The sequence below is a fragment of the Bactrocera neohumeralis genome, chromosome 6, assembly GCF_024586455.1.
Source record: "Bactrocera neohumeralis isolate Rockhampton chromosome 6, APGP_CSIRO_Bneo_wtdbg2-racon-allhic-juicebox.fasta_v2, whole genome shotgun sequence".
Lineage (NCBI taxonomy): Eukaryota > Metazoa > Arthropoda > Insecta > Diptera > Tephritidae > Bactrocera > Bactrocera neohumeralis.
The window spans coordinates 55,770,596-56,058,953 of record NC_065923.1 but is presented as its reverse complement, the minus strand read 5'-3'; the positions used below and the strand labels follow the sequence as shown (position 1 = coordinate 56,058,953).

Below are 288,358 nucleotides of genomic sequence, written 5' to 3'. Positions count from 1 at the left end.
CACTAGGTTGTAGCTGACAAGGAATTAGTTAATTTGGCGTGAGTGCTGGTCCGATTATCGACTTAACATATTTAAAACTACTTTCTAGCGAAATCCGACACTGAAACTGTAATTTTTAACTTTGTTTAGTTTTATTTCCCAATAGATAAGCTTTACTTCGAGTTTTTCCCTCAAATTATCGCAATTTTGTTATACTTATACTTATATTAATAAGCCCTAGAAGCTTCATTTTGGTATTCCTATAAGAGGAGTGGGGCACATTTATAAGTGAATTATATATAGTCTGACTTCAAAAACGTCAGTTGGAATAATGTTGGATTCTGGCAAAAAATGTACTTATAAACGAGTATAATGGAAAGAATATTTAATATTTTTCCATATATTTGATTGATATTTGACCTTTTAATTTGGATGAAACTGAGGATATTTTTTAAAATTATTCTCATGTAATCACTTCGAAAAATCAATTTACTTTTTATATAATTTGACAGTAAAACCTATTGAAAATATGCTGTGAAAAATTCAGACCGAAATTCATAGTATTTGATAAGTTACAGCTCATAGTCGCCGACGTGTCGTAAGCGACTGTCTATCAGGCGCGATGACAAGTCTGGTCATGGTCCTAAAAAAAAATTATTCAACCGATTGCTTTAAAATTTACATATGTTCTTCCACTCATTTATAGATATTGTCCCTACCAGAATTGTTTACTTTCGAAAATATTTTCATATTTTTTTTAAACGATTTTTAACGAAAAAAAAAAGATTTTCGTGACTTTTTTTTGAAGTTCGACATTTTTTTTTAATGAAATTGATTATATTTGGTAGGGACGATAGCCGCAGAACTACTGAATAATAATCCATTCGATTTTTTTATTTCAGACAACATGAACAGCCGCTATCACCATAACCAGTGAACTACTTTTTTTTGTTGGGGACTACTTTGATTTAAAAAAAAAAAAATATTAAAAATTTAAAAAACGAAAAAAACGAAAAAAAAATTTTTGTACATCTCAAAATACAAATAAAAATATATTAAAAAATTAAAATGATTGAATTTTGTTGTCACATAAAAAAATGTTCCTAAAAAGTGGTAAAATGTATGCGTTCACATGAGAGTACCCCCTTAAACTGTTGGTTAAAGTGATCTTGACGTCGCATAACGATGATCTTTAAATACGTTTCAAACTATATTGATTAACAGAAGTACCTTTTTGAATTGGAAACTTTCATAACTGAAGAGTCCGCACCCTTCCACACGACATTACCTATCCACCTTGATCACACCACTTTAGTAACGGTTTTATGATTCTATCCAAGACTGGTCATACTTATTAATGTATGAATCTCTTAAAAGTGGCTCTCAAACCAAAGCAGCCGTAAAGTTATGTAGTCGGAGTTTACTTTTTAAAAGACGAAGCTTGGTACGATCTGGATTTTGCTGTATTTATCTTTGATTTTTCGGTTTTAAGACCGTTGATATATCCCAAATTTATTTTCCTAACTTCAATCCCGTAATTATATAACATAGTTATAACACATATATCACTATTTTTTCTCTGTAAACAATATTTATAGTTTATTGAACAAACATTCTTAATAAAAATTTGAATTAAGGCCATAATTTAAATTACAATTTTCACCAATTCATCTATGTATTTAAATGGAACAAGCTCATATTTTGCCCTTAAGAGATATCGGGTGATTTTTAAGAGCTTGATAACTTTTTTAAAAAAAAAACGCAAAAAATCACAAATCTCATCGGTTCTTTAAGGAAACGTTAGATTGGTTCAATTACTTTTTGAAGATAATTTTTTAAATGTTGACCGTGTGGTTTCAACAAGATGGCGCTACATGGGATTCAAATAGCCATTTTGAGGGAAAACTTGGAGAACAATTCATCTCAAGCTACATCATCGATTTAACGCCTTTAGACTATTTTTTGTGGGGCATACGTCAATACTACAGAAATAAGCCAGCAACTATTCCAGCTTTGGAAGACAACATTTGAAGAAATTCGGGCTAAATGAAAATGCTCGAAAAAGTTGCCCAAAATTGGACTTTCCGAATGGACCACCTAGGACGCGGCCGCGGTCAACATTTAAATGAAATTATCTTCAAAAAGTAAATGTCATGAACCAATCTAACGTTTCAAATAAAGAACCGATGAGATTTTGCAAATTTTATGCGTTTTTCTTTTTAAAAAAGTTATGTATTTGTCGATAGAATACTGACCTTTTCCCCACTGGGATCACAAATAGGCTTCTCTCGCTTGCCGTTTCTTTCGTCACATGTTTGCGTATATTCGTGTACATGCCGTTATACGTTTTGTCGCTGGTAAATAGCCACAACCCATTGAAAAATATTTGCATTGAGTCACAAACACAACTCTGGCAACACCAACAATCGCAATAATCGAATGCAAATGAACTTTGCTATACAGTACAACAAATGATGGTGATTGATTGAAACTATTGTCTTTGCCAGCAAATTTTTTTCTCTCTGGCCAGTATTTTCATAGTGCTAATTTTCTATGGCGAGCAGTTCATACATATGCTATATCTGAACATACAAGTGTACTTATTGCTATGATTTCAAATGTTATGCACATTAGTCGAGGTCGCTAAATTAAGTTTGCGTTTAGTAACCTCGTGCTGCTAGGAAAGCTTACTTTGAGAGAATGTTGGGATCTCATTAACTTTTACCCTTGGATGGCTTTAATAAGGTAGGTACAAGTTTAATACTTAGAGTTAGGAAATCCTTCAAAATAGTCGTCTTTAAAAAGGGGTATTCTAGTAAATTCCGAATATATGAAATGGAAAGATGCAGGGATAAGCATCCTGTTCTGACAAAGAGTGTGCTCACTGCAAGAAATATACATACATATGTATTTCTATATACAGATACCTATGCGGTTTTGAAAACTCTAAAGCCAGTTTCATCAAAGATGAAATAATGGTTCCAGGACAATTTTGAATCAATAAGAAAAAGAATAAAAGAAACAATTATATCTTAAGGAAAAGGAAAGAGGCAGTTCTATCAATACATCAACCCATTTCATGACAAATCTTCTAAGCGAATGCAAAGCTATGTATAGGAAAAGAATAGAAACTATCAGTCGAGGGTTTCTAGATGATGTTTCGTAGATTACACAGATAAAACTTTTTGAATTGTTGAACTTCGCCAGAAGCTCCCGGTTGTTCAGAGAGGACATACTAGAGTGAGCGGATTTTAGTACCAAACCATCGGTACCAGCAATAGGTCTGCTAAAGTCCTAGGTGCATAATCAGACATCTACCCACCTACATACTTACCTAATCTAGATAAATGTACAATTGTCTACTAACAGAAACAATGTGATGTTAAAATTAAATAAAACACTCGATTTTTTTGGTGAGCACCACAACTCCTTGTGCAATCTCCACCCGATTATGCCAATTTTCGTTAACCCCCCGCAGCATTTCGACAATTGTTCTTTGAATTTTGAGGCGGCGCACCGTATTGTTGGAAATAAAAAAGAGGAAAGTCGGTCGGTCGGTCTCGCTATTATCGTCGCTATGGTATCGGCATTTCCTGACTTATTTCGAAACAAGTGAAGACCAATGATTCCGCAATACCACAATTCGAACCAAACGGTCAATTTTTGGGATGCAATTGCATTTCCTGAACCACACGAGGATTTGTCTCACTCACTCCAACAGCTTCAATTTTGTTTGTTGACTGAGCCATTAAGCCGGAAATGGGTCTCATTTAAGAAGACGATATTTCGAGGAAAATTGTCAATTTCTAAGAATTGGCAAACCTTGCAGAACACACAGACAGCAATTAACAAATCCGTTTATCTAAATGCTAAAGATAACAGAGATGAATTGATTTCTAACCACATCTGGCCTGGCGATGGATAATGCACATTGTTATACTGGTTGAAAAAATTCAACAGTTTTTCACAACTTCTTCTATAGAGTTCCATTCTAAAAGCACTTTCTTGGTGCGATTACATCAATTCAGAAACATGCATTTTGAATGCTACAAATGCTGATTCTTATGGCGAAAGTCGTTATTTACGTAATTTCGTATTATCTCAAAGGGACAAAAAAATAGATTTGTCAGTGGCGACGGTTGAAACATCGTCTTTCTTGTGATTTTGCATATTTTTACAAACACTTGTGTAAAGGAAACCATTAAACTAATACAACATTTGTCTGATTTGAGAGTCAACAGTTATTGGATTTTAATGCTGGAACACCGGACTAACTGGTGGCAATTTGGTTCTTTCACTTTTTGCCACAGAGTGCTAATACCAAGTTTTATTGAAAGCTCTGAAACTCAGTCTCATATTTTATGACATTATTGCTGCTCGAACCGAATCGAAATTTGCTAGCACAACAACTGATTTGGAAAGATCTTCACAGTGGTTTTTAGAACTGCGCAAGGCTATAATGAGAAAAAATTAAAAAATAGTTCTTCGTTCCTTTGAAAAATAAAAGTGTTGAACGACATCAACACCAAACGACAATCACAAATGTTTGCTTTGACTGGAATTCTATAAATCACCTATAACATTAAAAAATGCTTCATTCAAAAATGCTATCAACTTTATTATTAACGCAGCATAACCTCACAAACCATTCTCGCAAGCCCAAATGTCACAAATAATAGGTGAACACTGATATTAAAGCTAATATGCAATTGCGTGACCAGTGAATACCTAAAACCGTTTTCCATTTGTAGGAATATTTTATCTGCCTGTGTATGTAACATCGCTGGCATGTGCAGATTATACGCGAATACGAATGAGCATCTCTAGAGATTTTTCATTTTTATGGTTCGGTAAATCTGTGCGCTCTACTTAAACCATATTTAAATTTTCTCACCAATACTTATAAGATACGTTTCCCGCACCAGTGATTTCTATATGTCATATACATATATACACATATTTAGTATGTAAGCTGCGAACATATTTTCCCGTTAGGAATTAGTTGTCGTAGAAAACTTAAATTGGAGAGTTGTTGAATAAAAAATCAAGTTGAGCCTTCTAAAAAGCTAAAAGTTTAATGCCATATTCATTTTAATGGATGCAAAAGCTTTACAAACCTTATATCGCAGTCCTAAGCTACATCCAATATCATCCCTTGACATTAAACATGTATTCAAGCGAACCCATCTTCAGACATAGGAGCGACGAGATGAATAAATGTCTTCGATATGTATCTGAGCAAACAGTAAGTGCTTTCCTACAGGGCTGTCATAAATCAAAATATACAAGTATGTATGTATTTGAATATCTGTCTGCTAAAATGGTACACATGCTCGTAAAATGGATATGACATTCGCATATGCGACGGTATTTCCTCGTTACTTACCTCGCTCATCCCTCAAAATTGCAAAAATGCGCAAAAGCAGCGGCGAAACGAAGCTCATGGCGCTAGCGATTGCGGTTATGATGGCAGTGGCATTGTCGCTGTCGCTGTAGTAGAAGTAGCGATATCTTCGTTACGTTAAAAATTTGCATAAAGAAATCTCTATTTCCCTGCACAAGCAATCACGTGGCTACTCCTACAGAGCCATTGTTTTAGTATTTGAGTTAGATTTCCTTGTTTTCCTCTATAAATATATAATACATATGATTAAATATATATATGTATATATATGTATGTATATATATATGTATAAGTATATATATATATATTAGGGTGTGTCATTCTAAGGCAACCTTTTTTTTCAACTGAAAAACAGGCTAAAACTTTCGAAAATGTGAAAAAAAGTCACTCAAAAGATGAGCTCTTTATATTAATATTATATAATATAAATTTTCTGTTTTCCATATAAATAACATGGAAAAAAATCATTTTTTTTGTGGTGGTTATTGTGCGGAGGTTATTATATGCGAACGCGATGGCTGCCAGTAGGGATGGTAAACTCGATTCCGATTCTACTCGAGAATTGAGTTTTCTCGTAAAATAATCGATTTTTCTAATGTCAAGAATCGATTCTTAATCGACTTCGACTACTGAAGATCGAGTCCGAAAAATCGATTATTTTACGAGAAAACTCGATTCTCAAAAGGTTGACTCAGAATGACACACCCTAATATATATCTTTAGTAAATATGACAGGAAAGTTTATTTTTAAAAGCGATCGCTCGACCCCTGTCGGTACACATTCCTAACTTCTTTTCATTAAGCTCAATCTCAGACAAAATGGTTTCCCTCTATTTTATCCCTGGAATTATAAACCAAATCAAATTTTAAACTCTTGGGTTAATGTAACAACAGTTCCTCCCTCTTTTCAAATAGTTCAAATCGCTTACTGAAAATTTGCTTTTATAAAAAGACTTCGTAAACAGCTTTTATTTGACAAAATTACTGGAAAACATGAAATGTAGGGCGAAGTTTCGGATGTAACCGAACATTTCATACTCTCGCAATTTGCAAATTAAGATGTTTGAAAAAGTGAATATTAGGTATAAGGGGACTAGGGGTAGTCTTGCCCTGATTTCATATACAACTTATTGTAGGCAAGAAATATTAGTCAATCGATTCGAAAAAACGTGTACCAAGTTTCATTAAGATATCTTAATTTTTAATCCAGTTATCGCCTGCGCAGACTGACAAACAGGCGGACGGAATTTCAACTCGTCCCATCATCCTGGTCATTTACAGTATACATACATGAATATAATCCTAACAAAATTTAAATTTTTGTTAGAAGGAACAACAATCATCCCGAAAGATTTTCTGACCGTGGATGAGCAATTATTCACATATGCTATAGAAGTCGCTCATAGTATGCACATGTCGATAATATAGGGATTTTTAATACCAACTTTTGTAATTTAGTACTTTTTATTAAAGAACTCTGCGAAAGAAGTTTTCCAGTTTTAGCTTGATTTTAATATTTATATTGTTTTAAAAGTTAGCGTACCTCCTTGGAGAATTCTCCACTAGAAAATAGTTATATACTCTATATTGTAGTCCCTTTTTTGCATTAACTACTAACTACCAAATGTGTGACAATATTTATCTTCTATGAATTGAAACCAACTGCTTACTGCATCGAACAATCCAAAGTTACATAAATTGATTAGCACATAACAGTAGTTTTTCCTTCAGGGTTCAAAGCATGTACATATTAGTACCCAAGTGTAAGCCTATACTTGCCTTCAGATTTAAATTCGCCGCAACATGTGCCTTTTGCAACATTGCATGTCTATGCCCAGATGTACGGAAACAATATATAATATTACTATATGACGAGGGAATTAATTTACTGCCATATGCATGAACATAGTCGATGGCGGAGAAAGATGCACATAAGAACATATGTACCATAGATTGTACATATATAGTATGTACAAAAGCGGATATTCAAACCTTATTAAGTAAATAGAAGGGGAACTCAGCGCGCATTCAGTGATTTGAACGGGTAAGTTCTTTCCGCGACTTTGCAATAAAACTGTAAAATTATTAATCCCACTGCGTACAAATTCTGGCTCAAATTTAATTTGTTACAGAAGTACATGATATCGCCAGCAGTATCATTTGTCTCACGCTTAATGCATTACTAAGTACTAGCGGATGATACGAGGTCGTGTCTTCGTGTGGCAGTATAAATAGTAAGTTAGATAACTATAAATATAATTTTATGTCTCTGGCGTACTTAGTTATTGACTTATCCCGCTTTTAGTAGTTCTTAATAGTACCGTTATGTGAAGAATGGACGGCGCTGTCATCCAATTTGACTAATTTTCATAGTGTAAGTAGGAGTACTATTATACTCGATAGCAACATGCTCCAAGAGTTCAGAGATGTTGTGAAAGAATACAACTTTCATTGTTCGAATAAATCGTTAACGGATTACAGTCAAATTTGGATCTTATTAACTTATGTATAATGTATTACCATAAACTTAGACTTAAGGGGTCGTCTCAGTGTGAAATGTTTAAGAAATCGATCTTTTTTGTTTAATTTTCAGATAGTATACACTATAATAAACATTCACTCAAATCTTGAAATCGAAATTCAAATAATTACGGAAATTCAAATAATTACGGTCGCTACAGCGTTTCTTGTAGAAAGGAAACACAGTGGGGAACATAGCTACTCCAATCTTTAAACGCGTTTTTCTTATAATGGAGTTTTTCAAAACGGTTTCCACTCTCAAAGAAAGAGCTTTGAAGATATCTAGTTCCTATTTGGACAGAATAGATATAGAGTTATATATATACATATATAGTATAAATGATCAGGATGACGAGAAAATTTGAAATCCGTTTCACTGTCTGTCTGTCCGTTCGTCCGAACGTGCAAGCTGCAACTTGCGTAAAAATTGAGATATATCGATAAAACTTGTTATGTGGGTTCCTTGGCAAATCGGCTTAATAAAAACTGTTCAAGCTCTTAGGTACGAAATATTTAGACCTCGGTACCTATCGTCGACTCGTAGTGATAGGTATAACTGAAATTAATAGATAATCCATAATCTTAATATAGTAGACTACAAGTATGAAATTTTTCGCACTTCGGGGTGAGTTTGTACCGCATATATCTGCTAATATCTGAGTTATCCCAATGAAAGTAAAAGAGCGTGATTTATTCACGTATCTTTGTGCCTAAAATAGATAAATTTGAGCGAAAACTTGGCCTAGCCCCTATATAACTAATATCAGGATTTTCGAACATCCGGCTGACTTTACTCTATATGATCTTACTTCTTCTTCTTTACTGGCGTATAAACCGCTTACGCGGTTATATCCGATTTAACAACAAATGGAGATTCCAAGCGAAGCCAGGTTCTCTCCACCTGGTCCTTCTAACAGAGCGGAGGTCTTCCTCTTTCTCTGCTTCCCCAGGCGGGTACAGCGTCGAATACTTTAATAGCAGGATTGTTTTCATATTTTCGGACAACAGAACCTAGCCAGCGAAGCCGCTGTCTCTTAATTCGCTGAACTATGTCAATGTCGTCGTATAACTCATACAGCTCATCTTTCCAACGAATGCGATATTCGAAGTGGCCAACGCGTAAAGGACCAAAATCTTTCGCAGAATTTATTTCTCGAAAACTCGCAACGTCGACTCATCAGATGTTGTCATCGTCCATACCTCTGCACCATATAATAGGACCGGAAAATTGAGTGACTTATACGAGTAGAGTTTTGTTTTTGTTCGTCGTCGAGAGGACTTTACTTCTCAGTTGCGTACATAGTCTGTTGGCAAGAGATTTCATTTGCCATGGTCGTCATCAAAAGGGGTGTCTCTCATCCGAGGGAGTGTAATCTTTCATGGGGGGCGTTTTTTACGTTGCGGGTCCCAAACCTAGCGCACAACCCTGTGTAGTGGGTGTTTCGCCTTCTCACTTTAGCTCGTCTTCAAACGGATGTCCTTAGGCTACCCAGAGAATACTTGGTCAAAGACCGGAAGTCGTGAGCTGCTTGCGCCATATGTAAAAGAATCATTTTTGGCCACTCCCAAGTGAAAGGCGATCAGAGAACTTTCCCCAATTACGTGAACTTCTGCACATCGACTTCATCCTCCTTTTAGATCAGTTTTACAACTTAAAGTATTTCCTTGGCTTTGATTTTTACAAGTTAAAAGAGAATAAAATGTTCGGTTGCAACCAAAATTATTTGTTTATATATGACAACATTGAAAGTATTTTCATTCATACTGTCAAATTCTGTTTTTATGATTCAAAAATATATGTTCCAAACATTCCAGCCAATGAAAATGTGTTATATAGGAGTGATTACTTAATGCAAATAGATTGTAAGCGTAACCAAAACATACAAATATAAACAAGAAATTCTTACGAAAAACAAAATAAATGTTTGACATTAAGTTTATTTTGCAGCTTCGCACACACAATATCTCCTTTATTTTAATAAAAAAAATAAATATCCGTCTTCTAGTGAAGCTTATACATATTTAGAGTTTCTCGAAAAGGATTCGCATTAAGATATTACGATACTGTTTACAATGCTGATGAGAAAACAATGTCACATAGGTCGTCGTACGACGAGCTACCTCAGACTCCATGCGTAATGATGACCAGTGAGAAACAGATAATGAAAACAGTCGTGTTGGTATGGCAGATTTGCACTCCAGAGGGAATTAGAATGTAGTGGATAGGCATACCAAGAATGGAACGAGTTCGGGCACATCGATCACAACAGCAGTAATATTCTAGTGAACCTGGAACAAGGAGCATGCTCTTACGATCAAGAAGTGGATTAAGGTACCAACAAATCTGTAGCAATTGGTGAAATGGCAATCATTTGTCAACAATGTAAAGCTTTACTGGTGAAAAGTAAAATTGCCACAATTGGTCCCACCACCTCATCCATTATACTATGTCAAGCAGTGGACGTATTTTAGTCAATATGATGATGTAGAAAACTCGTTTGCAATTCTAAATATATTTTAATGCAGACATAAAAACTCGTCGCCGAGTCTTCTAACAGCAAATAGAAAAACAAAACCTGTAACATAAATAATGATTTTTTCCCATTGCAAGTATGACGATGTGGTTTCTGTGATTCACAATTACATTGTCGCAAATTACTGATGAATAGAGGTGTTTAATACATTTTTAGGAGACAATTCCCTTTTCAATCATAACGCACAATAAAAGGCTTGGCATCTACATTTATATGTGACTATTAAATGGCCAATATGTGTTAAGAATTTGCAGCAGCTCCGATTTTCCATTAGTTAACAATTGCAACGACAAATCTCTTATAATCCCAAAGCGGATTTCTATGCCATCACCATTTATCACTTACGAATACAGCCAAAACCAACCGAGAAGCGCAAAGAGTTCACTGAAATGGTGAGTTCTTCAACTTCTGTTAAAGTGCATATTTCATTTTGGGATCCTTAATACTGCGCAGCCAAAACATGCACAGAGGGAATCATAAAAAATACAGTGCCTAAAAGTATGCAGGCAGACTTACGAGAACAAATCCTCACCGCCTTTTACAACAAAAGTGCCAAAAGCAAAATGAGCATGAAGGCGACTGGTTACAGTTATCAATGCATATGGCAAATTTCTCATTCGCAAGTTGGAAAACACAAATCGAAGTGTGTAGAAAGCGAGCACTTAGCAACAACAAATAGACGCTATAAAAACTTGCAAATACTAAGGAGGTTAAGTAACTGAAGCAAAAAAGCCAAAAAAGGCGATAAACCCGACTGTATGTACTTAGCACAAAGAGGCGCCAAAATTGCAATTCAATTGCCTACTATTTTACGATTTGCCACACACACGCGCGCACGCAGCCTCAGACGACGACAACGACGACGGAGCGAATGTCATAAGAACAACTATAAGTTGGATTGCAAAAACGGCACTTTTCATTTGTTTGCATTTCGATGACATCTTCAAAGCAGCGGAAAACAGCAAAAGCAAACAAAAAAGTGCAAAAGTTGCAACCCAGCGAAGAGAGTCGGATACCCACGGGCTTTCTGTTGGGGGAATTAGGGATGAAAAGCTGAAACTTTCAGACGCACACTTTCCACATGCGAAGAACTTTTCACTTTGCCGACGAGGTCACATGCGTTCACGGTGTGTGTGTGTATCATGGATATGCATTTGCCAGCTACAAACTTTTTCCATTAAGATGCTTAAATATCCTGCATTGCTCTCGGTAAACAGCCAAAAGCGCAGACCTCTCAAGCACACGTATGAGTGTATGTGTGTTTGTAAGGGAGTAGGCGCGTCCTTCGATTATCTTCTCCTGAACCTCAGAGAAGCAACGGTTTTGCAACACCTTAAAGCTGGCGACAAACTTAGCTCAGTATGTGTACACTTGCTACCTCCGAAGCTGGGCGGCAACTGCAACCGCAACACCCATTTGACTTACCTCTGCGACGTATGTGGCGCTATATGCCCGCCACGCCCATCAAATAACGCCTAGCAGCAAGCGTGTGCTTCTCGGCGAAGTTCCTTGCAAGATTCTGAAGTTGGTGTTGTTGCAGCTTGTGGCGTGCCGCACGCATTCACACATTTCCTATAAATCATCGTCCTCGTCATTACCACCATCATTATCGTCAAACGCAAGTGCTTCCAAGTGTTACCGAGCGCTACCGGAGCACAACTTAGCCACAGTGGAATATGATAAGTTGCAGTTACCACAATTGTGGTAGTTATAACACCAGTTGCAGGTTGCGAATTGAAAGTCCAAAGTTGTTACATAGTTTTAGCTAACTGGGGGTAGGCCCTTCTTAAAAGTTTTCACAGTTTCGCACCTGCAAGTGTGAAAGCAATGTGGGTGTAGATGTTGCGCTTGCTAGTTAGATAGCGGTTAAAGAACTTTATAAAGGTATAAATAAGTACACGCATATGTTGCATATGGGTGTTCCAAGGGGACTCACGGTTTGGGTAAATCAGCCAATTATTATAATTAAAGTTCATCACGATCTCCCAAGGAGAAATGCAGCAGTTTATTTTACCTCTTCATTTCAACACAGTTCATACCGAAATCTTGTATAGGACTAGGAGCCTAGTGATAAAAGAAAAATAGTGGAATATGAAAGATTAAAACCTCCGAGCGAATTAAGAAAATAACTATTTTTACCTTGACTAATAACCTGGGGTAATGCATCTAAATACTCTCTGTCCACAGCCTTGAGTTATCTAAAAGCTTTAATATTACTGACAATATTCCTTTCATAGAATTAAACACACTCCAAAGAATATATACTTAAGACGAAACTCAACAATGGTTTATTTGAAATAAAAAGTTTATATCTCTCAAAAAACAAACATTTTATTAATGCATAATAAGCGGTTTTCCAAAAGGGATTATATGATTTCTAAGTGCCGTTTCGGTCATTTTTATTCCAATTTGTCATGAGCTGCAATTTTTTTACTCTTGCAACCTGTTGCTATAGAGTATAATAGTTTTGTTCACCTGACGGTTGTACGTATCAGCTAAAACTAAACGAGATGGATATAGGGTTATATACTATACATACATATATATAAATGAACAGCATGAAGAGAAAAGTCTAAAAGCGGGTGACTGTCTGTCTGTCCGTCTGTTAATCTGGGCAAGCTGTAACTTGTGTAAAAATAAAGATATCTGATGAAACTTGGCATGCGCTTTTCTCAGTACAAAAAAAAGGACGAGTATTGGACGTGGCCCCGCCCTCTTATAAGTTTATTGTACGTATCTCATAAACTAAATTTTTCAACCGTAAATATCATGAGAACTTCAACCGACAGTGTGAAAATGAGTGAAATCGACAGACAACCCCGCTCACTCCCCATATAATGGTACTGTTCAAAACTACTAAAAGCGTAATAAATCAATAACTATTTACGCCAGAGACACTAAATTTTATCTAAGAGATGGTTTGGGAGGGCTTTATGGGAGCCGGTATGAAAATTGGAAGATGGGCGTGACATCCCCCACTTTTTGGTGAAATCACATGCCTTGGGCAGGAATAAAGGGATGTTAAACTTATTCCAGTGTGAGAGCGCCCCAAAATTAGGGTTTTTATAACATTTTCCATTATGGCCAGATTGAACAAAATTACAATTTTTGGGCATTTATCAACCCCATACCCAACATTTAGTACGAATAAAAATTACTAAATAGTGGTTATTTATTATATGGTGAAACTATTTAAATCTTTTTAAAAAATATTATAACAACTGACTTTTGTCCTTTGAATACCCAATAATAGGATTTAAGCTTGTTAGCTCTCAATCATTAAATGTTTTTAATCACTTTCCATTGAAAATAAAACTATGATGCTTCAAATTACAAAACGTTTTATCAAATACCTTTAAATTTCACAAATTTATTTAATTTTCATTGTTTTACATTTTTTATAAGTGGTCTTGAACGATTCAACAAATCCCTCCGTTTACATATTTTTTTGGTAAGATTTCAATCTGGCCATCGCTCGTTTCCAATTGCTAAACGTCAAAACCTCCTGAGCTCGATCAACTGTCAAAGTTTAGGTGGTTTTGACGTTTAGCAATTGTTCTCTCACTTCCAGTGAGAGAGGAGTTACACATATCTTTATCTCTGCCTTGGGACTTGACCAACCGATATCCACTAAATTTAGCAGATATCATTTTTATCATATTCCTATGTCACAGTGTGAAAATGAGCGAAATCAGGATACAACCACGGGATACAACCGGCCCGCTGTCTACGCCAGTAAAGAAGAATACGAATTTTACGTACCAAATTTCGTTGAAATCGGTCAACCATATCATGAGAAATGTGATTTTACCTATTAGTAGACGGTGCCACACCCTCGTCCAATTTTTACACCGGCTCGTTAAAGTTATCTGGCGTGTTTAGTTATTGATTTATTGCGCTTTTAATGGTTTTTTGACAGTCTTGTTATATGAGGGAATGGGCGGGGTTATCATCCGATTTCATCTATTTTCGCACCGTTTATAAGAATTTTTCTAACCGAATTTGGCGACTTAAACATATTAGAGGGCGGAAGCACGTCCACTTTTTGAAGATTTGCGCCCAAACTATTACACTATGCAGCAACATGTTGCAAGAGTATAAATATGATATACAATTTTGGTTCTGCCTTTATTTATCATAACTTTGAAATGGTTTGTTTTAAAAAAATTCTATTTATGGTTTTTTGTTCAGCAGGTCAATTTCGAAAAAAATAGTCATTTTAAAAAGCATTGGAGCACAAAAATTTTGTCCCAAAGTGTAATCGTTCTCCAATTGCAATAAATTGAGTTTGGTTTGGTTTTTGGTCTAGTGGAATCATCGGTCCGTACTCCTTTCGAAATAAAGCTGGTGACACTGTTACTGTCAATGGAGAGCGGTATAGATCGATGATCTTAACAACATCTGGAAGAAGGAAAGAAGTTGTGATTTGACACGATTAGAATACTTCTTGTGCGGTTATCTGAAATCATTGGCAATAAACCAGACTCTCTTTAAGCCTTAGAAGTCTATATTGAACGTGCTTTTCATGACATATGACTTGTTTTAGTGGAAAAAGTAGTTTAGTAATAAATTCCCTTAACAATTAGAGTGTATTTTATTTGAAAAGAAATCATATCTCTCTTACTGGAAAATCTTGCATTTTATTATAATTTGTAGTCCTTAAAAGCTAAATCACTAAAAAACAATTTACCAGCATTATTTGAAAACTGTCGTGTCATTAGGAATTTACATACCGTTACGCATAAACGGAATGCCGCTTTGCATTAGTCACGTACAATTAAGCAATTACAGGTATTGGATTCGAATTTGCAACAAATATTGTAAAAACTGTATATAATCAGTGAATTGCAACAAAATCAGAGCTGCAACGTGTTTCATGACGTTGCATAAATGTGAAATATTATACATGTGTAATTCCGTTAATATTAAATCGATGTTTTGCGAGAATAGTGCATGTACGAATTTTATGGGAAAACTCGCTTGAGAGCACGAGTCGAGTGCTGGTATCAAAATTATATTGTTGAAATATTTTTCTAAATAATTTTGTTATAATTTTATTGTGTAGAAGGAATTTCAAGCACTTTATGTAAATATGTGTGTCACGGTCAGTTCTAGTCCACATAGATATTTAAAAGTATGCATATTTAGGGTGAACTTGCCACAACAAGCTACTTCCTATACGCTCTGGAATTGCCAGTCCTGTGGAGGGAACATACTTCAGGTCAATGTATTCGATAATTCAAACGAAATTGTAAAATTTTTAATTTCGGATTTTCACTTCAAATATCGCTTGCTACAATCGGTTGCTAGTGAAGTATAGCAACTCACCACATGCAGTCGTGCTTTAGTGCCTGGAACGTGCAAATATCGTAAAACCGTTTTTCCCCTGCAATAAGCTCGATAAAAACGCTGCAATGTTAATAATTTCTTTTAGAATTTTGTAAATTTTCACTAATAAAGAAAAGCCATATTTTATACATTCTACTTTTCAACAAACATTTTTTGGAAATTCTGAATTCTTTTTCAATAACTTTATTCATAAGACTTCATAAAGATGCAGCGGTCCGCGCTTTATAACTGCTTTGTTATTCACAGGAAAGTTGGTGGATTTGATAGTCTCTGAATTTGTACCCATTCTTAACACATTGCCTAAATGTAGAGTAGGTCATCGTTAATAAAGATGGTTTGTAAATATATTCTAGAGAAAGAATAGGTTACCTTTAACTCCCCAAAATTCTCCTTTCACGGTCATATTTCCAATCCAGCCAGAGTTCAGTGACAATCTTCAGGATAATGGTGTCTGTCTCTTGGTGCTAAAGCTTTTGAGCAGCTAAACGTTAGCCTTGAAGGGTGATCTTAAAATAGGATCCTAATCACTAAATAAACATATTGAAACATATCCATACGGGTTTAAGCAAGCCAAATCTACCACTAAACGGATATTCATCATGCGATAATTCCTTTAAATAAGAGGTCTAAAGTCGCTCTGAAATCGGAAAATAACCTCGCCCACTCCCCATATAAAGATGACGTTCAAAACTACTAAAAGCACGGTAAATCAATAACTAAATACGCCAGAAACATACAATTTTACACGCGAGATGGTGTGAGAGGGCTTTATAGGAGCCAGGGTAAAATACTTAGGCGAAATCACATATCTTGGACTATAACCAGGCCTACTTCCCATTTATTACAATGTTAAATTACCTTTGATTCTTTCACTTTCTGGGATACAAATTAAGAAGCAATTAATACAACAATAAAAAACTTTCGTCGAGTAGTGCCGTTGAAGTGTGCCGCTTTATAACCAGAAATTATCGAAATCAGACCAAAACTGCACAAGATACCCTAGGTACCGAATAATTGAACCCCAATACCAATAGTTGACTTTTCATCAAATATATCATTGAATTTGTAAGATATATACTTGAAATTCAGAGAGACTGCTCTCCTGACAATGATGTATCTGTGTGTCAGAAATTAGTTGAATCGTGTCAGTACTTCCCTTAGCACCGTTATTCCTAATACAAATATTTCCGAACATCAGGGTGACTAGATAACGCATATATCGTTACATATTGTAAGTTATCTCAATGAAAATGAGAGAGCGTATTTTAAAAACCACAGTGTATCCTTGGACCTAAAATGTTTAAAGTTTTGCCACCCCCTGAAGGAATTTCGCGGGCTTTGATTCTTGCAAGTTGCAAGAGTATAAAATGTCCGGTTGCACCCAAACTTAGTCCTTTCTTACTTGTTTTTAAATAAATATTTTAAAATAAAAAAATAGGTTAGTTAGGTTAATAAGTCGATCCTACGAATGATCTCACTTGGACAGCTTAGTGGTACCTGAATCATGAGACCCTTAGAGATCGACAAAGCGCTTTGAGCCTGTCACAAATTTGTAGAGATTGCTATTATCAGTTTCGGCTGTTTACATTTGTCTTCTATTTTGCCGAAGGTAATTTTCCGAAATACTGCAACCTAATTCTTGCAAAGGCTGGACAATGGATGAGAATGTGCCTTGATGTTTTCACCTCATCCTCCTCCATACAACTTTGACAACTAGCGACCAACAAGATTTTAAGCCTTACCGCCTACCTAATGAACATTATCCAGTAAGAACTCCTTAAATTGCGGGGAAAATGAACTTTACTCGCATTCTACTCTAGGCCAAAACGACTTTGCAGTGGCGCAGGAACTGGTCGTCTAACAGCGCCTGCTAAGCGCACGCGAAACTCATTGGGTTTAGAACTCAAGATTCCAATGGAGATTCAACTCGGTCCCATTCCGAAGTCTGCGGGGAAGGGTGCCCCCTCTGCCTAGCTCATCGAATTTGCAGATGCCTGCGATTCCGTTGTGACCAGGCACCCAAACGATCCTGATGATGAAGTAGTAGTAGTATACTTCCGCCACCTTGTAACAAGCCACTTCTGAATGAAACAATTTACAGTGATCAAATAGCCTAAAGCTAAAATTGATGGAAAGTTCCCTACAGAACTAATGCAATTGAAGGAGGAGAGGAGGTGTACCCTTGTTCGGACCCCTTCATATATGCAACTTCTCTAAGCCTAAGTGCATACTTCGCAGCAATACACCTACCGGCAATGTCCACGGGTGCTATGTTTAAAATGGCATTAAGTGCTATTGTTGGTGTAGTCCATAGTGCATCTGACATACCGAAGAGAGCCGCTCTTTAGACACGCTCAAGCGTTTCAACAAGTTTAACCTTTTTGAGCGACCTCTGCCACACGAATACACCATAGAATATAATTGGCTTGACTATGGTTTCGAAGAGCTACCTTGGGTGAGAGTCCCACATTTTCTCTATAGCTCCTCTATAGCAGTATAAGGCAACCGTTGCCTTCCTTAATCTCTCCTCAAGATGTGTCATCCATGAATACTTTCTATCGAGGAAAAGCCCTATGTATTTCACCTTATAACCAGGTTGAAGACGTGAACCCCTGAAAGTGTGAAGAGGCACGATAGAGATACCTCCTTAACTAAACCATTTGGATACCAGTTGGATACCAAGTTGACCTCAACACTTCCCTTTCGATTAGCATCTCTATGGTTTATGACGGTTAATAAGCCTCACCTTTGTTAGATAGCATTCCGATGTGAATCACATATTAACAAAATGTGTCTTACTTTTCTTCTTTGTCTTTGCTCAAATATTTAAAATTGTAGTTTCATATTTGTTTTCTAGATTCCCTGAGGTTTTGGTCTTTAATCAGCATGAGACGAAACATCCGTAAGAGACTTCAAAGAACGAACGCTAGCGTTACATTCTGTCATTTTGCGGTTAAATGCAATTCAGCAGCTGCCAGCCAAACGGTGGCGACTCGGAGACCTTAGACATGGTTGCCAGGTTGTACCAACTGTGCTTACAGCGGGTAGTAGCGACCTCAGGAACAACAACACAAACATGCAATGAAATTTAAAACGAAGCGCGATAACGCGCGGGAATGACGCGTGCAACCGAAGTTAATTACAAGGAAAGATATAGCCGCAATCAACATCAACGCCACTGGTGACTCCTTCCAATCGGCGATGCATGCAACATCATGTGACAGGGCCAGCTTTTGAGTTTTTTGTTTATTTTTCAGCTGTGCTGTTGCACGTGATGTTTTTTTATTATTGTTACTTAAATGGCAGTAAGGATACGCCATTAAATTTTATATGAGCCCTCTCACTATTAAATGTACATATATTATGAGGATAAGTTTGTCTATTATTTTTACAAACATAAGGACATTATTTAATTTGATGAAACATGTGGGTTAGTAAGCCCCAGCATATAAACTTTAAACGTATTTTCCTCGAAACTACATTTTTCAAATCGAAAAACGCAGGCTTGAAATTTTAACTGTAGCTTCACAATGTAGATTGGGTCGGTCACTATGTAATTTCCCATTTGACCGCTTGAAATCGATGTAGATAAGATAGAGTCGTTGATCGATGCAAATCGTCAAATAATTAATCAGAAGCAAATGAAATGTGCTTGACAAATGCGATCCTCATGCTCTTACAGGACGAAATTCGCTTTGTCGTATTAACGAATGTGATTTGTCTATAAAACGTCAAAGAAGTTCTCCATTGTGGAAGGGCATTGTTACTGGTGACGATCGACGAAAAGTGGGTTGTTTACAAGTATGTAAAGCAAAAGGGATCATTGTCTAAAAAGGGTTAACCAGCTCAAACCTCGATAATCACAAAAAAAAGTTTTGTTGTCTATTTGGTGGATTTTCAAATAAATCGTTTATTTTGAGATTTTGAACGACAATACCGCGATTAATTCTGAAATGTATTTTGATCAGCTGAATAAAGAGAGTGATGCACTCAACCAGAAGAGGAATTAATCAATAGAAAGGGAGAGTATTCCTTGATAATGTAAGACCTTCTACAAGCTCGATGACTCGTCAAAAGCTTTTGCGATATTCTATACCACACCCACCATATTCTCCAAACTTGGTATCTTCAGACTATTAATTGTTTCGGCCTCTGTACCACTTGAATGAGTTTATTGTCTGCACAAATCAATAAATAATCGTGAATTGATTGATTTTCAATCTACTTTATCTACATATTTTAGCCAATACTACATACTATTAATATGCCATATCCTAATTAAATGCTCTCTGGGTTTCATTACTTACTTTACATACCATCGCCAATCAATTTCCTCCATTTTTACACTGTACCACATGAATAATAGAAGAATGTTATGTACCGAATTCGGTTGCATACGGTCGAGCAAATCCCGATATATGTGATTTCACCTAAAAGTGGGCGGTGTCATGCCCATCGTCCCATAAAACCCTCTTGTGTCAATGTGCAAGTTATATGGGGAGGGTTCAAAATAATTATTCTGTGTAAATTTAGTTGATATAGCTTAAATAGTTTGCAGATATATACATTTCAACTCATCTTTTCATCTTGCTTATTTATTCCCCATATCTAAGCTCTAGGCAAGCTTTAAAGAACCTTACGTCATATACTAAGCAGCCTTAACTAATACCTCCCTATCTCTTTTTCATAATATTTTTCAACTCATTACAATGTTAATGATATGTAATTTATCTCTTTATATAGCAAATTGGTTTTATGAGTTTCAAAATGGTCACATGTAGATTTTTGATGAGCGCCGCTGGGCCGAAAGCGAGTACCATAGAAAAGAACTTAACGAAGCCCAAATTTTCGTTCAGATCATTGATTGAAGATGCGCGAAATAAATAAGAGAAGTAGGAATCTCTAAAGCGCGCGAGTTACGTCAGTAACAACGACGGCAGCTCCAACTCCAAAACCACAGCTAAGGCTTAGCCTCCACAATTAAAAAGCCAATGCACGAAAATACATATAAACAATCAAAAACGAAATAGATCAGTTTTAATTATTGCTTATTACTTTGTAGCGACACGAAATACAGAACGAACTTAAGAGAAGTCGTTCACTTTATTATTGTTTATATTACTTTTCGAGCTAAATTCGCATATGCAGAATTTGTACACAAACAAATAAACAATAAGTTATCGTATAACAGCTTAGCAGCTGAACAATTTGATTATTATAAATAGCAGTGACATTGGCATTTCAAGTTTAGTTCAGAAGAACCTAGAGTCAGTTAATTATAACAACTTTGGTTTTTATTTAATCTAGGCTCTACACACTTCGTGGTTCATATCCTGCACTGAAGTTTGGAAAACTGTCGATCCGGTAGATGTCTCGTTTTCCCACAAAAAGTGACTTTGCGTCGAGACTATTAATCCAAATTAATCAACTTAGACCAAGGAACAGCCAAAACTGTAAATTACACCCGGCGAACCTGATCCGAAGGGGCGAATATTGCACTGTTCTATAGGGTTTGATCTACATACATACATAAGGTAAAGCGGTATTCGACTGAGATCCAGAAAAAGTGTCCCTGCCCTATTCACAGACAAATTGATCGAAATAAGCTACGAAACAGTACCCTATTCAGATTTGGATCTATAAGAATTTGTTATGTCACCATACATGAAAAAGTCACTCGCTTGACAGATATTTCAGACGAATGAGAAAGTTATCGCCGCCACAAAGGCCTACTTGGAAGACATCAAACTGGTTTAGAGTATCCAAAGTACGTTTAGAGTATAAAGTAGGAGAAATAAACCGCCATTTTTCCAAAATGTTAGTTTCTTTTACATGCTCAGGTAAATGAAATACTTAACCCTCTGCCTAAGAGAAATCATAAGTTCATATTTCGAAAACTCTAAAACAATATTCTCCGGTACACGATGATTTCACCACGAATTGTTCACAACCAACGCATTATTAATTCCCTTCTCTCAATAATTATGCAAGCAAAATTCCGCGTTTAGAATGCGCTGTAAGCAAACATTGGAGTGCACTTACGTGACGAATATGCTGTGCACATTCGCATAAAAGCAATATCGTCGTATAAATAAACCTTTAATTATGCAATTTTAAAATGCAAAATGCAAAATGCGAACTAACAAAGGGAAAACATGTTATGAAAATGCGAAAAATGCAATAATAAAAGACGGAGAAATGTGCATAATAATTTTTATACGCGCCAACGTCCTTCAACGCTCGGATACTTCGTTTGGGTATCACATCAAAAGCTTAAGTGTTTTGCCACACCAACACTCATACAAGCACACACATATGCGCTATAAGTTGGCATATTTGTTGATACGCTTACTCACTCACATGAGAGTGAAGCACGAGTGAGTGTGCGTGTTTACACAGGTGCTCACAACAACAGCGGCGGCGTGAAGGTGCACAAATACTTTCAACTGTATGTGTGAGTGCCAGGATGCTCGAGCCACTTTTGCTAACACTCTTGGTGTTGTTGTCGCTGTTGTTGTTGTAGTCGACGTTGCTATTCAATACAAACTCTTGCTGATTTTTTCTTGGCAGCCGCAGCAGCAGTAGCAGCAGTCGCCGGTTTTCTATTTTAATTGAAACTAAACAAGCATAAAAAGTGATTTTAACGTTTTCCTCTCTTTGCAACAGCTGACACACCGCCTGCAGCACCAGCGCTGCCACCCACTACCATTCGTATATGTGCATATGTAGGTGCAAATTGCGCTTCTCGCTCGGATGTTAGTGTATGTGTGCTTACTTTGCATCTACTCAAGTTCAGCTTGCTGCCGTCGCTGCCGCTACCGTTGTTACTCATGTCGCTGCTTGCAACATTTGCTCTTTGCATTATGCATGCTGCACTTTTTCCACCCACCACTCGCTGCAGCCAGCTCACGGCCCCTCGCCTTTGGCTGCCGCTGCTGCACTGTTCACTTCACAGCTTCGGCTGCATTTTTATGGAAGAAATTTGTTTTTAATTAATGTGCACACTTTATGCCTTTTTCTTCGGCTCATTGCCGACATTTTCCAACCGTTTCCTTTCATTCGAATTTTCAGATTTTTTTTTTCAATTTTCTCATTTTGCCTCCGCCGCTTTTCATATTTTCATTTAGCTGCGCTCCTGCACTTACCTTTCTCTTTGAATGCTTAGGCCACTTGGAACACACCACTCATACACAAATAAGTGCATGTGATTATACACATGTATATTTGAGTTGTGCGCATTGGAAGCTACAGCGTTCATGTGTCGTATGAGTGACATTAATTAGGCATGGCATTGCTCTAAGAGCGTCTGTACACGCCAATGCCCGCCTTCTTGAATAGTTGTCCGCCCTTAAATATTTACCGAAGGACTAAAGTAGAAACGCTGACATCTTTCCTCAAGTAGATCAGATTATTCTTTTGAAAATATTCAGTTAATTTTGCTAATGAAAAAGTAGTAATGCATAATTGTTGCAAAAGATTTGTTGGCATCCAGTCGTTTTCACCACTTTTTCATTTGACGTAATCCGTTTGTGAAGGTAAGGAATGTTTCGAAAGTCTCTAAAGGAGGATAACTAAGTAATTCAATGAAAGATTAGGTTAGGCAACATTTTTGTACTGTTAAAAAAAACTCAATCTCGTAGTAGATTCAAAGGTAGGAATTTATTCTGTTATGATTTGTGTCAGGATTGATAAAATACGAACACTGGATTCAAGCACTTTAATTATGTAACTTAGTTGTCGAATGTCTAGAGTCGTTATTACAGAGAGAACTTACCGGCACAATCTGCTTAATATAAGTGACTTTAAAAGCTCTCAAGAACTGAAAGGTAACTCAAAGCATATAATGTGTTCACAGTGCTTCCTGCTAAATTTTTAGGTGCAGATATTATATAACGGGTGATCCCAAAAGTGGTACTTTCTTCAATGGCCTTTTATTGACAGATCACCCGTGAGTCATGTCAAGCTGTCAGGGTTCTTTTTGTTAATTATTGTTTGGTATTTCATCATAGAAAGACTTACGTCTGAACAACGTTCATAGTTCATAGTTCAACTATATTACGAAAATATACGTTGTGCAAAAAATGTGATTCACGCGCTTCGCTCAACTTATGGTCGACATAATCGGCCATACTGAGGGACTATTCGCAACACCATCACCCATCTTGAGATCATAATTGGATAATATTCGGCCGAATAAACCACGTCCAGCACGCAGTGAGGAAAATATAGCAGCCGTAGCTGAGAGTGTACATGAAGACCGTAGAAAATCGATTCGACGCCGTTCGTAGCAACACGGACTGACGTATGGAACGACTTGACGCTTTTTACGTTGAGATCTTAAATCGAAAGCGTACAAATTACAGCTTGTGCAAGTACTTAAACATGCCCAATATACATCGCTTTGCTCTATGGACTCTTGGAAAGTTTCAGGAACATCCCATTGCCGCATTTGAGAGCAACCTAAAGAGATTAAAGGGCTGCCTTTTAATCCAGAAAAAAAACGGTTTGGTGTGGTCTGTGGGTCGGTGGAATCATCGGTCCATATTTCTTCAAAAAAGCGACTGTTATCGCGCCATGACAACTGACTCTTTGAGGCCTGAAATTGAAACTCGTGATCTCGGCGACGTTTGGTTTCAACAAGATAACGCCACTTCCCACAAATCGTATCAATCAATGGATTTAATGAGAGAACACTTCGGTGAGCAGATAATTTTACGTTTTCGGTGGTCGATTGGCCACCAGGATCGTTATACGTTTTCGCTTCGGTTCAGGCCGTGGAGCAAAACATCTAAAATGTCGTTCGCTAGTTACCAGTCGAAATGCTCGAACGAGTCATCGAAAATTGGACTCCACCAATGGACCATATAAGATGTAGCCTCGCCCACCAATTGAAATAGATAACATTCAAGAAATAAATGCCAAAAAATGTTCTTTCAAATGTTAATAAACATTTCCCATTAAATTTGAAGTTTCTGTGTTTTTTTCCTTAAAAAAGTAGGGAATCTCGAAATGGATGACCTTTTATGCTAGCAAATAGGTTCGGCAAATATGGTAACGAATGAACTCGAATGTTTTCATTATAGCATATTTTCTTAAATCTTTTTAGCCTGCTCGTTAATGGCAGGACACGAATGAGCAAGCCTTGCACGCTGAGCACTGTTGTCAAACATACTTTTGAACTGAACTTTAATAGTTGGCATTAAGAAAGAAAAATTTAGGGATTATTTATTAGAGAGAATCTGGTCTTTTGATCAAAATACAATAATTAGATGCCACGTAAAAGGTTTTACTCTTCTTCTTTACTGGCGTAGACACCGCTTACGCGATTATAGCCGAGTTAACAAGAGCGCACCAGTCGTTTCTTCATTTCGCTACGTGGCACCAATTGGAGATTCCAAGCGAAACCAGGTCCTTCTCCACCTGCTCTTTCCAACGGAGTGGAGGTCTTCCTCTTCCTCTGCTGCCCCCGGCGACTACTGCGTCGATGGCGTCGTATATCTCATACAGCTCATCGTTCCAAAGGACCATAAACGGTTTACTCAGTAACATAAAATTTCGGGCTTTTTGGCTACTGCTTTCTTTAAGGAAGCAAATCAATGGTAACAAAATGATAAGTTAGGAAAATTTTAACACCTTACCAGATGAGAATTGTCCAAGTCGTTTTGAGGAACACCTTGTTAAAATAAGTACTTCAACATTTCCTTGTTATGTGTCGAACATTTTGTGAGATGAAATCGAAGCCGATTTGTACGGCCCTCAAGGTGCATTATCAAAACATGAAATTCACCTACTGAAGTTTTTTGGTTGCACAAAAGACTTGTTTAGCAGTAAAAATGTAATCCAAATCTCGGCGTGTGTGAGAAGAGTAAAGAACTCCCCTAATATATAAAAATATAGTATATACCACAGGCGGTATCAACCTTTGAAAGTCATTTTTACAGCGTCAAATCTCAAATAATCCAGTATTTAATATTGCATTATTTCCGCGGGAAAGATCATACATATGTACATCAGTAAACGTGTATGGTATTTACGAATGTATATTAGTGGTTGGTGTGCACAACCGTTATGCATGTACTGTTCATTCGCGACTACGTTCCTAGTGCAACAAATCTCTGCTCCAGCAACCACGAAATCTTATTAGCAGTTACCGAGCGACCGACCGAGGTCACAGGTTGTAAAATTTGATTTACCACATTGCACTCTCCCGCACTGCAACTTCAATCTTCTTTCCTTATATTTTCCAACTTAACTCTCCCAGAGTCGTCGAAAGCGAGCAATATTGTTGCGGTTGTTAGCGGTTGGTTGTCGTTGGTGAACTTGCCGCTGCCTTCGCTTTGATTCAATTTGGCTTTGATTTTTGTGTACACAGAGCATTCTACGCTTAGGTGTATGTAGTGTGTGTATGCATTTGTGGATACACCTACGCTTATATAACACAAGTTTGTATATTTGTATGTGTGTGCTTTAATACAATTCAGTCAAGTTCAGCTGAATTCAGTTAAGCGCAGCCACATTGCATCCTCACCATTACATACTTACACATATATGAGTATAGATGCGTTGTATATATGTATATATGTATATGTATATGTATATGTAGGTATTTAGTTTGTATGTGCTTACACGCTTAGCTTTGCATTGTAGCAGGGGTTACGGGTGTCACCAGCATTGGCTGTTTGTTGGCTCTTTTACACTCTTGCAACATGTTGCAACAGAGAATATTTACCTAACACTAATCGAGAAAGACATAATGTTATATACTACAAGTATATATAAATGATCAGGGTGACGAGACGCGTTGACTGGCTGACTGTATATCTGTCCGTCCGTGCAAGCTGCAACTTCCGTAAAAATTGAGATATCTTGATGAAACTTGGTAAAGTGGGCGTGGTTCCCCCTTTTAATATGTTTAATGTATATGTCTCCTAAACCACTAAAGCTATAACAACCAAAGATGGAAAGTACAAATTTTATAAGAACTTCTACCGACAGTGTGAAAATGGATTAAATCGGAAGAAAACCCCGCTCACTCCCCACATAAGGGTAATTTTTTACTTCCGAGAAAATATGAGAGGGCTTTATGGGAGCTGTTGTAAAAATTGGTCGATGGGCGTGGCACCACCCACTTTTAAGTGAAATCACATGTCTCGAGACCCGACCGACCAATTTTAACTAAATTAAGTACGTGCTAGCAGAATAAAATTTCGCTAACTCCTTTAATCCAACCAAACCTGTTCCAAGTCCCTAGGTACCAAATACGTCAACCCCAGTATCTATAGTTGGCTTTTGATTAATAATGGTCAAAGTATGGCATATACAATTGAGTTTCAGAGAGACCCTTTCCTGACAATACTAACTCTGTGTATCAAAAATGGGTTTAATCGGGTAAATAGCTCCCTTAGCCCCAATATACATAATTTTAAGATTTTCGAACTTCCGCGTGACTTTGTACTGCATATATCGGTCATTATTTGAGTTATCGCAATGGAAAGTACAGAGTGTGTTTCACTCAAAACAATGTATCCTTGTGCTTAAAAGAAATAAAATTAGGCTTAAACTTGACCTAGCCCCCATATAACTAATATCAGAATTTTCGAACATCCGGCTGACTTTATCCCATATGATTGGTGATTGTATTATATATAAAGTACCTTAATGAAGCCCAGGGAACATTTTTTTTTTATGTGGCATAATAATAGTAAAAGATGCTAGATCTTTAGGGTTTTGTCAGGATTCTTATTTATTATTTAAAGATTGTATCTCGTACAATATTATTTATTAGTACATAGTTCAATTATATTAAATATATTCGTTTTGAAAGTTAAAATAAAATGAAAACTAAATGATTATTCACGAACCATGTTGACGCGACGACGTATCTACTCCGTCTACTTTTCTCGGGTTCTTGGTGCGCTCGTTCTTTTGTGTTGCAGGGATGCAATTATGCGGTTGACCTTACAATAATAAATAGATAAAATCGGGTCGATACTATCCCAACTCCAATATACTACATACAATGATTTTCGTTGCCGAATTTGTAGGTTAGTGTATGAGTTATATATAGTAATGTATGTACGAGTATATATAAAATAGCTTGGATTCCGATCCTCTGATTGACGTTTTATATCTTAAGGTATTTTCCTGACTTTGATTCATTCATTCATGCAGTTGCCAGAGTATAAAATGTTCGGTTTCACCCGAACTTGGGTCTTCCTTACTTGTTGTTATTGTTGTTTTTGCACGTAGCAGCCAGCGCAGTTTGCAGTTGTGGTTTTATGTTATTGCTCCAGTTACCTTGGCTTAATTCATTTGATTTATACGCCACCACTGTACCTCTGGTGCAGCTCATATCGGTCGTGCTTTCACCAACTTCTTTTTAATGCATCTTGTAATCCTTTCAATATATTTCTCAACATCATTCCTAGCATGCGGATCACATGCCATGATGAATGTAGCATAATAAATATGTTTTTAAATAATCCCATATATGTATTTGAGTTCCTTTTTACTCAAGTTAGCAGAAAAAGTGAGTTTACGTGGTTTGAACTAGCAATGCATTAAATTATTACTTAGAGGTAAGGCAAGAAATTTAATTGAAAAGTCATACCTTTAGTAAGTGAGGTAATGATTAAGTTTTTAGTGACAATAGTTATTAAGTCTGGAAAGGAATAAATATCAAGAAATTTTCAAAGTAAACTTAGTAGATTCTATCCGAAACACACAATTTTTGTGCAGATACTTATAGAAACATTTTCGAGACCTTTTACGGGTCACAGATAAAATTATTATAAAAGAGATGAAATTCGAGATGAGAGAGGTTGGCATGGAAAAATTTGTCTTAGCTTTTTCAATATTATTTTGGGGAATAAGAAAAGTTCCGACGAACACGTAAAACAAGTAATGCAGCACTCACACAGTGACCGAATTAGTTTTTGTCCACTTTTTATCAGTTAATTGAAGAAAGTGTTGAACAATTAACCACTTCATAAGATGGAGGGATTCTATTAAGGATTTCACAACATTCATCATTCAACGAAAACATGAAGGATTGCAATCATGTTTGGTATCTTTATTTATATTATTTGGAGTTGACTCACTTATTATCACAATTGGTGCTAAAATCAACTTATGTACTATATATAACTTAACTAAGATACTATGTATGTACAAAAGATATATGACGAAAAAATAGACCGAAACGGAAATCATTATATTAGGTATAAGGGCTTAGAACACGATCTAGATCGATTGCATTCATATTCAGTGTTATACTACTTTAAGAAAACATTGAAATATCACATACATACATATATTGACTAACACAAATAGCTTAAAGTGAGCTAGAAAGTCGGAAATCATTTTATCAGGTGTATAACTTGTGGCATTACTCAAGTATGATCGAGAACATGTTTCCACGCAATTTTGTGAAGGTGTGTTATGATGGTGTGTTATATCTGACCGACATATGCGGCATAAAATCTGCTAAAATAGCGCGAACATCATTACATGCAGTATATACTATACCCATTTTTTCATTTAACTATAATACGTCCCTTAATTTTGATATCTTTTATAACATATTGAGCGATAAACCATATACAGTATGCATAAGGCAACCGAAAGTCTAAAGCCCTGATATTGGGAATTTAGGGTCATGACTTGATTTAATAAATCTTAGGCATTACCACATGTTATTACCAGAAAAAGATGCGCTATAATATTACTAAGGACCTCGGCGATTGATCTAAATATGGTACAAAGTCAACCGGAAAATTGAAATCTTTTTATTGAGAAAAAGAGGGCCGATATTATCTATTCCTGGCGTTACGACATATTATTACCAGAAAAACATATTCATTGAATTTCATTGCAGATTGACCGATATATGCGGTATAAAGTCATCCGGAATTTCCAAATACTTTTTAGGTATATACGGGCTAGAGAATGTTTTGACACAAGGGTATTTTATTACCATAAAAAACAAGAAAAAACGTTAAATTCGGCAGCACCGAAGCTAAATACCCTTCACAGGTGCATTTCTCTTAGTAACTATGTGTTCTGTTTGTATGGAAGCTATATGCTATAATAATTCGTTCTGAACAATTTTTTTGAAGATCATATTGTTACCGTAAGCAGTAATCCTTGTCAAATTTCGTGAAGATACCACGTCAAATGCGAAAGTTTTCCATACAAACCCTTGATTCCGATCGTTCAGTTTGTATGGCAGATATATGCTATAGTTAACCGATCTGAACAATTTCTTCGGAGATTACATTGTTGCTTTAGGAAATAATCTATACCAAATTTCGGGAATATATCTTGTCAAATGCAAAAGTTTTCCATACAAGAACTTTTTTCCGATCGTTCAGTTTGTAAGGCTGCTATATATTATAGTGGTCCGATATCGGCAGTTCCGACAAATGAGCACCTTCTTGAAGAGAAAATGACGTTAGCAAAATTTCAAAACCATATCTTAAAAGCTGAGTGACTAGTTCGTATATATGTATACAGACAGACGGCTAAATCGACTTAGCTCAACATACTGATCATTTATATATATACTTTATAGGGTCTCCGACGCTTCCTTCTGGGTGTTACAAACTTCGTGACAAACCCTGTTCAGGGTATAAAAATGTCTCCTAATCCGATAATACATCCCACAGATTCTTCGACATTTTTGCTAAAATCTCAGTTATAGGCGCTAAGGTCCACAGATTCTGTTGTCGGGTCTTAAATAGTTATAATTCTAAAGTATATTATTTATAATTTTAAACGCGAGTGTAGCTAATGGTTTTCAGATATTTCGAATAAATTTACCCATAGTACTTTAGTTATCAATAGCAAAGTCAAATCAGTTGTCTCCACTCGCCTACCTTCGAACTACATACTTATGTATAAAGAGAACAATGTGTCGAAGGCAAAAATTTTGAAAGAGTCTTATGTTTTTTATAATACCGCCAAATTCTGATGTAATTTTTTATAGAGTTGTCATTTTAAAAAGATTTTGGAACACCCGTGTTTTTTAGTTTTACTTGCATTATATTTGTAAAAAGACAAAATGTATATATCCACAGTTAGTGTAATATTGTAATATATTGTATATTTTGATAAAAGGTTTAATTTCCGGTATCAATGTCTTAACCTAAGAAGTAACTTAACAAAAAGACTACACATAATTAAATATTTAACTAGTAAACGATCTTTTATTCATCCCAACTCTCTAATGAACGCTAAAAGATCATTAATACTCCCTAAAATCGACTAGGGTTTACCTATTTTTGGATGGTGCGCAAATTCTAATCTGAAACTTTTGCAACCTCCTTATCATGCATCGAGCCTTCGGAGCATAAACGCTTTCCCTACATCACCTATTAAGTGTACTAATTCCAATACTGATATACTCTCCAAATGCCAGCTTACATAAAACCGTAATTTACCCGTCACGACATAAACGGAACTTTGGGCTAAAATACACTATAAGCCGTTGTACTCGTATCAAATACGGAAAAAACTTAAACATAACAGGTTGTCAAAAAAGTCTTGCGGTATTTTTATTGATTTTTTTTTTTTTTTATTGAAATTGAAATGAATTTTTGATGACTCATGCCCAGCTCTTGACCGATAGGTCTATCAACAAGATAACGACCCGAAACATACCAGCGGGTTGGCAAAAAATTGGTTTGCCCTAAATGGAGTTGAGGTTATGGGTTGGCCGGCTCAGTCATCACACCTTAAGGGGCTATACCAGTGTGACGCATGAAAAATTAGGCGATTTTCGTGAATTTTCTAAGAGGAAGTACGAAATTTAGAGAACTTATTATAAACTGCCACTTGGATGAAATGCCTACAGAACCGCAAGCACCCAGAAGAACTATACATTTTCTTCAGAAATATCCTGGAACCGCAAGACAGTCCCGGAAACGATATCGTGAATTTTGTGAAAATATACCACCACTTTGTTTAAAATGTTTTAAAAAACCTGACAATTATTAAAAAATATATTTCAAAATTTGTTTTGATACCAAATTATTTTTTATTTTATTTAAAAAAAATAGTTCTAAATCAAAGACATCGCGACTCTCCCATATTCAACCAATCAAAAAGATCGTCAGTCTTAATTTGAAGTCGATCGGTCAATTTCTCGTTGAGTTATGACGCCAGCAATTTTGAAAAATGTCGTTTCGAAAAAAACGCGTTTAAAGCTTCACTTACATATGTATATGTATGTATATGTTTGCACCTCCGAGCGGTCGCTCTTTAGATACGATCTTGTCGACTTCACAGGATATTTTAAATATAAACTATCGAAAAAGCAAATAAACAAAAAACAATTTTTTTTGAAAGTGTCACACTGGTATAGCCCCTTAATCCAATTGAGAATCTTTGAGCAGAGTTCAAAGAAGCTGTAGGGAAAGAGAATTCGTCAAATACGAAGCAATTATGGAGCGCTGTGAAAAAGGCGTCGAAGGCCATTCCTCTCGAGAAATGCAAGCATTTGGTTTCCAGGCCTAGGAGATGCGCAGCTGTGTTATCCAACAACGGTCATTCGACGAAATACTAATTGTTTAAACTTTATTTTATATTATTATAATGAATTAATTGATTTTTGATGTAAGATCCGCAATATTATTAATCACAGCTGAAATTTTCATTTACAAACTTTTTATTTATTTAAAGAAGAACTTTATCTCATTCTTTAAAGAAATCAAGAAAGAATTAAATACAATAATACTAATAACCCATAATAAAAATCAATTACACAATTTTTTTGCTTCATTTGAATTCTTGCGCCACTGCTATTATTTCGAACACAGTTGTATCTCGCCCACAAGCTAATATTTTCACACATCTAAGGACTGGCCACACACAACTCACACATCAGCACCTTCTTACTGGCAAAGTAAAACCATCTTGCCCTCTCTGCTCAAGCACGCTATCACTTTATCACATCTTTAATGAATGTTCGGCTTTAGCGAGTACTAGGCAAAAGCGCACTTTTTTTCCAAACTATCAAGAATTGTTAAAACTTCCTTCGTTTGCAAATACATATTATAAGCATTTATAACTTTATTACCGACTGTAACCCCAAAATAAAATATAACTTTATATTTAGCTGGTAACTTAAGATATTTGTTTGTTCAGAGTCGATGCCTTTATTAGCTCGAACTCTCTTTTAAAATTAGGTTTAATACTGCTTTGTATATTTCTCCTAATAAATAAATAAAATAATTTTTGGGAGAATCTTCTTTAGAAGTGTTACTAAAGAGATTAAAACCCCAGTGTGCATGACGTCCATGAAACCTTGTTTATTTGTCTTATGTATAGTAAAAACTTTAACATGGAATTATCAATAATAAAATAATTAAAATATCATAAATGAATTCATTACTTTAATTTAATAAACGCTGATAAAATTAGGAAAGTTCCTACAGAAATACTGTTATTTCAAAATGCAATCATCACCTCTGCTAATACATAAGTGCGTAAATGCAAGGATTCTTGCCAATATTACGCTCGCATGCGAATGACCAAGTTCTTCGTAATGCTGTACAAATGACACATATGTACACTTATATGCATGTAGTATGTGTATTAATCAAAATTTCAATTTCAATTAATGTGCCACGTCTTACATTTTCAATTTATTTACGATTACGTCCTGTTATAAATAAGATTAAAATCGAAATTTTCGATTTATTGTACTTCAAATAACATCAAAACATCTTATCACAAATGTCGTACTACAATTTATTTGCCTCACACACACATACAGATCATGCCTTTTCTTGTCAAATACAGTCATAGTCAGGACTAAAAGGCTTAAAATGCAATTCAAGAAATTATCTCTTCTGGTATACAAGGGTAGAGTAAAAGTTCATAAATATGTAAGTTTGCTGCGTATTTATACGTCCCAGCTTCTGATTTGTACTCAGACTCAAAACCGTTTGTAATAAGGGGTCATCAATTGAGGAAGACACAAATCAGTCTCTCACATGTCGTTCTCAAACGTTGGACATCTCTGTGACGTCGTTGTGGCGAAAAGATCTTGGACTACATCTTTGCAAGACCAGAATCGTCGTAAGTATGTTCATGAATTGGACTGAGCAACAACTTGAAAATGATCCGGATTTTCATAGAAAAATCACTTCCAGCGATAAGGCTCACTTCTGGCTGAATGGCTTCGCCAATAAACAAAATATGCGTTATTGGTTAGGCAGCAATCCACACGTACTCCATGAGTCACTGCATCCCGAAAAAATTACGGTTTGGTGTGATTTATGGGCAGGTGGCTTCACTGGGCCGTACTTCTTCTGTGATGATCAAGACCGGCACGTTACTATGAATGGGTCCGAATAGGACAGGACGGCGCCACAAGCCACACAGCAAATGTCACAACCGATTTATTGAAAACCAAGTTTGGTGAATTGGTTTCCTCGGTCGTGAGATTTGACGCCATTGGACTATTTCCAATGGGGCTACGTTAAGTCTATGGTCAATGCCAACAAGCCAGCAGTCGCTAATGAATGCCTTCTTCACAGCACTCCATAATTGCTAATGACGTAAAATTGCAGCCGATTTATGCTTAAAAACCGTCGAAAATTGAGTTCTGCGTTTGGACTTCTGCAAGCGTACCCGAGGTGGCCATCCCCAACTGTATTTGTTTTATTTAAAAAAACTTTTTTTAGCTCTCTTATTGCAAGCCCCGCAATCATTTAATTTCATATTCTCTCCGTGTTTTGTAAATACATCCCTGTTTTGATTATTGGATTAGAAAAGATCTTGTTGGAGTGAGCTTTAATTATTCTTATTACTTCTAATCTTTAAGAAAAAGGGGGATATTATTGAAGTAATAAAGGCTAATTCAAACCAATTTGACATTTTCATCAAAAATATTTTTTGTACTTGCGTTTCCAGCAGCTTCGCTCGCATTGAATCTATAAAATTTTCAATTTTTACTCAATTTACAGCATGGACGGACGTACAGTCATACAGGATTTCCACTCGTCTCGTATTTATATATACATAACCCTATATCTATATAGCGCATTGTTTTAGGTGATTCATACAATCGTTAGGTAAACAAAACTATTATTCTCTGTAGTAACATGGTGCAAGAGTATAAAAACGAATTACTAAATACATGGTATGTACATGAATACTAAACCGCGCGGATCATCTTCGTGGTGATGGAAAAAAAAAATGTTTGTCTGGTTTACTTTTTCAATGCACTTTTATTTTGCTAGATTTTCAAATTTTTCGGCAAACAGACATACATATACAAGGTCTGTCGCAAAAGAAACGGGACTGTTAAAAAAAAACAACAAAAAATTAATATTTTTCAAAAGATATATTTTTTTATTCAAAGTAGTTTCCTTGTGCTCCGATACAGCGTTTAGCCCGATCAATTAGCATTTTAAATGAGTGTTTAAGGTAATTTTTCGGAATGCTCTTGAGAATATCGGTCGTCGCACAGGCACCAGGACCCTGCCTCACGGTATTGTGGTCGAGCACGACGAATGCGTGACAAAAGACGCTTCATAACACCAAGGTAAAACACAGCATTAATCGTTTGGCCAGGTGGGACGAACTCCCGGTGTTCAATGCCCTCGGAATCGTAAAAACAAATCAGCATTGTCTTTATTTTTGACTTCTGAAGACGACCCTTCTTCTGATCGTCACAGAGGTCCTCACGACCTTCTTGGAATCACTTAAACCACTCATGCACATTACTACGGGATAGGCACTGATCACCATAAACTTTTTTCATCATTTGAAATGTTTCAGTAAACGTTTTCCCAAGTTTAAAACAAAATCTAATATTTGCTCTTTGCATTTTACGACCGATGACCAAAAGCTGCTGTCACTTTTTGATCGATAACATCGATTGTAGTTATCCAATTGTCTTAAAACTTTTACGAAATGTCAACAAGAGATCAAACTTTTTATTGCATATACCCACCAATAGGTGGCGCTACCAGAAACAGTTATATTTAAAAAGTTCTGTTTCTTTTGCGACAGACCTTGTATGTATACAATATATTTTTTTTTTTTTTTACAAACAAATACGATCTGTTATTTTAGCGGAATAAAACTTTACGCAAATTTTTGAAACAATCGCCCTTCCTTACTTGTTTTATTTATTTTACAAACAAATACGATCTGTCAAAATAGCGTTTTTCACAATCGGTAAACACAATTTTTTGAATAATGCAAAGGATATATTTGTAATACCACAAGACATACATACATTATGATATTCGGTTACGTGGTTTCGACGTGCAAGCGTAACAAACAAATTTACATCCACATTTATAATATTACATGATGACAGGAATAATCACAAGTTACGATTTATTTAATTTAAATACTTTACTTTCTTATTTTATTTTATTTAAATACCACAACTCGCTATTCTTTAGTTAAACTCAAAGCAGGTCATATGAGTACAGAATGGAGATCAGAAAGAAGCTGTTACGGACAATAACATAAAAAATAAAATAGTTTTGGTCAATCTTAGTAGTGTATTCCTCAATAACAACTAGGACGTTGAACAATAAAATCAAATTAGGCGAAAAGATGGGTTTTGATTATAATAGTACGAACTTATCAGCCTAAATGGTCACTTAATCAATATGACAACTAGAAAGAGCTTAAAAGCTAATGCGAAAACTTGATTTGTGTTTCCCATGAACTTATTACCACAAAATTATTGTAGATTTTTTAAAAGATATAGACTTTTTGATTGATCGAGTAGACAAATATTTGAGTGTCCTTAAAGACTTTAACATTACGCAGAGATGGCAGAGATTGTTCAAATCGGTTGACATTTTGGGAATATGAAGGTCTCAAAGTAATACAAAACCTTCAATCAGCTTTTTTCCTTAACCTTTGACTTCTAGCGACGAATAAATATTTTCTATAGTTAGTGGATAAAAAAATAGGCAAAGGGCCTTGAACATATCACAAATCTACCTAAGCCTTTTATTTCTATTTCCGCTAATAGAAGATCGCACGAACTTTAAGAATAATCTGACAAAGGAGGTATTGAGATAATTCTATCTCGTCTTCCCCAAGCAACTTAGATAAATGCGATCGGATAAATCTTACTCCTTAAATCCCAATCGGGTAATGGCCAGATATTCAGCAGAAATTCCACCGGAAACAGCACAAAAACAACTTTAGCATATTTATACGCAATTCAAATGTGGATTGGAAAAATTTGAAGCCTTATGAACGTAATCCTCCAAAAACCGATTTCACACATAACTTATCTAGGAGGTAATCTACTTACTTATCGCTCTACTTACTTAACCCGCTATTTTTGGCCAGCAGTGTTACTTCATATGCACCTCATAGGCAATGTATGGACGATAAGTGTTGATTTTCCTTTGCAAAACAAATTCCCAAAAAGCTATACATATATTAGTACAGTTATATTATTGCGAATTTTGTGTAAATCAAAAGAAAACCAATATCCCTTTGAAAGTTCAATCGGAAGCAATAAATTTCTGCATTGACGCAATGTATGCAAACAGTGACACACACTCAACGTAGATAACACTTGCCACTAGCTGCGACTATTTTCGAAGTCCTGTCCCAATTTAGAACCAAAATAAAGACAAGGTCAAAACCATAGCAAGTCTCCAAAGCGCATAGAAGCGGCAGATAAGTGGGAGTAAAGATTCCGGAGCACAGACATACTATACCTGAAATTCCTGCAATCAATGACACTTGCACACAAATAAAATGGCATTAAATGAATGAAAACAAAAGAATTATAGCAAACCCAGCAAAAACATGCGTCAAATGCTTAATAAACACTGCCAGAAGGACAAACACAGGCATGCACATACATAAACCAGAAGCGTTGGGTGAAAATGATCACGTGTGTGTGTATTTGTGCAAATAAATTGCGTCAATTGCCATAATTCATTGGCATGCAGGGCGCAACCGAATTCAGCAGTACTTTGCACCCGAAAATCGAAGTGAATTATGAACTTGCAACTGCAACTGCAGCAGCAACAACAACAACAGCAACAATGACGGCCAGCTTACAAGCTTGCAACGGCCACATGCGATGCTTACTAACACACACACGCATTAAACTATGTGACGAATGCATGCTCATGCTCGCCTGCTTTGGTACCGCACCAGCACAAGTGTCCACAGACACATTGATGCAGTGCAATTTCCCTTTTTGTTGCTTCGTTTCCGTTCCGTCGTGTTGCTGCTGCCATTGCCGCACGCTCGGCCCGTCGTAAGCCTCGCCCGGCGAACAGTGCGCAGTAAAAACGGAAAACAAACTGCCACACTTGGTTGCAATTTTATGAGCATAATCGAGTGTGGCATGCAAGGCCGGGCCGTGCGAGTCCAAGCGGCAGTTAAGGAATTTAAAGCTTGTAAGAAATTTTATACCTCGCTCGAGCCAAGCGCCCGAGCAGCTAACCAACTATCGATTTAATATTCTAACGTCCTTCTATTGGGCTTCAGTAAGCAAACACACACAGAGGCGATTCGGTAGAAGAAGCAATTCCAGTGGGTCTTTTGTTTCTTCATTTTCATTCGCTTTTCTGATATTGTCGTAATTCTCACATGTTAAGTGGCGTTCATAAATATTTATGTTGAAAAATATAAATTTGTATAGATTATAAGTTATTCCACTATAAATTCGGAGTAAAGTGGTTCATGCTTTTACTGCAAGTCTGCATGTCTTCAGCAATCGCTTCGTGTAAGTCGGCAAGCTCTCCGAGACACACCACGCACTCGTGTACATGGATTGTTTCGATAATTGATGATTTATGCAAACATTCATAAATTTTTGTTATACATAATCGCAAACACTTAATGTAGACATTAAGCAATCTGGGCGTTAGTTGTGTGCTTGGATAACGGTTTCAAAAGAATAGTACACGGGGTACCAAAATTGTTTGACAGGAGGGTATTATACACTGACAAAAGTAGGAGGCATAGATGGCGCTCACGCAGGGCGGGTTATAAGTAAGATAATTAGGTACTACAGTACTCTAAGACGGTATTTGCCTATTATCGCAGCCCAACCTCTTGAGTAACATTTCAAAGCGAAACTAATAAGTTTTAACTTAAAAGATGTTCCATGTTTATTACATGAGTTAAAGAATTTCTGGCTTAACAATGAAAAAGCGTAATTTTTTAAAGAAAATAACTCTTAAATTTTAATTCAGAATATATTTGTTGTAACTGTCATTCAACATTTCGAAATTGGTTCCATAGTGTAAAGGTTCGAGATAATCAAAACAGACGTTTGTTTTCGTCTTGACTTTTTCAAATCAGAGAAATCTTTTCGATGTTCCAGCGAGCAAACTTTTGAGTCTGCGAAGGAGAAAATAATCACAGGTGTCGCTCTAGAAAAAAACTTCAATCTCAACGCTGTTGTCCTACAGTTGTGTCTTTAGGTGCTTTGTAATGGTCGTTCAACTTTCACTAAGTCAGCGGACTGCCAATTGGGTAGAGGTGTGATAATGTAGAACGGACGGACACACTTCGCTACTCGTAGCTAGTGCAATGTTTCGGATCCATCGTATGCTAATCGAATTTAGGTGCATATCGCAAAGAAGTATCGTTCGACGGAACTGAAGGCGCCTTTGAAAAATAGGAAGTCCAAGGACGTAGCCGAGAGATACTGGAAATGAAGCTATTGAAAGCTCTTTGCTATAGGATGGACGCCGAACAAAGCGTGCCCGTGCCGTCATTTAATGATGGCGAGGTCAAAATCCTGAAATTTAACAACGACCCGACGCTAACAAGGGTAAGGAAAGCGGTCAAAACACTTACAAAGAACACATGTAGAAAGAGACAAGACTAGAGATGTTGAACCGTAGCAATATTCCATCGGTGCCCAAGGCGAAGGTAACCATACCATGTGTGGTGGACCCGGAATATGCTCTGCGGCTATAAAACGACAGAATCAAGACGTGCCGACTAGCGACTGAAAGGTGTTAAGGTGTGGTGAAATCAGTTCATGATGATAAAGCCCAAAGCTACATTTTCCAGTTCAATAAGGCGGCAGATGATATTCTGTACGCGAGGTTCGGGAAGATGGCGTGTGGTGTTGGAACCGTGTTCCTTCGCCTCAAGAATCGCCATATCGCCATATAGATCATGGCGATTTTACTTGACCCGCAGGAGGTGGAGAAAGAACTCATTCAGCATTCTGACAAGAGCTGTTGGTACTTCAAGTGAACCTCCACAAAAGTAATATCGCCTCTGCCGAGCTTCTTCTTAACTTAGAGAAGAGCGGCTACGACGTAGCTTTAGTCTAGGAACCATTGATTGCTGTGGAAGCAAAACTTGGAAGAAAGAGTGAGAAAAGCTAGCAATCCTTTTATGTGTGTAAGCAAACGGTCAGCACAACCTGGGGGCTCTCTACCTTTCTCATTTCCTTTTCTTTTTCCAAAGGAAAAGTTTCAGAGGCTCGATGGTCAATGCATAACGGAAACTTTAAGAACAACTCCAACAGCGGCTCTTGAACTGGTACTAAACTTGCCACCTACAGACCTCTTCGCTGAATACTGCACAGCAAAATCGCAGGAGAATTTACATAGAGAACATTCTAGCCTAGATCGGTGGGTAATGGAGATTTGGTAAGCACCGACTACCTGATACACGTTTCAACTGGGAAAGAATGATCTAAGTAAACACAGAGAAAGATGGTTGGCGTATGGTATGTTAGCTGCGCGTTACACTCTTAACATTTATACGGATGGCTCGAAACTCGAGGATGGGGTTGGTGCGGAGATATTCTGTCCAGAGTTAGGCATAAGGCAGCTTTTTAAGTTGCTGGACCACTGCAGCTGAGGTCTCTCCATTATTAGGACATGTAGTAATGAGACTAACTGGCAACTTTACGTCAAATCCTCACTTGAATTCTAAAATTAGTACAATTGCCAACTAAATTATTAATAATTCTTTAATTCATTTCATAAATCTATCTACATATCTATATAAATAAAAATTAATTGTTGTTCGTTAGTCTGATTAAAACTCGATAACGGCTGGGCCGATTGAGCTGATTTTGGTTTTAAAATGTTTGTCGTAGTCCAGGGTAGGTCTAAACGGTGAGCAAATAAGGAAAAATTGCGAGTAAGATAAGTAAGACGACAATTCCATTTTCCCATATAAAAGTTGACTCTAATATGTACTCGTAGATGTACATACATACATATATGTAAAAATAAGCCGGGTTTTCTTTCCTGACGCTATAACTCCAGAACACATAAACCAATTTCCACGGTTTTGCATTCGTTAGAAAGGTCTCGGGCTCCGTGAGGATTATAGCAAAGAAAATTCAGGAAAAATTTAAACAGAAAAGCGGGAAAATAGAAAAACAAAAAACATGTGTTGGTAAGCGCATAACTCAACAACGCCTGGACCAATTTGGCCAATTCTTTTTCCTAAATGTTCGTCGAGGTTCAAGGATGGTTTTTACGGCAAGAAAATTTCGAATAATTGCCGGAAAACCCCTAAAAACAGCCCTTTTCTTTTCCCCATACAAACGAATGAATGTTGTTAGTAACGCTAAGAGAATAGCTGCAGCAATCTTGATGAAATTAGCAGAGGTTGTTCGTTGTGGATCGGGGAAGGTTTGGAAATAAAAATACCTTATGCTTTTCAAGAGGAAAAGTCTGAAAATTGGAAAATTCCAAAAAGTAAGATTTGTCCATGCAAATTTTTTTTAAATTTTTGTTTGTTTTGTTTTTCAGTATTTTGATTTGTCAAATATTTGAATTCAAAAGAAAAATTATTCAGTGAAAACTTTATGTTTCACATAAAGTGATCAATTACAGATTGAAATTTCTTACAAAGCCACGAAGAGGTCGCGCTAATATCGGTCGGCGTTCTTTTTGCCATCAACGTATGGCAGCCCAAGACACATGAACGACTACTCGACATACATGTGGAATTATGGAACGCGGTCAATCTGCAAGCGATCGTCACGATGTCACAACACGACTTTTCAAACAACAGCAGCGATGTTTGATGGACTTTATCTCGAAGCAACATATGGTACATACATATATATATGGTGCTGTTAGATGCTGGATGAATTCTGTTGAGTAGCAAAAAAAAGTTAGCCGCACGCACACATTCTTCTTTGGATGGTGGATGGTGGTTACACCAGATCAAACTGATGAACTCATTTCTGCGGAAATTCCTGATGCAGAGAAAGATACAGTATTATACCAAGTGGTGAAAACCAATATGGTTCATGAACCCTGCGGACACCACAATCCCACTTCGGGTTGTATGTCTGACAATATATGCACGAAACACTATCCAAGTGCTTTTCTTTCGGAAACTCAAACTAGAAATGATTGATATCCACTGTATAGGCGTCGCGCACCAGACGACAATGGCAGAATATTCACCATTCAATTTAGAAGAGTGAATATCGAAGTTGACAACACATGGATCGTACTATATTCACCATTATTGTCTAATTCACATTCAAAACTCATATCAATGTTGAGTATTGCAGTTTGGTGTAATCGATAAAATACGTTTGTAATTACGTCACCAAAGGAAGCAACATGGCGGCGCAAGAGTTATCCTGCGTTGGATTTCCAGGCTGACAGTGTTGGTGGCGTTTACACTGGTTCCAAGATAGACGAAATTATATCAATATCATCGGCATACGCAGCAGCTGTACACGTATATAAAAGATGGTGCCTTCTCTATTAAGTTCTGCAGCTCGAATTATTTTCTCCAGCAGCAGATTGAAGAAGTCGCACGATAGACAGTCGCCTTGTCTGAAACCTCGTTTGGTATTGAACGGCTCAGAGAGGTTCCTCCCGATCCTGACGGAGCTTTTGGTGTTGCTCAACGTCAGTTTAAACAGCCGTATTAGTTTTGCGGGGATACCAAGTTCAGAAGTCGTGGCATAAAGGCAGCTCCTGGAGAAGTGTTCCCTCCATAATTTAAGTATGCTCTGGGCATCAGTCACTAGATCACCTTTGGGGGTTCTACAAGAGTATGCTCCGGTCTTGAAACCTTCTGTTAGCCGACGCATTTTTTCGTAGAATTTTCAAGCATTACCCCTGTCGGCCAGCTTGTCAAACTCTTCATACTCACGCATTTCGGCTTCTTTCTTTTTCTGTCTGTAAATGCGTCTCGCTTCCCTCTCCAACTCTCGGTATCTATCCCATCCTGAACGTGTTGTGGTCGATCGTAACGTTGCGAGTTTGAAATGCCGTCCCAAAGTTCCCTTATACCGAGTTGTTGACGAGTGCCCTCAGAGGGCCGGAGAGAGAGCAGGAGTGCAAGTCGAGTAGAAAATCATTCTGCTGTCTGTTGTGATTGCAGCTTCTCTACGTCGAACCTTACTTCTGTTTGTTCACGTGCGTTTTTTTCTGCCCAGAAGCGAGTGCGTATCTTGGCTGCAACAAGGTGGTGTTCCGAGTCGATGTTAGGATCTAGGAGCACACGCATATCTAAAACACTGGAGACTTGGTTGGAGGTTTTTCGGTCCGGAGACAGCCAGGTGGCTTGATGCTAGAATCTATGTAGTACTACAGATAACCATATTTCGGGCCCCGGCGAAGGTGATCAGCCTCAACCCATTTGGGGATGTTTCCTCGTGGAGGCAAAATTTACCGACCGAGTGCTAAAGATACCTTCTTTGCCCACCCTGGCGTTAAAGTCGCCAAGCACGATTTTGATATCGTGGCGGGGGCAACTCTCATAGGTGCGTGGGCGCAGACCAGCGATATGTTGAAGAACTTCGCTTTGATGCGGATTGTGGCTAGATGTTCATCCACCGGGTAGAATGACAGTACTTGGCGACGGAGTCTCTCTCCCACCACGAATCCCACACCAAATTTGCGCTCCTTTATATGGCCACTGTAGTGAATGCCACAAGGACCTACTCGTCTCAGTCCTTGTCCCGTCCATCGCATTTCTTGGATGGCGATGATGTCAGCCTTCACTGTAACGAGGACATCAATCAGCTGGGTCCCAATTAAGGGACCGGACATTTCAGGTACATGCCCTAAAATCGTAATCCTTAATTCGTTTGCAAAGGTCGTCATCAAAAGGGGGTCTCTCATCCGAGGCTGGCTGTTCCTGTTTTTCATTGGTAGTTTTTTTACGTGCCGGGTCCCAAACCCTTCTTACAGTCCTATCAAATTCAAAGTTTTCAACTTCTCAATATTGCCGCCGAGTTATTCCGCATGCGTCATACCCTGAACAGGATATAGCAAGTTTGTTACACCCAAAAAGGAAACTTCGAAGAAAGTATAAGTATATAAATTACACTGGTAGATACATAATTTGTGACATAAAAATTCTTAAGTGTTTCTAATGCAGTTTGATACTCTGAAGTCAAATCTAAAAACAGAATTTTTTATCACCCACAAATATTCTGTAACCTGCGGCTTTAGATTTTGCAATAAATAAATTTCATCATTGTGTAACATTGTTAACAGCCTATTTAAAAGGTGCAAATCGTAAAATACCCTTTGCAGTGCCAATTGTTTGGATAGAATCTGAAGACCTCGTTACAGACTGCTATTTTTACCTCAAGAATAATAAAGGTATTGGACCGAAGTCTAAACATATGGTTACGGACTGTAATTTACCATCAGCCTTAAAACCTGTCAAACACAGACAACAACTTCCTATTCCAAAAGCTCAAGAATCTTGGAGGCTCGATGAAGAACTAGAATCGACCAGCTCTTCAAGTGATGTTACAGAAACCGCAAAGAAAATGACAACTGATCCTTTATTTGATTTACCAGGATGTTCAACAGTGCCGCATCTATTTTCACAGGGTGAACTTAATGACTTAGTTCGAGATCTAAGCCTTTCAAAATCGCCGTCCGAACTTCTAGCTTCCTGACTACTGAGACAGAAACATGATCCACGTGATTGGCGTCTATTCATTGATTCCTCCAAACTTAGTTTAAAGGCGATATTGGTTCATAACGGTAACAAATATCCATCCGTGCCCTTAGCTCATGCGGTTCATATGAAAGAATCGTATGAGAATATGAGAGTTCTTTAAGAGCACATCCGTTATCATGAGTATGGTTGGGCAATATATGGAGACCTAAAAGTAATAGCTCTTCTTCTTGGAACGCAACTAGGATATACGAAATATTGTTGCTTCCTTTGCGAATGGGACACCCGTGCGAGCCGTGTCATTATGTACAGAAGCAGTGGCCAGTACTTTAGCCACTCACTCCGGGACAAAAAAAAGTTACTAGTGAACCTCTAGCCTCTACCTTTGCATATTAAATTGGGTTTAATGAAGAATTTTGTTAAGGCAATGGATAGAAATGGAAGAGAGTTCTTGTATCTGAAACAAAAATTTCCAAGAGTCAGCGAAGCAAAAATTAAGGAGGGCATACATGTGGGTCCGCAAATAAGAGAACAAATGAAAGATAAAACATTTGAGGAAATGCTCAATGAAACTGAACTACGATCCTAAGGCACGAGAGTGCCGATAAAAGCGTTGTTCAAAAATTTTTTTGGAAATGTGAAAGCTGACAATTACAAAGATCTTGTGACTGAACTGCTTACTGTCTATAAAAAAATGATTTGCAACATGCCCCTTAAAATTCACTTTCTGTACTCCCATCTGGATTTTTCCCCGAATGTTTAGGTTCCGTAAGTGACGAACATGGGGAACGGTTCTACCAAGACATTTTGCAATGGAGACACGGTACCAAGCCAAGTGGAGTGCCAGTTTGCTTGCCGATTATTGCTGGACATTGTTAAGGGATACTCCGAAAACAAAATATCGCTGAAAAACATCGACATTTTAAGGTACTCTTTAGTTAATAAAATAATAAAACAATAATATATCTATCGCTGTTTTTTTTTTACCAAGAACCCTCATAACAAAAAAACTATAGGTGATAGAAGAAATCTGTAGTCATTTTCTGCATTTGTGCAATTTTTACATAATAAATTCTATACTCTGTTCATGTCACAAAAAACAATTGGATTTTTGTTAACCAGTGTTATCAGAATGACAGGCTAAGTCGATTTAGCCTTGACCGTCCTTCCGTCCCTGTGTATATACGCGAATTAGTCTCTAAGTTTCTGAGATATCGGTTTGCATACTTCTTTTTCTAATCAAGAAACTTCTTATTTGTCGGACTCGCCGAGATCGAACAGTTATGGGATATAACTGCCATACAAACTGAACAATCTAAATCAAGTGTTTCTATGGAAAATTTGTTGATTTGACGAAGTCTCTTTAAAAAATTTGGCAGACATCATTATGCAAATCATCGCTACAATCAGAAGAAATTGTTGGGATCAGCATAGCATTTATTGCCATACAACTGACTAATCACACGCAAGTCCCTGTAAAAAAAAAAACTTTTTTATTTGTCAAAATATGTGCAAGAAATCTTTCAGAGATTATTATCTAAGGCAGTGTTTCACAAGGTGGGCGATAACGCCCCCTTGTGGGCGCTGCAGGTATCAAGGGGGGCGGTAAGAGACCCAGAAAGAAAATGGGGGCGTTGTGTAGAGGCCTGGGGGGTTATTTGTAATTTTATTTAGCTAGGAGGCCTCTTAGACAACGACTACAAGAGCTCTCTACTCTCAACAACAACTAATATGAATTAAAAGATTGCTCAAACTCGGTTCTATATTTCTTTCCGCGTAGTTCATATATCTGTCCTATTTTATTGAATATAGAAAAAATGAAAATCATGTCAAGAGAAGAAGCATAATACTCAGCCAAGTGTAGCAAAACTATGTTCGGCGGCTGCTAAGCAAGATGACGACGGACTTCGAGCTTCGTACAATATCTCTTTGTTAATTGCTCAAAAAGGCAAACCACATAACATCGGAGAAGAGTTAATATTGCCAGCTATAAATGAAGTAATAACTACCGTGCTTCATAAACCGGCCGCAGATATTATCCGAAAAATTCCTTTGAGTAATAATTCGGTGCAAAGACGAATTGATGAAATGGCTGAAAACATTGAGCAATCATTGTACGATCACCTGAGGTCAAGTCAATTTTCAATTCAGCTGGATGAGTCCACTTTACCAACTAATGAAGCATTGTCGTTGTCTCACGTGAGTTTTATTAAAGATGCGAAAATATGTGAAGAACTATTATTTGATAGAAATTTAGAGACCGATACAAAAGGCGAAACAATATTCAATATATTGGAAAAGTTTTGTGATGAGAAAGAAATTCCTTTGAAAAATATTATTTCAGTTGCTACGGATGGCGCTTCGGGTATGACAGGGTGCCATAAAGGCTTCATAGCGTACTAAAAAAATAGAATTCCAGATGTCCTTGGTGTACATTGCGTTATTTATAGACAACATTTAGCTGCTAGAAACTTAAGTGAAAAACTATTTCAATCACTACAATATGTCATCAAAGCAGTCAATAAAATCCGCAACAGCTCTTTGAATGATAGATTATTTCATCGGCTTTCTGTTACTAATGACGAGGATTTCAATCGTTTGTTGTTTCATACTGAAGCTCGTTGGCTATCAAGAGGCAATTGTCTGACTCGATTCTACAACCTGTTTGACTCTGTTATAGAGTTCTTGGAAACTAAAGATACGGAATTTCAAGACAAGCTCATAACATCAAAGAATGATATAACTTACATGACAGACCTGTATAAATTGTTCAACGACATGAATCTCCAACTGCAAGGCGATAAACTAAATTGAATTAAAACAAAAAACGTCGTTGCTGCTTTCGCAGCCAAACTGCTTCTACACAAAAGGAATCTGGGCAGACGTGAGTTTCACAATTTTCCGAATTTATCAGTATCACGCAGTAACGACGAATTGTTTGCCTACTGCCAACATTTGGAAAACCTCCACATTGACTTCACCGAACAATACCAGGACATTTTGAACTTGGAAATACCAGACTGGGTGTTGGATCCGTTTTCAAATGTCAACACAGCAATGTCACCTCAGCTGGAAGAAGAACTTATAGAATTGACAACAAACGAAGAAATAAAAATCAAGTTCAAAAATGGTTACCAAGAATTTTGGCTACAAAAACCGATCTCGCAATTGTACCCTGGATTGTGGTCAATCGTTCAACGATTCGTGATAGCATTCCCATCGTCATATTTGTGAGAACGTGGATTTAGTGCTGTGACAACACTACTTACTAAAAATAGAAATCGTTTGCTTGTTACCGAACGTGGCGACTTGCGACTGTTCTTGAGTAAATTGGAACCTGATATTAACAAACTTATTAAACAGCATCAGATTCATCCTTCACATTCGTTTTTATATATGGATCGATTATTTTAGTTTTATTTTTAATAAAATATTCTCTATTTTAATACTATAAAGTTGTGTTTCAGTAATCATTCTTATTGGCAGGTGGAGCCCGTAAGAGTTAACTTGAGACCTAAGTGCCGTTGTATGTATGTTACCTACTGCGCTTAGGTTTCAAGTTGCTGGTTATAGTAAAAGTTTCGTTTAGAATTCTCCGTTAATATACATACATACATATATAGGACAAAATAATTAATTTGAAGTTATATTGGTTTTTAAATAGGTGAAAAAATGGGGGCGCTAAAAAAAAATTTACTCTAAAGGTGTTGCCTACCTACCTATGTATAACATTTAATGCGATAAAGGTGCACCTGTGAAAGGTATTATAGCTTTGGTGTAGCCGAAGTTAAAACCTTTTATTATTTGATTTAAATTTTTCTCAACACCTAAAAGTATTTTCTTGGCCTTCTGTTCCTGCGGAGGTATAAAATGTTCGCCAGCTTTCTTACTGGTTTAATATAAAGCTTTTTTTAACGAGATTATCAAGCACCAAACGAATGGATAAAATTTATAATACACAAAATACAAAATAGTTTATACTATACTAAATATGTGTTTGTGTTAATACTAGAAATACCAGAAACATCTGATTAATTGAAAGGGCCTTAGAATGAAGTTATATTAAAATGCCTTGCACTATCACTGACGTCGAGGTGTCTATTGCATTTAACCTTTGGCTGACACTTTCAATACCCACAAAGCAAGAGGATTAAATGCCACAAACAAATATAAAGACAAAATTGTTAATGTTCGAATATTTTGGATTTTGGCAACCACTTCTTAGCAGCTAAGCCAGCCAGCAATTAATATGCTCACATGAACTACGCCAGCCGGTTGCAGCCAAGAACACACACACCTGCATGTGTAAATATGTACCTACATATATATACCACAATCACTTGTGGCATTTAAATCTCCGATTTCAAATTAATGTTGTTTATGTTGATAAATTTATTTAAACTAAATGAGATGCAAATATTTTGTGGTCAATTCACTTTGTCGTCTAGATAATTGAATGCGTGCAAATTAGATTTATCTGCTTCTGTTTGTTGTTGTTATTAAAATTTATAATATAGATTTCGTTACACATACATAGAACTGATATATTTTATTGATTTTCAAATTAATTTTTGTTAAATATTTATGTTAATGTTTACATAATATATAGTGCGAAATATGTACCAATATATGTACATATATACATATGTATATACAAATGATTTTCAAGTAATTTAATTAAAAGTGTCAAAATATCCTGCAGAGATGGCCTTAGGTGACAGACAATCAGCAATTTAGTTGACTTGCAAAAGCTGTCGAAAATTATGGAAATTGTTAAGACGGGGAAACTTCTTTAAAAAGAAAGTGCATCTCAACACGCGTTTAAAGATGTTCTCAAAAACCAATAAAACATATCGAAGAACTCTCTTTAAAGATATTAACTGCACCCAATGATAATGTACTGCAGTAATCATTAACGGTTTATTTCTAACAGAACTGCATATGTTAATGGCATAGTTCCAGATTGGGGATTACGGATTCATCGCCTTCTTCATTCATTTCACTATATCTTATTCAGGGGCTTGCGAAGAATATTGCGAAAGAATTCAACATTCATTATTTGAAGAAATTATGAGTAAATTACAATCAAATTTGGAATGTATTATACATGCCATTAACTTGACTAAGTTTTATTCCTATATTCTAGTTCACATCAGCTAAAATTATATTAAAAAGTAAGAAAGGGCTAAGTTCTGGTGCAACCGAACATTTTATACTCGTGCAACTTGCAGTAATCAAAGCCAGGGAAATACCTTAAGATATAAAGCGTCAACCAGAGGATTGGAGCCTAAGCAATTTTATAATAAATATACTACATATATAAGATTTGCTAGAAAAACGAAAACCGTTATATAAAGTACATATATGGGAGCTGTATTATCATGGCAAATTTTCCCTGAGTTACATTAAGGTACCTCACATACTACGAGTATACAATCACCAATAATATAATATGGAGCAAAGTCAGCCGGATGTTCGAAAATCCTGATAACAGTTATATGGTGGTTAGGTCAAGTTTTCATCCAATTGTATACTGTACATTTTAGGCAAAAAGATATATTATTATAGGTAAAACATGTTCTGTAATTTTCATCGAGATATTGACCGATATATTCACCTGGAAGTTCGAAAATGGGGGCTTCAATAGTATATGTATCTCGCACATTGCACGAAATTTTTTGTCAAGAGTCAACTATAGATATTGAGGTCCCCATATTCGTTACCTAGGAGCTTGAACAGTTTTGGTTGAATTTGGAGAATTTTTGGTGATAAGAAGGCATACTTTAAAGGAATTATTACTGCAAAATTTGATCCTGTTACATTAATTACTTTTTGATTTCTGTACTTGAAAGTGAAAGATCAAATGGAATTTAAAATATTGTTTTATGGGAAGTAGGCGTGGTTGTAGTGCGATTTCGCTCTTTTTCACACAGTGATTAAGACATAAAGCATGCCACATACCAAGTTTAGTTGAAATCGATCCATTCGTCCAATTTTCACACCACCTCCCTTAAAGCCTTCTCACACCATCTTGGTCATAAAATTTAATGTGCCTGGCGTTATTAATTATTGATTTATTGCGCTTTTAGTACTTTTTAACATAACCGTTTTATGGGGAGTGAGTGGAGTCATTTTCCGATTTTATCCATTTATTTTTCACAGTGTCGGTAGCAGCAAATTTGGCTTTAGCAGTTTAGGAGATATGTATGTACATTAAATTGATTAGAGGGCGGGGCCATGCTCATTTTTTCAAAATTTTTTAACCATAGATTCCACTTGCCACTGCTGTCCCCTTTGCCACATTACAGTTTTATATCTTAATTTAGGGCTTAATTATAGGTTTTCGGTTAATGGCGTTTTTTGGGAGTGGTCTGTTACACACATCTGCGAAGTCGTCCTTCGTTTTCCATACTCTCGCAAAAAAGTTGCTAAGGAGAGTATTATAGTTTTGTTCACATAACGGTTGTTTGTAAGTCCTAAAACTAAAAGAGTCAGATATAGGGCTATATATACCAAAGTGATCAGGGTGACGAGTAGAGTTGAAATCCGGATGTCTGTCTGTCCGTCCGTCCGTCCGTTCGTCCGTGCAAGCTGTAACTTCAGTTAAAATTGAGATGTCATGATGAAACTTGGTACACGTATTTCTTGGCTCCATAAGAAGGTTAAGTTCGAAGATGGGCAAAATCGGTCCACTGCCACGACCACAAAATGGCGGAAACCGAAAACTTATAAAGTGTCATAACTAAGCCATAAATAAAGATATTAAAGTGAAATTTGGCACAAAGGATCGCATTAGGGAGGGGCATATTTGGACGCAATTTTTTTGGAAAAGTGGGCGTGACCCCGCTCCCTACTAAGTTTTTTGTACATATCTCGGAAACTGCTATAGCTATGGCAACCAAATTCTATAGAGTCGTTTCCTTCAGGCATTTCCATATACAGTTCAAAAATGGAACGAATCGGATAATAACCTCGCCCACCTCCCATACAAAGGTTATGTTGAAAATCACTAAAACTGCGTTAACCGACTAACAAAAAACGTGAGAAACACTAAATTTTACGGAAGAAATGGCAGAAGGAAACTGCACCCAGGCTTTTTTAAAAAAATTTAAAATGGGCGTGGCGTCGCCCACTTATGGACGAAAAACCATATCTCGGGAACTACTGTACCGATTTCAATGAAATTCGGTATATAATATTTTCTTAACACCCTGATGACATGTACGAAATATGGGTGAAATCGGTTCACAACCACGCCTTCTTCCAATATAACGCTATTTTGAATTCCATCTGATACCTTCTCTGTATAATATATACATTAGGAACCAATGATGATAGCGGAATAAAACGGTAGGTAGGTAGGTAGGAGTGCAGCCCTATCGGGCTCAATTAGCACTTGATGTGCCATACGGTACTTGAAAAATATGTAAATGACGGATAATGAAATCTCGATTATCACTTTATCGTGCGAGAGTATAAAATGTTCGGTGACACCCGAACTTAGCCCTTCCTTACTTGTTTAATCAAATTTTTAATGAAATTATCAAGCTGTAACCAGAATACACAGACATCCGATAGATATCTTGTCTCCTCAACCTTATCATTTATATATGAATAACCCTATTTCCATCTCGATAAGTTTTAGGTGATAAAAATAACCGGTAGGTGAAGAAAAGTATTATACTCTGTAGCAACATGTTGCAAGAGCATTCAAATAATTTACGGTCGATCTAAGGTCGGGAAAAGGATAAAAAGGGTTTATCTCGATTTCCGACTATGAGTCCGAAAAAAAGTTATATGGCAATATTGTAGGTAATGTAAAGATCTACAACTTTTGTCTACAGACTTTATGTGAAGCTCACAATTTATGTGAAAAATACACATAACCCAGTTTTTAAGGCTGTTATTTATATCTTGTAAAATTTTTTTCTTTCGCGAAATTTTATATAAAATTAGCTTTTGTATACCAAAAACTCCATTTTTTATTCAAAATATTTAGTTATTCTCCTTATATTAACCTCATCATAAAGAAACCCTAATTTTCAATCCAAAAATATTGTTCATTATTTTAAAATTCTTAATTTATTCTTCAAGAACTCGTCCCCCTCAAAGTAATCCTCGATGGCCCCAATACACTTCTGCCAACGATTTTTCCAATCCTCGAAACAGTTGTTTGAGTCAATTTCCGGAATAGCCTTCAATGCGATTCACGTTTAATGTCATCAATTGACTCAAAACGGTTTCCCCGGAGCGGTCATTTGAGTTTGCTGAAAAGCCAGAAGTCACGCGAAGCTAATTTAGGCGAATACGAAGATCACGTCAAGGTATTGCTTGAAAATTTCACGAATAATCCATGCAATATGCGACGGTACATTATCATGGTGTATAAACCAAGAGTTATCAGCCAATAATTCCCGCCTATTTATGAATAGCTTTGCACAAAGGACGCATAACACTCAAATATTATTCCCTGTTGACAGTTTGGTCGGTTGGAAGGAATTCGGAGTGTACCACATTCCGATATTCGGAGAACCTTAATTTTTGATCTGCTTTGATATTCGGCTGAGTGATCGTCTGTTTCCGGGTCGTATGCATAGATCCAAGACTCATCACCAGTAATAATAACATCCTGGTAGTAACGCGACGCTGTTTTTAAAAAAAAATGATTTTGGAACCAATCGTGCTTTCATTTTACCCAAATCATTTTCTCTGATCTTTCTGACATTCCAACGATGCCAATACCAACTCCTTTTTTTTATTGATGGGTTGATTATCAGTTTATGTTGATGGCATTCCTGGACGTGGTTCGTCATCAATACGTTCTCGACTCTCTTTGAATTTAATAGAACTACTTCATTGAATAATTTCACACATCGTAGTCATAGAAAGCGCCGAATGCACTATATGTACATACTTCAGAAAGATCACTAATAATTATTTTGATGTGCCATTTGACACAGATGTCACTGACAGTCATACCAACCTAGAAGGAAAATATTTCGACGAATGGATTTTCGCGCGAAATTTAAATTAAAAAGATTAACTTTTTCTGCCACAATAGTATCTAGCCCATATATGCATATAAATCGCTCATACCAATAATATTTGTGGTGAAGCTAAAAGTTTTCATGGACCAAATTTCCAAAGTCTTGAGCAATGTAAATTAAAACATTACTATATCTTATCCTTGACTAAACAACTTTCGGTAAAATACCTTAAGAGTAAATCCCTCTTATAGTACAAAATATAAATGCATACAAATGAAGCTTTTTAACACCGTCTCAAAAAATGGCAAGTATTCTCCGCAAAACGCGATAAAGATCAAAATCTGCTGTTTGTTAATCCTGACATCATTTTTCAAGAGTGGAGGCATATCAAGTGAATTCAAATGTTGAGAAAGTTATTTAATTCAATGTTAATTTGCCAGAGCATCACAATTTTTCTTTTGATGTGGCACTCACATTTATGCGACATTTTATTCGTGAACACTTGTGCGTATGCAGCACTTTTGTATGATTGTTGCTGTTGCAGATTTGTACTCCTGCACAAAAATGTGAAAATGTAGCAATTGTGCAACAAAGTTGACTTTTATGAGCAACATTAACTTATGTGCATGCAACGTGCACATGCACATGCAAACTTGCCACATGCCACCTATGCGCCAACAATGGCGTACGATTCATTTGGAATATTAGAGGGAATCGCTGGAGCCTTTCTCACTTTCTTTTTTCTTTCTTTCTTTTGTGTTTTTTTTTTTGTTTTTCTTGCACAGTTATGGCAGATTCTATAAGTAAGTTAACTCCTCTGAAATATTTTTTCCAACATCTAAGTGCTATGCTCTGCTCCTCCCCCACGTTGAGGCTTTTGTTGGTTCGGTTTTTCTTAGTTTTGTTTTTGTAAACGTTGTAACTTTTTCTTGGCCGCGAGCGTTTTGTTTGCTGTCGTCTTGTGGCACTCCCATGCTAACTTGTTACACGCCACGCCTCCTATGCACTCTGTATGACTTGCAACATGATGTTTATGCCTTGTGCAACACCATTATTAATTTCATAATGTAAGTTTTACTACTTTAAACACATTTTTTCCGCATGCATGTTTTTGCACCGCATTAACAATCCAGTCATCGAACTTGCATTCATACATACCGTTATGGTAGCACATATGCGCATATTATGCGAATGGAGCGTGTTTTCCGCTTGGCTGTTATGTCGCCTATCCAAGTTGTGGCTTTTAAATAGTGCGCCACACTCATTCCCCGGATATTAAAAGTAACCGCCATAAAGTTCGTTTCAGTGTGCATAGTAAATGAATGAAAAATGGAATAAAAGTCATAAAATGCGAGTGAATAGCATAAAATGATAAAAACAAAACGCGAAATTGAATTTATTGCTACCCACACTTGAGTATCTGCTGACCTATACGTTGTTCAACCTTCGCACACTCACTCCTGCCACCTTCAGCGCCCCGTGTAGAAGAAACAGCAACTAATGTGATACGGGGGAAAAAATTTCATATTTCTACATTTATACTTACTAAAGCATGAAAATAAACACCCTGTGCTGAATATGTGAATTATGTACTCAAAAGCATATGTATCAAAACACCTTCATATACACAAATCTAATAAATCGAATTGTACTTTTACAAATATCTATTATGGTAATATGACAAGACAAATAATGACTATAAAAAGAATATACTACGCTTATTCTGATAATTCTCGATATATTCTTATCATTCCCGAGTGTCATGTTGACCTCATTAACTTTCTAAAGTTTATTGCGGATTGAGTACATACGTAGGTTGCTATATATATTTCTGGCCTAATAATGTAAATAGGCATATTAATCAACGAAAATGTTTTTTTTTTATTTTTTTGTCGATTGCTGTTTTGTTTCGGGCTCATACGCATACCAATCCACACGAGCCTTTTTTTGAGCGATTGTCAAATTGTGCGGGATCTAACGAGAACAAACCTTTTTTACGGCCAGGTGTTCATGCAATATCGAATGTATGCTGGTGGGAGAAATGCATAGGCATGCCTCTATCTGAAGGTATGTTACATGACGGTCTTGCATTATCAGTTCACGTACGGCATCGATGTTTTCTGGCACAACGGCTGTTTTTGGACGACCTTCACGAAATTCGTCTTTGAGCGAGCGTCGGCCACGATTGAATTCATTGTACCAGTTTTTCACAGTGCTATAGGTTGGTGCTTCATAGCCATACAAAGATTTTAGTTCATCGATGCACTCTTGTCGTGATAATCCACGTCGAAAGTTGTGAAAAATGATCGCACGAAAATGTTCACGAGTTAATTCCATTTTTTGGCCGAGATGAATTTTTTAATTCCCTGTAAATAAAACAATTCACGATTAAATGACAAAACGTTCTGAGTGATGTTATGCTAAAAAATGTCAAACTTTCCAATGGAAATGTCAGATTACACCTGGCAACACTTAGTGTTGCCCTAGGCCAGAATATATGTATATAGCAGCCCTCGTACACATAAATTTATAATTTCAGGAAGGTAATCAATTGCAAGCAACCCTCTTAGGTCCCGCTTCCGTGCGCCACTGTCAGTATTTTTAACTAGTATCAGTCATTATCACAACAAAGACGCCTAAATTTTGAAGTCCAGAGAAATTTTTCAAGACCTAACAGGAACTTTCACAATCCTAACATTTTCCGTTGAAAAAATTTAATTACAATCTGAATACGTTTTAAAACTAAAATTTAGTTTAAGCCCATTTCTGGAAATAAGGTTTCAAATAACATTTTTTATATTATTGGAAGTCCCTTGGTAAATTTAGAAAAAAGGTGTGCTTTGTGAAAATCTCTTTTCATGTTTGAACTCAGCACTTCAGCATCAGCAAAGGCGAAGGCAAAGAGACGACTGACAATTATTTTCTTTGACATACATTTTGGCTCATGATACAGTACAAGGTGCGTTCCAAAGTAAACAGGACTTTAAAAAAAAACATAACAAATGGCTTTTTCGGCAAAATCAATTTATTTTATTCAAAATAGTCGCCTTCTGCTTCAATACAGCGTTTTGCATGGTCCAAAAGCATGTCGAACGAGTGTTTTAGCTCGTTGGCCGCTATGGCCGCCAGTATGCCGGTGCAAGCCTTTTGAATGGCCTCTATGTCTGCATAACGCTTTCCTTTCATGGGCAAATGCATTTTTCCGAAAAGAAAGAAGTCGTACTATGCCATATCAGGGGAAAACGGGGAGTGGTTAATGGTTAAAATGTGATTTTTGGTCAAATAATCGGGCACAAGCATCGATCGATGAGACGGCGCATTATCGTGCATCAAACGCCAACTTTCATCTTCGCGATATTTGGACCGAACACGTCGAATACGGCACACCAAACGCTTCAAAACTCCAAGGTAGAATACCGCATTAACATTTTGGTCGGGTGGAACAAATTCTTTGTAGACAATACCCTTGGAATCATAAAAACAAACCAGCATTGTCTTCACTTCTGACTTCTCCATGCGCGATTTTTTGGGTTTCGGCTCGTCCGGTGCCTTCCATTCAGCACTCTTGCGTTTCGTTTCGGGATCATATTGGAAACACCACGTCACCAGTCACAAAATTGTAAAGGAAGTTGTTGTCCTTTCTGACCTCTTTAATGATGTCCTTCGAATGTTGGATTCTGAGCAAATTTTGGTCGTCAGTCAATTTGGGCGGAACAAACCGTGCACACACCTTTCGTAAGCCCAAATGATCGGTCAAAATGCGATAAATCGATGTTTTGGAGATGTTCAATTCCATTTCCATGAATTTCAATTATGAATTCAGCTGATTTTTGATGAATTCACGCACAGTTTCGATGGAATTTCCGGTGACCACGGATTTTGATTGGCCCACATGTTCATCCTCATTTATGTCCTCACGACCCCTTCGAAAACGTTGAAACCACTCGTGCACTCTGCTACGGGATTGGCAATCATCGCCATAAACTTGTTTCATCAATTGAAACGTTTCAGTAAAAGTTGTACCAATTTTAAAACAAAATTTAATGTTGGCTCTTTGTTCGATAACACAAACATACTGACACTTAAAACGCAATAACTTCACTTACAATCGATGAAATGTTACTGGGCAATCGATAAAGCTAGCGGATTCTAACGCATTAGATTCAGATTCAAAAAGTGCTGTTTACTTTGGGAAGCACCTTGTATGTACATATACGAGTATACTAACCGTTAGGGACTAAAGCATTGTCACATCTACAAAATCCAAATAGTATTATACCTAGAACTCTCCAAGATACAGGGTTTATTAAAACGCTTATTACTTATATTTCTTGTTGCCATGACGACAGTCGTGAATATGTATCAATTGCGCCACCTGTTATCCCAACATAAATATGTATATATTTTTGAAGCTGTGTTCACTCCAAAAAGCTTTATGATCTCGAAACATATTCTGATGTACAGATACCAATTCGGAAATATTAAAATATGCTCAACTCAAATCACTTTCCAAGGAGCTGATGAATTTTTATAAAATCCAGAATAATATTTACCATGTAGATCTCCATGTCATGGGAGATATTCCGGTGCCGCCATTAATTTCTTGCATCACTACAAGTATCGGTGAATTCATTCGTATTATCTGGCATTTTTATGGTCCTTCTGCTCTCGTTTTAATTTTATTAAAGTGACATTAAAAGAAAAATTCCGTTAAGTTTTTTATTGGTTTCAAGCCATTTCGTTTTTTCTTACATTAACTGAGTAATAACACAAGCTATAAAAATGACATTTTTTAACGATTCAAGCACTAAATTATCGGTGGAAAATATTTAACATATACATATACATAAGTTTATGTACACAGGCATATATTATTTGTATATATACGAGTGTGTATATGGTATATGTTACTACTAAAGTGTATTATGAGGTACGTTTAAGAGCACTTTTAACACTTACAGTGGTTAATATCTCACTTACGGACGCCTTTGGAGGGTTTAAGATATTAAATACAACTCAAGTAATGGAAAGTAAGTTTTAAGTATTGAATATTGCCAAGAAGCCGGTCCAATTGCAAACAAATATTTTAAGAAGTAGCAGTTCTTTTACGGAAAATATGACTCACCCAGTGGAACCCCAGTGCTGTGCAACAGTATTTTGCAGATTTTTTTCTCCAATCAATCAATACATCTGTTGTTATAACTTAAAATTTTGTTCCTGCAAACTTCTTCAGCATCTGTGTTTCTTCTATATGGTTTGCCCAATCATTATCAAATCATCATATACATATGTACTAGAGCACTTGCGGACGGCATCCTATATCGCATCACCGGGCCCGGTCTCCTTTACAGCCCTGCCCATACCTGAGTTATTCAAAGTGCTCCGAAAGTTTGACAACGAAAAATATTTGAGGGTACAATGGGATCAACATTTCTACCAGCCACCATATACATCATGTAAGGACCTTCGAACTTCAGGTCATTATCAGTCAATAAGTTAGTTTTAATGACATTCAGAAAAAATTTCCTTTTAATAACAATGTACAAATACCATAATCTCGAGTTTAATTGAGTAATGTCAAAATATAATCCAATGAGTCCAGATGTTTCTCAAGCCCCAAATACCCCGTTTAGTGAATACTGTCTTTCACCTGGCTCAGAAGTTTTCTCGCTAAGTCCTGCTGATTTTTCGTTTCTTTACTTTATTATTTTCATTCTTCTTCTTCTAGATAGCCCTAACAGCTACTGGCTGTGCAGAAACAACTTTTAAAGTGCATGAAACAGCAAATTGCAAGCCGTTGAATTTTGTTCAAAAAACGAATTTACTTCAATTTAGTTGTTTGTATGTTATATATTTTGCTAACCACATAAAGGCAATTTAATTTATAAGCGTGTGTGAAAAACATATTTTTCGGCACATTAATAAAAAATACTTTTTTTTGCCCTTATTCGTTTGTATTTTTCCGATCATGTGAAAACCGCCGACGTGCGATTTTTTGCACAATAGTTGAACAATGAAAGGATTGCACGTTAATTTAATCAATGGCACATAAAGTATTTATACGTATGCATCCATATATATATTTATTACATGATAAAGATTCGTACAAAAAAGTAAAATATTATATACAACAGCACAATGGGACAATTATTATAGAACTCTGAATTCTGAATTCAGTGAATCTTATAAAACTTCGGTAATTAGTTGGCTGAAAATTCTTGTTCCTTCAGCCGATTTTTTTTCAACCACCTTTTTTGGGAGATATTTTAAATTTTCAAGTATTATTGTTAAATTTTCACTTTTCCTTACCGCGAAAATAAATACCGCTATGCCATAAAAGCTTCATGAAATATATGGTCTGGCTGCACTCACACGCAAACATAGTACTGTACAGATATGTTTGTGTTTATGTACATATGTATGTCTTCACGAGGCATTTTTTTCTTTGCATTAAGTGGCGCGAAAATTTGTTGCAAATTGTTATTTATGGTTGCATGCAGATGCGCTTTCATTTCAACGCATTGAGAAAAAATATAAAAATATCATCGTATACATATACATATGTATGTACATATAGTATATAGTATAGCGAGTAAGCAATTGGTTTCAAGTCGACTAGCTGGCAGCCTGTTCGTTTGTATATTGTAAAAGTTTTAAAACTTATGCGCCTATATGTATGCTTATTAGGGCATTTCGAAGCAATGAGATAATATTGAAACTCAGTAAACCATTCTTCGTGCTTTAACCAATTCAGAGTTTTTTACTTAGAAACCAACTATCGGGTGATTTTTTTGAGGTTAGGATTTTCATGCATTAGTATTTGACAGATCACGTGGGATTTCAGACATGGTGTCAAAGAGAAAGATGCTCTGTATGCTTTGACATTTCATCATGAATAGACTTACTAACGAGCAACGCTTGCAAATCATTGAATTTTATTACCAAAATCAGTGTTCGGTTCGAAATGTGTTTCGCGCTTTACGTCCGATTTATGGTCTACATAATCGACCAAGTGAGCAAACATTTCTGGTTGAATGGCTACGTAACATTAAGCAACGAATTGCCAGAAGAGCATTTGGTCTGTGAAGTGTGGCTGAAGACCAGAAGCCGTTCAAGCCGTTGCCCATTGGGTTTGTGTTATTCGACCACCTGGAAAATTTTACGCAAATATCTTGGTGTAAAACCGTATAAAATACAGCTCGTGCAAGAACTGAAGCCGAACGATCTGCCACAACGTGAATTTTCAGTGAATTGGAAAATCCGCTTTTTTATCGACAAATTTTGTTCAGCGATGAGGCTCATTTCTGGTTGAACCGTATAAGCAAAATTTTTTTCAAAGAAAAATGCTGTTTGTTGGACGCAACATTGGACCGTATTTTTTACGGTGAATGGCGATCGCTATCGTTCGATGCTAACAAACTTTTTGTTGCCAAAAATGGAAGAACTGAACTTGGTTGACATGTGGTTTCAACAAGATGGCGCTACATGCCACACAGCTCGCGATTCTATGGCCATTTTGAGGGAAAACTTCGGAGAACAATTCATCTCAAGAAATGGACCCGTAAGTTGGCCACCAAGATCATGCGATTTAACGCCTTTAGACTATTTTTTGTGGGGCTACGTCAAGTCTAAAGTCTACAGAAATAAGCCAGCAACTATTCCAGCTTTGGAAGACAACATTTCCGAAGAAATTCGGGCTATTCCGGCCGAAATGCTCGAAAAAGTTGCCCAAAATTGGACTTTCCGAATGGACCACCTAAGACGCAGCCGCGGTCAACATTTAAATGAAATTATCTTCAAAAAGTAAATGTCATGAACCAATCTAACGTTTCAAATAAAGAACCGATGAGATTTTGCAAATTTTATGCGTTTTTTTTTAAAAAAAAGTTATCAAGCTCTTAAAAAATCACCCGATACTAGATTCGACATTTTTTTGTATTTAAGTATTGAACATACATCTTAACATAACAGTTTCACGTGAAAAACATCACTTTGCTGCGAGCTATCCAAACCGTTGAGAAAATGTTCACTGAGTCCAAACATTTTCTTAATACTTTTCGCACGAGATTTTTTTTATTTTTCATAAAATAACGTTTTGAAGGAAAGTATATTAAACTAAGTTTTGAAAGCTGTTGTTCTGTGAATAAATTTGTAATTTGCCTGCATTATTCCCATAGCTGTGCTGTCTTCTCTTCTCGTTGACCTTCTGAGCAAAGGTCTACAGATAGACAGATGGAATGACTGAACTTCTGAAGTTGAAAATCGCTGCTCTTGATAGAAATGGACTCTCTTTTTAAATTTCTCACAAAATCAAATTTTTCAAGAATGCATGGAAGAAATCCACATACCAACTTTTTCGTTTTTGCAATTGCAATAAATTAAAACCAGATAAATATAATCTTTGATATGGAGATATTTGATTGGAATGCAAAATATCTGCAGTATAATTTGTATTAAACCATATCAATTGCTTTGAGGTGTATATACTTGTTACTGGTACAGAGTATGTACACAGAAATGAAACTGAACTGATTACAACAACAATTTGGTGCAATAATTTTTCGTTGGTTATTTGGAATGACCTAATTCCCCCTTACCTTTTATTTAATTCTTTAAAATTATGTTCATTCGCATACATACTGTATGTGTACATACAATTCAAAGTAAATATTCTTAAAAATATTAATATTTCTGTATTTAATTGCTGGGCCAGTTCTTCTCTTCTCTACTGGCGTAGACACCACTTACGCGATTATAGCCGAGTTAACAACAGCGCGCTATTCGTTTCTTCTTTTCGCAATGTGGTGCCAATTGGATATTCCAAGCGAAGCCAGGTCCTTCTCCACCTGGTCCCTCCAACGGAGTGGAAGTTTTCTTCTTCCTCGTCCATGCTTTTGCACCGGATAGCGCGAATAATGAGTGGCTTATAGAGTTTGGTTTTTGTTAGTCGAGAAACTGTTTCTCAATTGCCTCTTCAGTCCGAAGTAGCACCTGTAGACAAAAGTTGTTGGTGTTAATGCTGGTGCCAAGATAGACGAAATTATCTACGACTTCGAAGTTATGATTCTCCACAGTGACGTGGGAGCCAAGTCGACATGCGAAGACTGACAGGAGATATTTTCTTTTGTCCTCGTTCACAAACACACGCATATGCTTCGCTTCCTTATCCAGTTTGGAGAAAGCAGAACTAACTAGTTGATGCCAACGATATCAATATCATCGGCGTACCTAAGTCCTTTCTGACCCTGTCGGAGCTTTTGGTGTTGCTCAACGGGGGATACCAAATTCAGACATCGCGGCTTCATTTTCCTGCCGTCGAAGGCGGGCTTTAAATCGACGAAGGTCATATGTACAAGTTCACGCAAATGAGGAAAGCTCTCGGATTGCCATTCGCTTCCGGTCCTAGACCAAGTATCCTCTGAGTAGCCTCCGTTTGAAGGCGGGCTAAAGTGATAAGACGAAAAATCTCTTCCACAGGGTTGTGCGCTGGGATTGGGACCCGCCGCGTAAAAAACACTACCAATGAAAACTAATCGACAGCCTCGGATGAGAGACCCCTTTTGCTGATTCAGTTACATCTAAAGTTATTAGTGGAATATTTGCTTGACAAGCATCCCAGTTATCTACAATTTACACAAATGTTAGCTTTTATACCCTTCTTATGTGCATCCCTTATGGCAACTATATATATACAAATGTGGTCAAAATAATAAGTAAATACGTCTGTGTAGTATCAATGAATTATAAAATCTTTTTTATTCACGTTTAAAGATAAATAATATCATATTTCATTTTATATATGACTTAAATAACTAAAATAAAGATATTTGTAATAATAGTTGAAATAAGAACTTAAATGTCCAGCAAATAATAAAAAGTCTAAGAAAATGCTGGAAAAAATAATAAGTACATCAGGTATCTGTGAATGAAAAATGTATTAATTTGAGTTTTCTGTCTCCCATTTGATCCTTATTTTGGAACGATTGGTTCCCAATCCGTTGCTTTAGCCCTGGTCGAGACCAACGGTCTGATACCCTTAGTCGAGACCAATGATGATTGGCTAGTCCAAGTGGTGTTTACATACATTTGTATGGAAATACGTGTTGTATTTACGCTCATACGGATATATGTATGTACAATATAGATACATTTTTGAAATTTCTTACCTGTCGATTTGGTTGAAATCAAATTGACTGCCTTGTTCACGCTTGGCGAGGCAATAGCGTTCACAAAAAATGTAACATTTTGAGGAAAATTATATTTATCTTAACCTTTAAAATGCTCTAACGGCTAAAGTATTTGACCTAGATAAACATACAAACCAATTTGGACATGTAACGAACATGAAAACAGATAAATCAACCGTGCGAAGTGATAGAAATACCAAAGTTCATATATTTTCATACAAAATATATGGGGTCTGGCCAAGCACCATTGGTGCACTAAGGTGTAATATTACAATATCCTGTTTTCGTCCTTTTCGATTCGATATCCTTGAATTTTTTTCTGAATTCGATAGACAATAAAACTCTAGGAAGCTACCTGGAAGCGCAAGTTGTTTGCTACACTCTAAATATATTTAAATAACATTTAAAAGCAAAATATGCCTGGCCAGACCCGAGGGTCTCGATGAGGGTTAGCCTTCATACTATACTACAAGCCCAACCTCTTCCGTTTCTTTCTCCTTTCACTCATTGGGTTGAATCTGGAGAGAAAGTAACGAAGCTTCTGACCAACCATAAACCCTATACCAAACTTGTGCATCGTCACATAGCAGCTATAGTAGACATCATATGCTGCATATTTCGTACAGTCACGTCCCGTCGCATTTTCTAGAGTGCGGTGATTTCGGCTTTGTTTTTTTCGAAGACTTTCACCAGCTGGATTGCCACACTTTCCCTAGAGAGAGTACAAACACTTCAGATAGACGCTGCAACCTTCTTAAGCCTTTAAACCGATTACCTCGGAGTGTCCCCATCAAGGCCCCCTCTCTCTTAGCCTTATTATCTTGACAAGAATAACCACAGCAATTCATATTCGGAAGAGGGTAGAGTTCTCCACAGAACGTGCATTAAATAATGAAACGCGAATTTAAATATCTAAATTTCAGAAATTTTATTTATTTATTTTGAAGGTTATAAGCTATACAAAGCTTCTACTATATATATTTGACGGCACGTTTAGCGTTTGAATATGCACTCTAAGAAGGAATTTTGCCCTTTAACAACTTTCTACCAATTCGGTAGAGAGCTCCCGACGAAAAAGTCGCTTCGCTTTTGGAATGTTTGGCTTGTATTTGTCAAAATATCGAATTTACGAGTATACACAATTTTTTATTCTTTTTATAGCCACAGTGTGAATAAGATTACACCACGCATTTCAAGTTTCGACATTTTCTTTTATCGTTTTTTCATGCTGATGAAGCTATACGCGCATATTGATTGGGTTCACTATGATATTCCGCAAAAAAAGAAAAGTTCAATATTTTTACTATTTGCATCTTACTTTGCTTTAACTTTTTATTATCTTTCCCTCTCTGAAAAGGACATATTTAAAAGTATATTACAACGCTGCCCTAGAGCGCGATGCAGCGAACAAAGCTTCTTAAATTATTTGTAATATCCGAGCAATACTTAGCCACACCATGTAATACATTTAGAAAAATGTTAACAGTGCAATATCGGTCAGTGATTCTATTATTTGTTTGGGAGAAAAATCACCAAATGAAATAAAAGAGAGAGCAGAAGTACATGCAAGTGAGGAAAGTTCTCTGAGCGTCATTTACCGGGCCGGGGAGTGGCCAGAAACGATTTTTTACATATGACTCAAGCAGCTCACAAGTTCCGGTTTTAGACCAAGTATACTCTTGGTAGCCAAAAAACATCCATTTGAAAAGGAGCTAAAGTGAGAAGGCGAAGCATCCCTGCATCCCGCCACTTAAAAAACATCCCCAATGAAAAAAAGATAACAGCTTCGGATGAGAGACCCCCTTTCGATGACCACTACAAATATTAAGAATTACGATTTAGACATTTTTACGAAAAAATAAAAATTGCAGCCAAAATTTCGAGATATTTTTTCCCCCAAATAGTTGTAAAAAAATCCTTCAAGAATTGTATCTCAAAGACCTGTGTAAAATTTCATAAAGATCGGTTGGGTAGTTCTCAAGAAATCTTAGCAACCGACTTCACAAACACAGTGTCAAGAAAAACGAGCTTAAAGACGGCGCAATTCCCCTAGCTAGTCTCGAGAGAGGATCAAGGAAGTTTCTACGAATCTATTACTCGGATCAAATTTGAAAAAAAATTCTAGGGGCATTGTAGAATTTATTATGACAAAAAATCGATTTTTTGAAACCCGTAAACCCTTCATTGGGAAGGTGCCGCTGTCCAGCTAGTAATTGTCCTCTTCAGAGTAAAGGCTGATATCACCGCCGTCCAAAAAATGCAATGGACGGGACCAGGATTCCGTTTCCGGGTCTTGGCACTATCCCTGGTGGATGAACGTCTAGTTCTTTAACATATTACTGATTTGCGCCCACGCCCCGAAGGAAGAGAGAAGGACGATGTGACCAAAGATGTATTCTATGAACGCTTGGAGGGCCCCCGTCACGGTATCAAAATTGTGTTTGACGTTTTTAACGCCAGTGCAGACAAAGAAGGTATCTTTGGAACAACGGTCGGTAAATGTGGCCTCCATGATGAAACATTCCCAAAAGGATTGAGGCTAATCGACTTCGCCGGGGCTCAAAATATGGTTACCTGTGGTACTAGATTCCAGCATAGGAAAATTCATCAAGGTACCTGGCTCCCTCCGGATCGAAAAGCCATCATTATCACTAAGTCGATCATGTTACGATAGACGGAAGACACGTCTTCAGTATTTAAGACATGCGAACGCTCCGAGGTTCTAACAATTACTCGGACCATTAATTTGTTGCGCCGAAGATACGCACCCGCCTCTGTGCAGCAAAAAACGTGCATCAACATCGAGAATCTGCAATCACAACAGACAGCCGAATGATTTTCTACTCGACTTGCACTACTGATATCTGACACACTCATCAGCAACTCGGCATAAGAGAACTATGGGACGGCATTTCAAGCTCCTTACATACCCGACAGGGGTACTGCTCGAAAACTCTACGAAAAAATGCTCTTGTAGAACCCCCAGATATGACCTAGTGACTGATGCCCAGAGCATACAGAAATTATGGAGGGAACAATTTCCCCACCAGGAGATGGTGAACCCGATCCCCTAATCGATGAGGATGGAGCAGACGTTCCATTGCCCAACCATGAAGTAGTTCAAATAGCGATTACCCGTCCGAAGCACAACAAAGCGGTCGGGATGACTGAAACCCAACGCCACCACAAACAATCTTCAATCTAGTCATGGAAAAAATAATTCGAGCTGCAGATCTGAATAGAGAAGGTATATTCTTCTATAAGAGTGTACAGCTGCTGTCATACGCTGATTATATTGATATCGTTGGGCTCAAGCGTATTGGTGTGGTTGCGAACGGGACAAAAGAAATATAATATCTCCTGTCATCAACCAAACAGTCGTCGCACTCGCGACTTGGCTCCCACGACACTGTAGAGAGTCATAACTTCGCAGTCGTAGATAATTTTGTCTATCTTGGAACCAGCATTTAGACCAACAACAACGTCATCCTCGAAATTCAACGTAGAATAACTCTTGCCAACAGGTGTTACTTCGAAATGATAGGCAATTGAGAAGTAAAGTCCTCTCTCGACGAACAAAGACCAAACTCTACAAGTCCTGCTATATGGTGCAGAGGCATAAACGATTACTACATCTGATGAGTCGGCTTTACGAGTTTTCGAAAGAAAGGTTCTGCGGAAGATTTATAGTTATTTGCGCATTGGCAACGGCAAATACCGTAGACGATGGGACGATGAGCTGTACAAGATATACGACGACATTGACATAGTTCAGCAAATTAAAAGACAGGGGCTATGCTGGCTAGGTCATGCCGTCCGAGCTACTGGCGCGCTGTTGCAAACCAAAGAAACCCCGTATGCTATGTACGGTAGCTCAAAAATTGGTTTAACAATCACCCTCGTACCCGAAAGCAATAATATGTGGACAAAAGTTCACGATCTCATTTTGGCAGACCGCCGGTAGAAGGCGCTGCAGATAGCTGAGAATTTTAGCATCGTTTCGTGTCAGACGAGGGTCCACAGGCGCACACTAGACACTAAAAAACAGTCTTTACAGTGGTTTTCACCCTGCGAACCTGCTCAGGAGAAGGCGAGAATGTCCTCCCTGATCGGCCGGAGAGCTGTTGACTACACCTTTCTGGAATTCACAATGTGTATCGTACAATTACTTGTAAAAGAGTAAAACGGTCACACACTACGCGGGAAAATTAAACACCATGTTTTATTGTCATGATTGTGCACTTATGGGGCAACTTTCTGAACAGAGTTAAGTCGTGGTTTTTATACTCTTGCAACCAGTTGCTACAAAGTATTATAGTTTTTTTTCACCTCACAGTTGAACGTATCACCTAAAACTAAACGAGATAGATATAGGGTTAAATACAGGGTGGCGCAAAAGTAATCCTCCAAACCTACTGATGAAACACTGCGACGTTTAGCCGCTCACCTCAAAGAGACATGGCTTAACACGAGATGCTGCCAGACGTGGCAGACCCCGGAGTAGCCGTTCTGCAGAGAATATTGCTGCTGTTGCCGAGGATGACATCCTTAATAACCACCAAGAGAAAGATGATTTTTCATCAAAAATAATCATTAGGCTCATTTCCATCTTAGCGGGTACATAAATAAGCAAAATTTACGCTTCTGGGGCACTAAAAATCCGCGTATAACCCACGAAGAGCCATTACACCCGTTCAACGTCACTGTATGGTGTGCTGTTTTCGCTGGAGGAGTCATCGGACCTTTTTTCTTCGAAGACGTCGCGGGCTTGGCCTAACGGTTACTGTGAGTGGTGAGCGCTACAGAGCAATGATCAACGAATTCTTTTTGCCGCAAGTTGATGAATTGGGATTGGAAAACATGTGGTTCCAACAGGACGGTGCAACGGCACACACTGCACGTGTCACAACTGATATGCTGAAGGATGCATTTCCCGGGCGCCTAATCTCCCGTTTTGACGATTTGCACTGGCCAGCAAGATCGCCTGATTTGACCGCTCCAGACTTATTTTTTTGAGGCTTTTTGAAGTCGCGGGCTTATGTCAACAAGCCTTAAACTCTTGCAGCTCTTAAAGACAATATCCGACCTATCGCCGGAAGTTCTGGCCAAAGTGATGGAAAATGCCATAAAAAGGGCTCAAATGACAATAAACTGTGGCGGCGGCCATTTACATGATATCATATTCTCGACTTGTTGTAAAAAAATTTAAAAGACCAAGTAAAAATAATCCACAAACAGAATCAAAGTTTTTCATTTTTTAAAAAAATTACAGCCAAAAAACATCGGAAGGTTATTTTTGCGCCACCTTGTAGATATAAATGATCAGAATGATGAGAAGAGTTGAAATTCGGTGGATTGTCTGTCTGTCCGTCCATCTTTCCGTCCGTGGAAGCTGTAACTTGAGCACAAATTGAGATATTTAGGTTAAACTTGGAATATGGGTTCCTTAGCACAAAAAAATTTTTTAGATGGGCGTATTCGGACCAGTGCCACACCTACAAATCGTGGCGTGGTCCCGCCCTCTAACAGGTTTAATATATATATCTCCTAAACCACTTAAATTACAACAACCGAATTTGCTAAACGCAAATATTAAAAGAACTTCTAGCGGCAGTGTGAAAATGGACGAAATATGGTGATAACCCGTTCACCCCTCATATAACGGTACTCTTAAAAACTACTAAAACCGCTATAAATCAATAACTAAATACGCCAGAGACACTAAATTTTACCTCAGAGATGGTATGAGAGAGCCTTCCAAGATTCAGTGTGAAAATTGGACTATGGTCGAAGCACCGCCCACTTTTTAGTGAAATCCCATATTTCGAGACCCTTCCAACTGATTTCGACAAAAATAAGTATGTGGCATTCTTTTTGCATTCTTATATTACATTGTCAAAATGGGCGAAATCGGATAACAACCACGCCTACTTCCCATATAGCACAATTGAAATTAAATTTGTTGTTCGTTCAGTTTTCAGTACACTAATCAAGAATCAATTAATATAACGGGATAAAGCTTTGCACGAATAATGTCTTTAGTGTGTGCAATTTCCGAACATCCGGCTGACTTTACTCTATATGATTGGTTTTACACCTTAAAGTATTTCCCTTGCTTTGATTCTCGCAAGTTGCAAGAGTATAAACTGATCGCACCCGAACTTAGCCCTTCCCTACTTGTTGGTTAATAATTTTAATATTATTTCGTCATAAAAATGCAACCAAAATTGATAGGATATATTATGAGAATTTTTGGCTTTCTACGTTTGGTTGACTTTGCAATGTACACGATGTGAGAGATATCTCTTGTACCCCTTGACACCATAACAAATCTTTCTGGTTCTTCTGAATTATATACTTTATACATCGGTTGCAAACTAAAATTGTTAAAAGGTATATCCTTTGTCTGGGTTTAGTAGTGGTTTAAAATAAATAAAAAGAAAAAGGGCTGATTCCGTTCGCAGTGATAGAGGATACTTACTACTCGCAATACTTAGGTGAGTTGGTAAGTTAATTGTGCATACGTTCCCACACGTTACCCAAAGGACTCTCTAAGCGTTACGCTTGTTTAACAGAAGTACTCCCCAACAATGCAGTGGAAAGCAAAATTATCAGCGAATACTGGCTCTGCTGTAGTACAAGTGCATGGTTTAAAATCACAATACCATCATCAAGTGGCAGGTGTCACGCGGTTTAGCAATTGTATTGTACGAGCACACGAATGTCTAATGACCCTGTGGAAAACATTCCCCAACAAAATGAAGTGAAGGGCAACAACGCAAAGAGGTTAAATACTCGTAATTTAAAATGCTAATCGAAGAGCAATTCAAAGAGTGTAATAATCATAATAACTAGAAAAGAAAATGGTATAAAAATGTTTTTAGAACTTTCGAACTATTTTACATGGAACCCTGTGTCTGTTTTAATTCCAGTAGGGCACGTTCGACCTCAACGTTTCGATGCGAACGTAAAAATTCGAAGTGTATCTAGTAGCCGGGGAAATCGACAGTTTGCCATTCAGCAAATTGAACATTCAAATGTCGAGACTTAATTTTCGTGAAGCCACAAGTCTAGTGTTTGCGAACTTGATTTGCACAAATGTCAATGAAGTGGTAACACACATATCCATATAAAAAGGAGAGACCGTTCTGAAAATACCTTCATACATATATTCTTAATAAAAACGATTAAAGTGTAAGTGTTTATTAGGATAATACACTTACCTTAAGTTGCAACTATTAGCTCACTTTTGCTAATTTTCTTCATTTTTAGCTCAGAGATAGCTATGTGTAATTGAAATTAGTTAGAACACTGAATTAATAAAATAGCCTGCCAAGGATTAACTCATTTTTCCTATATTAATTGGAGACGAATGATGAAACTAAGTTCCTATAGCGAATTTCGTTCTGTAAAGGGAAAACTTTTTATCTCTTTTACGCAACCCTGGAACATGTAAAACGACAAAAGTCAACCTCCATCTGTTGGGTCGATTTACAAGAAATCTTAAAAACCATGACCGATAAAATAGGGACCAAAATTAAAAAAATCTAGATTGAAAAGTAACAACTTCTTTTTTTATTTACCACGTAGGGTGAAAAGTGTTTGGCCTAAACTTCTTCTTTTTCTTAATTGGCGTAGACACCGCTTACGCGATTATAGCCGAGTTAACAACAGCGCGTCAGTCGTTCCTTCTTTTCGCTACATGCCGCCAATTGGATATTCCAAGCGAAGCCAGGTCCTTCTTTGGCGTAAAAACCAGACCATTTTTATGAATGAATTATGGTTCGACGCATGGTAGTCGCTCTCAAAGTTATATATTTGTGCACCACCTGTCTATAAAAAGATGTCTAGGATCCAACGGTCTAGAGTTATAAAAGACGATTTTTAACAGCAATATCTTCTCGATAATCTCGTGGCGTAGAGAGACATATACTATATAACCTTTACTTATTTCGACGTGATCCATAACTTGTTCTATTTATATAATATCATCAATTAGACTGTGAAATGCCAAACACAGTTGTAAGCGACAAAGGTTTAAATGCAAATATGGATAATAAAAAAAGTTTCTCAGTAAGGGTTGTAGTACATGGTGGTAGAGTCTCTCAATAAGTAATAACAAAGTTTTTTAGTCCGTGAAGTATATAACCAATTTTATGAGATCACCGTTATCTTTGCTGCAATATTGATTTATTGTGAAATTGTGAAGATTTGCTGAAAAACTAAGTGATGGATTATAGAATTATGTCCACATTAAAGTCATGAGTAAAAGTAAGAGAATTTTCTCAAATTTTTTTTAGGTTTTATTTACCGGATTACCGAAACAAATTGAATCACCCTACTTTATATATGCACAGTGTATGCTTCCTCACATAACTGCACTAAAGAAAGTGAAGAAGGAAGGAAGGAAGGAAAAGTTTACTTTCACTTTGGCGCTTAATTGAATGGCATTTGTGTGGCAGAGCCTACCGCCTAACTCCCGATCGGCACTCTATCGCTGCGCCTTTAGATACACCGCAGAATACCTTCTCTGGCAACGAAACAACAACAACAGCACACACTGGGAGAAGCATTGTGGATGGCGATAGGCTTTAGAGGTTTAGCGATATAATAAACGTGCAACAGCGCGAATTTGCAACACATTCGACTTTTAGTCATTACGGTGGCATTATTGTCGGTAGCAGCGCACCTACACCAAAGTAACTCACTGCCACCGCGCTAATGAAATTTGTTGCCTTATTTGCGTATGTGCAACCAGCCGCGCTCATTCTACGAAGGTAAGAACGGCTTTGTAAGCCTGGCATATGCGCGAACGCCCCTTCCCTTCTTCGCTTTTGTGGCTTGCTGTATCGAAATTTTGCAAAGAAAGTGAGCACATTTTGTGGTAACATCTTGTGCATTTGCCTACTTGCCGCACCGTCGCACCGCGACTGCATTGCCTGGGAAATGACGTATTTGTTTTTGCTAATTGGATTAGTGTACAACAGCGAGCTCACGCTCAAAACATTCTTGCGTTAATGTGCAGTTTTGCTAAGAGAACCGTTGCGCCAGCGAGGGAAGCGCAAACTTTCCCGCTTACGAAGATTGAGTTCAAAAGTCTACAACTCGCACACAATACGCGTCTAATGCGCCTATTGAGGAAACTTTCAATTGAATCAACCAACTTATCGACTCACACATCTAAAATGTTCCGCAACATCAAATTTCCTATTCGCACACAACTACATAGAACCACGTATATACCATATAAATGTTCATATGCGTGTGTGTGTGTAGAAAAATAATATGAAAGCTTGCCTTTTGCACCCACGGCATTGGGACTTTGCTTTAACGACTTCCTTCGTAGTTGCGGTTTATGTCGAATAGACTGTGAATATTTAGTAAAGACAACGTTGGTTATGGAGAAGAAACAATAAGCGCTCATTCGCAGAAATTAGTAAATTACTTTTGATTCCCGCCGCCATTGGTGAAAATCGTATGAAGTCTCAGACTAATGCACTCTGAAAGGCTTCTTCTTTGTAAATAAGACGTAGCTCGAACACAGTTAGGCATTTCTATTACTATGGAAATGCTGTCATTGGACTAGAGATAGGCTTAGAGGATCTCTAGTCCATAAATTCCTGGCATATTGCGTGTATGCGGAAGCAAATCGTAGCCCAATTTATATAATTTTCCCATCAATTTAATTTTTTTTCAGTGAATATCCAACCGAAATACCGAAACCGTAACTCTGAAAACTTTCTGTTGCATATTTGCACGAAGACTACAGCGCACTCGGATGACCATCGATTGGACCCTGGAGGAAAATACTGGAACCATGTTTCATCCATATGACATTGTGCTACAAAATCTAAATCCACTTCGTTCATTCATTCAGTTTGAGCTAAACTTTCGCATACCGAAATTTTCATCAACGATACGTCCAACACGTATTTGATGAGATTGTTGGCTATCGCGATCAATTTCCTCTTACTGACTTTCAAAACAATACATATGCTTCCTTGAACTTAGTAATGAATTAAAAAAAAGTTATTTCCTTTGTGTATGTTATAAGCACGGTGAGTGATAAGAACTATTCTTAATTTTGTCCAAATTCGAGGATATGCATACTATAAATATATTATAACAATTCATATCAATTTTGAATTTGCATAATTTGCAATTCCCGTCTGAAGAACAAGCAAGCGGCTGGGCCGATGGATTGCCGGTCGAGCTATTCAAATACGGCGGCGAAGAACTGATAAGGAGCATGCATCAGCTTCTTTGTAGAATATGGTCACACAAAGGAAAACCCCACAATCTGCGCCAACTACCGTGAGATAAGACTTCTCAACAACGCTTATAAGTGTGGCTTTAAGCCTGGAAAATCAACAACTGACCAGATATTCTCCATGCGTCAAATCTGGGAAAAACCCATGGAAAAAGAATCGACACATACCACCTCTTCGCCGATTTCAAAGCTGCTTTGACAGCAAAAGGAGTTACCTTTATGTCTGAATATGGTATCTCCGCAAAACTAATACCGCTGGGTAAACTAATGTTGACGAATACCAAAAGATCCGTCAGGATCGGGAAGGATCTCTCTGAGCCCTTCGATACCAAACGAGGTTTCAGACAAGGCGACTCTCTCGCGACTATCGTGCGACTTTTTCAATCTACTCATGGAGAAAATATTTCAAGCTACAGAACTAAATAGGGAAGGTACTATCTTCTATAAGAGTGTACAACTGCTGGTGTATGCCAATGAGTCTGGTAGTGAACGAGGTCAAGACGACATATCTCCTTTCATCAAACAAAAAGTCGTCGCACTCGCGACTTAGCTTCCACGTCACTGTTGTCACTCATAACTTTGAAGTCTTAGATAATATCGTTTATCTTGGAACCAGCATCAACAACGTCAGTCTCAAAATACAACGGAGAATCACTCTTACCAACAGATGCTGCTTTGGACTGAGTAGGCAATTGAGAAGTAAAGTCCTCTCTCAACGAACAAATAAAAAACTTTACAAGTCCCACATCATTCACGTTCTGCTCTATGGTGCAGAGGCTTGGACGATAACAACATCCGATGAGTCAGTGTTACGAGTTTTCGAGAGAAAGGTTCTGGAGTAGATTTATGATCCTTTACTCATTGACAAGGGCGAATACCGCAGTTAATGGAAATGAGCTGTACAAGATATACGACGACCTTGACATAGTTCAGAGACAGCGGCTACGCTGGCTAGGTCGTGTCTTCCGAATGGATGAAAACACTTCAGCTCTGACAGTATTCGAGTAAAAACGGCTAAAAAAATAAAAAATAATAAGAATTTGTTATGGGATACCTTAAAACTTACTAAAATCCTTTTTTCAATTTCCTCCGGGAACGTTGTAACAAGACTTCTCGAGAAATGGATATCGCAGAGTTAGTTTGATTGAACCGAGAGAAGAAGTTTAAAATGCCTAATAAATCTATATATAAAAAATTAAGTGGCAAAACTTCCTGTTCGCATAGTCCTCCTAGACGGCTTAAAATTTCAATGAAAGGATGCGAACAGGAAGTTTTGCCACTTAATTTTATATATATAGATTTATTAGGCATTTTAAACTTCTTCTCTCGGTTCAATCAAACTAACTCTGCGATATCCATTTCTCGAGGGTGATTGGGGTCTGTTTGGAAGGTGCACATAAGAAATTTAATGTGTGTATCATTGCACGTTTTGCAAAAAACAAAAAAAAATTATACATCCCGCCTATACAAATTCTCATGAAATTGTTATTGTTTCGTAAGTGCTTCCATGCGGTTTGCAAATACACTGTTGGTGGGTCTTATTGCATATGCGTGTGTGGGTAAAATACATAGTTTAAGATGTAGTTTTAGGTTAATTTTTTTTATGTACTTCAAATATGCATACTCTAGCACGACCACAGGGGAAAACACTAACTACCTTTTTCGAGTTGTGTGAAAACGATGAATTTGCAAGAACATTGCTCTATTCCGAAATACCACATTATTTCACTTGGAATCCATCATCGAAAACATTTCAACGACGAAAGCAAGGGGAGCGTGGTAACGGTTATCCAAATGTCCGTAAAACCGATGCCATAAGACGCAATTACACCATCCATCCGAACAACGCCGAATGTTTCTATTTGCGTCTGCTATTAGTCAACGTGCGCGGACCAAGATCATTTGATGATGTGAGAACTGTTGACGGTCAGTTGTGTGCGACGTATCGTGAAGCATGTCAGCGATTGCATTTGTTAGAAGATGATATGCATTGGGACACCGCACTTCATGACGCATCACTCACATCTCATCCAAAACAAATACGCGTACTATTCGCCATAATAATATCTACATGCCTTCCGTCAAATCCGCATGAACTGTGGAATAAGTACAAAGACTGCATGACCGAGGACTTATTAATTTTGGCGCGTAATCGAGCATCGGACGCAGACTTGCTATATACATTACACATGTATAATTCTGCTTTGATATTGGTTGAAGATCTGTGCCTTACAATTGCGAATAAGGCATTAGCGCAGCTTGGCATTACTGCGCCCAGTCATTGACCATGAGCTTCAACGTGAACAACAATACGATTGCAATGAATTGCGTGCTTTCATTCAAGCTAACATTACCAAATTGAATATTCAGCAGAAAAATGCTTATGATAAGATTATATGTACGAGCGGTTGACAATAACGCCGGTGTTGCTCCAATCTTTAAAAACGATGCACTGTTTTGAAAATTTTTGCATCGCAACAATTCAACGCGTCTAAAAAAGTTTTGGATCTCTTTGTTTGATTTAACCAGCTCCTGAAAATATATTCAAAATTTTAGTTAGAAAATATAATCTGAAGAAAAGATTTTTAACCTTTTCCACATTCTAAATTCAGCAACGAAATCATCGGGATCTTCTACATCAGCGGACCATTGCTTTTCTAAAACACGAACAATCTTCTACAATAACGTCAAGATCTATGCATTTATTTGGCAAAATGTTTTCAATTTTGGAAAGCAGCTCTCGATGTTTTAAAAATCGTTCATTGATTTGGTCCAAAAAATGATCTAAAAATGGTATATAAATTGATCTGCGGTAATATTCTTCCGGTTCGCCTTCATAATTGTCGCGATTAGTTTGCCGTTTCGCCAAACGCGGAATTTTGATTTCTAAATCTAATTCTGCGGCTATTGTTTTAACTGATTCAAAAATGAGTTTAAACGATTGTTCAGAGTTAGTTTAAACGATTGTCAAGTGTTGCCGCGAGCTAAAAAAAATTAAGTATATGTTGCGCAGCAAAAAAGTATCAAAAAGTATCAAAAGCACAACCGTTGTTTTAAAGATTTTCATTTGAAAAACAAATAATAAGTAAAGTTGTGTATCTAATTCAGACCAGTTTTTTCTGGTTGTTTTTTATTAAAAATATAGACATTTTAGTTAAGACACTCAAGTATTTTTTTGCAAATAGCATAATTTTTTTTAATTTAAATTTATTTCACAACAGTTTGCTCATGGAACGAAAACTAAAAGTCATAATAAATGAGTTTTTATTTTTCCTTTATTATGATTAAAAATAAAAAAAAAAAAAAGTAATAGAAACCTTATTGGTGACTTTTCAGTTCAGAACTAATTTTCATTCCATCCATTTTCGACTCACAATTCCCCTTAAATCTAAAAAAATCCAGTTTAGCAGCCACAGAGTTATAAGGCAAACTCATTACTTTGAAGTAAATTAAAAAAATATCTCTGTCCAGTTCATATTTTAACACCCCAAAAGCCCCCCCCTTGCGATGACCATCAACAAATCGCAAGGCCAAACGTTTCAAGTGTGCGGCGTCAATTTGGAAGAACCGTGCTTCTCCCACGGCCAATGGTTCGTCGCATGCTCGAGAGTGGGAACACCAAGGTGCTTATTCATTTATGCGCCAGGTGAAAAAACTAAAAATGTTGTATACCAATATGTTTTATAAATGTTTTTTAAATAAGTAACAGTTTTACAACAATATATAAAACTCAAAGTAAAAACCCTTAAGAGTTTTAATCGATTTAGGTGTTGCTAAACGCACAGGGTAACAGCTAGTAATAATATAATATTTCGTTGGTGAACCGTTACGCCTAATTACGCAAAATATAAACAAAAATTTTAAGTGTATTTGTGGCAATTCGAGTAATGTTCAAACTTTTGCAAACATTAAACAAGAAGTGCACTTTAAAACAATTTTTGCTTTTCTAATGTTGTGGCAAAACGCCACAATGCAGCTTCAATGATGGCTTTGATAAAAACTTCGAAATTACACCGAGTTCATTGTTTCAGATCACTTTGATGCCGACAAAATCTAACAAATTGCTATTGCCGTTGTGTTAATGTGCAGTGGCACCGTTATATTCTATTTGTCGGCTGATTAAAGGCGACATAAGTGTGGACAGACATTTGGTGGGATTTCTCGTTATTAATTATCAAGAGAACTTTTCGAATTGTTCCCTTAGTTCGTTTAGTTTCGCCACATTTTTGTTGCTCTCTGCTCCATGCGACAATTAAAAATACAGTCGTAATTGTCGTTGACTAGTTCAGCGGCCGCTAATATTCGCCCACTGTTAGACATTGGGATTCTTACTTAAAAAATATATGTACATATGTATGTTTTAACGACAAGCAGCAATTTGTGCCTGCGAAGTCAATACAAGAGTTCCACTATGTATGTGTGTGAGTAGGTGTATGTACATACATATGTACACGAATATTTGTAACTTTTTCTGGCACTAGTGGTAGCATTCAGAGAAATTGCAATGGATTTTAATGACTTTACGCCTTTGCTGTTGGCATTTTCAAAGAGATAATGTTTTCAATGACTGAACTTTTGCTCCCACATCCACAATACAGCAAATGCGTTAGGAGAACGAATGTTTTAACAACGCATATGTAACGTATATGTGTTCATCCGACAGCAATAATTATTATTATACCACTCACCCAACAAAAGCTATTTCAGAATTAACTTAGATGTTACGAAGTTACTTATAATGTCCATATATACGAGTATAGGTGAGATACTTTATATTTTAATCAAACTGTGAACTGCGTACTATAAATGGATATTAAACAAGTAAGAAAAGCTAAATGTTGGTGTTTTCCGAGCATTTTATACCCCAGGAATGTTCAAGGGTCAAAGGTGGTGAAATATTTTATGATGTTAGCAAAACTTTAAGCCCACTATTCGAAGCATAGTTTTATCCGGAAACATTTATTGGTTCTTAGTTTGTATACTGTAAAGTGAAAGAATCAGTTGGAATTTCAAAAAAATTGTTATCACCAAAATATGGGAAGTTGCGATAAAAAGGCCTATTTCCTCCAACTGTTCAGACTCCACGCAATATCTTGAAAAACCTTAATGTCAAGAAAAAATTCATTGTTTTCTAAAAGATCATAATACCGAATTTGGTAAAGTTTTTTAAGAGTTCAAATCGCATTCCATTTCTAAGTAATTCACGTAAAAAAGCCGGAGGCATTTGAGGTAACTGATTTCACCAAAATGTTTGCGGTACCACGCTCATCGTCCAATTTTGACCTTGGCTCCTAAAAAGCTGAAAATTTGATGTCTGTGGGTCATTTAGTTATTGATTTAACGTGCTTTTAGTAATGATTACATAGATTTTTGAAAAATCTCTGGAAGTAATCCAATGTACCCTCGTAACCTACCTAACTTAACAGACACTCTCAATAACATGCAGCCTAAGGCGCTTAAATATCTGGGCATCTTCGCACCTCTCGTGAAATTTATTGAACAGATCATAATAGTTAGTAATTTAATAATTTCTAAGCTGGGAAGGCTTTTATCTCCACTCCACTTTCAAACGATAATGTAGAATGTCAAGAAAAAATTAGATACCGAATTTGGTTAAAGTTGGTCTAGTAGGCCGCGATTTCACCAAAATGTTTAAACGCTCATCGTCCAATTTTCACGCTGGCTCCTAAAAAGCTGGTAATGTCTGTGGGTCATTTAGTTATTGATTTAACGTGCTTTTAGTAATGATTACATAGATTTTTGAAAAATTGAGACTATCTTTAGAATGGGCGGACAGATCATAATAGTTGTATATCAGATGGTTCTTTAGCAGTAAACGCGATTAGTTTAAACTCTAAAATATTGCTATTGTATTGCTGAGTTATTTTAAAAATAAATGGGGCGGTGTACATCAGATGGTTCTTTTAATAGGAACTCTAAAATATTGGGAACACCTTCTAATGACAGAAATGAGGACTCCATTGCTGCTGAATCAGCAGCTGATTGTGAAATTGCCGACCAAGGAAGCAAAAGTGGGAAAGAAACTGAACAAAACAATGAAATCTGATCACATTTTTATCACACTGGGTATTGAATTCAATGGTTTAAAAATATAATGTCTGGCCGAACGTACATCAACCAAGCTATGCGCGATCTACTGGGCTGCATAATGATCCTGTAAAATAAACCCGAGTATGCCAAGGGAAAGCTTCACAAGTATCTCCTATTTATAAGAAGATGAATACCCCATTGAGCATCGAGTTACTTACCTGGACCTGGGACACTTTCCGATCTTCTACCAGCCATCGCTGCGGTATTTTTGTTTTCGTTACTCAAGTCTGTAGAGTTCTCAATCAGAACCGGAAGGTAGCCATCTTTAATGGCAACAAGCTTATCTCTGTTAAGAAGCCAAGTCGAAGGTTGGCGCAAACCCGTTCAGAGCTGACAAGCGTAAAGAGGGAGATCTCTCAACTTACTTATAGAAGAAACTTCCTTCTTCCTTCTCTTCCTTTTCCTTCCAAAGCGAGCAAAATGTGTTAAAAGTTGAGCCCATTGTAAAAACGCCGGAATCAGCCATCTTTGTTTGTTTCATTTGAACAATGTTGCCATTGCTCAATGCGCATATATAGTTTTGTACACATCTATGTTTTCATTTACAATTTTTTGTACTCGTAATATAAAATATCAAAACTAAAAACAAACTATTAAAAATTGTTTATATTTTTATAAATAATAGCATTGGACTCTGGTTTCGAGTTATTTTAAGAAAATTTCAAACGTATTGAAACATATTGAACAGATTGAATTATAAAAGTTGATAATTACTACAGTATATCGATATTGGCAACCCTGCGTTGTGAGAGAGCAATCAGCTGACACGGCAAAAATCCAAATGCCGTGAATTCTCACGGCAGCCTACGTCAAAGAGAAAAAGGAGTAGCGTTTTTCATGGTTCACTTACATTGCGCGCCCATAAGATAGGTCGTATCAGCTGACACGGGCCACGATTCTACGTTCTCCACTGTTTCTGCTATTGCACCTACCACATCAACTTTATGAAGAGGAGAAAGGAACGAACTCCGAGGCCGAATGCAGGGTTTTAACGGGACAGAGGCAGCGATAAATGTTTACATAACCCGCCACTCATTTCTGCAAGATGTCACTCCCGAGGTCGGAGCTGTCGGCAGTTTTCACAGGCCGTGAAGGCCTCAGCTGATTTAGCGTTACCCAGCATGCAATGCGCGGAGGCAACCTACCTATAATATAACTTAATAGAATTGAAAATTTGATAGTGTCAAATTTATTAAAAAAAAACTATCCAAATATTATTTCTAAATGTATTTAGTAACTAGTATAAATAACACACAAGATGTATTCAAACTTGGGGTAATCTTTGACAACAGATTTTCTTTCAGTAATCACATCAACTACATCACTTCTAAGTCATTCTCTGTGCTCGGCTTTGACCGTCGAAATACTTTAAAATTTTCCGACCCCTACACGTTCCATCTTGGAGTACGCAGTGTTCATTTGGAGACCATATTGTATATCGTCAATTAATAGGATCGAGCGCGTTCAAAAGATTTTCTTAAATTTGCTCTCCGCTCTTTAAAGTTTGTTTACCCAATACCATCGTATACATCTCGTTTATTGCTTTTACATCTTAAATTTCTGGAAAATTGACGGTCCGTTCTCTGCCTTTCTTTCGTTTTCACTGTAATTAATGGAGATATTGACTGTCCCTATTTATTAGGGAAAATTAACTTCAATACTCCTCAGCGTTGTCTCAGATCTATTTCCCCATTTTATTATAAAAAGGAAAGTACTAATTTTGCTGTATATGCTCCTCTAAAGCGTGATATGCGTGAGTTTAACTCAATCTCCGAGAAAGTTCTTCGAGATTTTTCTCACTCTAGAGTATTCTTTATTAATACCCTCAATTCTGTTTTTTAGTTTAAGTTATCTGCTTATGTAATTGTAGTTTAATTGTTTTGGAATTCTGATTTGCATCCTAATTTTCCACAAGCCTGTAAGAATTAATGTTCATAGACTTAACTAAATAATTCAAGATTTGGACAGATCTGTACATCGTTGAAACTCCTTCAGCATAGAAGTTATTGACCTAACCATGATCATCCTTTCAATCAGTTTCACGAGAGGCCCAAAGATGCCTAGATTTTTAAGCGCCCTCAATATGGCCTTATGCTGGATGTTATTTAGAGTGCTTTCTAAGTTAAGGTAAGTTACGAGGGCGTATTCTTTTACGTCCAGAGATTTTTCAAAATTTTTAAAACACCGAGTATAGTGTTCCTTCTGTAATTGAAACAGGAAAATACCGGTAGGTTTATAGCTTTATGCTTATAACCATCACCTCTCTAAATATCGGTTGTTTGTATCACCAAAAACTAATCGAGATAGATATGGAGTTATATACATACATATACATATGTATGTACATATGTAAAAGATGATGTTGACGAGACTAATTGATTTGGTCTGTCTGCTTGTGCAAATGTTAACTTGTTTAAAAAATTAGGATATAAAACTATTTGTTACAGAGGATCACAAAAGCAATCGACAAATGCATGCTCCTGGCCTATATTGGGTTTAATGTACTTATCACCCAAACCACGCCAACCATTATAACCAAACTCTTCTTCTTTACTGGCGTAGAAACCGCTATAGCCGAGTTAACAACAACCTTTCTCTGTTTGCCGTCAATTGGAGATTCCAAGAGAAGCTATGTAGGTGCTTCTCCACTTGATCCATCCAACGGAGTGGAGGTCTTCCTCTTCCTCTGCTTCCCCCGGCGGGTATTGCGTCAAATACTTTCAGAGCTAGGCTGTTTTCGCCCATTCGGGCGACATGACCTAGCCAGCGTAGCCGCTGTGTTTTAATACGCTGTCGTCATATATCGCGTGTGCGACGCCTGTTTGTTTGATGACAGGAGATATTTCATCTTGCCCTCGTTCACTGCTAGACACATTTGCTTCGCAGCCTTATCCGTTGTGGAGAAAGCAGTTCTGACGGCGCGGATTTTAGGGCCAATGATATCAATATTGTTTGGTATCGAACAGATCGGAGAGGTCCTTCCCGATCCTGACGAAGCTTTTGGTGTTGCTCAACGTCAGTTTACACAGTCGTATTAGTTTTGCGGGGATACCTATTTGGCGCATGGTGAATATCTGGTTGGTTGTTGATTTCCAGGTCTAAAACCACACTGATAAAGTCCAATCAGTTTGTTCACGGAGGGCTTTAATCTTTCACACAATACGGTCTCTCTTTTTGTGGATTGGGCAGAACACACTTAAATTCCAATCGTTTGGCATGCTTTCGTACGGCCATATTTTACAAAGAAGCTGATGTATGCTCCTTATGAGTTCTTCGCCGCCGTGTTTGAATAGCTCGGCCGGTAATCCATCGGCCCCCGCCGCTTTGTTGTTCTTCAGACGGGTAATTGATATTCGAACTTCTTCATGGTCGAGACATGGAACGTCTGCTCCATCGTTATCGATTGGGGAATCGGGTTCGCCTTCTCCTGGCGTTGTACTTTGACTGCCATTCAGCAGGCTGGAGAAGTGTTCCCTCCATAATTTTAGTATGTTCTGGGCATCGGTTACTAGATCACCCCTGGGGGTTCTACAAGAGTGTGCTCCGGTCTTGAAACCTTCTGTTAGTCGCCGCATTTTTTCGTACAATTTTCGAGCATTACCCCTGTGGTGGCTTGTCAAGCTCTTCATACTCATGAATTTCGGCCTCTCTCTTTTTCAATCTGCAAATGCGTCTCGCTTCCCTCTTCAACTCTCGGTATCTATCCCATCCCGCGCGTGTTGTGGTCGACCGTAACGTCGCGAGGTAGGCAGTCTGTCCAATGGTTTCGGATGCAGCTGTACGTACATAAGTAGCTTGAAATACCGTCCCACAGTTCCCTTATACCGAGTTGTTGACGAGTCGAGTAGAAAATCGTACGGCCATCTGTTCTTATTGCGGCTTCTCGACGTCGAACCTTCTTTGTGTTTGTTGACGTGCGTTTTTTGCTGTACAGAGGCGGGTGCGAGTCTTCGCTGCAAAAAGATAGTGGTCCAAGTCGATGTTAGGACCTCGGAGCACACGCACAACACTTGAGAAGTCCATCACAGCATGATCGATCTGGTTGGTGGCTTTTCGATCCGGAGACAGCCAGGTGGTTTGGTGAATTTTTCTATGCTGGTATCTAGTACTACAGACAACCATATTTCGAGCCCGGCGAAGTCGATCAGTCGCAACCCATTTGGCGATGTTTCCTTATGGAGGTTGAATTTAGCGACTGTTGTGCCAAAGATACCTTCTTTCCCACCCAGCCGTTAAAGTCGCCAAGCACGATTTTGACATCGTGGCGAGGGCAGCTCTCATAGGTGCGCTCCAAAGCAACTTTGGTCACATCATCTTTCTCTTCCATCGGGGTGTGGGCGCAAATCAGTGATATGTTGAAGAACCTTGCTTTGATGCGTATTGTGGGTAGACGTTCATTCACCGGAGTGAATGACTTTACTCAGCTACGAAGTCTCTTTCCCGCCACGAATCCCACACCGAACTTGCGCTCCTTTATATGGTCACTGTAGTAAATGCCACAAGGACCTACTCGCCTTAGTCCTTGTCCCTACCATCGCATTTTTTGAACGGCGGTGTTGTCAGCATTTATTTTCACGAGGTCATCAACCAACTGGGCTGTGGCACCTTCCCAATTAAGGGACCGGACATTCCAGATGCATGCCCTCAAATCGTAATCCTTGTTTCGTTTGCCATGGTCGTCATCAACATGGCGTCTCTCATCCGAGACTGTTTTTGACTATTCATTGGGGACACAAACCTGTGGAGGGAATGTTTCGTCTTCTCCTTTAGCTCGCCTTCAAACGGATTTCTTAGGCTAGCCAGAGGATACTTGATCAAAGACCGGAAGTCATGAGCTGCTTGAGCCATATGTCAAAGAATGGCTTCTGGCCACTCCAAAGTGAATGAATTACGTGAAATTCTACACATGATTCCATCTTTCAGCAATAAAATTCACTCAGATCAAATATGCAGGGGTGCTTTGCACCGACGCTGTAAAAATTTATGAAATCAGGTGAGAACCCAGATTACTCCCGATATAAGGGTTCTGTTAAAAACTACTAAAAGCCCGATAAATCAATATGTGAGGAACCTTCTTTGTGTTTGTTGACGTGCGGGTTTGCTGTACAGAGGCCCACATTTATGTAAAAATCCATATCTCAGGATCTGCTCGACCGATATCAGCCAAATTTGGGAGGTGGCACTATTCTGTCATTCTTATGTAACAGTAAAATTTGTATCGCGAATATCGGTCAATCTATGAGATATTCCTATTATAGAAACTGTGTGAGAATCCTTTTGTGATAATATGTGCCGAAAAGTGCTGAATCGAATCAATAATTCCTAACTTTAAGCCAAAAACTCGGTCAGTATGTGAATTATCATACTGAAATAGAATGTGCATATTTTTCTAATAACAATGTATCTTTATGCCTAAAATGGAAAAGCTCTTGTGAAAACTTGCCGTTATACGAGTATATTGGAGACGGTATGGGTAACTTAATGAAACTCAAAGAGTGTGTTTTTCCATTGAAAATATGTAGTAATAAGAAAATAAATAAAGTCGAGTCAATACTACCTCTATCTAGCATATATCTAATATAAAATTTTCAAACTTCCGGTTGGCTTTATACCGTTCAAATCGGACATTATGTAAAACATCTTAGTAAAACTACATACATATATTACTAAACTATAGTTTGATGCCGAAAATATCTGAAATTATATTATGTATGTATATCACATGTAATTATTTTCGTTAGCCGATTTTAATCCTTGCAAGTTGAAAGAGTATTAAATGTTCGGTTTCATTCATACTTAGCTCTTCCTCACTTCTTATTCGTATTTTGAGGTATAAAAGCAACAAATATAAGGTATGTATGATCCTTTGCCAAAAATGCTGCTGACTAGTCTAAACAGAAAATTAAGTCTGTTAAACAATTAAGATCAATCAATAAAGTCATGGTATATAAGTTAGCACCCCATACATTCAAAAAGTATCATATGATGCACTAATATCATATGATACAAAGTAATATAATATGACACCACTAACTCGCTGAGAGTGCGACACGTGTAGTGGCAACCTGTGGGAAGCGCAGCGTCAGCAAACTCCGTACCCGTTGCAGCGGCAAACATAGGTCTAGAGTTAAGTATAATTAATTGTTAATTTTAGTTCTTAAGTGGAATTCAATAAAGGAGCATAGCTCCCAGAAAACATTTTTTTTAATAAAAATAACAAAACGTTTTTTAACTGGCGCCCGAGCAGGGACCAGCGCGCGTAATAGTAACAGCCTGAAAACAAAAAAGTAAGGCTTCGCGAGTGGCGAACGGTAGTGATTGTGAATAAAAAAGAAAAGCCTGAAAATAAAAAAGTAAGGCTCCGTGAGTTAAAAAACAAAAAAAAAGTGTGTAACAACGGAAAATACAATAAATACTGTGCTAACGAGCGGCTAAAACGCACAACGTGGGATTTTTAAACGCCGAGGGACCTCAGTACTGTTAAAGAAAAGGGACAACCCCGGAGCGCATCACAACATCCTATGGAAAGCTGGAAACACCTAATAATACTACTACCGCTATGCCTGGCGGAAGTACAGATCCTCGACTACTCAAACTCCCAATTAATAACAATAGAAAAGGGAACAGCTAGACTGCAAACAGGAACATTTAGGATAATACATGAAATTGACATAGAAAAATATACGGACACACTTGACCACATAGAAGCGACTATCAAAACTGAAACTATCCGCAAAAACCCTAATTATCCCTTCATATCCCACTTGATAACACAGATAAGAGCCCAACTTAACAATCTCAAAGTAGAACAAAAAATAAAAAGATCGTTAAATTTCCTGGGTAGCGCATGGAAATGGATCGCAGGAAGTCCTGACCATGAAGACTACGAAATAATTTCAAATAAAATAAATAATGTCTTACAAAATAACAATAATCAGGTATTAATTAACAAACTTACAATTGGCAAAATTAGCGAGATAACCAATATTACAAATAATATAATTAAAACCATGCAAAATGAAAAAAGTTTAGAAATTGAAGCATTTTTACAGTTAAAATATAAATTAGAAATAATTAAAGAAGAAATTTTAAATATTGCATACGCAATACATTGGGCAAAAGCCAACATAATAAACTCTTTTATTTTATCAAATGAAGAAATAAATATTGTGAAAGAAGTAATAGACAATGACAATATTCCATATGTAAATTTAGACGAAGCACTCGAACTAAAAATTGCAACTAATGGCAAAATTATAATTTATATTGTTAGCCTCCCAACCGTATATAACCAAAATTGTAAAACATTAGATATTAGGGCAGTAAAAAATAACGGGAGGATCAATAAGATAAATTTTAATACAATTTTAAACTGCGAAAAGGGAATTTATGGAATAGAAAATTATTGTAAGAAATACAATTCCCTACAAATATGCTTAAGTAATAATGTAGTAGATTTAAGTAATGATACTTGTATAATTAATCTTTTAAAAAGTCGTTTGCCAAACTGCACGGAGGTCAACAATCAGCATATCCCAACTATAGAGGAAATGGGACCTGGAATTTTACTTTTAAATAAATACAACGGAGAAATTTTAATAAACAACGAATCTACATTTCTAAACGGGACTTTCATCATTTTGTATACCAACGTAACCATTGCTATCAACGGGAAAAAGTTCTATAGCGAAGAAAGAACAGCAAGTAAACCACTACCAGCCATCCTACAACCGTCATCCGCACCACTCAAGATAGAAGAATTCCTCTCGCTGGAAATGCTGAAACAGCTTAACTTCAACAATACAAAGGAAGTAAGTCTGTTAGAAGCAGCAAACAGAGTTAAATTCGGAAGCAGCATCACTCTAATCGTAATTTTAATAATCATCGCCTTAATTTTCGGGAAGAATCTTCTGATGAAACAAAAAGAAGAGGAACCCAATAAACTGTCACAAACCGCAATAGAAGGACTCAACCAAATTTTTAATACACCTAAAGGTTCAAACGAGGACGTTTGAATTTCAAGGAGGGACTAGTTAGCACCCCATACATTCAAAAAGTATCATATGATGCACTAATATCATATGATACAAAGTAATATAATATGACACCACTAAATCGCTGAGAGTGCGACACGTGTAGTGGCAACCTGTGGGAAGCGCTGCGTCAGCGAAGTGCCAACCTGTGGGAAGCGCAGCGTCAGCAAACTCCGTACCCGTTGCAGCGGCAAACATAGGTCTAGAGTTAAGTATAATTAATTGTTAATTTTAGTTCTTAAGTGGAATTCAATAAAGGAGCATAGCTCCCAGAAAACATTTTTTTTAATAAAAATAACAAAACGTTTTTTAACTTATATATATATATGGATTTGTATTATCGTTAGAATTTAAAACTCGAATAATAACTGATTTGACCGAAGGATGTAATGATTATTTTAAAGACAGCCATAAATATCTTTACCTACAATCGTATCGAGATCATTTTCACTCAGATAACTCTAGGAGTCTGTCTGTTTTTTTCAGACCAACTCCATGAGAGCTTAGGCTACTGCAATTTTCCTCGCGACTCCTTCTCCCACACAGATTTTAGCATTTATGCCTTGAGTCCTTTTGACCTGCTCTTTCCCCCTCCAATGGGTAATAAAAAGTAGAACAGCCGCAATTTGCAGATCACATACGCCGCCTGTCATAAAAGTCGTTTAGTGCAAATGAATAACATAAATAAGGAAGCAACAAAAACAACAACATGCCAAAGCAATAATGCCAATGAGCAAAAAGTTTATGAGAAAGCAAACAAATGAGCGAATTTCACGCATTAATATGCGGACAATGACTGAGTGCATGCATACACACGTAGAAAATGACAATACGTCGTCTTTAAACTGGATGTGGCTATAAAATAAAACGCGAGTAAACAATCTACAAATGATGGGCCTGATTATGGGCAGTATAATACTCATAAATATCCTGCAAAAATTGTATATAGAAGTACTCATATACATTCATGTATACATATGTGTTTTATAATAATAGCAGTAAGTATGTAAACACACGACCTTCTGTTCTGAAATGAAGATTATCTCTCAAGCATAGCATAATTTGAAAATATTGGGTTATTATTTTGAAACTACTAAACAAATTTGCAAGCCAAAAACACTATTTTTTAAAAGAATGGTTGAAAACTTCGTTATACGCAATAGCAATAGCCTGTTAAATGATCACAAGCTCTTTTCTTACTCTCTTGCTTTGAGCTGGCAGCGGACCCTGATCTTTTTTCTGAGCTGGTAACAAAACACAATCAGGGTACCGTCAATCAGCTGTTAGTGAAAAAGGCGGGATGCCAGAAGAATAGCGGTAAAACGAACTGCTAAAATCAGTGCGTTGTTAAAATTCTTTAGAAATAGATATAGGTTGTTGTTGGAGTTTGTAAAATTATTAATTTAGTGCAGTTTTGCGGTGAAAAAAGTGCACAAGTTCATTATCGAGGTAAGGAAAAGCAAATTGAATGATTTTAAAGAGAATTATTCGTGCTTTATGGTGAATATGCCGAAAACAAAATTCGTATTAGTTTTACTAATTACAAGGTCTGTCGCAAAAGAAACAGGACTGTTAAAAAAACAACAAAAAATTTATATTTTTCAAAAGTTATATTTTTTTATTCAAAGTAGTTTCCTTGTGCTTCGATACAGCGTTTAGCCCGGTCAATTAGCATTTCAAATGAGTGTTTAAGGTCATTTTTCGAAATGCTCTTGAGAATATCGGTCGTCTCGTTTTGGATAGCTGAAATGTCCTGAAACCAGTGTCCTTTCATGGGCAAATGAAGTTTTCCAAATAGGTAAAAATCACAGGGTTCCAGATCAGAGTAGGGTGAGAAATTAATGGTTAATATGGAGTTTTTTGTCAAAAAATCAGTGACCAGCGTCGACCGATGACACGGCGCATTATCGTGCAACAGGCGCCAGGACCCTGCCTCACGGTATTGTGGTCGAGCACGACGAATGCGTGACAAAAGAAGCTTCATAACACCAAGATAAAACACAGCATTAATCGTTTGGCCAGGTGGGACGAACTCTCGGTGTACAATGCCCTCGGAATCGTAAAAACAAATCAGCATTGTCTTTATTTTTGACTTCTGAAGACGACCGACTTCTGATCGTCTCAGAGGTCCTCACGACCTTCTTGGATTCGCTTAAACCACTCATGCACATTACTACGGGATAGGCACTGATCACCATAAACTTTTTTCATCATTTGAAATGTTTCAGTAAACGTTTTCTCAAGTTTAAAACAAAATTTAATATTTGCTCTTTGCATTTCACGACCGATGACCAAAAGCTGCTGGCACTTTTTGATCGATAACATCGATTGTAGTAATCCAATTGTCTTAAAATTTTTACGAAATATCAACAAGAGATCAAACTTTTAATTTCATATACCCACCAATAGGTGGCACCACCAGAAACAGTTATACGATATATATATGTATATATATCCGTATTTAAAAAGTTCTGTGTCTTTTGCGACAGACCTTGTATATTATAAAAGTTTATTAGATAGCAGGCTTTATGTAAGTAGTAGTCATCTTTTTGTTTTAGTCTTTAAGTCGATTTTACTTAATTTCTATTAGTTTGTTTTAGGATTTGAAATTTGGCTGAATCTTTTTGGTGTGGGCTAAAACAGGCCTAAATTTTCGTACGCCTGTGAGCGCCATTTCTCCAAAGAAATGAAGATGGAGAAAAAGTTGATGGCAAGGAAGTATACTTTTTCAATCGTTTAGAAAACTTCAAAAATCAATTTCAATAGCGAATTTGAAATCTTTAGATATGATCGGCTGAGCAGAATAGGAGGTGGTGTCCTGTTTTCTGTTCATTATTCAATTCCATCTGAAGAAGTTCAGATGTCTCATATGTAGACTTCATAGAATTTAAGAGCATTCGAATTTGCGCTAATAGTGGTCATATCTACTTAACTTTATTTTACATACCGCCTTAATCGGACTTATCTGTATATATGCTGCTTGCTTCTTTAATAGATAAAGTTTTCTCCAATTTGCTGAACTTAACAAAATATATATAAACAAAGTAAAACATAATATTTTACGTATACCAAAATTGTTTTATGATTTCCAATTTTTCGTCCGCGATGAAATATACATAAGTCTAATATGTCCACATTCATACGTAATACAAAACTTTAGCTTGGAGCAAATATGCAGTTTTGTTGATCTGGGAGTAACTATGGACCGCAAACTCAATTTTAATCTTCATGCATCTTCCACGAATTTTAAAGCTAACGGCGCTCTTAGTTTGGTTAAACGTTGGTCTAAAGAATTTAGAAATCCGCTTACCACAAAAATTCTTCTTACATCTTTGGTGAGGCCTATATTAGAGTATGCTTCTGTGGTTTGGAACCCTAGTTATCAAGTCCATTTGGAGAAGTTAGAGTCCGTTCAAAAACAATTTTTACCTTTTGCCTTAAATCATTTGCATTGGGATTCCAGGTTAAATCTTACACTAAACGCTTAAAACTTATAAATCTCCCTACACTCGCTAGTCGTAGGGAAATGCTTGGTATAATATTTCTTGTAAAAGTCATAAATGGGTCAGTCTGTAGTCCATCTCTATTACCTTATATTAATTTTAACGTTCCCGCTCCCGAGGGTGGAGTCATATGTAGAAGTTCACGCAAGGGAGGAAAGTTCCTGATAGCCTAAGAACATCCGTTTGAAGGCGAGCTAAAGTGAGAAGGCGACACATCACCTACATGGGGTTGTGCGCGGGGTTTGGGACCCGCCACGTAAAAAATCTTACCAATGAAAATTAGCAATCAGCCTCGGATGAGAGACCCCCCTTTTGATGACGACCATGGCAAACGAAATAAGGACTACGAATTGAGGGCAATGGAATGTCCGGTCCCTTAATTGGGAAGGTGCCGCTGCCCAGCTGGTTGATGTCCTCGTAAAAATAAAGGCTGACATCACCGCCGTCCAAGAAATTCGATGGACGGGACAAGGACAGAGACGAGTAGGTCTTTGTGACATTTACTACAGTGACCATATAAAGGAGCGCAAGTTTGGTGTAGGATTCGTGGTGGGAGAGAGACTCCGTCTCCGAGTACTATCATTCACTCCGGTGAATGAACGTCTAGCCACAATCCGCATCAAAGCGAGGTTCTTCAACATATCGCTGATTTGCGCCCACGCCCCGACGGAAGAGAAGGACGATGTGACCAAAGATGTCTTTTATGAGTGCTTGGAGCGCGCTTATGAGAGCTGCCCCCGCCACGATGTCAAAATCGTGCTTGGCGCTTGCCAGGGTGGGCAAAGAAGGTATCTTTGGCACAACAGTCGGTAAATTCAGCCTCCACGAGGAAACATCCCCAAATGGGTTGAGGCTGATCGACTTCGCCGGGGCCCGAAATATGGTTATCTGTAGTACTAGATTCCAGCATAAGAAGATTCATCAAACTATCTGGCTGTCTCCGGATCGAAAAACTGCCAACCAGATCGATCATGTTGTGATAGACGGAAGACACGTTTCCAGTGTTTTAGATGTGCGTGCGCTCCGAGGTCCTAACATCGACTCGGACCACTATCTTGTTGCAGCTAAGATTCGCACCCGCCTCTGTGCAGCAAAAAACGCACGCCACCAAACAAAAGGAAGTTTCGCAACGCTTAAAACTCTCTTGCCTTTTATGACACGGCTAATTCCGCTCGTTTGCGGATTGCGCCCCTCTCGTCGGTTGGTCGGGAGGAGGGTAATCGTTGGGTATTATTATTAAAAAAAATTAAAAATCCCAAGTTATCAACGACACTGTCGCTTCCGGTATACTCGCAATTTATAGTGCAGGGCGTGTGACTTCCCCATCTCCTCCTTTTTGCAACACCGCGGAATATATTTTGTTTACAAATAAGTTATTTGACCTATTCAACAATCGAAATTTTGATGCAATTTTACCGTGTAAGCAAGTTTTTAGGCCACCCCAGAGCAAACACAATTTCTCCGTGAGGCTGCCGACCACTCGAAGTCAATTAGGGTAAAAGATGAAGCAGGGTCTGACAAACCAATAATTTTAATTACATAAATGGTTGGAAACTAAACATTTCTAGTTTAGAACGTTTGTGGAGATTTTTGTCACACGCAGGCTTCACTCACCTACAGACGATACGGCTTTGTCAGGATAGTTTAGAGCATTATTTTGGACAGATTAGCAGAGGGGGTGACAGAAGTGTAAGAATAACACCTTACATGTTCTACAATGCGTTTAGGAACCGCGAACCGGTAGCCCAGAACGAACATTTTTCTCCATCCTATCAAATCAAATGATCCAAAGTGTGTGCAATGATATTTTAGTTCAAGATTTATCTGGGCAAGAATTTCAAGGCTTACCTCGGCCAGAACATGAATTTAATAGGCTAAAGTTAGACCATCACGCTGATGTAGAAGAGATTTTATTAAAGAAAATGCATTCAGCAGAGGCAAATTGACTGGTGAAATTTAATTAGACCACCCCAGGGATTTTCAGACTATATTCAGGAGTTAGAAGATATTTTTAATAGAGAATTTGAAACTACCTGTTAACTCATTTTGTCAGGACGAGAATATTCTTCCTCGTGAAGTTTTTTAATAGAGATCTTAGTAGGCCCAATTTTAGAACTAAAATTCTTTGTGTTTCTCATCTATAGAATAGTCTGGCTGTTTTGGTAAATTTTCTCGGATTTTGTTTAATCTCTTGTTTCATTTTTTGCCTTAATGTTAACTTGTAATATGCTTTGTAAATACTCTAAGGTGTTGGCAAAACTCTAAATGAAACAAGTAATGAAAGGCTCAGTTCGAACCAAACATTTCATACTCTTGAACAAGATCAAAGCTAGGGAAATCATTCAGATGTGGTTTAATTTAATTAGGCAAAATTTAATATATTGAGTTGATGTGGAAAACGTCAGCCAGGGAATCGGAATTCATTGTATTAAGAAATAAGGTTTGGGCCAAGGCCTTATCTGTCTTTGTTATTTTATGTTCTCTGTGATTCATTAACTTCCATCACCAATACACATATATGGAGTAAAATCAATCGGATGTTCAAAATTCTGATATTAAATATTTGGGCGCAAGGGCAAGTTTGACCTATTTTAGGCACCGTAAGTAGAAAAGCACACTCTCTCATTTTATTAAGATAATTCACATAATGGCTGATGTATACAGTCTAAAGTCAGCTGGAAGTTCGATAATCTTCACATTAAGTATATGGGGACTAAGGAAAGTATTGACCCGAATAAGCCCATTTTTTGAGCTCCATACACACTATTATCAGAAAATTCTAAGGAATTTGAATTATTTATCTCTCACGTTGACCAATATTTCCAGTAAAAAGTCGCCCATGGGATTTGGGTTCACATCTTCGGTATCTGCAATGCGAACAGTCAAGGTCCGATTTTGACAATTTTTTAGATTTGAGATGACATACTTTAAAGAATCATATTGCTAAATGGAAGTTGTGTTATATGAGAAGTAAGTGTGGTTTGTAGTCCGATTTCACCCATTTTCGCAAAAATAATAAAAAAATGTCAGATTAATATTACCTATTTCAATTTAGATGACATCGGTTTAGTAGGCTGAGAAATATGTAAAGCCCCTAACTATGGGCGGTGCCTAGCACAACGTCCAACTTTGACAACGGCACCGATAAAACCCTTTCGCAGCATTCTGTAAGTTAATTAAATTTTTATACTCTCGCAACAAAGTTGCTAAGAAGAGTATTATAGTTTTGTTCACATAACGGTTGTTTGTAAGTCTTAAAACTAAAAGAGTCAGATATAGGGTTATATATACCAAAGTGATCAGGGTGACGAGTAGAGTTGAAATCCGGATGTCTGTCTGTCCGTCCGTCCGTCCGTCCGTGCAAGCTGTAACTTGAGTAAAGATTGAGATATCATGGTGAAACTTGGTACGCGTATTTCTTGGCTCCAAAAGGTTAAGTTCGAAGATGGTCAAAATCGGCCCACTGCCACGCCCACAAAATGGTGAAAACCGAAAACCTATAAAGTGTCATAACTAAGCCATAAATAAAGATATTGAAGTGAAATTTGGCACAAAGGATCGCATTAGGGAGGGGCATATTTGGACGTTATTTTTTTGGAAAAGTGGGCGTGGCCCCGCCCCCTACTAAGTTTTTTGTACATATCTAGGAAACTACTACAGCTATGTCAACCAAACTCTATTGAGTCGATTCCTTCAGGCATTTCCATATACAGTTCAAAAATGGAAGAAATCGGATAATAACCACGCCCACCTCCCATACAAAGGTTATGTTGAAAATCACTAAAAGTGCGTTAACCGACTTACAAAAAACGTCAGAAACACTAAATTTTACGGAAGAAATGGCAGAAGGAAGTTGCACCCAGTTTTTTTTTTAAATTGAAAATGGGCGTGGCGTCGCCCACTTATGGACCAAAAACCATATCTCAGGAACTACTATACCGATTTCAATGGAATTCGGTATATAATATTTTCTTAACACCCTGATGACATGTACGAAATATGAGTGAAATCGGTTCACAACCACGCCTTCTTCCAATATAACGCTATTTTGAATTCCATCTGATACCTTCTCTGTATAATATATACATTAGGAACCAATGATGATAGCGGAATAAAACTGTACACAAATACGGTATTTGAAAAATATGTAAATGGCGGAGAATGAAATCTCGATTATCACTTTATCATGCGAGAGTATAAAATGTTCGGTGACACCCGAACTTAGCCCTTCCTTACTTGTTTTAACTCATTTAGTTATTGATTTATTGTTTCTCAATTTATTTCAACAAAACAGTTATATGAGGAATGGGCGGGGATATCGTACGATTTCGTCTTTTTTTCACGCTGTCGTAAAAAGTGTCGAAAGATTTGTCCTCTGAAAATTTGGATGATATGTGGTAGCATGAATAGTTTGGAAGCTAAACGTATTAAACCTATTACAGCTTCAACTCAGATAACTCTATATCTATCGCGATTATTTTCAAGTACAATACAATACTATTTTGCTGTGTACCAACATGCTGCGAGAGTATAAAAATGTATTACTAAGACTGATAAGTGTTGGCCTAAAAGACCCTAAAGAATAATTCCGGGGGTATACCAAAAACAAATTTACCGTTGTCACAAATAGGCGTAGAAACTCGATCATATTGCGTTTTTTCAGTCCAGAACTTTCGTACGCCAGTCGAACACGCTTCTCTTTTTGGTCGGAATTCAAAAAACTCATTTTATGAATTTTCCAAATGTTTTTTGATATTGTAGACATCTGCTAAGATGGAAAAAATACAAGATACTTTCTATTCCATATTAACGAGCAATTTTCCGGCATTGCCGTAAAGCTTTTACAAATTTTATTACCTATTTTCTTTGCCATTGCATTATTGCTATGCTACTTCTATTTACTTCTATGTCTTCTTTCCCCCCTTCTCCGTTGTCTTTTCGTCCGGTTTCCATTTAATAACCGTTTATTACAAATATTTTGACCGCAATTGCAAAAGTGTCCGCTAATTCCACTTTGCAATGTGTGCTTTCAGTGGCAGCACGTGATCTCGGACTAAGGACTTTGGCTCATTTTAATGAAGTAAATTACTGTCTTTCCAACGAAAATTTCAGTATAACAGAAAACATGTGTAACTAATGCTCTCTCAGTTAGAAATTTTAATTAATTTTATCGTTACAATACAGACTGATATATATCTATAAATATTTACATATATATGGTATATGTGTATAGATGTGATCACTGATAAAAACTTAACGAAGAGCAAGTCTTCCGAAAAATGTTGGTATTTAATTGCGCTATCAGTTTGAAAATTAGCGCTTAAACTAAAGGAGGACATTTTTATTTTAGTTTTTGTTCGCGAACTTTAATACAGCTCATATCCTTGCATAATGTGGCAGAAATTCGATAGCATAACCGCCACTTCACCCTTAATCATGTATCGCTTGCTTTAAATCCTCTTAAAAACTTTGTAGCATCAAATTAACCCGCTCCACAATGTAAAAACATAATTAACTAGCTACTTCCGCTAAAATTTCAACTCTGTATGGTCAGCATTATAAAGTTTTAATTTTAATTTCTGCGTTTTACTCATTGCCAAAGATGCCACTACTATATTTTTCCTTTTTGCTTCAGACTCGATTTCTCTGCTTTCCTTTGTGGCGTAACTCGACAGTTTTAAAACTTCAATGACGATGATGAGCTTGGTCTTGCTTCCCTCTTTACGAAGTTTGGAAATGAAGTATTTTAAGCTATAAGATTTATTAGCGAAATATTAGAAGTTTACAAATATGCTTAGTTAATAAATAAAGTTTTCTAATATTCGCCAACCAATCATTAGTTTTTGCTCGAGTTTTTATTTCTGATAAAAATGTGAGGTTATGGTATTTTTAAGTTTTGATTGAATAATTTTCATAATCCGAAAGAGAGTTAAATTCTCTAATACTAGGCTAGGCCCATTGTTATGCAAAAGCTTCTTCAGCTTGTAGTGGCCAGTGTAGAATGCGACCAATAGTCTGAGTTTATCCCTAGGGAGGTTGATTGCACTGTATCCCCCCATTAGCAACTTAGCATGCCGCGTGCCATGTAGTTGTTGCCAACGCCTCTCTCTGCCTGCTTCTTCTACCTTTCGGAACAACTCCTTTATGGTATGGGGACCCACTCCAGTGAAGGGTTCACGTCCTACCATGTTAGTGGATGCTGCTGAGCGGGCGAGCTCATCCTTCGTTACTCTCTTGGTGCCCCATAAGGCGCACATAGTTACGATCCGATTGGCTTTTCAGCCGTTCTCTACACTCCAGCACCAGTAGCGATTTGATCTCGTAGGCAGGGACTGCTTTTAGTGACCATCGCTAAGTATGGTGTATGGTTATACGCTCATTGTGTTGGAGATTTATCTCTAAGCACCGACTTATGGCAAAGACTTCTGGCTGAAAAATGTTCGGAAAATTTCCCATAGGTATGGAGAGCTTAGTGCGTGGTCTTGCGATCTTTGCACCGATTCCCTTCAACGTTTTCGAGCCGTCGGTGTACCACTTGATCGTACTACTCCTCAGCAGCAGCTCGAGAGTGGAATCGTTCCATTCAGCTTTGCTGCCAAGTTAAGTGAAGTTAACCCTTTTAGTAATGCTGTCCCTTGGGATAAGGGCCACTTAACTCTTTCATCCGCTGGGACGAGATTACCTTACCTTTACCACACCTTTCTGACATCATTTGTAGAAGTGTGTGCTTGGCTACCTGACCGATCACTTAATGAGGCGGTTTGAGCTCAATCATGACTTCAAGTGCTGCCGTCGGACAAGTGCGCGTTGCATCCGACATGCAGATACTTGCAAGTCGTTGCAGCTTCGATAGTTAGAGCCATACCGTAGTTTGCGAAACTTTTGAGGCTTAGGCCACAGCCCCATGCGTGATTATCAGTCGCACAAACATGGTGTACAACAATCCTAGGCTTGTAGCCTCACGATTTTTCAGCCAGCCGACTACACACAATTAGTGCTTCAGTCGCCCATGACAAGACTCCATGCAGTGGGGATAGCACTAACCCCTGTGGGCAGCAGCTTGAATCAGCAGGTTGCCTAGATTATCCGATGTGAATATGCTCGCGATGAGAGCCGTGGCTGCTGCCGCGTGGTGCAGGTTCACCTGGGCAGCTTCCGCATATAACGTCCACTAAAATGTCGGTTCAATAAGGAGCCGATCCTCGTCCCCGCCGTCATCCACGCTGCCATCCATCCGCTCCCCTAGCCCCTCCAGAAGTTCCTGCCTGAAGGGTTCTCGGTGTCCATTTTAGGCTTATAAGGCCTCAAGACCTCCGAGCTGAACCTGTAGTTCAGACGAAAGCTAGCTCTCAGAACATACTTGTACAACTCGTCGTCGATACAAAGGTTTAGTCTCCATACGGAGTCCTTGAATTCGCTGCAGACTACTCGCCAGGCCGAGGTCCAAGCTCTAATTCTTAATCAGCCAGAGGGCGAACTCTTATGGCTTGCCTGCGCACCTAGGGAGATACATCGTCATACTGTGCATGAGCGGGATGTCGTCTTCCCTTTTTGCCCACTCTTCCGTTCGTGTTTGCAAGCGGACGCGATTCTACCTTTACGCCTTTACGCTCCCAAGGGTCTTCCCCTCTCGGAGGTGCCTCAAGTACCACTTCAGGCTGGCACCGCCCATGCCCTTCCGTGAGTCATCGTGTCCGCCGGGATTACCTGCTGGTGGTAGGGGGGGCAATTGGCCGCTCTTCTCTGCTTCCTCCTCCTTTTTTAAGTATCTTCGGTGTTCGCCCGATGTAACTACCCAGAATCTGAACAGCTGAGCCTGCTGGGAGGAACCTTGCTGATGCTATCTACCTTCTCAGCGGCTTCAGTCGACTTCGTCTGCAGAACGCTGTTGCATGAGGGCATGTCATCCTCGTCCTCGTTGGCATGCTCCTCAAACTTCGCCCGCTCCTCCGGCAGGAGGGCATCAAGGAAGCTAAACTTTCGTTTAGTTTCTTTACACCCCTTACCTGCAGCTACGCTGATTCTATCCTCCTTCTCGTCATCCTTAGGTCCGTGGCCTTTTTGTGGTCATATCTTTTTGTTGGTTAGGTTCTGTCAGTAAGCTGTCGGGTCTACGTTTTTATGGGAGAACTTGAAGATTCGCCGCGCCGAGATGCCGTGTATGCATTGCAGTTAAGCCCCTGCACTACGACATTTTTTTATTTTTTTTTTGTCTTTTTAAGGATGTGAATCACTCATATCTTTATTCAAATACCGGGCATTTCTAAGCGTCATTATCAATTTCATTAATTGTCTTCAAACCGTGAGGTTTACATATCAAGCATCCTTGTTTTTCATACGAGCACCATTATACTTGCCAAGTAACAGGTTGAGTATTGAATTCTGCAACGTTAAAAGCTACATTAAACATGCTGGTTTCAAAACACAGCATAAAACATACTCCTAACCCAAGGTTCCCCTAGGTTACCATATATTTCAAAAGCATTGGCACTTCATGCTTCTTTGAAGACCAAACGCTTATAATTCTTCCTCAGTGTGGTCGGGTGCCTTTTGTGCTTCACACGCAAAGAAGTTTGAGTAAAAATACACAAAGAGAGATTTTTTTTTTTTTTATTAAATAATAATATTATTATTATTATTATTTTACATTGTACCTAGTATATAAAACTAAAATACTAACAACAATTCTGGTCTAGATAATTAGAAGAGATACTTAAAAGCTAAATGTTAAGAAATACATTTGCTGCTACTGTTGTCTTACTAGGTCGGAAGGCTTCTTGCGATTCAACCGGATTTCTCGCCCAGCAGTTTCGATGAGTCTGGAGGCTTCCTCATTAACGTGCTGTCTAAGCCTCAGTTCGTGAGACTTTGCTAATTTGGAGATTTCATTTACTACTGAATTCACGCCTAGATCGCGGTGCAGGTCAGCAGATCTAATGTACCAAGGAGCATTAACTAAAGTCCTTAGTACCTTACTTTGAAAGCGCTGAATGCTGGCAATACAGCTTTGACTTGAGCAACCCCATAGTTGGGCTCCGTAGGCCCAAACTGGCTTTAGGATTTGATTATATAATAACAGTTTGTTTTGTATTGATAGCTTGGATTTCCTGCCAACTAGGTGGTAAAGTTTGCCAAATTTCATATCAAGCTCGCTCCTTTTTTTACATGCTCTTTCCAGCGTAGCTTAGCATCTAAGGTGATACCTAGGTACTTAGCACTGTTATGGTGTGGTATAGGGATGTTATTTATATAAATTGGACAATATGCCGGCTTTTTCAAGGTAAAGTCGACATGAATTGATTTGGTGTCGTTTAATTTGATGCGCCATTTAGATGCCCACTTAGTAATTGCGCTGACTGCTGCCTGCACTCGTCGACTAGATACTGAAGTTGACTCTCCAGCTGCTAACAAAGCTGTGTCATCCGCAAATGTCGCTGTCATATAACTAGAATCAGATGGGAGGTCACTGGTAAAAAGCAAATAAAGCATTGGCCCCAACACGCTTCCCTGGGGAACAACGGCTTCTATCAGTTGCAAGTTTGAATATGCATCCTCTTGTTTAATGCGGAAGTATCTATCTTTTAAGTACGAAGCAATTATTTCACAAAATTGTTTGGGTAGCATGTATTTTAATTTGAGCAGTAGACTCGTATGCCAAACTTTGTCAAAAGCTTGAGACACGTCCAAAAAAGCCGCCGTACAAACGTTCTTTTTATCGATTGTATTTTCTACGAAATTAACGATTCGGTGTACCTGGTCAATTGATGGTCACGAAAGCTAAATTGATGTGTTGGTATTAGGTTTTTATGAGCGATTATTGGTTTGAGCCTATTTATGAGTACATTCTCAAAGATTTTAGAAAGGCTGGCAGCAGTGAAATTGGTCTATATGATGTAACAGCGTGTACTGGCTTACCCGGTTTGGGTATCATTATGACTTCAGATACTTTCCAAAGCGATGGCACGTATCTTAGGCATAAAGCACTGTTTATAATGTTTACAAGTTTTTTTATACAATTCTTTGGTAAATTTCGTAATATTTCTCCAGTTATTAAATCGTACCCAGGTGCTTTTTTGAGTCTTGTGTTCCCGATAAGATTTTTAATTTCTTTAATAGTAACGGGAGAAATGCTTATGTGTGGATCCATCCAACTATTTTCACATTTTATTTCATACCCATCGTTAGGCGTAAATGTGTTTCTCAAATGATTTGCAAATACGGCAGCTTTCTGTTCATTCGTTTTGGCCCATGCAGTTTCGTTTAGTTTTAATGGTGCTACATGTTTTATTTGTTTATTAATATTTCTTGCAGCTTTCCAGAGTGAATAGTCGGTGGATTTATCAGCTGTGAGTTTAGCCAGATAAGTTTTGAAGGAAAAATTTTTAAACTCTTTAATTTGTGCTCTTAGTTTCGCTGTACATTTATTAAGCTCAGTTTTGAGAGCAGAGGACCTAGTTTGCTGCCATCTCCGTCGAAGCTTGCGCTTTTTATGGATACTTTCTAAGATGTGTTTTGGGTATTTGGTACCACTTAGATTCACGCGGGTATTTGGTGTACTCTTCCACGCAGCGTTTTGAATTATTTTTGTGAAATCTTCAACCTCACAGTCCAATTCAATACCAGTCGATATGTGCTTAAGCTTTGTGTCGACTTTATTCAATATATTTTTAAATTTATACCAATTAGTGTGTTTATTACATAAAGTTGGCTTGCCGGCCGAAATAATTGGCTTTTCATACAGAGTTAGTAGCACTGGAGAATGGTCAGAGCTTAGGTCTGAGCAATCTTGTATACATAAATTGAGTTTCGGTATTTTATTGATTATAAAAAAGTCCAGAAGGTCTGGCAATTTCTGACTATCTGTAGGCCAATAAGTGGGTCTTCCTGTAGAAACAAAATTACATCCAACTGCTTGTATAGCTTTGAGAAGTTCTCGACCTTTGGTTGTAGTTAAACGAGATCCCCAATGAGTGTGTTTTGCGTTAAAGTCGCCACCAATGATGTACCTTCCGTCATATTTTTTTAATAAATCCATATACGTTTCTATTTTTATGTTATGTCGAGGTGGACTATACAGAGCAATAAGATACAATGGGTGATTGTGCAATTTAACTGAAATTGTCGTAGCTTGAATTTCTTCCGACTTAATCGGATCTTCCTCGCAGTGTTCAATATGGCTTTTGATAATTATAGCGCTCCCTCCTCGTGCTGAGTTTGCCGGGTGTGGTGTGTGATATAATTCATAATTTTTAAATTTTAGAAATGATTGGTTCGTAAAATGCGTTTCAGATAATAGACATATATCAATATTTCTGTCGTGTAGAATAACTTCTAATTCATTTTTACCCCAAAGAGAGAATGAGTAAGGACTTTTGTAATTAAAAAAGTGCATATGAACACCGAAAACAATGAAAATGTATCGAAGTAAGTTATAAAAAATAGAGTGATATACCTACATACATATATGGTATACATATATAAAATATTATAAATACATATATGGTATGTCTTATTCGTTTCCATCTACAAAAAAAATCTTTACCAACTCCAAAGAAAGTTTATTTGTTTGCACCAACCAATCCATTTTCTTTGTATATGTGCTCTCTTTACACTTCCACCGCCACTATTCACCTTTATTACGCCATCATGTAACAATTTCACGGATTAAATACTGGCTTTTCACTTCAATTTCGTGTCAATACTTCCAAATACTCATTCACTTCATACTTCATTTGGAAACCCTCCCCCGCTGGGATGCGTGGGAGTTATTCCCTTTTTAACGGGCATTTCTTTTTATTTTACGTCATTTTTTTGCGGCGCCTGTCCTTAAAACCTGTTCACTTAATAGGTCAGAGCTTTCCCGTTCAGCAGCAGCCAACAGAACTTTCTTTGTCGCCACCCGCTTGCTCGTTGGCCAGGCTTCTTTTGTTCTTTACTAACTCCACTGTTGCCTTTGAAGTGTAGCCTCAATGTCAATTCGCTAATTGACAGAAGAATGTTACAAAGTGAACGGGAAACAAGTAAGCATGCACCATTTCGGATGGAGCCAAATATAAGTAATTTTGACACTGACAGTCGTTAGTGCTGTAAATTTTTACGGAAGGTTACTCAGGTGAATTGAAGTTAAAGCAATTCTAATTCAGATCAACTTCAACTATGGCCAACATACACGAAGGTATATAAGTCCGTAGAAAATGGAGATTTGGCTCATTCAGACAAATCAGTTAGTGCTCACGAAAATTTGATATGTAGGTATATATTACGATGGCAAGAATAAAAAGCCAAAACTGACACATACGAAAATCACTCAAATCCATTGGAATTTTTTGAAGCCAAGTAAGACAAAGCTGTATTGAAAGTTAAATGGCTTCTTTTATAAATAATGTTTACTGTGCAAATTCATAATTCATTTTCGTTTAATTGAGAACGCATATTATTTTTTACTAACTAAGATGAAAGAATATTTCTACAAATTATTTGTGCTCAATGGATTAAAATACAAATGACTGAAGAAGAGCAAAACGCTTTAAAAATTTAATTTTGCTCAAAAGATTGTGCGCAGGTATAGTAGATTCTTATATTTGTAGATTCTTTATATTTGAAACATTTCCAATGGCCCCTTAATTTAGTTTTTACTGTTTCCAAATTCTGGCGTGCCTCATTTCAGCTTGGTTTTCTATGCAACGGGTTTTTTCAAAGCGACGCTAAATGTTGACCGATAGAGATAGGGATCGCTCTTTTGAGATTTCTCTTCAGTAAGGTTTGCCATTTCATCTTGAAAAAATATAAGATCCAACAACGAGTCGAAATTATTAAAATTACTACAGAAATTCGCAGCCAGTGGCCTCAACTTTAAAAGTGCTACGTCCAATTTATGATCGTCATAATCGTCCTGTCAGATCAACGATTGAGCGTGTAGTGGAAAAATTTGAATCCACAGAAACAGTACAAAATTTTCCCGTGCCAGTGATGCAAAGAAGTGCCCGTGGTGTCGAGAATATTGCTGCCGCTGGCGCATCAATTGACGAAGTCCCAAATCAGTCTCTCACACGTCATTCGCAAGCGTTGGGCATTTCTGCGACGTCATTGACGTCCTTACAAGATCAAATTGACGCAAGAACTGAAGACACCAGAATCGTCGTTTGATCGTGAATTGGGCTGAGCAACAATGAATGGGAATCGCTACTGCCCAAAGATAACCGAATATTTTTGACCCGAATTGAATGATATGGACTCGGACAATATGTGGTTCTAACAGGATGGCACCACAAGCCACACAGCGAATGACACAATCAAATTATTGAAAACCAAGTTTGATGAACGTGTTATCTCAATTGGTCGCCTCAGTCGTGCGATTTGACGCCGTTAAACTATTTCTTGTAGGTTTACGTCAAGTCTATAGTCTATGCCAACAAGCCAGCGACGATTGATGAACTTCGTACGAATATCGAACCTGAACTTGCAGCAATATCGGCCGATTTATACTTTGACCATATGTGGTTCCAACAGGAAAACAAGATGAATGTCACAATCGATTTATTGAAAACCAAGTTTGATGAACATGTTATCGCACAAAATGGCCCAGTCAATTGGCCGCCTCGGCCGTGCGATTTAACGCCGTTAGTTTCCTGTGGCGCTACGTCAAGCCTAAAGTCTATGCCAACAAGCCAGCGACGATTGATGAACTTCAAACGAATATCTCACGTGAAATTTATGCTAGAAAATCGTCGAAAATTGGGTTCAGCTTCTGGTCTTCTGCAAGCTTGCCCGTGGTGGCCGTGTACATAAATCGAGCTTCATACATAATGGCATCGGAAGTACTTTCACATGAATAAAGAATTTCAATGATATCCCAATCCGTTTTTGGTTTTATTTAAAAAAAATTTTTGTAGCGCTCTTATTGAAACCCCGTTATTCCTACAAAATTACTGATTAAAATAGTTTAAATTAGTTAAAATAGTTTAAAATTATATAGAAAATAGTAAGAGCTGCAGAGCTAAATAGAGAAGGTACTAATTTCTATAAGAGTGTACAGCTTCTGGCGTACGCCGATGATGTTGATATCATTCTGCTTTCTCCAGACTGGATAAGGAAGCGAAGCGTATGGCTCTGATTGTAAACGAGGACAAAACAAAACATCTCCTGTCATCAAACCAACAGTCGTCACAGTCGCGGCTTGGCTCCCACGTCACTGTTGACAATCATAACTTTAAAGTCATAGATAATTTCGTCTATTTTTAAAATAATTTTTTATCCCCGTACATTAAAAATATGAACCTAAATAATATTTGGTTCTATCGTCCTGGATCATGACACATCATCTGTACGGTTTACGCATTAAACTACAGAAGATCAACCTGGTGCTACGAATCGACGACTTTACAGTTTTGTAATATGCTGTTTTGCACCAATAATCCAACGGCAACCAATCCATTTATTTCAGGACCTTAAGGCCAGTATCAGTCAGGAGTTTCGTGAAATAGGGCTAGAAATCACCACTTTATCAGCCACGAATTAAATACAATTTATTAACAATGTTATGCAATCTTAAAGTTATGACGTGGTATAAATCCCGAATGCTTCAAGTGTTCGCGTGTAGAAATAAACAAATAAATGGAAGCAGTAGCATGTAGAGGCTACGAGTACAAAAAACATACCAGCGAACTGGAGGACATCAGCAACAAAAGCTTTGACCATCATTACTTCATCGGTGCAATGAAGTGCTTTGTGGGAATTTCATTGGTGAATAAAGTCACGTGTCGATTTTATTCCTTCCCAACCATTAATTATCGCATTTCACACATGGTTCACTCACTTTCCATCACATCATCATCTCTTTGTATTATTTTTGATATTGTTTAAGTAAGGAATTTTAAAAGATAAGAAATACGTTCTACTGGACCAAAAACTGAAATGCATACACACATATCGCTGGCTAAGGGTGCAAAGTGCCCAAGTCCATTTTTTGAAATTTTTCAGGAGAGACGAAAAACATTTTAAATATTATTTTTGTTAATATTTTTTAAAGCTGTATAACACCATGTCTTTTTATATTCGTAATTGATGACTCAAATACAATTTTAATTTGAAATAAGCATAAGATACTTGTTTATGCCTATTTTTGGGACTTAGCCCATTTTCTGCAACAAAGTTTTATTTTTGTAAAGGACTTAGCTCTTTTTATTGTTAAACACTTTTGTGTTTTCTCTTCGCCTGAACTTTAATTGTTTAATCAAGTTTAATTATATTTCACTTTCTTTTTTACATTTTTTAAAACTAAAAAAAAAATAAATATCTTAAATATACAAAAATCAGTCATATGTTCCAGTTATCAAAATCTGAAACACTAATTATTCAAAATAAAAACAATTCATTCGTGTGGCAACTCGTCGTAAAATTTATGGTAGTCTTTTGGCAATGTTACTTTTAAAGATTGTAAGTCTTGATATTTCCTTTTTGAAATAGGCCTTTTTCATGGTAAAGCTGATCCAGGTTGGACCACATTAATGGGGCTGAATGCATACATTTGCGCTGTGGAGGAATTTTCCATTCATGCGGAAATCTTAATTTAAAAAATATTTCTCCATCTGGAGTATACTTCAGTGCTCGAATATCTGTCACTTTCGAATCACCTGTACCACGACCAGGACGTATGGTTTTAAAAAACGATACATTTTTAAACGATTTGAAAAATGCATGATCTAAATAGGTCACATCATATGGTTCTGGTTTCTCCCGCGCACCTTTACACAAACCAATATAGTCGGCTGGTACATAAATGTCTTTATTTTTTAATGCACGTTCAACTACAGAATGTACGCCTATTTCAAGTATTTTTTGCTCAATCGTAATTTTATTATTTATCGATGTATTAAGCAAAGCGTATGACATAGTACAATTACGGTTTTGGTATGTACACCCGTCACTGTAAAAAATAATGTTAACCGGGTTATTTTTGTTTTCCAAATTATATTTTTTTCAATGAAATAAGTCCAAATACTAGCGAATTCATCAGCAGTTAATCCGCCTTCGACCCCGTGCCATAAAAAGCAGTACACAACAGCTTGAAGATCAACTGTAAATACGAATTGCGCGGCATTTTTATCTTTGGTTTTTTCTTCTCTGGCTTCTTTCTTCTTTTCCTGATGGAGCAAGTAATCTTCCTCTGAAATATTTCCGACACGATAACGCGCGCAAATATCGAACTGGTCTTTTCTCGGCGCATACAAAGATAATTTTTTGTTTTCAAAAATGTCATTAAAAACTGTCATAGAAAGAGGTTGCTTTTCGTGTTCAGTACACCAATTATTTTTTTAGAAATCATAAAGCTTTGTCTTAGACTGCCATTCTGATAATAGATATTTTTTTGTGGTTGTAGCTCGACTATAATGAGATTCTGTGGCTGGAAGACTGTCGAAAAAACATACTTAGTTCTTGCTGCTGTACACTTTGGGTAGCCATTCCTCGGTTGTGTTTGTTTGAATTGGATACAGAAAAGGGCGTTTTCAACCATTTCAAAACAGTTTTTCCGCTTATGCCCAATGTGTTTAAGAAGAGAGTGCGACACACACGCAAAATTGTATTATTGGCTTTAAGGTGATACTGCAGTGTTTGACTTCTCTTGGATGCGTTTTCTATGTGACGATTTCGAGGTCTTTTAGTTTGAATACACTCTATCAAAGTATTCAGCCCTATCACGCAATCCATCGAAATCAGCTGTGTAGAAGAAAAAATTTAAATTTTGATTAATAAAAGTGAAATCGTTTGTATTCAAATTGATTTTACGAACAAAATATGTATTCGCTAACGTTTTTATTTATGTTGCTTGAGGAAGAACGTGAGAGAAGTCGGCGTGATCTAAAAATTCACCGAAAATCACTGAGGGACAAGAGCAACCCTTTCGATGTCCACAAAAATTCATTGTTAAATTTTATTAAAATTATTTTTCTAAAACAGGTTTATTAAAAACTATCGGTTAAATAAGGCGGCCTTTACGTATGTCCTCGATGTTCTAGAGAGGAATGCAAGTTCTTCAAGATCGTCATCTATATCTTTACTTCATCGATTGTCTTCGGTTTTACGGTTTTTCGCTGAAGGAGGCTATCAGCATGGAGTGGGTAAAGACTTTGATATTCCAATGGCTCAGTCAACATTTTGTTGCATCTTAAAAGAGGTATTGGGATTGCTTCAGTCCCATTTGTGCCCCCAGTGGATAAACCTCGAGTTAAGTATCGTTGAAAAAAGTGAAGCGAAAAAGGATTTTTTTCAGAAATACGGATTTCCAGGCGCGATTTTGTGTGTAGACGGGACACATATTAAAATCGTTGCTCCAACTAAAGATAAGTTTCTCTATTATAACCGCAAAGGATACTTTAGTATCAATGCCATGATTGTAAGTTTCGTGACAAATTCGCATTTCAAACATCTTAATCAATGTTTTGCAGATATGTGACAATAAAATGAAAATACGCTATGTGAATGCTCAGTTTCCTGGCAGCAATCACGACTCCCACATATGGAATGTCAGCAATGCTCGTTATTTTCATGAGAAAAAGTACCTCGATGGTGAACGAAACAGTTGGCTTTTGGGTATTATACATACAAACATATATATTACAAAAATTCCCAAAATTTTATATTTTTACAGGAGATGCTGGATATGCCTTAGAACCATGGTTAATGACACCATTCCGTACCCCTCCCTCAGGAAGCCCAGAAGAGAAATATAATAAAATACATGCAAAAGCGAGAAATATCGTTGAAAGAACAATAGGAGTTTTTAACAAGTAAGGAAGGGCTAAGTTCGGGTGTCACCGAACATTTTATACTCTAGCATGATAAAGTGATAATCGAGATTTCATAATACGTCATTTACATATTTTTCAAATACCGTATTTTTGTAAAGTTTTATTCCGCTATCATCATTGGTTTCTAATGTATATACTCGTATTATACAGAAAAGGCATCAGATGGAATTCAAAATAGCGTTATATTGGAAGAAGGCGTGGTTGTGAACCGATTTCACCCATATTTCGTACATGTCATCAGGGTGTACTATGATGGCATTAAATTGTGTACTATGATGAAATTAAATTGACAACAAAAACGCAAAAGCAAAAAATGATCGGTTGTTAATTTTCCAGGTCTAAAGCCACACTGATAAGGTCCAATCAGTTTGTTGACTTTAATTTTTCGCACAATACGCTCAATAGAACCTTATATGCGATGTTTTAGAGACTTATACAACGGTAGTTGGCGCAGATTGAGGGGTCCTCTTTTTTACATTTGACAAAGAAGCTGATGCATGCTCCTTAGACTCTTCAGACGGGTAATTGCTATTCGAACAGCAAAAACTATTCAATCCCCTGGGTACTGAATATATGACCCCAGTACTTTTAGTTGACTTTTTACCGAAAACATTAGTCTATGTGTTAGATTTATGATAGAGATTCACAGAGAATATTTCCTGATAGTAGTATGGCTTTGTGCTAAAAAATGGGTTGAATCTGGTTAATAGGTTTGTTTTTTTGTTTTTATATCGGCCAATGTGTGAGATAACTCAACGAAAACAAGTAAGGAAGGGTAAGTTCGGGTGTCACCGAACATTTTATACTCTCGCATGATAAAGTGATAATCGAGATTTCATTATCCGTCATTTACATATTTTTCAAATACCGTATTTGTGTAAAGTTTTATTCCGCTATCATCATTGGTTCCTAATGTACATATATACGAGTATTATACAGAGAAGGCATCAGATGGAATTCAAAATAGCGTTATATTGGAAGAAGGCGTGGTTGTGAACCGATTTCACCCATATTTCGTACATGTCATCAGGGTGTTAAGAAAATATTATATACCGAATTTCATTGAAATCGGTATAGTAGTTCCTGAGATATGGTTTTTGGTCCATAAGTGGGCGACGCCACGCCCATTTTCAATTTTTAAAACAAGTCTGGGTGCAGCTTCCTTCTGCAGTTCGTTCCGTAAAATTTAGGGTTTCTGACGTTTTTTGTTAATCGGTTAACGCACTTTTAGTGATTTTCAACATAACCTTTGTATGGGAGGTGGGCGTGGTTATTATCCGATTTCTTCCATTCTTGAACTGTTTATGGAAATGCCTGAAGGAATCGACTCAATAGAGTTTGGTTGACATAGCTGTAGTAGTTTCCTAGATATGTACAAAAAACTTAGTAGGGGGCGGGGCCACGCCCACTTTTCCAAAAAAATTACGTCCAAATATGCCCCTCCCTAATGCGATCCTTTGTGCCAAATTTCACTTTAATATCTTTATTTATGGCTTAGTTATGACACTTTATAGGTTTTCGGTTTCCGCCATTTTGTGGGCGTGGCAGAGGGCCGATTTTTCCCATCTTCGAACTTAACTTTCTTATGGAGCCAAGAAATACGTGTACTAAGTTTCATCATGATATCTCAATTTTTACTCAAGTTACAGCTTGCACGGACGGACAGACAGACATCCGGATTTCAACTCTACTCGTCACGCTGATCACGTTGGTATATATAACTCTATATCTGACTCTTTTAGTTTTAGGACTTACAAACAACCGTTATGTGAACAAAACTATTATACTCTCCTTAGCAACTTTGTTGCGAGAGTATAAAAAGTTTGTCAATAAGTACAATACACGTCTTCAAGAGTTTAACAGGATGTATGAACGGCTTGGAGCTACGGACTGGATTCAAGAGGGCTATATTGAAGTTGGAAATCATCCAACTACTTCAAAACGAAAACCCGAGCCTAAGGAATTTACATAATGCTGTGAGAAAACAAAGAAGAAAAGAAGTATGGAACTAATGGAAACAGAAGAGGTTTCTGCAGATTTAATTAAATACACAGCTGAAGAATTGAGAAAAGAGGAAGAAGGGGATATAAAGGCAGCTTTGGCTTTCTTCATGGACATGAAACTCAGCGTTTATCAGTGGCAAAAGTTAAAAGAATATCATGAAAAATACAATTACCTTCCTAGTTACAGAAAACTTTTAGAGGAGAAAAAGAAATGTTATCCAGAGGATGTCGAGGTAACTGAAAAGTCTGCTTCAGTCAAACTACAATCTCTTTTGGATCACACCGCGAATAGAATACTGGAATCCCAATCAATTGACCACCTTCAAGCATATGCAGAGAAATTAATGTTATTGATTAGCAAATGGGGTATGGATGGATCTTCAGGACATAGCCAGTATAAACAAAACTTTACTGACAATACAGCAACTGATAGTAGCTTGTTCACTATATCTATGGTTCCTTTAGTTCTTTCATGCAATAAAGAACAAGTATGGGAGAATCCAACACCATCATCAACCAGATATTGCAGACCAATCAAGTTTGAATATGCTAAGGAGACTGCAGAGTATACAAAGCAACAGGACGATCTCATGAAAGAACAAATAAATAGTATACACGAAACGATTATCAACATAAGCGGATTACAATTTAAAGTAGAACATAAATTGGAGGAAACATTGGTTGATGGAAAAGTCTGTAATTCTTTTTCAGATAACAAGTCCGCAGCAACGTGTTACATTTGCCACGCAAAGCCCAGTGAAATGAATCAGTTGGACAAAATTGTTAAAAGGACACCCAGTCAGGAAGCTTATAGATTTGGATTATCAACATTACATTGTAGAATGAGATTTATGGAAACCCTACTGAACATTGCTTATCAATTCACTGTGCGCAAGGCAGGGGAAACAAAGAGAACTAAGCTCAGTGAAGATGAGAAGATTATTAGAGATCAAAGAAAAAAGGAAGTTCAACAAAATCTAAAAGATCAGCTCCAAATAACTGTCGATGTTGTGAAACAAGGAAGTGGAACAACTAATGACGGTAACACAGCAAGGAAATTCTTTAGTGATCCTGAGGAAACCGCTCTGGCCGCAGGAGTAGATACCGAACTTATAAGTAGGTTTTCTAGTATTCTTCAAGCTATGACTTCTGGATATAAGATAGACTGCGATAAGTTCTCTAAGTACGGAAAAGAAACTGCTGGTCTCTATGTAAAGAAATATTCGTTCCATTATATGCCACCAACTGTCCACAAGGTTCTTATTCATGGAGCTGAAATAATTCGTTCATTTTTGGTCCCCATTGGGCAACTATCAGAAGAAGCATTGGAAGCCGGAAACAAGGACTTCAGAAACACAAGGCTTTACCATGCGAGGAAAACATCAAGAAAAGACAATTGTGAAGACATATTACTTTATCTGCTCGCCAATTCTGATCCCGCAATCACAAGTAGGAGAATACTGAAAGAGAAGAAACACCTGAAATTATCAAAGGAAGCAATGAACTTATTGGTAAATGACTGATAATTTGTAATTTTTCTGTAGAATGCAATAAAATATGCCTGTGTTATAAAATAGTATCTTCAATTTTTTTTTTATTCTACATCTATTCTAGCACTCCACAAAAATGAGCATAACTCTCTTAAAACTGACTTCAAACCGGTATCAAATTAAAGCTTTTATTGCCACCTTTCAAATAAGAAATGAAACAGATTTTGGTTTTATATAAAATTTCAGAGTAATAAAAATTAAACATCGAAAAATTGGTCATTTATCAAAATTGCTCAATTTTCAGACATGCATAAAAAACTGAACCTATTTTTGGGAAAAGCTGTATGTTCGGACATTCACAGGGGCTTTCAGTTAGAGCGACTGCACAAAAACATAAAATTTCAATTGGTGTCATCAGCAAAAATAAAAAAAATTACAATATTAATACACCACCCAAACAGCTAGGCATGCCTAAACAGCTCACTCCTGAAACAGAAAGGGTTGTACGGCGTATTATCATGACTGAGGCAGCTAAAAATGGAGTGGAGGCTAACAAAATGTTCTTCAGGCACTAGAGTGTGCAACAATAAAATTCTAAATTCGCTGAAAAGTTACAATATGCATGCAAGATCAATGATTAAAACACCGTACTTGTCAGCGAAAAACAAACAGGGTATAATGAAATTTGCGAAAGAACACAAAAACTGAACAAGTGAGATTCGGTCTGACAAATCGAAAATAGTATGGCAAACGATGCGGTCCCACGGATAGGAATATGCTGCGCACACTTGAATTCGGAGGTGAAGTTGTTTCTGTAGCGGAAAGGTAGGAAAACTGCGTCGATTTAACGGAATAATAAGAGCTACGGATTATATTAGCATTTTAGAGGATTCTCTTATCCCTAGCTTCGAGATTTTTAGATGTGAACCCGGTGAACCCGACCCTAAACATACCGTCCGCATTACAAACTCTTAGTTGGAAAATAACGGAATTCGGGTGATGAAGAGGCCAGCTCAGTCATCCGATATAAATCTTATTGAAAATTTATGGGCGATTGTTAAAAAACTGTTAATTGCTCAAAGAGAAACAACAGAGAACTCTGGACTCAAGTTGAACGAGTTTGGAACAGCTCTTCTCCGGAAATTTTAGATAATCTAATTAACTCTATACCTGACCGTATTAAAGGAGTCATTAAAGCTAAAGGCGGCCCCTCAAGTTATTAGCTATTGAACTTCAATCGTAACCTTGCCTCTAAGTTCAAATATTGTTCGCATGAATTGTACTACTTTATATGTTCCAGAGATTATTAAATGAAGCGCTTGTTTATGTTAAAAAGTTTTCAACTAAATATTCTTTACAAGAAGTGTTTATAATTTCATTGTCAAATAAGCTTAACTCAAATACTTAATAATACGAAAAAAAGAAACGACTGGCGCGCTGTTGTTAACTCGGCTATAATCGCGTAAGCGGTGTCTACGCCAATTAAGAAGAAGAAGAAAAAAAATAGGTGGGACTGTTCTTAATTACTATGCCAATTATGAGCGTGATCTGTCAACCAGTTTGTTTACAGCAGCTTCTTAAATCATTAAATAGATAAAAATATCGAGCAAAGAATTTGTATCAAATTTTGTATTTCTAACGAAATTTCGCGTGCGGAATCGTTGCGAATGTTGGAATAGGCTTACGGTGATTCACTTTTATCAAAAACACAAGCCTACGAGTGGTACAAGTCCTGCAAAGACGGTCGAGAGATCGTTGAAAACGTGCCTCGAACTTCGACCTCTTCAACTGATGAAAATCATCAGGCAATTGTTAGAGAGATGGCAAGAGAGCTCGACATCTCTCGCGAGTCTGTTTAAATGATTTTAGTGTATATTTTGGGTATGAAATTCGTTCTTGCTCGACTCATTTCTATAAAGCTGAATTTTTTTTTCAAAAAGAGTACCATAAACAGAAGCATGTCCAAATATGCTTGATCGTGTGAATTCAATCCACATTCATGGAGAGCATTACAACTACCGATGAGACATGGTTTTATGAATTTAGACATGCAAAACAATCATTCGTACGCAAGAGATTTGTATACACAAAGCAGCTAGTCTCTGCTTGACTTTTGTTAAAGCAATATTATGCGCGCTTGTTTAATTCAAATACACTGCAAAAATATGTTTGACAATTCTTGGGAATTGATGTTTTTTTTCTTTGAAAATTATTTAAAAAAGCCGCAATGCTACATTTGTTCGACACAATTAGCAAAATGCAGCAAATAAACGCACTACATGTCACAAATGATATAAAGTACAAAAATGATGAAAGAGCAGTTGTGAAATGAAAGCCAAAGTGTTCAATAAATTTTAAATCAGCCAGATCATAATCAAAACATATATTAAAAGCCCCTTATGTTGTTGCGCTTGCATTGGCAAAGAAATGTCGTCCATATGAAGACGGTCCTTTTGTAAAAAATCTTGTTGAAAATGTTTTAAATTGCTTTGGCCAAATTGGCAAAGATATGGCTTTGCTTGTTGAAACGATTCCATTATATAAAACGAAAATAAACATATATTTGAATTATTTCCAATTATTAACAATTTCAAAATTTCGAAAAGCAGTTCAGATATTTTTTTTTTTGTAATATCTAATACTTCTCAGTAATTTTTAAAGTGTTCTGTGAAATTTTCAAAAAAATATATATTATTTGCGCGCAAAATTTTTTGGGTGTACAATTTGACAGCGGCAATGAGTATTTTTGCCACATACACAAGCAAGAATATTTTTGTATGCGTGCACTCGGCACTTGCCGACTACATTTTCGGAAGAAGAGGGTTTAATTTTAAGCAGAAAATTGTTCGGTACACATAAAACGCCCATGATCCCAACACTAGTGGGGAATAATACGGTGGGTTCGTTTAGATGCCATAAAGGTAAATGCCGTTCGCTGGCTGTTATATCGAGGGCCAAAGGGCAAAAGGTACCTGCTTTGAGAATGTGAAAATACCATAGCCACAAATATTTTACCTTATGTTCGCCTACGCCTCGCACTGGTGCCAAACGGAAATGCGAAAAATAGTTTTATATCCATTTTATCAACAGCTACCATTTGTGATTGGTATAGTTATTGCCGGGAAGCCGTTATTTTATTCCAAATAGACCATTAGAAGACTATCGGGAAAATTGGCGGTCTCGGAAAAATTGTCCAGATAGACGAAAGTAAATTTGGAAAACGGAAGTATAACAAAGATAATAACACTTATATATATAAAATTTTACGTACTCACTTATTTTTTCATATTTCAGGCAGGAAAATTGAAGGTCACTGGGTACTGGGTATGGTAGAGGATGGGAGCGAGGACTTAAAGTTGGAAGTATGTCCCGAGAACGTCAGATCTGCTGAGGTGCTCATACCAATTATAAAGAAGCACGTGGCGGAACCGACCGACATATAATTGGGCTTTCCGATCCTGGGTATGAGCACCGAAGGATAAATCACAGCGATCCCGAAAATCCCTTTGTCGCCCCAGACGGGACACACACACAAAGAATTGAATCGTAATGGCGTTTTATTAGGCGAAGAAGAAGCAATGTCATAAAGGGTATAACATCTTCTCTAAGATCTATGTTCTCTAACGGATATTACTACCGCTACTTTTGAAGCAAGGTACCGTTGCTTTTTTTGTCCCTTCGTTAATTATTTCGTATTTTGCAAATAAAATTCAAGAGTGTGCTTAACCGCGTTGTATCAAGCGATATTTTTTAAATTTTTTTGCAAAAAAACATGAGTTCTAATTCATCAGGTACGAGTATGTTAAATTAAATTTGCATTTGATATTTAAATTATTTGTTTAATATTTCTTTACAATTATCGTAGGACAAATAAATTAAACGTGTCGGAACTTAAGGACATGTGGAATATTGCCAAAATATTAATAATAAATGGTACAACTACTGCCGCGAAGGGGTAGTATTATACCAAGTGGAACATCAGGAGGCGGCAAGTAAAATTGGTGGCCCTATAAAAATAGACGAAAGCAAATTCAGGAAGAGAAAATTAAATAAAGGTAAGATTAAAAATTTACAATATTAGATAATTACTTATCATCAGGAGGTGGAAGGTCACTGGTTGTTGGGGATGGTTGAAGATGGCAGCGACGACCTGGGGCTGGAGGTATGTCCAGAAAATTTCAGGTCTTCGGAGGTACTCATACCCGACGAGTAAACCACAGTGATCCGGGCAATCCATTTGTGGCGGAAGATGGTACGCATATGCAACGCATAGAATTCCAGTGAAAAGTAATCAAACGATTTTTTGCGAGGAATAATACAATAATCCCGGAAACTTCGCGAATTTGATTCTCGAATACGTTTGTCGAAAAAATGTGGCCAACCAATATGAGGATCCATTCATAAAATTATTGGAGGCAATAAAGTTTATATACAAACCATAACACAGGTTTGTTTTATTAAACTGGAATAATTTCTTTATATTTTATTTTTATTGGTCGTTGATTCCCGTATTTAGGGTATAATCTGTTTACTTTATTTCTTTCAGTTCATTTACGAAATATGTCGATAAGGTAACACTGATTATTTGACAGTTTTTAACTCAATCGTTATTCTTAAATAAGCAGAATTGAACAATAAGTTACATTTTGAATTAAAATAATTTTTGCACTATATTATATAAAATAAATGTGTACAAACGAATTAGTGATGTGTTAGTAGATATAAAAGTGCAAAATAATTTTCAACTTTAAACGCAAATATATCGAAAACTATAAGTTTCCTGGGGTTTCATATATATTTTCTTGATCTGGAGAATCTCATCTATCCGACCATACCCATTTTATTCCCGAAATGCTGGGACGGTATTCTAAAGATTTCCCTTCCCTTGTGTTAAACCTTTCCACAACTCTATAGAGAATACTTACCGGGATTGATATGCATTAATTTCCTTTTTTATACTCATGCAACCAGTTGCTATAGAGTATTATAGTTTTGTTCACCTAATGGTTGTACGTATCACCTTAAACTAATCGAGATAGAGATAGGGTTGTATATATAAATGATCAGGATGACGACAAAAGTTGAAATCCGGTAAACTTGAGTACAAATTGAGATATTTTGATGAAACTTGGTATAGAGATTCCTTAGTACAAAACAAAATTCAAGTTCGTAGTCGGACTACTGCCACGTCCACAAATCGCCATTAACAAAACATATAAAGTGACATAACTAAGCACTAAACTAAGATATAAACTTGTAATTTGGCACGGGGGAAATTTTGATAATATGGGCGTGGCCCCGCCCTCTAATATGCTTAATGTGCATATCTCCTAAACCACTAAAGCTACAACAACCAAATTCGCCCAGCGCGAATATTACAAGACTATCGATAGTGCAAAAATGAATGAAATAACGGTATTGTTCAAAACTACTAAAAGTGCGATAAATCAATAACTACATATGTAAATACGGGGCCAGGATAGTATGACAAAGCTTTATAGGGGCCGATGTAAAAATTGGAATCCTATATCTCGGGCCCCGACCAACCGATTTCGACAAAATTTGTACGTGGTATGTCTTTCATATTTTTATATCACACTGTGAAAATGAGCGAAATTGGACAATAACCACGCCTACTTCCCATATAGCACAATTTTAAATTCCACCTGATTCTTTAACTTTCCAGAACACAAATCAAGAAGCAATTGATATAATAGGATTAAACTTTGCACGAATAATGCCTTCAGTGTATGCCACCTTATGACAACAAATTCTTTAAATCCAACCAAAACTGTTCATGGCCCTAGGTACCGAATATATGGACCCCAGTACCTATTGTTGACTTTTATTCGAAAATATCGGTCAATATGTGCGATATGCAACAGAAATTCAGACAGAATCCTTTTTCTGCAGTAGTAATTCTGTGCATCCAAAATGGGTATTGAGTATTGACCCGATATACTTTCTTGATCCCCCATATACGTAACATAAAAATTTTCGAACTTCTTGGTGACTTTATCCTGGGTATATCGGCCACTATTTTTTCTCAATATTTTGATACTCATAACAATATAGTTTTGGGTACATGGGGATACACTTTGGTGAAAACTTGACCTAAGCCTCTCCAAAAATCCATAATAATTTTTTTTCCATTACCAGGATTTTCAAACATCCGGCTGCTTTTGTATAATGACTATGTATAATGATTTTGGTTTTACTAATAAATCTTATGCCGAATATATGTATATGTACATAGTATGTACATATGTACATATATTTAAAATTATATATGTATATATAAAATTATGAATGTATATTAGAGTGATTCAAAAAAAATTTTTTTTTTTCGTTTGGTACTCGGAAATGAATTCATAATAATTTTTTTTATTGAGTTATAAAATTCATAAGAAATAAAAAATTTTCCCAAAAATAATCAAACTTTAACTGTTAATATCTTTTAAACGTTTGGGTTTACGAAAAAATCATGATAGACCTTTTTTGTAGAGCATTCAATTTCATACAAAACCAAATGGACAAGATATTTTTTCAAGTAGTTGGAAGCGAGATATAAATTTATCTATCTGATAATAAGAAAAAATAGAAAACTGTATGTAGGAGGACCTTCCCGTTACAATTAAAAACTCATGTTTGGAGAGGCTTTGTTAGAGGTGTCTAGGAACCTATTTTTCCAAGTATGAAACAAAAAAAAAAAAATTTTGTTTTTGAATCACTCTAATGTACATAAATATATATAAAATTGCTTAAATTACGATCCTCCGGTTGACGTTTTACATCGTGAGGTATTTCCCTGGCTTTGATTCCTGCAAGTTGCAAGATTATAAAATATTCGGTTGCACCCGAACTTAGCCCTTTCTTACTTGTTTTTTTTTTTGTTCTTTTTAATAAATAAAAACGAATTATTTTAAATATAATTCATCACTGACGGGACTTGAAAACTTGTTTATTTGCGTCGCCGAATTTAAAAGTAAAAGCAAAACAAAAATAGAAACAGCAGTTAGTTTTAAAAGAAACAGTACAATTGCAAACGGCATCCCAATCTCGATTTATTCATTAATTTCTAATATACATATCTTCACCAGCGAATGCAAAAAATGGTCCGAAAAGAATTGTATATACCGCGACTAAAGGCACAAATCAAAAAGACGATTTTTATGTGTAATTAATAAACCTTGTAGAAATATATAATGTGCACAGAGGTTATCGTAGCTGTACGCTGCAATTTTGCTCTTCCCTTTATTATTACTGGGGTTTATTTTTCTGGACCTGATTAGATAAAGGCCTCTATGTTAAGGTCTTCCTCATTCAGAAAAGGGTATTTGGCTGTCTTTGCATGTTTTACGGCAAAGGCAATACACCTCGAGCTATGTTCGGATCTGACTACTGCGGATTTTCTCGCAGCATTTTCACGATTTGTCGGACGACGAGGATTTCTATCAAAAACAATGAACGACAAGCCACAAAAAAAAATTTGTAAAATTTATAAATTTCATCAAAGAACATTAAAAAATAAGCCCCCCAAAGGATCGATTGGCAGTTCATACCTCCATGTTCTCCTCACATGGGCGGACTCTGGGGATCAGCAGCAAATAGCTTTAAGTCCCATTTAAAGAAAACGGCAGGCAATCATAAATTCAATTAGCAGGAGTTTACCACACTACCTCACGATTACCTCAAAGATATCTATAAGAGGCATCGTTGGAAAACGATCCAAAGGGAACCCAGTGCAGGAGAATGCGTTATCATACAGAACGAATGCCTTCCCCCAACCGTATGGCAAGTAGGACGTATTGAAAATGTCCCTCGGAGACGAGATGGTCATATAAGAGTAGTAGATGTACGAACTCAAACTGGCATACTAACTCGACCACTAGAACAATTGAGTTTGCTTCCGAATACCGAAGAACAGGTTACAGAAACCAATGCGAAATCAAGCGCGTAAATAAAATCAACCAACAAATTAACTCGTTTTAACTCGAAATACAACAGTTCTACAATCCATACATGCAAACCAAAAACTTAAACTGTGAGGTCCGTAATCTGCTACACCTATCGCCGCACCAAGCTTCACATGTTGTTTTATCGATTCCCTCGCCGAGCCAATCCGTCGACAACGCGCACCAGTCATCGGCACAAACAACACAGGAATCAGGTCCAACGCCGAAGAGAACATCGTCCCAAACAGTCCCGAGGTGCACGCTCACACGATTTATACATGTATGCGCCTACATACATATTTTCATCGTCAATTCTTGTGGTAGTTTTTATCGGAACTTATAAACGAATAATTGGAAATAAAATTTATTAAAAATATTTAATTAAATTATTGCCTGCGAAATAAAATTATTGCTCAAATTGTTTATGCAATTTTTTTTAATATTGGATTTTTTAAGAGCTTAACTAAAAGTGCACGTTAGTATACCTCCAAATCTTCTTCTTAATTGGCGCAGACACCGCTTACGCGATTATAGCCGAGTTAACAACAGCGCGCCAGTCGTTTCTTCTTTTCGATACGTGGCGCCAATTGGATATTCCAAACGCAGCCAGGTAATTACCCACCTGGTCCTTCCAACGGAGTGGAGGTCTTCCTCTTCCTCTGCTTCCCCCGGCGGGTACAGCGTCGAATACTTTCAGAGCTGGAGTGTTTTCGTCCATTCGGACAACATGACCTAGCCAGCGTAGCCGCTGTCTTTTAATTCGCTGAACTATGTCGATGTCGTCGAATATCTCGTACAGCTCATCGTTCCATCGAATGCGGTATTCGCCGTGGCTAACGCGCAAAGGACCATAAATCTTTCGCAGAACTTTTCTCTCGAAAACTCGCAACGTCGACTCATCCGTTGTTGACATCGTCCAAGCCTCTGCACCATATAGCAGGACGGGAATTATGAGTGACTTATAATACCTCCACTTTACTTTAAATGCCTCCAAATACCAAGTGAAAAATGAAAGTGAAATCAACACAGTGCCAATTCCATAGGCCTAACTAAAAAGTTGAGATACTCAGTGAGAGTCGGAGTGAAGTGACGTGCTTTTCTGTAGTCCCACAATATTTGAGAAAACTTTTAGTCTTAATTAGTGATAGCTTTATAGTTTGGTTTTGCGACATACCAGGAACACTGGAACATTTAATTTGGATATTGAACCTAGTGAACAGATAAGTGCAAATTTTATTGGGTAAATTTTAGAATAACATCCCCCGATTTCGGGGCTAAAATTGATATCAGTGGAAAGAGGACGTTCTCTCGATCACGAAAAAAATATATATATTTGCCGCTGACTTTTTAAGATATTTGCATTTAAAGTTAAAAAATTCACTACCTTTAACTTACTAATTTTTACATTTTGAATGACCTCTCCACTTTTCACTTGTTATGACTTCACAATAATGTTCCTGCATATTAATTTTTTAATATTTTAAAACAAAAACAAATTTATGGTTTATAGGTGTGCTTTATTGGAACCAAGTTTTATTTATAAACGGATCTTCATTTTTTTTTTGATAGTTTTCCGACACAGACATTCTATTATCATAGCAACGAAATATTCATTGCTATAGTTATCTTTTAAAAATCTTTTAATTACACGCCACTGCGATTCAATCCTTTGGGTATGTGTAACGTCTGGGATGACAAGTTATTTTCGCGATCGCTATGGTTCAATTAATATTTGGTGTAGGTAGTAAAGAATATAAACATTGCTGTAAAAACTTCCGTTATATATTTTGTTCATTATTTCCTTACATAATTGGTTAACACTCTATGCTTGAGTTAGTTGAGGTAAAACTGGGTGGTAAATATTAATAAATTGAAGTGAAAAACTAGGGCTTATTGTATCTGAAAATTTCTGAGTAATGAAGTTGCTTTAATTGTAACAAAAATGTTGGTATTAGAAAATCATAAATATTTTTTATCGATTTGGAAATCGGTTATCAGCTGCTATTTCGTCAAAGTGTTTTTTAACTTTTCTTTGCCTTTTTTCTTAAAATTGGGTATCAATACCATATTTTCTTGCAGGGCTTTGCACTTGAATAATTCGAAATAATTTCAATAATTTTGCAACTTTGCGGTGGTCTCTGCTAAAACTTTATTTGTCTCGCCCAAATTGAAGGTTGCATTTTTTGTAAAGTCTTGGCTGCATAATTAATGTTGCTCAATACACTGTGCATGAATTCGCAAAACAACACAAACCCGAAATTTATCATTTTTTTTAATACTCTCAAAATAACGAAGTTTTACGGCAGACCTGAGTTAATGTACCTTTTGCAGGAGACCTGCATTTTTTCACAATATTTCGCGTTGTACTACAATGACACGATTTATTGACTTAACGGACTTGATGAGTGGTAAAAGCAAATAAAATTTAACCACTGTATTGATCAGTACAAAAAAGTTTAATTACATTAGTTTACTTACTCCTGATACAGCATTATTTTTGTAACCGTTTTCGAAAAAATCTTAACTCGAATTCACAATAAAACGCATATCGACGAATAATAAAACGCACATATTACTATCCGTCAAATTGACAACTATGCCAACCTACAGAAAGAATTGAGGGGAATTTCCTAGGCATAACTTTTGAATTTCTCTGAACTGAGTTGTCATGATTAAAGTGGGGTTGCAACCTGTCATATTTATTTTGAAAATGGGAGAAATTTCCAAAGGTTCAGTTTGATTGAGATTTCTAGTAAGGATTCGAAGGCCCCTGAGCTTGAGAGTCCCGCGGCACTCCCCCGCCTAGCCCCTAGCTAGCTGCGCACTGCTCCCATCCTCTACTATACCCAGTACCCAGTGACCTTCAACTCTATGAAATATGAAAAATAAGTGAGTACGTAAAATTTTATATAAAAATAAAAAAATAAATAAATAAAATTAAAAAAAAAAATTTAAAAAAATTAAATTAAATTTTATTTATTATATGTACTTTCTTTTTCCAAATTTACTCTTGTCTATTTGGACAATTTTTCCGGGACCGCCAATTTTTTATTTCTATTTGGAATAAGAGAACGGCTTCCCGGCAATAACTTTACGAATCACAAATGGTAGCTGTTGATAAAATGGCGATAAAACTATTTTTCGCACTTCCGTTTGGCACCAGTGCTAACCAACGGCGAAAATAAGGTAAAATATTTGTGGCAAATGGTATGGCCCTCGATATAGCAGCCAGTGAATGGCATTTACCTTTAAGGCATCTGAACGAACCCACCGTATTATGCCCCACTAGAGTTGGGATCATGGGCGTTTTATGTGTACGGCACAATTTTCTGCTTAAAATTAAGCCCTCTTCTCCCACGGTGAGAACATTTGTTGTACTTCTACGTAAACTGCGGCTGGTGGAAGGTTCATCGAAATCTACAGAGAATACTTAATCAAAATTTTAAAAATTTAAAAATATTTGATAACATACCTGATTGATTGGCACTCATTTTATTTATTTATTTTTTTTAATAAAAAAACGAATTATTTTAAATAAAAAACTGATTAATCACTGACGGCACCAAAAAACTTGCTTATTTGCTTCGCCAAATATAAAAGTAGAAGCGAAACAAAACTGGGATTATATTCGCTGCGTATGTGTCCCATCTTCCGCCACAAATGGATTGTCCGCAGCCCTGAAATTTTCTGTACATGCCTCCAGCCGCAGGTCGTCACTGCCATCTTCAATCATCCCCAACAACCAGTGACCTTCCACCTACTGCCTGAAATGAGAAAAACATATAAGTAATTATCTAAATTGTAAATTTTTAATTTTACCTTTATTAAATTTTCTTTTTCCATATTTGCTTTCTTCGATTTGTACCTTTTTGTCAAAGCCACCAATTTTATCTGTCGCCTCCTGATGTTCCATTTGACCAGTGCGATGCGTAGCAAACATTAAATAAAATATTTGGGGCAAAGGTATTTTAGCGTTCTCGAACGAAGTCCCTTTCGATCGAGATGTCGCCGAACGCGTGAGGCGAGATCCCTTGCGGCAACTAAACGTACCGACGGTACTATTTCCGCCCACAGAGAACACAATCTGAAGTTTATGTATTCTGCAAATCTTCTCTGTTAAAATATATACCATATGCTTAACTTCTGGGTGACTTTGCACCGCATATATGTATCGGCCAATATGTAAGTTATCCCAGAGCAAATAAGAGAGTGTGTTTTATTCATAACAGTGTACCTTTGAGCCTTAAATAGATAAATTTGAGCGAAAACTTTACCTAGCCCCTATACCATATAATAACTAATACAGGATTTTCGAACATACAGCTGACTTTACTTATATGATTGGTTTTATACCTTAAAGTATTTCCCTAGCATTGATTCTTGCAAGTTGCAAGAGTATAAAATGTTCGGTTGTACCTGAATTTAGCCCTTCTTTACTTGTTACAAATAAGCAACAGAAAATCATTCTAATACACGCATAACGTATTTAGAAAACTTGATTTTGGTACATCTATCGGTTGATAGCTAAAAAAAGGCCTCTAACACCAATACAATTTCGTCGCCAGGCTGTGCTATTTTCATTATAAGTTATTAAGCATGGACTGTAACCTAAACCAGAGAATGAATAAAGACATAGAAGCCAGAGAACGTACATCTAATAGCAGAAACAGCGAACAACGTAAGCCCGCAGCCCGAATCAGCTGATACGACATATCAATTTTGAAAAATTGTGGGCACACATCAAAATAGTAACGTTGTAAGTGCTTAAACGCTATAATATTTATTAGATTTCTAATACATTTATTTAATTTCCGCAGAACCGGCCTACTGTGCTATTTCTGTGTCCAGACCTAAGAACGCAATGGGAAACTTTCATTTTTTTAAAGAACTATTGAATAAAACTTTTTAATTGTTTGTAAATAACTCACTTATTTCTTGCTTTATGTGATGCTAATGAAAAAATAAAAATGGATTTCTGTTTATATCGAAAATACACGTCTTTTTATTACATCCTCGAAGTGTGCTATTTCTCTGTCCATGACTGTAATTATAGCACAAGTCTGCCGTCTTCTTTAGTTGTAGCGAACAAAATTTATAAAGTTGAAGTGCTGAACACATAGCGCGACAGATTGCAAGCAACATCTGTAAAATATTAAAATACACACGATTTTATGGACACAGTTATTTAGACACCTACACGACTGCAGGCCGTCAGTTGTCGCTCTCGCTAACTTGAAAATATTTTTATATTTGCCAACGACAGTAGAGACGACAGTAGAGTTGACAGTAGAGAGGAGTGATGGCAAACCTGACGTTATTTTACAAATAAAAGCATAAAATAGCTTTGTTATATCATTTGTAATAACAATTAATAATTTAAAACAAAAATATTTACTTATTTTTTGCATTAAAAATTTCACTTTGAACAAAATATTACAATTTCATTGAAGTGAAAGGTATTAGTTGTGTAACATACAAAATGGACAACTGTGTAGCTATATGGCAGAGAACTTAAAACATGAGAGTGCAATCATCTGTATGACGGTTCGATTCGTTTCTACGGTCTGTACGGTAAAGGGGGCGGCTTTAGAAGCAGTGTTTGGCTGATCATTTACACATTTGCAACTATAACGACATTTGCTTAAGGAAAATGCGAAACTGGTCGCATTTTCCGTACGGAATCAGCAGTTTACGTTTTTTTTCAAAAGATACAACATTTTGAATTTAAAGATGGAGGACGACGAATGTTTTATACAAAATTAGGAAAAAGAATAAGACACTTAATGAAAATGTACTAGAATGAACAAACTTACTGCAATGTCAAAGCTAATCGACTTTCCGGATGCTTAGGCTCTCTCAACGAATTCTGTTAAAAGTGTTCCACAAGAGTAAGCAGAAGTCCATATATTATTAAGGTGATTGCTACACCATTTTCGAGAGAAAAGTTCTGCGAATTCGATGGAACGATGAGCTGTACGAGATATACGACGACATCGACATAGTTCAGCGAATCAAAAGACAGCGGCTACGCTGGCTAAGTCATATTGTCCGGATGGACGAAAACACTCCAGCTCTGAAAGTATTCGACGCAGTACTCGCCGGGGGAAGCTGAGGAAGAGGAAGACCTCCACTCCGTTGGAAGGACCAAGTGGAGAAGGACCTGGCTTCGCTTGGAATATCCAATTGGCGCCACGTAGCGAAAAGAAGAAACGACTGGCGCGCTGTTGTTAACTCGGTTATAATCGCGTAATAGTGCCCATACACGAGCACACAAGTGCGTTCGATCGGTATGAATTCGTTTGCCCATACACGACACACAAATCCATTTTGCGTTCGTTCTTCACAGAGTTAACACATGCGACAGGCAAGCGGAACATTTCTTGGAATTTATTTCTAATGTAGCATTTTTATCTATTTCATTGTATTTCGTTAATAAGTTATTCAAACTTTTATTTTTCTTACACTAAATATGTATATGTATGAGCGTTTAGGCAAAAAGCGAAAACTTTGAAGCGTGATTTCTCGGTTTTTAATTTTTACGATTATTCTTAACTGACGGGCAGGATAGGAAAAAAACTAAAAGTCGTATGGAATTAGGGCAAAGTTTATTATCATTGACATAAAATTATCTTATACTTAAACTAAAAAAAATATTAAGAAAAGTCAAGTTTTAACATATTTTTAAACAGCATAAAGTAAAATTCTTTTGATCAGAAGCCACTATTTATTCAATTTTTAATAAAATTTTAAATTTTACACATTTTTTTGGAATTTTCTTAGTTTAACTAGAAGATAAATTAATAAAAAATATTAATCTCTTTGAATTTTTTGTTTCCGATAGAAATTGCGACCTTCATCCTGCCCGCCGTCCGAAAATGTACATGCGAGATGCATCGGGTAATTGCTTCCCAAAGACAGAATATCAAAGATTTCGTATCCAAAAAATTTGTGAAAGATGTTCAAATATATAACTATAAAGCCTAGAAATTTCTCTTCAATCAATTATTTCTTTCCCTCCCAAAAAAAATCTTCAAAAAAATCGATTTTTTGAAGCCTCGAAAGCAGGCTCTCCCCTTAACACTTGCCATTGTCCGCGATCTTCACTGTTCGGCGACACGAGAAAAATGAGATTTTGTGCGCCGACAACGCCATACACGATAAACATGTTCGCGCACCGATCGTAAAAAATCAAACATTTTCGCGAACATGGATCGGTACGCGAACAAGCCCATACACGATAAACCGCAAGCGCACACATACCGATCGAACGCACTTGTGTGCTCGTGTATGTTCGCTTTAAGCGATGTCTACGCCAATTAAGAAGAAGAAGATTGCTATATTATATTAGCCAATTATTTATTTGACAGTGCAGTCATTGGATTATGAAAAAACACAGTGTTGCAGAAAAACTGTGGCAAGAAAATTTTATCGTAAGGAACCGTACGTCTCATAAAATTTTTGCATATTCGTTAGAATGTTATTTTTGTAAAAGAAAATGATTTCTATGCCGTTTTCTTTTTCAATGTTGCAAACAGTTGATCTGCTACGAGGTCTGTGGGGCACTTAAAGTGGTCTGATTATGAATTTAAGTCAAAAAATTTTCCTTCACGTACAGCTATTTATGTAATTTTAGTAAATTCTGGTATTTTGACCCATTCACCCCTTGACTTCAATACAAAAATTCTACGGAAATTTTTGCTATCATTTTAGGTTCCAGCAATCTAAAATTAACTAGAAACAGCACATCAATTTTCAAAATGACTGTAAACTAGTGTTATTAGTAGAATAAGCCAATAAATTTCTGACAAATTAGTACTGAACAATTGCAACCTTGCGTTGGCCACAAATCAACCCGGTTAAAATTGCATTTTCACTGCAGTCATTATTTCCTAATTGTCAGTTTGTCGAAAAATTGTTAATATAGATTTTAGCACAGAAATTTCCACATATTATTGCTAAATCGGTAGAAATCAATATTTTTTTAATAATGGAGGCTGTGCCGCGTCTTCATATGTTATGGTTTGTTCTAAAAACCAGCCCATCTGGCACTTCCTTCGCCAATCTAAAAAAGGTGAGAAAATACAGGTAGATACTAGGGTGTTTAAAAATTTATTGTTGAAAATTTTATACAAATTAACCGAAAATTGCATTGTTATGATAATTATAAAGTTACTGATTAGGCCAAACAAATGTTAGGAATTTCCATTTACTCTACAAAGCAATGATATTTGTTGCCAAAGTTGAAAACTTTCAAAGAGAAACAATGAAACCGTGTGGTGGGGTAGTGCATATGAAAATTGAAAATCGTGAAGGTATAAGGACTGAGTCATACAAGTTAAATACGTTTTATTATTGTTCAGCAAAACATTATCTAGTCATAATTGTGATTACCGCAAAGTTTACTAAACAGTTTCGTTTCTGGCCTTTGTGCATTTATTGCGCCGACAATGCTAAAATTATTTTACCTTTCATTTTCACTATGTATAATAAATACAAATATAAATATCAAAATATTCGAAAGAAATCTTGGTATAATCATTTTTAACTTATTCAATCGAAGTGAAACATTAAGTTATAATATAATTATTTAATTTATTTTAGTACATAGCAGAATTTTACCAAGAAGACCCTGAGGCGTACTCCAAAGAAGTTTTCGCTTTAGAAACCCTTCGAAACCAAGCTTTACATCCCGGTAAAGATAAATGTACAATCCTAAAGCGGTACTATTGTCAACTACATTCGTTACAAAACCGATTCCCCCAATTGGCTGAGCGTAGCATGTTCACCTTCACTTGGAAAGATCTATACCAAAGCAATGTAAACGAATTTACAGAATTGCGCTACGAGATGGCCGCTGTTCTTTTCAACATCGCAGCTTCTCACACACAAATGGGTGCATCAGTGACGCGCGGAGACGTGGACGGGATGAAATTGGCTTGTACACATTTTCAATGCGCGGCTTGGGCTTTTGGCGAGTTACGTGAACGTTATAGCAATGTAAACGGCGGTGGTGATTTCATGGCAAATGAATTGCTGGTTTTCATGCAACAAGTTTCATTTGCTCAAGCGCAGGAATGTATTTTAGAAAAATCTTTGATAGACAATCGAAAACCCAATATTGTGGCTAAGGTTACAGCACAAATAGTTGTTTACTATGGCGCTGCATTAGCCGCCCTACTAACAGGTGGTGATGACGGACCAGTAGCACAAGTGGTTGATAGCTCTGTATTTAAACTTTGGAAGAAATATGTGCGCTTTAAAATATCCTACCTTAACTGCATATTATATTTGTATCAAGGACAACATGCAGAAGAGCAACAGAAAATGGGTGAAAGAGTAACACTTTATCATGTAATTTTTAGATAATACTATAACCAATAAACATAAATAACTAATAATTTTTTCTATAGGCTGCTGCGGATAAGTTAGAAGAAGCTCGTAAAGAGTCTAAAGGTTTACCAGATCAAAAGGAAATTAACGAATCTCTTATATTCACAGCAGATGTTGTGGAAGGAAAACGAAAAAACGCTAAAAACGAAAATGAGTTCATCTATCACGAAGCTGTTCCGGAATTGTCTTCTATAACCGCAATACAAGGAGCAAATTTAGTAAACGGTACAAGTTTCAGCGTCACCGACCCAGAGGTAGCTGGAGAAGATATCTTTGCACGCCTCGTACCGATGAAAGCACATGTTGCTAGTTCGTTATATAGTGAAGAAAAAGCAAAATTATTGCGTAAATTTGGTTCTAGCATTGAAGAGAAAGATGCGGAGCTGGCAAGTTTCATGAGTTCCCTGAACTTGGATAATCTTAATATTAATGAGGAAAAGGCCAACAAAATTCCACAAGGAATTATTGATCGATGTGCAGAGTTAAATGCAAATAAAACAGCAATACCGGATCTAATTTCCGCCATGTCCCAATTAGCTGAGATATGTACCGATGTAGAATCAAATCTTAAAGAGATTTCCACAATTCTCGCCGAAGAAGAGAATCAAGAAAATGAATTCCAAAAGCTTATTGGCGTGCAACGAACACCTAATCCACACATAACCGAACTGACGCGTGAATTTCAAAAATATACCGAAGCGCATGCGCGTGCCGGTGAGTCTAATGACACTCTAAGGAATGCAATGGAGTTACATGTGAATAATTTAAAAATACTATCGCGCCCTTTAAACGAGATACAGCAATCTGTACCGAAATTAAGTGCGGAACTTAACACAACAGAGCTTTTCAAAGATGTTAAATTAATTTTAAACAAAGCTAATGAAATGAAGGCGCAACGATCACAATTTCATGCTGATTTACGTATCTCAGTGAATGAGGATGATATCACCGCTAAAGTAATTGCACATGGCAGCGATGAGGGTCTCCAACTACTCTTTGACCGTGAATTAGCCAAACATGAACGTCTAACACAGCTTTTGGATCAAAACATGCTCGCCCAAGCGAATATTTTACAAGCGTTGACAGAAGCCTATGCCAAAGCTGCGCCAATACTGAAAACTCTTACTGATGTTAAGCATAAACGTGAAGCATTCTTTTCATCTCTAGCAGCCTCATACGATGTATACGAAGATTTGTTAGCCAAATCTGCAAAGGGTTTGGAATTTTATAAAAAGTTATCAGGTAAGCAGTAATTTGAAGTGTATTCATTTTCGAGACCTAAGACATTTCGTTTTTAATAAATCCATGGCGCTAATAATTTCGGTTTCTTTACAGGAAATGTTCAGAAATTGTTGACCCGGTTGAAAGCAGCACGTGATGTGCAATCAGAGGAACGTCAGCAACGACTGAAAAACCAGCACACAACAACCAATCCTCCCGCAAATACTGGGAAGGCCGTCACAACAATAACTCCGTCTGCTACAACAACATCGATAACACCCAAATTGCGTGATTATCTGAAATCTAAAAACACCACAGCAAGTAGCATAGCTGCAGCCGGCATGTCCGATGGTATATCAAGTAACACAGCGCATCAAAACTCTCAATACATACCGCCAGTTCGCCCAAATCCTCTGGGTTCAGAAAATCCTACGCAAGCTGTTTGTTCCTCCGGTAATCCGTACACTGCGCATGTAATAAACCCTACCGGAGCTGTACCTGCGGTAGCGCCTAACGAACCGCCACCCCCATATAGTTTGCAACAACAACAATATTATGATCCTAACATAGCGGGTTATACAAATCCAATGTACCAGCAACAACAGCAAAATATTGCTCCGCCAGCTTACAAATTGCAAGCATCTCCAAACTCTCAATTTGCTAACGTAAATGCAAATGTACCAAATTTAACTGGTAGCTACAATAATACCCCCGAAATAGGACAAGCTCAGCAACAACAGCTTCTGTACCTCCAACAACAACAACATCAGATGATGCAGCAAGCTGTCGGTGGACCTTCTACTTATGGACAGCAGCCGTCATCTCTAAATCCTATGAGCGCTTATGGAGCAAATGCAAGTACTTTAATGCCAACGCAGCAAACTTTAGCGGCAGGTTCAAACATTCCACCGGCTCTTGGGCCTACCAGCAACACATACTCTTATAATACTAACACTGATGCCACAAAACCCTTTGCCGCACAATCTTCGGCCAACGGAACTTTTGGCACCTCGCAAACTATAACCAGTGCAGCGGCACCTCAGCAAGCAAATAACTACACCAATCAAATGACTAATGTATTCGCAATAATCATAAACATTTAAAAGGTTATTTGTAATTCACTCTTTTGCTTTCTTAGGTTCAGCAACCGTATTCCCAAGTGGCAGGAGCAAACTTAAGCATACCCACGTCACATCCCTTATATGTAGCAACTACACAATCGGATGCTGCCCAAGCGGTCCCTAGCAAAGCACTGCTGTCGCTACAAGCGCCGTATGTGGTGAATAATTGGCAGCAATCACCTTATTTGGGAGCAGCAGACAGCAGTGCGGCGGCATCTCAATGCCAGCCGAACAATACTTTCCAGCAGCAGCACCAGCAGTTTTCACAACAGCAGCAGCTTCAGTTACAACAACAATTACAGTGTCAATCACAACAACAAATGCAACCTCCGCAGCAACAGCAATCTTTTTATCCACATGCTAATGACACAGTTAATGTTGCCAATAGTGAAAGTATTTCAATTCCTGCATCAGCTCAACCGGGAGTTCAGATCACCTCTGCTACACCAAACGCTGCAACTAACATGCAGCCTTATTCTACGGCCACTAAACATCCTGGATATAGCTACAATCCACAGACGGGACAATATGAATACGGCAGTGGTTATCAACAGGCAAATAATAAGTACTATGGGAAATATACATCATCAAGCACACCACAATCAGTTACCGTTGGTACGACTGATTCAGAGAATGCGACCAAGATAAACGTGGCAACTGGTTTTGATGTGAGTTACATTAGTCAATTACAAGAGACCTGAAATTACAACTATTACATTTTTCAGTCACCCGTTATATCCCATACTAAACAAACTGTGGCACCGGCTATTGCATCGACGGCCGAGGCGTCGAATACAGATAAATCGTCTAATTTAAGTTACTACTCCGCCCCGTATGGTTATCAGAGCCAAGGCATTGCCTCGCCTTACGTCTTACAACTGCAACAGCAACAACAACAACATCAACAACAGTCACTAGCTGCGGCACAACAACAGCAGCAACAGCAAAAGCCGCAACAAACCAATTACCAACAACAACATTCCACTTATATTCAAAGCGGTGCTGCTTCCATAGCAGCCACACAAACAACAAAAAGCGCCTCCGAGTACTCCTTCGGTGCAACACAAGCGGCCGTGACGCCAAATATAGAGACCGCCCCACCTACAAAAGATGTAAAGTCTGGAACAGCTGCAGCACAGTCCAACGTTGAGACAAAACCCATGGCGAAAACCGTTAAAAAGTCAACCAATATTGATTTGCTGACTGATATAGATTTTTCTAGCGCTGGGCTAGCCGTACCACCGCCCATATTGCCGCAGCCCGTATTGAAGCCAGAAATAATAGCGAGTCCGCCAAGTAGCCAAGTGGCCGTTGAAGTGAAGGCAAGAGAAGAGGTAACTAAACATTTTCCTTTTACGTAGTCTTTCTCACATAAAGCACTTTTAGGTAGGCCCTCAGAAACACTCTGCAACAACATTAGCGGCGCCAATAACTCCAACCAACCAGGCAGAGGTGTCAACAATTCCAACCGCTCCGCATTCACCACCGCCAGCAAGTGCAAAAACCGGAGCTTCGCCTATTAATTCGCCGGCTACACGAAAACCCAGTTTTGACAACCTTTCCATTTGCTCTGACTTAAGTTCGCTCGATACGAATTTTGATTGGGACTCGGTTTCTGTGCGTAACGAACAGCCATCAGATAAACATTCCAATTTGTCCACAAATTCCACAACCTTCCAGTTAAAACCTTTTGATCCATTTAACGATGACAAAATTTTGAAATACTTCCACAAAGAGGTTGAGCGTTACGAGAAGATAATCGAGAGTATCAATGTGAAAATGCTAAACGGAAACACCCAATTGTCAGCGAAATGGAAGGAGCTACACGATTTACTTGCTAAAGAGACCAATAAACGTACAACAACCATTGCTAAATTATTTCCGGAAAAGAATCGCTCCCTAGACTGTATTCCATACGATCATGCTCGCGTAAAATTGGATAAAGACACGGACGATTATATAAATGCCGCATACATCAAGGTATTACTCTACTTGGAAATTCGTTCAAACAAAGTCTAGATATGTAACGGTAAATCCTTTTAGAATCTTGGGACTGGCTGCCCGAACCTGATAATAGCACAAACACCGCAACAAAACACCATCAATGATTTTTGGTCTATGATTTGGTCACAAAAAGCGCGTACAGTCTGTTGTTTGCATACGCCAAATGAGGTAAGTAGTAGAAAAGTTTTTTTTTTTCAAAATGTAATGAAATTATGCCAAATATTATCAGATGTTGGATCCTTACTGGCCACAGGAATGTGAAGTTGATAATCATTACGATGATTTTACTGTGAAATGTGTTAAAGTGACTACTTTGTCGCATTGCGTGGAATATAACCTAAAATTGTCGATGCACGGGGCTGATGCGATAATCAGTTTGTCTGTGCTGCAAATTAAAGCTTGGACCAAAAGGTAGATAAGCTAACTTTAATCGCATATCCAGTAAAGTTATGTTATCTGATATCTGAACTAAATCATCTCTTCTGTAGCTTACCTTCGCAAACTATAGGCATTGCACGTAACGCTTTGCAGGCGCATCAACAACGCTGCCTGGAATTTAACACACCAACCTCACCATTAATAATGAATTGCTTAACTGGTTCTGAACGATCCGAACTTATCGCCATAGCAATTTGCGCTATCTTAGCTTTACAAACGGCTCGACCAGTACTCATAAGTATGATTATAGAAATAGTTTGTTTTGCATTAGTATTCCCAATATTTTAATATTTATTATTATAATTAATTTTGCAGATGTCGTTGATATTTGGTACCGTATATGCATGCAACGGCAGAATGCATTGCGTGACATGGAGACTTTGGAGCAATCAATGCAAATTGTTCTCAATCATGCGCATGATGTACTCAATAAACGTAATTAAAATATGTGTACATACTAGCATACGCGCCTGTACTCAATTTTCTTTAATCATTCCAGGCGGCATCATGACCTCTTATCAAATGAAGATTGCACCCCAGATTGCTTCAAAGGAGAAGGAAGAAATTAAAGATCCACTGAACGAGCTTGATCCGTTATGGAAAATGAAGTAGATATAAGGGCGCGCACACTTGCTGCATATGCGAGACGCCGCTTTGACTGATCGTGGCAAGCTTTTAGGCTTTACGTTTTGCCCTTGCGATTCAATCGATTAGAACTGAACAAAGAAAAATGCAATTTGTAACGCAAAGTAAAAAACCATGAAAATAATTGTTAAAAACCAAGTATTTTTATTAAAACGACAAAAACAAATTATCTAATTATAATCGAAGTTATTAAACATCAAATGTTACACTTCAAATACATAAACTTCAAAACTATTTACTATTATTATACATACATATTTATAAACATATTCGACGAATGCAAAATAAATTTAAAGATTAAAAACGTATATGAATAATAATGACAAATTAGAAAGTGGTATTTTCAATTTGATATTTTTGCAATAAATATAGGCAGCTGACATCTATTCTGAATTTGAATAAAACTCATTTTTGTGGGTTTTCCAACAATTCTTATTGTATTTATTGTTTCATTCTTTGCCGCTGTATGTGCAGCTGCGTCGAATATTTCTCGTATATTTTATACATCGAAAGCTGTTTGGTTTTTTGGTAAAAAGTTTGAATCACATATATAAACTGTACTCAAGTGATTTTAGTTCTTCACTAACTCGAAACTCGACAACATTAGCAGCTAATTAGACAGTTGCTAAAAGCAGACATCAAAAAGAATATTATGCATACATATTTTCATAGCATTTAAGAGTAAGTTTCGAGTTATTTTACAATACAGCATATGACACAATTTATATATTTACACCGATTTTTATTATTATTTCTTAATTAAATTTAAGCTGTAAAGCTTTCAAGTGAAAATAAATTATCATACAAAAGGTTTAATTATTTTCGTTTATATAACAATAAATGTTCAAAAAATAAATATCTATATCTATACATTTTAAATTGTTTTGGTTCTTATTTTTGTATTAGTGGACCATTCCGAAGTTGAACTCTGCACACGTGTTTTTCCACATACAAACCCATTTCAATAATTTCAAATATTACTTTACGCATATACTCCTTTTGTGTTATTATATAAATAATGTAAACTTTCGTTGCCAAATTTTTCCGTAAAACTACAATAGTGTTACCAGCCTCACTTCGTACTTAATGTAAGCATTTAAAAAATAATAATGCTTTTGCAAATAACGAATTATTAATTTTACATAAAAGCGGTTATTATAATATTTAGGATTACGCTTATTTTAAATATTCGAGAACATTTTATATTTCAAATAATATCAGCCAAATCTCGTGTTTTCTGTTTAGCGTTAAAAACACTAACAGTACTATTACTATTGCTGACTACCACCTCTGAAATGTAGTAGCAGTGAGTAGTCTATTTTGGTGCAAGTCAAATATAGAGATCTGCTTTAGGGTAAAGGATCTCGCTATCAATTGTAAATTTGAGTGTTATATTTTCGTAATTAATTTTTACGTTGAGAAAAGTGCAAATATTAAATGAATTTTGCTTTCAAAAATGCTAAAAATGTAATTTGAAATCGAAACGGAGGCGAAACCCAAGACAATATGTTATATATATGTATATATAATAATTAGCACCGGAACACCGGAATTGACTCGGATTTCATCCGACCAAGGGCTGTTTTTTCGGCGATCTAACCAAGTTTGGATCGGTAAGGGTTACAATATATTAGCCGTTAAAACAAACTCTTTACTTTTATCCGCTAAGAAGTTAATACTAGAAGCAATTTCCCCTGATACTATGGAAATATACACTGAATACCATTTTTCTGTAAAAAGTCAACAACTAGCTCTTTCTGTACTGTGGTTTTATCAATGTTAGAAAATTTGTGATGGAAGTTTACGTAACTTGAAGGTCGGTTATTCCGAGAGCGTTATAGCAATGAAAATCTTATAAAAATACGTATATACTCTTAACAAATTATATCGTTTCTCTATTTCGAGAAGTATCATAACATAACTTCAAACCTTCAAGGTAATATTATATTATATGAATAAATTGTTTTAGAATTCAAATATATTTCAACATTTATGCTCTGAACTTTGATTTGAATATAGGCACCTTTTAAGAGGAATTATAGGTTTTATATCAAATGTTTTGGAAATAGAAATTAGTTAACTAAATATAGTGGCAATAAAATTAAAAATTACGGTGCTAGTTTGCCCGTTTAAAAATTATGGAATGGAAAATATATATAAATAATAATATAGTTTTTGTTTAAAGTTTTAAAACGCTTGTCAAGGCATACGCCGCTGAAAAAGTGTTATATACAAATTCTTAGAAATTTAGGGGACGCAAAATATGATTAAATATCCAGACAGTTGTATTTAATTTGATTAATGGTGATTTATTCTTAAAAATAGTAATTAAAAAAGTAAAGGCGATGTTTATTTATTTAAGCAAAAATTGTATTTTTCATTTAATATGTACATTCCTGACGAGGCCGCAATTTATATAAAAATTTCAAAAATTAACATTCTGTTTTTTTCGCGCGAGTTTCAAATGTCGAATAAATAATTTATTAATTAAAAAAATTCGTTCCCAAACTCAAGATAATAACAAGTAAAACAGAAGCTACATACATAAACCATATTAATACAAAATCAACGCTAGAAACTTCCCACTCTATATTTACATATATATTCTTTATCGCTGAGAATTGTGAGTAAAAGTGAAATTGTTCAATTATATTAAATGTTTTTATATACGAGTATGTTCAAATAAATGTTAATGTTTTTAATTCAATTGTACCAAATAATTATACAAATTTAATTCAGAACGGTAAAAATTTTGCTGTACATAAGTAGCTGAATATTATCTACAAAAAGATTTGATTTACGAGTATTTTGCAAAAGAAAAGCTTGTGTAATAACACTTATTCGCCATTGTTTTATTAACATTTGCAATGCTATTTAGACTACATGCTAGATATGGTAGAATTTAAACACGGACTTGCAAAATATGGCCCCTTATAATGATTTCCACGAAGCTTTAATTCTTTGCTTTAATTCCATCTAATATTTATTCTGTCATGAATTGAAGTATTTGATACTCTACAATACGAATATATTATTTATTGTGTATTAGTGCCTTACATATGTACATATGTTATTTCATCTTTTTTAACGTCAAATGAAAATCTTAAGAGTCCAAAATATTTTCGCATCTTTCGTATGTACATATACCTATGTATGTTTATAAATTAAACTTAGGGAATTCCGATAATTCTACAGAAATAAGTTTCTTTCCACTACAGACTTGTTCTGTACTCCGGTTTGAAAGCAAAACAAAAACAAATTTTAGAACTTTTAGCATGGAAACAATCACTTTCGAAATCAAAAAGCTTCTTAACATTGAAATTTAGGTCTTGAACAGATTTCGATTCCTGCAAATGCAATGTAATGGAAATTCAGGATACCTTCAAATAAATAAATACAAATAAACGTATCCTGATGCATTTTTGGAACTACCCCATAGGCACAGATCCACATTTTCCTTATTTTATGGCTATAAGCTTTAAGATTACAAAATCGGCAAAATGCATGCACTCATGCATATAGAGACGTAATCTTTTTGAAAACTTTCCATATATACATATGTATGTATATGTACAAATATATGTATATGAAAATGATAATTGTACATATCCATTTAATTAAAAATTACTACTCCATTGATTTTAAGGGGTTGTTAATTTAAAACGGAAATTTTTAAATACATTTTGGTTAGTTTAAAAAAAATATATATATTCGAGATAAAATATATTAAACAACTAATTTGTAGAAGGTTCATAAATATCACGAAATCGTTCCGGCTTATCAACTAATATCAAATTAATTATAAACAACAGTGAAATTAAGGTCACACGTTACGCACAATTAAAGAGAGGATATCATAGTTATATAAACTATGTGTTTTACAATAGTTGCTTTATAATTTTACGCTTTAATTAATGCACATACTTTATGTTCAATTTTATTTGGTCAAAACCTTATTTTCATTATCCCATTTATGCATGTCGCTTTGCATAAACTACTTCTGATTTCAGTTTGGGTCCACCATCAGTGAAACAAGCAATATATTTTTTAATTCATTTCATTTCGTTAGTCAGTTCTTCTACATACCATTTCGCTTGGTGGAAGTTCGTTGATGTAAGCCTATCTATGAAAAGTATGTTCCAATGTCGCCTTTTAGCTTGGATTCGTTTTTATGTTTCCCGCGATGGTATAGCTCGGATATTGTAACAATCAGCTGTTCGTAGAAGATTTATCGGACCCGCTGCGCGCACCATTATTCGTTTCCAAATCGATTTCACTCAAAAGTGCCCAATTCTCGCTGTCACCATGTACATGCAAACGTATCTCTTTGATGGCGCCAATTCTTACATCGATTGCGCCCTCTGCGACACCGAAAGCATCGAATGCACCCACTATGAGAAACTCATCCGTTGTAGAATTGTACGCACTCCATACGGACGAATTTTCGCTTAAAGTATTGGCAGGTAACACTTCAATGGTAGTGTTGTAGAATCGATCCGATGGATGTTCACTATTACCGCTACGAAAGAGATAACGTCGTAGTAGTGTTGGCTTTTCAAATATGAAGCGCACCAGATCACCAGGTTGAGGAAGTAAGCCCCAAAAGTATGTTTCACCGCGATATGCACGCTTTAGCAAATAGTTCTTGTAGGCGACAATATTCGATCGAACTCTTGCTGGTGGATTATGCATGTGAGGATGGAATGCTGGTACTTTGGAACCAAATTGTTTATCCTTCAATTTTTGTACCTTGCCCTTGAGAGAGGAACTAGTACCAATGTGTTGGAATAGCGATGGTCGATAGTGCAGCCAATATTTGGCTCGTTCCGAATTGCAGTGCTTTTGATCTTTGTCAGAGCGACATACTTTCGACTCGATAAAATAGTGTAGCAACCAATCGACTGGTTTATCATTATAGAACATTTGGAAATATGTAATTAGATATGGCAATTCGGCCGATTTAAACATTTTACCAATGAAACCCAACTGACAAAAGTCGAGCAAAAACCACGAAGGCTGGTCGGGTTTTGTTAGCGCACTCTTGGTTATAGCAAACTTCTTCATAGCGGTAATAAAATGTGATTTGGCCAATATATCGTCTTCCAATTGGACATAAAATGTGCCTAAAAGGATGAAATTTCTATTTATTCTTATCAATACTGGAAATATTAAATTTGATCAAATGAAACTTAAAATATGGAGGCCGAATTCTTACAGTGAAATAGTAAAATGGATCTTATTAAAAGTTTTAGAAAAGTCGCAACAAAACACACATCTGAAAACATTTTAATCTGTGGTTGGAAAACGAGACCGTAAGACCATATAAACGCATAACATTATGATTTAATTCAATTACCACGACAGTCGAGTTTACGTCACCACAATGGACTTTCAAGTCAGCAGCATTCCTCGAATCATTTGGAAATATTTTCTGCCATTACTACAACACAAGCAACACTAAATGTTCACATTTTTTTTGCTTTTCCACGTACTAACAGTTGCCATAAATAAAAAAAAAAACTTTTTGAACGACTTACCTTTGGATTGTGCATAAGACATCAAATACGCAAAGTCCAAATTTTGCTTACTACGCCATTTCACACGCTCCAAAGAGTCCTGCAGTGTTATACGCAACGTGTCGAAATTAGGATAATACGACGGCGATGGTGCTATAATATCAATGAGGCCACAATCAACATACGCCTCGAAGTTCAACTCGACTTGTTTGGCGATTGCATGTACAGTTTCCTCCTCTGATTCGCCAATGAACACAATAATCAACGTCTCATTTTGCTCCTCTTCATTCATGTTTTCAATGAGGTTCTGCAATGTGCTCACCAAATATGACTGCTTTTCACGTCTTACCGTCGGTATGCCTAACACAATGCTAACATCTGTTCGACCCTTCGAACGTATATAAGCCGGACGCAGTGATGCCGCATCATCGAGTAAATGTGGAAGAAAGTTGTAGGACGTCGGCAGTCGTATTACAGCAGATGAACTGAAGCGCTGCGTTGTGTGTGAGTGTGTTGCGTTTTTAATTAATTGCCTCGCTTCCGGGCTTAACGATTTCAGTAGAGTTGGCAAACCCGATGCAGGCATTGCCGATGTGCTCGTGTTCATATCATTTACTGGCGGAAATGGCGCTACAGACGCCAAAGTCATTTTTGTAGCATTACTAAGATGTAAATACTGTGAAAGTATAGCCACATCTTCCTGCCGCGATCGATACATCGATTCTAGGTACTGTAGACGGAAACGACATTCGGCCAATTGTTGTGACAATGACTGCTCGGTGGATAGTTCTGGACCCATGATAAATAAGATGATAAGACAGGGAGTTAGCACCAGCACGGCAACCGCTAGTATACAGTTTCGTTCACGCAATTTGAACATTTTCGTTGTGATTCTACGGCTGCGCGTTGGTAGGACTAGTGGAACAAGATCTGTGTGTTTGTCACCGTTAATCATTACACAATAAAAAGTTTTATTCGTTTTGACATGCAATTCACAGACTTTCTTCACTGCCGTTGACTTTGTTAGTGTATGGTTGAAGAGTTAAATCAATTCGTATAGTGCGTTTATTGTATATGTATATAGTCCATTCAATAGTGCATAGCGCTAACTTATATTTTAATATATACAAATACAAAATAGTTTAATTTGCAATTTGCTGAGTACAAAAACTCTCATGACATCTACTATCCGCTGTTGCATCCTTTCCGCCTTTCCTTATTTTTAATCAGAATTCGTTGCTAGCATTACTAAATGTATTTTAAGTAAAATTGTTTTATGCTAGTCGTTTTTTGCCTCACTTTAGTTAACGTTAGATACAGCTGTTGTTGTTCTCATAAGCCACCTTGCTTTGCGCATCCAATCGATCGCAGATGTATAGATGTATTTATGGGTATACTTCATTTGGACTTCTGTAATGAGGCACAAGAAATTAGCAGTATTTACATAAAATCACTCAATATTTTGTATCATAATTTATTTTGGTAGTTATATAAATATATTTATCTATTTTTTATATTGATAGTAAAATATTATATATCATGAAATTATGGTACATAATTTGATTGATTTAGAATTTCTATATGTTTTCAGAGTATCCAGATCACGAAAGCCTTGAGCCACTCCTGTACTAATCAACGACCAGTGCTGTGTGGAATTTCATTCAAAGAATAATTTTCTTTAAAGTGACAAGATATTTTGTTTGTTAGGTAATTGCTTCAATTATGCTATTTCAATGTGATATTTTTAAAATACTCTGTGGAGTACGCAACGTAAACTAACGAGCCGAGATTTATAACCGGCCCATGACGACCATTACGACGACATCGTCTTCCTTCTCGCGAATGCTGTGCAATAGAACCATCACAATCATTTTGCGCAAGTGGTCTTAATTTATCTGTGGTGAGGTGAGGTTGAAATTGTATAAATCTCCTCAGGTTACATACTCCCAGCTTGGCGTTTATGTGTGATGACTAAATTCTAAAATACTTCTTACAAAAACAAAGCTTTGAAAAAATATAAATGCAGCATAATATGAACTCGCCATGGTCTTTATCCTGTAATTTTGCCCACCCAAAATAATATTGTTTCAAGTTTAATGTTCAAGGCCTTTTTCAGGGCAGTCAAGATAAGTACTGTCAAGTCAATTTTTAATATTAGTATATGGTCCGCCACACAATCAACATAATACAAAGTAAATAAAGCACTTTTTTCTTAAAACCACCTTTGGGTTTTCCATAAAATTAATATAGACACGTAGTTATGTATATTTGAGTACCTTTTATTTGCGCAGTCCAAACATTGTATATGTATGACGGAAAAATAAATGTACCATATGTTCGTCGTGTCAATACATTTTCAGCCCAATTGTTCCAGAAAATTTTATTAAACGCGACAAGTTAAATAGGAACTTCTTGTTGGTTTAATGGTCATCAGTTGGATTTAATATCCTTCATTCACAACAAATAGACCTGTTGGTATTAACTTTTAATGCATTATCATTCCATAGAACTTTATAATTAATTATAAAATATTTTCATATTTTCACATTTTTATACTTTATAATTAACGATGGAGAGATTAATTTATACCATAATATATAAAAAGTTAAAATTAAAATTTCGCCCGAATGATTAAAACCAACCGTATACTATTGCAAATTGCAAGTTGCAGTAAAAACATTGCCAATGTTCTCGTATCGAAGTTTCAGGAATCCACTAAATTAAAAAAAAATATGTGAAGATGAAAAAAAAGCATTAGAGAAATATCATTTAATATTGATAGAACTTATCTAATTTAATAATAAATTTGTATAAAAATTAAAATTTAACTATCTATATATAAGAAAAAACGTTAACTTCGGCTGCACCGAAGCTAATATACCCTTCACAGGTGCATTTCTTTTAGTAACTATATGTCTAGTTTGTATGGAAGCTATATGCTATAGTAATCCTATCTGAACAATTTTTTCGGAGATTATGTTATTGCCTTAAGCAGTAATCCATGTCAAATTTCGTGAAGATACCACGTCAAATGCGAAAGTTTTCCATACAAGCCTTTGATTCCGATCTTTCGGTTTGTATGGCAGCTATATGCTATAGTGGGCCGATCTGAACAATTTCTTCCGATATTACATTATTTCTATAAACAATAACTCATACCAAATTTCGTGAAGATATATAATTAAATGAGGAAGTTTCCCAAGCAAGCATTTGATTCCGATCATTCAGTTTGTATGCCAGCTATATGTTATAGTGGTCCGATATCGGCAATTCCGACAAATGAGCAGATTCTTGAAGAGAAAAGGACGTTTGCAGAATTTCAAAACGATATCTTAAAAACTGATGGACTAGTTCGTATATATACAGACAGACAGACGGACGGACAGACAGACAGACGGACATGGCTAAAACGACTCAGCTCAACATACTGATCATTTATATATGTATACACTTTATAGGGTCTCCGACTCTTCCTTCTGGGTGTTACAAACTTCGTGACAAACTTATAGCGGGATTCTGTAACCAGTCTCTAGTCTCTATTTGAGAGATTTTGACGCAAAGTCTCAATTTGAGACTAGTTACTATTCACTAAACAGTCTCTAGCGTTAGTCTCAAAATATTGAGACCTGGTAGTTAGCAGGTCACAAAACTAAAAAGAACTCTTGTCTGCCATTTTGAATATACTGAATAGAGATCATCATAGATATTAATCGATTGTCGTTTCTTTATATTTTGTAAGCAACTCAAACACGAAAAGGTTAAAAATAAATCAATTTTACATAAATTTCGTAAATATTATGAAACAAAGTGAACATATATTTTTACTTTTCATTGATAATTATGTTTTTTGACTATGTTATAGAAAATTAATTATTTGTTATCGACATATTTATTTTCATTCAAGTGTAAAAACATCTCTGAATAATGAATAATGAAATGTAAGTCTCAAAAATTGTCTCTAATTTTGTAGAGACTTGAGTCACTTACAGAATAGTTAATATCATCTCAAGTCTAAACAAAAAAATTGTCTCTAACTTAAAATCTCAAATTTAGAGACTTGAGACTGTCTCAAGTTACAGAATCGCACGGTTAATATACCCTGTTCAGGGTATAATAAACTAAACAAAAAATTAATGGTGTGGCAACACTCTGCAAGTTGTTTCTGTAAAATGGCAGCAAAAACATTTGAAAAGCACAGAGCGCAAACATCGACTTCCGCAAAATCGTGGCCCGAGTCCCCTGATACGACCTATCTTATGGGAGTGCAATGTAAATGATCAGCCAACACCGCTTCTGCCTTCCGCTTTACCGTAGGATGCCGTAGATCTCCACGACATTATAGCAGGAACAGCGAGAAACGCTCCTCCCTTTCTCAGTTGCCGTCCGTAGAATACAAAATGTGTCAAAAGTTGAGCCCGTAGAAATCAGCCATCTTTGTTTGTTTTCATTTGAACAATGTTGCCATTGCTCAATACGCATACATATATAGTTTTGTACACATCTAAGTTTTCAATTACATTTTTTCATAATATAAAATATCAAAACTGAAAACAAACTATTAAAAATAGTTTATATATTTATAAATAATAGCATTCGACTCTGATTTTGAGTTAGTTTAAGAAAATTTCAAACATATTGATGACAATTATTTAATTACTACAGTATATCGAGACTGGCAACTCTGCGTTGTGAGAGAGCAATCAAGCTGACATGTTTCTACGTGCAAAATCCAAATACCGTAGAAATCTACGATATCCTACGGAAAAGCGGGCGGTAGAAGCGGTGTTGGCTGATCATTTACATTGCGCTCTCATAAGATAGGTCGTATCAGCTGATTCGGGCTGCGGTTTTGCGGAATTCGCTGATTGCGCTCTTAACATTAACGCGTTATACTTCATCCTATTTATAAAAGAAAAATACAATTAGATGTTTATAAGAATTTTATGAAGGTGCTATGTTTGTATTAAGATCAAATACATAACTTTGAAAAAAAAACTTTGCTTTTGCATATAGACATAAAGGCTTTATTGGTTTTTTATATTCATTCAACGCCAAAATAATCAGTTTTGTGTGTTTTTCTTAATATTCTTATATCGTGAATACCCTTAAAATAGTTGTATTTGTTATCATTGGCGCGATTTGATAGTGAACAAATAGTACGGTGGGTATGTTTTCATATCGTCACGTTTTCTCACTATTGCATTTAGAGACAAAAGACAACTGTGAACATGGCAGGGGATAAAACACAAGAGAAAGCACCAGCGATACACAAAATTTCATTATCAATTCGGGATGGTATTGAAATTCGTGCAATACAAGTATGTCATCGTGACAAAGTACTAGAATTCCTACGATCACATTACTATCTGGAAGAGCCTTTGACAATCGGAAGTGATCCAAAAGAACAAGATCCGGAGGATGAAAAATTTAACATGTCACAGATATCTCACGGGACTTGTTTAATGGCATTGAATGAGGAACGGATTGTTGGAGTTTTAATTTCCGGGCCAAAGAGTAGTAACGAAGCCGATCATTTATTCGAAGATGCCGAACGATTCGGACCCACTAAATGGGGTACTGCTTTAAAAATCTTAGCATGCGCTGAAAGAGACTCCAATGTCTATGTACGATACAACGTTTTGAAAGCATTGCATATTCATATATTAGCTGTAGACGCAAAACTACGCGGGCGTGCGATCGGCGCAAGTCTGATAGAAGAGATAAAAAAGCTTGGTCGCCAATTGCTTTATCCACTGTTGACTTTGGACTGCACCAGTTATTATTCAGCAAAACTCTGCGAGCGTCTACACATGGATCTTGTGAATGTTATAAAATATGAAGATTATCTGGATAAAGAAGGCAAACCTATTTTCAAACCTCCGCCTCCTCACCAATTCCTTAAAACATTTGCAACAAGATTATGAATATTTAAAATAATAGTATACAGCAGAAATAAAAATTGATTTGATGTATCACAGCTGATAGTATTTCGTATTTCATACTAAAAGTATGTAGGGGAGCACATAGTGCGGGCGGAACCATTGTAAGTTATTCATATTTCAGGTGTCTTCGATTCGCCAACCATTACCAAGGCAGAGAATGTAAAAACATATTAAATTTGCACCTTCTCTATGTTTTAAGTTCTCTGGCTGAGCATGCAAAGAGGTTGTAAGAGCCATGCGGGAACTCATTGTTCATTACAGTCATGGACATAGAAATTGCACACTTTGAGCAAGTTTTTAAACGAACATGAATGTAAAAACAAAAACGAATCGGCGATAAATTGCCAGAACTAACTAGACAGGAAAATTCGTAGTTGCCAGAATGTCCAAGTGGCGATGTTTGTTTAACCATCTACTACATAAAGGCTGCCGGATTGTTCAAAAGACGCAGTTCTAGTTAGAGTGCTATTGAGATAGAAGTAAAAAGTTGAAAGTTACCGTGCGATTCTGTACTGTGATACAGTCTCTAAATTTGAGATTTTATTAGCGGGATTCTGTAACAAGTCTCTATTTGAGACATTTTGAGGTAAATTCTCAATTTGTGACTAGTTACTTTTCACTAAACAGTCTCTAGCGTTAGTCTCAAAATATTGCCTCAAATTTGAGACCTGGTAGTTAGCAGGTAACAAAACCAAAAAGAACTCTTGTCTGCCATTTTGAATATACTGAATAGAGATCATCATAAATATTAATCGATTGTCGTTTTTTATATTTTGTAAGCAACTCAAAAACGAAAAGGTTAAAAATAAATAAATTTTACATAAATTTCGTAAATATTATGAAACAAAGCCAACATATACTTTTTATTGATAATAATGTTTTTGACTATGTTATAGAAAATTCAATATTTGTTATCGACATATTTATTTTTATTCAAGGTTAAAATCATGTCTGAATATTGAAATGTAATAGATAACAGAATAGCAAAATCGTCTCAAGTCTCAAAAATTGTCTCTAACTTACCGTGCAATTCTGTACTGTGATACAGTCTCAAGTCTCTCAATTTGAGATTTTAAGTTAGAAGAACTAATAGGGAGCATGCATCAGCTTCTTTGTAAAATATGGTCGGACGAAAGCATGCCCAACGATTGGAATTTAAGTGTGCTATGCCCAATCCATAAAAAAGGAGACCCCACAATTTGCGCCAACTACCGTGGGATTCGCCTCCTCAACATCGCATATAAGGTTCTATCGAGCGTATTGTGTGAAAGATTAAAGCCCACCGTCAACAAACTGATTGGACCTTGTCAGTGTGGCTTCAGACCTGGAAAATCAACAACCGACCAGATATTCACCATGCGCCAAATCTTGGAAAAGACCCGTGAAAGGAGAATCGACACACACCACCTCTTCGTCGATTTCAAAGCTGCTTTCGACAGCACGAAAAGGAGCTGCCTTTATGCCGCGATGTCTGAATTTGGTATCCCCGCAAAACTAATACGGCTGTGTAAACTGACGTTGAGCAACACGAAAAGCTCCGTCAGGATCGGGAAGGACCTCTCCGAGCCGTTCGATACCAAACGAGGTTTCAGACAAGGCGACTCCCTATCGTGCGACTTCTTCAACCTGCTTCTGGAGAAAATAGTTCGAGCTGCAGAACTGAACAGAGAAGGTACCATCTTCTATAAGAGTGTACAGCTGCTGGCGTCCGACGATATTGATATCATCGGCCTCAACACCCGCGCCGTTAGTTCTGCTTTCTCCAGGCTGGACAAGGAAGAAAAACAAATGGGTCTGGTAGTGAACGAGGGCAAAACGAAATATCTCCTGTCATCAAACAAACAGTCGTCGCACTTGCAACTTTGAAGTTGTAGATAATTTCGTCTATTTAGGAACCAGCATTAACACCACCAATAATGTCAGCCTGGAAATCCAACGCAGGATTGCTTTTGCCAACAGGTGCTACTTCGGACTGAGTAGGCAATTGAAAAGTAAAGTCCCCTCTCGACGAACAAAAGCTAAACTCTATAAGTCGCTCATAATTCCCGTCCTGCTATATGGTGCAGAGGCTTGGGCGATGACAGCAACCGATGAGTCGACGTTACGAGTTTTCGAGAGAAAAATTCTGCGAAGATTTATGGTCCTTTGGGCATTGGCCACGGCGAATATCGCATTCGATGGAACGATGAGCTGTACGAGATATACGACGACATCGACATAGTTCAGCGAATTAAAAGACAGCGGCTACGCTGGCTAGGTCATGTTGTCCGAATGGACGAAAACACTCCAGCTTTGAAAGTATTCGACGCAGTACCCGCCGGGGGAAGCAGAGGAAGAGGAAGACCTCCACTCCATTGGAAAGACCAAGTGGAAGCGACCTGGCTTCGCTTGGAATCTCCAATTTGCGCCACGTAGCGAAAAGAAGAAACGACTGGCGCGCTGTTGTTAACTCGGCTATAATCGCTTAAGCGGTGACTACGCCAATTAAGAAGAAGAAGAAGAACTAGTCACAAATTGAGACTTTACCTCAAAATGCCTCATATAGCGACTAGAGACTGGTTACAGAATCCCGCTATTAAAATCTCAAATTTAGAGACTTGAGACTGTATCACAGTACAGATTCGCACGGTAAATTTTCTGCTTGGAGAGGAGTTCATTATGCTCCTTAACCGGGAGCATAAGCGTCTTACTGTGTAGGTGTTCGATAGGAGACATCAAAAGGCAGTATTCAAGCAGGTCTGGAGTTTCCTCTTCTGCGTACCACTGCATCCAGGCGACCATATAGGTGTTGCGTAGTTGAGGACCGGTCGGCCGATTGCCTTGTATGTTGCCAATAACGTTTCTTTGTCTTTTCCCCATGTGCTGCCGGCTAGCGACTTGAGGATTTTATTGCGGCTCTGTACCTTTGAAATAATCGCGGTCGTATGAGGAGTGAAGGAGCATAGACTATCGAAAGTTACACCTAAAATTTTATGGTTATTTATAGTCGGAATTTTCACGCCATCGATTTCAATATTAAGCTCAAGTCTATACTCCTTCGTCCCGTTCGTAAAAATGGTCGCTGTGGATTTGGTGGGGGAAAGTGCGAGGTTCCGTGCAATGTGGAAACGAGAAAGGTCGGAGAGGTAGCTGTTTACCTTCGAACACATGCCATCGATTCCATTGCCCGACGTCAATATCGTACAATCATCTGCGTACGAGGTTATGGAAACCCCCTCTGGTGGCTGCGGGAGTTTCGAGATGTAAAAATTAAGCAGTAGCGGGGAGAGGACACCATCCTGCAGAACCCCCTGTTTAATTCTTCTCAGTTTGGATGTTTCACCTCGAAATAGTAGGGATGATTGACGACCGTTCAGGTAGTTCATGGTCCACCTCTTTAACCCTGGAGGAAACGTGGTTTTCTCAATGTCCTGCAATAGCGTTGTGTGGTTGACTGTGTCAAAAGCTTTTGACAAGTCCAACGCCAGGAGGATCGTTCTCTCGCAGGGTGGTTTCTGGCTGAGGCCACGAACTATCTGAGGGTTTATGACGATAAGTGCTGTGGTGATGCTGTGCACTTTTCGGAATCCATGCTATGGCTAGCTAGGCTCAAGTGGTGAGTGAAGGTCGGGAGTAGCAAGGCCTCAAATGTTTTCACTACTGGGGAGAGGAGAGTTATCGGACGATAAGTTTCCCCTTTGTTGGCGTGTTTCCCAGGTTTCAGTAGTGGGACCACTCTTCCGACTTTCCACACATCGGGTATTTGAAGAGTGGTCAGCGACAGATTGAGGACCTTGGTGAGATAGCCTACTCCCGTCGAGCCTAGATGCTTTAGCATTAGCATGTTAATTCCATCAGGGCCAATGGTTAACACATCTCTTGGCTTTGTCTACCGAAGGGTGCAGTGTAAACTGCCGGCTAAAGTAGCTCGCGCACTTCTTCGGGTCTAAAGAGGCATGAGCATTGAATTGAACCTCAACTCGGTCGTCGTGTCTCTTCGGATTAGACAAAGCCTTGACAGTAGCCCAAAGCTTACTCACACCGGTGGAGAGGTTGCAGGACTTCAGGTGCTCTATCCATTTCGTCCGCTTATCGCGGGATCCCCGCGATCGGCATGGCGTAAGGTGTCGCGCTCATTAGCTAAAACGGCTGCTTTGGCTGGGAAATTCGGGTGGATTTCCGCTATTGTTCCAGCCGGGATGAAGCGAGCGGTAGCTGCTGCGGTCACCTTGCGGAATCGACGTTCGCCAACGCATACGTCCGTAGGAATGGGTAGAGCGTTAAAGGTGCTCTCAGTAAATTCTATGAAGCCGACCCAGTTAGCTTTATTAAAGCTAATGAAGGTACGGTTGTCCACAGAAACGAAGTCGGGAGGTTTCTCGATCGAGATAATTATGGGCAGATGATCTGATGCGAGAGTTAGCATAGGTCGCCAGGTTATGGTATTTATCAGACCACCACTAGCAATGGTAATATCGGGCGAGCTATTACAGGTGCCCATAACTCTGGTGGGGGCTTCATCATTAATTCGGTTTGCGTAAGACAGAGTGGGAGCTATGTTGCCTGTTTGAGCTCCTGGGGACCGTGAAGGTTCTCTGTTGGCCACTCGGTGTGAGCGGCGGCGCAGCGCGCGAACAATGTGCAGATTGCACAGCCGTAGAGGCTGGTGTCGCAGTATTGCGTAGGCAACATGGGGCCACGTAACTCGTGGTCCACTCCCTGTGAGCCTGAACAGGTCTTAAGATGGCGCCATCCATTGCATATATTACACCTGACCGAGGTGGAGTTTGGATGGAGCCTTTTTGCGCATACGCAGCATTAAAATTTGGACTCAATGCCAGCACGAGTCAGGAGGATACGGAGCAACCCTGCTGCAAGGCATTGCTCCAATGATGACAAACACAAATTAACACTCACCGATCCAAACGGGGTCGGATAAAATTCGTGTCAATTCCGGTACGTAGAACCGGCTGTCGTGGGAATTGCTGTAAAATTGGTCGTAATATATAGTGGTATTGAATCTTTATCCGAATATTAATATTTTTTTGGATTTATGCTGACATAACTTTTGAAGTAAAAAATGATTGAAGTTATGAAGATAAATCTAGATAAGTAAATATTTTCTAACTATTTCTACTTTAATTGAATAAATATTTAATCATGGTAAATTCTTACATTTAATTCAAATAAAATCTTAATAAATGCAATGTAGGTATTTTAGGATGGCAACGTTGGTCGTTGTTAAAAAATTCAGTTACAACGGCATCATAGTTTGGGAAGCTTATTTTTTTCAGTCTACGACACGCAGTTAAACCAGAGAACATAAAACAACGGGGAAGTGAATTTACTGCAATTGAAAAAGTGAATTTACTGCAACGGAAAAGTTTGATAATTGAGTAGGAAATAAAAATATTAATAAGCTTAATTGTACATACATAAAACTGTGCTAAAATAAAATAATAGTAATAATAAGCTTGTAAGGGTACGAAGAAGAAACATTGTTCCCTAAATCGCCATTTAGAAAGTGTATAAATATACCAACACTAAGACAGAGTGCGTACATTGTGCATTGTGGAGAGTGTGGAATGTGAGGGTGTCAAGGAGTTGCCGTACTCGGAGAGAAGAAACATTTTGAAGACTCGTATCAACCCTGTGTTATGGATAGCTCTCCACAAAAGTGGCTCTGAAAGAAAATAAAAACAAATTTAAATTAGTGAAATATCCCATCAAAAGAAGCAGTCTAGTGGTTCGGTTGTGGATGTTTAAGTTTGATAATTTTTGGGCTACATCGTTCTAAGTGTATATAATAAATTGAAAAGAAGTTGTGTTTAAGGAGTTTAAATAATATTGTTCAATTCTTGAACTTCAAAAGAAAAACGTAGTTACATTTCAACTCGTTTCTTACCAAAATTGTATTCGTCGGGACAAATAGAACTCGCTGATATTTTGACGAGAAGCTAATCGGAAAATTACGGTTTTTGTTTTGTTGCCTCAAAAGTTTTTTAGCAACAATTTACGCGAATTCAACAAGCATTTATAAAACGTCTGTAAGGAGTTAAGCTCTAAAGCAGAAAGAGAAACATAAAGAATATTGGACAAGTGATGGAAGTAGCTTTTAACTCGGTCGTGGCGTCCTCGACGCATTCTTTTCAATTGTTAGATGGACGATATGCGACATTGTTGGAAAGTAATAAGAACAAAAACAACATTAATACAGCAAATAACGGCGTCATTGGCGTTAGTCAAAGCATTTTAAATTTTTTTGAAGCACCTAAGAAATTCAGTAATGACAGAGGTAATTATTTTATAGCTAATATATTTCCAAGGGGTCAGTCCTAAATCATAAATTTACATATTTTTTCCTTGCCAATTTAACATCTCCGATCGACATACATTAGAGGCGATAACGCTTAAAAACGCACTGAATATGAATACCAACAATGACAAGGAAATTGATGTTCGGCATTTGATTGCAAACCAAGAAAGTCAACTTCAATTACTCCAGTGCAATAACAGTAATCTGCCTTTGGAAAGTCAGCAGGCTACAATTCCCTTAACAACTACGACTGACTTACTGGCTGCTTTAAAAATAACAAATACAAATACCAAAATTAATGAAAATCGACAGAACAGTTCAAATGCATCGAACCTTACGAAATCACCACCATCAACGCCGCTACCAACATCTTTAATTGTAGAAAAAACAACAACGAATTCCCATAGCTCAATATTGAAGGCAGTCTCAACTGGAACTCCAGGAAGAAGCAACAACTCTGTGGTTAGTATAGTCACCAAGAATGGTTTACAAATTCCGTCCGACATACTTGATGATTTGGCAAGTCGTTTTATTATTAATGTTCCTGATATGGAATTGAGCAATCTTATTCGCATTTGCTTTCAAATTGAGTTAGCGCATTGGTTTTACTTGGATTTCTTTTGCGCTGCATCTGGAGATAACCCACACAGCGAAGAATTGAGAAAAAGAAAATTACCAACATGTGGTATGAAGCAGTTCGCAATACAGATATTCAAGGTATTTATTTGAAAAATTTATGTATATTATTGGCTAAATTGTTTTCTTAATAGCATATTCCATTTCTACGTGAACATTTACCGTCGATCGATAAAATATTAGATGATTGGAAAAATTATAAACTCGCAGTTCCCACATATGGGGCTATCTTAATATCTGAGGATCTCAACTATTGCCTGTTAGTGCAATCATATTTTGCAAAAAGTTCATGGGGCTTTCCGAAAGGTAAAGTCAACGAGAACGAAGATCCGGTGCATTGTGCCACAAGAGAAGTAAGTTTGATATCTTTAGAATATAAACAATAAAACTAGATATTATGATGTTAAACCTACTTTAATTTTTCTTAAATTTAGGTATATGAAGAGACTGGCTACGATATAACGAAATTAATAGTACCAAATGACTACATTGAGGCTGTTTTCAATTATCAATATACACGCTTGTATATAGTGCGCAACGTATCACTTGATACACAATTCTCACCGCGAACTCGCAATGAGATAAAATGCTGTGATTGGTTTCCGATCGACTCGCTACCGGTCAATAAAAATGATGCCATATCAAAAGCCAAATTGGGTATAAACGCCAATTCATTTTTTATGATAATGCCATTTGTTAAACGGCTTAAAAAGTGGGTACATGATAAGCGCTCGGGAATAGAGACTAGACGTAAATTTTCCGGTGGTGGCAGAAGTATCTCGCCCGAAACAATGAATTCACCAACATCACTGTGGACAACAGTAACGGTAGCCACCCCAACTACTCTAGGTGGAAGCAATCAAAATAATATAAACCAAAAGCAAACAAATGTGAATAATAGTAGTAAGAAAAATAAACAACATACAATTAACATCGATGATAAGCCTAAAGCTTCAAATATTAATGCAGGAACTACTTGTAATAATGGCAATAATAATGGAATACTTGCCATACAAACAAGTACCAATAAAAACAATAGTAATCGTTCAAAAAGACAACGCCATAAATCTATGGGGGATTTGGATTGTAATTCAAATAACAATTTTAAAAATTCAGTTCACGTAACGGCTGTTTCTGATGGTGTTGAATCGCCAACCGAACCAACATTAAAAGTGGGAGACTCGGGCAACTGCAGAACAGCCTCCAACCATAAACGCAATGGCAGCTCAGCAAAACATCTTGCTGCCGGCAGCAACAATAATAACACCCACAACAACGGTGTAGGCTGCACTCCATCAAAACGCCAATTGTCTCACAGTCAAAGTCAAAATGGCTGCAACCAAAGTGGAGAAAAGGTAAGAATATGTTTTCTTTTCCACATTCATAACAAGAAATAATAGGAATTTTCGTCTTATTGAAAAAATGCAAACACTTTAAAATACGGTGTGAATAATCTATGTATATACAAGTTTATAATCACTGGTGGTAATTTTATGTATTTTGAAATTTGTTGCGCTTTTTTTTTTATTTGTGTAAACACCTTCTCGGAGCTTATGACCAGCCTACTGTACATATTTTAAAGTATGTTTTCTATAAACGACCATCCAGCCAGTGGTATATATTATTTGTACTAAAAATCAAGCTGTTTTTCTCTCTATTCTGACTTAAATTCGGACAATATACATTAAAGCAAAATAAGTGTGGTTAGTTGAGGCCAAAAGCGGTTTTGTAAAGTGATTAACAAATTGGTGTATACATTTTACCAATAAGCTTATTTGAATACATTTTATCCTGAAATTTTTTTAAACGTCTCGACTGCTGCACATTTGTAATGTATTAGTACAATGGCAAGTAAATTTTCAGAGCAGCAGATTTAAAATCTGATCGTGAATAGCGAGATTGAGATTATGTCCGATGATGAAGAGGACACATAAGAATAATATGATAGCGCCTTTCGTTCCCACGACTATCTGGTCCAAGTAACTGGAGCGGACTCAGTTATCATTTTTATCCGGTCAAAGCGACAGAAAATTTAGAAGAAAAGGAATCTGTCATACCCGAAGTTCTACCACAAGCACAGCCCAGACGTTTAAATGGGTTTCAAAAAATCTGAGGCAAATCTCGTCAATCCTCAAACGATGAATGGGCCGTTGAAGGTAGACAGATGTGGAAACCATTAATTACTTCTGTGAGTGTTAGAAGTAAGTTTCTGAGAAGATAGTTTCTGAAGTTTGGTTTCAGAAAAGCAATATGTATGCTCTTCAAAAAACCACAGTTCAAACTTAACTCCTTCGGAATGTTAAAAGGTTGTAGGCTCTCATATATGTAGTTGGGGGTGCATGAAACTTTCCAGAATCTGCATGTATTACCGCCTTCAAATAAAAGATCCAGCAATTACAATTCCCACGACAGCCGGTTCTACGCAGGTTCGGCGATCTAACTAACCCCGTTTGGATCGGTAAGTGTTGTTAAAAGATCCCGCTATCACACAAATTCGCAGAGATGTACTTTTTATGCTGAGGAATACCATGGTTTTCGCTGATATTTTTAACCGATGAGGGAAAATATTTGGAGAGTGTAACTAGTATTAAAGTTTTGTTATTGGAATTCACCGCGAATGCATGTGCGATTTTTCTTGAACCGCATACATTTCTAAGCAATATCAATTGTAAATTATTTTTTTTTATAATAATTTATGGAATCTTACTAACAACGGCTTAAAAAATATATATAACAAGTAAGGAAGGGCTAAGTTCGTGTGTCACCGAACATTTTATACCCTCGCATGATAAAGTGGTAATCGAGATTTCATTATCCGTCATTTACATTTTTTCAAATACCGTATTTGTGTTAAAGTTTTATTCCGCTATCATCATTGGTTTCTAATGTACATATATACGAGTATTATACAGAAAAGGCATCAGATGGAATTCAAAATAGCATTATATTGGAAGAAAGCGTGGTTGTAAACCGATTTCACCCATATTTCGTACATGTCATCAGGGTGTTAAGAAAATATTATATACCTACCGAATTTCATTGAAATCGGTAGAGTAGTTTCTGAGATATGGTTTTGGTCCATAAGTGGGCACCACAAGCCTGGTTGCAGCTTCCTTCTGCCATTTCTTCCGTAAAATTTAGTGTTTCTGACATTTTTTGTTAGTCGGTTAACGCACTTTTAGTGATTTTCAACATAACCTTTGTATGGGAGGTGGGCGTGGCTATTATCCGATTTCTTCCATTTTTGAACTGTATATGGAAATGCCTGAAAGAAACGACTCTATAGAGTTTGGTTGACATAGCTATAGTAGTTTCCGAGATATGTACAAAAAACTTAGTAGGGGATGGGGCCACGCCCACTTTTCCAAAAAAAATACGTCCAAATATGCCCCTCCCTAATGCGATCCTTTATGCCAAATTTCACTTTAATATCTTTATTTATGGCTTAGTAATGACACTTTATAGGTTTTCGGTTTTCGCCATTTTGTGGGTGTGGCAGTGGGCCGATTTTGCCCATCTTCCAACTTAACCTTCTTATGGAGCCAAGAAATACGTGCCATGATATCTCAATTTTTACTCAAGTTACAGCTTGCACGGACCGACGGACCGACGGACTGACGGACGGACGGACGGACGGACAGACAGACATCCGGATTTCAACTCTACTCGTCACCCTGATCACTTTGGTATATATAACCCTATATCTGACTCTTTTAGTTTTAGGACTTACAAACAACCGTTATGTGAACAAAACTATAATACTCTCCTTAGCAACTTTGTTGCGAGAGTATAAAAACTAACAAATAATGTATCAAAGTGAGATGGAAGAGAAAAGTCGAAAATTTTCCACCAATTTTTCCCAATTTGTCCTCGGCCACAGCATATACACTTGATCTCCTTTTTGCACGGTTAACTGGGGCAGCAAATTACTCATGCCAAAAAAAATCCTGCCAAAAAAATCAAATTTTCATATAAAACTTATTGGGATCAATTAAAAAAAAATAATAATTGTACAAAAAAAAAGAAAACCATCATATACTGTGCCCAAAAAATAAGGTGACATTGTATTTATTTTGAAAATTCTTTATTTATTCTTCCAAATCAATTTCATCCCCTTCAAAGTAATACCCTCCCGATGCAATGCACTTATGCCAACGGATTTTCCAATCTTCGAAACACTGGTTGTAGTCACTTTCCGGGATGACCTTCAGTTCCGTCTTCGCTGCGGCTTGAATCTCCTCTATCGTATAAAAACGGTGTCCCCGGAGCGGTCTTTTGAGCTTGGTGAACAGCCAGAAGTCGCACGGCTCCAGATCAGGTGAATACGGTGGTTGCGGAAGATATGGGTTGAGTTTTTGGCGAAATGATCACGAATTACGAGGGCAGTATGGGATGGTGCATTATCGTGGTGTAAAAACCAAGAATTGTCTTTCCACAATTCCAGCCTTTTTAGGCGGATAGCTTTACGCAAACGACGCATAACGTTCAAATAATATTCCTTGTTGACTGTTTGACCGGTTGGAAGGAACTTATAATGCACAACACCACGATAATTGAAGAAAACAGTCAACATGACCTTGATTTTTGAGCGACTTTGGCGCGATTTTTTTGGTCTCAGCTCTCTTTTGGCACGATATTCGCTCGATTGATCGGTTGTTTCGGGGTCGTAAGCATAGATCCAAGTCTCATCGCCAGTTATAATGCGTTTCATGACACCCTGGTAGTCGGAAAGCACCGTTTCACACACTTCAACGCGACGCCTTTTTTCCAAAAAATTCAATGTTTTCGGTACCAGTCGAGATTTGGCGCGCTTGAGGCCCAAAACATCCTTCAAAATGGTATTGGCTGAGCTTTTCGATATGCCAACTTCATCAGCAAGGTCTCTAATTGTTAATCGACGGTTTTTCAACACCAAATCTTCGATTTGTTGAACGTGAGCTGAGCTTCGTCTTCGACACGTGTTCACGGCCGGCTTGCAACTCACTATACCACTTGTAAACATTTTTTTTAGACAAAGTTTCATCACCAAAGACTTTCTGCACCATCCTCAACGTATCCGCAGCAGAAAATTGATTCCGTAAACAAAATTTAATGCAAATTCTTTGCTCAACAAATTTCGATAACGCAAACAACGAAAAACTCACTTTTAGCAGCTCACAAAACGACACGAATGAAATGAAATTTGACATAAATGTGACTGACAGTACAACCAACCTAAAAAAAAAAATTCCCCAAATCCTTCGACGCGCGAGTTAATTTTTACATAAAGTAAAAATGAGTCAAAAGAATATATTTTGAGCTGCACCGAAATGTGTACTTTTATTAATACTCTTAAGACTAACTTATTACATGTTTCTTACTTCTATTTATACTAACTAGTATGTTTACTTATTACTAGTTGATAGTTTGTCTAAATACAGATAGTATTATTTGTTTAGGTTTGTTTACATATATATTGTTTGCCTAGATACATTTGTTTTGTTTTAAGATAAGGTTGTTGTGGTATTCAAACTCAATGTTGTTTTGATACTTGTTTGTTTAGGATTGTTTGTTGTAGTGATAGTGTATTTCAATTGTTCCAACTCAAGGTTGTTTCTGCATTCTGTTTACTGAAGCAAAAAGGTTGATTTGATGTTTGTTACTATTATAAGGAATACATTCCTTAACTCGCGCAGTTTAAATTCAAATGTCACCTTTTTTGGGCACAGAAGTACATATATTACCATTAAAAGGAACAAGCAAAAATATTCTGGGAATGGTAAAATAACAATAAGTTTTAAATTTGGGTCCAAGTTTTTAGTTCCATCGCCAGTTTCAAACTAGTATTACGATAACATATTCTGAAATAGAACTGTATTTACGAAAGAAATTTAGAGTTTATTGCCAAAAACAGTATATAATAAAAATGAAAAACACGTACGAAAAAAGTAAAACCGTGTAAGGAGGTGTATTTGTAAAAAAATCCATGAAAAAGGAGACCGTCTCGTTGAAGACAGCATCGTCATCCAGGCTGTGTTGCCGCCTGACTTATCTGCTAATATACACAGGCTTAACTTCGGCGCCTGCGTCATCCATATTCGCCCGCTACTGATCCTTCAGTTGCTCGTGCAATATTAATGTCTAAGCCGGTGGTACCTGTAGATGGATCTCCCAAATTGATATTTAAATCTGTTCTTACTCCAGATGAGCTTAGCCTAAGGCTAAGGCTGAACCCACACCGGGTTAGTCAAAACAGTTTTTCTTATCTCAACTGCCTTAGCTTCATATACTACAACCCACACCGAACACCACGAAACGAAAACGCATGTTCGGGCTTTAACTTGTTTGAAGATCTGTTGTCGAACTTCTTATGTCTTTTCATAGAGCCAACGCATACCAAATGCGACAAAACCGTCTTTGTTGTCGATCAATACATGCTGAGCCACGGCGCAACCCACACCGAATGAAACAGACAAGACAGAAAAACACGTTTCGTTGCTTATAGCTGCACCCTTGTTTTTCATAGGCAAAATGCTTCTTCTGCTTTAGAGGCTTCAAAAAATCTATATTTTCAAGGATTTTTTTGGAAAGAAAAGAAATGCCTGATTGAAGTTAAACTTTTAGGATTTATTCTTATATTTCTTGTCAAAAAAGTCTTGCGGTATTTTCGCTAGTTGGCGCTGAAAGCGCGTAGTTCTAGTTTTATTCGTCGCATCGGGTCCATGCTATACCTTTTTGGAAAGCTCATTTCACGCGCAAACACGTGTTCTATTGATTGTCGTTTCTTTTAAGTCGTTCGTGAGTTATAGCGTCGCAAACATGGAGCAAAATAAAGAGAAAATACGGCATATTTTACAGTATTACTACGATAAAGGCAAAAATGCATCTCAAGCCGCCAATGAAATTTGTGCAATTTATGGACCCGATACAGTTTCCATTTCCACCGCACAACGATGGTTTCAACGTTTTCGTTCTGGTGTAGAGGTGGTCGAAGATGCGCCACGCTCCGGAAGGCCTGTCGTCGAAAATTGCGATAAAATCGCTGAATTGGTCGAAAGAGACCGACATAGTACGAGTAGCAGCCGTAGCATCGGTCAAGAGCTGGGCATGAGTCATCAAAAACTCATTTCAATTTCAATAAAAAAAAAAATTCAATAAAAATACCGCAAGACTTTTTTGACAACCCAATATTTGAAGAGTCTTCTAAAATTTTTTTATTATTATACATTAGATATTCTTCATGTTTGAAGAAATTTACGGAGGCGCCTCGAGTGTGCAATTTCTGTGTGGCGGGCAAGATGCAGGTCGCAATTTTCATCTGAAACAAAAAAACAAAAGAAATTTTTAATTTTCAATAGTTTAACTCCTAGGTGAACCAAGAAAATTCAACAAAAAGTGAAAAATTCAACAATTTTTCGCAGATTAAAAAAAAATTACTTTAAATCGTTTAAAAACGGGATTAATGTTAACTTCTTTAAGGTATTTTAGGTTCACCTAGAAGAGAATTTAATTCCAAATACAACGCATTTTGATTCGTATATTTAATTGAAATTTGTAGAGAGTTCTTTTCTGACAATGGTAGGTCTGTATATTAAAAGAGGGTTGAATACTTCCCTTAGTCCCTATATACATACCTTATATAAAGATTTTCGAACTTCGGTCAGTCGGTCAGTGTATGAGTTATATTTTATATATCATATATAAAATTGCTTAGATTTCAATCCTCTGGTAGTCGCTTTACTTCTTAAATATTTCCCTGGATTTGAGTATTGCAAGTTGCAAGAGTATAAAATGATCGGTTGCACTCGAACTTAGCCCTTTCTTAATGGTCCTTACTAGTTAACTACCGCATTAAAACATAAAATATTACTCAAGAAGGAAGCGCACTCTACCTATAAGAAACAATACCAAACTGAATTATGTAAAATTTAGCGAACTTAGGCGAGAACGTAAAATGCTCGTCTATGTTTTAAGAATTATATAGAGAAAATCGAACAGCAGGTCCAGGATGACACAAGTGTTTTTTGGAAAATCGGACGTCTGTCTTAATCGAGATTAGTACTGCTGTCCTTGAATACGAAGAAGGGCGCTGGTTCGGATGGCTCCAAATATCTTCCTCAAAAATTGTGTCACCATCCCCAGTGAACATCTCACACACATATTCAGTTTTTCACTCCAAAATTGAAAATTCCCAATTGCTTGGAAATCTTCATATATCTGGCATATTCACAAAGATGACCCAAGGTCTGATGTTTCCAATTATAGGTCAATTTGTACACAATCCGCTCTGGCTAAACTCTTTAAGAAGATAGTTCTTCCTTAACTCAATGTATTCTTTATGAAAATTATCACCTCCAAATAGCAAGGTTTCGTTGGCGGAGGTCCAAACTCTTTATTTTTATTTTTATTTTCTTTATCTATTGGTGATAACTTTCAGTCAAAATACTTGTTTTATGTAAATGATTTCAAGATCTTCAGTACGATAACTAGTGAGCGATACACCCATTTTCTCCAAAGTGATTTTGACAAACTATCAAACTGGTGGCTAAAACTAACTAGATTTTAGCATCAAAAAGTGTGTTGCCTTGTCTTGAATGCCAGCTAACTATAACTTAAACAATGAGACAAACAGACTTTCAACAAGCATATTTATAAGATCACTTTCCAGGCTTTCAAAGTTCTACCAAGAACTATGTATTCAACGGCCCTTACAACGCATCGCTAAGCCCGTAAACTTTCTACACAACTATGTGGACTTTTATAATGGCTCGATCAATGCCTTCTTTCCGGAAATCAAATTGCGTACAGTGAGTGTCATTGAAAATCGTACAGCCACCCTTTTTAAGTATTTTAGTGTCCAGTTCCTAACTACTTCAGATAATTCCAATTAAATATACTATTAGGCGTTTTATATTAAAACTTAAATTCATTTATTCACAAAACTTAAAAACATTTAATAGAAATAACTAATAACAGCTCATTTTAATACTCTTGGCTAAGTAATATTCAGTCAGTAAAAATCGTACAGTGCATCTTTTTTCATTTTAAATGTAGAAAAATGATACAAAAAATTAATTTCATTGCTGTAAACTAATATTTAATATTTAGTTGGAAAACTTTTATTAGTTTCAGCAGCTTTTAGACGTTTGGGCATTGAATCAACCAACTTCTTACAATAATCTGGGGATATTTTACACCATTCACTTTGGAGCGCATTTTTTAAGGCAGAAATGTTCGAAATTGGCAGAGCCCTAATTTTTTGATCCAAATGATTCCATACGTGTTCAATGACATTGAAATCTGGAGACTGAGCTGGAGTTTTCAGCACTTTTGGACAATTATAGAGTGCCCACATTCGTGCCGAATGTGCTGTATGCTTTGGGTCGTTGTCAGCGTACAGCTTAAATGTACTTGCAATACCCATTTTTTCAGCGCTCTGCTTAAGGTTTTCCTTAAGTATATTCAGATATTTCCACTGATCCATACAACCATCGATGAACACCAAATTTCCCACACCAAAGGAGGACATGCATCCCCACACCATGACTGAACCTCCGCCATGATTGACTGTCGGTCGCAAATTTTTAGGATCCATTGCAGTGCTGGGTTTTCTCCACACATTTACTTTTCCATCGGACATAAAAATGTTAAGCTTAGACTCATCCGTGAATATAACATCATTCCAGAAGTCAGCAGGCTGCTTAAGATAGGTCCTTGCAAATTCAAGACGAATCTTTCGATTATGCTTTTTAATTAAAGGCTTGTTGCGTGCCACTCTGCCGTGGAAATCATTTTTTCTAAGCACTCTACGAATAGTTGAATCACTTACTTCCTTTTTTAAGTAAAATTTAAGATCTGTGGCAATTTTAGGAGCGGAAATGGTTGGGTTCTCCTTAACCTTCCTTATGATCCATCGTTCGTCAGTCGCAGTCAGCTTCTTCTTTTTTGATTTTTTTATCTTATTTGCCACCCGATTTTCATTTTTATATCTTGCAATAATATACTGAATAGTACTTCGACTCCGATTTATTATTTTGGCTATTTCTCCATACGATTTACCGTTTTTGTAATGATTAATTGCCAGTTCGCGCATATCAACAGTGGTTTGCTTCATTTTACAAAAATTTTGTATATTTTATGAAAAAATTACTGCAATAAACACTTTAGTAGAAAATATAAACCGATTAAAATTAGTACGTTCCAATTTCTTGATCTGAATTCGAAGAATAACCGAATTTTTCAAATCATTAGTCAGCTGTACGATTTTCAGTGACACCCCCTTTGACAAACTTTGGGCAATGGTGCTCCTTTGACATAAAAACGGGAAAAGCTTAAGAAATAATTCCCATTGCATTTTGCTCTTAACTCTATTACAAATGATAACAAGGATGAAATTTTTGATTTTGCGAAAAAAAAATAGAGATAGTTAAGAAAACTTAAAATTTTACTTGCTGTACGATTTTCAATGACACTAACTGTATATGTATAACAAAGGTTGATTAAATCAATTGTTAATAGTTGTTAGTTTATTAGTGTTAACATAAAAAAAAAACTCAGTGCCGTAGTTATCATTCGACACCATGAACGGGGCTGACCCCCCGAAAGCAATAGGTTTCGGTTACTCGATCCCAATTTGCAACGTCCGAACAAACGACCAAAATTCAGTGACTTTGTACCACTTCCTGCGCCAAAACAAAATGACGACCATATCCCTCGGTCCAATTGCAGATGACAAAATCCGTCCATTATCATCATATAATTCTTTCAAATCGAAAGGGGTTTAAAACACATTTGCGGCGATAACACCGTTGTAACGGAATTAAGATCCGGTGACCTCCTCCTAAAAGTCGAAAATGCGAAATCGGTCAAAAAGTATATTAAAACAACTCACATAGGCATTATACCTGTAAAAATTACCTCTCACAAAGGTCTTAACACCACGCAAGGCAGAATATTTTCCAGAAACCTAATCAATCTCTCCGAAGACGAATTAGTATAAGGGCTAGGAAGCCAAAAAGTGATCGAAGTCAAAAAAATCGTGCGTAAAGATGGTGACGCACTAATCTCTGCCGGTGCTGCAATTGTGACATTCGACCTAATCCGTAGACCAGAAATCTTTAAATTAGGATGGGAAAGGGTTCGTGCGCAAGAATTTATCCCAAATCCGATGCGGTGCAAAACCTGTCAAAGACTCAGTCATACCAAAAATAGATGTCGAAATATTGAGCTATGCAGCCAGTGTGCAACCTCTCACAAAGGTCTTCCGCCACATAATCTCTCCATGCCCAAAAAATTGAACAAAAAAATTCTGCATAAACTGCCAAATTGAAACATAAATTAGGATGGGAAAGGGTTCCATCCATCCAACGACAAAAATAGATGTCCTATGCAGCCAGTGTGCTGTCCTGCACTTTCCTTAAACACAAGTCAGTAAATAAAATAAAAATAGAGCGCCGATGCACAATTAGAGATGCATGGAAAATCTTCAACAGCGACCCCAAAACACATCAAATGCAACCCCCTCAAAAAAAAACAAGGGCGTCGTCCTTCGCACAAATTGTAAAAAACACCAGCAGTATAATGACCGAACCAACAACTGTAAACACAGCACACGACTTGCAAACAACTCCAGCAAACAAACCTCATGTAGAAGAAGCATCCAAGAAAACATGTCATACTAAATCAATCACACAAACAACTTCAACCATATCCAAACCTCAGCAGAAAAACAGCACAACAACATCCCCAGTAAGACAACAAACAGCAACTAACGTCAGCACACCAGAAATAGCGACTACAAGTAGAAATGCAGAAAAATAGTCCAGCCCACCCACCCCTACATACCCCAGCCCAATTATCAGTGATACCGAGATGTCACCTTTCAGCCAATTACACGCAAAATTCCTCGATCTTAACGTCCTCATAACACCAAATACATATAAAACAACATTACCGTCACACAAGTCAACCAACATAGATAAGTCATAAATATAATTAACTAACCCTTTAATTCATATACAAACACACATATTATATAACATTATTACAGTGGAACATAAACGCCCCTGTAAATACGTTAAGGAAAGTTAAACATTATTAAGTACTTATCAAGCAAACGCTCGCTAATTAATTCGGCTCTGTTGATTAACGGGACAAACGCCCTCATCTTATCAACCATCAACTACGGCATAGAAATCTATGGATTACACGCTAAACAAAACTTAAAGATGATCGCTGCTCCCTACCACGCCGCAGTGCGAAGATCCATACGCGCATTTCCAACGTCACCCATAAAAAATATTCTGGTCGAATCGGGTTTGCCGGCTCTTCACGACAACATGGAAGACAAAATATTCAGGCTCTATTCAAAGCCCACTCTAAGCCCCAATCCTCTTATCTACAAAGACTTCCAATCTGCCGCTTCACGGGTATCCACTCCTAAACAACCCTCTTCAATACACACCTGCTCCTTATTCGCGAATCAGGTTGAACTGCCGATTAAGCAGCACATTCCGCGGTACACTCATCACCCCCCCTGGGCGGGCAGCAAAACATCCTTCATTAATGACCTAGCCTCCTTGCGGAAAGATAGCACACCAAACACCGTTTATAAAGCCAAGTTTTCCGAAACAATCGCACATTATAAATCCAACGGCTGGCAATTGATTTTCACGGATGGATCGAAGGCCTCACACACCTCCTATGCTGTGGTAAAGGAAAATCAAGAAGTTGTCGCGTACGGCCTCCTTTCATTCTGCTCTATTTTCACCGCCGAAGCAACCGCTATATTCCACGCTGTTCAATACTCTGCCAAAAACAAGGGTAAACAAATAATATGCACCGATAGTATGTCATGTTTCCAAGCTATACAAAACCACAACAAATCAGGCAAAATCATCAAAAATATAAAAAACACACTTATTTCCCTTCCGCGCAAGATCAAAATCATTTAGATACCTGGACACTCCGGCATAAAGGGCAACACACTTGCAGATACCATCGCCAAAGATATTTCCATCACACCAACAATCACATCCGAAGTCATCCTACCTAGCGACATATACCGACTAATTCATAGTCAGAGGCAAACAAAGTTATTACGTGAATGGGCGGATTATAATCACCATTATTCGGACATTAACCCCAACCGAACAAAATCTGTATACACAACATCGATACCTACCAACCACATCACCCCCTACACACGTCTCCGAATTGGGCACACTATAATTACCAACGCGTACTTATTACAGGGCATTAGATCCAACACCTGCCCCTTCTGTCAAGCAACAGTCAGCGTGCAACACCTACTGGTATCCTGCCCAGAACTTGCTTCTCAAAGACTTCATCATTTCGACAACAAGGACCCTCTCCTATTGTTAATGGACGCCACAGAAGAAAATATTAGCAAAATTTACAAATTTCTAAAGGACACAGACCTACTCCGTCGTATCTGACCTAACCAGCCAGCCGAAAGCCTATGCTGCTAGCGCTGCGTCTGCTTCAGTTTATATAATAATTAATTATTATGTAAGCGTTGTATAAATAAATAAATAAATAAATAAATATCTTATTTTAGTTGTTGTTGTTCTAACGGTTATCAGCCCCGTTAGGATGAACGTCATCTAGCGGGAGACGACTTTTCGATGTCGTCGACGTGGTCGAGGAAAGACCTCTTGATGTTCCTAGGAGGCGATTCCGCTCCAAATTATCCATAAATGAAGCATGGAATACATAAAAATTGATTATTGTCGGAAATTTATTGCATACATGCTCGAAAAGATTACGGCTGTTCTGAAAGCGAAAGCTGGAGGAGAGCATACAAAATACTAACGGACAGAATCTCCATCAGAGATAGAAAGTGAACCATCCCAAAAGAAAACCAAAATGTCATATTTGCGCTATTTCTGACCAAAAATTAATCTGCACTGTTGTAATGAAGGGTGTAATACAAAACATGTTTTAGCACTGGCTCTGCCATTTTGTTGCACTAGTCGTAGACCTTTTTATATTTGCTATCATGTTTCACCTTCTATTTCAAACCATTTTGTGGTTTCGATGAAACTACTAATGTCCGATATGCTTTTTGTAGACATCCATTCAAGGTTTGGTGCTTGATGGATTTCAAGTGTTCTATGTCGGATCCGTGATAGGGCTGGGCATTCACAGAGAAAGTGGAAAATTATTTCTCCCTACTATTTCGCAGCCTCTGCAGATTTTGTTGTAGGGCATACCAATTTTGGATGCGTCTTCCCCAAATGGCCAGTGCCCTGTTGTGGTAGCTGTTACTCTGTAAATACTTTTTCTTGACCTATTTAGTAAGTCTTTGGTTCTTTTCCTGTCATATGTTGGCCATAATTGTTTAGTTATGACGCATTTTGTAATGTTTTTCCACCTGTTGTTTGCAATTTGTTGAAATTGTCTATTGATCTCTCTTTTGATCGATCCTAGCGGGCTTGGTATTAGCTCCGCCTCGGATTCGTTGAGGAAAGCTCCTGCCTTTGCCAACTCGTCTGCTTTTTCGTTACCGAAAATGTTCCTGTGGCCGGGAACCCAGATCAAGTTTAGTTGGAGCTTGTCTTTTATGAGCTTAGTGCTCTCTTGCAGTTGTTAACTACGCTGGAATTTGTCGTAAATATATTTATCCGTAAATATAGTTGCTTTATTTATATTCCCGTGGTTTTCTAATAGAACTGCGCAGGCTTTTTCTATGCCTAGTACTTCTGCTTGGAAGATGCAAGCCGTGTTCGGTAGACATATAGAGAGAGATAAGCCTAGATCAGCGGAGAATACACCCGTGCCTACTCCGTAGTCCATTTTGGACCCGTTGGTATAGACTGAGATGGTATCCTCCTCTCCTATTGAACCTCTTCTCCATTCTCGTCTAGATGGTATCCTCACCTGGAAGTGTCTATTGAAATCCAGCTTTGGGAGAATGTAGTCAGATTTATTAATGGTGAGCTTGTTTAGGATTACACTAGGTCCATAGTTTTGCTGATCCAACCTCCCAATCCTTTTATTCTTATCGCCGCAATAGCTGCTGTTTTGTGAATAAAAATGTCCATTGGTAGTTGATGCAGGATAACATTGAGCGCATCAGTCGGACATGACCTGATTGCACCAGTAACACCCGCACATGCTGCTCTTTGTATACCATTTAATTTTTTTTGTATTGTTTGTTTAGCGCTGGCCACCATACCAGAGCTCCATATCGTCACCTGAAATGCAAAATAACGTATCATCAAAAAATTCGAAATTGAGTGTCTTATTGATTACGATTCACTACTTCAAATTACGTACATAATATTATGTACATATGTCCAACATTTTCAGGTTCTGCGATCAGATATGAACCAATTTTAACCAATATTAAATTTTTTTTTCACTCGTGTTCCATTTTATTTCGTGTCTCATTCATGCCACTGTAAATTTCCGAAAATGTTGTTACGTTATTTTGCATTTCAGGTGACGATATGTAAGTATAGGTCTTATGACAGCCGTATACATCCACATGATTATACTTGGTTTGAGGCCCCAATTCTTGTTGACAATTCTCTTACAAGTATAGTAGGCCATGTATGCCTTGTTTATTCGTTTTTCTATATTTATTTTCCAGGACAGTTTGGTGTCAATCTCCACCCCAAGTATTTAGCTGTGGGGGATAGAGTGAGTGTTGTACCGTTTAGTACCGGAAGTTGAAACTGAGGTATCTTGGTTCTACTTGTGAATAGCATCAGTTCTGTTTTGTTCGGGTTAACTCCTAGTCCATTGTTTTTAGCCCATAGGTTTAACCTTCGAAGTGCTCTTTCCATAATCTCGCTAACTGTTGAAGGAAACATGCCTGATACCAACAACACTATATCGTCTGCGTACGCTACTGCTTTCACTCCTCCTCCGTTTAGTTGAAGGAGTATTTTGTTCAGCGCTACAACCCATAGAAGCGGAGAGAGGACCCCCCCTTGAGGCGTCCCTCTACTCACATAACTTGTTTGTGTTGCAGCGCCGTTTGAAGCTATAATCTTCCTATTCTCAAGCATCGATAGTATCCATCTGCACACAGTGTCATCTATGCCACCATGTGCCAGAGAATTAATTATCGCATTTACTTCTATGTTTTTGAGGGCGCCCTCTATGTCTATGTCTAAGCAGCTATGGAGTATTGTTTGTGGTGTAGTGATTTTTCAATTACTTTTATCACATCGTGAAGGGCAGTTTAGGTTGATCGGCCCTTAATGTATGTATGTTGGGACTTCGATAACTTATCCGCCATGATTGTTTTATATGTACATAAGTCCATTAGCCTTTCTAGTACCTTCAGCATAAAGGTTGTGAGGCTTATAGGTCTAAATCCTTGGCATTATCGTGTGTTCTTCTGCCTGGTTTTGGAAGAACACCACTTTAATTCTTTTCAAACTTCTTGGGATCTAGATGTAAGACAGTTGAATGCTTGCTTTGTATATATTTTTGAGCCTTAGAACCAGGTTCTTCCAGCTGCCGCTTTAAATGGTGAGAAACTATTTATGGCGTATTTGATTTTCCTTTGTCTACTACTGTCAGGCCTAAGTAGTCAACTGCGTTTGACAGTTGTTCTGGTAGATCCACCGTTATAGGCGTTTGCTGACTCCCAGGAAAATGCGTTTTAATAAGTATCTCCAGAGATTCTTCCGCAGAGGAAGTCCAAGCAGTATTGGTGTGGTCTTTGGATAGCATTTTACTCAACCTTTCGGATTCTCTGCAACTTTCTATCGATGTGCAGAAAGATCGCCATAAGTCAGTTTTAGATTTCCTGACTGCTTTATTGTATCTTTTCATGATATCTTTGTATGGTTGCTAGATTTTGGATCTGAATTTCTCATTGAAAGCATTCCTTAGTTTTGATCTCAAATACTTAAGGTCACTGTTCTACCAAGGAGGTGATTTTCTCTTTTTCAGAACTGTTAGCGGAGTGGATTTAATGAATGTTGTTGTTAAGATTTTTTCTAACTTCTCTACTTCTGTATCGAGTATTTGAGGATTACTGATACTCTTATTGCCTCCTTTTTCAAAGCATTTTTTAGCTATTCTACCTATTCCGACATGGAAGGCTCATCGGACACCCTCCAGTTATCCCCAACGAGACTGTCTGTGTCTTCCCAACCCGGAAACCTATCAGAGCTTGGGAAAATAAAAGTCGGTCTATCGCCCTTGTTGCATATATTTAAAATTCTATATAAAATATATTGTAAGAGTGACTCACCTCTGGTGTTTGTATTGCATCACATTCTATTAGGACTTCTTTCTTTTTATTGTCCTCGATTAGTCTTATGAGCTTAGTCTTACATAGCTGAGCACCATACCCTCGTATCCCTAATATAATGAATTCCGATCTTCAGCTTGACATTTTTCACATAAACTCAATATAGATACATACATACATATATATTAGAACATACTCAGAGAAAGACGTAATATAATTGATGAAAAATTAAAACTGTTTCGCAAGTTGGTTTCGACCAGTTAGCCAGTGAAACAAAAGTTAAAACGACCTACGTAAGAAAAATATATATAGAAAATGTGTTGTCTTTACTAATTTAAATTTGCTTTCGGAAGTTTTCTAAAGGATAGGAAAAAATATGAACTTCGTACCAAAAGTACAAAAGTGAAAAAAAGCGAAAGTGACGGAATATTTGACATTTTCTGGGGGAAGGGTAATAAAAAACCCAATAGCATGAAAAATACTCGCCAATGACGAAAAAAGGAGTTTTTTTTATTTATTTTTATATTAAATTCAGCTTTAAAAAAGTATGAATACAATAAATTTAAAGTGAAAAAAATTCAACCTTTATGTATTTGTGTGAGCACAAGTGTATCTAATTTTAAAATTTCAATATTACTTTCGAAGACGGGAAGAAAAATATTGTTATAGAACTAAGTGAGTCTATAACTTTCATTATGATTTAATTTTTTTCGCAACATTTTTATACTCTTGCTACATGTAGATACAGGGTCTAACAGTGTTGTTCACCTAACGGTTGTACGTATCACCTAATAGAGATATAGGATTATATACATATATACATACATATAAATCATAAGGATGGCGAAACGTAACTTGAGTAAAAAATTAGCAAAAATTGCAAAAATTCGTATTACAAATCTTCCATCCATAATAAAAGAGGAGATCGGAGAAGATGATTTTCTTAAAAAAATCGTTATCGTTTTTAAGTGGTTCCAAGGCAAAATCGGCAAATTCATGACGTTTACGGTGGTCCAATGGTCCAATGGCTTCAGTTCTTGAGTGAGAACAATTTTATACGGATGCTTTCTCAAAATCCGGCATGGTGTGAATGGCAGCAACATTTTCATTACCTCGAGCGGTTCTTTATCTTATTGGAACTTGAACATTATGTAATCTTTCATATCATATTTCTTTTTAATTCGCTAATTGACGAGTTAGATAGAAAAATTATCAATTTCAATTAGAAAGCTACAAAAAGAGTATGAATAGTGTAAAAAAAAGTTAATCATAGCGAATAGCTTTATAATCAAACAGATGCTATATCTTATAAAATTAAAAAAAACAAATCACAAATATAACAAACCATTATATTACATTTATATTTAACATCAATAATTTACAATGCCATTTTAGCTAGCACAGTTGCTTTGGTATAAATATTTGTGCAACTACCTTTTAAATGTTGCAAGTTTTTCGCGATTTTGACTATAAGCAACGACAGTGATGCTTTTCGAACTTTAGATTTTTTGTAAAGACGCCAGGTTTGCTTTTTCGAACAGTTTGCATTACGCATATTACCCTTTTTGTATTACCGAAAACGCTCGTAATCGCAGAAAGAATGGTTCCTTCCTATTTAGCCTCACCAATGGTCTAACGCTCTCCAGATCTTCACGGTAACACCGTCGAGCTTAACGGTTTTTTACTGCATCTAGAGTTATATGCCTGACCCTGGGGCGATATACAAATGGTTTCCCATCGGTTCCAATACGATTCACCCTAGTTTAATCGCTCTAAGGAACCTTTCTAAAATTTGACGTCGTTTTCTAAATGTTTAACTGAGCATCATTTAGGCGCCTTCGTACAAGTTACAAATTACGCTAAATCCAAATTCTTCCTCATTTATTTCAGCCATAATCTCTTGGGAAGATTTAAAAGGATTAGCCTTGCCTTTTCTCATGATGGCTCTATCAGCATGTTCCGTTATTTTAGGTGCAGGAGCTTTACGGATTTTTTTCTTTGGAAAATTAGATCATTTAATAACATTGAATCATAATTTAAGAAATCTGAGTTGGATTTATGTCTTCATTGTGCAGATCAAAAATCATTCTCATCTTTCAAATTTTAAACATTTTTATTTTATTTAACAGCTACAGTTAAAATAATGTATATTTTTCACGACTGTCATTTAATAATGAATTTTTGTACAAATAACCAAATGTCCTTTGTCCAAAAATTTCGTTACATTGCGATTAAAAGGAGTAACAACAAAAAGTAAGCATGATAACCACATCAGCCTACCATTATACGATTTGGGATATAAAGTCAGCCGAATGTTAGAAAATATCTTTCTATTAGGTATATGGACACTAAGGGAAATATTGACCCTATTCATCCCATTTTTGATATACAGACATATTATTATCAGCAAAAGATTCACTCTTAATTTCATAAACATACCTCACACATTGACTGATATTTTTAGTAGAAAGTCAGCCCTAAACTCCGGTATCTGGGGGCTTGAATAGTTATGGCTCGATTTTGGCAATGTTTAGACAAATGCCATAGCTTAAAGGCAATATTCGTGCAAATTTTTGTCGCCATATATTGGGTAGTTGAAAAAATCTTTTTGTATTTCTAATCAAACTTCAACTTTTTTATTATACTTATACCAATAAATAAATAAACAAATATGTACCATTTTGGTCGACCACTTTTTGCCATTTTTCCGCTACATACATACAGTTGTCTACAAAATAATAGGGGTGCCAATATGAAAAATGTGTTTGGCTGCATAACTTTTTTAAATCACATGTAAATGGCGCGAAACAATAACGGTACACATAACTGGATATTAGCTTTAAAATACAAAACAAATTTTTATTGTGATGATTGCTAATCAACTTCTGCTTTGCTAGTTCTCGGAGACACTTGTTATTGCTATCCACAAAATAATAGGAGTGTTCGATATTTCGTTTTCTAAATAGTCCTTAATAGAAAAAATATTCACAAAATTATAAATGTAAGTATAGTTCCATAATCTAGCAGCAATTTCAATTAGTTATTATTTTATTTAATCATTGGGTTTTTCTCCAGTGGTAGAGGAAGTCATTGTACAGAGGTAAAGCGGAAAACAATAAAAAAGTTGAGAAAACTAGGAAAAACTTATGAAGAGATCCAAGAAATCGTAAAATGATCTCCTCAAATGATAGCAAATGCCTTAAATTTTAGAAAGAAAAATGAAACTTGTAGACAAAAGCGCAAAACATCCACTGCAGACGATCGCAATATAGTACGCTACTGCAAAATTAATCCTTTTGCTTCAGCCAGGAGCATCCATGACGAACTAAATTTCTCAGTTAATACTGAAACTGTTCGTAGGCATTTGGAGCAAAACAAATTATTTGCCAGAAGTCCACGAGAAGGACCCCCATTAAAAAAGAAGCACAAGGAAGCCCACATACAATTTGGAAAAGAGCATGGCTCCTGACCCGCGTCTGAATGGCGAAACATATTGTGGTCAGACGACTCCAAAGTTAAGTTATTTGGTAGTACAGGCTCTAGGAACTTTGTCGACGTCCCCCTAACTCAGAATATAATCCCCGGTTCACCACAAAAACCGTTATACATAACGATGCCAAATCATGGTACGCGGTAGTCTTACACATTGTGGTATTGGTCCAATTCACTTAATTGAAGGCATCATGAACCAAAGCGCATATGTCAAAATATTATATGAGGTAATGTTAACACATGCCTCATGGAATATGCCATTGATATATGGGTATATCAACGGGATAATGACCCTAAACATACCAAAAAGTGCGCAAAAAAATGGCTTAGGGCCAACGGAGTTGAGGTTATGTGGTGACCTGCTCAGTCTCCTGACCTCAACCACATGGAAAACCTGTGGACAGATATCAAGAAGAAAGTAGCTGAAGAGAAACCAATCAATTCGAGAGATTTATGGCAAGTAGTGAAAGAGGTTTGGAAAAGAGTACCAATAAAACGATCTCATAGGCTCCATGCCTCGGAGGTTATTGAGGTTATTCAACGAAATATTAATTATTTTAATATTCTGTGAAACTTTAGAACCATTATACTATATTAAAATTATAGAACGATCCCGTACTAGGTAGGTGAAATCTGGAAATATTAATAGATCTTTAGCAAATTACATTGTGCAAAAATTTTGAAAAAAAATATATATTTAACAATTCGTTTTTCACATGCGGTCACTCCTATTTTTTTGTGGACCACTGTACATTCCGCGAGCGAACCATTGTTGTGCTACACGAACTGATACAGCATCGTCTATGTAAACTTCACAAATTTCATTGATGGCTTGCGTGGCATTCTTCCCTTTTGTATACAAAAATTTCAAAATATAGCGAATTCCTTAATGATGTTCACTCATTTTTGAACAGCTCTAACTTTTTTTTTCAACTTCCCCGAATTTAGTTTCCAACATTATATGGTATGATACAATGTGATTGGTAGCACTGGAGATATACGACTGACACGACAACTGTTGACAATATACGAAAAGACTCGACTGCCCAATATTGATTAGTGCTTTATTTGCTTACTGGAAAAGTAAAAAATTAGATGGAATTTAAGGTTGTCCATTTTCACACCATAGCATGGGTATGTTAAAATATTTTTGTGTATCACTGTCCAATTTTAACAGCTTCTCCATTAAAACCATGTCTCGCATATATGTAGTTATTGATTTCTCGGCACCTGGATTTCAAATTGACTCTTCATTCTGATCATTTATATGTACTATAACCCCTAACATCCATCTCGATTAGTTCTAGGTCATAGGAACAACTATTAGGTGAATAAAACTATTAAACTCTGTAGCAACCTGTTGTAAGAGTATAAAAATTAGAATGAATATATTCTCAGCTATTAAAGAAAATGTTTTGGGTATTAACAATGTCATTTTATGAGAAATTTTTGGAGAAAACTTGTTTTTTAAAAACAAATTTCAATTACATATTGAAAACTAATAAAACAGTCTTTTTCTCAGTTTTGGATTCAAAACTCAAAAGTTTTAATAGTTTAGGAGATAAGTGACTTCAAAGCCCAACTATCTTCCTTTATCTGATACTTTCCACTATAAGATTGCTAACGATTTCCTTACAATATCCTTGCAGATTGTCAGCTCCTTCGATTTGATACGCAAAGAGAGACAACAGCAATTGAAGGCAGCAGCTCAAGCTGAAAAGGCGGCAAAAGCACAAAAGCAGCAGCAGCAACAGCAACAACAACAAAGCAATGCCAGTTGTAATAACAGCGGACGGGTGCGCGCTAAATCGCAGGGAGATAAAATGTGCGTGCAAAATACTAATAAAACTAACACCAACAACAATGGTGGCAACAACAAACATCGTGTACAAAAACAAATCTCAATGAGTATTGTCAACTCAAATGCAACAGCCAATAATGATAATAACAAAAGCAATCGTAACAATAATGCCACCCACAACACTGCCACCCATAACACCAGAGTTGCAACAAGCCCTACATCATCGGCTTCCAGCTCTGGTGCAGAGCTACTGGCATTTGCTGCAAAATCATCAGCGGCTCCTAGTATGTCTGCAACGACGAATTCGGCCCAGAAACCCCGTCCGGCATCAGTATCTTCACATTTCGTAACATCCCCTAATTCGGTGGCTTCGGGCACGAATTTGCGCATACTAAATCGCAGTACATCTTATCAGCCACTGACGGAACAGCAAGAACTGCAGACAAAAACAAAGCAGGCAGAAGTTGAAAACAATGAAGTGCCACGCCAGCAGCAAGCACAGTTGAAATTCACACCAAGTTTCAATTCGTGGACAAATTTCTCATTTACAAAAAATTTTATTGCAAACATATTTTGTTAGAAGTACACAAGTCGATCTACTAGTATGTTTAGTAGAATTGCAGATTGATTGAAGAAGAGTGAGGTGAAAGCGGAATTGTATGCGTGATTTTTAGGTTAAGTGTGCGAAGGGGGTATCTATTGGTGGGGGGAACATAAGAAGTTAAAATTCTTGTATTTGGTATTAAAATTTTTACGGTTTTACAACGAATATGTGAACATTTTCAAAATATCGAAGTGCATGTTATTGATAAGCGAGTCTATGCGATGCTTGGTGATATCTGAGATATTTGAAAACAACAATATGTATATAAAGTTCCAAAAATTAAACAGACATTACTAACATTGAATAATCATTTATTTGTATATGCTACAGGGAATTTTAGCTTTTTATGTTTTACCGCGCCAACACTTCGTGGATGTAGCTGTTTTTTTTTCTAAGTGTACCTACTAGAAAATCTACTACTGTATTTCTATTGATTTTTTTTTCTAATTTGATATTTTTTTTCTTAATTTTTGTGAAACTGAAGCGTACAGACGAAATCTAAGCTTGACTTCTAATTTTAGTTTATAAATACAAAAAACATTTTCTTTTATTGGAAAACAACGATTTTCCAATACATTTATGAAACCTTAACATGTAGATCATTGTGAAATTTAGGTTATCCCAATGAACAAATATTAGGATAATTATAAATCAGTTGATGAAAATGCCACCTACAAATAGTGAGAAACCGCTAGACGACTCATAGGTAGGCCAAAGCGTATATGTAGCCATAAATTGATGGTATATATGTAAGAACCAACTTAACCATCATTTCATTCCATCATCGCGCTCTACCAACGCCTTGTGATAGTACAATAAATTTTACTTTTAGTTTTAATGATAACTCATGTATGTACTGAAATGTAAAAAAAGTGCAAAGTAACTTGTCGTATGCAGAAATGAAATGCCTATTTTTGTCGCTCTATATAAAAAATGCTCTATTAAGCTCTTCCATTACCAATATTGAAGATTAATTTCAGTACAAATTTTCTTACTGTTTTCATGTGGCATTTGAGCGCAAAATAATAATTGTACAAATGTACCTCGAGTTTATTGCATTTTTTACTATTACTCATAATTATGTTCAAATTTCCTTGGACAAGAAATTTATTTACCGTAACATATTTTTGTTTGTGATTTGTAATAATTAAACTTTTCCCGTTGAGTTCCTTTCTAGTTGTTTAACTTTCGACATGAGTTTAAAGTGCAAAATTACTTAGAATACATAAATATAACTGAAATCGAACAAGAGGCACATACTGCTGCGCCCTTTAGCACGAAATTTAATTATAATTTGAAGTCACCTTTACATGTAACTTGAATTGTCTTTAAGATGAATGAAAGCATTTTCACAATTGATAAATTTTAATTTAATTTTTTTATTCACTTTTAAGTAAAAGAAGTGCGAATATTTTTTGTTGTATAATTCGTTCGCAAAAAGATGAAGAAGAAGAATAAGATGTCGGGAGTCGGTATTAATTGTGTTTGCACTTATTATTTACACTACGTTTATTTTTTATGGTTAAAATTTTAATTTTTTTTGACACGCATGCGTAAAATAAGCGCATGTGCTATAATTAAATACTAAGTTTTTAAGTATATAGACTGGTTAAAATAATAATTCCTTTACTCGTCAATTTTATATGAAAATTTTCTTTAAAAAATCTTTATATAAATGAATTCTACTTCTATCTTTTATATGAAAATGCAATAACTATATTTTAATTTGTGTATATTTTAATGATAGTTCTAAAAAGTAAAAAGTGCAAGCACATTTAATACCAAATAAGCCAAATAACAAGTGTCGGTTTTAGAAATCATTCAATACATTTAAGCAACATATCGTTTGTTAATGCTATGCAATAACACCTGAGTTATAAGACTACATTTTAAGATTTAGTTTTATAAAGAATTTTAATTACAAATAATATATAGAATGTGAGAGTGGTTTCTTCAACCGGCATACGGTGATTTGGCACTTAAAAAATTAAAAAAACCAAAAAAAAAAAAAAATGCTCACTTCACACATTTCAAATAGTATAACGCAAAATAAACCAGTCCGTTCATTGTCTATTGACCAATCTAAAAACTTTAAATCCAACACATTGCAATAGCTTAATAGTGAGCAAATCCGAAACGCAAAACGACCCTTAAAACAATAAACCAAAAATTTGACAAAGTACAAAATAAAAGACGAATTTGTTAAACTTTAATAATTGCCTGACATATACTTTATCAATAAAATTTCTAATTAGTTTGCAGGAAAAAATGAACTACCATTTTTATAACTTAAAAAATATTTTTTAAAGCAACTTCAATAATTTCTTGTACAATTATACTTACTTAGATTCAAAGCTCTTAATACTGTTAGCAACCCTTTGCCTTTTCAATTTGCAATAGTGGAAGTTTAGTTGTCACCTAAGTGAGCAGAAGGAGTAAATGCTTTAATATTTTTTTTATAAAAAATACACGTGGTTATGTGCAACATTGAAATATTTCTGTAACACCATCACCTTGTTACCTATAATCACATTATATAACATCTACCAGCTTAAGTGTATGCTAAATATTGCTTTAAGTATGTTTATTTAATAGTGAATTGTTGTTATTGAGCGTAATTACATGCGATGATGTGATAAGCCCAAAGAGCTAATACTTACTATTACTAAATTTAGAGATTATAAAACTCAAATGAGACATATGTATTTAAATTTTAACGTTAACGACGCAACTCATAAATTGCAACAATTCAAAATTACCAGTCACAATTACAAAAATATGTTCTAATTAATACTACTTTATAAAATATTTGTTGAAAAATATGACCTTCCTATGAATCAGCTTCATTTATTTATCCTATAATGTATTTATTTATGTAATAATAAGCTATTAGCGATCAGCAACTGAAATATTAAGTTAACAACGACCTAACGCCATGCATAATTACTTTCCAAAAGTATTTAGACTTTGTTCCTCTCCTGCTTGATGCAATTAGCTGAATATATTTAACGTACACAAACTACGTTTATGTGAGAAAAATTTTGTATATATAAACTGTTTCGAAAATATTGTATTATTATGTGACACTAAACATTGTTGAATATTCTAAATCATCTGTGTTAATAAAAGTCTTTTTTTATTTTGTACTTTCGATAACCAACACCAACCAACCACCTAAACAAATTGTTTCAATGGTTATGGGCGCGGGTGTGGGGGCCAGTCACACGTTCAATATTTATTATGACATTTGGATCGTTATCCATATTGATGCTACACATTCAATACTTATCATGTCTGTATTTGTTCGAAATAAATCACGTTTTTGAACCAAAGGTGTTAAAAAATAGTTAGCTTTATTATTTATTTAATTTTTTGTCTGTTTTTCAGTGGAGGGATTGTTGCTTCGCTCCACCACTAATAAAAAATGCAAAACAATGAAAATTAAGGGAAAATGTGAAACTTAAATGTATTTGATGAAACATATTGTACTGTGATGCATCATGGTATATATTTTTCAATGGAAAACTAACAAGCTTAAACACTTTCAAGCGATTACCATGATTGTGGTAGGACAATGTTTTACCCGCTAATAATATTTGCAAGACTAAACTTATGATAGGAAGTCCTTAATACATCAGATTGTATTAAATCCCGATATTAATGTTCTCAAGGCCAAATTTGTGACGAGAATGCCCTAATCTATATCATTCATGGATTAACCAAATTTCTTGTTTTAAATATAATGAGATTCAACCTAATTCATTTGCGGTTAAAAGAAATACATATAAAGTTTGTCAAAGAATTGTTTGCGAAATGAAAAAGTATACAAATTCATATTTCGTAAACTATGATACCTTTTTATACTCTTGCAACCTGTTGCTACAGAGTATAATAGTTTTGTTCACCTAACGGTTGTACGTATCACCTATAACCGGGATAGATATAGGGTTATATACATATATATGTACATATGATCAGGATGACGAGAAAAGCATAAATCTGTCTGTCTGTTCGTTCGTCCGTCCGTGCAAGCTGTAACTTGAGTAAAAGGTGAGATATCTTGATGAAACTTGGTGTGCGGGTTCCTTAGTACAAAGCCAGTATAAAAATTTGGCGATGGGCGTGGAACCGACCACATTTTTGTGAAATCCCATTTCTCGGGACCCGTCCGACCGATTTCGGTATAGCATTTAGTATGTAGCATTCTTCTCATATTCCTATGGCACCGTACGAAAATGGAGGAAATCGGACAAGAACCACTCCTACTTCCCATATATCACAATTTTAAATTCAACCTTACCATTTCTCTTTCCAGTACACAAACCAAAAAGCAATTAATATTACGTCACAAAACTTTGCATGAATAATGCCCTCAGCGTGTGCCACCTTATGACCAAATATCAAATCTAATAAAAACTGTTCAAGCCATTAGGTACCGAAAATTTAGACCCCTGTACCTATAGTTGAATTTTGATTGAAAATATTGGTCAATGTGTGAGATATATAATTGAAATTCAGGGCCAATACTTCCCTTAGTCCCCATATACATAATATTAAACCTTTTCGAACTTCTGGGTAACTTTGTACCGCATATATCGACTAATATGTGAGTTATCTCAAGAAAAACGAGAGAGTATGGTTTACTCGTAACAGTGCATCTTTCTGCCTAAAATGAATAAAGTTGAGAGAAAATTTGATCTAGCCCCTATATAACTAATATTAGGATTTTCGAACATCCGGCTGACTTTACTCCTTGTGATTGCCTTATAAAATCGTGATACTTTTTAATGCTCGTGTAGCTTTAGTTATTTTGCAAGGGTCATCAAAAACTTTTATTTTTTCATTATGTGTAGAAGTTTACGCAAGTGGCCATTCACTTCGAGGAGATAGTTGCACTTATGAATAGGGAACGCGTATCGATAGCTGCGGTCCAAGAAACCAAGTTAAACAGCCGCTCAGATCTTCTGAGTTGTGCAGGTTTCAACGTTATACGTAAGGATCGCGAGCGAGATAATGGTGGTGGCCTAGCCTTCATATTGCACAACACCGTGCAGTATCGTCTAATCGATGAAGACATCGACTGCAGGGATACTACCCTAGAATGTTAGGGTATAGCTATCTGGTCAGGCGATGTCGAGCTCGAAATATTTAATATATACATCCCCCCAGTTACATGTTGCCTTACAGGATATCACCCGAATATAGGCGCGCTACTTCGTGGTGAAAACCGTTTGGTACTAGGCGACTTTAACGCGCAACACGATCTTTGGCATTCCTACCTGCCAAATGACCGTAGAAGGATGGAGCTGGTGGAACAGATTGACGATTCGACATTCTGCACAATGAATGACGAAGTCCCCAACGCTCTACCCATTCCTAGGGACGTATGCGTTGGCGAACGTCAATTCCGCAAGATGATCGCAGCAGCTACCGCTGGCTTCATCCCGGCTGGAAGAATAGCGGAAATCCGCCCCAATTTCCCAGCCGAAGCAGTCAAAGCTTTGCCAAACCCGGAGAGACATGACGATCGAGTTGAAGTTCAATTCAATGGTCATGCCTCTTCGGACCCGAAGAAGTGCGCTAGCTACTTTAGCCGGCAATTTACACTGCTCCCTTCGGTAGACAAACCAAGCGATGTGTTAACCGACGGCTGCGCAAAATGCCAAACGACTGCGCGCCACTACTTTCACCGATGAGGAGGTTCAGAATGCCATCAACAAATCGAAGTCATCTAGATCCATTGGCCCTGATGGAATCAATTTGCTTATGCTAAAGCATCTAGGTTCGACGGGAGTAAGCTATCTTACCAAGTTAAGGAACATAATGCACTCCTCTCCAAGCAGTTCCTGCTAGGATGTTTTCGTAGAAATCACCCTTGCCTACTAGGAGCATCAAGAGGTCCTTCCTTAACTACGTCGTAGACATCGTACACCGACCGGTCTTCGTACGCAACTGACTTCCGACAGGTACTGACCGCCATTCACAGTGGAGAAATTAACACCTTCACCGACTCCCTTCCCGTGAAAGGCGTTCTTGGAGTCAAATCACCACACATCGCAGACGAAGAGCTCGAGTTGCCTCGAGAAACGCGAGTGACCCTAGCGCAGTTTCGTTCTGGATATTGTAGCAGGTTAAACTCCTACTTATTCAGAATAGACCCCGACATATCCGATATACATATGTTCTGCATGCAATGAGTCTCCACATTACACCGGCCACCTCTTTCCATGCTCTGCCAACCCTGCTCATCTAACACCCCTTTCTCTTTGGTCCGACCCCGTCGAAACAGCACGTTTCCTGGGCCTCCCGTTAGATGACGTCGACGACAACACATGGATAACCCTTACCATCCTAACGGGGATTGATAACCGTTAGAGCAACAACAACAACAAAATGCGATGAATGGGACATGGACTGAGACGAGTAGGCCCTTGTGGCATTTACTACAGTGGATATATAAAGGAGCGCAAATTCGGTGCGGAATTCGTAGTGGGAGAGAGACTCCTTCGCCGGGTGCTGTCATTCACTCCGGTGGATAAACGTTTAGCCAGAATCGGCATCAAAGCGAAGTTCTTCAACATATCGCTGATTTGCACCCACGCCCCCAAAGAAGAAAAGGACGATATGACCAAAGATGCCTTCTATGAGCGAGTTAATTTTTACATGAAGTACGATATGACCAAAGTTGCCTTCTATGAGCGACTTAATTTTTACATGAAGTAAAATAATATATTTTAGAGCTGCACCGAAATGTGTACTTTTATTAATACTCTTAAGAATGACTTATTACATGGTTCGTACTTCTATTTATATACATATATGTACGTACTAACTAGTATGTTGACTTATTACTAGTTGTTAATTTGTTTGGATAAAATATATTATTTGTATAGGTTTGTTTAAATAAATCTTAGTGCTACTTATACGATTGAGATGCTGGTTGTTTACCATTAAATAACTATTTGGGCTGTTATTGTTTGTTGTACAGATAGTGCACTTCTAGTGTTCCAAGATAAGGTTGTTTTGATGAATTGTCTTTAATGTTGTTTTGTTTACTGAAACATAAGGTTGTTTTGATGCTTGTTTGTTTAGGATGTCTCCAGTGTTTTAAACGTGCGTACGCTCCGAGGTCCTAACATCGACTTGGACCACTATCTATGGAGTAAAAAACGCTCGTCAACAAACATAAGAAAGGATCGCCGTCGAGAAGCTGCAATTACAACAGACAACCGAACGATTTTCTACTCGGCTTGCACTCCTGCTCTCTGAGAGCACTCATCAGGAACTCGGTATAAAGGAATTGTTGGACAGCATTTCAAACTCCTTACGTACAGCTGCAAACGAAACCATTGGTTTTCGGAAAATGCAAAAGAACAGCTGGTGCGATGAGGAGTGCCGTGTCGCAGCGGAGAGAAACAGACTGCCTACCTCGCAATGTTACGATCGACCACAACACGTGCGTGATGAGATAGATACCGAGAGCTCAAGAGGGAAGCGAGACGCATTTGCAGACAAAAAAAGAGGAGACCGAAATGCGTGTGCATATCTCACATTCCACTAAAGTTACATAAACCAAACTTCTTAAGTACAAGGCTTTGTAGCACTACTTTACATACTGTGAAAGGTTGGACTCGAATTATAACCAAGTCCACTCCCCATATAACGGTTCTGATGAAAACTACTAAATTTTACATTTAGATAAGATGGTACGGAATCGCTTTATAGGAGCCGGTATCAAAACTGGACAATGATCGTGGTTTTGACCGTCTTTAGATGTAATCCAATATCAACCAAATTTGGTGTGTAACTGTATTGTTTCTTCAACATTCTTATACCTGTATGTCGGACAGTTTGTGAGTTATCTTCATAAAATTGCTTAGAAACATGTTCTCGCGATAATAGACAACTTTAACCGTTTATGTTTGTCAAATATACGATATTTTAATCAAATTAAGTAAAGCCATAATGTGATTTAGTTCTAAAACTCATATATCTCACCCTAATATAGGAACCGACTATTTCTGTTTTCTTCATATATCTAATATAATAAGTTAGGCTTTTTTTGTCGTCATTAGGTCGATTTTAACGTCAATATTTCGGGCACGAACTAAAATGTGGTAATGATGTCTACGGCCTATAATATATGTATATAAACTATTAATAATAAATTTAATTGTAAAATAATATTTTTTGTTATAAAGTTTTGGCAACACTTGAAAGTATTTCCCCCTCTCTAAAACATACAATTAAAGGTTAAGGTTTGCGCAGCTGCACTAGCTCCTATGATCAAGGTCCCGTCTTTGTCTAAAAATAAACTATCCTTTCCATATATGTATATGGTATATAAGACAATACTCAGATCGATTTGATCGTATGAATTTCAAATCTTAGGGAGCTCGGCTGATACAAATAGTAAAGTTATTCTAGCTTTTCGCACTATGGTGTGTGCACCTTTTTATCTTAGAACTGACGTTTTCCAGCAAAACTTAAAAATGCTCAAAACTGAATAGTAGTCGTCACCCCTCTGGATTGGAGAACCAGCCTAACGTATGTACTTGCGATCCAACCGCTGGATCATAGACAACAATGTAGAAGACTAAAGATATTCCCTCCATTAGACTCACCTTCATTGTAGTAAAATATTTTTCATTGTACTATAGATCGACATTATTGTTTTTTGCTAGTAAATTTAGTCATTGTCGTTTTAATAACAAAACAGATTATAAATAAAACTGAATATAACAAAAAAACTGTAATATAATAAATTTTAAAATACTTTAATATTCAATATCAATATCAACACAGAAATTTAGTAATTTCATTTCATCATGTTAACTTTTCGATTTTAGACAAAATTTGAGTAATGCTGCCTAATAATTTGAACAGTTATCCCCAAAAAAGAAAGCTAAGGGTTGTTAAATGCGTTTCAAAATATATTAATTTCAGTAGCCATCCGCAAAAAAATATTGCCATAGTTTCTACCCCTAGTATACTGGCAACTATATTATAATAACCTTACGCAGTGGTTTATATAATAGTTCTAGAATGGGGGTAAAAGCTTTTTAAACTACGTCGATCAATAAAATTATTGAACAAATTGCAAACTAAGTACTACGGAATAGTGCGGTACATTGATGGGAGAATCCCACTGATTGCCGTAAAACCATTTGCTGAAGGTTGTGTTTTCTGATTTTGTCAAAAAAATGTAGTACTCGATCATAACACAAAATCGCAACTCCCGACTCAGTTGACTTTGGTAGGTAACCAATATAGACTCGTAATGTACATACATATATACAAGTATGTATACTTGTATATGGTATTGCTCTTAATTTTTACAAACTTCAAAAATATATAAAGACCCGAACTTATCTTTGACACATAAGCTAGATGCATAAATATTTTTGATGGGCTTGTCTTTGGAGTGTCACGGGCTACTTTCAAGTTAATATTGAGGTAAAAATTCTAAAATGGAATGTAATACTTTTTCGTTGGCAGTTGAGATTTCGCGTTGAGTAAAATAACGGGAAAAACTTAGCAAAATAGTTCCAGTTGTAAATACGACTGTGTTAAAATTTATGTAGCTGTTTGATCCATTTGGCCATCTACAAAATGCACTTATGAGATCAGAAAACTATAACATTCTCTACCTGATATACTCAGACACCCAAATAATATGAATCATGGAGCACTTCTCCAATCGTAAGAGTTATTAATTTTTATTAGGACTTAATTAGCTGCAAAGAAATATAAATTACACTAAAATTTTTTCTTAAGATGAGTTTACTACGCCGTAACAAGTTAGTTTAGGTAATTTTTTAAGATTGTCTGTGTCTTTATTTTGAGCCAATTTAGCAATTAATTCATACCCACTAACCCACAAGTAAATTTCCGGTTTTATTTTTAGTTTTTTGCGATTTTGTTGAATTTTCTCAGCCAGAGTATCGTATTTGCGTGCGCACACAAGATCACAGGATCCCAAACCCAATGCAGGGCAGAAATCCCCGCTACCATTTCCGATGTACGCCACACGATCGTACTTTATATTCAGAGCTTTCTGCATTGAAATGAATTCTTCCATCACACGCCGCTTGCACAAGTTCTGTGGGCTATACGGACATTCTGCACAGTGATAACCGCTCACAGTAACCTCTCCGCAATCATTGATCTTTGAGGGATTGCAATAAATACCAGTGAAACAGTGGAAAATCCCATGTTGTTCCAGCCAATCGGCGATTAAAATGCGATAGCCGTCACTGATCAAGATCAAGTCATAAGTCGGCTCAGTTGAATTCCACAGATAGTGTATCAGCTTAACCATTCCGGGCACGGGCGGCACGGCGCGTATAAATTTGCACATTGTATTCGCCGGGTAGCCCATTGAATGGAGTTCCTTAAATGCTTTATTGGTGTAATCTATCCAACCCTTTTTCTGCGAGTCGTTCTTTTGAGGGCGTCGATAATTCGGTATGAATTGGAAAAGTTGACGCATGGAGTTGACGCTAATGATGGTCTCGTCGAAGTCGAAAATAATTAACTGGCGTGAAGGCATTTTTCGTGACTTTCGTATATATTATTGATTAAAATAGAAGACTATGGACACTGCAGAAAGATAAAGAAAATTCTACGTAAATTTTGAATTGATGATGATTTGGATTGTTTGAATATTTATGAAATTCCAATTGTTTATATTTTTTGAATTGTGATATGCTTTGACGTTTGGGTATGATTAAATCATGTGTACATGAACATGTTCTGAGCATCATAAGGAGTATACAATTTCAATTAAATTTTGAGTTTAGCAAACAGTGTTGATCAAAATATAATGTTTTAAGTTTTTAATAATATCTTAGACAGTTTTTAGTAAACATTTTTGAATGAAATATTTGTACACGCAATAGTCAATCCTCGGATCGTTTTTCGGAAGTTTTTCTTTGCGTTTTTTCGAAGTTGCGTCGTTACTGAACTAAGACTTATTTTCGCTGTGAGTCGTTATTTCTTTAAATGGGTATTACGAATTGCGATGTTAGAATCAGAAACCTTTGAAAATCAAGAATGATAGAATACAAGATTACGACGACCGCCATTACGAAACGTCATAGTTCCGTGTTGAGAAGAACAAGAGTGAAAAACTGTCAAATGCCTTGCAAATTGTAAACAGAAAAGTAAACACTTTTGTAAATTCGCAAAATATTATTAATTCTTTCGATTTTAATGAAAAGTTTTAGTGAAGCGATTGAATATTGTTGAGTGAAAAGATTTGAATCATTTCTAAAGAAATATATGGGCCTATTGATAATAAAATTGTCTATTAAGTTGTGATTCAAATGGAGAAGACGTTTCTTGTGTTGTATATAAATATATACATATATTATAAGTTCAGATGTATCAGATATATGAAATTATGATAAAAGAATTGTGAAATTATTAATTTAGTATTAAATATATCATTTCTTTTGCAAAATAACACCCATTTTTTGGCAACTTTTAAATCGGCCGGAAAACTGAAAAAACTCGTTTTCGATCCTTTAATTGCATATTCTTACAACAAGCCACTGTACATTTCATTTTAAAAAATTAATATATTTATGCTTAGAAATTTAAATAAATACAACAGTACATTTACACTGGTTTTCTTCATTTGAACAATTTCCACACATGCTACTCTATTTATTGTGGATGTGCCTAAAACTAATTATATACATATTTTCTCGCAACAATATTCTAAACATTCCACTGAAATTTTTCCTGCAAAGACGACTGAATTAATATTATTTTGGGAATTTCAAAAAGTGTTTACTTTTCTGTTTACAATTTGTATGCATTTCTATGCTTGTTCTTCTCAACGCAAAACTGTTACGTCACGAAATTGTTGAACAATGTATTTGTTTTTGTAAGAATTGTCAAGAGCTAAACCGAAAAAAACTAACTGTAAACTAGTGTCGTAATCTTGTATTCTATCATTCTTGTTTGAAAATCATAATTTGAAGAGCTGTTCGAAGAAACCTATCTTTGATGTTTACATATACAATGATTCCCATTGAAAATAGCTATTAACTTTATTGTGTTTCAATTTGAGTCGCCATATTTTAGAACATATCTACTATACAAAGCGAGGTCTTACTGTAATTTGTTTTTTCCATAGACATTACAGAAATATTATCAATATAATTGGTATTTGGTTTGGAGATTAGGGGAACATTTGGACTGATTTAAATAATTTTTAGCACTGAACAGTATTGTTCTATGATAACATTCACATTCACACAATGCATTAAGTAACCGAAATATTCACCATTAAATAGAAATAAGACCCGAAAATCTTAAAAACAGGTTCAAATACGGAGGATTGGTTTAATTTTTGATAAGAAACCACTTTCTGATCAAGATGGTACGATTATGTCTACGTAATTTCGTGAAAATATATCACACGTTGAGCAACATAAGCCGTATAAAGTCAACAGGTAAGTCGAAATATATACCTACATATATTAGGGACAGGGAAAGGTCTTGACGGATTTCAGTTACTTTAGACATTAATCTAAAGTATGCAACACAATATTTTCAGAAAATTTTATAACACACACTTTGGTTTTAGTTAGCATAGCAGGCCTTGAGCTCAGTATCGAGCTTCTACACTTTGGCATGTGCACAAAACATTGTTTTGGTGTCGTTGATTGCACTTCATGCGAGCATCTCCATAGATGCTTTTCGATTCTTTCTGAATGGCAAATTAAAAAAGAAAACGACGGTTTCAGGTATTTAATACCGATCTTTATTATCGCATTCAAAATATTTTCCATACACTTGTTATGAGCCCGGCTGAGATGGAATTCAGAGCGAATTTTGGTTTCAGTTTCGTCTTATTTTTGTAGCGGGATTCGTACATTATTGGATATTTCTCAGCCTATTTTTCCTTAACAACAAAATGTATAACTTTTTAAAAGGGTATGTGTTAAACCCTCATTACTGGTTTCAATTAACATTAGTTTTGATTTCGATGACGAATATTTTGGCACCAAAACTAATGTGCTGCGAATAAGTCAGTCGAATTCATTGCCAAAGTTTTACTGATAATTAAATGGCTTTTAAATAGTTTGTAGCAAATTCATAAGTTATTTTCGTTTAAAAAAGGAAAGTATTTTTTTTAATTATATGAAGGAACATTACCACGGAGTCTACGTTTCCTTGCTGTAGATAGTTATCAAGAATATATTTTAAATAATTTTAACTTTGCGTTGGCGCAAACTACGGTATCTATGGTCGTTCAAAAGGTTTTAAATGTGATGAACACCGTTTTTGTGCAAAAATATAATAACCCAACAATTAACCTATTTTCGTGCAACCGACGCGATGGGCGCATCATACCTACGGAATTAGCCAAGTCATGAAACGCAAGAGAGTTTTTAAGCGTCGAGATCTAAAACTGCTCAGCTCCAGAAACAAAAATTTCAACAGATAAGATTTAAATACGTTATGGCCATTTGTTACGATTCTATTTATTGAGAGAAAGCAACATAGTCTTTTTAATTTCGAAAACTGTGTCAGATAATCAAATGTGCAGGACTGGGAATTAAAATCATGACATACGCGACGGCAAGCTTCGTTTAGTTCAAATTTTGATCTAGAAGATTTTAACAGTAAGCGAAGAAAAGCGAACCAGGATATTAAATATAACTGCAGACAGGATAAAAGAACTTCAAACTGTTCCATCCAGGTTTTCTACTAAGAATATAATGCAAAGCATTTCCTTACGACTAGTGTGTGAAGGTAGACTTAACCTAGAATCCCATCGGAAATGCCCGAAGACAGACTCAAACTTGCCATCATGAATTTGCTATACCAATATAGGTTCTAATTAAAGTTGTAAAAAGTTTTAGGTAACATACGGATCTCTAAATTCTATAGACCAAACAAATAAAACTGAGACCACCTTTTGCTTTCGAGACTGAAGACTAAAATTAAACTTAGGTTCATAGTAACACCCAAATCAACAAAGTTAAAAAGAGAGGGGTGCCCAGATCCACGAAAAGAGCACATTGTCTTAAATTTTTTTTACCTTCTACATTTTTTCTATAACAATTTAAGTATATGATTAGAAAAGCTTACCTCGTCGGCATGTACGAGTAGTAATTTTTTTGAGAACTCTATTACAGAAGAGATACTGTTAATAAATAACAAGAACTGAACCGAGCCAAGTTGACTACCTTGTGGAACTCCTGAAGAGACAGTAATTGAATCTGAAAGAGTGTCGTCAAATATAACTCCTTGTGTTCTATTATACATATATGTATGTAGTAAAGATAATAAGATACTCATTAAAATAAACTTGCTTGAAAGCCCAGAAGATCAGGTTTATTTAAGATAGTCGAGAGATTTAGTTTATCGAAAACTTTGCTAAAGTCAGTGTATAAAATACTCGTACCGTGTGCTTGGTTCCCTAAAACCCAATGTACATAGTTTACAAATTCAAGTAAATTTGTTAAAGAAGATAGGTAGTAGAGAGGAATTAATATGGTTGTTAAAAGCAAGTTGATATATGTACTTGGCACAATTTTTTAGGAAGCATTAAAAAATTCATTCAATTCAAATATCATATCTGGACCGTCATTGAAAGATGGCTTTAACTTATTTCAATTAAGTAAGACGTCTTTCTCAGAATTAATTGGAGCGTTAATTGAAGTATTCGGACAGAGCACTAGCTGATAGGAAATTTTTTTTTGGAGAATTAGTACAGTAGTTTGACTTGAAAAGTTCTGCAAATACATATATTTGAAATTATGTGACGGTCACATGACACGATTTGGAGTTAACGAAATCATAAAACAGGTTTGGAATGCGTACAACATCCTTGTTTACGTTAATTAAGATATTATTATAGAATTTTTTTAGTCGCCAAGTGAACCAGTTTTTTTAATGTGTAATTAATAATAATAATTTTTTTACACATTATCAGTTTTCTCTTAATATTTTTCCTACATAAACGCTGTAATGTTTAATTACAACTGCTTGGTAGTAGCTGAAATTTTTTGATAATCTACTCAACCTCACTGACACACAGTTGAATATCGTAATACCATAAAAATGTTCAAATTTGACAACACATCAACCGACATTTTTTTGACGAGTTGAATTGATATTGATAATACCGAATTTCAAAACTTTAGCCAACTATTAATTGTCCCAAGTCTGTCTTTCGTGACACATTGTAGAACGTAGTTAGGTTTTGATAAGTTTCAATCAGAGAAACTTGGCTCTCCACTAGCTACGGGCACAGGAAGTGTTAGAAACCCTCATATTGTAATAAAATTGGAATGATATCTATACATTCGTTTGAGCAAACTATTACGAGCAAAAAAGAGTAAGACTTTGTTTCCAATCTTCGAAACAGTTGTTAAAGTCAATTTTCGGAATAGCCTTCAATGAACGTTGCGATTCACGTTTAATGTATTCAATTGACTCAAAACGGTTTCCTCGGAGTGTTCGCTTGAGTTTGCTGAATAGTCAGAAGTTACACGGAGCTAAATCGGGCGAATACGGTGGTTGCGACACGTTATTGGTTGAAAATTTGGCGAAAAACTCACGAAGAATCAATGCGGTATGCGACATTGCGTTATCGTTGTGCAAAAACTAAGAGTTGTGGCCCATAATTATGGCCTTTTTTTACGAATAGCTTCCCGAAAACGACGCATTAAACTCAAACAATATTACTTGTTGACAGTTTGGTCGGATCGAACAAAACTGTCAACATAACCTTGATTTTTGACCTGTTTTGACGTGGTTTTTTCGACTTCGACTCAACTTGCCACGATATTCGGTCGTATAAAACGAAAAACTTGAGATTTTGAAACAAATCGTGCTGATCTTAGGCTCAAATGATCTTTAAAAATCGTTTTAATTGAACCTTCCGATGATGTTGATGGCCGTCCTGGTCTCGCCAGAACGTCAACGCGTTCTCGACCCTTTTTGAATAAAGAAAAATAAAATAAAATATGTAAAGAAAATTTGCCAAAATGCCGCCCTAAAATTCTTGCGCCTTAGGCAACTTATATTTACCGGATGGCCCAGCGTCCAACATTGACACACTTCAACTCAAAACATTAACCAAAAGAGAAGAGTTCATTCATAAAACACGCTGAGATCGTTTGCTAGCTCTCCGATGCCAAATATATCACAAACTAGAAAAAAAATCGATTCGGCTTCTGCGCGTAGGTTTAATAGACTAGTCCGAGTACTATTAGATCAGATGTTTTTTAATAAACTCATTAATTTTTGCCTAATTAATAGCTAGTCCTTCTTTCTTAATCCACTCACGTCAGAATAAAAGTAGGCCTGGTTAAAAATATTTTGAGGGCCCAAGGCTATTAGTTTTGAATATGAACTGATATCAATTTCAAACTTCAATCTCTGCTGGCTTTAGCGTTGTGAAATGTTGCTTATAAACACAGGTGAATATTGATTTCATTATCTTCATTAATTTTCAATATATTTCATGTGTGATATGAAACAAAACAGTTTTTTTGGGTGTTTCAACATAAGTGTACCTTAAATTTTTAGCATTTGGACTTCGGAATGGCGGGTTTCCTTCCTTTTCCTCCCCACTCCACCCATGACCGTTGCGATCTGAACCCATGTATTTTGGCGGTTCAGAAATGTACGATCTCTTTGATGATGACGCAGATAGTGGTTGATTTTAAATTGCTCTGACATTTCAGCCAGGTCTACGCCTCCCATGTGCTTGTTACAACACTCAAAAATAGCCGGTCTAGGTATGTTTGAGTACTTCTTTTCTTTTCGACACCTGCGTTTACACTGAGAAACCGGATTTCACCTACATACATATATATGTAGTTCGAAATGAGTTGAACGCTCTTGTTGTCAATCCAGCGCCAGGCTACTAAATTTTATGTTGTCTCATATATACAAGTAAAATTATAGGTCCTATTTTCATGACCTCTCTTTCATTGGTAAGACAACATTTTTTTATTCTATTGCTTCGAATAGGTGCTGCTCCTAAAATGCTGTTTTGTTTTAGTGCAGACATCACACTTATATATGGAAGCAAACCAATTTTCAAAAAATGATTTATAATTTTTATGCTTTGGAACATTGAACCCAAGTACATTACAATGTCTGATGAAATTTCCAGTCCAAGAGAGGGGCAAGTTCCTACTCATTTATACAGAGGAAAGTCGTATACGACCCCCCATTCATTGGGCTTCATTGGAAGGTATTGTTTAGACTGCTGCGCCCTTTATATTTAATCATTTGTTTATCAATGCTTTGATGTTCTCCCTGTCTATTTTGTTGCATTTCTCCGTATTTTTTTATTTTATAAAGTTAGTCGTAATTACTTCATCCACGTTCAAGCTGTTGAGTATTATCATTTGTATAAAAAGCCTCTTTGATTTGTGACCAAGCCCTCCGCATATTTGGAACTTGTATTACAGAATACAGAAGGACGCCAAAGAATCTTATAATCTCAAATTTCGTTTGCATGGAATAAATATTTGTTTCACTGCTAATCTTGATTATCATTTCATCAGCAAGGTAGCCATTGAAATAATTTATTGGATCATGAACTCTTTGACAAACTAGTTCTTCTTTCCAAGCAGTGTCGCCATCGGGTAGACCCGTGTGCCTCCACCTCAAACTCCCTAAATTAGTTTTTTCAAAATTCTCCGTCACAATATTTTCCGCTTAATTTTCCCCTTCATTTTCAACTTTCTCATTTTCATCTCTATTACATCCAATTAATCTTTCAATTAAGTTTATATCTATTCTGCTTCTCTGAGACATTTTGGTTCCATTGCTAAAGAAAAACAAGAAAAAACGTTAACTTCGGTTGCACCGAAGCTAAATACCCTTCACAGGTGCATTTCTGTTAGTAACTATGTGTTCAGTTTGTATGGAAGCTATATGCTATAGTCAACCGATCTGATAAATTTCTTCGGAGATTACATTGTTGCTTTAGGAAATAATATATACAAAATTTCGTGAATATATATTGTCAAATGTGAAAGTTGTCCATACAAGAACTTGATTCCGATCGTTCAGTTTGTATGGCAGCTATATGCTATAGTCAACCGATCTGAACATTTTCTTCGGAGATTACATAGTTGCTTTAGAAAATAATATATACCAAATTTCGTGAATATATCTTGTCAAATGTGAAAGTTGTCCATACAAGAACTTGATACCGATCGTTCAGTTTGTATGGCAGCTATATGCTATAGTTAACAGATCTGATCAAATTTCGTGAATATATCTTGTCAAATGTGAAAGTTGTCCATACAAGAACTTGATACCGATCGTTCAGTATGTATGGCAGCTATATGCTATAGTTAACAGATCTGATCAATTTCTTCGGTGATTACATTGTTGCTTTAGAAAATAATATATACCAAATTTCGTGAATATATCTTGTCAAATGTGAAAGTTGTCCATACAAGAACTTGATACCGATCGTTCAGTATGTATGGCAGCTATATGCTATAGTTAACAGATCTGATCAATTTCTTCGGAGATTACATTGTTGCTTTAGAAAATAATATATACCAAATTTCGTGAATATATCTTGTCAAATGTGAAAGTTGTCCATACAAGAACTTGATACCGATCGTTCAGTTTGTATGGCAGCTATATGCTATAGTTAACAGATCTGATCAATTTCTTCGGAGATTACATTGTTGCTTTAGAAAATAATATATACCAAATTTCGTGAATATATCTTGTCAAATGTGAAAGTTGTCCATACAAGAACTTGATTCCGATCGTTCAGTTTGTATGGCAGCTATATGTTATAGTCAACCGATCTGAACATTTTCTTCGGAGATTACATAGTTGCTTTAGAAAATAATATATACCAAATTTCGTGAATATATCTTGTCAAATGTGAAAGTTGTCCATACAAGAACTTGATACCGATCGTTCAGTATGTATGGCAGCTATATGCTATAGTTAACAGATCTGATCAATTTCTTCGGAGATTACATTGTTGCTTTAGGAAATAATATATACCAAATTTCGTGAATATATCTTGTCAAATGTGAAAGTTTTCCATACAAGCATTTGATTCCGATCGTTCAGTTTGTATGGCAGCTATATGTTATAGTGGTCCGATATCGTCCGTTCCGACAAATGAGCAGCTTCTTGAAGAGAAAATGACGTTTACAAAATTTCAAAACGATATCTAAAAAACTGAGGGACTAGTTCGTATATATACAGACAGACGGACATGGCTAAATCGACTCAATCAACATCCTGATTATTTATATATGTATATACTTTATAGGGTCTCCGACGATTCCTTCTGGGTGTTACAAACTTCGTGATAAACTTAATATACCCTGTTCAGGGTATAAAAATTACTACCAAGGACATTTGTTGCTATCATAAAATTCACATTTTATAAAAAAATTATTATTTTTTTACTTTTTATTTAACTTTTAACACAAATAATTTTTTATTTTGTGTTTTAGACACATCGAAACTCGGCTACGATCAGCATCCAAATAAAAACGTGCATTGCTTTTAACATATATGTAACTTCGCAAACGACTGCTTTAACACATGTATTACAATGAAAAGGAAACCGTTATTAAAAATAACAAAAATTTTATGCAACAAATGACATGAAAGGTTTAACCATGGGGTGTGTATTATCATTAGTATGTAGATATATTACCAAAATTTTTTATACAAATATGTAACGTAAACACCCAAAAGTGTTTGCAATGTTTATTTTAGCCCACGTAGCCGAGTGGCCAACTAAGGACTCGACAGCCTCAAGGAGCTCAACTAGGCAGAATGATCCCCAGTCTGATCAGTCCCATTATAACTTTCCTGATCGTAACAGCTCGATTCCTGATTGTCAATTAACTTATTGCTTCATCGCCCTATTCCAGAGAACATAAGTAATTGTTGGTAAGTTCAGGAAACGAGCTCCTGGACTTGCAGATATGTGTCTTCTAAGACACTCAACTTTGCAAAGAACTCATTGGACAATGTTCTGAAGTTAGTTTCTGTGTTGGTAGTTGATTTTATGTTTTTTGGCAAAAGTGTAATAATCAGTTCAATATGCAAAAGTTTTCGTTTAAAGCTTCCACCATTTTACAAATTTACGAACATTAGTATTGGCATTCGTTTTATAATTTCAATTTTATTAATTTTTAATTTCAGGTTTGTTTTAGATATTTTAGTTTTATAGTATTTATACCTTTAATATGTCTCTATTCATATTTATATATGTATATTTAATGATGATTATTATATGTATGTATACGGATATTTGTTTTATTTCCGTTTTTACTTTTATTTTATATTTGTTTTTATGTTTTTTTTTGTTTTTGCTTGTTTAATAAAATATTACATTTATTTAACTATATATGACTAATATTAAAGTAATACAATTCATAGATGCGCTGACTCTTTTTGTTTTTGTTTTTGTTTTTAGCTTGCCTATGGTTGCTATTTATTTAGTTTGCTCAACATTTACTTATTTGTATAGTTGTTTCTGAACCAAACGCACAAATTTCTAAAATATTTGTCTAGATTATTGCGCGTAAAATATTATTAAGATAGCATGAAACGTGAAAAGTACGATGATAAAATTTACTACGAAGACACATGAAATATTTAATAATGTTTTAGTAAATTAAGTCAATTTACACGCTATTGTACCAGTATTTTCAAAACCAAATGACGGTTCATAAAACACTTTTGTTAATTAATATTGTAATTTAAAAGACATTTTAAGAAGTTTAGTCACAAAATTAAATTTTTTTCCAGACTTCACATCTATTTAACTTAAGGAAAATTTCACTTGCACAAATGGAATGCAAAAATTTCGTAACGAGTACAATAGGATAAGAGATTGTGTGATTATTGGACAAATTAACAGATTATTAACTTTAAACAAAAAATGATATATACAAATAGAAATTAAGTATGCATTTATATTTAGGAAAGTAGCAACGAATCAAGTTTAACCATTCTCATTATTTTAACCATCCGAAAAGTTAATATGCATATGATGAAACATTTTAGCCAGCTATGAGTTAATAAATATTAAAACCAGTGAAGGCGTTTTCTAACGGAGTTGACAGAGATCTTTCGCTCGTGTTGCATAGATTATTTCTGCGCCAGGGATGTCACTACGAATTGCACTACAACTGCAAGTTTGCACTACAACCGTTTACATTTTGGAGTCACTAAACTTATCAGAGGCACTTGCACTATATAAATAATACACACGTATGCACATATATAGTATGCAGTGAACGGCAGCTGATCGGCAGGACAGCCTGGTTTTGTCTGTTGTTCTGTTTTTCTTTTTGAATGGCATTTGTCAACTTCTTCTCTGTGCAACGCTTCCAATGGTTTGCTTGATTTTGCAGTCATTTCTACGCTATCACACATTGCTGTCTGTGCCCACGGCGCCTGTAAAGGAGAACGGTTGTGCATTATTCACAATGCTGGCGCGATCGTTCGTTGCGGCGCCAGTGGGTGTGCCCGCGAAGCCGGAATTCACAGCTGCTTGACGCATTTCATCGGCAGAAGCCCTAATTTAATGAGAAAAAATGCAATTAAAAATCGTACGCAAAGAATTAGTTATGTATAAAATAATATTTTAACTAAAACAGAGAAAAGATTTTATTAAACAATTTTCAAATTTTCGCTAAACACAGGTTACGTTTACAATTAAATATGTATATTAAATAGAAAATGAAAAGCTCTAAACTATAAAAGAGAATATAACAGACATTTATATTAAAAATGTAAGGCCAAAAATAATTAGCGGGAACATCGGATTCTGGTCTCTGTACCCTTCATTTTCTAGTTATTTTCTTCAGCTGTTTCAATGCTTACAAAACTTTTGAGTTTTGTAGATTTAGAAAATAAGTATTCACTGTGAAAGAAGGAAAAATGAGAGGTGGGCTAAGGGATAAATGCATTTTTTTGGTTTCAGAAGTAAAAAAAGGTGTTATTTTAAGTTTATAACTTGGAAATGTGTGAAGGTTATGCCTATATTTATATTCGAATTATTTGTTAGTATTATCTAAGTTTATCTTCAAGCTAATAGCTTATCTAAGTTAGCAATGCTTATATTTTGCAAATGATTATAAAATAAAAAAAAAAACAACACTTAATATCTAGATTACTAATTGAAATTCTGAATTTCTATTTAATTTTTTTTTTACTATTTTTAAAGTACAAAAGTGATAAATATAATATAGTAACACGCTAAATAAACAAAATTAATTGTCAAACTTCCATAACAAGTTTTAACAATGTTTTCCACTTCATTCGTTTATGGCGTTACGAACTAAAGTATGTTTCTGTAGAAAGCATTAAGTAAAGAAAGAAAATAAATTTTCGTAATCTATATTTCTACTAAGTACACATAAGATATTGCAAGAGATTTTTATCGAAGTTAAGGGCGTGCAAAAAAGATTTGATTTACGTACTTCTTTATGGCACTGATAGTTAAATTAAAAAAAGATATATATAGCATATATATATATCTACATATATAACTACTCTCATGAAACTATAAAACAAAGACAGTAAAGAAATTTGGTAACATTTATATATACAGTGGCGAACAATAAAATAGTATTGTGCGAAACTACAATAAAAACTACAGTTTTTAAAAACAAAATTGCGATAATTGCCTTTTAGTCTGACAAAATGTTGACCGTTACGTCGATATCGCTGACATCTTCAATTGATGACTTGTAAAGTTTCTGTATTTAAGTGTTTTTGTGTGGTGTAAATTTGGCAGTATATTCAACATCTCTGTACTGTATTCGCAACTGTGTACCGCCAGCTTTTGTTTGACTACAATGTGTTTTTTACGTTGCCGCATGCTGCCTTCCGAGGATTAAAGCAAATCTTAATACTTTTTATTTGTTTTCAATGAGCACTTTCATATTCTCCATGCTCATATGCTTGAGTCTTTGAATATTTATGTCAAAGCAAATCTTAATACACCTAAATTAAAACCTACACACTAACTGTTTTGTTGAATATTATTAATAATTGCTATATTAAGAAATTTACGTTATGAACATTTCAGTAAACACAACTAGATATTTGATTAAAGAGTATTTGAAAAGATCTAACGAAAATGGTAATTTTATTTTAAACTTCGAAAAACACAGAAAATGCGTAATTTAAAATTTTAAAGTAACTAAGTAAATAGCTCTTATAGGCTTATAAGCGCTTAATTTTGAAATAAAAGCGTATCTGAAAAGTTAAGCTATAGCTCAGTTATGTCAAACTAAAATATATATGCAAATAGTGCAAATACAGTCACAAATTTCCGAAGAAAAAGAAACAGAGAATCAATTTAACAACTAATTTGTAAATAAATGATTATGATGAAATTTTGTGGTATATCCAAAAATTCGCTCACAAAAATACCGTTGAACATAGTATTAGAGTTTAGTTGCCTTAATTTGTGTTTAAACTCATGCCAATACATATGTATATTGTATTTATGTACAGCCATATACATATATTCGCATATACATAATTGTATGGTCTGAATGAATAACGGCATCGGTTAAATTTGTTCAGATTTCAACATTATACACCTACAAAATATTTGAAAATTTAATTAAAATTATATTTTTCCAACACACATTAACTGTATTTTTCACTTTTAATTTATTTATAATTTACAATACTTTAATACTTGCTTTTATTGATAAGTTTATGAACAACACACCAAAACCTTAAAACGCTTTTCTAAGTAACGACGCAATTTTTTAGCACTATAATATTAATATTTCTCTTATCTTTTGTTTACATATTACTTTTGCTTTTATTTTCCTTCATATTGTGTGCTATGTATATGTATGTACAGCATTATTACACATGTACTCGTTTATTGCTGCTTTCGGAGATCAGATATAGCAATAACAACAACAATTTTATTTAAATTGATCTTCCTCAACTTTTGTAAATATGTTTATATAACAGTTACTATTTATAAATGGAATGTTGTTGTCAACTGAGTATCGTATTTAAGGTAATAATGGTTTTGTATTAACTACGAATGTACATATGTACATATTTAAACTGATACACATAGTATGTTATATATATTATATGCTTTTGTGTTTGTATAGCTTAACTTTCAGAGAACCCAAAAACAAAAAAAAAATATTTCTTGCTGCAAAATTTCAGTTTATGCTGTTGTACACTTGTTTTATTTTGCTATACTACACTACCCTTTAGTTTAAGTAAATTGTTTATCTGGTGGGGCAAGTGACTATTTGAATTTTTAAACTCTATGTCTCAATAGTTGTGAGTTTCAAAGGAATCGTCACAATTATTGGCAAACTAAATGAAATATTTTGAAGACTAATTTGCTATGCATAACAATAGCAGCGTGCACTAATGAGCATTTCTAAGTTTTGTTGGAACGAATTGTTTATGTGGGACGCCAGACATCTGGATCCTCCATTAGTGTGATATGTTGATCGGTGCCCATTTGCATTTGGCCACCGTCTGGTGGCATTTGTGTGGGTGATGTTGCGGCTGCAGCCATATCCTCGCGCGATGCTCTAGTAGAGCGCATTCGTTGTTGCATAACATACAAAAAATTTAGTTGAGCAATATTTTCAAATAAGGCATATATAAGGACGAGTCACGAATCGTTTGCGACAAAAATAAAACAAGGACATTTAAAAGTATATAGAAATAGAGGAATAGAGAACAAAGAGAAACATACATGTAATTAGTGGATTAGCGCTTGATAATTTTTTAAAAGTGTTGAACTTAATGGCGAGGGGCTTAAGCAGTACGTTACATTTCAGTTTACCCTTTAACCTTTTTTTGGTTACTAGCTTTTACTAGACACTAAACATATATTTGCAATACATTTTTATTGTGTCAATATTTTCTCCTTTCAAGTTTGAAGTTATAATAACTTTGAATATAAATGTTATATGAGTCGAAAGATGTTTTTAAAAGAGACCGTTAACTCTTGATTTCTTTCCAAATCAAAAATTAGTTAAAAGTGTTAAAAACGCAGTAGAAAAAAGTTAAGTTACACAGAAAACTGCATAATAAAATAAAGTCCAGTTGGTACACCATATATAAATCAAAGAGAATTTTCATATCCAATTTTAGATCAGAAAGTACGCCGGGTCAGCTAGTAGAAAAATAAACAATATTAAACTTCTACAATACATGGCGCGATACAAATTCAAATAATGACATTTGTATATTAAACATTGTTGCAACTTCAAACTTGAATTTTCTACACATACATAGCCTGTATCTTTTTTCTTAGCATTATTAAAGGAAACACAATTGTGATATTAAAAATTGTATTACTTACTTTTTGCCCAATCCCATGAGGCCATATATCACGCCAGTTCCGAATACAAGACCACATGCAAAAATACTGCCCAGTCCTGGACACAAAATGATGGGAGGTATAGCAATTCTGTCGAAAATAAAATATCATAAGTGAAGAACTCAAACAAAATAATTGAATAAAACACATATTTACTTAAGTATATATGGAAAGCAAATACTTACGCGCAATAGAAGGCGGCACGATTCCATAACGGACGTGCATCTACTTTATTTGAAATATCGCTTACATATTCTATACAGAAAAAGCAACAAGGCGCTTCCAGTGCCATCACTACAAATCCGACCACCATTTGTATGATGCCCGAGATGAGGCAGGAAACGTTGAGCAGTAGAATGCCGACGACATTCCATAATCCAAATAGTATGCAGACTAAAAACGGAAATAACAACGTCAATATACATACAACTGGATTTACAATAAAGAAAGCTATTTATTAGGCTATTTGCGTCCGAACCAAAGCAAAATTACCGCCGATTTGGCTGAAAATTGGTGGAGTGATGGCTTAGAGCCAAGGGTCGGGCATAGGCTACTTTTATGTTAAAAGTCAAAACAATTCATATATAAAAAATTAGATTTCAAATAATAAGCATGTGTCAATATTCAAGTAAGAGTTATTTGGAAATTTTTTTTTCGAAAACAAGCCTACTGTCAAGTTACATTAATTTGTGTTCACATACATACAATTGTTCACAAAAAAATTAACCAAATTAACGAAACGAATCTTCAATAAGAAAAAAGTTTTTTATCTCAAAATTTTCGCACGACATATTCACTAAAGATCTATTAATATTTCCATAGTCCATTTATTTAATTTAAAAATAAGATAATTAAAAAAAATTAAAAAACTAGTTTTACATAAAAGTAGGAATACATACTGTAGTACATGAAATTTTAATTTAAACTGGTTTCAAACTTATACAGAAAAATTAAATAAATCACATTTTATTGACAGAGCGTCACACTTCCTGGAAATAGTCTATGAGATTCTGGCATCGTTCAAATGGTAATAATTCCCAAAACTTTTTCACTGCCTGCCACAAATTTCTCAAATTAGAAACACGTTTTTTCATATCGTTCTTGAGGGTTTTTATGCAATTGAGGTAAGGAAACTGCATAGAGTGAGGCTTAACCTCAACTCCGTTGACTCCACTATCACTTCTTTGCGCACTTGATGACATGTTTAAGATCATTATTTTGCTCGTATACCCATATAAATGTTATATTCTCTCAGACATGTGGTAACATTACCTTATCTAATATTTTGAAATATGTCACTTAAAACATGACACTTTCAATGAAGAGAATTGGATCATCTCCACTGTGTGAAAAGCTGCCTGCCCTACCATGATTTTTGCGCGGCCATATTTGACAGTTTTTGTTGTAAATTATGGATTAGATTCAGTGTCAGGGAGACGCCGCACAGTGGTGCCGCTTCATACAAGGCGCGGCAAAAAATAGAAGGAATCGAGGTAGGGCTTTGAAATTTGGCACACATCTCTCATATTGCCAAATTAGATGAAAAAAAAAAAAAAATTTGTTAAAATCCGCCCACAACTACGCCCACCACCCATATAACACAAAAATCAAAAATCACCCTACAGTAACAAAATTTTCTACAGTGTAATATTTTGTAAATATAAGCTTGTCCAGAAAAAATAAATCAAATCCGCCCACAATTACGCCCATCTCCCATATAATATAATCACAAAAGTTGCAATATTTTCGCTGTTATCACAGCTAGACTGTTAAACATTGTCAAACGGATTTGAATCAATAAAAATTATTATTTCTCTAAAAATGAAACAAGTCCGCCCACAACTACGCCCACCTTCCATATAACATAACCAATAAATATTCAAAAATGATCATATATTATTAATTATTTATTTAACAAGTAATTTTTTAACATCATCGTCCAATTCTAAAGTTTTATTTTTGGGATTTGTTCTGAAACCATTAATAAAAGGATCCGATGAAGCTAAAAGCAAGTGCATTACATCTTGATTTGTAGAAATTCTGTCGCATTTTCTAGAATGATTGAGCCCATATTTCTTGTAATCTTTATTGCGAGCCTCCTCTGATAGCATGCCCAATGGTAAAATAGAGGATGAAACAATTTTACTTCCGTGCATTAAAACTTTGGCTGTCATTGGCATATAGTAAAATTCGTAAAGGCTGACATATAACCTCGCAGTTTTCATGCAATAAATTTAAAATTTTTGAGGATCTATTGCTGCTTGACAATTGATTGTATTTAATATTATTTTAAATCTATGTATCAGGTTTTCGTCAACGCCAACAATATCGGCAGTTTTAGCAGGATTCTCAAAAAATCTTCGAGGTATTGCCAGTCCCTGATTCACTACATCAACATTTATTCCCAAGGATGATTTCAAATCTGCTTGAATACGTTCTTTTTCATCTGCCTTCAGTTTTTTGGTACGATCGTCAGTTCTCCATTTGCGAAAATGTTTGTTGTAAGCAATATGCATTAGTTCAAATAATATAATGCATCTAAACTAGTATTTTGTTGTTGTTGTATAACGAGAGACAACTCCAAAAAATAACAACAAAGCAACAAACCGAACAATCAAAAAAACAAACAAAACAACGAAGCAGGCAAAAAAAACAAAGCAACGAATCAAGCAAACAAACAACGCAGTTGCAGTTGCAGTAGATTAAAATGCTAATTACTCATGAATTGGCAGCTAAGTGCAGCTGATTTTTTTTCTATCGATTAAGGAGATTTTAAAGTTTATTTTGTGTAAGTGGCTAACCTGCGCGCTCCTGCGCACAATAGTTATATTCTGCTGAAGTTGTGAAATATATGATTTTTTTGGACCATGAAAAAACATCACATTAAAAAAAATCTTGAAAAAGAAAGTATACATTTGATGATGTAAATCACATCTATAACATTGTTTTTAATAAATAAAAACTTTACAATTAATATTTTATGGTTAACTTTTGAGTTTTAACCTTTGCAATATTCATCACATTTTTCTGAGTAACTTTGCGTTGATACTTTGTTGGACTTTAAAGCTCTCCCAACAAAAAACCATTGAATATATCAAGCCCAAGTATTCGGATAATGTTATTTGATTAGTTCTTAGCTTAAATTGAAAAGATGGTACAAATTTGGAATGATAAAAAAAATCATTTTTTCCGCTCTGGCACCACTGTGCGCCGTACAAATTTTTTAGAAATTTTTCTGCCAAATAATTCAATTTTGAATTCATCTGATTACAATAAATTTCGCCTTTTAGCCACTGGCCACGAGCCATCCTTTTCTTCAAATAGAATACGGGCTTCACGTGTCAATTTTCATGGACTTTTCGTTGTGTATTAATCCCCTAAGCTATTTAGTTCATTGCTGATGACCCTGGCTGAGGAAAAAATATTAATTTTGAGTTGGTGGCATTAGAGCTCAAGTTGAGCATTCAAGAAGCTTGGGAAGATTTTGATCATATGATACTGCAAATTGTAGTAAACTCGAGACTAAATCGTATTTTTAAAGTTATTAATAAAAATGGAGAAGCAAGTAATTATAGAAAACTTAAAAATAAACAAAAATAAAACGAATATGTGGCGATGTATGTCTTATGGTATTAGGAAGGACATACGATATTTTTTATTTAAAAAATATAAACATTTTAACGGACTGTGAAATTTATTGAACCAATCGTTACAATTTTTTAAAAGCTTTCAAAATAGGCACTTTCTGCGTCGATACAGCGCTGCCAGCGAAATTTCCAAGTATTAAAGGCGTCACGGAACCCATTTTCCGGAATAGCCGAGGTGCATGCTGCTTGGATCCCCTCTGTCGACTTAAAATGCTTGTTTTTCAGTCACCTGTGAGGCCCTCCAAAAAGGTCTGGTGCCCCCGAAACACACCACTTCTTGCTAAAGCAACATCTGGGTAAGCCTGCTTGATCATATCAAAAGTCTCTGTCGCAGATTTAACAAGTTTGACACAGAATTTAATCGTGTACCTCTCTCTAACGAACGCTGCATTTTCGGCTTGCACCACTCACAGAAACACGGCGCGCGAAAATGTTTGTCCTGACTCTCCAAGTGCTTGGAGACAACTGACCAGCCGCTCGTTCGTTAGCTAGGAACGCGCTCTACCGAATCCAGATGGTCCGAAGTACAGTCGCGGCGAAAGAAAATCAGTCATATTTCTTTCCGGACAAACCCTGTATATATATACAGTTTGTCAATTAGTTGTTTGCAAAATAAAAAAAAGTATTAAACTCCATTTTTAAATTAATATTTCGTAAACTATGAAACTTTTTTAAAATATTTTTTCCACCACAAATTCCTTATTGCAGGTGTATCAATAATTTTGCTGCAATTGTACAACAGCCATGTCGTCTACAGAAGCGATTTGTAGATTTGAATCGTTGTTCTGGTACATCTTGTGCTTCAATTTATTCGTGATTTAGTAATCAACAAACCCAAATTTCATCGCGCTTCTTAAAAATTAATTTTTTGTAATGCAGCACTCCAACCCCTTTTTGATGAAATACAACCCTACACCTTTACGGAAAGTTTGCTAAAATTCACAGTTGGTATGATGTTCTTCTTTTGTAGAGCTGTGTTTGACTTTCTCCAAACTTTGTTGAGTCCATCATAATAATATAACGTTATCCTTATCTGGTGGCAAAAAATTACGTCATCCCAGTAGTCAGCGGGCCTGTTAACATTGCCAATAGCAAAGGTTGCAAGAGTCGCTTCTCAATTTAGCCAGAGACGGCAACGGCCTTGCTTTGGGCTACGTCCGAGGAGTATTTGTGCTCTTTTAATAGTTTTCGGCCCGTCTCGTGGGTTACTGACTTATGCCAATAATTTTTAAGAACAGATGCCAACTGCCTTAGGTTTGCTTGCGGATCGCGCCTACTGAGTTTTTGGCTTGCCTCTGGAATGTTTTAATTCCAACTTTTTTTTTAGTACGTTTAATAATATTAGAAATATTTCTAAGCTTAATTGAAAACCTTTCTGCTAAATCTTATACAGTTTTTCTTTGTGATAATGGAAATAAACTAAATGAATAAGATTTTCACCAGTGCGTTTTCCAGGCTTTGCTTAAAGTTCCAAATTGAATACGTTGTGCCCAGTCAAAAGCGTGTAACATAAATAATATATTTAGAGAATTCAGAGCAATGCCACACATATACAAATGTTAATTCAAATTTGAAGTACCGCTTTATACGTTTGGTTTTCTTCAAATTGTGTTTGCACTTTGCAAACAATCAATTGACAGCGCAATATTTGCCGAATTTGTTGTTGTGGTAGAATTCTGCCGAGTTAATAGTCCTTGCCCGGATAAAACAAACCGGTCCGTTTCCGTTACGTAGACCCGACTGTCGTGGGAACGGATTTATCGAATTTCATTTTAGTCGTTTCAATACCATTAATTTTTGGAAATTTTTTATTTGTCTCCGTATACAGACATAATGGACCAAAGCATTATATAATGCAAAAAATATTAAAAAGGTATCATGTTTTACGAAATATGAATTTAACAAGTAAGGAAGGCCTAATCGAACATTTTAAACTTTTGCAACTTGTAGGATCAAAGCTGGCTTGTTAGGTAACGAAAATCATTACATGTAGTATAATATATTTATATATGGATGGATCGGGTGGAAAAATGTATGTCTCTGTCGTATTGATTCATCGCACTTTTATTAGTGTTTAACAAAAACGGTATATGGGTAGTGGGCGGGGTTATCATCCGATTTCACAAATTTTTACATTGTCGGTAGGGGTGCTAGAGGGATTTGTTCTTCACGACACTTACGGTGTGCAGCTTTGGGCACTGCAAGTATTTCAAATATTTCAATATTTTTACAAAAATATCAATCAAAAACTCTAAGATTAATTACAAACGCCCATTGTTTCTGATCAAATTCATTCAGACTTAACCTGTCTTTTATTAAAACTGAGATAAAAGGATTCAGTATGTATTCAGTTATCATGACATTGGCAGTCACGTTTTTTGATGACTGAAACTATTATTCTCAAAAGACAAAATATTCTAGATCTCCTCTCTCTGGAGATCAATAATATAAATCAGAATATGTTTTTGTTCTTTAATTTGCTTATTATTTTCTAAAATAGATTGTAGATACAACATATTCACAAAAAAATCACCATATGTATGTATGTATGTATGTATGAATATATTTGTTGAAAATAGTACAAATTTACTTTGGCAGACATGATTGTTTGTCGAAACATTTTAAAATCTAGTAAAACAAAAATGTATCGATAGAATAAACCAGACATATGATTTGATTTTTTTCTTTCTCACCACCATCACGGGGATGATCAGCGCGGTATACTTGAAGTAGTGTTCTATAAATTTAGTTATTTGTTTGTTTTTTTCCTTATGTACAGTTGCAACCGAAACCATTGGTTTTAGGAAAATGTAATGTTTAGCTGGTACGACGAGGAGTGCCGTGTCGCAGCGGAGAGAAAACAGACTGCCTCCCTCGCAACGTTGCGATCGACCACAACCCGTGCGGGATGGGATAGATACCGAGAGTTGAAGAGGGAAGCGAGACGCCTTTGCAGACAGAAAAAGAAAGAGGCCGAAGCGTGAGTATGAAGAGCTTGATAAGTTGGCCGACAGGGGTAATGCTCGAAAATTCTATGAAAGAAGGCTTACAGAAGGTTTCAAGACCGGAGCATACTCTTGTAGAACCCCCAAAGGCGATCTAGTCACCGATGCCCAGAGCATACTTAAATTATGGAGGGAACACTTCTCCAGTCTGAATGGCAATGAGCGTACAAACCAGGAGAAGGCGAACCCGATTCCCCAATCGATGACGATGGAGCAGACGTTCCATTGCCCGACCATGAAGAAATTTGAATAGCAATTACCCGCCTGAAGAACAACAAAGTGGCGGGGCCGATGGATTGCCGGCCGAGCTATTCAAACACGGCGGTGAAGAACTGATAAGGAGCATGCATCAGCTTCTTTGTAAAAAATGGTCGGACGAAAGCATGCCCAACGATTGGAATTTAAGTGTGCTATGCCCAATCCATAAAAAGGGAGACCTCACAATCTGCGCCAACTATCGTGGGATAAACCTCCTCAACATTGCGTATAAGGTTCTATCGAGCGTATTGTGTGAAAGATTAAAGCCCACCGTCAACAAACTGATTGGACCTTATCAGTGTGGCTTTAGACCTGGCAAATCAACAACCGACCAGATATTCACCATACGCCAAATCGTGGAAAAGACCCGTGAAAGGAGAATCGACACACACCACCACGAAGAGCGTCGATTTCAAAGCTGCTTTCGACAGCACGAAAAGGAGCTGCCTTTATGCAGCGATGTCTGAATTTGGTATACCCGCAAAACTAATACGGCTGTGTAAACTGACGTTGCGCAACACGAAAAGCTCCGTCGGCATCGGAAAGGACCTCTCCGAGCCGTTCGACACCAAACGAGGTTTCAGACAAGGCGACTCCCTATCGTGCGACTTCTTCAACCTGCTGCTGGAGAAAATAATTTGAGCTGCAGAACTTAATCGAGCAGGTACAATCTTTTATAAGAGTGTACAGCTGCTGGCGTCTGCCGATGATATTGATATCATCGGCCTCAACACCCACGGCGTTAGTTCAGCTTTCTCCAGACTGAACAAGAAAGCAAAGCAAATGGGTCTGACAGGGAACGAGGGCAAGACGAAATATCTCCTGTCATCAAACAAACAGTCGTCGCACTCGCGACTTGGCTCTCACGTCACTGTTGACAGTCATAACTTTGAAGTTGTAGATAATTACGTCTATCTTGGAACCAGGATAACTCTTGCCAACAGGTGCTACTTCGGACTGAGTAGGCAATTGAGAAGCAAAGTCCTCTCTCGACGAACAAAAACCAAACTCTATAAGTCACTCATAATTCCCGTCCTGCTATATGGTGCAGAGGCCTGGACGATGACAACAACTGATGAGTCGACGTTGCTAGTTTTCGAGAGAAAAGTTCTGCGAAAAATTTATGGTCCTTTGCGCGTTGGCCACGGCGAATATCGCATTCGATGGAACGATGAGCTGTACGAGATATACGACGACATTGACATAGTTCAGCGAATTAAAAGTAGCCACTGTCGCTGGCTAGGTCATGTTGTCCGGATTGACGAAAACACTCCAGCTCTGAAAGTATTCGACGCAGTACCCGCCGGGGGAAGCAGAGGAAGAGGAAGACCTCCACTCCGTTGGAAGGACCAAGTGGAGAAGGATCTGGCGCCACGTAGCGAAAAGAAGAAACGACTGGCGCGCTGTTCTTAACTCGGTTATAATCGCGTGAGCGGTGTCTACGCCAATAAAGAAGAAGAAGTTCAAAGAGATCCCGCATAATTTCTGGGAAATGTTTTCAACTGCTATAACACTCATTTAATATATATAATTAGTTTTATCTTTATCACTTTCGAACAAAATTCACCAAAATCCAATCGACGTGACTCATTAATTTGATGTTTGTTGATAGTGAATGTAGTGTATGTAATGAATTATTATTTACGGTACTGGTTTATGTCATGTTAACAACTTAAGTCAGTAACGGTGCATGTAAAGTCTAGCTAATAGTAGCGATGATGAATAAAAGTTGCATTTGATTTACTGACTTATTAGGCGCACATACTCCCCAACCCACACCCGTGCACTATAAAATGAAACTATAACACAAATAACGTCAACCAATGGTAACGCACCAGATAAACAAGCCCATCGCAAACTCAACAGCAATATTACGAGTTCATTCACAGTAGAGCATTGGAACCGGTTTACTCTTATGCCTTGTATCGCCACACTATTGCTACTGTTTTTTGTATATTTTTGTTCAAGCTTTGAGCCGTATTGATAAAACGAAAATCAAAAGCCGGCTCTATCGCCACTTATACTAATAAAGACCAAGCTAACTAAGTAATTTATTTATATGCAAGTACGCATGAATTTTAGTTACCCAGAAGCCTTACAATACTCCAACATATGATTAGGTAGCGATATAATGTAGAAATTAAAAACAACAAACAAGTAATTATCAAGTTAAGCTAATGCAATTATGAGTCAGCATACAAATAAAGACTGTTTAAACGAATAATATGAATTATATGTACATTTATAGTGTATTCTTGTAATCATTGATAATTATTTTGTTATCAGTTGATTTTGTGTATACCTATTCAACAAGTAAGATATTTACATATTATATGTATATTTTTTTCGTTAAAAGTAAAGGAGATATAACGTGAGCAAAAGTCGTGCATTTACGTTCATTTTTATCTAAGAAGTTAAACTTCTTTATAAAATAAATTGGCTAGCGTAAAGAGAATATTTCATATTTAGGAAATCAGTAGTATGATGTTTAAGTTTTTGTAATTTTAATTACATTTATAAACATGAAACACACGAAATGTACATACTAACATCAAAGATATACTAATTTTCATTCCTATTAACTTGTGTGGGTCATACATTCTAAAGCAGTTCAGAAAGGGAAGCTCTTTACACAGCATTGAATTGACCGCAAATATCGTAAGCTCCACTTAAAAAACTACAAGGTAAGTTAGCGGTTGATGGTTAAATGATTAAAATTAAAAACTTTGTACGAATCAATATAAAAGAAAATCTAAGCTCTAAGAAACAATAATTTTCAGAAATATGTGAAATTTTTTTGTATATTTCGATAGGCTATACCTTATTAGATATCGTTTTTAAATATATAGTCAATCGGTTTCAACGCGTTTTCTCAAAACCACATTTTTCAAACTGGCAGCAATTATAACTTATTGCCTTAACTTTATTACTAACGTATCAGTTTTAAAGGCATATTGCATTAATACCATTATTAAAATCATTATGATTATAAATTCTTGATAACAAATACAAAAATGCGTTTGCTGCTATAAGTTGCATTCATTTTGGCTTGGTAATTTTTTAATTTAATAATTGTATCAAAAATTAAAGTCAGCTGTATTTACTCTATTTAATTTAAAATATGTGGCCGTTACTATGACATATAATATAGGCACACATATTTGCTTCTTCAACTTTGAGCGATTAAGAACTGGAACACATCTTACATTTCATTTGTATGCGATAACATATCTTGATTTGCATCAGATGCAAAATGTGTATATATTTTTAATATCTATGTATATATGTGCATATGTATTTTGTAGGAATACTACAAAAACAATAAAATATTTTTATTGGCAAATTAAAACAAAAATAAATTTAGAAATCAAGTGTTGGAATATAGAATACCAATATGTTGTAAACAAGACTGTAAATGTGTGTTTAAACATCAGTAACATACGTTATGATATGCTCCTATTTATACAGGTTCTTTTATCAATGCCAGTAAGTCTTTTGTAGTGAGTAAATTATATGTGTATGAATACAAAAAGAAACATATGAATGCATATGAATGCAAAAATATATGTATTGAAGTATTCAGAGTGAGGTGGAGGCAGTAATATAATTGGGTAAGGGATGCACAATCAACTCCCTAGCTTTGTTTTATTTGTGAGTGCACAAACAAACATGTGCTATGCAAACCAAAAAATGAACAAAGATAACGGTAAATAAATGCACACAGCTTTGTTTATTGAGGCTGAACGGCTTTGGAAAATCGATTGAAACGTAGCGCATTCTGACACTTTTTGACCGTAAAAAGACCAACATAACAACATAGAAAACAGCTGCGACATTTGATACGCCCCCTTAATATGATTTTTGCAGTCTTAAAGTATTAAATTTGTAAAATTACACGTGCTCGAAATCATTTACTTACAGAAAGCGCCAACAATACCCAATAATCTTCCACCATACTTCATGTACCACGGCGCATCTATGCCGCCCATTTGCTCGGCTTGATTCGGCCGCGCCAGCAATCCTGTGATTTTCTCCGCAAAGGACTGTATGTACAATTTTGTTACGCGTCATGAAATAAAAATTAAAATGTATCTTTGATAATGTCAACAAAATATTTAGAAAATATATGCGAGGAAAACATTGCGAAACGAATAAAAAGTTTTATCATTGCATCGACTTTTCCAATTGGACTAGTCGTCCGCTGTTTTCTTACTCGCATTGCTTACTTTATTACCATTTTGTTGGGTTTATATGTCAAACACTATCTGAAAGCTATTGAAATTTAACATACACTTCCTTTTTAAATTACACTTATCGTAATTGCATACGAATACAATAAACTTTTTACCAGACGATGAACAAAAATCTGTGTTTCTTCTGCCAACAGTCAGTCAAAGTAACGAGTTATTTGACACATCAAAAAAGAAACAGCGAATAAAAAATGACTGACAATAAATTAACGAGTGAAAAAATAGCCAGAAATGAAGAGTGTTGCCGGCCTTGGTTTATATAAGCATTATCAAAATAAAATAAATTGTTAAATTTCCATTTGCCCTATATAATTAAGGGAATTATGTAGAAGAGTGGCTGTCCAGAAAAACGGTAATTTTTGTGATTTGTTCAGAAATTAATGAAATATGTACAAAAAATAATTAAAAATCGGGGGAACCAAAGATCCGTTCTTCCTCATAATTACTAGAAAATAGTTCTCCAATTTAATACTAAAGTTATTTTCTTTCAAAAAGTGTATATTATATTTCTAAAGTAATGTTCTTAATGTTCCGTTCAAAATGAGTAAGAAAAGATATCACTTATATATTGATATTAATTTTATAATAGAGACGTTGAGATTAATTAAACGAATATGATGGAAGAATTAAAAACAGTTGTGAAATGACTTATGGGTTAGTTAACTGGGTTAACTGTAACCAGTTAGTGGGATGGCACTCACTAACAATAAAAAAGAAACCACAGCTACGATAATCAGCTGATTTATTTCGTTCTTTGCTATAGTTTTTTTAACTCAGTTGTAAATATTAAGCTAAATATATATTGTTTGAAAATGGAATTTAGTGAGATTTCTGCAAATTATGATAGAATTTGTCGTCTATGCGGCGAAGAACAACACAATCTCATAGAACTCACTGGAAAGAATAATGAGGATATTAACTCTTTAGTTAAACGCACTCTTGGCTTTTTGAATATAAAGGTAAAATATGTCTTTTATTATTTGTACTTTGCTATAATATACAAGAGTTCCTTGACGTGTTTAGTACAAAGAAAATGATTCCTTTCCAAATTGTTTATGCGTCGCTTGTCACTTGGATGCTGAATCAACGGATAAATTTCTTCAAATGGTTAAGGAAGGACAGCGGAAACTGACGCAAAAGTTAAGAAAAGACCTTGTGGCAGGCAAAAATGGAGATGTTTCCCAACTGAAAGACAAGAATTTATGTATGGTGACCAAAGAAATGAACCATGAAACAATTGAGGGAGAAAATTTGAATGACGGAGTTCGCACTACAGGTGCAAGATTAGTAAACTCCACCTCTATTAGTAAATACGCTAAACGTGTAAGAAAAAAGAAAAAACGTTTTCCTTGTGACCCTTCTCCTTACATTGAAGGTGAACAAATCGATGTCGGTTTAGGTAAGAAGATTGATATCAATCTAAAGCATCTCTAATTCTTTTCTTTTCGCAATAGAAACAAATTCAGACAATTCGTCAGAGATAAACACTGGAACGCTCATCACTATACAACCTATTGCTGAATTAAGATCTGCAAATGGGTCGTCTTTAGCAGAAATAATTTCAGTTGATTCAGATGCACCCATGCATCAGTCAACCCCCACTAAGCCAGAAATACGTATGATATGTGAATACTGTAAAGAAGTCTTCACAAAACAGCATATATTTTTAAAGCATTTACGGACCCATAATGAATCTCTATATAAATGTTTGGAATGTATATCAAAGTTCGACAATTTAACTAACTTAAAGGAACATCACCAGCTTACTGGCCATAAAGGAACAACTCTTCTGACCAAAACGGACAATGAAAGCAATGAAAAACAGACACCCGACAAAAAATCAGAGACCACCATTAATATAGTTGTAGATGATGAAGGTCACATCACTTCCATTGATTCCGATTTAAATGCAACTTCCAAGGAAAATGGTGAAACTGCTAATTCACCGTTATATGTAGCCGAAAATATAGAGCAGGTACGATCAGTTTCGTCGCCGAAAACAAGCTCGTTTAAATGTTTGAAGTGCAACAAATCATATAAAACTCACTATTCGGTGTTACGTCATCACAAACAAGTCCACATTGCTACCCGACCGTACAAGTGTCAACACTGTACTGCCACCTTTAAGGTAAAATTGAAACTCTTACTATCTCAAATAATACTTTTGTGTTGCATAACTACTTTGCAGAACTCTACCAATTTGACTTACCATATGGCTAAACACACCGGTATACGAAACTTTAAATGCAATATATGCGCCAAGGCATTTGTGCATAAAAGCGAGCTTACTTTGCACATGCGCACGCACACTGGTGACAAACCTTATGTCTGCAAGGTGAGTAAACCATTTTAGTAACACTTGAATCGTGCTGCTCACCATTTCCATTATCCTTACACATAGCACTGTTCCAAAGGCTTTTCGCATCGTTCCAATATGGTCACACACATGCGATTGCATTCTGGTCAATTACCGTTTAAATGCGAAACATGCAGCGCAAATTTCAACAGCAGTTCCCATTGGAAACTACACAAACAAATGCATCTAAAACATGCACAGCGGGCAGTTCTCGCACGTCTGCAGGACAATAATGCGAAGATTGCTTTATCAAGCGATAAACATGAACCTACTGTTGATGCATCTTCAACACAGACTTACGACTCCGTCCAAAAATCAAATGCCACCACGTCCTTGCTTCGTTCAAAAGTTACAAACGTACAGTCTGTTGAGGTATTGCCATCTATCAAAACATTGCCCGACCCTAATACCGTTATTAGTAAAGACAAATTGGAAAGGCTCATCCTTACAAATATACCCATGAACAGCAGCGCAGCCCCTGGGGCGACCCAACTTAGATTTAAATGCGATCAGTGTTTGCAACGGTTCAAATTGAAGTCTGCTTTGACGAAGCATTTGCGCACACACACGGGAGAAAGACCTTATAAGTGCCCATTTTGTCCGCGAACATTCGCGGATGCATCCAATTTTAAACGTCACAAGACGCTACACAAAACAGCCACGGAAGAGTTACAAAATGTCACCAAAAAATATAAGAGTTCTGATTTGTTGCATGAATTTCAGCGTGATAGAAGAAAAGCACTTCCTGTTGGAAGTATCTCGCCAACCCATAGTGTAGCATCAGACCCCGATCCAGACGGTTTGGAGGCACTTCAACTAGCAAGCGTACCTTCACCAAAAAGTGTTTCCGATGCTGACACTGTCTTTGATATGCTGCACAGCATTGCTGGCGAAACAAAGCGGCAGATATCAAGTAGTAACGATACTATCCATACTACAAGCGGGCTGAACACCTCACATAGGCCTGCGATTCCCAAATCACCACAAAGACTAATTTGTATTTCCTATCCGAATCCTGCCAACCCTAGTGATAACAAAATGACAACATTTTATGTGTAAATAAACAGTTTTACAGTTTATACAAGATATATTCAGCGCAAGAATTAAACAGCGTTACAACGGTAATAAGTAAAGATGGACATAAGATTTGATATCTAGTATCAAAAGATTATGAGCGAGATAATGGTGGTGGCCTAGCCTTCATTTTGCACCACACTACAGTGATAAAGATAGACGATCTTTAGTGATATCGACCGCAGGGGTCTTACTCTAAAAAGTCATGACATAACTATCCTGTCAGGCGATTTCGACCTCGAAATATTTAATATATACATACCTCTCATTACGTGTTAGCCAACAGGATATCACCCGAACATAGGCGCACTGCTCCGTGGTGAGAAACGATTGATACATGCCGACTTAAACGCGCACCACGATATAACGAAGCCCCCTCCCGAATTATATGCATCTGTAGCATCTCGGCTGATATAAAAATCGCTGGTGGTGGTTTGATAAACAGCATAACGTATCCGGCAATTCCCACGACAGCTGGTTCTACGCACCGGAATTGACTCGGATTTCATCCGACCAAGAGCTGTTTTTTCGGCGATCTAACCCCGTTTGGATCAGTAAGTGTTAAGTGTATGGACGTATCCGTTGGCAAACGTGATTTTCCGCTAGGTAAACGCTATTGATACTGCTCAATTCATTTCCGCCGGGGGAATTCATGATCTTCGACTTAATTTTCCAGCTGAAACAGCAGTCTTAGCAAATGAACGCGACACCTTACGACAGGTCCATCTCTGTGATCCCTGCCTAATGGATAAAGCGGACAAAATGGGTGAGACACCTGAAGTGATGTAATTTCTCCTCCGGAATACTTTCAAAGGGTGTGTAACTCGACGGTTGCGCAAAATACTGCACACCACTTGCTTTCACCTTCGACGATGTTCAGAGAGCCAACAACATTTATGCTCGGCGGGAGTAAGCAATCTCACCAATGTCCTCAATTTGTCACGAATCACCTTTCACATACCCGAAGTATTGAAAATCGGAAGGGTGGTCCCACTACAGAAACCTGGGAAGCTAGGGGAGTCTTATCGCACTTCTGGCCCGCAGCACTCGGGCAAAGATAAAGAGATGTTGTTAGCAAGATACAAAGCTGTCGGCCGGTCGGTCGTCAGTTACGCCGCCCCAATATGGTTGCCTGGACGCAGTCGGAGAAGATAAAGACTTACTAAAATTCCATCTGATTATAATAGGATGTCGACGAACTTGAACAATATACTGACCACATTTTGCACGCGACTAATTTCCAGTGGGTACTGAATGCTATCTACCTGTAGCAGAGCAAGAGCTCGAGTTGCCGAAACCAGAGTGATCCTTGCGTAACTTCGTTCTGGATACTGTGGCAACTTGAAAACCTAATTATCCAGGATAGACCCTGATATATATAACATACAAAATCTCTGTTCTGAGTGCAATGAGACCAGTGTGATACTAATCACCTCTTCACAAAGAAACTCATTTAGCACCCCCTTCGTTTCCTGGGCATACCGTTAAGTGATTTCGACGACAGATAACATATTGCTTTCCCCCCGAGCTGAGTCTTGATAATCGCTACAACAACAACAATACATTTTTGTATGATAAAAATTATATTATATTATACAATATATTATATTATACATATATTACATAAAAAACCGTGCACACACCTTTCGTAAGCTTAAATGTTCGGTCAAAATGCGATAAATCGATGTTTTGGAGATGTTTAATTCCATTTCCATGAATTTCAGTGATGATTTCGGCTGATTTTTGAACTTCACGCACAGTTTTAATGGAATTTCCGGTGATCACGCATTTTAATTGAACCACATGTTGATCGTCATTTATGTCCTCGCGACCACTTTGAAAACGTTGAAACCACTCGTGCACTCTGCTACGGGATAGGAACCAGTGATCTGCAGTGAATACTTGGCTTATGAATACACTCTCATATTCATGAATCACCCCCAATATTCACTCACACTTGCTCTCACTAAAAATATTATCTTCTCACAATCACATGGCTTGCTTGTGTAATAATGAGTGTGAATATGTCTCACAATCACTTATCGCTCACACTTGGCTTGGCTTGCTTCTCTGTATACAATTGTTTGAGCTATTCGTTGCTTACCATTAGATGAGTTGAAAGGCTCATGAATACATTCACTAATAAGTGGCTCATTGTTTATTCATGAATACATTCACAAATTCCGTGCCTATTCAAAATATATTTTATACCTACGCGGAGGGGTTTTAAAAGGAACGAAACGCGCGATTGTAGTGACGTCAAAACTGAAACTTCTTTGTTTATTATCCTTTTATTGAATTATTTTCTTAAGCTTTATCTTACATTCTAGAAATTGGAGAGCATAGGTAGATGAGTCCCTGAAGTTTATACCTACGCGGAGGGGTTTTAAAAGGAACGAGTGAGTCTATTGACTTCGTAAAAACTACAAAACTGAAACTTCTTTGTTTTTTATCACAAATTCCATCTTCACCAATTACTTCAACATCAAATACGTCTTCACCTGCAAATGACCTGAACTTCTTTTTTCCAAATATTTCAAACATGGGCGCGCAGGAACGTATAGAAGATGAGATAGATCGATATTTTACAGAAAGAATACAATTTGATAACGACTTTGACGCAATTCAATGGTGGAAGCAACATAAAGCTAACTTTCCAAGCATATCAAAACTTGCACTTAAAATATTAACTATACCGGCAAGTAGTGCGGCGTCTGAACGTGTATTTTCCTTGGCAGGCAATTTAATAACTGATAAAAGAAATCGACTTGCACCCAAAACCGTAGATAAAATAATATTCCTGAATTCAATATTTAAGACTAACTAATATGGCAATAAGACCTTAGAAACTTAAAAAACAAAAATATACAATGATATTGAGAAGTAATTTTGTGCAATACCTCAATCTTAATATATATTTAGAAGCTATACTTATAATATATACTTGTATCTTTGGAGTTGAATCTTATGTATGTACATAAATCTTGAAGTAAATTTTATGCTTATTATTTTTATTTTTTACCGAAATTAACTGAAGTTTGTTATTTAGTTTTTTGATAATAATTCATGTAATTTTTATACCATTAAACTGACGTGATTTTTATTTTTAATTTTAATTCCATTGAAAGGAACTGAATTATCATTTTATAAAATAAAATGTAATATTATAAGTGATAACATAATAATGTAAGTATGTATGTATATGTGATTTTTTTTAATAATAGAGAAAATTAACACAAAATATGAAAATCCAGTTTTTTTATTTCATTATATCTAGTCATTATTAGAACCAGTTACAAAATCCTTGTTGTTATACAATAATATAATAGTAACTCTTACTAATTTCGTAATGGATTTCTTAGCCTTTGGTTCATATCGTTACGGCTCAAGTGGCTTGCGCACAATTGAGCTTCTTCGTATATTCACAAGTGTTTTGTATTCATGAATGTCAGAGAATCCTAAGCAAAGATTCATAAGTATTGTGAGCTCATAAGCAAACACTTGTGAATATATGCTTCATACAAGCTAAGCAGCTCACAAGCCAAAACTCTCTCTCTCATAATTGTAAGTGAGCAGTATTCACACTTATACTCATTCCGTGAATAATTTGCTTGCTTCATACTCAATTTTTCGCAAGTGGCTCAAAGTTGTGTTTAACTCATTCACTGCAGATCACTGATAGGAACCATCGCCATAAACTTGTTTCATCAATTGAAACGTTTCGGTAAAAGTTTTACCAATTTTAAAACAAAATTTAATGTTGAGTATTTGTGCGAAGCTTATTTTCGCACCAATAACACAAAAATACTGACTCTTAAAACGCAATAACTTCACTTCCAATCTATGAAATGTCATGAAATTCTCACTAGACAATTGATAAAGATAGCAGATTCTAACCAGTGGACATATAGATGGCGCTACCAGGGGCGCTAGATTGAAAATTCCTGTTTAATTTGGAAACACCTTGTAATTCAGCGAATTATGAGACGGCGGCTGAGCTGACTAGGGCATGTTTTCCGAATGGATGAAAACACTCCGGCTCTAAGAGTGTTCGACGCAGTACTCGCCGGGGTAAGCAGAGGAAGAGGAAGACTTCCACTCCGTTGGAAAGACCAGGTGGAGAAGAACCGGGCTACACTTGGAATCTCCAATTGGCGCCAAACATGGTGTATGTCAATTTCGTCGTATATCTCATACTATCCTATCGACTGTGGTATTCGCCCTTGCCAATGCGCAAAGGACCATTAATCATCCGCAGAACTTTTCTTTCGAAAACTCGTAGCGCTGACTCATCAGATGCTGTCATCGTCTATGCCTCTGCACCATAAACCAGATCGGGGACTTGTAGAGTTCGGTCTTTGTTCGTCGAGAGAGGACTTTACTTTTCAATCGCATGTTGGCAAGAGTTATTCTGAGTTGGATTTCGAGGCTGACATTGTTATTACTATTAAAGCATCTCCTGGTGTTAAGCTTTCACTGCCGTTCAGCAGGTTGGAGAAGAGTTCTCTTCATAATTTCATGTTAGTCGCTGCATCTTTTCGTAGAATTTTCGAGCATTACCACTGTCGGCCAGCTTATCCAGCTCTTCGTACTCACGCATTTCGGCCTCTCTCCTTTTTTGATCGACCCCAAGGAAGAACGCTGCGTATTCACTGCCTCTGAATACCTCTTCCATGAGAGGGTCCTGGAGTATGGTAAGCTCCTTCGACTCCAACGTCTCCATCGGGTAGTTGAGAGGCAGTACAGCCAGCGATATCATGGCGGAACAGGCTGCGACTGTTGTGACTTCGGAAGTCTAACGACAAGGAACTTATTTCCCTTAACGCAGGAACTCCTATGGGTGGCAGTGCGGATGAACAACAGGAACAACAAATTCTTTTGCGTGTCAGAGTTCCCGACACAAGATCTAGTTGCGGGACTATGTAGGCACAGACTTTGCCCTGGCGTCAGCCTATTTCCCAGGAGAGGCATCCACAGCAGAGGCTGTGTATAGATTGGTGAGGTACTGCAGGAGACACAGGCTGCCCCTAATCCTAGGATGAGATGCGAACGCCAATCACACGGAATGGGGCAGTGCGGACTGCAACACGAGGTGAGTCTATTTTAGAATATATAATAAGTAGCAACTTATCTATAGAGAATGTGGGGTGTGAACTCACCTTCGTCACAATAAACAAGAGAGAGGTGCTTGACATCACCTTGAGCAACGAGGCTGTGAACGGATTGGTCTCACAATGGAGGGTGTCAACGGAGCCTTTCTTGTCAGATCATAGAATGATAACGTTCGCGCTAAAGGCAGGGGTCAAGCAACTCCCCACCCCAGACGTAAACCTCGGAATGCAAGCTGGGATACCTTCCGTTGCTAAGTAAGAATTTGAGCGTGGAGAGAGCAGGTTGTCTGCGATAAACAAGTCCATCGTAGACGCGTATCACTGCAGCTGCCCCTTAAAGGTGACTACAAAAAGACGCAACTGTCCCTGTTAGTCAAGAAAGACCTCAGATCTCAGGAAAAAGGTACGGACGCTGTTTAACAACGCGAAACGTACGGGGATCTGCGAGGAATACCAATAGGGGCAACCTAATTTTATATAACAAGTATAATAGGTTCGCAAAGTAGGCAAGCTTTAGGAGATTCTGTGAAAATGTCACCCCCACACCAGATGCAGCTAACCTGCATAAGGCACTGGCCAGAGACAAGACTGACACAGTACTAGCGGCAATCAAAAGAAGCGAAAAGACATATGTATACGACCAGCGCAGAAGATAGAGCTACGGCGCTTCTGCGGGCGCACTTCCCGGAAACATTTCGGGAAGACCAGTGTCTACCCGGAGTTGAACACAAGCCATCTCGCTCAGATTGGGTAATCGGCGTACATCCTTGAATTATGGAGGACCGCGAAGGTGATCTTCATACCCAATGTAGGAAGAAAGGACTACATATTCACTGGCTAAATTCTTCACGCCAATTAGACTAACTTCCTTCTTACTAAAAAGTATGGAAAAGATCGTAGATCATGAAATAAGGTCGAAGGCGCTGAAAATTGTACCCCTGCATGATGCTCAGGTCGAATGGCGCTCAGAGAACTTTCCATAATTTTATTTTATTTCATTTTATTTATCTCATTAATATACGATTGAACTTTTTTTCAACACTGTAGCTATTCCGCTATTTTACGTTACATTACAGGAGCAAAATAATCGGTTGAGATGTTCTCATCGAAACCTGAAAGGAATGTAAATGTAATAAATTTTGTGTGAACATGTATTTGTAATGGAAAACATTAATGAAAACTTTTAAGAATATGCTCCAAATAAAAGTTTATAGTATTACAGATTTATTGCTTTTCCATCTTTTTTCGGTGTCCAAACACCTTTCAAAAAAATCTGCTTGCATTAATTTCCAACACAAACGTATATATAAATATAAACAGCTATTTTGAAATCACCGTTTCCAATTTTTTTATTAAGAGGGTATTCTGGTCTAGGATTTTGGAAAAACCGATTTTTTTTTGCATATTTTGAAAGTTTAGATTTTCAAAAATATGACATTGGAAGGATTTTTCAAAATTCGACTTATTTTCGGCGATACAGCCGATTTTGTGACATGGCGTCCGTGTTCACTAGAATTGTCTCCTAAATTTTAAACGCGTTTTTCTCGAAACTACTTCTTTTGAGATGGTTGACATGATATCTCAAGTTCTACTGAACCGATTCCTTTGGAATTCGGTATATATTTTCTTTATACAATGCTCTATCGTGTCTGTCTTGGATTTCCAAAAATTTTGATTTGAAGTATTTTTAAAAAATTCGAAAAGATCGATAAAATCGGTTCAAAAAAATTTTTTTTTTCAAGCCGACGCTATTTTGTTATTTTTTTTTTTTTTTGAAAGTGGTCAACCCGATAACGACATCCTTCCTAATGAAGAATCTTCTTGTTTTTGTGTTTTAGATCTCTACAAGGGGTGAAATCACGTCAACCAGGACGCACTGTTTTTTTTGAAGCCGACACTCCACCGTTTTTTTATCTTAGTTTAAAAAATGCCTGAAATTCATGCGTCTAGACCAGAATACCCCCTTAAAAGCTCTTACCTGCAAATATGTTCTAACTAAGTCTAATGAACAGAGAAAAATTAAAAAAGTGGGTGTTGCTCCGCCTTCTAATTGGCTTAATGCACAACAACAAATTTGCGTAGTAAAAATATTATAAGAACCCCTACCGACAGTGGGGAAAATGGATGAAATCAAATACAATCCCCGACAAACCCCATATAATGCTGTTTTTGAAAAATACTAAAAGCGCGATAAATGAATAACTGAATACGCCAGAGACATTAAATTTTACAACCGAGATGGTATGAAAGGAAGCCGAGGTTGAAATTGGACGATGAGCATGGCACCGCCCTCCTTTTTTTTAAATCACATATATCGGGACTTGCTCTAATGATTACAACCCAAATATATACACTGCAAAAATGAGCGAAATCAGACCACAACCACCACTACTTCATACATAACACAATTTTAAATTTCATTTGATTATTTCACTTTCCGGTATACAAAACAAGAAAGAATTAATACGAGTATAATGAGATAAAACTTGTCACGATTGGAACCTTTGAAGTATCTCACCTTCTGACCAATAATGTACCAAGTCGAACCGGAACTGCCGCTCTAGTTGACTTTATACCGAAAATATCGGTGAATGTGTGAGATATATAACTGAAATGTGGAGAAAAGCATTTCCTAATAAAAATATAATCGGCGGAATCGGGTCAATGCTTCCCTTAGCTCCCATATCTATATATATCAAGCAATGCCACTTTTTGTTGTAATTTTATAACTTAAGAACGGGTCCACCTATCCAAACCAAATCTATAGGCTTTGTTCTCACTATTTAATAGATGATTTATGTAAAGTTTGCACAAAATCGGTCAAACGGCACAAAATAAATTAGTTGAACCTGTTCTTGTACTGAAATTGCACGGTGTTCACGAATACGTCGTGCTATTTTGGCTGAAATAATGTGTGCTACTTTTAATTGCAACAGTCACATTGATTATAGCCTTTCTTACCTATTTTCAACAAATATTTCGTCAAACGTCTTTCACATTTACCTCATCTAAGCTAGTTTGTTATACAATTTCAACCATATCGAGAGGTTCGCTCTTACTTAACTCTGCGACGTGGAGGATGGAGTCATGTGTAGAGTTTACGCAAGTGAGGAAAGTTCTCTGATCGCCATTCACTTGGGAATGGCCAGAAACGATTCTTTTACATATGAATCAAGCAGTTCACGACTTCCGATCTTTGACCAAGTATCCTCTGGGTAGCCTAAGAACATCCGTTCGAAGGCGAGCTAAAGTGAGAAGGCGAAACATCCCCCACATAGGGTTGCGCGCTATGTTTGTGATCCGCCACGTAAAAAACACCACCAATGAAAAGGAACAACAAGCCTCGGATGAGTGACCCCCCTTTTGATGACGACCATGGCAAACGAAATAAGGACTACGAATTGAGGGCATGCTCCTGGAATGTCCGGTCCCTTAATTGTTGCCGCTGTCCAGCTGGTTGATGTCCTCGTGAAAATAAAGGCTGACATCACCGCCGTCCAAGAAATGCGATGGACGGGACAAGGACAGAGACGGGTAGGTCCTTGTGGCATTTACTACAGTGGCCATATAAAGGAGCGCAAGTTTGGTGTTGGATTCGTGGTGGGAGAGAGACTCCGTCACTCCGGTGAATGAACGTCTAGCCACAATCCGCATCAAAGCGAGGTTCTTCAACATATCGCTTATTTGCGCCCACGCCCCGACGGAAGAGAAGGGCGATATGACCACAGATGCCTTTTATGAGTGCTTGGAGCGCCCTTATGAGAGCTGCCCCCGACACGATGTCAAAATCGTGCTTGGCGATTTAAACGCCAGGGTGGGCAAAGAAGGTATCTTTGGCACTACGGTCGGTAAATTCAGCCTCCACGAGGAAACATCCCCAAATGGGTTGAGGCTGATCGACTTCGCCGGGGCCGAAATATGGTTATCTGTAGTACTAGATTCCAGCACAAGAAAATACATCAAGCTACCTGGCTGCCTCCGGATCGAAAAGCCACCAACCAGATCGATCATGTCGTGATAGACGGAAGACAAGTCTCCAGTGTTCTAGACGTACGTACGCTCCGAGGTCCTAACATCGACTCGGACCACTATCTTGTTGCAGCCAAGATTCGCACCCGCCTCTGTACAGCAAAAAACTCACGTCAACAAACACAAGGAAAATTCGACGTCGAGAAGCTGCAATCACAACAGACAGCCGAACAATTTTCTACTCGGCTTGCACTCCTGCTCTCTGAGAGCCTTGTCAACAACTCGGTATAAGGGAACTGTGGGGCGGCATTTCAAACTCCTTACGTACAGCTGCAACCGAAACCATTGGTTTTCGGAAAATGCAAAAGAACAGCTGGTACTGGACTGCCTACGTCGCAACGTTACGATCGACCACAACACGTACGGGATGGGATAGACACCGAGGGTTGAAGAGGGAAGCAAGACGCATTTGCAGACAGAAAAAGAAAGAGGCCGAAATGCGTGAGTACGAAAAGCTTGATAAGCTGGCCGACAGGGGTAATACTCGAAAATTCTACGAAAAAATGCGGCGGCTAACAGAAGGTTTCAAGACAAAGGTGATCTGGTGACCGATGCCCAGAGCATACTTAAATTATGAAGGGAACACTTCTCCAGTTTGCTAAATGGCAGTGGACGTACAATGCCAGGAGAAGGCGAACCTGATTTCCCAATCATGACGATGGAGCAGACGTTTCATTGCCCGACCATGAAGAAGTTCTAATAGCAATTACCCGTCTGAAGAACAACAAAGCAGCGGGGGCCGATGGATTGCCGGCCGAGCTATTCAAACACGGCGGCGAAGAACTGATAGGGAGCATGCATCAGCTTCTTTGTAAAATATGGTCGGACGAAAGCAAGCCCAACGATTGGAATTTAAGTGTGCAATGCCCAATCCACAAAAAGGGAGACCCCACAATGGTATGATATTGATATCATCGTCCTTAACACCCGCGCCGTTAGTTCTGCTTTCTCCAGGCTGGACAAGGATGCAAAGCAAATGGGTCTGGCAGTGAACGAGGAAAGACGAAATGTCTCCTGTCATCAAACAAACAGTCGTGGCACTCGCGACTTGGCTCTCACGTCACTAGACTAGAACAGTCATAACTTTGAAGTCGTCGATAATTTCATCTATCTTGGAACCAGCGTAAACACTGCCAACAATGTCAGCCTGGAAATCCAACGCAGGATAACTCTTGCCAACAGGTGCTACCTCGGATTGAGTAGGCAATTGAGAATTGAGATATTGATATCATCGTCCTTAACACCCGCGCCGCGTTCTGCTTTCTCCAGGCTGGACAAGGATGCAAAGCAAATGGGTCTGGCAGTGAACGAGGAAAGACGAAATGTCACCTGTCATCAAACAAACAGTCGTGGCACTCGCGACTTGGCTCTCACGTCACTAGACTAGAACAGTCATAACTTTGAAGTCGTCGATAATTTCGTCTATCTTGGAACCAGCGTAAACACCACCAACAATGTCAGCCTGGAAATCCAACGCAGGATAACTCTTGTCAACAGGTGCTACTTCGGATTAAGTAGGCAATTGAGAAGCAAAGTCCTCTCTCGACGAACAAAAATCAAACTCTATAAGTCACTCATAATTCCCGTCCTGCTATATGGTGCAGAGGCGAGTACGATGACAACATTTGATGAGTCGACATTGCGAGTTTTCGAGAGAAAAGTTCTGCGAAAGATTTATGGTTCTTTGCGCATTGGCCACGGCGAATATCGCATTCGATGTGGATCTGTTAATGGCTTTTTATCGAAAATATCGGCCCAATAGTGAGATATGTTATTGAAACTCAGAGAGAATCTTTCCTTGTTAATTGTGTGCCAGTGTGTCATACTTTCCCTAGCCTTCTTATAACTAGCTATTATATTAAAATCATCTTCAAATAAGATAGTGATTTAAACTCGACTAAATAGGCTAAATTTAATATGCTGAATTGATGTGACATCGTCAACCAAAGGATCGGAAATCATTATGTGTGGATATGAGACGTAGGCCAAGGGCTAGACCAATTTTATTCTAATTCAGCACTAAACCACAAGTCGAATGGAAAACTTGTCCCTTCAGTTTCATTAAAACAGCACACATTTTGACCAACCTTAACAGCATAAATACAGGACAGGGAAAGGGACGGGCATTAATTTTGACATTGCTCAGATAACATATTTCGAAGCATTTCTATATATACATAAACTAGCACGGCTCCCGTGGAATTTGGGACTGACATCATTTTTTTTCAGCCACTCATCTCATCGCCAATTATGGTTGAACTTTTTCTTAACACTGTAGCTATTCCGATATTTTTATACTCTTGCAACATAGTTATGTTCATCTAATCGAGTTGGATATAAGGTTATACAAGTATATAAATACTAGGGGATCCGACCACGCGTTGCTGTGGTATACATTTTATTCTACTATTCATGTAATAAACTATTCAATGCAGTAAAATTTATAAAATTTAAATAAATGCGAAAACGCTTTTGTCGGTTAAAGAATCCAAGGGATTGTACTTGAGGTTTAATTTTGAATATGTTCATACAAATAAATTTTATTGGAAAAAATAAGGAATTTAATGCTGCTTAACGTCTGGTTACCAGCCTTCTGTCCAGTTAATAGTTAATTGTTTTTACTATCCTATCTTTTTAGTTGGTTTTTACTAAAATCGGTTCAGTAGTTTAGGAGTCCATCGCGGACAAACAACGTGACACGTACTTTTTATGTACAAGTATAAAGATATAATAATAAATCTGAGTGACTCTCTGTCCGTCTTGAGTAAAACTTAAGATATCTTAATGAAACTTGGTACATGTGATCCTTGAAAAAAAAGTGAGGGGTGGATCCAACCTCTAAGAGCTTTAATGTTCATAACTCCTAAACCACTTAAGGTACAATATTTAAATTCCCTCAGGACAAATCACAGGAGAACCCCAACCGACACTGTAAAATTGCATGAAATCGGGTGGTAATCCGACCTACTCCCTATATAACGGTTCCGTTAAAAACCACCAAAAGTGCGATAAATAAATACTCCAGAGGCATTAAGTTTTACACCTGGGATGATACAAGAAGTCTTTATAGGATCCAGTGTCAAAAATAGACGAAAATATTTCGGGAAAAAGCTATACCTTAGGATCTACTTGGCCGATATCGACGAAATTTGGTACATAATGTTACTTTGATATTCATATATTCCAGGTTCGCCCAATTACTTCTAATTTAACCCAATTTTAAATTCCATCTGATTCCTTTATTTCCAATATGCAAACGAGTACCAATAAATGCATCAGGATACAACTTTGCCCGAATAGTGCGCTTAAAGTAGACCAGCTTATGACTACGAAGTGTTCAAATCGGAGCGAAAATATTCAAGTCTGCAGATACCGCATGTGTTTATTAATTGTGAACTTTTTATCGAAAATGTCGATCAACTTGTGAGATATATTATAGAAATTCGGAGAGAATACTTTCCTAATACTGGCACTGAGCGCTTCCAAACTTGTTTTATTATTATTTCAAGCATATTTTTACTCATGCTAGGAATCAGATATCGAATAAGCACTTCGTTCAAAGTCATTTGAAAGAATGATTTAAGCATTACAACGACCAAAATTTTAATTTTCTGACTGCTAAAAGATGAAATAAATGAATTATTCGATTGAATTCTTTCCAACATTTGTTATTAATTAAAAACAAGTAAGGAACATTTTATATTCTTGCAATCAAAGTCAGGGAAATACTTTAAGGTGTAAAACCAATCATATAGAGTAAAGTCAGCCGGATGTTTTAAAATCTTGATATTAGTTTTACGGGGCTAGATCAAGTTTTCACCCAATTTATCTCTTTTAAGCACAACAATATACTGTTATAAGTAAAACACGCTCTCTTATTTTTATTGGGATAACCACATATGTATGCACCGTATATATACATATGTGGTCACTGGGAAATTCAAAAATCTTTATATTACATTTATGGGGATAAGGGAAGAATCGGTCCGATTCAACCAATTTTTGACATACATTATAAGAGAAGGATTATCCCCCAATTTCAGTTATATACAATCATACATTGACTTACATTTTCGATTAAAAGTCAACTATAGGTATCGGAGTTTAAATATTCCGTACCTTGGCGCTTGAACAGTTTTATTGGATTTCAACAATTTTTAGTCATACCTAAAGACATTAATCATGCAAAGTATTATCCCGTTATATTAATTGCTTCTTGATTTGTGTAGTAGAAACTGAACGAATTAAGTGGAATTTAAAATTGTGCTATATGGGAAGTAGGTATGGTTGTTGTCCAATTTTGCAAGTTTTTACAATGTGTCATAAGAATGTAAGAATGGTTGGTCCCGAGATATGGGATTTCACTAAAAAGTGGGCGGTGCCACGGCCATCGTCTAATTTTTAAGCCGGCTCGCATAAAGTTTTCTCATACCAAATGTAAATTTAATGCCCATTTAGTTATTGACCTATCGCGCTTTTAGTAGTTTTTAACAGTACCGTTATATGGGGAGTGAGCGGGGTTATACTCCGATTTCATCCGTTTTCACACAGAGGGTAGAAGTTCTTATAAGATTTGTACTCAGAAAATTTGGTTGTTGCTGCTTAAGTGGTAGAGATATGAACATTAGACTTGTATTTTTTTTTTTAATTTTTGCCAACAGGTGCCCTTTGCCACTGCGATCCCCTATACCAAATTACAACTTTATGCTTTAACTACGAAGGAACCCACATACCAAGTTCTGTCGAAATATCTCAATTTTTACTCAAGTTACGGCTTGCACGGACGGACGGACAGACAGACAGTCAACCGGATTTCAACTCGCGTCGTCACCCTGATCATTTAAATATATATAACCCTACATATATGTACCTCGAGTAGTTTTAGGTGATACGTACAACCGTTAGGTGAACAAAACTATAATACTCTATAGCAGTTGCAAGAGTATAAAAAGTATTAAATAATAATGCAATTGGCATAATTCCACTTAAGAGTATGTATCATGTTCCACATTATGTTATGGCCATCATAATAGTGTGATATCATACTGTTAGACTTTTTCATGTGGGGATATGTAAAGTGTAAGGTCTATGCGGATAATTTCGCTTCGATTCAGGCCTTGGAGCAAACATCACTCGTTTCACTCGCCAGTTACCAGTCAAAATACTCGAACTGGTCATCGGAAATTGGATTCAATGGATGGACCTTCTGAGACGTAGCCGCGGCCTACATTTGAAAGAAAATGCCAATAGTGGGGAACCTCGAAAGGAATCTCGTTTTACATTCAACCAATATTATTCTCTTAAAAGTAATTAATGTTATAGATATTAATTTAATAAGATCATGTATAGAAATAGCGTAAATGGAAGAAAAGACATAAAGAGCGCTATTTTTAATTTTTAAATGTATGCATGGAATTAAAATTTTTAATTCGATGTGTGGGTTACAATTGATATCTTAACTACGGCATTTTATAGCTTTTCCATTTTTAGGGCGTGATAGTGTTACGAGTTCGTTCATCTACAATATCGAACTTCTTGTGGTGCTGAGGAACATGTACACTTTATGTTAATAAGTTTTATCAATGGGTATTAAGTTTTGCACAAGTTTCAGCTTCCACGGTCAGCGAACGGACGAACAGACAATCATCCTGATTTAAAATCGTCTCGTCCTCCTGATCACTTACCGCGAGGTGAACAAAACTATAATGATTTATAGCAAAACATGTTGCAAGAAAAACGAAACTTGACTGCCATAGTTTCTGAGCGAAATATATGTGATATTTTTTTTGTTTAATTATTCTACTGTCCTCTTATAATCGAATGTTTCTGGGTGTTGTTTTTGTGCAAAGTATGAGCAATTTCATGTACATATGCTCGGTATATGCTTTCGCCATATGGTTAATCCTTTCATGAATTAAATCTACACATAAAAATCTTTCCGGTTTAAAAATATTAAATGTCAGTTACTTCCTAATAATACTTAACTTGATATGAATATGTTTGTATAATAGACTTATTTTTTGATGCTCGGGGAACAGTTGGTAATTTGCTCTTCCGTTTTTTCACCGGCAGATATTTTCCTCTTCACTGCACCAGCTCCTGGGGTTGATTGTGCATTTTGCGCAGCTGTTGTTCGTCTTTGCCAAGTGTTTGCTTTCTTTGCGAATACACATATAGTAGATAAGCATTAAACAATGCGGATTTATGCACCGGTAGATTGACCCTTGGCCAGCGCTTAGCAAAAATGTTTGCTCCTTTATGTTGGTTAATCCATTTTTCCATGTATCATATAATGCAATTAACAGGCCCGTTGTTTTCGATTTTTTACAATTTTAATATATCCATTATCTGATTCTCCCTTAAAGTGATCTCATCAGATACTTGTGTTTACCATGGAACATGATTTGCAGTCAGTTTGACTTAATTACTAATATAACAAGTAAGGAAGCGCTAAGTTCGGGTGTCACCGAACGTTTTATACTCTCGCATGATAAAGTGATAAACGAGATTTCATTATCAGTCATTTACATATTTTTCAAATACCGTATTTGTGTAAAGTTTTATTCCGCTACCACCATTGGTTCCTAATGTATACAGAGAAGGCATGAGATGGAATTCAAAATAGCGTTATATTGGAAGAAGGCGTGGTTGTGAACCGATTTCCCCCATATTTCGTACATGTCATCAGGGTGTAAAGAAAATATTACATACCGAATTTCATTGAAATCCGTCGAGTAGTTCCTGAGATATGGTTTTTGGTCCATAAGTGGGCGACGCCACGCCCATTTTCAATTTTTGAAAAAAGTCTGGGTGCAGCTTTCTTTTGCCATATCTTCCGTAAAATTTAGTGTTTCTGACGTTTTTTGTTAGTCGGTTAACGCACTTTTAGTGATTTTCAACATAACCTTTGTATGGGAGGTGGGCGTGGTTATTATCCGATTTCTTCCATTTTTAAACTGTATATGGAAATGCCTGAAGGAAACGACTCTATAGAGTTTGGTTGATATAGCTATAGTAGTTTCCGAGATATGTACAAAAAACTTCGTAGGGGGCGGGGCCACGCCCACTTTTCCAAAAAATTACGTCCAAACATGCCCCTCCCTAGTGTGATCCTTTGTGCCAAATTTCACTTTAATACCTTTATTTATGGCTTAGTTATGACACTTTATAGGTTTTCGGTTTCCGCCATTTTGTGGGCGTGGCAGTGGTCCGATTTTGCCCATCTTCGAACTTAACCTTCTTATGGAGCCAAGGAATACGTATACCAAGTTTCATCATGATATCTCAATTTTTACTCAAGTTACAGCTTGCACGGACGGACGGACAGACGGACAGACGGACGGACAGACGGACGGACAGACGGACGGACAGACAGACATCCGGATTTCAACTCTACTCGTCACCCTGATCACTTTGGTATATATAACCCCATATCTGACTCTTTTAGTTTTAGGACTTACAAACAACCGTTATGTGAACAAAACTATTATACTCTCTTTAGCAACTTTGTTGCGAGAGTATAAAAATCATATATGTACATATATGTATATACAATGAAAAAATGGAAGTAAGTAGCATAATACGTCAAATAAAATAAGTTTGCCATACAAGGACATCATTTTGATCATTCACTTTGTGTGGAAGCTATATGCTATAGCGATCCAATATCAGCGGTTCCGACAAATGAACAGCCTCTTGGGGAGAAAAGGAAATTTGCAAAATGTCAGAAGGATATCTAAAAGCTGAGGGACTACTTCGCGTATATACAGACAGACAGACGGACATAAATCAACTCAGCTCGTCATGTTGATCGTTATCAACTTCGTTGCAAGCTTAATATGCCCTGCTCAAAGTAAAAAAATACTCGAAAGGAAGCGATAACTCGAACAAAGAGATTTGCGATGGTCTTATTAACTTTGTGCTGTACTATATCATCTGAAATCCAAAAATTAAAATTCATTCGTTATATAATAGTTTTATGCAAATAACGCAAGGAGGGTTTTTCGAAACTTCATTTTTTGGAACATTTTAAAGAACAAACAGCGATTTCTCGGAAAAAACGGCTAATTTGATATTGTGAAATATCAATTATAAAAAAAGAAAATGTAAACACTTTAGCCTTCCTTGCAGTCAAATCAACTAATTAAACACTATTTTACAACTAGAATGAACAACAAGCAACAACCAGTCATCCGACATTTTAATCTACAAAATTTTCGGTTTTACTACCTCCTTCAGAAACAATGATGCAGAAATACACAAAGTCCTTTTGACTTTGATAAAACAATTTTTTAGTGAAAGAATGTTGTTTTAATTCCATTACATAGTAAAGTAATGTTGAAAGATGGAAAGATTAATGAAAGTTACAGGTTTTATCAAGGTTACGACTGTCATGATAGTGAAAATTTCTAAGTGAAATTATGTAGAAATTGTGAAAATGTGATCACAAACTTTCAGACTCTAGGAGCAAATAAAAAATTGGACCTAGTTCGGATAATTTACGAAATTATAGCGATGAACAGAGAGAACGGTTTCATCAGAATATACAAGTAAGAGAAGAAATCGATGTGATTGCTATTTGAGGGCAGTTTAGTGCTGGTCCATAAAAAGAGATTTTCAACTAGAAAATTATAAGAAAATGCTCATACTAAAAAGGAGTTTTACTGCAATATGCCATATTTTTTAGATTCTTTTATCTCTGTTTACTTTGATGTATCCTTATTTTTGAAAAGAAAAAATGGAAGTAAGTAGCATAATACGTGGTAGCATACGTGGAAAATGATGTCCTTGTATGGCAAACTTATTTTATTTGACGAGATATCTTCACAAAATTTGACATGAATCATTATCTAGAGCAAAGATATAATCTTACTGCCATACAATCTGATCGATCCAAATAAAGTTTTCGTATGGAATCTTTTCAATTTGTGAAGAGTATTTCAGTACATTTTTCTGGTTTAATATAATACATTTTTACACGATATTCATTTAAGGTTTTAATAAAGAGGTTTTAACTGTGTCGCCCCAAAAATTCCAAAAACCTGTCTGTTTTTGTACGAATTAGGTCTACTGGCCCCAAAACAAGTGAAGAAGATCGTAACGTGTAATTCAAGAAAGAAAATATGTGTTTCAGTAAAAGATTTGTAAAATTTTATTAGGCAATATTAGGCAGGCTATGGAGAACCTGGTTTTTACCGCCTTACTTTTATTAATTAATTTATTTTTCTTACGAAAAATGTGATTAATGACGAGAATTCATGTATTAAGTATATATTATTATATATAGTATATATACATAGATATGTATTATAATATTATTGTAATACTACTTCTGAAATGAAATGGTGCTGCATCTTATAAAACTTACTGACTCGGAACTTAGATAGATATCCAGTTTAGGGAAGATATCAAGAGGTAAAACACTAATACAAAGATAAATTTCATCAATGTTTGATATAAAGGAAGAAGTTTGGTAGCAAGATTTTAAGTCATCCGCTAACATGACAAGCTTTAGATTACTAAATGACAAATTACTAGTTCTTGATTTGAATCTATTGAAGACAAAATTATAAAATGCAGCCATCCGTAGTAAACAAGGTCAATAGCTTTCATAATGTTTGCGAAGTTGAGTTTAAGGATTGCAGCTGCAGGTCAAAGATCATCATCATGTCAATTAGCTACGGTTCCATTGCAATTACACGATGTATCGGTGAGTATCGGTGCTAATCTGTGACACAACTAGTTAACATGGAGTGAAGTTGAGAGGTCTCGAAGCAATAGGGCGAAGTTATATGTTTGGAAAAGGTTAGGTTATGCATATACACATAAATATAAATCTATATATGTATATCTATATACATATTTTAAACTCATATTATTTAATGTTTTTGCTTTCATTGTTTTATTGATTTCTTACTAAAATCTTTTCCTCTGCCCGGAAATATAATCTATGGGAGGATTGTATGCTAGATTGGTTATAGACAGTATATCACGATGTATAAGTTTTACAATACAAAATTGGAAAATACTCTTTGTGGTCTACGGAAGAAACATCTGTATCCTTATTAAGTAAGCAAATATTGGATAAAAAGAAGAGAAGAAAAGCATTAGCAGGAATAAGATGACAGGCAACAAATTAATCAATAAATCGAAGTTGACAAAAAATGGCAACAAAATAAACAACGTAAGCAAAGGTGAGCAATTACACGGATGTATTTACGTATGCGTAACATTACGAGCATTTGGAATGCTTAAAGATGACAAACAGGACAAACAGTAAACAATTTGGATGCAATGCAAGGAAAACAACGGAAGACAAACAAAGATTCCTTAGAAGGCAAAAGGCTAACAAAAGAAAGATTTTCCTCAAAAAATATAAAATTTGACGAAGGATCTGCGCTCGGATAACCGACAACTCAATATACTTGACGGTGTGTGCTAGGTTAGTTGGTGATCACGAGGTATTGTTTGCAGGCGAACGGACAATGGACCGAGTGATTATGGCAAATGTTTAGTGTGATCATTGTGGCTGCCTTGAATTGCGCTTTTCATGGTCGATCAACGCCAAATAAGCAACAACAATGGAACGTAGCGAAATTGAGATGATTGAAAGGGCCTAAGAGAATACGAAGAGTTTCCAGCCAGCTAAGGAACGATTTTCCTTGAAGCCCAGCAATTGTTTTATTCCTTTGTTCATATGTTTAGGTGTATATTTGTTTTTGCATTTACAGCTAACGAAGGTCTTAATACTTACATACGAGTAAGTATATATGTACATATGTACATATTCCTCCATTGTCAGACAGTTCGTGCCTTTGCCGTCCTTTGCTTTTACACAAAAGAAAAAATTTAAAATGAAGAGATCTCTGCATGTTTTTTTCGCAGTTGCCTTCGCAAAGACCGAAATAAAAGTAGCGAAAACGGCAATGATCTACTGTAAAATGGTGATGCCATGCTGGACACTTTTCGTCGGTGGATCTGAGTATAATGGAATATAAGAGAGTTCATAGCTGGCAGTTGAAATGTCCTGCGGTGTGTCGCCACATGCCAAGGTTGATGCTGCGTATCCTGTTGCGTGGTCCCGTCACTGCGCATGGGCTGTTCGTCTAATCGTAGGCTAGTCGTACAAATTACCTAATTGCAATTTATCTCGTTTTGTTTCAGCTAAGCAGATTGGCCATATTTTATGTGCTTTGCACCGTCCTCCTGCAGTTTTACGATTGTTTTCGCCGTTGTTTTTTCGACGTACGCCGAAGGAGGTCCAATCGGTGGCTTGCTGTCTGCTGTATCGCTTATCTGTACCGCCTTTTATTTGTATGCTTGATTTCAGCATTTTGCTGGCCACTTGGGTCCACTTTCGTTTGGCAGCTGCTGTGTTTGGTTTCTTTACTTTTGATGTCTTATTTGTATCTTTTCACCAATTTTTTTCTATTCCTGATTGCCGGTGACATTAGCAGCTTCCTTGGTAGCCTAGTAGCAATAGCGGCACGCCTGTAAGTCAGTTATTCGGATTTTATTTGTTTTTGTGCCGAGCGTTCATCTATTGTTGTTTTTTTCGGGAGGTTACTAATTGAGTTTTTGTAGAAGATAAAATTATAATGTAGACGCGTTTTGGAAGGGATGCAGCTGCAGTGTACATTTGTATCTGTGTTAGTGTCTCGCCGTGCCAATAAATTTGGGTTTTTTTCTGGATATGATAAATATAGTTAATAATTACCTAAAATCTACCACATACATATCGTGTTATATTTGGCTACAATCAGTATTTTTAAATATTTCATTTTTATCAAATATTACTACGGTGTTCAATATTTCTTTAGAAGGCCTATATTTGTCCTTCGATCTGAAATTTTGCACACGTGCTTTATACCAAAGAAGCTGCTCATTTGTAGGAACCGCCGATAACGGACCACTATAGCATATATGTAGGTACCATGCATACCGTACCAGATATCTTTACGAAATTAGCTAGCCTAATCTAGTCATGTGTTCACGCAAGTGACGAAAATTCTCTGATTGCTATTCACTTGGGAGTGGCCAGAAACGATTATTTTACATATGGCTTAAGCAGCTCAAAACTTGCGGTCATAGCCCAAGTATCCTCTGGTTAGCCAAGAAACATCCGCTTGAAGGCGAGCTAAAGTGAGAAGCCGAAACATCCTTGTCCAGAGTTATGCGTTGGGTTTGGGACCCGCGACGTAAAAAATGCGCCGAATGAAAACATAATGGAAGAGAAACCCTCTTCTGATGTTGACTATGGCAAACGCATTAAGGATAACGAATGCAGGGAATACACCTGAAATGTTCGGTCCCTTAATTGGGAAGGTGCCGCTGTTCAGCTGGTTGATGTCCTCCTGAAAATAAAGGTTGATATCACCGCCGTCCAAGAAATGCGATGGACGGGACAAGAATTGAGGCAAGTAGGTCCTTGTGGCATTTACTACAGTGTCTCAAGTTCGGTGTGGGAGAGTGACTCCGCCGGCGAGTAATTTCGTTCACTCCGGTGGATGAACATCTAGCCATAATAGCCGAACGATTTTCTACTTGACTTGCACTCCTGCTCTCTGAGAGCACTCATCAAAAACTCGGTATCAGGGAACTGTGAGATGGCATTTCAAGCTTCTTACGTACAGCTGCAACCGAAACTATTTGTTTTCGAAAAATGCAAAAGAACAGCTGGTACGACGAGAAGTGCCGTGTCGCAACGGCGAGAAAATAGACTGCCTACCTCGCAACGTAACGATCGACCACAACAAGCGCGGGATAGATACCGAGAGTTGAAGAGGGAAGCGAGACGCATTTGCAGACAGAAAATGAGAGAAACTGAAATTCATGAGTATGAAAAGTTTGGCAGACAGTGGTGGTGCTCGAAGAACCCCCATAAGTGATATAGTGACTGATGCACAGAGACTATTAAAATTATGTAGAGAACACTTCTCCAGCCTGCTGGATGGCAGTGAAAGCATAACACTAGGAGATGGTGAACATGATTTGATGACAGAGAGCAGACGTTCCATTGCCGACCATGAAGAAGTTCGAATAGCAATTACCCGTCTGAAGAACAGAAAAGCGGCGGTGGCCGGTGGATTGCCAGCCGAGCTATTCAAATACGGCGGCGAAGAACTGATAAAGAAAATACATCAGCTTCTTTGCAAAATATGGTCGGACCAAAGCATGCCCAACGATTGGAATTTAAGTGTGCTCTGCCCATTCCACAAAAAGGGAGTCCCCACAATCTGCGTCAACAACCGTGGGGTAAGTTCTTTTGACAACACGAAAAGGAGCTGCCTTTATGCCGCTATGTCTGAATTTGGTATCCCCGCAAAACTAATACGGCTGTGTAAACTGACGTTGAGTAACACGAAAAGCTCCGTCAGGATCGGGAAGGACCTCTCCGAGCTGTTCGATACCAAACGTGGTTTCAGACAAGGCGACTCCCTATCGTGCGACTTCTTCAACTTGCTTCTGGAGAAAATAGTTCGAGCTGCAGAACTAAATAGAGAAGGTACCATATTCTATAAGAGTCTACAGCTGCTGGCGTATGCCGACGATATTGATATCATCGGCCTTAACACCCGCGCCGTTAGTTCTGCTTTCTCCAGGCTGGACAAGGAAGCACAGAAAATGGGTCTGGCAGTGAACGAGGGCAAAACGAAACAAATAGTCGTCGCACTCTCGACTTGGCCTTACGTCACTGTTGACAGTCATAACTTTAAAGTTGTAGATAATTTCGTCTATCTTGGAACCAGCGTAAACACCACCAACAATGTCAGCCTGGAAATCCAACGCAGGATTGCTCTTGCCAACAGGTGCTTCTTCGGACTGAGTAGGCAATTGAAAAGTAAAGTCCTCTCTCGACGAACAAAAGCTAAACTCTATAAGTCGCTCATAATTCCCGTTCTGCTATACGGCACGGAGGCATGGACGATGACAACATTTGATGAGTCGACGTTACGAGTTTTCGAGAGAGGGTTTGAGGAAGATTTATGGTATTTTAGTAAAAAAAAATCAACCATTAAATAAATTTGATATGAGCTAACTTTTGCACTTAGCCTAGACTTCGTTATGCGTTATTAAGAAGGAATGCTTGTGTTTCAGGAAACCGAAAAACTCACATCGAATCAGTAAGAAGATCTGAACTCTTAATAATGTTTATGCTACGATTTTTCACCAGAACTTCTTTTCTTTGATGGGCGACTGATTTGTGTGAAGTTTTTAGTTTTGCCGTCAATATTGTAAGTAATTGCAGTGAAGGGATAAGTAAAATATTATTATAAATAAAAAATATTAAAATAAACTATTTGTTACATAAGGACAACATTCCTTTGAAGCAGGAAATCCAGATAGAGTCTAATCTTTTTTCAGCATATATGATATTTCCTGTATATTTTCGTTTGCACCAACCTCTCAGGCATTCATTTTGTTCATTATTTCCGACTGGTTGCTTTACTTGGATAGCATTCAGTTCATTTACCTCACGAATGTCCTTTTGATCCAGTCTGTCTGCTCATCCGTTCAAGCGATACCATGAGTGAAAATTAAGATATCTTGATAAAATTTGGTACACATGTTCCCCGACAATCAAGGAGAATTGTCGTTGCAGATGGGGAAATCAGACCATTGTCACGTCCACAAACCGCCACGAATCGAAAACATGTAAATATTCCATAGATAAGCTCTTCAATAAGAAACAAGACTGTTATTTGGTAGAATGAATTGCATTAGCGAGGGCATCTATGGTTGAAAAAGAATTTTAAAAAGTGGGCGTTACCCACTCTCTAATAAGTTTAATATATATATTTCCTAACCCATTTCAGCTATAATAATCCAATTCGCTCAGGGCAAACCTTTTAAGCATACCTACTCACCCCATGAAAATGGGAGAATTCTGATTATAACCTGTGCACTACTCCCCATAACACAGTTTTTCTAAAAACAACTCAAAGTGCGATAAATCTATAATTTAGTGCGTCGGATGCATGTAATTTTACACCCGAGATGGTACGAAAAGACTTTATAGTAGCCGTGGTCAAATTTGGACCCATATCTTAGGTTCTACTCGATCAATTTCAACCAAATTTAGTGAGCAATACTGTCTTGAAAGTCCTAAATTAAAGCGTAAAAATGGGTGAAATTCTATCTGAAATTTTCACTTTTCAGTATATAAATCAAGCAAAAATGCATGTATAAGAATACAACTTCTTACGAATAATACCTTTGAAATGTGTCAGTTTATCAATATAAATTGTCCAAATCGGACCAAAATTATTCAAGTCCCCAGGTAAAACTGGGGTCCATATATGTAGCTCCTATTGCGAACTTTTTACTGATTGGTATTACTATTGGTAAACCTTTAAAATCTATTGTTGAAATTGGAAAAGAACTTTCCCCGGGTTTGAACTTTGCAAGTTACGACAGAATAAAATGTTCGGTAACATTCGAACTTAGCCCTTCCTTACTAGTTGTATTTAAATTTTAAAACAATAAACACCAAAAATTTTGAAGTTTTCATCTAATAATAGAACATGCATTCGATTCTTATTAATTCTTCTTGATAAATGATTTTTTGAACGCCTTTATAAATAAATACGATGTACGAAACTAAGATTTCTATGATATAAATGCAATATGGAAAATGGATAAAAAAAACTAATTTTAAACGAGAAAACCGATTTTAATACTTCTATTTAATACTTCTAAAGTGTTATTCAAGAAAAAAATCTCAATGTTATCTTTACCGACTTTGAGCGATGACACGATGCAGAATCATCTTGAAAAATTATTTTTCTTATATACCCAGTTAAAGCATCGATGGCAGGTAAAACACCTATTTTACTATTTCTGTATACATATGTATGTTGCTGAGTTTACAGTATCGTTTGCTGCTATTATTTCGCCAACACCATAACTTGTGATTGCTCCGCAAAACCATAATGAATGGTGAATGTTTAATCGTACTCTGAACACATTGATGACTGACGGGTTGAGATGAGTAAAACGCATTTTTGATGGCAGAAGCGGGGTTTTTGCAGCCATCGGGCATTCAAATTGTTTTTATTCTATTCTATTCTATTTGGGGAGCTTCTTTAGGCTCCGCACAGTGGCATTTCGGCGGAAAAAAAGGATTTTTCCACTTTCCAATTTCAAAACTTTAATGATTTTCAACAAGGTTTTTTATAAAAAGTGAAATTTTATAGTTAAAAAAACTAACAGAAGTCGACGGAAAGTTATTCAATAAAATCAGATTAAAATTATTGTCCAAATAAAGAACTTTTTTGTGTGTAAGTTTATAGCTATGGCTTTTCTTTTATTTTTTAGTGAAAATATAGCACCTACTTGTTTATAAAAAAAAAAATATATTATAATTTTTCAAAAAAATATCAACTTTTAATTTTTTGATGGAAAAAAACTTTATGTGCTTTGCCTTGCTTAGTCCTCTTACTATAAAAAAATGAAAGTTCCGAGTCTGTACTTTCAATTAAAAAAAAAACAACCGCCAATTACCGTCCCTTTTAGTAACATCGATTTTAATTTCACCAAATACTGATGCCTTCAACAGACTTCTTATAACTTCGGGTCCTTACATAAGTAGCTTAAGGCGTCATTCGAACAAAATTTCCTTAGAACTAGATCCCATTGTTAAAGATATGGTGCTTGCATAATATTACAAATAAAAACTAACACAATTTTTTGCCTGTGACATATTCAATTAAGACATCAAGAGAACTCAATTAAGAAGTGTCCCGAATTTCAAGTCCCTAGGTCCAAAAATAAAAATTTTGGCAATTGCAGTTATATGGGAGGTGGGTGTGGCAGTGGGCGGTTTTCCAAGATTTTTTCAAAATTTCTTAATTTAGTTCAGAGAAGTGTTTCTGCAAAGTTTCATTGTTGTACGACCACTCCTTCTATTTTTTTCCAAGAAATGTATGGAGCGGTGCCACTGCGCTCCGCAGCGATTTCTGGAGCAGTTTTAAAGCGGTCTCTCTAAGATATTCATACTTAACCCTTGTCTTTCCGTTGATTCGTCTTTCTTCGACGCCCACGTCCACGCTGGCGGAGAAGACTATGAGTTCTCACAGTTTTTTCCCAAAAACTCTCCTCACTGATGACTCGTCACATCCATCTTTTTGAGAAATAATGTTAAATTCAAATAATTTTTGCACTTAACCGCAATATAGGTATATTGAAGCATGGAAATACTTGATATTTGATCACGGTTTTTTTTGCAAATGCCCAGAAAATAACTCAAATGCAAACCCATTTTCAATCGGTTTTTTTGGGAGTGTATTAAATATGGTAAGTATATTATTATTTATCTTGAAATTGAGTTCGATAGATTCCTATTGCGAAGTAAAAGGACTATATTTTCTAGTTAACCAAATTATATAGAATATGAAAATAATTGAAACGAAATGAAAACTGGTGGGATATAAAAATGTATCAGATATCATTAAAAGTACGTCTTGAAAAAAGTTAGTCCAATATCAATAGGTGATTAATAAAGTCACTTCTTGCCTCAACCGTACAAAAAATTATCAATTTGCAATCAGAAGAATATTGGTAAAAAATCTACCTAAGAATTTTAAGCGAATCGTAATTCTTTATTACATCCTGGTAATATTAGGAAACAAAGTAATACTAGAAATTATCTTCTGAACATGAATTAGAAAAAATACTCGCATACTTAATGTCCGTAAAATAATATTTTTACTGTTGTCGAGTGCCGACAATTAAAGGTAACCGCGAATAAACAAGGCTCAAACCTGGTAATAAAAATTCGAGAGACGCAAAATAAAACCAGACAAAATTATTATTAATTATGTAATAAAAAATGATAAAAAATTAACATAATAATAGCGGCAAACATTGTTGCCGATGCCGACCATTTCCTGAACAGACTTTTCTAGGAAATCGAAACGAAGGGGTGTTCAGGCTCTTCATAATAAGTCTTCGGCTCAGTCGGTTGGTGCTGTTGATAGCCGAAGATAATTCATAAATTAATGCATAATTTGATGTAATTCAGAAGAAGCGTGTAGTACATTGTTGCATAGCTGACGCCAACATAAATTTGTCATAACTCTGCTTAGCTTTAACGCGTCTCCATGCCTTTATGCCCCTTAACAGTGCGTGTAAAGTCTCTAAATGGTTCTATAATACATGCATTATGCAAGTTAGGTTACCTTTTTACTTGTGTACTTGTCGTGTTGTGACTGCGTTGTGATTACCAAACTACTCACGTCTCCCTCCTATCGGTTGCATCTACAAGGCTTAGCATGTGGCGCCCTACCACGGTTGCACTAACTCGCAGCGCATACGAATTTTCTTTCGGCTTTCGTTTGTCAGTGCATTTCCCTGGTCGTTCACTTGGGTCTTCTGCGCGCTCAGAATACACTCTTAATATGCGTTAATTTTATTTTTCTGGTTTTGGTAGAATTAAAAACATGTTTTCCTTCAATTAACAAGAAATATTAACATAAAATTTTACAGCAATGTCAGCATTATACCATATAGGTATAGGTATGCACATTCTTGAGACGTGTGTGTGTTTTGTACTTGTGAAAAGTAATGCCACATACAAAGCTAGCTCAAATAGTAACATCAATCAGGCGGGGATGTGGCTATGGAAAATGTCAAGACATTAGCTAAGCAAAGCGCTTTTGTAATTTCTGCATGGAAATGCGGACCAATTTCAAATTGTCATAAATGACACGTAAATGACTTTTTTCATCTGTATTTGAATGACGTTTGTTTTTGCATGTCATTCATAAAAAGACGTATCCCAACAACGTTTTTGTAGACAATTAGAAATTTCTTAATTTTTTGTTTTGAAATGACTTTGTGGCGACTTTTTCCGATTTACCTCGGGCCAGAAAGATCTTGCGACTGAACAGCTGGCCAACGCTTCCTGAGCTGGTCTCAGGCGCAGCGGTCCAGAAACATACCAAAGGAAGCCAACGGACCTCATACTCGTTCCCATTCTGCAATTATTGAGACTAAAGTACCTGTCCCAGCAAATTCATCAGTCTTACAGTCTCTCGCAATATCGCTGTATCCAGACATCCAAACCAGTCTAATACTCAAGAAAATTGATGATAGAGATAAGGTATGTAGACACGCATTCACAAGTCCTGAGCGCTTAGTCAGCGAACTCAGTTTTCGCGACTATACATCCTCCTCCTTCTCCTCTACCGCACTAGGGATTTGAGGGCCGATTGCCCTGGCATCCGTAAAAAGAATCCTTCGATTTACCCTCTGGAAGCTATAACTTATGACTTTCTTCCACTGCTGATCATTTATTAGCTCACCTTATGAGCATCTGAAAGCACTACAGCGATTTTGCTAAACCTTGGCGCAAGTTCCGCGCATGGCATTTTCCGAGAGAAGCTCTTCGTTCAGACGATCTTTGCCGCTTTATGTTCCTTTGAGGAACGTTCTGTTTGGTTGGACCTCGCTTTAGCACCCTTCGGGCTCCCATAATCGAGCTGGCATGCTAAGCAGATATCTTTTCAGCCTGTCTGTTGTTGTAACGCTCCCGAATTTTGGCTGTCAAGCGTCGGATCAACTTCTCTTTCGTGCTAACTATGACACTAATCGAGTTTTCTCTGCTGGTACTTACGCCTCACACCGTTGCTCTAGCATTGTCCGTTTTCGGTAGAAAGTGCGTCTAGTCTTGAAATGCTCGAGATAGAAGTTGCGCCGTCCCCTTTGCTAGTCTTTTACTAGACGATTCCGGAACGTACTATGAGTTCTCTCACGGTTTTAACGGAGGCAGCTCCTGCATACTCAAGTAACACAATGCTTGAACCACCAGCCCAAGGTTCAACCATCGTATTCCATAGGCCTAGCTCCTATTTTACCACCTTTTTATAATATTTCTTTGCCATTTTAACCTTGACTGAATAAAGTTTCTAGGCCAAGATCTTTTAATCTTTTAATTTTGCTTAAATTTCTATTTTACTAAACCTTTCTCATACCACATATTCTTCAAAATTGATCGTTTTCTAGCTTCTACATATCTCTAATCGTTTATGATAAGAAACAAAATTTTCTTAAATACTTACAAATGTACATATTTATATATGAAAATATATTTGAATGTTATTTATGCGCCTTAAAGACTCGTCAAATTTTATAAAAAATGGCAGCAGCCCAAAAAGGCGGAAACATGTTGACAACCTTTTTGTTGTACTCGTACCTCAACATTTGTGGTTATCAAAATTTGATTTACGCTCCTGAGGAGATGTGATAAAATCAATAAGGTGCGTTTAAATATGTTTACATTTGGGTATGAATATTGATTTCAAAACTAGATAAAGTAAAAAGGCATGAAGATGCTATGAACTCAAATGTTGTTGTTGGAGAGTGTGTATCCTAAGATGAGTATAGGTGTGTAGTTGTTTTTCTTTATGGCCTTTTTTACATTAAGGGTTGATTTTGAATTCGGTAACCGTAAGAAAAAAAAATTGTTTTTTAAAGGGCCAAATATTTTGTTGTGGTTGTAGGACTATGTTGTTATAATATGATGATTGTATCCTTTTGTTCATCGTATGTATTATTTTTTTATTTTTTTTAAGTAGGGGGAAGCATCAAAAGCCGAAGTGCGGAACTTTAATCCACTAAACCTAACCTACTCCCAACTCCAGACTCTCCCACGGAACCACCTGATTAGGTATTACTTCGTGGGAGTGATAAGACAATTAAGTCTCCTCTATGACACGGACTGACGGACGCCTATTCTGCTCTATATGTCTTAGTTTTGTCATGATTGACGCTGCCGCATCGCTGACAGCATTCCAGTTCTCAGTGGACTGGCACATAAGTGTCGTCAAATTTTCCACCGTAAAACTACCACCGAGTGTAGTTTTAAGTTTTTCCCTTACACTTAAAAAGCGAGGGCAATAAAAGAATACATGCTCAGAGTCTTCTAAGCACTCTGAACACGTCGGACAATTCGGACTAATGTCGTGCTGGAATCTGTACAGGTAGCTTCTAAAGCACCCATGCCCACTTAGTATTTGGGTTAGGTGGAAATCCAGGTCCCCATATCGTCTGTCGGTCCAGGAGTTAATGTCCGGTATTAGTCTGTAGGTCCACCGTCCTTTGAGTGAGGTTTGCCACCGCTGCTGCCATATCGTTAAGCTTTTCACTCTCTCTTCTCTTTTGGCTCCTATAGATGGCTCTGGTAATTTGTATACTCGTTCGTATTCGTCACCCTGGATGTCAATGGGCATCATACTGGCTATTACTTCAGCAGCATCACTTGAAATTGTTCGGAAAGCACTGATAACTCTTAGTGCCGACAGCCTGTGTGTTTATTTGTCTGGCATATGCTTTGATGCCTAACGCCTGGATCCATATTGGAGCCGCATATAACATAACCGATCTCATTACCTTTGCGAGTAAAAAACGCCGGTTGGAACGCACGCAGCCTTTATTTGCCATCATTCTTGATAAGGCATTCAGGATTTTGTTCGCTTTACCTGCAGTGTATTCTAGGTGGTCCTTAAATTTGAGCCTTGAGTCTACTATTACTCCTAGATATTTTAGGTGTGGCTGTGAGTGAATCTCGCACTCCCCTATGGTCAGAGATATACTTTCCTCTACTTTTCTTGTACTTATGAGCAATACTTCTGTCTTTTGCTCAGCCAGTCCTAAACTCATTGAGGAGAACCATTGGCGCAAACCGTTTATGCACTCATTACTTTTGCTCCGGAGGTCGTTGACGTGTTTAGCCACTGCTACCACAATAAGGTCGTCTGCGTATGCAACTAATTTAATAGCTTTCGGTTGGTGTCTCCTTAGCACCCCATCATACATTATGTTCCATAGAAGGGGGCCTAGTACCGAGCCTTGCGGTACTCCACTCGAAATTGAGTAGCTCTTAGTGCCTTCATCTGTATCGTATAGTAGTCGCCTGTTTTTAAAATAACTCATGACAATTTCCATAAGATATTGAGGAGCACGTATTTCATATAGAGCTTTGATTATGTTTGCCCACTTTGCTGAGTTAAAGGCATTGTTCACATCCAGGGTGATCAGCGCACAATATTTTTTTGTTCCGCCTTTCCATCGCCTGCCACTTACTGCGCATTTCGCAGTGTCAACGACATCGTATAGTGCGTCAATGGTGGACCTCTTTTTCATAAAGCCGTATTGTCTTTCTGATAATCCGCCGGCTTTCTGGATTGCTAATTCCAAGCGGTTTCTTACTATGCTTTCATATACTTTGCCAATAGTGTCAAGCATGCACAGAGGTCGATATGAAGATGGTTCCTCCGGAGGCTTTTTTGGTTTAGGAAGTAGAACCAATCGCTGGACTTTCCATGGGTCGGGAAATATTCCTTCTTTTAAGCATGCATTGTACATTTTTACGAATAATTTAGGTTTCAGTATCATGGCTTCCTTTAGGGCTCTGTTTGGAATGCCATCTAATCCAGGCGCTTTGCTGCTTTTAATTTTTCCGGCTATGGCCAATATTTCTTCTTCACTAACTGGCAGTGGCGACTCTATGACTTCGGTTCGAGGCTTAGCATAAGAAATACTGTTGTGTTTTGGAAACAGAGTTTCGACGACATTTCTCATAAAGGATGCGCTTTTGGGTGGTTGTGACTTTTAAATATAATCCTAAGACTGCTTTCATTTTCTTCGCTCCGATTACGTTGTAGGCGGCGTCTAGCTGAGTTGCAGAGTTTTCTGAGCCCAGCTATTTCTTCATTCCACCAATACACTGGCCTTCGGTTGTTGTGGTGTGCTGTCCTACGCATGGTTGCGTCGCAAGCTGTGGACAATTTTTTTCGCATCGTATGTATGTACATATATATGCGCATTTACAACATTTTTATGAATACATACTTCTTTCGCAGTTATAGCCGAGTTAGTTATAGTTCTTTTCGGTATTTGGCGCCAATTCGAGATACCAAGTGCAGCCACGTTCTCATCCACCTGACTTCTCCAAAAGAGTGGATGTCTTCTTCTTGCTCTGCTTCTACTTACTGAATCAAAAGTGGAGTGTTCCCTTTCATCCGGACACCATGACCTAGCCAGTGTAGCAACTGTCTCTGGATTCGCTGAACTATATCAATGCCGCCAGCTAATCGTTCTATCGACTGCAAAACTCGCCGTTGTCAATGCGCAAAGGACCAAAAATCTTCTGCAGGGCAGGGATGATGAGAGACTTGTAGAGTTTGGTCTTTGTTCGTAGAGAGAGAGGCCTTTATTCTTCAATTGCCTACTCAGCCCAAAGTGCCATATGTTGGTAATAATGATTAAATAATGAAATATACACCTCAAGAAAAAGTTGTTGAAACTTGATACTTTTTATTTAAGCGGCAATTTTTTGTTTGACCACAAAAAAAATTTACTCTCATAGAAATCCTCGTCTTTATTGGCAAAAAACTTGGAAGCCCATATTCAAACGGTTTTCTTGAAGAAATCTCTTCATCAGTAAAATCAAATAATGTGGATCGATGCATAAGAGCCTCCCAACCATGCACCCGAAGCTTCTAGCGAGTTCCTTTACATGACTGTGGTCTGGCGATGTTCTGATGAAACACAATTCCTGTCTTATTGGCCAAAGCTGGCAGCTTATGAGTAATTGTTCCTTTCCTTCGGCCCAATTATTAACAGTAGATAATTCCCTGCCAATCCTACCAAACATATAGCAAAACCTAAATTTAACGATTTTAACCATAATTAGAACTACATTTTTCGGTAATAGAAGCTGTAAACATTATCGACCTGGCCTATAAGAACCAACTAATTTAATATGCTGCGAACGAAGAAATAAAATTCACTGCATAATAAGCAGCTGCTAAAAAAGGAACAAATTGAGAGTTACCTAGAGACTAAAGTTAGGATAACTTTATCTTACATTGCTCTCTAGATCCAAGTTCAGATAGATCTAATTATAAGCACATATTTCGTGAGTATCTGGTAATAATTCTGCTAAGCTTGTGTTACAATTGCAATTACTGTACATCAATTAATTCAATTAAGAGGTGGTCAAATAAACCACAAATTATGGTCCAATATGGGGTCTATTACGCTGTGTGAAAAATTAATGAAATAACTTTCAAATATAATCAAAGCAAATGGAAACCAGGAAAAGTTAGCATTTGGTCCAGTGCTTTCAAGTAAATTAAATTTATTTTATTTTAATTATAAACTTTCTTGTTATATAAATTATAGTATATTAATAAACATTCTTTATGGCATGGCGTCATAATTTGTATGAATAAATTTTGAACATTGGTTACTTTTCCAAAAAATTTTATCGTGAAGAACAATATGAAATTCCTCATGTAATGGCGATTATTACAATTAGGTTAATCTAAGATGATTTACTTGTCTACAGACTTAAAGTTCATATGACAACAATATGAATGAGCCTGCAAATTATTATGTTAAAGTATTGAATTTCTTATAGTTAAGTAAATTTATTTGTTACTTATTTTTCTTTTGTATTTCAATAATTGTAAGTCATGCATTTTCCTTTAAAATGAGTAAAAACTTAAAAAAATTAAATTCAATAAAAGTTTATGTATGTGGTTAATAGATTTGGAATTCTATTTGTATACACCTAGATCTATGTACATACATATATTGAAAGTATAATACTTAAATATCTGTTAAAGGCAAAAATATTTAATTTTTTATTTTTTGGTAAGTGCATGAAATATTAAACTTTAATCGGTCACTAAATGCAAGACCTTCTGTCCATACAAAGCCCTTTATAGAATGTGCTTTGAAGTTCTACAATAAGCACTACTTAATTGATATTAATTTTAATAAATGTATTAGACATTACATACACATGTGTATGTATGTATGTACTTTAACAAGAATCCTACACTACACAGATGTGTACTTAAATATTTATACCACTTATGATGCAAACCATAATTTAATGGCTTCATCTTTAGTCGACACAATCGATTAACTTCCAAATGGAGGGCAATAATTTACCACTTCCATTATTTCAACACGATTATACATACATATGTATGTATGTAGAGGTTTGCATGGTCGCATTTGTTTCCTTTGGCCGCATTATTGCTTAGCTACTAACCTTTTATCTCAATCAATTCAGGCAGAAATATCAACAACTACGAACATTAACTGCAGTTATCGGGAACTAAATGCTGCCTCCACGGACGGACGGACATGTGCATATTGACTCAATTATGCTTTGAACGCAAATACACGACAGCGAAATTTCCTTGTCTGCACATGTCGTCTTGAAGCCAGCTTCCTGAACATTTTGAAGACGGCAGCGATATATCAAACAGCTGATGTATACAACCTCGTTTCTTCTGTACTAAAACTGTTCGCTTGAATGGAATATTAATATTTTGTTCAACGTGACATTTTGTTTGGGAAAAATATGTAAGTAAAAAAGTCGTTTCATTGTTTTAACTTGTTCATTGTTATTACAAATGATATATATGTAAGAGCTATTTCATGCTTCTGTTGGCAAAATAACGTTAGACTCGTCAGAGCTTTGAATAATTTTACATTTCATATAATAGTGGCAACACTACATCTGTTTATTGTCGGTGGCAAAATTAGATTTTTTAAAATCAGAAATGATTTTAATTTAACTGGATAACAACTGGAAGCCTGCTGCCGTGAATTCGTACTGTTGTCTAAATATCTGTTCCCGTATATGTATGTATGTATGTATGTATATTATGGCTTATAGGAAAGTACTTCATGAAATAATTTTAAGCAAACAAGATAGAAAATATATTTTGAACCTATTCAGCCTATTCAGCCTATTGAGTGTACACCATCACCCATTTTGAGACTCATCAATCATTATTGGATAATATTCGACCGAATAGACCACGTTCAGAATGCAGTAAAGAAAATATAGCAGCCGTAGCTGAGAATGGCCACAAAAACCGTGGAGAGTCGATTCGGCGCCGTTCGCAGCAACTTGGATTGACGTATGGAACGACTTGCAACATTTTACGTCGAAATCTTAAATTGAAAGCGTACAAAATACAACTTGGGCAAGAAGTCAAGCCGTTCGACCTTCCCAAGCCACATAGTTTCGTTCTGTGGACCCTTCAAAAGTTCCAAGAAGATTCGAAGTTTTCGAGTCAAATTTTGTTCAGCAATGAGGCCCATTTCTGGCTCAATATGGATATGGAAACAAGCAAAATTGCCGCATTTGGGACGAAGAGCAATCTGAAGAGATTCAAGAGCTGCTATTTCATCCAGAAAACTAGCGGTTTAGTGTGGTTTGTGGCCGTTAAAATTATCGGTCCATATTGCTTGATGATACCGATAAGAACGTGACTGTTATCGCGCCATGTTAACGACTTGAAGCTCGTGATCTGATTTGGTATCAACAAGATACCCATATCGCATCATTCAATGGATTTTTTGAAGGAACACTTCGGTTTGCAGATAATTTTACGTTTGGGACCGGTCGATTGGTCACCAAGATCGTATTATATCACACCGTTAGACTTTTTCCTGTGAGGATATGTAAAGTCTAAAGTCTATGCGGACAATCCCGATTCAGGCCCTGGAGTAAAACATCACACGTGTAGCTAACATTTGAAAGAGATAATCTTTAGAAAGCGTAATTTTCTAAAATTATTATATGTCTGAACGTTAAATGGATATCTAAGGTCCATAGCAATCTACTTAATGGCTATTATTAATTTGATTAACATCAACACACAGATTGAAATGTAAATAGAATGTAAGAATTTTGGCCCACTGACATCTTTATTTTACTTCGCTAGTTTTTAGCATTTTTGAATTGTTACCGGCTGAAGTGTCTAGGTACGAGGTGTGTTCAAAAGGTATCGCGAATTTTGAATTTTCGCGGGTTACGTATATTCGAATTTCCAATTTTTTGTGGCGTTATGTTGGTACTCATGTCTCTTATGCCGACACGCTCGGCCATTTTGAATGTTCATTTAATTGTTGACAGCTGCTTTGCTTGCATGTGTTTTGGATCGTCTTCGATTTTTACCTATTCAAAAAAATGGATCAAAGAACTTGTATAAAATTTTGTGTGAAAAACGAAATTAAGTGCGCGGATGCATTCCGAATGTTGACTGTGGCATAAGGAGAAGCTACCTTGGACCGAAGAAACGTTTATCGGTGGTACAAAATGTTCTCAGAAGGCCGAGAAGATGTGAACGACGAAGAGCGTGCCGGACGCCCGAGCACTTCAACAACAGACGAAAAAACTAATGAAGTGGAGAAAATGGTCTTGGCCAATCGTCGAATCACCCTTAAAGAAGTTGCTGAGGACCTAAACATATCAATTGGAAAGTTATGCGCAATTTGCGCGAAGCAATCCGCCAGAAACGCCCGGATTTGTGGAAGAACAAAAATTGGCTTTTGCACCACGATAACGCCCCTGCTCACACATCGTTGCTTGTGCGTGACTTTTTGGCCAAAAACAACACACTAATGATGCCGCAGCCACCGTATTCCCCAGATCTGGCCCCCTGTGACTTTTTCTTGTTCCCTAAACTGAAGAAGCCCATGAAAGGACGACGTTACGCTTCTCTTGACGAGATAAAGACGGCATCGAAGGAGGAGCTGAAGAAGATAAAAAAAATGATTTTTTGAAGTGCTTCGATGATTGGAAAAACCGTTGGCACAAGGGTATAATGTCTCATGGGGATTACTTTGAAGGTCACAAAATAGATATTCATGAATAAATAAATAATTTTTGAAAAAACACAAAATTCGCGATATTTTTTGAACACACCTCGTATATTTAATTAATCTTTTAAGCACTTGGCTAAAAGAGGTGGAGAAGCAGAAGAGCCTGTCATCTTACTATCATTGAAAAAATGGCGATTTTTGAAAGCGACTTGTTTCCATTTTAAATATGTATACATATGTGTTTCCCGATATTAAAAACATACATAATACATAACAACTTATATTTTTACATAGTGTAAAAGATCAAAGCTAAAATCTAACTCTTGAAAATATACTACCCATTTATAGATATGTAAATGTATGCGACCGTGATTTTGAGTTAATTTAAGAAGTTTTCAAATAGGACAATAGAGACAGAAAACCCTACGTTGTAAGAGAGCAATCAGCTGACTCATTCTACGGGGAAAAATGCAATTTTCGCAGATATCACACGTTACGGAGGGTAGAAGCGGTGACGTGTGTTTAAAGACATAGTGATATCATAAGACAGGCCGTATCAGCTGATTCGATCTTCGGTTTTCCGTCGTTCACAAACTGAATCATTTGAGTCCTGCCCCAAATATGGTGTGCACAATTGTATGACGCAGGCGAGAAATATTCGGGCAAAATCGATTATGCGCCTTGAGTGGTTTTGCTTTCTTTGTGTGTCGCGGTTTCGGCGATTGCTGTGCGTTATTGCTAAATGGTAAGCAAACAATGAAAAAATGTAAAGAAAACATGCTTAGAAAAAATAGTCAGTCGAAAGAAAATTCGGCTAAGTTAATGGGAAGAGTGAAGAGGCGGACAAGAATTCAATTTGCTTGGTTTCCAATTCGAGCTCTATTGTTTTACTCCAACGCCATCTACAATTGTATTTATCGCACTCATACACATTCATTCAAATACATATGTACATACATATGTATGTACGTCTGTTGGTAAGCATTGTTTGTTGGCAAAATGATGTGCCGTTGGCGCTTTTTATGGCGAATTGTTTACATTTCAGGTTCGCTCCTTGAATTACCTTGGTCTAAATATATTACCAAAATACGAGAAAATAACAATAACCCAAACAATCGGCAGTGAATACCCTTAGTGATGTAATAAATTGAAAACCTTTTTATTGTTGTTATTCACATAATAGAATTGAAATTTTTTGCGTCTGCTCAACAACAAAAGCTTTTAACTACAAACCATTCCAACAACAAAATTATTGAGAAGCAAATATTTTTTTGAAATGTAAATTCTTTGCATTTGGAGAGAGTTTGTCCTTGGTTGAAACTCTTGGTCATTAAAAAATTGGTTCATCAGTACAGTACGTACTGTTTTTTCCTTTTAGTCGTAGATAAATAAGCGGGAGTCCATTTAGTGTTAAAGCTTCATAATATTCATCAACGGTTCTAAATTAATCAGCTGATTATAAAATCTGTACATTAACACAATGTTGTTGTTGGAACGAGAGTTATAAATCTGACGTAAGAGATGAGGACTTAATATCATCGAGGGAACGTTAAATTTAACAGTAGAAAGAAGGTTGAAGTTGAGCCTATTAGTAGTTTAACCGTTAAAATAACCACGGTAAACGAGTAGGAAGGCTGATGAGCCTTAATCAATTAGGAGGAAGATCATTACATGAATCTCAATTTCACTTCTTAAGGTAAAAATTTGATATTCATTTTATCCTGTCTCAGAAAATTATAGAACCATAATTCAACATCACTCCTACTAATGTTGATAAAAGCTATTTAGTCGTATAAGGGTCATTAAATTTTTGGATCACCACTGCACATATTAGGCCTTCCTAACTGTCCATATAATATGCAGGCTAAAATTAAGATTAGTGTCGACCAAATTTGGATACATGATCTCAAGTCTAGCATAAGTTATTTCTTTTAATAACGTTTAATAAACTTCAATTCAGTACTCAATGATATTTAGTTTTGTGTATAATACTTTCCTTTGACTATTGTGTACGATTTATGTACAATAATTACACTTGTAGTACCGAATTCTAATCAAGATAAATATAGTTATATACATACATACATACATATATACATACATACATGTATGTATATCTGAAATAAGATACTGGTGGAATTCGGGATGTCTATGCGTCCGTCCTTGCAAACGAAAACTGATAAAATCGAAATCACAGATTCCTTACAGCTTAATTTCTAACTTAGTTATAGACCTTTAAAGCTTTTGCTGAGGAGAGTCAATGTTCCGATTCGCCCTTCTACAGTACCAATCCCTCAGAATGACACGTTTCATCATAACATCTCAATTTTCGTCTCGATCATACTACAGAATATACATATGTACATAAGTATGTATGTATATAAGCAAATTTTATATTTCGCGCCTAAGAGGAAATTATGCTTTCAGTTGATATTATTTCATTGGCGCTTTTTCTTACTTATTGATTTCAATATATTTATCATTCTCACATTGTTCTTTTCAACTCGTATACCTTTTTTGTCGAAGGAAATGTGAAAATCGAAAGTAAACAGCGCTACTATTTTTCTTGCCAATACATAAATCAATCTGGAATATAAGTAGGCCACTTTAACTTATTTTTCACTGAAATTCATTTTATTAAACAATTTTTTCATTGTAAACCTTTCCGTCTCTACGCTTAACATCCCCAATTGTTTGTTTGTTTATTTATTTACTTGCTGCACACCGCATCAACAAGGGCAACCCTTTTGCGACGCCTCCAGCGACAATCACAGCTCCCAACGCACAAAACCAAATATTCATATTTATGTTGCGAGTAATATCATTCCAGCACCTATCCAAATAACCTCGGGCTTAATTTGCTATATTGTCCTGAAATTGATTATATGTGCTCACTTACAAATATACATACATACATATGTATACGAGTAGTTGTAAACGTCCTAAGGCAACCGCATTTCATTATGGAAATAACTGATTTTTCTCCGTCGCATATGAATTCGGATGTAGTTGTTTTACATACATACATATGTATATCTGATTTGTTATTTTAGAATTATTGTGAGAATCGTTTGCGTTATTCACAATTCACTTCCCTTCAGTTATTGCTTCTTCGGCAATGCTGTGAGTGCGTCGTCTTGGAATCGTGGTATACGTTTTGATTTTCAGTAAATCCTTTCGTTTAATTCAACGAGGTCAACTAATATTCTAAGTGAATTCTCAATATTTTAATACTTTAAAAATATTTATACACATATGTATGTCCGTCTGTCAATTCACCGAGAATTATATATGTAGGCTATATGCATATACTTAATAGGGAATTTATACCATCTTGAATCCACTTGTAAACTTAAAACTAAAGATTTTGATTGGTTTAGATCAGGTTCTCATTTAATAGCAGCAAAAATAAAATTATATGCTTCGCTACCGCTTTACTTTGTAGCATAGCATAACAATTTATGTGCTCTACTCTGCTCCGAGTTTTGTTAGGTAAAAAACTATTGGAGCGGGAGCAAAATTAAATTCTGCGCATGGCGTAGCGGTAGCACAGGGGAGCAAATGAAAATTTTCATGTGCTACAGCTCCCGAATGTGTTTGTTGTTTTTTTCCTTTTTGCTATTTTCTGGCATTTACAAGTGTGGTACAAGTTGGTATATAAAAGAAAGTCGTTTATAACTCAAGAACGGCTGAACCGATTTGGCTTAAAATTGGTGGGGAGGTAGTTTAGAAGCAGGGTAAGGACATAGGATACATTTTGTCTCTTTATACTAAATTTCAATACAGCTCATAAATACAAAAATTATATTTCAAATCATAAGCATTTGTTCAAAATTTATGTAAGAATCATTTGAAAATGAAAATAGAAAGAAATAAGTAAAAATTTTCATTTCCAAACATGCTTAGTATATGGGTTATACTGATTTTGCTTCTTAACCAGGTAGTTTTTTTTTAAGACGAGCCCGTCCGATATATTTAATATCACAACAAAAAATGGCATTGGAATTTTCATCGTCAAGGCACTGCGGATACTTTGCTAGATTATTGGTCGAGGACGCAAATGCATTCATAACAAACCAAACGCGATATCTAACGTAAAGATATAGCGGAATAATTGGAGTGTTGATAAAAAGGTTTATTATAATTTTAGATATACAGAAATCTTTTCGATTTTTTGCAATATACATTGAAGTATGTATATGCGTACAATTTCAAACTGATTCTTCCTAAAAAATTATAAAATTACTAAATATTGGGAATGGTAGAATAGAACTGCAAATACACAGTGCAATGGATTAACACATTCGCGTAAATTGCGGCAATTCCCGTCGTTTCCTTCAATAACGGAATTCGCGCTATATTCCCGCAATTTCTTCCGCACATATAAAAATGCCAGAAAATACCTCTGATCTGTAGGAATTTAAAGATAAAAATCAGGATTGTAGTGTATTTTCTATGGAAAATTTTTACATGCCTCGGTCCAGTTCTTAATGTAAATATTTAGGGCTAAAATTTTCAGGGAATTTTTTTTTGGGGTATTTCCAAGGAAATTTCGTGACGGGACTGAAAAAAAAATTAATAGTTCAAAAAAAAAAAAAAAACACTCTAATGTATATAAAAAGGGGGAAAGTACATGTACATAGTTAAAATTAATTTCGAAAATTCATAGTAATTGAGTATTGTAATACATTTGGAATAGATGATGTTTTTGGTAATATAAAATTGGTAAATATTTTACATAATAAAAAAAATGTATAATTTATTCAATTATTATCTAATTCACTTTATTAATATATTTCTTAAAATATTTGATTTTAGATTTATAAAGGCACTTGACGCAACAAGTGCCAAAATGATTTGCATAACATTGTTTTGTTTGAATTATTCAATTAATTCAAATATTATGCCAGAAAATAGCAAAAAAGAAAAAAAAAACAACAAACACATTCGGGAGCTGTAGCACATGAAAATTTTCATTTGCTCCCCTGTGCTACCGCTCCCAATTTTGCTACCGCTACAGAGCTCGAAAATTTTACGAACTTTACATTGATGCGGCGGTAGCAAGAGTAAAATGAATGCTACGAGAGTTTTTCAAACGCTGGTTTAGATAGTATTATAGGAATACATACACAATTAGAGGATGGAGTCATATGTATGTATGTAGAAGTTCACGCAAGTGAGGAAACTTTTCTGATTTCACTTGGAAGTGGCCAAAAACGACTCTTCCACATATGGCTCAAGCAGCTCAAGACTGCCGGTCTTAGACCAAGTATCCTCTGGGTAGTCAAGGAACATCCGTTTGAAGGTGAGCTAAAGTGAGAAGGCGAACCATATCTCTCTACGATTGTGCGTTGAGTTTTGGACCCGCCACGTAAAAAACGTCCCCAATTAAAATGAAACAACAGCCTCGGAAGAGAAATCCTCCTTTTGATGACGACCATGGCAAACGCATTAAGGAATGCGATTTAAGGTGCCGTTAGAGTGAAGGCTGACAAACAGCTGTTCAAGAAGTGACAAGACAAGGACTGAGGCCAGTAGGTCCTTGTAGCTTTTACTACAGTGGCCATATAAAAGAGCGTAAATTCGGTGTGGGATACGTGGTGGAAGAGAGATTCCGTAGCGGAGTACCTGCATTCACCCCGGTAGATGAACGTCGAGCTACAATTCACATCACGGAAGAGAAGGACGTTGTGACGACAGATGCCTGCTATGAGCGCTTGGAGCGAACCTATGAGAACTGCCCCCGCCCGACGAATCATTGGGGATATTAATTCCATGGTGGGCAAAGAAGGTATCTTTGGCACATCGGTCGGTAAATTCAGCATGCATCAAGAAACATCCTCGAATAGTTTGAGGCTGATCGAATTCACTGGAGCCCGAACTATGGTTCTCTATAGTACTAGATTCCAGCATAGGAAAATTCATCAAGCTGTCTGGCTGCCTCCGGATCGAAAAGTTACTAACCAGATGGATCATGTTGCGATAGACGGAAGACACGTCTCCAGTGTTTTAGACGTGCGTACGCTCCAAGGTTATAACATCGACTCGGACCACTATCTTGTTGCAGCCAAGATACGCACTTGCATCTGTGCAGCAAAAAACGCCGTGAACGAACTTTCTGTTGGTCGGCGCACCAACACAAGGACTATAAGAATACTGTGGGATGTAATTTCAACTTTCTTTCTTACAGCTGCAAACGAAACCATTGGTTTTCGGAAAATGCAAAAGAACAGCTGGTAATGCTCGAAAATTTTATGAAAAGATGCGGCGACTAACAGAACGTTTCAAGACAGGAGCATACTCCTGTAGAATACACAGAGGTGATCTAGCGACTGATGCCCAAAGCATACTAAAATTATGGAAAGAACACTTCTACAGCCTGCAGAATGACAGTGAAAGCATAACACTAGGAGATGGGGAACATTATTCGATGACGATGGAGCAGACGTTTCATTGCCCGACCATAAATAAGTTCGAATAACAATTATCCGTCTGAAGAACAAAAAAGCGGCGGGGGCCGATAGATTGTCGGCCGAGCTATTCAAACACGGCGGCGAAGAACTGATAAGAAGCCCAATCCACCAAAAGGGAGACCCCACAATCTGCGCCAGCTACCGTGGGATAAGCTTTCTCAACCTCGCGTATAAGGTTCTATCGAGTGTATTGTGTGAAAGATTAAAGCCCACCGCTAACAAACTGATTGGACCTTATCAGTGTGGCTTTAGGCATGGAAAATAAACATCTGACCAGATATTCACCATGCGCCAAATCTTGGAAAAGACCCCTGAAAAGAGGATCGACACACACCACCTCTTCGTCGATTTAAAAGTTTTTTTGCCAGCAAGAAAAGGAGCTGCCTTTATGCCGCGTTGTCTGAATTTGCTTTCCACGTAAACCTAATACGGCTGTGTAAGCTAACGTTGAGCAATACCAAAAGCTCCGTCAGGATCGGGAAGGACATCTCTGAGCCGTTCCATACCAAACGAGGTTTCAGACAAGTCATCTACCTATCGCGCGACTTTTTCAATCTTCTCTTGGAGAAAATAGTTCGAGCTGCAGAACTAAATAGAGAAGATACCATCTTCTACATATAAGAGTGTGCAGTTGCTGTTGTACGCCGATGATGTTGATTTAATTGGCCTCAACAACCGCGGCATTAGTTCCGCTTTCTCCAGAATGGATAAAGAAGTGAAGCAAATGGGTCTGGTAGTAAACTAGGGCAAGACGAAATATAGTATCTCCTGTCATCAAACAAACAGTCGTCACACTCGCGACTTTGCTCCCACATCACTATTGACAGTTATAACTTTGAAGTTGTAGATAATTTCGTCTATTTAGGAACCAGCATTAACACCACTAATAATGTCAGCCTGGAAATCCAACGCAGGATTGCTCTTGCCAACAGGTGCTACTTCGGACTGAGTAGGCAATTGAGAAGCAAAGTCCTCTCTCGACAAACAAATACCAAACTCTATAAGTCACTCATAATTCCCGTCCTGCTATATGGTGCAGAGTCTTGGGCGATGACAGCAACCGATGAGTCGACGTTACGAGTTTTCGAGAGAAAAATTCTGCGAAAGATTTATGGTCCTTTGCGCATTGGCCACGGCGAATATCGCATTCGATGGAACGATGAGCTGTACGAGATATACGACGACATTGACATAGTTCAGCGAATTAAGAGACAGCGGCTACGCTGGCTAGGTCATGTCGTCCGGATGGACGAAAACACTCCAGCTCTGAAAGTATTCGACGCAGTACCCCCCGGGAAAGCAGAGGAAGGTCTACACTCCGTTGCTATAACCTCGTAAGCGGTGTCTACACCAGTAAAGAAGAAGATACTAAGGCAATCAAATCACTGTAGATCGGTATAGTCATTAATAATGATCTGGGTGGAGAAAAAAGTTGTAAATGGTATAAAAAGTACTCGAACTTAAAATTCCTGCAGGTACACAAATTTCGATATGTGACAAAAACTGTAAGTATCTTCACAGCCGCTTATGACGTTACGCTACATCTTTTAAGTATCCTAATAAGCTAATATTATGCGTCAATTATGCGACATTTAGCAGCGTAGACATATTCGCAAACATTTTGTCGCTTCTACGTTTACCGAATTTTCGTTTCACCGAACTTTATATCAGCTACGTAGCTCAACTCGGACGGAACTTGTGGCTTTACTCAGGGAAGCGGCACAAAATGTAAACATTTTAGCACTGAATTTACATAAGTAGATCAAACTGAAAATAAAAGCGATGAAAACGCTCGAATCCCATCTTGTCGTTGAGAGACTGACAATAAGAGCCATTAACTAAGTATGCGCACGGAGAGTTGTGGGGTGGCTCTTGTAAATCCCTGACACAGCAGCGACGAGCATAAGGACAACAGCGGAAAATAACAACAATGTTAGCATAAACATTAGCAAAGCAAATTTGGTGATTTTATTCGTTTTTTTACAAAACTTTTTATACTCCAGTTCAGGTTTTTGTAGAGACTACATTTATAGTACACCGAATAGGTATGTTCGTGTGTAAGTGTGTAACAACAAATATTTGCAATAAATTGTGATATTGTAATGGCACTCAGGAGAACAGGGTTTTCTCCTTAGGTAAGGTGTCTTGACACAAAGTGGGGAGCAGAGCTGAAAATGTGCACGTACTCCAAAAATAAAAACTCATAAACACGCACCTACAACATTGTACCAGCCACCTGCGGTAAATAGATCAAAGTTACATTGAGTATGTCAAGTTCATGCTAACTTTTTCGGTTGCGCCGTGCAAAAAATTAAGGAGTTCCTAGGTATCAGCACCCTTAGCATCCTGAGCTAACTGTCAATGAGCCGAAATCTATTTCGGCATTTTTTTGGTGTTTATGAGGAGATGAAGAAGAACTAGCGCTTCCAATTGTTACCTTACATTGCACCGCATACCTCCCAATCTCGTCGAAAAGAGTGCTAGACAAGCAAATAATATTTGCGAGGATGAAAATGGAGGCAAATGAGTGAATTTAGTGCGACATTGAGTATCTTCGCTGTGATTGCGTTAACTTGAATTGGGAATATGTAATTTTTATGTATCCTACAGAAAATTAGGAATATACATACATTCGTATTGTTACATAATTCATAAATTTTGCGACTGTAGTTTTTAAAGAGCTGTCCAAAACGTTTTTTAAAGCACGTAAAGCTTGCTTTGATATGCGTAGTGTCAATTCCTTCGCGACGGAAATCTGCTTATAAACCACCCTTAAACGATCATCGAGAAGTTGACGACGTTTATAAGATTAATTAGAATTTCGCTTAAATAGGCTTTCCATTGTTAGCATATGAGGACCAAGCAATTTTAAAATCACAATTCAGAGCTTTTGAAATGAGCGCACTTCCGATGTCGTTATCACAGGTTCTCCAATGTATTACGTCTTAATAGTTTCTCAACACTACTGCTTACTATTGTGAGGACGTTAGGTCTGTAACAATCAAACCAGAATTGGTCTTTCCTTCTTTCCATGACGCATAATTTTGACCAAATGAAATAGAAGATTGTCCAATATGGAAATTGTTGAGCTCCTACTTGCATCTTTACTGAATCTGAATCTGTAAAAATGACTTAAAGTCCAACCTCTTAAAACAGTTAATATGGTATAATCTGTTGGCGAGTGTTTTGATCACGCTAAGATGGAGTTCTGTTGGGCAGCTGTGATTACTAACATGCGGCAGTTTAGGATTGTAATGTAGATACAAAAATAAAATTTTCGTCAACTGATTTAAGTAGTTAATTGTGAGGTGTCTTATAGGCAATGACCTCATTTTCTAAACGGCAAAGTTAAACTACGGTGCCAAAGTAATTAATCGAATTAATAAGTGACCAATCTGGTTAACTGAATAAAAGAAGTTTCAACAGTGTGAATGTTGCAGAAAGTCAATGTATACATGTCCATCTGACCCTTTGTGTGGGCGCAAACAAAAATTGTGAATAGTGCAGCTGCAAAATTTTCCCTCAACAGAGTGTCAAAAGGTTGGCAACAGTTTAATACACCGTAAAGTGGGCGAATCCCCAACAGATTGTGTGGCCTATGAGGCTTGTAAGGGTGAAATCAGTAAAGCGTTACCGCAACCACAAAGCAACCGTGTGACACATACAATGTAGGCCCAACGAAAATTGGTCCTACAGCAGCTACAACGCAATGGGTGCTGTGCACTCTATGTAAGCCTCTCCGTCCGCACGCGCTCCTCGACAATTATGCACACGATTAAACACGTCCCTTTTTTCTGCTTCGATTCTCCAGTCTTTTATTCAACAAACACCAAAGAGTCAGCCAAGCAACAGAAAAGCTGGTAGGCTACTATAGCAGCGGATGTCATTATACGAACGTACAGACATACACGTAAACTCATCCAAGGTGAGGGAGGCATACACACTTTGTTAGTTCGAGAGTCAATGTTGTGGCTTTTAAGTGCGCCGACTTTATCAGCTGCCGAACAGTTGACAGAAGTGGTAATAGTGGAGGATGTCTAAGGCCTGCCGCCTAACCTTTGCGTAGGGATGATGGCGAAAGGATAAAATATTGTTTAGGAGTGTTAAGCAGAGCTGACATTGAGCTAGAAAAATTGCAGTAACAAGAAAATTGGAGCAAACAATAGGGGTTATTCGCTAAAAGGCCCGTAGCGCTTCGCCACTGTCGGACTAAGAAATGGGCTGGAAATAAATTGCGTTGATCAAATTTACATCATTGTGGTGGGGGAAATGTTAAGCAATAAAAAAGGACATAAATGCACAATATTGTGATAAGAACTGGGTAAGTGTACACTCTTATTTTAGTGAGAAAGTTTTCCAATAAGTGGTAACAAATCGCTTAACAACTGATTAAACAACTTGACAGGCTCGCACTTGTTCCCTTATTTAAATTCAACATTAAGATAAATCAATAAGAATAATGCAAAGAAATTGAACACACTTATATTTTAGTCGAAATAAGAAATGAAATCTATGAATTTGAGAGTGAATCTAAATATTATATTAACAAACATTTTGCTCAGGTCTTTATTATAGGATATTTCAAAGTATTTAGGTTATTTGGGTTTACTTATACGATTAAGTCAATACGTCCGTCTAAATATAAGTGATAATGAAATCTATAGTATGATTTTCTTCCTATAGTTTACTGTTGGAAAGCTGGTCCTTGGAGTTTAGCAAGAATTGACCAATTGACCATATTATCGCAGACCGTTTGGCCCGGGAATAAGGTATAGTGATAATGAGCTAGATAGTGATGTTGAGCTTGGCAATGTTCGTGTCTCTATAATTACAGGTGGTTATAGAGTTTGGCTAGTTATTGAATATTTGACACCCTTGTGGTAAGACAAAAGCTCCCACTTTCAAATCTTTAAAAGTCAGTTTGGCCAAAAAAGTGAAAAATATGGATTGTTGGATCCTCCATATCACATAAGATTGCGTTTCTAATTTAGAAAAATTATGGAAAAGTCGCCAAGGTTCAAATAATCACTTTAAGATCGGCAAACCATATCTCGAAATAACGAGACCATATGGAAAAAAATATAGATATACAGTCTCTAGTCTCTATTTGAGACATTTTGAGGTAAAGCCTCAATTTGTGACTAGTTACTATTCACTAAACAGTCTCTAGCGTTAGTCTCAAAATATTGCGTCAAATTTGAGACCTCATGGAAAAGATATTAATTATTATGAAATATTACGAAAATTATGAAATATTATGAATGCAGAAAAAAATGTCTATGACAACTCAGTAACAGAATGCACAAGAGATTTTATTATAATTTGTAGAAGCAGACAAGCTTTGACTGCCACGGGTAGCCTAAAGAGAATCTTTAAGCATCGAGCTAAATTACGACACATACGATGTACATCCCGATAAAAGGGTTGTGAAACGTGGGTTTGGGACCCGCCACGTCAAAAAAAAAACCCCAAATGAAAAGGAACAACAAGCTTCGGAAGAGAAACCCCCCATAGTTAGCAGGTCACAAAATTAAAAAGAATTCTTGTCTGCCATTTTGAATGTACTGAATAGAGATCATCATAAATATTAATCGATTGTCGTTTTTTTTTTATATTTTGTAAGCAACTCAAACACGAAAAGGTTAAAAATAAATCAATTTTACATAAATTTAGTAAATATTATGAAACAAAGTCAACATATATTTTTATTTTTATGGATAATTATGTTTTTTGACTATGTTATAGAAAATTTGTTATTTGTTATCGACATATTTATTTTTATTCAAGGTTAAATCGTCTTTGAATAATGAAACGTAATAGATTTTGTGACTGTTTGTTTGAAGTAAATGGCCTATTTTACTATCATTTTAGCTTACAAAATTTATCAGTAGACTAATGGTGTCCGAATCTGTTACGTGTTCTATGTTTGGATAGCAAAACGTTTTTGAGTTCATGCCTAGGCCGTGCGTAAATAGTGCCAACAGTTTTTGTTATGTGGGACCAAGGCGAAACATGGGCCCTAATGTCTGTTTTAAAACTTGTGTAACATTGTTAACAGCTTGGTTAAAAGGTTCAAATCCTTCAAGTGTTACAAAAACTGCAAAGGAACTGACAACCGATCCTTTATTTGATTTACCAGGCTGTTCAACAGTGCCGCACCTAATTTCACAGGGTGAACTTAATGACGTAGTTCGAGGTCTAAGCCTTTCCAAATCGCAGTCCGAACTTTTAGCATCCAGACTAAAAAGTTGGAACCTTCTTCAAAGTGATGTAAATATTTCTTTTTACAGAAAAAGGCAGAAAACCCTCACAAATTGCTTTCTTCAAGAAGGGTATCTAGTGTACTGTTCAGAAGTTGACCTTTTGTTAAACGCACTAGGACAGAAACATGATCCACGTGATTGGCGTCTATTCATTGACTTAGCTCATGCGGTTTATATGAGAATATGAGAGTTCTTTTAGAGCACACCCGTTATCATGAGTATAGTTGGGCAATATGAGGAGACCTAAAAGTAATAGTCCTCCTTCTTGGAATGCAACTAGGATATACGAAATATTGTTGCTTCCTTTGCGAATGGGACAGCCGTGTGAGCCGTGTCATTATGTACAGAAGCAGTGGCCAGTACTTCGGCCACTCACTCCGGGACAAAAAAAAAAGTTACCAGTGAACCTCTAGCCTCTACCTTTGCATATTAAATTGGTTTTAGTGAAGAATTTTGTGAAGGCAATGAAAAGAAATGGAAGAGGCAGAGCCGTAACTAGGGCGTGGCGAAGGTGGCACCCGCCACGGGCGCAACAGTCGCAGAGGCGCAACGTAGGTTGAGCCTACATACGCCTGACGAAATATCGGTTGCTGAGCGCCCGAAAGAGCTACCGTCTGAAACTGGCGCGTCACCCACGGCGGGCGAAACAAGAGACATAGGAAGCAAACGAACCGAAAAATCTGCAGCGCCAGAGCCAGAGCAATGGGCAGCAATGCGGCAGTACCACACGTGCCAGTGCGAATGTAATCGTCGCGAGGCGCGCACAAAGCAAGGGCACCCGTGGACGTGCTATTCCAGAAATCGGGGGCGCCACGCTATTAGTGCGAGTCTGTCAGTCCTGTTTCTGTGCCCACTGCCGGCCGAGCCGTGTGTTGTGCTATAGGCCAGTCAGCCACAATCTGTGTTCATCTGTGATCCAGGTGACAAAACACATGCTTTTTTCAATAACATATGATGCAATGATGTAAAATTGTGCAAATTGTAGATTTTGTTTTCCATAGACAATGAGGACTATCGGAAGGTGCTTTCTGATTTTCGGTATAACTTCCGGTTTAGAAATGAAATACTATCAATTTTGTCTTTCAAACGACACATACATGTTTTTTCTTCAGTTTTGGAATAAACATTCATTCCCCTCTAGAATAATATACAATGTGCATAAATTCCAAGAAAATAGTATTTGAAAATTGTATCCTAATCTAGCAATATCAACTACACATCAAGGTTCCTATTTATAATATCCATGGAAACTTGCCATTAGTCGTTTTACGTTATTGTATAGGATAATTAGTTCCTATTCCAAAATCAAGGGAAAATATGTACGTGCCATTTGTTAAAAAAAAAAATTGGTAGTATTTCCGGTCAGCAGTTTTTTTTAGCGCAACTCACTCAGGTCGAGCACAGATGAATAGTGACGGAGAGATTGCAAAATGTAAATACAATAATAAATAGATTGCTGTCACAATTAACCATATACCGAGAGACTTTCTTCACAAAAATTTTGCAATCATCAATTGTGACAGCTGAACAATTGCAAGTAACACCAGATTCCCAAGATACTCGAAAACGACCAAAGAAAATGATGCCGGGAGAAAAAGCGAAAGATGAATCTCCATCTATACAGTGCCCAAACTCATTTCAAAGCAGGAATGATCCAAGTTCTTGATTTTATGATTGCCCAAATGAATACCCGGTTCATCGCTTTAAATGAAGTTGCCGATGATTTCGCATTTTTGAGCGGTCAAGCAATTGTGAACACCAGTGTTACTCAACTAACCAAAATAGCGGCAGATCTCGCTATCAAATATCCTGATGACTTGGATCCTCATGAATTTTCATCAGAAATTAGAGTTTCAAATTTCAAGCAACGACGCTGATGAGTGAAGCCAAAGACATGAACCATTTGAATGTATTAGAAAAAATATTTAATCTGTCGCTCGAGGATGTATATCCGAACATAACAACAGCACTGAGAATATTCTTATGCATGCCTGTTCCTCTTTAGGCCAGGAACGGTTGGCGAATATTTCTATATTGTCGATTGAGAAGGATACTACAACACGTCTCAATTTCGATAAAATAATCGATTTATTTGCAGAGGAGAAATCCGGAAAAGTATTATTCTGAACGATATAAGCGATCCTTGTATAAATTATTATTGAAAATAAGATGTACGTACTTTCACTTGTAAATATATGATTTTTGATTTGGGCAACATCGGTTTACATTATACTATCTATATGCGTACAGGGCGCAAGCAAGATTCTTCCAAGGCGCTGAAAAATTAGTTAAATATCTGGGAAGAGGGTTCTTGTATCTGAAACAAAAATTTCCAAGAGTCAGCGAAGCAAAAATTAAGGAGGGCATACATATTTGTAGGTCCGCAAATAAGAGAACTAATGAAAGATAAAACATTTGAGGAAATGCTCAATGAAACTGAGCTACGATCCTAAGGCACGAGAGTGCCTTTAAAAGCGTTGTTAAAAATTTTTTTGGAAATGTGAAAGCTGACAATTACAAAGATCTTGTGACTGAACTACTTACTGTCTATAAAAAAATGGGCTGCAATATGTCCATTAAAATTCACTTTCTGGACTCCCATCAGGATTATTTCGCCGAAAATTTAAGTTCCGTAGGTAACGAACATGGGAAACGGTTCCACCAAGACATTTCTGCAATGGAGACACGGTACCAAGGCAAGTGGAGTGCCAGTTTGCTTGCCGATTACTGCTGGACATTGCTAAGGGACACTCCGAGAACAAAATATCGCCGAAAAACATCGACAGTAACATTTTAAGGTACTCTTTAGTTAATAAAATAATAAAACCGTAATATATCTATCGCTGTTTTTTTTTTACCAAAAACCCTCATAACAAAAAACTATGTATAGGTGATAGAAGAAATCTGTAGCTATTTGCCGCATTTGTGGTAATTTTTACATAATAAACACTTTGTTCTGTTCATGTCACAATATCTGGGCATACTACTTTAATTAGACTAGTTTAAAACTTGTGTCACATTTCAAAATCTACCATTGTTTATAATACTCCTGAGTAGTAGCAGCAGTTCGGTACCTCGGTATTCAAACCTAAGTAAAATTTTACGAACTTGTTCAAATGTGTTTTCTAAGTGAATATGTTTAATTTGGAAAGCCACCGGTATTAAAAGTATTTATTTGCAGTCAAACAGCACAAAAACTTGCTTTGAAATTCATATACGCACACATACCTAACATACTAATGTACATACATACATATGTATAGTGTAGATAAGCGGGGGATATGGAAGACTTGTAAAAGATTGAATAATATGTACTTGGCACGCACTATTCACTAAGAACCCTAAACCAATAAGTACTTAGGTATATGCACAAACCTTACATACATATATACGTATGTAAAATTTTATAACTTTATACTTTCTGGTCTTCCTCATGGACGTTGGTCGCGCAAGCGAGCGATTATACAGTAAAGCAATGTCGCCCATGATTCATGGGATTACTCGCACAACAGAGGCGCTCGGGTGTCAGCAACTCATATTTCCTGCTGAATCTAACCTCGTCTGCGTCCGCCTCTTCAGTGCTTCGACTTTGCCACAGGCGTGCTGGCGAGCGGTTTGCACCGTTAATGGTTGCATGCAAATGACACATGTCGTGCGGATCAGCAGTTGAGGGGCGAGGAGGGCACTTTTTGTGCATTCCACTTTATTTACTCACTTTTTTGCTATTAAGTTTTAATTTAGCAGAAATGTGGGCAGTGACAAGAGTTTTCTAAGGATTCACATTGTGTGCAGCTCGATTACAAACAAGCCAAAAAAATCCCAGTAAAGGATACAACAGACAGATAATGTGTTTGTGGCGATGGAGGAAATTTGACTATATGCAAGCACATACATACATACATACGTGTGTAAATATAAGTATGTAGTTTTTGTTGCAACTTTGCATGCGAAGCAAACATATGGAAATCTTTTTATACTCTCGCAACATGTTGTTTGTTTTTTGTGTTTTCGTTCAAGGCGCCTGCAAAGTATTCCTTTGTCCGGCTGTAGTGTTGTCCCAAATGTGGTTGGGTTTGCGGTTATGGTCCGCTTACGGTACATTTATATGTACATTTTTATGGTTGCCACCCCTGGAATTTGAATACTGCCGCTGTTTGATTTAACTTTGAGTGGGTGTTGACTTGTTTAATGTTTCATGGCTTCGTTTTGTTTTCTTTTTTATAAACGATGAACTTAAGACTGTCCAACTTGTGTGGAAAATAAACTAACTGTAATTAACAATATACTGCATGCAGTTTGGCTATCTTAAATTTCCGTTTATCTCCGTTGCAACACATTTTTCTTGGCTTGTTTAAATATTTACTTCAACATTTTCTTCTCTGTCACATGTTTACAAACAAACGTATATATAGTATTGTATATAAAAATCTACATGATAAGCACATATGCATAACTATTTTTAAATTCTTATGTTTTAAAACATGTGATCGTTGTACCACATACTACAACAATACTGCCATAAAGCAAAGTGTTAATAAGTGATTATTTAAATCCTTTCCACTGACAACTGAAACTTCCATTAGTCGTTTTGACATTTCAATTAGGCTCACGCAAATGTCAATAGCACTTCTGATTGACACTTCAAGCAGCAACAACTGTCATTAATCATGAGTTAATACACTCATTAAAAATAGTTGTACAATGAATGCGAGCAATTAAGAAATCTTGAAATTAAAGGGAAAATTTTAATCATACAAAAAAAAATATGGCGACGAAAATCTTCTTAGGGTAGAAGTTTGAATGATTTTTAACATTTAAAACAATTTTAATTTAAAAGGACGGAAGTTATTTAATATTTTGACGAAGAAAGGATATCCGGCTTAGTGTTGAAATCTATGTAATATTTTCGTAAGGCATTCGATCAATAAGCTGCTATAGCGACAAAAGCGTTTGTCTTCTTCAGAGAAAGTGGAAAATTGTTTCCTTGTTTCCTGCTACTCCGCAGCCTCGGCAGATGTCGTTGTAGGGCATACCCATTTTGGACGCATGTTCCCCAAATGACCAGTGCCCTGTTTTGGTAGCTGTTACTCTGCAGATATTTTTTCTTGACCAATTTAATAAGTCGTTGGTTCTTTTCCTGTCATATGTTGGCCATAATTGTTTAGTTATGACGCATTTTGTAATGTTTTTCCACCTGTTGTTTGCAACTTGTTGAAATTGTCTATTGATCTCTCCTTTGATCGATCCTAGCGGGCTTGGTGTTAGCTCCGCCTCGGATTCGTTGAGAAAAGCTCCTGCCTTTGCCAACTCGCCTGCTTTTTCGTTACCGAAAATGTTCCTGTGGCCGGGAACCCAGATCAAGTCTAGTTGGAGCTTGTCTTTTATTGAGCTTAGTACTCTCTTGCAGTTGTGAACTATACTGGAATTTGTCATGGGTGAAGACAAGGCCAGGAGCGCCGCCTGGCTATCCGTAAATATAGTTGCTTTATGTATATTCTCGTGGTTTTCTAATAGAACTTCGCAGGCTTTTTCTATGGCTAGTACTTCTGCTTGGAAAATGCTAGCCGAGTTCGGTAGACGTATAGAGAGAGATATGCCTAGATCAGCGGAGAATACCCCCGTGCCTACTCAGCAGTCCATTTTGGACCCGTCGGTATAGACTGAGATGGTATCCTCCTCTCCTATTGAACCTCTTCTCCATTCTCGTCTAGATGGTATCCGCACCTGGAAGTGTCGATTGAAATCTAGCTTGGGGAGAATGGCGTCGGATCAGCTGTTGAGGGACGAGGAGGGCACTTTTTGTGCATTCCACTTTATTAGCGGTTACTCTGCAACTTTCTATCGATGTGCAGAAAGACCGCCATGAGTCGTTTTTAGCTTCCCTGACTGCTTTTTTGTATCTTTTCATAATATCTTTATATGGCTGCCATATTTTGGTTCTAAAACTCTCATTGAAAGCTTTCCTTAGTTGTGTTCTCAAATTCTTGAGTTCACTGTTCCACCAAGGAAGAGCCTTCTCTTTTTCAGAACTGTTAGCGGAGTGGATTTATTTATTTTTACATTTACTTGTCTATATAATCAGCGTGAACAAATGATTGAGCATGAAATCGATGCATGCTTCAGACACCTTGAAGATGAAGCAAATGATGATGGTGACGCTAACTTTGAACTGGACGAAATCGAATATTTATCTTCAGACCAATCAATTCCCAGTGGCGTGGAGGATGTCTGCGAAATGACTGTAACTAATGTCACGGAATTTTTTTTATAAAGATCGTCTGATTAGGTGAAAAACAACTTCACCTATACATATAATGTCTTAGTAGTGCAGGAAGAAAAATTAGTGCGCTTTGAATGTTTTCAAGCCATAAATGAAAATGAGTTCGATGTTTACCTGGCGCTTTTTCTTCTTATTGGCATTTACTATTTTGCATATTCAAAAAATTCCTTGAAATTACGTTTTTAAGTATGCCTGAGCAGTGTCCAAATTAATGCAATCAGCCTGTTGCTTTCTCTGGCGCGCGAGTTATTTAAGCGGCGAAGGCGATTAGCTGGAATTAGGGTTTAGTTTTTTGTTTGATTGGTGTGTGTATGTGATGTATGTATGGGGTCCAACCCCTGGCCACCAGTCCAGAGCCGTATGGAAGCTCAACTGGTAGTAGTTTCGGCTACGAGGTCTGACCGGAGACTTAATTCTGGTACCACGGGGAGCAGGAGCCCTTGGAGGTAACTCCAACCTGCTCATGCGGACTGGCCCCTCGGGGAATATCGTGGTGGTTGTGGTTAAAACCCAAACCGCGGGAAGAACTGACTTTGTCAGTTGAATGTGGAGTTGCCTTGCAACCGAGTGCCGGACCCAAAGCACGGCAGAGGTTTTAGATGGGCCTCAAATACTACCAAGGTGGTTAGTGTGTCCATTCCACACTGCCAATTGGTACTGAAAATTCTTAGCATTCTCAGGGCGCTGATCAACGCATCGATTTGATCCGCTGTGCTTTTGAGCGCCGTGAAGTAAGGCTGTCGTCAGCAGGTGCCCACGTAAAAGACACCGAACCCTGTTGCTTTCTCTGCCCCCCAAAGCACCCAACATAATCATTTTCGATCAAAAGTCAACTATAGGTGCTGGGGTCCAAATATTCGATACTTAGGAGCTTGAACATACATATGTACATTAAATAGTGCACGGTTGTTCGATTTTGCCCACTTTGAGAAGAATGGCGGGACAACGCCCTCTTTTTGCAAAACCTTTTTCCACAGGTGCCCTTTTTTCTGCTTACCACTGTGCCAAATTAGAGTTTTATATCTTAATTTAGTCCTTAGTTATGGCACTTTATAAGTTTTTGGTTAATGGCGATTTGTGGGTGTGCCAGTAGTCCGATTTTGCCCATTTACGAACTCCGATTTTTTTCTTGTACTAAGGAACCCTTGTATCAAGTTTCATCAAGATATCTCAATTCTTACTCGAGGTACAGCTTGCACGGATGAATGGACTGATTTCAACTTTTCTCGTCACCCTAATCATTTATATATATATAACCCTTAATCTACCTCGATTCTTCTTTTTTACTGCCGTAGAAACTGCTTACGCGGTTATAGCCGAGTTAATAACAGCGCGCCAATCGCTTCTTCTCTTCGCAAGGTGGCGACAATTAGAGATTTCAAGCGAAGCCAGGTCCTTCTCCACCTGGTCCTTCTAACGAAGTGGAGGTCTTCCTCTTCTTCTGCTTCCCCCGGCGGGTGCTGCGTCGAATACTTTCTGAGGTGGAGTGTTTTCGCCCTTTCGGACGACATGACCTAGCCACCGCAGGCGCTGTCTTTTAATTTACTGAACTATGTCAATGTCGTCGTCTACCTCATCGTTCCATCGAATACGATATTCGACTACAAAGTTATGTCTGTCAACAGTGACGTGGGTGCCTAGTAGCGAGTGCGACGACTGTTTGTTTGATGACAGGAGATATTTCTTCTTGCCGCCGTTCACCACCAGACCCATGCACTTCGCTGCCTTATCCATTCTGGAGAAAGCAGATCTAACGGCGAGGTTGTTAAAGCTAATAATAACAATATCATCGGCATACGCCAGCAGTTGTACACTCTTATAGAAGATGGTACCTTCTCTGTTTAGTTCTGCAGCTCGAATTATTTTCTCCACAAGTAGATTGAAGAAGTCACACGAAAGGGAGTCGAATCGTCTGAAACCGCGTTTGGTATCGAACGGCTCGGAGATGTCCTTTCCGATCCTGACGGAACTTTTGTTGTTGCTCAACGTCTGTTTACTCAATGCGAATCTTGGCTACAGCAAGATAGTGGTCCGAGTCGATGTTAGGACCTCGAAGGGTACGCACGTCTAAACCACTGGAGACGTGATTGGTGGCTTTTCGATTCGGAGCCAGCCAGGTAGCTTGTTGTATTTTCTAATGCTGGAATCGAGCGCTACAGATAACCATATTTCAGGCCCCAGCGAAGTCGATCAGCCTCAAACCATTTAGGGATGTTTCCTCGTGGAGGCTGAATTTACTGACAGTTGCGCCAAAGATACCTTCCTTCCCCACCCTGGCGTTAAAGTCGCCAAGCACGATTTTGACATCGTGGCGGGGGCATCTCTCATAGGTGCGCTCCAATTACTCATTGAAGGCATCGTTGGTCACATCGTCTTCTCTTCCGTCGAGGCGTGGCACACTGGCCGATTTCATAGGCGAAAAATAAAAAGATAAAAGTTTGAAATTTAGCACTGTTTGCAGCAAAGCTATTTCTTCAAAAACCAATAAAACTAAAGGTAAATACCCTTTTGCTCTATCCCATTCCTACGCGCTACGAAAAGTGAGAGAAGTTAGACAATAAAACACGCAATCTGTGCAGTGAAAATAGCTTAAAAATTATCTTTTATACTAAATTAAATTGCAATATAAAACCATGTTTAATCGCCATAAATCGAAAGGAATATTGACAAGAAGGGTATATGTTATATATTGGTTTTATATAATAATATGTTGCTTTATTATTTTAAAACATTTGTATTTATAAGTGCCGTTTTGAATGGTATGTTTTTCTTTATTCATCGATTTCAGGTATACAAAAAGTTGCGATCCCTGTCTCGCCCTCAAATGAGTCAAGTTTGCTTTATTAGTTAATGCTTTCGAAGTCTATGCTTTCGATTTCAGCTGCAACCTTATGTTTGCAATATTATTTCACCAGGCATGCGATTTTTTGTGTATTATTTTTCATAATTTTTTGTATTTACGTGTAAATTTTATTATATTTTATGTTTTTTTTCGTCATATATACTTAAGCTTTGGTTTTCATTTCATCATTTTCTCACTTTTATCAAATGGTTTATACGTACTTTTATCCAGGCACTTCGGTGTAAACTTTAAAGTCTATATATTTTTTAATTGTGGTATTTAGACAATGTGTGAAGTAATATCATTTATCATCGAAGCAAATTTAATAAGGCATCAGTATCTACTTATTAGAAGCTTCGTTAACAAAAAACTTGATATTAACTTTTTACCCTGCTATGATAACATTTTAAATGAAAAACAGTTATCCTGAACAAATAAAGGTCTCAGAATCTGACGTTGAAGTTAAGATAAAAAAATTATTGGACCACACTGCGTAACGAATGTATTTAATGAACGCAATGAGTCCTCTCATTACCTATTATTAATAGGAAAATATAGCTTTTTTGGCAGTTTTCTGGGTAGAGCGAATATAAGCAGCAATTTGAAGATAATAATTTGAAAGACAACAATTTATTTGTATGTCCCTCTACAACTAATAGTAAAATCGCAAACCGATGAAAAGCAAAAACAAATTTGGTAAAACTCTAGACCTTCGTCCACACGCGGCAATAGCGTTTGAAGTCAATTTCAAAATTAATCAGTTCAATCAACCCTAAATGCACAAGATTTGCGCTAGATCCTGCAAGGGAATTAACTTCAAAATATTCCTGGTATTTCTTCCTTCGACAGTCCATAAAATTTTTAAATTTTCACGCTCCCGATGTTATTCAATATGCACCAGTTTCAATTGGAGAGCTCTCAGAAGAATCTGCTGAGTCAAGCAATAAGGACGTTAAGGTGTATCGAAGTTCTTCATCATACACGAAAGAACTAACGGGTCGCTACAAATCAGGACTTAATAAACCAAATACTTTTGAGCTTAGATCCTTTCATCACCAGTTAAAGAAAACCATCATGCAAAATTAAATAAATTTTATTAAAATCAGTTCTGGATTTAGTTAAATAATATTAAAAAACTCCTTTTTATACTCTGAACAGGGTATATTAAGTTTGTCACGAAGTTTGTAACACCCAGAAGGAAGCGTCGGAGACCCTATAAAGTATATATATAAATGATCAGTATGTCGAGCAGAGTCGATTTAGCCATGCCCGTCTGTCTGTCCGTCTGTCCGTCTGTCTGTCTGTATATATACGAACTAATTCCGCAGTTTTTAAGATATCGTTTTGCAATTTTGCTAACGTTATTTTCTCTTCAAGAAGCTGTTCATTTGTCGGAACGGCCGATGTCGGACCACTATAACATATAGCGGAACGATCGGAAAAAAGTTCTTGTATGGAAAACTTTTGCATTTGACAAGATATAGTCACGAAATTTCGTATAGATTATTTTCTAAGACACCAATGTAATCTCCGAAGAAATTGTTCAGATCGGTTAACAATAGCATATACATAGCTGTCATACAAACTGAATGATCGGAATCAAATGCTTGCTTGGGAAACTTCCTCATTTAATGATATATCTTCACGAAATTTTATATGAGTTATTGTTCATAGAAATAATGTAATATCGGAAGAAATTGTTCAGATCGCTCATTATAGCATATAGCTGCCATACAAACCGAACGATCGGAATCAAGGGCTTGTATGGAAAACTTTTGCATTTGACGTGGTATCTTCACGAAATTTGACGTGGATTACTGCTTAAGGTAATAACATAATCTCCGAAAAAATTGTTCAGATCGGATTACTATAGCATATAGCTTCCATACAAACTGGACACATAGTTACTGAAAGAAATGCACCTGTGAAGGGTATATTAGCTTCGGTGCAACAGAAGTTAACGTTTTTTCTTGTTTCATTTATCAAATTTTTTTTCTAGATAATACAAACAACCATTAAGTGAATAAAACTATTATACTCTACAGCAACTGGTTGCAAGAGTACAAAAATAGGGAAACAACATTTCAAATTGGATACATTGTTTATTACACATCTTAGGAAACCTTGTTATGAGAGACGATTTCCGTGAGCGGTCATTGGAACGTACTTACTGTGATCAAATTGAAAGGTGAATTATGCCAACGAATTTTTCAGTCATCATAGCACTTGGAGAAATCCTCCGTCGTGATGGCCATCATGCCTTCTTCGATTCAGCTTATAAATCCTCAATTGAGTCAAAACGGTGTCCTCGGAGTGGTCATGTGAATTTGCGGAATAGCCTGAAGTTACACGAAGGTAAATCAGGCGAATGCGGTGGTTGCGGCACGATATTAGTTGTTAATGTGGCGAACTGATGACGAATAACGAATGCAGTGTGAGATGGTGCATTATCGCACTTTTTTGTTCAATAAATTCAGACATAGTAAAATCGAAGAATTCACTTTTTGAGCCTCACAAAACGAAATTTTTTGCGGTTATGAAAGGTGTTCGGTTATAAGGGCTGGCCGTGGAATTTACTGTATATGCAAAAAGTCTTTTTCGATTTCTGTGTTTTAAGAAAAGCACAAATTTCAAAGACGTGCTAGTGCGGTTCTTTATAGTTTTGACCAATATAGCAAATTATTGGAATATACATATCTAGGTACATTGAATTACAGTGTAATTGTCAGAAGTGATTAATCCAATTTTTCAACAATCATCATACTTTCAGGTACACAGCATTCTTGTATGTACCGTCTTGTGTGTACCGTTTCGACAGCACCCTGATGACTGCTCTGATATACTTGTAGTTGAACTCACCTTTGACGGATTAAAATTAAAAGCAGCCAAGTGTAAAATTTCAATTTCCATGTAATTCTAATCCTTTCAGAACTGTTTAACTTCGTTACAAATGCCACAAACAATAGAGAGGAAAAGGGAAAATGGATTGAAGATATCACAACAAAGAAACGGGTGTTTTATTAATCAAATCACATCGCACCTACGCCGCAAGCCAATGAGGTTAGAAACTTCAATAGAATCATGCATTTTTCACCTCTAAGCCAGCACACACACTGGCATGCTTGTTAGAGTTCTCAACCCTGTAAACGAGTTCGGATAATACGGCAAATTTAATGCCATTTGACAGTTGACAATTAGTGAAATTGTCAAAGGGCACGACACACAGCACACGATTTAAGTACCAGCTACGGTGATTCGCTCGTTTCATGGTTCAAAGCAACAACAAAGACAGCAACAATATTGAGTGGTAAATACAATGTGTGTGCATTTGCTCTTTTGGGTGAGCCTTTGTGCAAATTTTATGCTCAACATTCGGCTATTGTTGACCGAACTCGCTTGATGTCCAGTGTCCGCTTCGTCCTTTTTGTTCTTTTCATCCTTTTCGATGCTTTCGCTGCTGGCACTGCTTTTTGCATATGCGCAAATTTTTTCTAGCGACAACGAGCGTCCGAGTGAGCGGAAAACGGAAAGTGCCAACCTCTTAATTGACTCAAATGGCTGTACAAATTTGTTTCTATGAATTTTAGGGCCGAGCGTTTGTATGTACATATGTATGTGCTGGCCTTTGTGTGCTAAACCCATTAAAACTTATTGCGACCGTTTTGTTTTGCTTTGCTTAAAAGCAGTAACAATAACAGTGTAAATGGCAAAAGTGACTAACGGTGAATTTCGGAGCGCGGAATTTTAAAGTGAACGCAATTAAATTTGCCAAATTGTCAAACAATGAAATGGGTAAAGTGTACAATGACAACTAGAACAGAAGGTACAACAGCTAAGTGAGTGATGTATGCAACAATAAAAACAACAACAAAAATAGATAGAACCACTGAGTACTGAGGGACCGGCTGTATTCCTTTCTTATGGTACTTTTCAGCGTACCGTTTTGACTGCCGACATACAGTAGGTATGTACTTGTAGTTAGAGAAGTAAGTTCACCGATGAAGAATTACGAAATAAAACAATTTTGGAGAACCAAATGCACTTAAGGGTTTACTTGGGTTTCTTAGAGTTAGAACGAAATGCTTTCCGACTACCAGGATGTCATGAAAGGAAAAATTACTGACGATGAGTCTTGGATCTATGCTTACTATCCAGAAACAGACGATCAATCAGCCGAAGTCGAAAAAGCTACTTAAAAGCGGTCAGTTAGATTCGACTACCGAGGTGTGGTGCACTCCGAATTCCTTTCGACCGGCCAAACTGTCAGCAAGGAATACTATTTGAGTGTAAAGCATATTTTGTGCGAAGTCATTTGTAAATAGAGAGCGAAATTATGGGCGGACATTTCTCGATTTTCGCACTACAACTCTACTTGTCTCTTCGTGGGGTTTTCGCCAAATTTTCAACCAAAATCGTGCCACAACCACTGTATTCGTCTGTTTTAGCTCCGTGTGCCTTCTGGCTATTCAGCAAACTCAAACGCTCTAGAAAACTGTTTTGAGTCGATTGAAAGCATTAAGCGTGATTGGAGAAAACGTTGGCAAAAGTGCACTCGTGTCGAAGAGTATTACTTTGAGGGGGACGACATAGATCTTGAAGAATAAATTAAAAATTTTAAAATTATTAACAAAGTCTTGCTATTTTTTGCTCATGGTAGTATTTTACAAAGATTTTGGTATTAACGAAGGAAAGCCATAACTAGGTTTTTTAACAACTTGCATTTTTGAGGATTGAATGAAAGAAAAGGTTGGCAAAAAGTAGGATTGTCGGTTATTTGCTCTGGAAATACCAACAGAAGATATGACTATTTCACATGAGGGGGACGACATAGATCTTGAAGAATAAATTAAAAATTTTAAAATTATTAACAAAGTCTTGCTATTTTTTGCTCATGGTAGTATTTTACAGAGATTTTGTGAAAATTTCAAATTGTCTGAGAATGTAACGAAGGTAAAGCCATAACTAGGTTTTTATGTTATTGTTATTCGAACTTGCATTTACTTGGCGGACGGTATCAAGTTATATGAAATGAAAATTAGGCTGTGGGTTCAACCACCTGTAGGATTGTCGGTTATTTGCAAATCCACATTTATATCTGGAAATACCAACAGAAGATATGACTATAAGTTCACATCAAGCTATGAACAGACCTTCAAAATTATTTCCAGCTGATATTGAGGTTAGCTATAAACATATGAAAATTATTTATTGAAAAAATTGAGGTTGTCGTACATCTAAAGAATTTGGCAGCTCACAGACGAATGTTTTGTCGTTTCCCTTTATTGTATAAATAAAGGTTTCTATTTACAATTTCTGGCATACAATCTCTTTTTATATTTATTAACCACATTAAAAAACAAACACCTTTTCTTAATTACTTTGGCTCCTTTCGGAGATCTTTTGTCTGCATACATAAGATGCCCTAGTTGATGTCTGATTTCGATTAAATTATGTCAAAGGATGATTACATGGATTTATTTGAAAACACAGTTTTGATACTTGATTAATTTGATCTGGAAAAATGGAATTCAAGTCCAAATAATTGGCGTTTAAAACTAAGTTAAGGTTTTTACCTTGAAGTTTTGGGAATAATCTCATGTCGACTGCTGTAATATACGTACTTTATGAGAAGCATTTTCAAAGCAAAAATAAGTTCGAACTTTGGACATTACTCTCTATGATAGAAGGTATTGATGTCGGTGAGAGTAGATTATTACAAAACATGGTTCTATTACTATAAGTGAACATTCATGTATGGGTAATAAATCATAAAATTTAACTATATCTTGACAGATAAAACATAAAATAGAAAGTTAAGACAAGTCTAAAGAATAAAATGTTGTCGAATTTGCCAAAAGTTTGGAATAATATAGAACTACAACTCCTGCAACATTGTTATCCACTGACACGGAATATATTGCAACCGATAACTGCAGTTTTCCCGTTTCTTTATTCTGTAATCCGACTATGAAAATAAATGCATTTTACCATATTGGCAGCGAACTAAATCTTTGCATAATCAATGCCGAACACTCGCTATTCTCCCTTTCACCCGCCCCTTTATCGTGACGTCAACACTTACAATCTAATTTTGTTTACACTTCTACTTTATCGAATATGTTCGATTTTTATCGCGAAAACGAGAGGATTTTCACAACGTTGTTGTAATATGCGTTCACAAAGTGCCGCTGGAGTGAACGGAAATTGTGCTGCTGACCTGATTTCTGGCCTTAGTTACTGCTTACTCTGCAACACTTTGCGAGCTTGCAACTAACACCAATAATGCCAACAACAAAAGCCAAAACAATAGCAACGTCGATAGCGATATGTGTGAATGTATGTAACAATGTCACGATTTCCATGACTACATGCTCGCACCCGTAACAGGAATGGATGAGCCGGCTCATGGAGCGCTTCTACTCCGTTATGCGTTGTGGTAAGCATGTGTTGCAAGTGCATGTGTGTTTGCGCGACTGTTTGATGAACATTTGCAAGCACTTTTCCTAATGGGAAATTGCATTGGTAACATGTGTTTCCCTTGTATATCGCCCACTCGCTCTCTCCCTCACTCACCCACTTTCCACTTGTGTTTGTTTGTGTTGGTTACTTGCTTGGCTGGTGATGATGCTCAAAGGATTTTCGTGCTGATGTGAGAATTATATGAAAGCATTGTAAATTGCATGTCGGCGCACTAAGCTCTGATCAGCTCTGAGCACCGGCAGCTCGAATGGCATTGTAATGCGAATAGTTTCGAGGGAATTTAATTGAGTTGTTTGCTTGTCGGGCGGAGCTGCGTTGCCGTGCTGCAACTGCGGCTACTAAAGTAAAAGTGGCATGGCCCAGATTGGTTGGCTTACGGCGGGCCCTGGATAACAATACACGCTACGCTCGTAATTGTTTTAGGTGAATAGTTGCGAAATCCTACAAATAATGGCATTTTCCAGCGCTCCTGAAATGTGATTACAAAATTAGAACATTTGTACTAAATGGACCGCGGATGGTATGAGCACTATTTAAAATCGAACTAACATCTTTAACACATGCGCAAATTAAATAAACGTCCCTTGAAAAAACTGAAGAGGAGATAAGTTAGAAAAAATATTTCAAATTCGAATCGACTAACAAAGCATGTCCAGGGTCACTTAGTGTACGAAAATCTCATTGTAAAGTATATAAGCTGCTCAAAAATTATCCCAAAACCATCCCAACTATGTAACATGTTTCTATCATTATTGGTTAACGATTTGTACAACGTTCCACCAAAATTATTTTTTAATACATTGTTATTCATATTTATATACATACATATATAATTAATAGTTCCAACATTATTGAAATCTCTGGCAAATTTAGCAGCTAAAGAGTTAAAAATATTTAAGTTTTTCCAGTTTAAGCTGCTTCTAAGAGCACTAAAATATACTAAGCACTGTTATATTGAATTTGGGATAATTCGCGGATCGATTTTGGGCATTAAATTATAGAATATCCAATGTTATAATGTATGCTATAAATTTAAGCGGATAATTGAAAACGTTGCCCTGCCTTTATCTATTTTTGGCACAAGGATACATTAATATCACAAAACTATTATCTGCGAAATTCATATACCGGGGGCTCAAAAATCTTTACATTAGGGATATGGGAGCTAGGGGAAGTAGTAAAACGATTTTACCCATTTTCGACGTCGCTGCGGTTCACATATTCGGTTTTACACAGTTGTAATAGGATTTTGAAAAGTTTAGGAATGGGTGATCCAAGAAGACGTACCTTTTCCAATAGCCGTTGACAGATGACGCGTGATCACCGAGGCGACCGTTATCGCGCCATAATAACCGACTATTTAATGCTTGAAATTGAAGCTCGTGATCTTATCGACATTTAATTTCGACAATCAACGGAGCGGATTTATTAAGAGAACACTTCTTCCAGTCATCGAAAATTGGACTCAACGGATGGACTATCTGAGACTTAGCCGCGCCCAAAGTGATAGTCTTCAAAATATAAGCGTCGGAGACCCTAAAAAGTATATACATACATATATAAATGATCAGTATGTTGAGCTGAGTCGATTTAGCCATGTCCGTCTGTCTGTATATATATGAACTAGTCCCTCAGTTTTTAAGATATGGATTTGAAATTTTGCTAACGTCATTTTCTTTTCAAGAAGCTGCTTATTTGTCGGAACTGCCGATAGCGAACCACTATAACATATAGCTGCTATACAAACTGAACGATCGGAATCAAGTTCTTGTATGGAAAACTTTCTCATTTGACAATGTATCTTCACAAAAGTTCGCACAGGTTGTTTTTTAGGGCAAAAATGTTAGATACGAAGAAATTGTTCAGATCGGTTAACTATAGCATATAGCTTCCATATAAACTGAACACATAGTTACTAAAAGAAGCCGAAGTTAACGTTTTTTCTTATTTCGATTGATAATAACACTGGTGTCATGGTTTGTGACATGGAAATTCTTAGGTGTTTCTAATGCAGCTTGATAACCTGAAGTCAAATCTGAAAACAGATTTTTTCTATCACTATCATATCTTTAGATTTTGCAATAAATAAAATTTCATCATATTGCATCATCTCATATTTTCATATGATCAGGGATTTAACCGGTTTAAACCGCTTCTGCCTGCGTGTTTGAAGTAATGGCCTATTTTACGATCATTTTAGCTTACAAAATTTATCAGTGGACTAACGGTGTCCGAATCTGTTACGTGTTCTATGTTTGGATAGCAAAACGTTTTTGAGTTCACATTCTTTTACGATTCTGAAATTACTGTGTTTAAGATTTTTAGGTACAATGCCTAGGCAGTGCGTAAATAGTGCCAACAGTTTTTGTTATGTGGGGCCAAGACAAAGCATGGGCCCCTCATATCTGTTGTAAAACTTGTGTAACATTGTTAACAGCTTGGTTAGAAGGTTCAAATCGTAAAATCCCTTTACAGGTTTGGAGAGAACCTAAGACCATGTTACAGACTGCTATTTTTGCCTCACGAATATTAAAGGTATTGAACCGAAGTCTAAACATATGGTTAAGTACTGTAATTTAACATCAGCTTTAAGACCTGTCAAGCACAGTAAACAACTTCCTATTCCAAAATCACAAGAATCTTGGAGTCTCGATGAAAAACTAGAATCGACTAGCTCTTCAAGTGATGTTACAGAAACCGCAAAGGAAATGACAACCGATCCTTTATTTGATTTACCAGGATATTTAACAGTGCCGCATCTGATTTCACAGGGTGAACTTAATGACGTAGTTCGAGATCAAAGCCTTTCAAAATCGCAATTCGAACTTTTAGCATCCCGACTAAAAGAACGCACAAATTGCTTTCTTCAAGAAGGGAATCTAGTGTGCTGAGCAGAAGTTGACCTTTTGTTTAACGCACTAGGACAGAAACATGATCCACGTGATTGGCGTCTATTCATTGATTCCTCTAAAATTAGTTTAAAGGCGGCATTTGTTCATAGCCTTCCTTCTTGGAATGCAAAAAGGATATACGAAATATTGTTGTTTCCTTTGCGAATGTGACAGCCGTGCGAGAGACTGTCATTATGTACAGAAGCAGTGGTCAGTACGTCAGCCACTCATTCCGGGACAAAAAAAAGGTACCAGTGAACCTCTAGCCTCTACTTTTGCATATTAAATTGGGTTTAATGAAGAATTTTGTTAAGGCAATGGATAGAAATGGAAGAGGGTTCTTGTATCTGAAAAAAATGCGCTGCAACATATCCTTTAAAAATAATTTCCTGGACTCCCATCTGGATTTTTTCCCCGAAAATTTAAGGGAAAATGGGGAACGGTTATTCCAAGAGATTTCTGCTATGGAGAAACGGTACTAAGGCAAATGGAGTGCCAGTTCGCTTGCCGATTACTGCTGGACATTACTAAGTGACACTCCAAAAACAAAATATCGCCGAAAAACATCGACAGTAACATTTTAAGGTACTCTTTGGTTAGTAAAATAATATAAAAATAATATATCTATCGCTGTTTTTTTAGATAAAAATCCTCAGCAAGAAACTATTGGTGATAGAAGAAATCTGTAGCTATTTTCTGCATTCCTCATTAAATTTGAAGTTTGATGAAAGATACAGATGAAATGAAATATGGTGTAGGCGTGTTTTCATTTCGAATATACCGATAATTCAGTTGAAATTTGCTGAGTACACCAATGTCACCCAATGTCCAATTTTGATACCCGTTCCTATTTAACCCTTTCGTATCTTATAGGATGTGAAATTTAATGCTTCTGACATGTTTACTTAGTGAGTTGTCGTACTTTTGGTAAGTTTCAAGAAAATCGTTATTTTGGGATTGGGCGGGGTATTTACCCGTTTGTCCCGGGGTTTGTCTTGAGCGAATTTGGTTAATATAGTTTCAATGGTTTGTGAGATGCATACCGTCTCCTTCAAAAGATTTTTAGGCCAAATATGCCTCTTTCTACTGCGATTCCCTGAACCAGAATACAGTTTTGTAACGTAATTTTTGGATTTGTTGTTGTTTTCCATTAATAGCGGTTTATGCACGTGACAGGAGTCTGGTTACACTCACATACCATCCCGAACACACTATAGTACCAAGCAAGTTTCATCTAGATATCTAAATTTTTATTCAAGTTAGAGCTTGCACGGACTGACGAATTCAACTCGCCTCATCATCCTGACCTTTTATACATATAGTTTTAGGTGTTACTAACAACTGTTAGGTTAACAAAACTATAATACTCTGTAGCAAGTGAATGAATAACGATTATCCTGTTGGTTTCGAGAGAGTTACCGCGAGACTTATGGCGCCAGCACAGGTAAACGTGAGTTCTGTGATGATTTTGTGTGTTGTTCTTAAAAGAGGTGTATTTGTTGTGAAAGATGTTTGATGTTGTTGGAAACCAAAAACTATGAGATTTGGCTTGGGTACCCATCCTCTAGATAACTGTTACCGGCTAAAGCAATTCTGCTCTAATCTAATGTTTGACGAAAATATTTCGAGCTACTGAAGAAATGTTACGTTAGATAAAGAAAAATGACAGGCAATCTTCCATCAGGTATTCGGCTTCAAAACTTCACAGAGTTTCATTATTTTTGAGTTGGAGAGATAACATAAATAATAGTATTTTGAATGGTACTTAGTGGAGGATGCTCAATATGAATTTAATTAAATACGGCTGCACTCACTTACTATACATATGTATGTTTAATTACGGTACAATAGAGAGCATTTCAACGTTTTCTTCAAAAATTCACAAATATTTATTTTTCTGTTATTTGAATTTAGTTAATGTTAGCGTAAAATATTCTGACCGCGTTTTCCGACACTCACCTCTATGTCAAAAAGCTGTGTAAAAATTTTATGAAAACACACACAGAGCCGCTACAACTCCACTTTGTACTAAAACAGAACTCTAACCAACACTACAACAACAATTACAACATATGTAAGGTGCAAAGGCAAATGCATGGCACACGAGCAGAGGCGCGAGTCGCTTTTAGCACAAAACTGTGTGGTGTTGGCATCACTTGAAGCACTTAACCTCAAAATATGCACAATTTCATTTCGCAAGCCAACGCCTTACATAACTAAGTTGCGGCGCGCCCACGCTTTCTACCTCGGTGGCTTGCGCTGACTTCCGACGAGGTGCTCTGTTTCGTTAACATTTTACTGGGTGAAGTAGCTTTTAAACAGTTGTGAGTATTAATTTTTTGTTGCTTTGCTCCGGAAAGCGTTTATGAGTGATGCCAGAGTGCTGGCGGAGGAAAATGCACAGCCTATGAGAAGGAATTAAGAATTTTTAATTTAAACCATATTGCCGGCTTTGGCGTTTAAGTGCGCGTGTATAACCTCAAAATTTGCTGCTTAACCTCAAACGCTAAAATACCGGAAGCAAGTGTTGCAATGTTATTGCAAATAGGTTTAAGGTTTTTATTTATATATAAAAAAGATGAACTATTTCTCAGCAATGGTATTCGGAATCAAAATATTTATGTGCCCAACAGCGAATATCGCATTGAGTGGAACGATTAGCTGTATACATACATACATATATGTTATATTATAAAGACTTCAACATAGTGCGGAAAACCAAAAAATCGAGGTTACGCTGTAGATTTTGTCCCAACGCTTCTTCAGATCCAATGAGGTTTTAGCTGGTTTTAACAAAGGAACGATGCGTTCTATGCACTAGAATCTGAATCACTTTTGCTACAAACTGGCGCCAACACGTGAACAAAGAAACGATGGACATGGACATTCTATATTCGGCCAAATCGCTTAGGTGGTTAGAGAGGCCACCAAAAGGTGTAGAAAAATGGTAAAGTACTTACAGAGCATGTTTACACAGAAGAAATCAAAAGCAAATTGAGTGAAATTTCCATGAAACTCGAATAATAAAAGCAAAAGTCATAAATTGTCATAAGAAAGAAAA

The 288,358-nt window shown here is 36.8% G+C and overlaps 7 protein-coding genes and 1 long non-coding RNA gene across 13 annotated transcripts; 4 read left to right on the top strand and 4 right to left on the bottom strand.

Annotated features, from left to right (window-relative positions):
* Positions 1 to 4,576: 4,576 nt before the first annotated feature.
* LOC126762400 (uncharacterized) lies at positions 4,577 to 5,237 on the bottom strand. Its single transcript, XR_007667458.1, has 2 exons — positions 5,097 to 5,237; positions 4,577 to 5,037 (listed from the first exon to the last, which is right to left on the bottom strand). It is a non-coding gene; the product is annotated as an uncharacterized LOC126762400 (long non-coding RNA).
* A 123,727-nt stretch (positions 5,238 to 128,964) lies between these two features.
* LOC126762272 (tyrosine-protein phosphatase non-receptor type 23) lies at positions 128,965 to 136,137 on the top strand. Its single transcript, XM_050478909.1, has 12 exons — positions 128,965 to 129,081; positions 129,612 to 130,361; positions 130,421 to 131,642; positions 131,736 to 132,697; positions 132,760 to 133,410; positions 133,468 to 134,076; positions 134,129 to 134,722; positions 134,786 to 134,914; positions 134,976 to 135,157; positions 135,235 to 135,422; positions 135,500 to 135,619; positions 135,684 to 136,137. The coding sequence occupies exons 1-12, from the start codon at positions 128,998 to 129,000 to the stop codon at positions 135,794 to 135,796; spliced, it is 5,604 nt and encodes a 1,867-aa protein (XP_050334866.1). The 5' UTR covers positions 128,965 to 128,997; the 3' UTR covers positions 135,797 to 136,137.
* LOC126762303 (alpha-1,3-mannosyl-glycoprotein 4-beta-N-acetylglucosaminyltransferase A) lies at positions 135,779 to 144,110 on the bottom strand. Of its 4 annotated transcripts, none has more exons than XM_050478986.1 (4): positions 143,988 to 144,110; positions 143,622 to 143,814; positions 141,367 to 142,755; positions 135,779 to 140,952 (listed from the first exon to the last, which is right to left on the bottom strand). In XM_050478986.1, the coding sequence occupies exons 3-4, from the start codon at positions 142,298 to 142,300 to the stop codon at positions 140,039 to 140,041; spliced, it is 1,848 nt and encodes a 615-aa protein (XP_050334943.1). In that variant the 5' UTR covers positions 142,301 to 142,755; positions 143,622 to 143,814; positions 143,988 to 144,110; the 3' UTR covers positions 135,779 to 140,038. The 4 variants fall into 4 exon arrangements, with proteins under 4 accessions (XP_050334943.1, XP_050334944.1, XP_050334945.1 ...); XM_050478987.1 differs by having other exon boundaries at positions 143,935 to 143,997; XM_050478988.1 differs by lacking the exon at positions 143,988 to 144,110 and adding an exon at positions 143,902 to 143,920.
* A 2,054-nt stretch (positions 144,111 to 146,164) lies between these two features.
* Positions 146,165 to 147,322, top strand: LOC126762365 (uncharacterized). The gene has a single exon (XM_050479079.1). The coding sequence runs from the start codon at positions 146,574 to 146,576 to the stop codon at positions 147,267 to 147,269; it is 696 nt and encodes a 231-aa protein (XP_050335036.1). The 5' UTR covers positions 146,165 to 146,573; the 3' UTR covers positions 147,270 to 147,322.
* A 5,240-nt stretch (positions 147,323 to 152,562) lies between these two features.
* On the top strand, positions 152,563 to 180,513 carry LOC126762282 (uncharacterized). Its single transcript, XM_050478937.1, has 5 exons — positions 152,563 to 153,561; positions 153,665 to 154,299; positions 154,353 to 154,571; positions 154,653 to 155,573; positions 176,575 to 180,513. The coding sequence occupies exons 1-5, from the start codon at positions 153,369 to 153,371 to the stop codon at positions 177,304 to 177,306; spliced, it is 2,700 nt and encodes an 899-aa protein (XP_050334894.1). The 5' UTR covers positions 152,563 to 153,368; the 3' UTR covers positions 177,307 to 180,513.
* Positions 180,514 to 186,171: 5,658 nt separating this feature from the next.
* On the bottom strand, positions 186,172 to 188,493 carry LOC126762361 (pyridoxal phosphate phosphatase PHOSPHO2-like). The gene has a single exon (XM_050479076.1). The coding sequence runs from the start codon at positions 187,880 to 187,882 to the stop codon at positions 187,103 to 187,105; it is 780 nt and encodes a 259-aa protein (XP_050335033.1). The 5' UTR covers positions 187,883 to 188,493; the 3' UTR covers positions 186,172 to 187,102.
* An 8,978-nt stretch (positions 188,494 to 197,471) lies between these two features.
* On the bottom strand, positions 197,472 to 214,018 carry LOC126762369 (calcium channel flower). 2 transcript variants are annotated; one of them, XM_050479087.1, is made up of 5 exons: positions 213,847 to 214,017; positions 213,532 to 213,655; positions 202,888 to 203,095; positions 202,685 to 202,792; positions 197,472 to 198,893 (listed from the first exon to the last, which is right to left on the bottom strand). In XM_050479087.1, the coding sequence occupies exons 1-5, from the start codon at positions 213,847 to 213,849 to the stop codon at positions 198,743 to 198,745; spliced, it is 594 nt and encodes a 197-aa protein (XP_050335044.1). In that variant the 5' UTR covers positions 213,850 to 214,017; the 3' UTR covers positions 197,472 to 198,742. The 2 variants fall into 2 exon arrangements, with proteins under 2 accessions (XP_050335044.1, XP_050335045.1); XM_050479088.1 differs by lacking the exon at positions 197,472 to 198,893 and adding an exon at positions 200,985 to 201,905 and having other exon boundaries at positions 213,847 to 214,018.
* A 595-nt stretch (positions 214,019 to 214,613) lies between these two features.
* LOC126762288 (zinc finger protein 135-like) lies at positions 214,614 to 220,255 on the top strand. 2 transcript variants are annotated; one of them, XM_050478951.1, is made up of 5 exons: positions 214,614 to 214,821; positions 214,976 to 215,261; positions 215,317 to 215,990; positions 216,051 to 216,197; positions 216,264 to 220,255. In XM_050478951.1, exons 1-5 carry the CDS (start codon positions 214,675 to 214,677, stop codon positions 217,275 to 217,277), a joined length of 2,268 nt encoding a protein of 755 aa, XP_050334908.1. In that variant the 5' UTR covers positions 214,614 to 214,674; the 3' UTR covers positions 217,278 to 220,255. The 2 variants fall into 2 exon arrangements, with proteins under 2 accessions (XP_050334908.1, XP_050334907.1); XM_050478950.1 differs by having other exon boundaries at positions 214,886 to 215,261.
* The last annotated feature ends 68,103 nt before the right edge of the window (positions 220,256 to 288,358 follow it).

What these genes read in the sequence shown, in the direction of transcription:
- LOC126762361 (XM_050479076.1), bottom strand. Translation starts at nt 187,882, where the DNA reads ATGCCTTCACGCCAGTTAATTATTTTCGACTTCGACGAGACCATCATT.
- LOC126762365 (XM_050479079.1), top strand. Translation starts at nt 146,574, where the DNA reads ATGGCAGGGGATAAAACACAAGAGAAAGCACCAGCGATACACAAAATT.
- LOC126762288 (XM_050478950.1), top strand. Translation starts at nt 214,675, where the DNA reads ATGGAATTTAGTGAGATTTCTGCAAATTATGATAGAATTTGTCGTCTA. An exon ending in TTGGCTTTTTGAATATAAAG is followed by an intron (nt 214,822 to 214,885) that starts GTAAAATATGTC and finishes TGACGTGTTTAG; the next exon opens with TACAAAGAAAATGATTCCTT. An exon ending in ACAAATCGATGTCGGTTTAG is followed by an intron (nt 215,262 to 215,316) that starts GTAAGAAGATTG and finishes TTTTCGCAATAG; the next exon opens with AAACAAATTCAGACAATTCG.
- LOC126762303 (XM_050478986.1), bottom strand. Translation starts at nt 142,300, where the DNA reads ATGATTAACGGTGACAAACACACAGATCTTGTTCCACTAGTCCTACCA. An exon ending in GTCTTATGCACAATCCAAAG is followed by an intron (nt 140,953 to 141,366) that starts GTAAGTCGTTCA and finishes TCATCCTTTTAG; the next exon opens with GCACATTTTATGTCCAATTG.
- LOC126762369 (XM_050479087.1), bottom strand. An exon ending in GGGTATTGTTGGCGCTTTCT is followed by an intron (nt 203,096 to 213,531) that starts GTAAGTAAATGA and finishes TTCCGTTTTTAG; the next exon opens with TCTGCATACTATTTGGATTA. An exon ending in CGTGCCGCCTTCTATTGCGC is followed by an intron (nt 202,793 to 202,887) that starts GTAAGTATTTGC and finishes TATTTTCGACAG; the next exon opens with AATTGCTATACCTCCCATCA.
- LOC126762272 (XM_050478909.1), top strand. Translation starts at nt 128,998, where the DNA reads ATGGAGGCTGTGCCGCGTCTTCATATGTTATGGTTTGTTCTAAAAACC. An exon ending in ATTTTATAAAAAGTTATCAG is followed by an intron (nt 131,643 to 131,735) that starts GTAAGCAGTAAT and finishes GTTTCTTTACAG; the next exon opens with GAAATGTTCAGAAATTGTTG. An exon ending in GGCTCGACCAGTACTCATAA is followed by an intron (nt 135,423 to 135,499) that starts GTATGATTATAG and finishes TTAATTTTGCAG; the next exon opens with ATGTCGTTGATATTTGGTAC.
- LOC126762282 (XM_050478937.1), top strand. Translation starts at nt 153,369, where the DNA reads ATGGAAGTAGCTTTTAACTCGGTCGTGGCGTCCTCGACGCATTCTTTT. An exon ending in GAAATTCAGTAATGACAGAG is followed by an intron (nt 153,562 to 153,664) that starts GTAATTATTTTA and finishes GACATACATTAG; the next exon opens with AGGCGATAACGCTTAAAAAC. An exon ending in TCGCAATACAGATATTCAAG is followed by an intron (nt 154,300 to 154,352) that starts GTATTTATTTGA and finishes TTTTCTTAATAG; the next exon opens with CATATTCCATTTCTACGTGA.